The sequence below is a fragment of the Homo sapiens genome, chromosome 5 (genome assembly GCF_000001405.40).
Source record: "Homo sapiens chromosome 5, GRCh38.p14 Primary Assembly".
In the NCBI taxonomy this organism is placed as follows: Eukaryota; Metazoa; Chordata; class Mammalia; order Primates; family Hominidae; genus Homo; species Homo sapiens.
In genome coordinates, this window is record NC_000005.10 from 180,742,018 (window position 1) to 181,022,132 (window position 280,115).

The window sequence follows — 280,115 nt, forward strand, 5'->3', positions numbered from 1 at the left end:
TTCAAGTTCCATGCAACTGAGTCTTTCACTTACCGTTGTATCCTTATCTTCCAGTGCAGAACCTGGTGAATAAAATGTTCTCAGCAAATATTATTGAATGAATGAATGAACACGTTCCTAAAGCTGGCGCCATATTCAATGCACACAAATGTTCCAGAAAGATTTGTTTCCCATGCAACATGAAGACATTAATACATTGGCAATGCTTCTTGTTTTTGTTTGTTTGTTTGTTTGTTTATTTGAGACGGAGTCTCGCTCTGTCGCCCAGGCTGGAGTGCAGGGGCGCGATCTCGGCTCCCTGCAAGCTCTGCCTCCCGGGTTCACACCATCCTCCTGCCTCAGCCTCCCGAGTAGCTGGGACTACAGGCGCCCGCCACCGCGCCCGGCTAATTTTTTGTATTTTGAGTAGAGACGGGGTTTCACCGTGTTAGCCAGGATGGTCTCGATCTCCTGACCTCATGATCCGCCCGCCTCGGCCTCCGGAAGTGCGGGGATGACAGGCGTGAGCCACCGCGCCCGACCTGCTTCTGGTTTAGCAGCGCGAAGTTTCTAACACTTCCTGATCTATATTTTTATCGATGAGTTTTATGGTGACATAGAGACACATTTAGTATCTTTCCAATTGAACAAAAGCTTAGAAATACAATTAACATGACGAATGATAGGACAGTAATCCAAAAGGATTTCACTACAGTGAAACAAGAATCCTTAAAGCAATAAATAGCCACCATAGTAGATAAGATAATAAGATAGGGTGGAACTGGGAAAACTGAACTTAGCTTCAGAACGTCCGCTGGATAGAATGGAAGAGACCAAAACTGCAGACTTGACAGACATTCACTAAAGACACGGAAGACAAAGATTACGTGGGAGGACACTGATTAAAAACAAAACACCAGTCAGCAGTGCACACGGGCTGCTGAATTTCACCAAATGCAGCTCAGACTAGATACAAATCATAACATAAGACCTCACCGCTCCAGTTTGGAAAGACACCTAAAGGTCATTTCCTCACAGCCCCTTGCACCATCTGATGATCCCCTATACAGAATCTCAAACCAAGAGCTGGTGTAGTGAAGCCCCTGCCCCATTTCCTCATCCATGGTCTGGTGTCCCTTTATTTCTGCCTGCCCCCTGCTTCCATCTTTATGTGCCTTGTACTTGTAATCCCCGATCCATCATGTCAAACATTGCCTTGCTAATATCCCTAACTCATTATCTATCCATCCCATGTACCCAATTCCGGAAGCGTGCAATTTTCTAGAGTCTGTATGACTAAAATCAGATTAATAAATTCTGCTTAAAAGAATAATTCAGTTTTGCCAGTACACCTTTAACTTTTCCCTCTTTAGTGGCTGTTGCTCAAGAGAAATGATCGATGGTCAAGTCTTTCCAATTAAAAACATCTCCTCTCACCCCATTCCCTGTTTTGTTACTGCCCCATCTCTTTCCTCCCCTTCAGAGATAAGTGTATTGAAAGAATTGCCTGTGCTTGGTGTTTCCGCGACCTCCCCTCACACTCACTATTGAGCCCACTGCTATGTAGATGTTGCCCTCATCATATTTTATAGGAAAACACAGTGGACATTTTCAGGCTTTGTCTTTGTCCTAGCATTTTATGTGTTGACTGCTGCCCTTTTCTACAAAAAAACTTCTTCCCTTCCCTCCCCGATGTCTTCCTCCTTCTCTGTGCATCTCTTACATGCTTGGGTTCCTTTTCTGGGTTCCATCCCAGACCCTCTTCTCTTAGCATCTACAGATTCTTCCTGGAAATGCCATCCTCCCCAGAGCTTGAATCACACGGTCACTGTGTTGCTAACACCCGAATGTGTCTCTTTACCTCTAATCTGTCTCCCGAACTTCAGACTTCTATAGTTCATCTGTATTAACCTTTTTATTTTCTATAGTTCATCTGTATTAACCTTTTGATTTTCTATAGTTCATCTGTATTAACCTTTTGATTTTCTATAGTTCATCTGTATGCCTTTTAATTTTCTGTATTTCTGATGCTCCGATGTTTTGAGGCTTTGCTGACCCCAGAGGGATGCCTCTCCCAGGACTGCCAATTCCTAAGGTTAGTGCTAGCCTGAAAGCACAGCTCTCATATGCAAACAAATCAACCAGACCCACACCCCAACCAAAAATTCACAGTATCTTTACTGGGCTCTCACACTGTGGACCACTGTCGACCTGTGCTAATCACCACAGGGCCAAGAAGCAGACAGGAAGGGACCGCCTTTGTATCCCAGAGTGTGCTGAGATTATTCAACCAGGCCATGAGAGGCCAGCGTCCCCTGCCTCACCAGTTCCTTCCTAGAGGAACCACAGCAAAGGCTCTTGTCCATGGCTTCCTTGCTTCTCTGCCTATCTGTGTGCCTCACCGTATGGCCCTGCACCGTCCATCATGCCCCCTCCTTTCGGGAACTGTGAGTAACAAACCACCTTTTAAATGCCACTCATCTCCCAATCTGCTGGCCTCACCACACCTGCCTGTTAAAAACAAAACCTGCCTGTTAAAACTCCACCTCCTTGCTGATCATCTCTTCTTGGATGAGTCCTGGGCACCAGAAACTCAGCATGTCCAATACCGAACTCATCATCCTCCCCCTAAAAATCTGCCTTGCCCCCTGTGTGCCAGGGGAAGGGCGCCAACAAACTCTACAGTTTACAAAACCAGAAAACTGGTCATCAGCCTCTATATCCCACTTGATTCAAGTCACAGCTTCCAGGGCACTTTACCTGAAACAGCAGCTCTCAACCCGGGGCAATTTTACCCCTTAGGGGACATTTGACAATGTCCGTAGACATTTTTTACTGATCCAACTGGCATTCAGTGCTTTGAGGCCAGCAGTGCTGCTAAACATCCCACAATGCACGGGACACGATGCACGGGACACGATGCACGGGACAGCCCTCCCACCTTGATGACACACACAGAATTATCTGGCCCAAACATGTCAATTGGGCTAAGGTTAAGAAAGTCTTCTCTAAGAGGTATTCTCTGACTTCTCTCGCCTGAGATAAGTCCTTGCTCTATGATCCTATGGTGCATTGTACTTTCCCATATACAATTTACCACGTTCAACTTAATTTCTGATTGAATTATTTCCCTATCCCACCACCCTAGAGCTCACAGAGAGTAGAGCTGGGTCTGTCTTGTTGACAATTACAATTTCAGTGCCTAGAACAATGACTAGCACATAAAAGTGCTTGATCGTTAAGTCCCTGGAGCATGCAGGCACTCACCTGCACCAGCTCTTTGACAGGTCCTTAGAAATGCATGACATCTTGCTGCGGTTTCAGTCTTATTTGGAAAGCGGGATGTGGAGGTAGTGCTGCTTCCCTGGGGTCTGGTGCCTTTTATCTGGAATCTGGTGCATCAGGAGAGAGTCCCAATGTGTACACAGTGTCTAGGTTAAACCTTTTTCTATCTCCTCTCCATCCTATTGGTTTTCTTCTGCCTAACCAAGGCCTTGGGACTTGCCTGCCTGCTTGTGAGCTCCTTCTTTGGGGGAAATGTCCTGCTTCCTAACTCCCTGGGTCCTGCTGAGAATAGGCTGATCTCCAGAACCGCAACATCCATGCCGTGCCAACCTGAAACGCTGCGTTAAACCTCGTCCTCCCTGAGGCTAGTGACTCCCTACGTTCCTCAGGGCTCAGCGTGCCCTCCCTGCACTCACCACAGGTCTACACTCAGGGACCAGCTGCTGCAGTTCTGAGACCACCCCAATCCCTCATAGAGTTTTTCTCTATCCTCCCTCTGGGCCCAGTTGCTGGGGTCTGCTTCATGCCCGTATCTTGTAATCACAAAAACAAAAACTCTTCTTACAAACTCCCTGGGAGCTCTTTTTCTCTTTCAACAGCAGATGCAAGTTACTCCTCACGTGAAACCAACGTTGGACTTCAGACATATTCCTAGTCCTGTGTCTCATAACCCAGGAGGGTTTGACCATAATGCAAGTCCTGATCAGACCCGCTTGGATATTGGGCAGCGTTCAGCCGTATGTGGAGGGTCTCAGTGCACATCGCTGAGAAGTGGGGAAGGTCTCATCAGGGGAGCACCCAGAATAAGCACAAACCCCCTTCCCACGGATGGTCTCCAAATATTGAAGGAAACGACCATGCTGTGCAAGCTTTGCTGGGTTCTATATTCCTCAAGTGAAGGTGATAGCTTCAACACGTCCATATCCTTTCTTGTTTCCCAAATCTGTCATTTCAGCGAAGAAAGAAAATGACATTAGGCTGATGTAAGTGGTCCCTACTGACTCATTTTCACCTCAGCCTTCCCTAGGTGGTCACAGATGTTCCCTGCACAACCTCACATTTAAAAAATATATACATTGCCCACACTCTGCACTGGTCAGACAGAATTTTGAGTATTTGGCATGTTCTTGGCATTAGACTGGGATTAAAACTTTGACAAAAATCATAGGATCAAAGGACAATAAAACCAATAAGTCATCTGGAAACACCCTGCATGAGAAATAGGTGTTTTATATTTTATTTTAATTGGCACGTAATAATTGTACATATATATGAGGTACAGAGACATATTTAGATGTATACAATACATAATGCTCAATTCAGGGTAATTGTGAATAGCATATTTATCAAATTAGGCATTTTAATTGAGTTTTTAGATCAGAAAATAGAAGTCTCCAAGGCAAGCCTGATGGCTTGTACGCAGGTTGAAAGATCTCATGTGGAGAATGTCGTGAACTTGCATTGCTCTTCTACAAAGGTCAAAACTAGGACCAACAGGCGAAACTTACAAGAGAACAGATTGTGGCTCAATATTAAAAAAAAAAAAAGTGAATAAAATGAAGCAGTCTAAAACTAGGCTGCCTGGAAATGTGATATTCCCATCACTCGAAAGCTTCCTGCTCATTCAGAGGGTGAAAGTTGACTTTTCAGGATGATGTGAAAATGTTCCTGCATTAACTGAAACATTTGTTAGGTGGTTTTGAGCACTGCATCCAACCCTGATAGTTTTCTAATCTTAACTTATCTTTTTAAAATTTAACCCCTATTCTTATCCCTTTGGCACACATAAAGCATTCCTGCATTTCATGTGCATATTTGATATTGTTAAATTTCTGCATTACAAAGACCAATGGTTGTGCTCATCTCTCTGGGTTTTGTTTTTTTGCATTTTTTTTTGAGACGGGGGTCTCACTCCATCATCCAGGCTGGACTGCAGTGGCACTAGTGATCCTCCCCACCAAGCCTCCTGAGTAAGCTGGGTCTACAGGCATACACCACCAGGCCTGGGTAATTTTTTGTATTTTTTGTAGAGACTGGGTCTCCCTATGTTGCCCAAACTGGTCTTGAACTCCTGGGGTCAAGCAATCCTGCTGCCTCAGCCTCCCAAAGCAATGGGATTATAGGCATGAACCACTATGCCTGGTCCGTGCTCATCTCTGCGTGTCTGTGTCTGTGTGTACATCTGTGTGTCTATGCATGACCTCTAAAAATAACACACTTATTGAAATCAGAAATCATGTTTAAATTATTTTCAACAGCACGTAGTACTATATTCTTCATATTCTTCATGCCAGTCTACTAATTTAATGATATTTTCTGACTGTAATAGAGCCACATTCAAGCCAGAAAATTTCATCCTCTGTCTGAGTGAAGGAGGAGGTTCTACAAACTCCTTCCGAAACACCTTCATTGGTAGAACATTCATCCTTAAATTTGAATCTTATTTCACCCTTTTATTACACCTGCATGAGTAGCTCTCTTATTAGTTTTTGGAAGATTAAACCCACTATCAAAACTTACTAGGCACCAAAACATCCTTCCTTCCACTCATCCTCCATCACATCCTCCTCTTCTGCAGACACACCTGACCCTGTTCCTCTCACCTGAGGAATCACACAATATCTCATCATACCCCATGAGACTTTAGGGTGATCTTTAAGACGCTTCTATAAAATACTTAATAATAACCCACATTTCGCAGTATAAGACCAGAAAACTCCGGTTTGAGTTCAGTAAGCTTAATTAACAAAGACTGAATTAACAAGTAGCTTGTTTTAACTCTGATTCCCACACAGAACATTGTCTCCAAATAGGATAGATTCCCTTCTGTCATCTAGTTCTTCAAGAAGTCTTCCGGGATTTATCTTCAACAGCTCTGACCATTGCTCTATTCTTTGTCTCTTGGCACTGAGGCCTATAATTTACTTTGCATACTAGAGCCCTGGCATCATGGAATTTGAGATTTAGAAGAAACTTCAAAATGATTTTAAGCTTCACACTTTACATAAATAAACTTATTTCCCTAAGTTTATGCAGTTGGAGAGAAAAAAAAGAAATTGTTTGACATGCTGTATTCAGTTGAGTGAATGGATGGGTGAGTAAGTGGCAGAGAAAGACTCTATCAGTGATAAAATATGTTCTTGCATGAATTTAATAGCTCTATGTACTCAAACTGGGGATGCTACACAAAGGAATCCCCCACTAATTGCCCAATGAAATATTTCTATGCATGACTTCTAAAAATAACACACTTATTGAAATCAGAAATCATGTTTAAATTATTTTCAACAGCATGTAGTACTATATTCTTCATATTCTTCATGCCAGTCTACTAATTTAATGATATTGTCTGACTATAATAGAGCCACATTCAAGCCAGAAAATTTCATCCTCTGTCTGAGTGAAGGAGGAGGTTCTGGATTTTTAACTATGAAGTCAGAGTGGCCCATCCAGTCAGTACTTACCCAGGGCTCCTGTCCTGGAGAAGCGATGGTTACATAGGCTCCCTCCCTGGGCAGGGCAAAACTGCCCAAGGCCCATTGCCCGCCAGGCAGGAGCCTCCTCCCCCAGGCACCTTCGCTCACTCACCCTAACCAACTCAGCCGTGGAGGAACTGGTGTCTTACCAAACCACCTCCTGACCCTTAGGCTCAGCAGCAATCCTGCCTCAGGAGCATTGCCAAGGCCTCCTTAAGAGGAGTCAGGGGAAAATTGTTTACCAAGTATGACCTTGGAGACCTCCGGGCCCCAATGTGGCAATCAAAATCAACTGACTGAAAAACCAAGATTTGCCTTGAGTCCTCAATTCTCTCTATTCCCCATGCTCTGCCTAAATCAAATGAATCTATTCAGTGTCCTCAGAACCCAACTCTTCCCTTGGTGCATATGACTCTGCATCCTGGGATTCTGCACACTTCTGCTTTCACCCAAATCCTACCAGTCCTTCACCACTCAGACTAAATGACTCATCTCTCTTGGAGCTTACCATATTCACCACCTCAAATCTCTCCCTTCCCTGAGCTCCTCATATAATGCCCATATATCCCCATTATGTGTCTCATTGACTCAATTCAGTATTAATTTCCTTGAAGACAAGTTTGATGCTTTACATTGCTTTCAAACATAGTATACTTCATGTATTAACATTTATTTCTTTATACTCTGTTTTTTATTCACAATAAATTTAAAAGGAAAATGCATTTATTTATCAATTCATTCAAAAATTATCTACTGAGCAATGAGTGCTGTTCTACATACCACAGGAAATAAAACAAGAAACATTTAAGATGATTTGTATCCACTTAAGGGGTCATAATATAATATAGAAGAAATAGCTGTGCCATTACTAGCTTTGTGACCTTGAAGAGCTTTCTTGATATGCTTGCACCTTAGTTTCCCTTCAGTAAGATGATATTATTATGGCTTATCCTGTGGTTCTCTTTTGCAGATTAATGACACAGTGTATATAAAGTGCTTGGCATATGGTAGACATTCACTCAATGCTAGTTAGTGTTACTGGAACACAAACATAGGTGCATATGTGTGGTTATACAAGCATAAAGAAAAGGATGGAAAGGTTCACCTCAAACTGATTATGGTAATGCTGCTTATTGGTTGAGGGGTGTTGAATATGGGAAGGAGGTGGGAAGACTGATAACTTTTTCTTCATACAACAACAGGGTTTCATTTGTTGTAATTAGCATATATTTATTTTAAGAGATTTATTGAGGTATAATTCACATATCATACAATTCACACACTTAATATGTACAACTCAATAGCTTTTAATATATTCATAGATTTGTGCATCCATTATTTTAGAATATTTCCATTACCCCCCAAAATAATTCATGCCAGTTTGCAATCACTCCTCATTCTCACCCTCAACTCCAGGCAAGCAGAAATATATTTTTTGTCTTGATAGACTTGCCTTTCTAGACATTTCATATACGGACTCTTACAACATGTGGTCTTTTGTGTCCAGCTGGTTTCCCTTAATAATGAAGCTTCATCAATGTAGTAGCATGGATCATTTATCATCCTTTTTTATGGCTAATGTTCCTTTGTGTGAATATGCCACATTTTCTCATCCATTCATCTGTTGATGATCATTTGGTTTGTTTACACCTTTTGCCTATTTCATATGAATAATGCTGTTATGAAATATTTGTGTATGAGTTTTGTGTGCACATATTGATTGCTGTAATTCCAAGGAAAATAAAATAAAATATTTTAATAAAAACAAAGAGGCTAACCATACACTTCTAAAACCTAAAAAAGATTACCATCTTCTACAGATGATGTCACTGCTCTGTAAAGCTGAAGAAGAACCAGGAAAGAGAAATAATCTGACTAGGTATACAGAGCTCACAAATTGGTTGCCACCTGTTAAGGTATTTGGGCAACATAGTGGTTGATTTTTTACAAAAATTTTGCTGATAGGTTAACATCAGTAGGATTCACATGAAAATCTAAATTTTTATCTTTTCGGAAAGTTCAAAATATATGTCAACATTCTTTCAAATAAAATCAGTGGTGGGATGAGGGCAGGCGTGGCGGCTCATGCCTGTAATCCTAGCACTTTGGGAGGCTGAGATGCAAGGATGGCTTGAGCCCAGGAGGTCAAGACCAGACTAGGCAACATAGGGAGACTCTGTCTCAAATAAAAAATTAGCCAGGGGTGGTGGCACATGCCTCTGGTCCCAGCTACTTGAGAGACTGAGGTGGTAGGATCACTTGAGCCTGGAAGGTTGTGGCTGCAATAAGCCATCATTGCATCACAGCACTCAAGCCTGGGTGACACAGCAAGACCTTGTCTTGAAAAAATAAGTAAATAAATAAATCAGTGGGAACTGAGCAGTAGACCCTCCCCTAGAAGGAACATGCATTTTTTTCACCAAGCCAGCCCCTATTTGCACATTACGCCCCTGTCCTGTAGGCATTGGGATGTGCGTCCCTGGGTTCTTCAGAAGAGGGCAGGGGGGAAAGGTTGGACAATCCAGGATAGGATATTTGATTTGGAAGCAACTTTTGAAGTCCTTTCCTGATTCACAGAACTTCTCTGCACCAGCACCCAAGCATGGCCACTCAGCTCCTGTTGAAAGCCTTGGGGAAAGGGAGATCACTGTCCCCTGGTCAACTTCCTCACCTTTGTACATTCTTCCTTACACTTAGCCAAATTCAGTCTCTCACAGGCTTCAATGTGTCCATGTTTATTCTTACCTTTGGAATCACAAGTAAAGTTAAATTCCATCTTCCACATAGTAGCCCTTCAAATCTCTCTCTCTCTTTTTTTTTTTTTTTTTTTGAGATGGAGTCTTGCTCTGTTGCCCAGGCTGGAGTGCATTGGTGCAATCTTGGCTCACTGCAACCTCTGCCTCCCGGGTTCCCGCCATTCTCCTGCCTCAGCCTCAACTACTGAGATCAAGTGATCCTCCTGCATGATCCTCAGGCATGAGCCACCATGCCCAGCCTGAGTTTCTAATTTTTAATTGTGGTAAAAATATATGTACCATAAAATTTATTATCTTAGTCCTTTTTAAGCATATAGTTCGGTAGTGTTAAGTATATTCCCATTGTTTTGCAACAATCACTTTTGAATAGCAATAGACCACTCTTCCTCAACCTCCATAATAAGATTTTAACTAGAAAAACAATATTGTATTACCCTTTATACTTTTTGTAACTCTTGGATTGAAAATATACTGGTAACAAGGGCATTGATTAAATGGATCATATATTGCAATCATCAAGGCAAATTTATTTTTCTCTATCACTGTCCTTCTAAAACCAATGGCAGTTGTCCTTTCCCATATCCGGGATGAAACTTGAGCAGATTTCACAACTTCTTTTCATCTCTTATAGATAACAGATAGTCTTATGGATATTTTAAGAACCACAGAAAAATTTAATTAGTTGTCCATGACCAAAAAATTAACAGAGTGGACGAGCCATAATTAAAACAAAATTCCTTTGTTCTGAGTGCAAAACCCACATACTCTACTAAAAGTAGATGGCAATGCAAGAAATGAGATAGCAGATAGCAAAGAAATGAGCTATAAGCAAAAGTGGCCACCACTGGCTTCTGCAGATGGCTCTGCACTGAGGGGAACGGTTTGAGGAGTTCATTCATTGTAATTGCTACATATAATTTCATGGCATGAACATACCACTATTTAATCATCATTTTTAAAGAACAAAGCACTTCAAACACTGCGCCCATGAACATATTTATGCAGGGCTCTTGTGCCTCTGTGCAGAGGTTTCTCTGGATTGTTTATCAGAGTGAAGTCCTGGGTCGGGGGATGGGGATCTGCAACACCGAAAAATATTCTAAATTGCTGGAGTTTGTTTTGTTTTCCTGTTTTTACTTTTTACAACTTTTAAATGTTTGCTAATCAGATGAATATAAAATTGTATCTCATTGTTATCTGAATTTGCGTTTCACTGATTATGAGTGAGGTTGACATCTTTTCACATGGCTTATTATCCATTGTTTTATGATGAAATGATCTGCCCATATATTTTTCCACTTTATTAGATACTTGTCCTAAAAGAGCTGTAGGATCTGTACACTAATCTACCGTTACTTAAGTACATTGCAATGTCTTCTCATCTCTATTTTGAATTTTCCCCTTATTTATGAGGTGTGAGTGTGTATGTGTGTTTCTGTGGTTTGACTCTTGTCAAAAAAATGAATCTCAGCAGAGTGATGTCAGCAAGATGGCTGACTAGAAGCCTTTACTGCTCATCTCCTCTACAAAGACAGCCAAAACAATGAACAACTCTATTTTGATGAAAATAACTGAAGGAGCGTGCTGGAGTACTTCAAAGGAGTAGCAGAAACTCCGTAGAGCACATAAATTCAGGCAACGCGGTAGAGAACTGAAGAAAACGCCTGGCCTCCCCACCCTATTACCCAACCAGGATCAGCTCAGAACAAGGAGGAACCTTTCCCTGCAGGGAAAAGGTGAGCAAGAGGGTTCCAGAAGACCTTATCAACACCTTGGACACCTACAGTCCTCACCACTGGGACCCCTGCCGTCTTTGAAGGCACTAAGCCCCTCTGGGAATCTCAGAAGGGAATCCTGTGCTCTCCCCAGAGAAGGAGCCACATTATGGCCCCACCAGCCACATGGCCTATGTGGCTCCCGCACTATACCATCTTGGAACTGACCCACTGCTGAAGTGTGTCCTTCTCCAGAGCAAGTGGCCATGGCACCCTTCCATCCCTGAGGCTAAGCCACTACTGAACCACCCCTGCCAAATGATCTGCCCATCCATGAGCCAAACTGCTGCTACACCCTACCCTATGGGGCCAAGCAGCTGTGGGACTCCTCATATAACCACCACCCACCCCCCAGTCGCTGCTGCACCCTGCCCCTCAGGGCCTGAGCTGAAGCCATGCACTGCCCCCCCAGGGAAACAGTGTCTTAGGAAAGCTGCTCCATTTATGCCTCCCAGTCACTGCCCCATCAGGGCCCAAGCTGAAATGGCACCCTGTGTCCTGAGAAAACAGTACCTTGGTCACCCACAGCAGCCACGCTCCCCTGTGCCTAAGCTTCAGCAGCATACTGCATCCCAAGGAAACAATGTCTTGGCCACTCAGAGCAGCCACATACATTCTGGGCCTGAGCTGAAGCAGCATGCCACCTCCCAGGGAATCAGTTACTTGGCTGAGCTGAGCAGCCATGTATTCAGAAGCTGAGCTGACATGGTACCCCACATTCCATGAAAACAGAGCAGGGGCTGATCTGAGACACCCACACTACAGGCCAAACAGCTCTAGTACCCTGCTTCCCTGGAACTGGACAAGCTTCCTAGAGTCTGAGCTGCTGAGACACCTCCTCCTTAAGGAATAGAGTCACTGCCACCCAGGGCCCAAGCAACAACTGTGCTCCACCATTCCAGACTTTTGCTGCCACTTTCACCTGGCCTCAGAGTCTGAGTTACTGCTGAGTCCTACCATCCCAAAGTCCAGACTCACCTCTAACAATGCATTATCATGTGGGACATGAGTTGCCGCTATGCCCTACTGGCTCTAATTCTTGAGTTGCAGCTGTACCCTGCTCCCCAGGCCCAAATCTCCAGAGCATCTCTTCTTCCCTAGAGCCAGGCCAGTGTTGTGCCCTACCTCCCAAGGTCCTAATCACAACTACAGCCTGACACCCTGGCTCAAACTGCTGGGGGCTGGGGTTCTCGGAATCACAGACTCTGGCAATCTGCATTCAACCCTAACTCAGAGGGGGAGCCTACACCCAAGACCCAGGTGCCACAATAGGCTTGCAAGATCCTTGAGGCTAGGGCCCCAACTACACAGCTACTCTGAGCACCTGAACCCTGGAACCCACTGTTGCTGAAACTGCTTGTAGGCCATGTCAGACCTAACACCAAGAGGAACTCTCTTGGCTAAGTCTGCCCATTGTGGGGAAAACTAGAATAGGAGGACCCCAAAAGGTCTTGCCACCAAAGACCCTAACAATCTGTGCTGCCCCCATCACTGCCACAAATTCCTACAGCCTAGGCCACTGAGGCACCCACAGTCTTCACTGACATTGATTGCAGCTGAAGAAGCTGCACAAAGTCTATACCTCTGCATGTACTGAGAACCAGAGCCACCACAGCCTTCACAACTGGCACACCAAAACCAGCATGCAGATGAAAGTCTTTTTGTATGAAAGCCACTCTGTAAAGTTTGTAAGAGGTGATTATTCCACTAGATTTGCAGACATAAACACAGGAACACAAGAAACATGAGAAAGGAAATATGACATCACCCAAGGAAAACAACTCTCTTGTAGCTGACCCCAAAGAAAAGGAAATTTACAATCTGACTGAAAAGAAATTCAAAATAATTATCTTAAGAAAATTCAGCAAGATACAAGAGGATACAGATAGAAAATTTCACAAAATCAGTAAAATAATTTCTTGTCTGAAAGAGAAATTTAACAAGAGAAAGATGTCATAAAAAAGAACCAAATGAAAATCTTGGAGCTAAAAAACTCAATGAGTCAAATAAAAGACAATATAGAGCTTCAACAGCAGACTAGATCAAGTAGAAGCATCTCTGATCTTGAAGACAGATCTTTTGAAATTGTTCAGTCAGAGGAAAAAAGAAATAGTAAGAATGAAAAAGAGTGAAGACAGACTAAGGGACTAATGGGACATCGTTAACCAAACAAATGTTTGCATTATGGGAGTTCCAGAAGGAAAAGAGGAAAAAGACAGGGGCAGAAAGTTAATTAATTAAATTATTGCTTAAAAACTTCCAAGTCTTGGAAGAGATGTAAGCATCCAGATACATAATGCTCAAAAGTCCCCAAACAGATTTAATCCAAAGAGGTCCTCACTGAGGCACACTATAATTCCACTGTCAAAAATCAAAGACAGAGAATTTTAAAAGGAATAACAGAAAAACATCAAGTCATATATGAGGGAATCTCAATTAGAGTATCAGCAGATTATTCAGCAAAAACTCTGCAGGCCAGGACAGAATGGGATGATATATTCAAAGTATTGAAAGAAAACTGCCAGCGAAGAATATTATATCAAGCAAAGCTGTCTTTTAAAAATGTAAGAGAAATAAAGTATTTCCCAAACAAGCAAAAGTTTAGGGACTTAATCACCGCTAGACTTGCTCTACAGAAAATGCTTAATGGAGTTCTTCAAGTAGAAATTAAAGGGCTATAATTACCAACATGAAAACATATGAAAGTATAAAATTCGCTGGTAAAGGTAAGTACATAGACAAATCCAAAATACCTCAACATGCATATGATGCTCTATAAAACATGTATATCTCTTTTTTCTGATTGAATTGTTTATTTCTTCAATAATTTGAGCATATGTTATCTAACTGAATGAATATATATTATTACTCATGTTAAGCAGACAGACAACTCAGGCTTAAAGAAAATGCATGACTTGCCCATATTTGTTCAGCTAGTGAAGAACAGAGGTAGAATTTGAACTTAGGACTTCTTTTTTCCACATCACTATTCTAAAAGCATTTTCCATACTGTTCCCAGTATCCTGGGAAAAAGAAAGATAGGAAACTAATGTTTCTGAACCCTCTGGTAGTATTTGCCCATATTATCTCACTTGCTGTATTTTTTGTTTTTTGTTTTTTGAGACAGAATCTTGCTCTGTTACCCAGGCTGTAGTGCTGTGGCGTGACCTCGGCTCACTGCAACCTCCACCTCCTGGGTTCAAGCGATTCTCCTGACTCAGCCTCCTGAGTAGCTGGGACTACAGGCATGGACCACCACACTGGGCTAATTTTTGTATTTTTAGTACAGACGGGATTTCACCATGTTGGTCAGGCTGGTCTGAAACTCCTGACCTTGTGATCAGACTGCCTCACCCTCCCAATCACTTGCTATTTTTTTTTCTTCCCATTCTTTTTTTTTTTTTTACTTTAAGTTTTAGGGCACATGTGCACAATGTGCAGGTTTGTTACATATGTATACATGGGCCATGTTGGTGTGCTGCACCCATTAACTCATCATTTAACATTAGGTATATCTCTTAATGCTATCCCTTCCCCCTCCCCCCACCCCACAACAGGCCCCAGTGTATGATATTCCCCTTCCTGTGCCCATGTGTTCTCCTTGTTCAATTCCCACCTATGAATGAGAACATGTGGTGTTTGGTTTTTTTGTCCTTGCGATAGTTTGCTGAGAATGATGGTGTCCAGCTTCATCCATGTCCCTACAAAGGACATGAACTCATCATTTTTTGTGACTGCATAGTATTCCATGGTGTATATGTGCCACATTTTCTTAATCCAGTCTATCATTGTTGGACATTTGGGTTGGTTCCAAGTCTTTGCTATTGTGAATAGTGCCGCACTAAACATACATGTTCATGTGTCTTTATAGCAGCATGTTTTATAATCCTTTGAGTATATACCCAGTAATGGGATGGCTGGGTCAAATGGTATTTCTAGTTCTAGATCCCTGAGGAATCACTACACTGACTTCCACAATGGTTGAACTAGTTTACAGTCCCACCAACAGTGTAAAAGTGTTCCTATTTCTCCACATCCTCTCTAGCATCTGTTTTTTTCCTGACTTTATAATGATTGCCATTCTAACTGGTGTGAGATGGTATCTCATTGTGGTTTTGATTTGCATTTCTCTGATAGCCAGTGATGATGAGCATTTTTTCATGTGTCTTTTGGCTGCATAAATGTCTTCTTTTGAGAAGTGTCTGTTCATATCCTTCGCCCACCTTTTGATAAGGTTGTTTGTTTTTTTCTTGTAAACTTCTTGGAGTTCATTATAGATTCTGGATATTAGCCTTTTGTCAGATGAGTAGATTGCAAAACTTTTCTCCCATTCTGTAGGTTGCCTGTTCAGTCTGATGATAGTTTCTTTTGCTGTGCAGAAGCTCTTTAGTTTAATTAGATCCCATTTGTCAATTTTGGCTTTTGTTGCCATTGCTTTTGGTGTTTTAGACATGAAGTCCTTGCCCATGCCTATGTCCTGAATGGTATTGCCTAGGTTTTCTTCTAGGGTTTTTATGGTTTTAGGTCTAACATTTAAGTCTTTAATCCATCTTGAATTAATTTTTGTATAAGGTGTAAGGAAGGGATCCAGTTTCAGCTTTCTACATATGGCTAGCCAGTTTTCCCAGCACCATTTATTAAATAGGGAATCCTTTCCCCATTGCTTGTTTTCATCAGGTTTGTCAAAGATCAGATAGTTGTAGATATGTGGCATTATTTCTGAGGGCTCTGTTCTGTTCCGTTTGTCTATATCTCTGTTTTGGTACCAGTACCATGCTGTTTTGGTTACTGTAATCTTGTAGTATAGTTTGAAGTCAGGTAGCATGATGCCTCCAGCTTTGTTCTTTTGGCTTAGGATTGACTTGGCAATGCAGGCTCTTTTTTGGTTCCATATGAACTTTAAAGTAGTTTTTTCCAATTCTGTGAAGAAAGTCATTGGTAGCTTGATGGGGATGGCATTGAATCTATAAATTACCTTGGGCAGTATGGCCATTTTCATGATATTGATTCTTCCTACCCATGAGCATGGAATTTTCTTCCATTTGTTTGTATCCTCTTTTATTTCATTGAGCAGTGGTTTGTAGTTCTCCTTGAAGAGGTCCTTCAGGTCCCTTGTAAGTTGGATTCCTAGGTATTTTATTATCTTTGAAGCAATTGTGAATGGGAATTCACTCATGATTTGGCTCTCTGTCTGTTATTGGTGTGTAAGAATGCTTGTGATTTTTGCACATTGGTTTTGTATCCTGAGACTTTGCTGAAGTTGCCTATCAGCTTAAGGAGATTTTGGGCTAAGACGATGGATTTTTCTAGATATACAATCATGTCATCTGCAAAAAGGGACAATTTGGCTTCCTCTTTTCCTAATTGAATACACGTTATTTTCTTCTCCTGCCTGATTGCCCTGGCCAGAACTTCCAACACTATGTTGAATAGGAGTGGTGAGAGATGGCATCCCTGTCTAGTGCCAGTTTTCAAAGGGAATGCTTCCAGTTTTTGCCCAGTAAGTATGATATTGGCTGTGGGTTTGTCATAGATAGCTCTTATTATTTTGAGATACGTCCCATCAATAACTAATTTATTGAGAGTTTTTAGCATGAAGGTTGTTGAATTTTGTCAAAGGCCTTTTCTGCATCTATTGAGATAATCATGTGGTTTTTGTCTTTGGTTCTGTTTATATGCTGGATTACGTTTATTGATTTGTGTTTGTTGAACCAGCCTTGCATCCCAGGGATGAAGCCCACTTGATCATGGTGGGTAAGCTTTTTGATGTGCTGCTGGATTCAGTCTGCCAGTATTTTATTGAGGATTTTTGCATCGATGTTCATCAGGGATGTTGGTCTAAAATTCTCTTTTTTTGTTGTGTCTCTGCCAGGCTTTGGTATCAGGATGATGCTGGCCTCATAAAATGAGTTAGGGAGGATTCCCTCTTTTTCTATTGATTGGAATAGTTTCAGAAGGAATGGTATCAGCTCCTCCTTGTACCTCTGGTAGAATTCGGCTGTGAATCCATCTGGTCCTGGACTTTTTTTGTTGGTAAGCTATTAATTATTGCCTCAATTTCAGAGCCTGTTATTGGTTTATTCAGAGATTCAACTTCTCCTGGTTTAGTCTTGGGAGGGTGTATGTGTCCAGGAATTTATCCATTTCTTCTAGATTTTCTAGTTTATTTGCATAGAGGTGTTTATAGTATTCTCTGATGGTAGTTTGTATTTCTGTGGGATTGGTGGTGATATCCCCTTTATCATTTTTTATTGCATCTCTTTGATTCTTCTTTTTTTTCTTCTTTATTAGTCTTGCTAGTGGTCTATCAGTTTTGTTGATCTTTTCAAAAAACCAGCTCCTGGATTCATGGATTTTTTGAAGGGTTTTTTGTGTCTCTATTTCCTTCAGTTCTGCTCTGATCTTAGTTATTTCTTGCCTTCTGCTAGCTTTTGAATGTGTTTGCTCTTGCTTCTCTAGTTCTTTTAATTGTGATGTTAGGGTGTCAATTTTAGATCTTTCCTGCTTTCTCTTGTGGGCATTTAGTGCTATAAATTTCCCTCTACACACTGCTTTGAATGTGTCCCAGAGATTCTGGTATGTTGTGTCTTTGTTCTCGTTGGCTTCAAAGAACATATTTATTTCTGCCTTCATTTCTTTATGTACCCAGTAGTCATTCAGGAGCAAGTTGTTCAGTTTCCATGTAGTTGATCGGTTTTGAGTGAGTTTCTTAATCCTGAGTTCTAGTTTGATTGCACTATGGTCTGAGAGACAGTTTGTTATCATTTCTGTCTTTTACATTTGCTGAGGAGTGCTTTACTTCCAACTATGTGGTCAATTTTGGAATAGATGTGGTGCTGAAAAGAAGGTATATTCTGTTGATTTGGGGTGGAGAGTTCTGTAGATGTCTCTTAGATCTGCTTGGTGCAGAGCTGAGTTCAATTCCTGGATATCCTTGTTAACTTTCTGTCTTGTTGATCTGTCTAATGTTGACAGTGGGGTGTTAAAGTCTCCCATTATTATTGTGTGGGAGTCTAAGTCTCTTTGTAGGTCTCTAAGGACTTGCATTATGAATCTGGGGGCTCCTGTATTGGGTGCATATATATTTAGGATAGTTAGCTCTTCTTGTTGAATTGATCCCTTTACCATTATGTAATGGCCTTCTTTGTCTCTTTTGATCTTTGTTGGTTTAAAGTCTGTTTTATCTGAGACTAGGATTGCAACCCCTGCCTTTTTTTGTTTTCCATTTGCTTGGTAGATCTTCCTCCATCCCTTTATTTTAAGCCTATGTGTGTCTCCGCACGTGAGATGGGTTTCCTGAATACAGCACACTGATGGGTCTTGACTCTTTATCCAATTTGCCAGTCTGTGTCTTTTAATTGGAACATTTAGCCCATTTGCATTTAAGGTTAATATTGTTATGTGTGAATTTGATCCTGTCATTATGATGTTAGCTGGTTATTTTGCTCATTAGTTGATGCAGTTTCTTCCTAGCCTCTATGGTCTTTACAATTTGGCATGTTTTTGCAGTGGCTGGTACCGGTTTTTCCTTTCCATGTTTAGTGCTTCTTTCAGGAGCTCTTTTAGGGCAGGCCTGGTGGTGACAAAATCTCAGCATTTGCTTGTCTGTAAAGGATTTTATTTCTCCTTCACTTATGAAGCTTAGTTTGGCTGGAAAGGAAATTCTGGGTTGAAAATTCTTTTCTTTAAGAATGTTGAATATTGGCCCCCACTCTCGTCTTGCTTGTAGAATTTCTGCTGAGAGATCAGCTGTTAGTCTGATGGGCTTCCCTTTGTGGGTAACCTGACCTTTCTCTCTGGCTGCTGTTAATATTTTTTTCCTTCATTTCAACTTTGGTGAATCTGACAATTATGTGTCTTGGGATTGCTCTTCTCGAGGAGTATCTTTGTGGTGTTCTCTGTATTTCCTGAATTTGAATGTTGGCCTGCCTTTCTAGATTGGGGAAGTTCTCCTGGATAATATCCTGCAGAGTGTTTTCCAAGTTGGTTCCATTCTCCCTGTCACTTTCAGGTACACCAATCAGATGTAGATTTGGTCTTTTCACATAGTCTCATATTTCTTGGAGGCTTTGTTCATTTCTTTTTATTCTTTTTTCTCTAAACTTCTCTTCTCACTTCATTTCATTCATTTGATCTTCCATCACTGATACCCTTTCTTCCAGTTGATCGAATCAGCTACTGAGGCTTGTGCATTCATCACATATTTCTCATGCCATGGTTTTCAGCTCCATCAGGTCCTTAAAGGACTTCTCTGCATTGGTTAGTCTAGTTAGCCATTCGTCTAATCTTTTTTCAAGGTTTTTAACTTCTTTGCGATGGGTTTGAACTTCCTCCTTTAGCTCAGAGTAGTTTGATCATCTGAAGCCTTCTTCTCTCAACTCATCAAAGTCATTCTCCGTCCAGCTTTGTTCTGTTGCTGGTGAGGAGCTGCGTTCCTTTGGAGGAGGAGAGGTGCTCTGATTTTTAGAGTTTCCAGTTTTTCTGCTTTGTTTTTTCCCCATCTTTGTGGTTTTATCTACCTTTGGTCTTTGATGATGGTGAAGTACAGATGGGGTTTTGGTGTGGATGTCCTTTCTGTTTGTTAGTTTTCCTTCTAACAGACAAGACCCTCAGCTGCAGGTCTGTTGGAGTTTGCTGGAGGTCCACTCCAGACGCTGTTTGCCTGGGTATCAGCAGCGGAGGCTGCAGAACAGCAGATATTGGTGAACAGCAAATGTTGCTGCCTGATTGTTCCTCTGGAAGTTTTGTCTCAGAGGAGTACCTGGCCGTGTGAGGTGTCAGTCTGCCCCTACTGGGGGGGTGTCTCCCAGTTAGGCTACTAGGTGGTCAGGGACCCACTTGAGGAGGCAGTCTGTCCATTCTCAGATCTCCAGCTGCGTGCTGGGAGAACCACTGCTCTCTTCAAAGCTGTCAGACAGGGACATTTAAGTCTGCAGAGGTTTCTGCTGCCTTTTGTTTGGCTGTGCCCTGCCCGCAGAGGTGGAGTCTACAGAGGCAGGCAGGCCACCTTGAGCTGTGGTGGGCTTCATCCAGTTCAAGCTTCCTGGCCGCTTTGTTTACCTACTCAAGCCTCGGCAATGGCGGGTGCCCCTCCCCCAGCCTTGCTGCTGCCTTGCAGTTTGATCTCAGACTGCTGTGCTAGCCATGAGTGAGGCTCTGTGGCCGTAGGACCCTCCAAGCCAGGTGCAGATATAATTTCCTTGTGTGCCGTTTGCTAAGACCATTGGAAAATCGCAGTATTAGGGTGGGAATGGCCCAATTTTCCAGGTGCTGTCTGTCACCCCTTTCTTTGGAAAGGGAATTCCCTGACCCCTTGAGCTTCCTGGGTGAGGCGATGCCTCATCCTGCTTCTGCTCACATTTGGTGCACGGCACCCACTGTCCTGCACCCACTGTCTGTCAGTCCCCAGTGAGATGAACCTGGTACCTCAGTTGGAGATGCAGAAATCACCCGTCTTCTGCATCACTCATGCTGGGAGCTGTAGACTGGAGCTGTTCCTATTCAGCCATCTTGGCTCCACCCCCCTAAAACATGTATATCTCTAGTATAAAGGCTAAAAGTCAAAATGGTAAATAATAGTGATTGATATAAGTTGTTAAAAATATATATATTACAAAAAGATATAAATTGCACATCTAAAATATAAGTTAGGGGGTAATAGTCTAGAGTTTTGTATGCAACTGAAGGTAAGTTATTACCAAGAAAAAATAGTCTATTGTAACTATAAGATGTTTCATGGTAACCACAAAGCAAGAAACTGTAACAGATATAGATATGATAAAGGGAAGGGAATCAAAACTTAGCAATAAAAAATAAAACAAAACACAAAGATAAACAAGAGAGAAAGAAGGATCTACAAAACCAGAAATAAAAACAACAACAACAAAATGGCAGTAGCAAATCTTTACCTATCAAGAATTACTTTTAATGTAAAGGATTAAATTTTTCAGTAAAGACATAGAGTGGCTGGATGTATTTTTTTAACTCAACTATATGCTGCCTTACCAGAGACCTACTTTAGCCTTACAAATACACAAAGGCTGAAAGTAAAGGGATGGAAAAAGATATTCTATGCAATTAATAACCAAAAGAGAGCAGAGGTGACTATACTTATATCAGATAAAATGTGCTTTTCTGTTATATTCATTGATTCATGGGCCTATCCCTTTGCCAATACTTGCCAATCAATCAACATGATTGATTACTGTTGCCTGATAGTGAGTCTTAAAATCAGTTAGTGAGTCCTCCCATTTTCTTCTTTTTCAGAATTGTTTTAACTACCCTAGTTCCTTTGCTTTTTCATACAAATTTTAGTCAGCTTGTAAATGTCTATTTAAAACCCTTTCTGGAATTTTTATGAGAATTGCATCAAATTTATAGATCAATTTGGGGAGAATTGACATTTTTACTATGTTGAGTCTTCCCATCCATGAACACAGGGTGTCCCTCCACTTATTTAAGTCTTCTTTGATTTCTTCCATGTACATATCTGTGGTTTCATCACACAGATCTTGGACACATTTCGTTTAGATTTATACCTAAACATGTCTTTTTCTGAGCTATTAGCTATTGTTAATAGAGCTGTTCCTCAAGTTTCTGTTTCCAGTCCTACCTTGTGAATATATAGAAATATGATTGTTTTTTGTGTGTTGATGTTGAATCCTGTAGCATTACTCAACTTATTTACCAGTTTTTCATAGATTCCTTTGGATTTTTACATAGAAAATCATGTTATCTGTGAATAGGGACAGTTTCATTTCTTTCTTTGCAATCTATACAACTTTTATTTTTTTTGTTCTTGCATTATTGCACTGGATAGGATTTTTTTGCACGATTTTAAATAAAAGTGGTGAGAGTAGATATCCTTGCATTTTTCTTGATTTTAATGGTAAAGCATTCAGTCTTTCACCATTACATATGATGTTAGCTTTAGGGGTTTTTTGTAGATGCCTTTATCAGATTGAGAAAGTTTCATTCTATTAGTGTGCTGAGATTTTTATCATAAATAGATTTCTAATTTTGTCGTGCTTTACTTCATCAATTTACGTGATCATGTGGTTTTCCTTCTTTGGACTCTTGATATACAGAATTACATTAAGTAATTTTTGAATGTTGAGACACCCTTGAATTCCTGGCATGAACCCACTTTAGTTGTAGTGTGTTCTTATTTTTATATATTTATGAATTTAATTTACTAATAATTTGTTGAGAATTGTCTATGCTTATGAAATATATTGGTCTGCATTTTAATTTTCTTGAGCTATCTAGTTTTGGTATCAGTGTAATACTGGCATTATGTAATAAGTTGGAAGAGTTCCTCCTCTTCTATTATTGGAAAGTGATCATGAAACTTAAAGCTTTTTGTTAGGTGTATGCACATTTGAGATTTTAATCTTATTGATGAATTAACTCTCCTATGATTATATAACATCCTTAATTATCCCAGGCAATTTTCTTTGCTCTAAAGTTCATTTTAGGAAGAGAGGAAGTCAAACTATCCCTGTTTGGAGATGACATGATCCTATATCTAGAAAAGTCTATCATCTCAGCCTAAAAGTTTTTTAAGCTGATAACAACTTCAGCAAAGTCTCAGGATACAAAATCAGTCTGCAAAAATTGCTAGCATTCCTATACACCAACAACAGTCAAGCTGGGAGCCAAATAATGAATGATCTCCCATTCACAATTGCCACAAAAAGAAGAAAATACCTAGGAATACAGCTAACTGGGGAGGTGAAAAATCTCTACAAGGAGAACTATAAATGACTGCTCAAAGAAATAAGAGATGACACAAACAAATGGAATAACCTTTCATGCTCATGAATAGGAACAATCAATATCATTAAAATGGCCATACTGCCCAAGTTGATTTATAGATTCAATGCTATTCCCATTAAACTAACATTGACATTCTTCACAGAACTAAATAAAGCTATTTTAAAATTCATATGGAACCAAAAAAGAGCCCAAATAGCCAAGGAAACCCTAAGCAAAAGAACAAAACTGAAGGCATCACACTACTCGACTTCAAACTATACTACAGTGTTACAGTGACTACAACAGGATGGTGCTGGTACAAGAACAGACACGTAGACCAATGGAATGGAATAGAGAACCCAGAAATAAGACCGCATACCTACAACTCTCTGATCTTCAACAAACCTTACAAAAACAAGCAATGGGGAAAGCATTCCCTATTCAATAAATGGTGCTGGGATACTGGCTAGCCATATGCAGAAGACTGAAATTGGACCCCTTCCTTACACCATATACAAAAGTTAACTCAATATGAATTAAAGACTTAAATGTAAAACCTAAAACTATAAAAACCCTGGAAGACAACCTAGGCAATACCATTCAGAACATAGGAATTGGCAAAGATTTCTTGACAAAGACACAAAAAGCAACTGCAACAAAAGCAAAAATTAACAAAGGGGATCTAATTAAATTAAAGAGGTTCTGCACAGCAAAAGAAACTATCAACGTAGTAAACAGACAACCTACAGAATGGGAGAAAGTCTTTGCAAGCTATGCATTTGACAAAGATCTAATATCCAGCATCTATTAATATATGGAACTTAAATAAATTTCAAGAAAAAACAACCCCTTTGAAAAGTGGGCAAAAGACTTGAACAGACACTCCTTAAAAGAAAACACATGTGGCCAATATGCATATGAAAAAAAAAAAGCTCAACATCACTGATCATTAAAGAAATGCAAATCAAAACCATGATGAAATACCACCTCACACCAGTCAGAATGGCTATTATAAAAAGGCAAAAAATAACAGATGCTGGTGTGGCTGGGTAGAAAAAGGAATGCTTTTACACTGTTGGTAGGAGTGTAAGTTAGTTCAACCATTGTGGAAGACAGTGTGGCAATTCCTCAAAGAACTGAATACAGCAATACCATTCAACCCAGCAATCCCATTACTGCGTATATATACCCAAAGGAATAGAAATTGTTGTATTATACAGACACATGCACGTGTACATTCATTGCAGCACTATTCACAATAGCAAAGACATGGAATCAACCTAAATGCTCATCAACAATAGACTGGATAAAGAAAAGGTGGTACATGTATACCATGGAATACCATGCAGCCATAAAAAAGATGAGATCATGTCCTTTTCAGGGGCATGGATGGAGCTGGAGGCCATTATCTTTAGCAAACTAATGCAGGAACAGAAAACTGAATACTGCATGTTGTCACTTACAAGGGATGGGAACTAAATGATGAGAACACATGAACACATAGATGGGAACAACACACACTGGGGCCTATCTGAAGGTGGATGGTGGGAGGAGGGAGAAGATCAGGAAAAATAACTAATGGGTACTAGACTTAATACCTGAGTGATTAAATAATCTATACAACAAACCCCCATGACACGAGTTTACCCATGTAACAAACCTGCACATGTAACCATGAACTTAAAAGTTTTTGAAAAAGAAAAATAAATAAAGTTCATTTTGTCTGATATTATAGTAGCCACTCCACCTTTTCTTTTATTAGTGTTTACATGGTATATAATTTTTCATCTTTTTTATTTTTAATTTTATGGGTACATAGTAGGTATATATATTTATGGGGTCCATGAGATGTCTTGATACAGGCGTGCAATGCGTAATAATCACATCATGGAGAATGGGATATCCATCCCTTCAAGCATTAATCTTTTGTGTTACAAACAATCCAATTACATTCTTTTATCTATTTTTAAATGTGCAATTAAGTTATTATTGACTGTAGTCACCTATTGTGCTATCAAATAGTAGGTCTTATTCACCCTTTCTATTTTTTATACCTATTAACCTTGCCCACCTCCCCTCAGCTGCCCACGACCCTTCCCACCCTCTGGTAATGATCCAATTACTCCCTACCTCCATGAGTCCGATTGTTTTGATTTTTTAGATCCCACAAGTAAGCAAGAACATGTAATATTTGTCTTTCTGTGCCTGGCTTATTTCACTTAACATAATCATCTCTAGTTCTATCCATGTTGTTGCAAATGACTGAATTTCATTCTTTTTTATGGCTGAATAGTACCCCATTGTGTATATGTACCACATTTTCTTTAACCATTAACCTGTTGATGGACACTTAGGTTGCTTCCACATCTTAGCTATTGTGAACAGTGCTGCAATAAACATAGGAGTGCAGATATCTCTTTGATATACTGATTTCCTTTCTTTGGGGGTATATATTCGATAGTGGGATTGCTGGATCATATGGTAGCTCTATTTTTAGCTTTTTGAGGAACCTCCAAACTGTTTTCAATAGTAGTTATACTAATTTACATTCCTAACGACAGTGTGTAAGACTTCTCTTTTCTCCACATTATTGCCAGCATTTGTTATTGCCTGTCTTTTGGATATAAGCCATTTTAACTGGGGTGAGATGGTATCTTACTGTAGCTTTGATTTGCATTTCTCTGATGATCAATGATTTTGAGCACCTTTTTGTATGCCTGTTGGCTATTTGTGTGTCTTTTTTTTTTTGAAATGGAGTCTTGCTCTGTCCCCTGGGGCTAGAGTGCAGTGGTGCAATCTCGGCCTACCACAACTTCCGTCTCCCAGATTCAAGCGATTCTCCTGCCTCAGCCTCCCAAGTAGCTGGGATTACAGGCATGTGCCACCATGCCTGGCTAATTTTTGTATTTTCTGTAGAGACGAGGTTTCACCGTGTTGGCCAGGCTGGTCTCTGACTCCTGACCTCAGGTGATCCACCCACCTCGGCCTCCCAAAGTGCTGGGATTACAGGCATGAGCCACTGCCCCCAGCCTGTGTTTCTTCTTTTGAGAAATGTCTATTCAAATCTTTTGCCCACTTTTTGACTGGATTATTCGATTTTTTTCCTATAGAGTTGTTTGAGCTCCTTATATATTGTGGTTATTAATCCCTTGTCAGATGGGTAGCTTGCAAATATTTTCTCCCAGTCTGTGGGTTGTCCCTTTATTGGTGGTTTATTTTGCTGTGCAGAAGTGTTTTAACTTGATGTGGTCTCTTTTTGTCCTTTTCTGCCTTGATTGCCTGTGCTTGTGAGGTATTGCTCAAGAAATTTTTGCCCAGACTAATGTCCTGTAGAGTTTCCCCAGTGTTTTCTTGTGCTAGTCTCATAGTTTGAGGTTTTAGATTTAAGTCTTTAATCCATTTTGATTTGATTTTTGTATATGGTGAGAGATAGGGATTTAACTTCATTTTTCTGCATATGGATATCCAGTTTTCCAAGCGTCATTTATTGAAGAGACCACCTTTTCTCCCATGCATGTCCTTGGCACATATGTCAAAAATGAATTCCCTGTAGGCATGTGAATTTGTTTCTCTAGTCTGTTCCATTGGTCTATGTGTCTGTTTTTATACCAGTATCATGCTGTTTTGATTACTATAGCTCTATAGTATAATTTGAAGTCACGTAATGTGATTCCTGCAGTTTTGTTCTTTTTGCTCAGAATAGCTTTAGCTTCAGCTATTCTGGGTTTTTTGTTGTTCCGTGTAAAATTTAGTATTTTTTTTCTATTTCTTTCAAAATGCCATTGGTATTTTGATAGAGATTGCATTGAATCTGTCAGTTGCTTTAGGGAATATGGACAATTTAACAATATTAATCTTCTAATCCATGAACATGAAATATTTTTCCTTTTTTGGTGTCCTTTTCAATTTCCTTTATCAGTGTTTTAAAGTTTTCACTATATACATCTTTAACTTATTTGGTTAATTCCTAGGTATTTAGTTTTATCTGTGGCTATTGCAGATGAGATTACATTTTTAAATTTTTTTCTGATTGTTCAATGTTGGTATATAGAAATGCTACTGTTTTTTGTTTCTTTATTTTGTAATTTTTTAATTTTACCCTGACTATATATATGAAATGAGCCTATTTAAATACAGTTGGATAATGTTTTTTAAATTGGCCTAACTATATCTTTTACTTCATGTGTTTAGACTATCTACACTTAATATAATTATTCACATTTGGATTTGTAGCTACTATATTATTATTTGTTTTCATTGATCCATTTGTTTTTCTCCCTCTGTTTCCCCTCTCCTGCTTTCCTTTGGGTTATTTGAACAATTTTAATATTCCACTTAATTTATCTATTGTGATTTTAACTATATTAATTTGCATAGTTTTTTGTGGTTGTTCTAGGGATTACAGTATACATACTTAACTTTTCACAGTCTGCTTAGAATCAATATTTTAGGCCAGGCACAGTGGTGCATGCCTGTAATCCCAGCACTTTAGGAAGCCGAGGTGGGTGGATCAATTGATATCAGGAATTTGACTGTCCTGGGCAACAAGGTGAAACCCCATTTCTACAAAAAAAAAAATAGCCGGGCATGGTGGCACACACCCGTAGTCCCAGCTACTTGGGAGGCCAAAGTGGGAGGACTGCTTGAGCCTAGGAGGTTGAGGCTTCAGTGAGCCTAGATCACACCACTGCACTCCCACCAGGGCAACAGAGCAAGACCCTTCTCAAAGGAAAAAAAAAGCATCAATATTTTACCATTTCAAGTGGAATGTAGAAGCCTTACCATCATAGAGGTTCTTTTACTATTTTCTCTTTATGTCATAGTTGTCTTACATGTTACTTCTATATACAGTTAATCTTTATTATTTGCAGATTTTGCATTTGTGAATTTGCCTACTAACTAGAATTATTTATAACGCCAAAATCAATATTCACAGTGCTTTTTTGCAAGTCATTCACAGGACATGGGTAGAGTAGAAAAATATTTGAGTCATACAAAGTGCACATTCCTAGCTAATGGTAAACAAGGTGATGTTTTTTCTTCCTGTTTCAGGTTTCATAAAGAAATGACCAGAGATTTGAGATGACAGGCAACAGTGATATGTAGTAGAAGAAGCTCCAGATCTGGGGCCAGTCGAATGAGATTTAAACTCCAGATTTGAAAGTCCGTCAGTGTGGCAACCTCAGGCAAGTCACTTAACACTCTTGAACCTTTTTCTCTTTTGTAAAATAAAGAAAATTAAATCTATTAAAATGTATTATTGTTAGGATTTAAGATTACAATCTATGCGATATATATATTACTAGATAAATACGTGTGTGTGTGTATGTGTATAAAATCTAGGAGCAGTGGTTCAATATTCACTAATTCAGTGTTCACAGTGACTTAATAGAACATGATAACCATGAATAATGAGAATCAACTTTACATTGAAAACCTCATCAAACAATGTTATAATTTTTGTTTTCAATTGTAAAATATATTTTAGAGAGCTCAAGAGGAGAAGATGCACTATTATATTTACCAAGATATTTAGTATTTCCATCGCTCTTCCTGCATTTTTGAAGTTCCAAGTTTTCTTTTTTTTTTTTTTAAGACAAGCCTGGGCAACATAGCCTATTTTATTTTATTTTTTTTCTTTTTTTTTTAATTGATCATTCTTGGGTGTTTCTCGCAGAGGGGGATTTGGCAGGGTCACAGGACAATAGTGGAGGGAAGGTCAGCAGATAAACAAGTGAACAAAGGTCTCTGGTTTTCCTAGGCAGAGGACCCTGCGGCCTTCCGCAGTGTTTGTGTCCCTGGGTACTTGAGATTAGGGAGTGGTGATGACTCTTAAGGAGCATGCTGCCTTCAAGCATCTGTTTAACAAAGCACATCTTGCACCGCCCTTAATCCATTTAACCCTGAGTTGACACAGCACATGTTTCAGAGAGCACAGGGTTGGGGGTAAGGTCACAGATCAACAGGATCCCAAGGCAGAAGAATTTTTCTTAGCACAGAACAAAATGAAAAGTCTCCCATGTCTACCTCTTTCTACACAGACACAGCAACCATCCGATTTCTCAATCTTTCCCCCACCTTTCCCCCCTTTCTATTCCACAAAACCGCCATTGTCATCATGGCCCTTTCTCAATGAGCTGTTGGGTACACCTCCCAGACGGGGTGGTGGCCGGGCAGAGGGGCTCCTCACTTCCCAGTAGGGGCGGCCGGGCAGAGGCGCCCCTCACCTCCCAGACGGGGCGGCTGGCCGGGCGGGGGGCTGACCCCCCACCTCCCTCCCGGACGGGGGGCTGACCCCCCCACCTCCCTCCTGGACGAGGTGGCTGCAGGGCAGAGACGCTCCTCACTTCCCAGACGGGGTGGCGGCCGGGCAGAGGCTGCAATCTCGGCACTTTGGGGGGCCAAGGCAGGCGGCTGGGAGGTGGAGGTTGTAGCGAGCCGAGATCACGTCACTGCACTCCAGCCTGGGCACCATTGAGCACTGAGTGAACCAGACTCCATCTGCAATCCCGGCACCTCGGGAGGCCGAGGCTGGCGGATCACTCGCGGCTAGGAGCTGGAGACCAGCCCGGCCAACACAGCAAAACCCCGTCTCCACCAAAAAAATACGAGAACCAGTCAGGCGTGGCGGCGCGCACCTGCAATCGCAGGCACTCGGCAGGCTGAGGCAGGAGAATCAGGCAGCAGTACCGTCCAGCTTCAGCTCGGCATCAGAGGGAGACCGTGGAGAGAGGGAGACGGAGAGGGAGAGGGAGAGGGAGAGGGAGAGGCTGAAGTTCCAAGTTTTCTAGCATTATTTCCCTTCTGTCTGGAGAACTTATTTTAGCAATTCTTCTACAGTAGGTCTGCTACATGTAAACACTCTAAGTTTTCCTCCAACTGAGAATGTCTTCATTTTGCCCTTATTACTGAAGAATATTTTCACTGGATATAGTATTCTGGGTTAGCAGTTATTTTCTTTCAGTACTTTACAAATGTTGTTCCACTGTCTTCTAGTCTCTATAATTTCTGATGAGAAATTCACAGTCATTTAAATCATTGTTTCCTTATAGGTAAGGCCCCATTTTTTTTCTCTTGGTGCTTTCAAATTTTTTCTGTCTGTAGTTTTCAAAATTTTGATTATGATGTGCTCAGGGTATGAGCTTTCAGGGGTTTATCATGTTTGGAGATCACAGAGCTTCTTGAATGTGTGGGTTTATATTTTTTGCCAAACTTGGGAAATTTTCAGGCCTTATGTCCTCACGTATTTTTTCAGCATTATACTCTTTCTCTTCTCCTTCTAGGTATCTGACAACATAAACAGTGGATCTCTTATTATTATTCTACATATCCTTCTGGCTTGATTTATTTTATTTTATTTTATATTTTTTGAGGTGGAATCTCGCTCTATTGCCCAGGCTGGAGTGCAGTGGCACTATCTCGGCTCACTGCAAGCTCTGCCTCCTGGGTTCATGCCATTCTCCCGCCTCAGCCTCCTAAGTAACTGGGACTACAGGCACCCACCACCATGCCTGGCTAATTTTTTGTATTTTAGTAGAGACGGGGTTTCACCATGTTAGCCAGGATGGTTTCGATCTCCTGACCTCATGATCTGCCCTCCTTGGCCTCCCAAAGTGCTGGGATTACAGGCATGAGCCACCGTGCCCAGCCAGCTTTGTTTTTAAAATCTATTTCTTCTCTCTTGTTCAGATTAGATAACTTTTATTGATCTATTTTCAAGTCACCTGATTTTTTCCTCCATCATATCCATGCTGCCATTGCGTCCAACTGTGAGGACTTTTTTGTTAATTTGTTATATTTTTCACTTCTAAAATTTCCGTTTGGCTCATGACATCTTGTTTCTTTTTTTTTTTTTTGACTTCTATATTTTACATTCATTTCAAAATTGGTCATGATCGCTTATTGAATATTTTTATAGTAGCTGCTTTAAATTCTTTGTCACATAATTCAAAATCTTGGCATTGGCACCCATTGATTGTCTTTCCCCATGTGGATTGAGATGTTCCTGGTTCCTTGCGTCTGAAGTAATTTTGGATAATTTCTTGAATATTTTGAATATTATGTTATGAGATCATGGGTCTTACAGAGAATATTAATATTTTTGCCTTGGCAAGTGTGAAAGGAAAATATCTTGGGCCCCCAAAATCACGGAGCTAAAGGAAAAATTCAAGCTAGGAGCTTCTCAGGGCAAATCTCCCTCCCATTCTTTCAAAGTCATTGCTCTGCTCACTGAGATCGATGCATCTTCTGATTGCCTCCTTTGGAGAGGCTCATCAGAAACTCAAAAGACTGCAACCATTTGTCTCTCACCTACCTGTGACCTGGAAGCTCCCTCCCTGCTTCGAGTTGCCCCCGCCTTTCTAGATAGAACCAATGTACTTCTTACCTATATTGATTGATATCTCATGTCTCCCTAAATGTTTCAAACCAAGCTGTGCCCTGACCACCTTGGGCACATGTCATCAGGACTTCCTGAGGCTGTGTCATGGGCATGCATCCTCCATCTTGACAAAATAAACTTTCTAAATTAACTGAGATCGTCTCAGATTTGGGGGGTTCGCACAAGCAATTGACCTAGTTCATTTCAAGCCACAAATTCCAGCTTACCTTCTGTGGCTTGTGGTTCCAATGTCAGTTTTCAAGACCTTTGTATAACTATTCTGATCTTTTTCATATGTGTACCATCCAGTGGTTAGTCTGGGACCTGAGCATGCTTTCTGTTTGTTGAGCAACAAAAGTCTTTTATATACTGATTAGGTTCAGATCCATGTATGTGTAGCTCAAGGTGAGCCCAGGAGTTCATGAATAGTTTATGGGATAAGTTACCATATCTTCCCTCTCTTTGTCACTCTCTCTCTCTCTCTCTCTCCCCCCGCACCCCCCATCCCCCCAGTACTATCTAGCTTCCTGAGGCTCTTCTTTTTAAGTCCTCTAGCCAGAAATGTTGTACTTTGGCTTTCATACTATGTTAGTTCGTCCATTTTGCATCATTATAAAGGAATACCTGAGACTGGGTAATTTATTTTTTTTTAAAAAAGGGTTTATTTGGCTCATGGTTCTGCAGGCTGAACAGGCAGGGCACCAGCATCTGCTCACCTTCCGGTGAGGCCTCCAGAAGCTTTTGCTCATAGCGGAAGGTGAAGTGGGAGCCAGCATGTCACATGATGAGAGAGGGAGCAAAAGAGAGAGGCAGGAGGTGCCAGGCTGTTTAAACAACCAGCTGTCCCGTGAACTCATTGCTGCAGGAAGGGCAGCAAGACATTCATGAAGGGTCCACCCGCATGACACAAACACCTCCATTAGGCCCCACCTTCAATACTGGGGAATCACATTTCAACATGATATTGGAAAAGGACATGCATCCAAACCATATCAGGTATTCTACCATGCACTTTTGTAACTGTACCTACATCTGGGACCAAAAGGCAGGAAGACAGAAAAAAAATTAATAAAGCTTTGTGGGTATTGACTTTTGTGACTGCCATTGTGGGCTTCCATTGAACTTCTGCTTTCAACAAACACTTGCTGGGAGCCTAGTACATGAGAGAATATTGTGCATATTTATGGGGGAGAATGTGATGTTTCAATGCATATATACATTATGTAATGATCAAATCAGGGTATTTAACATATCTATCACCTCAAACATTTATCATTTCTTTGTGAAATTCTCTGTTCTAGTCATAATAAAATATGCAATACAATACTGTTAACTATAGTCACCCTACTGTGTAATAGAAGACCAGAACTTATTCCTCCTATGTATTCATAATTGTGTAGCTGTTGACCAATCTCTTCACAATCTCCTCTCCACCCTACTTTCCCCAGCATCTAGTAACCATTATTCTACTCTAAACTTTTATGAGATCAGCTTTTTTATATTCCACAAATCAGTGAGATCCAGCAGTATTTGTTTCTGTACCTGGCTTATGTCATTTAACATAACGTTCTTCAAGTTTATCCATGTTGTCACAAATGGCGGGATTTCATTTTTATGGCTCAATAGTTTTCCATTGTGTGTATATGCCACATTTTAAAAATTCATTGATTCATTGATAGACACAGGTCGATTCCATATCTCAGCTATTGGGAATAGTGATGCAATTAACACGGGAGTGAAGGTATCTCTTTGACATATTGATTTCATTTTCTCTAGATGATTACCCAGTAGTAGGATTGCTGGACCACATGGTTGTTCTGTTTAATTTTTTGAGGAACCTTTATATTGTTATTCATAAGGGCTGTACTAATTTACTTTCTTGCCAACAGTGCATAAGAATTCCCATTTCGCCACACTCATGCCAATGTTTGTTATTTTTTAATCTTTTTGATAATAGCCATTCTAACACGAATGAGGTAATATCTCATTGTAGTTGTGATTTGCAATTTCTTAATGATTAGTAACGTTAAGTATAGCGTTCAGCAAATCCTGTTTGCAAAAAGTAGCAGCACTGCATCTCCATACTCATCTTCTTGGAGCATTTGCTGCTGCTTTTCCCATCCTTCCTGATTTTTTTCATGGTTATTGCTATCTACCACCAAAAAAACAAAAAAAAAGACCTGGTCTGGAAGTAATGCCTGCAGAAGAGCCTAATTTTATCTTGACCACCAGCATCTGGCACGGTGAAACTAACAGTCTGTGTCCACGTTAAAAACAACAGTAGGCGTGATGGCGACTATGTCTCCCTGACTTCTGTTTCTACAGCAGCATCCAATCCAACCATCCAAAGGCCATCTGCTTCTTGACCAAGGTGGGGAAGAGAGGAGTTGGTGAGGCCCAGCATCAATGGCATTCTCCATATGCAGGTGCAGCAGGGGTTTGGAGGAGTCTCCTTTCACACTGCAGGCACACAGCAGGAGGGAGGCAGGGAGCTAGAAAGAAAGAGGGAGGCAGGGATGGCTCTTGGGGAGAATCCCAGGCAGAGTTCCCACGGTGGCACCTGCTCTGGAGGTTGCGGCCCCTCCAAAGTGGCGAAATAGCCCAGCCTTTTCAAGTTATTCCTCCTATGTCGTCTGGAAACTGTGTCCCTGATAAGAGGTCTGTCATCAGTTGAATTGTCACACTTGTTTTTCAATAATTTGGGATATTTACAACAGTTTCTTTCTAATGTTGCCTTTTTATTGTCCCTACAATTCTCTTTTTCTGGAATTCCTGTTGGAAGCTGTCAGAACCTCTCCATCTATCTGTACATCTCTTATCTGCTCTTCTTTTTTTAAGGACGAGGTCTCACTATGTTGCCCAGGCTGGTCTCTAACTCCTTGGCTCAAGGAATCCTCCCGCCTCAGCCTCCCAAAGTGCTGGGATTACAGAGGTGAGCCACCATGCCTGGCCATCAGCTCTTCTCTTTCTCGGTGTTCCTTGATCTCTCTGTTCTGTATTCTGGGAGCCCTATGTTTAATAATTTAATAATGTTAAATTATTAATTAATTATTGATTATTAATTAATTATTATTAATTGTTAATTATTAATTAATTATTAATTGTTAATTATTAATTATTATTAATTAATTAATGTTATAATTTAATAATGTTAATAATGTCCTATGTTAATCAGCCAAATGTTTAATGCAGTCTTTGAACAATCCCATCAATAGTTTTTTCTCATATTGCATTTTTGTTTCAAAAAGAATATATTTTATTTCCAACATGTTACACTGCTTTTTTAAAGGCTAACTATTCTTGTTTAATTTCTACTTATTTTCTTCTAATAATTTCTTGTTCTATTTTGGCTTTATTGAAAGGAAGGTACTATGGCTTCTGTCCTTTTTCTAAATTGTGGTAAAATAAACATGCAACTGACCATCTTAACCATTTTAAGTTACGCTTCAGCATTGTTAAGTATATTCACACTGTTGGGTTCCCTCGTCTTTTTAAATCTTTTTTTTAAATAAATACATGTTAAAGACTTTATTTTACTCATTAATGAGGGAATCAGGCAGGCACTACAACCCGAAGGACAGATGTATTTATAGATCACAAATCTTGAAATGAATGTATAAATGGAGAGAAACTGAGGTTTCCATAGGGGGCGGGAAATCAACTGGATCTCTCTCAACAGGACAGAATCTGCACATCTATTGTCTATGGGAATATTTTGCATTGCTATCGATTACTGAAAACATAAATGGTTGTAAAAGACAATGAAAGATTAGAATCTGATGCACTGGAGGGCTATCCTTTAGACAATGCCGAGTTTTCCATTGAAGTACGATTCCTTTTTCTTTTTTTTTAACAACCCTTAAAGTATCTCTTTGACAGCCAGGCAAGAGGGCCTGGGCCCTATTCATAAATGAATAACCTTGATGCCAGGACTCCTGGGATTACTATTAAACATTCTTTTTTAGTTTAAATTTTTTATAGATTTAGAGGGTACAAATGCAGTTTTGTTACATGGGTATATTACATGGAGGAGTCTGGGCTTTTCATGTTGCTGTCACCCAAATAAAGTACATTGTACTCATAAGGTAATTTCCTTTTTTTCTTACCCATCCACCACCCAATCATCCATCCATCATCCACCAACCACCTACCACCCATCCACCCACCACCCATCCACCCACCCATCCATCTACCCACCCATCCCTCCACCCAACCATCCATCCATCCATCCATCCATCCATCCATCCACCCACCCACCCATTTATCCATCCACCACCCATCATCCCTCCCACCCAGCCATCCATTCACCTATTCGGTAAATGTATACCCACCACCTACTCTGTGCCAGGCATTGTTCTAGGATATGGAGACACAGCAGTGACCAAGACATACCTGGTCAACCCCTTGTGGCTTCTGAACCAGTGAGGACACTCTCCATCCCCATTATGTAATTTTTTATCCCTCAGCCCCCTTCCTCCCTCTCTCCTTTCCAAGTCTACAGTGTCTGTTATTCCATTCTGTATGTCCATATCTACACTATCTTTTAAAAAATATCTTTAATATACTTTTTCAAGTATTTTCCTCTGGTTCTAGAGTGAGCTTGTGTTCTCATTGTTTAATTCTTTGTTGCTTATCTCAGCATTAGACTTTTGTGCTTTAGAATATTGTTTGGCACACTTATTTTCAGTAGGAATTTTAGTTTTTCCATTTTCTTTTTTTTTTTCTTAAGAGTCTCACTCTGTCGCCCAGGCTGGAGTGCAGTGGCGTGATCTCCGCTCACTGCAACCTCCGCCTCCCGGGTTCAAGCAATTCTCCTGCCTAAGCCTCCCAAGTAGCTGGGACTATAGGTGTACGTTACGACACCCAGGTAATTTTTGTGTTTTTAGTAGAGACGGGGTTTCACCATGTTGGCCAGGCTGGCCTCAAACTCCTGACCTCAAGTGATCTGCCCATCTTGGCCTCCCAAAGTGCTGGGATTATAGGTGTGAGCCACCGCATCCAGCCTAGTTTTTCCATTTTCTTTTTCTCTTTACTCTTCTTTTTCCCTCCCCTGCCTGCCCGCATTTATTTTCAGGCTCATACCTCTTGTCTGTCAGATAATTGGTCATCTCTACCCAGCCGTCTAGGTTGGCAATCCAGGATCAGCATGTATGATGGATGTTAGAAATTAATTCTCTGAGGCTGGGTGCAATGGCTAACGCCTGTAATGCGAGCACTTTGGGAGGCTAAGGTGACCAAATCACTTGAGGCCAGGAGTTCGAGACCAGTCTGGCCAACAAGGTGAAACCCTGTCTCTACTAAAAATACAAAAATTAGCTGGGCATGGTGGCACATGCCTGTAGTCCCAGCTACCCAGGAGGCTGAGGCAGGAGAAACACTTGAACTCACGAGGTGGAGGCTGCGGTGAGCCAAGATTGTGCCACTGTATTCCAGCCTGGGCGACAGAGTGAGACTCTGTCTCAAAAAAAAAAAAAGAAAAGAAATAAAAATTATTTGAAGTAATACTGGACATCGGGGACATCCAATCATAGCATTGTGAAAGGAAAATAAATCTCAGGACCCCAAAATCACTAAGCCGAAGGGAAAGTCAAGCTGGGAACTGCGTCAAGCAAACCTGCTTTCCATTTTCTTCCTAAATAAGGTAACTACAAAGATAAGAAACTGCATACCTCCCTCACAATTTGCCCACTAGGAAATTTTTTGCAGGCCCCGGATCTTTACCCCTAAAACAGTTCTGTTGAATTTCACCCTGACGATGTAAATTGATAGCTTACCTTCACAGGTACGGGACAAAGGACAGAACTCAAAGTTATCCCTCTGTTCAGCTGAGACAAATGTGCATCTGATTGCTTCCTCTGACCTATGTTTATTTTATCTTACGTAAAAACACAGATTCACGAAGCTAGCTCAATGCATGACTATTCCTTTACCCCCCTCACGTGTGAACAGCTGATCAAAGGCTCAGATGAACGCAACTGCTTGCCTCTTACCTACCCACACCTTTTAAAAATTTCTTCTTCTTTGTCCAATATCTGCCCTTTTCCTGTAAATATTGAAGCCCTCAAAATCATCTTTGGAGAATGGCACAGACCTGCCTCCCAGGCATGTGTCCTTAACCTTGGCAAAATAAAATTCTAAATTGATTGAGACATGTCTCAGACACTTTTTCATTTACAGTATTTAGAGACATTTTCCCTTCAGAAACTAATCTTATAATGACCAGTCCATACATGGGCAAAACAAGTGCAGGACAAAATCAGATATGGTCTCACTCACTGTTTTTGTTTCTCTTCCGTTTCTGTTCCAGATATATTTACTTTATACTAAAGTTGTGTCTCTATATCTTTTATTTATACATTGTTGCTATGTGTTTGGAAGAGAAAAGATTTCCAAAGCATTATTCCACTTGTTATTTTGATCTAGAACTGGGCATATTATAAATAAATACGGCAGAGGAGAATCTAGCCCCATCTCACTGATAAAATTCCCAATATACTTCCCTCAAACTTCCTATCATCTAAGTTCTTAATTCAACTCAACACTATCCCACCGTCACCCTAATGAATTCTGCTGAGTATCACTTGCATTTCAGCACGAATTGATCCTATCACTAATGTCAATGGGATGGTCACGTCATGGTTATCTGAACGTGTCAAAGGAGAAGAGCATCTGAAGCTGTTTCACATCCTACAGCATGAGGTTCTTGAGAAGGAGCTATCTGTGGTAAGAAGAAAATGAGGCAACGAGAAAAGGCTGTTGGCCAAAAAGCTGAGAGTGACCCAGTTACTGGCTTCGCTGGACTCCAGCCCAATCTAGATTGATGCTTCCACTTTTTGAAATGTGCTCGAACATCTCAGTCTCTCCTCTCCTGCTCATCATGCACTTGTCAGAAAGCTAAACTTCTTACTTTCTCCTGACAGAAAGGGTCTGACAGTAAACCATGATATGTTTAGATTACCATTACTTTCATCACTTAAGTGCAGAATCACGTCAGTCCCTGTCTACCCCTGAATGGAGGCAGATAAACCAGTTCATCTGAGCTCCATGTGATCACCTGCCGGACCTCCTGAAGAAGCAGTCAGAATATGCCAGCAGGAGAGTCTGGCTTCCCACCCCAACTCCTCCAAAACCATTGTTCTTAAGAGATATGACTGGTGCTGGGCACGGTGGCTCACGCCTGTAATACCAGCACTGTGGGAGGCTGACACAGGAAGATCGCTGGAGCCTAGAAGTTTGGGACCAGCCTGAGCAACATAGCAAGACCTGGTCTCTACAAGTTTTTTTTAAAAAATTAGCCAGGCACGGTGGTATGCACCTGTGGTCCCAGCTACTCAGGAAGCTGAAGTGGGAGAATCATTGGAGCCCCAGAGGTTTAGGCTGCAGTGAGCCGAGACTGTGCCACTGCACTCCAGCCTGGGTGACAGAGAAGGACACTGTCTAAAAAAAGAAAATGAGAGAGAGAGAGAGAGAGAGAGATGACTGGGATCTTTCTCATTGCCCCAAATTTTGTGAAGGAGAAACAAAGTATATCCTTTTTATGAAAATGGTAGGCCGGGTGCAGTGGCTCATGCCTGTAATCTCAGCACTTAAGGAGGCCAAGGTGGGTGGATCACCTGAGGTCAGGAGTTTGAGACTAGCCTGGCTAACATAGTGAAACCCCATCTCTACTAAAAATACAAAAATTAGCCAGTCTTGGTGGCACATGCCTGTAATCCCAGCTATTCAGGAAGCTGAGGCAGGAGAATCGTTTGAACCCGGGAGGTGGAGGTTGCAGTGAGCTGAGATCGCACCACCTGCACTCTAGCCTGGGTGACAGAGCAAGACTCCATCTCAAAAAAAAAAAAAAAAGAAAAAGAAAAAAATGATAGAGGCTTCCTTATACAAATATGGATACATGAATATGCTATTTGCAATGAGGCGTAAATTGATAGCTTGAAAAAAGAGCAAGAGTAAAATGAAATGCCCCAGAGACCCCAGGAGGTGGAAAGTACAACAGGACAAGGTGTGTGTGCTGTTATGACATAGAGATGCATGTACTGGCTTTCATCCATGGTTGCTGGTTGGTAACTCCCACATTCCTTGTTGCTGGCCATTTTTTCTTTTTCCTTTTTTTCAGCTGAGGGAATTTAGCCAATCCAGAGGCCTTGTTCCCCATAATTTGGAACTTTTCTCTGGATTTGATCAAGTCGGGTAGAGTTGGTCAAACCTAATGGGAAAGAGACCAAAACAACAAAAACAGAAACTAACAAATTTTTAAAAAGCAGTTAATCAAAACAAACAAATGATCACACAATTTATATTATTACTGAGCACTCTAATGGTAAGGAGGAATTAAGACCAACTGGTTGTTCATCTTAACTTTAGTGATTAAGGAGAATTTCCAAGACAAAACCCCCATTCAGCTACTTACCTAGGAATGAGACCTGGCTAAAGACTGTGCTCTACTGAGGGAGAAGACCACCCCTCATATTGTCTCATGCCCAATTTCTGCCTCCAAAGAAAGAAGAAGTAAAAATGAAAAGGCAGAAATGAAATCCACAAGCAGACAGCCCGGCGCCACACCCCGGGCCTGGTAGTTAAAGATCGAGCCCCGGCCTACTCGATTATGTTATCTGTAGATTCCAGACATTGTATGGAAAAGCACTGTGAAAACCCTTGTCCTGTTCTGTTCCAATCTGATTACCGGTGCATGCAGCCCCCAGTCGTGTACCCGCTGGTTGCACAATCGATCACGACCCTCTCACGTGGACCCCCTTAGAGTTGTGAGCCCTTAAAAGGGACAAGAATTGCTCACTAGGGGAGCTCAGCTCTTCAGACAGGAGTCTTGCCAATGCTCCTGGCTGAATAAACCCCTTCCTTCTTTAACTCGGTGTCTGAGGAGTTTTGTCTGCGGCTGGTCCTGCTACACTACTATCCTAGAAGTAGGAAAAAACTCAAACTTGCTTTCCCTGTTGGAAGTGGGCTGAAATTCCACAAAGGAGTTGCCTGCACCCCATTATCATGGAAGCAGGAAAACTCTCCCTCCTTGTTGAAAGTGAATAAAACTCCAGAAAAAGAGTTTCACAGCAGAATAATCCTTAAACCTCAACCAGATTTTGGAAGATCAGGGATTCTCTGGAGACAGGAGCTCCCAGGGCTCAGCAAATTGTCCAACTGATTTGAGCAATAAAGGTAGCTCAAGCTGGCACCAAGTACCCGTAGGAGATTTGCCAAAGGTCAGGGGTAGCTCCACTCAGAATCCCTTCATGGTTACCATGTAAACCAAACAGTATCTGAGACAGAGCTCAGTCAATTTAGAAGTTTATTTTGCCAATGTTAAGGACATGCACCCAGGACCCAAGTCTGTGCCTTTCTCCAAAGATGATTTTGAGGGCTTCAATATTTAAAGGAAAAAGGGCAGGTATTGCAGAAAGAGGAAGACATTTTTAAAAGGTGTGGGTAGATAAAAGGCAAGTGGTTGCCTTCTTTTGAGCCTTTGATCAGCCGTCCACATGTAAGGGAGGCAAAGGAATAGTCAGCTAGCTGGGGTGAATCTGCACTTTCACATAAGATAAAGTAGGGCAGAGGAAGCAATCACATATGCATTTGTCTCAGGTGAGCAAAGAAATGGCTGAGTTCTTTCCTTTGTCCCATCACTGCGAAGATAGACTATCAATTTACATTGTCAGGGTGGAATTCAACAGAACACTTTTAGGGTAAAGATCTTGCCCACAAGGGCAAATTGTGAGGGAGGCATGTAGCTTTTTTATTTGTGAATGGAAGGCAGGTTTGTGTGACACAGTTCCCAGCTTGATCTGTCCCTTCGGCTTAGTGATTTTGAGGTCCCAAGTTGTATTTTCTCTTCACAATATGTGTACGTATATTGGTTTATGTATTGGTTTTCAACCCAGGGTTCCTGGCTCATAATTCCCACAGCCCTTGTTACAGTCTTTTGTTACAGTGTTGGGTGAGTCAGGCCTCAGGGGCAGGACTCTGACCTTCCACTGCCCTGAGGCAGGACTCAAGGCCCTCCCATGAGAGGGTCCCATCCTATACCCTGGGGGAAGGAATGCTAAAGTCATGAAGCTTCCATAAAAAACCAAGGGGACTGGGCCGAACACGTGGAGGCCGACAGGAGGGTGAAGAACTCGTCCACATGCCGGGAGGGTGGGGCACCCCAGCTCCACGGCAACAGAAGCTCCTGTGCTTCCAGGCCTCACCCTATGTACCTCTTCGTCTGGCTAATTATCCATATCCTTTAAAATATCCTTCTTAGTAAACTGATTCTCTGTGAGCAACTCCCCCAGATTAATCAAACTCAAAGAGGGGGTTGTGGGAACCCCAACTTGAACCCAGTTGGTCAGAAGTTCTGGAGGCCCCAACATTCGATTGGTGGGGTGGGGCAAGGATGAGTCTTGGGGATGGAGCCCTCAACCTGTGGGATCTGGCACTATCTCCAGGTAGACAGGGTTGGAACTGATTGGAGGACACCTGGCTGACGTCCACCGCTTGGGAGTGGGGAGAGGTCCCCACACGTTTGGTCACAGAAGTCTTCTTCTGTGTAGATGATTGTTGCAGTGTGAGAGCGGAGGGAAAACATGGTTTCAGGAGAGTCTTCCCTCACACTATGTGATTGGAGCAAAAGGACAAGAAAGATGAACTGAAGGACAAAGGAGAATTTAGGGAGAATCAGGGGCATCGGTTCAGCTGAGGGAGGGGCGTTGGAACCACAGCTGCATGCTGTCTAACTGGGGTGGAGAACTGCTAGGGCTTGGCCTGGAGCCAGGCGGGCATCAGGGCAGGCTCCAATTCAAGGGAGCAATATGACAAGGACAGGGAAGTCACACTTGATATTTCAGGTGAGGCCTCACCCAAGATTTTGATTTTTTTTTTTTGAGAGGAGTCTCGCACTGTCTCCCAGGCTGGAGTGCAGCGGTGTGATCTCGGCTCACTGCAAGCTCCGCCTCCCGGGTTCACCCATTCTCCTGCCTCAGCCCCCCGAGTAGCTGGGACTACAGGCGCCCTTCACCACGACCAGCTAATTTTTTGTATTTTTAGTAGAGACGGGGTTTCACCGTGTTAGCCAGGATGGTCTCGATCTCCTGACCTCGTGATCCACCCACCTCAGCCTCCCAAAGTGCTGGGATTACAGGCGAGAGCCACCGCACCCGGCCAGATTTTGATTTTTAAAAACCCAGGTATGAGGCCATCAGGCTCTGTTCTGCAGTTTCAGAACCAACTGGCTTGATTCATTCATAAGGAGGCCGAGGACTCCCAGCTGTCAGTAGAGGGCAGCCGTGCCCAATGAAGACCAAGTTCAGGTCAGAAGCTTGCTCAGCAAGCCAAGAACCAAAGATAGTTAATCTGGGCAGGGCGGTTATGTATGAATTTTATTTTCCTTTTATTTTTCAATGTTTTTAGGTAGTTACACGATAAGCACATATTACTTATATACGAAAAAAGTTATTTAAAAAACAATATTCATTCTTTACCTTTCTATCAAGTGGTACAGAAAATTATACGGTATATATTTGCCGTGTGGCAAAATATTCCTCGTTGGATCATGTCAGTGGAAAGAGTATGGTTCTTCTTTGTATTAGTCTTTCAACTTCCCTGTGAGTTTGAATATTTTCATAATAAAAACTTGAAAAACAGAATATAAAATTGAAAAAAAGTTTTGGAAGGAAAAAATATTCCCATCCTTTAATTCAAGAACATCTACGTAAATAATAGAACCAGTCTCCTAGATGACACTGCTCCCCACCCTTGGATGCTGATGAGTAAATGTTTTAAAATTCTATTCTCAAAATATTTGTTCAAACATTCCATTCTGGTCACATAAAATCTTCCACCGTTTCAAGGACAGAACACAGTATCCGAGAGTTCTGGTTTCTACTGTTGCTCAGCAAACTCCCGCAGAACTCAGCAGCTTAAAATACCCGTTTCACATTGCCCACCATTTGTGAGTCAGAAATTCAGGCAGCCCTCGGCTGGGCAGTAGTTGCTTAGGGCATCCCATGTGGTTGTGTTAGATGCTGGCCAGGGATGTCCTCACGGCCCCTGTGGGTGACGGTGGCCATGGGTGACGGTGGCCGTGGGCCACTCCCCAGAACCCTCCAGCAAGGGGCTCAGGGTAGTCAGATGTCTTCCATGAACTCCCTGGAGCTCAAGGCCCCAAGTGTGCCTGTTCTAGCAAGAACCAGGAAGAGGCTGTCTCCCTGCCATGACCTAATCTAGCAGCCACACAGCCCCATTCCGCTGCCAGCGTCCTGCAGGCCCCTCCTCAGGGAAGGCCCTCGGTGAAGAGTGAGGCCTGATCGCCGCTCACCTACTCCTGATCCTGAAAGGTTTTGCCCTTTTCCTAAATAGAAACTCTGAAAAGTAATCAAACAGTATTTCCAAAGGAGGCTTTTGGCAGGCTTGCCTCATTGCCCTTGCAGGGAAGGCTGCCTGTCTCTAGCCATCTTCCTCTTCTTACAGCTGTGCTGAGACGTTTTTGGCTGGGGCAGGGCTGCTGCACTGAGGGTGCATCCCACCTCCTGCAGGGAAGGCAGCCAGACCACATTCCAGTGAGTGGAACGTGAGGGAAGGCTGTCTGCCCACTGCTTTTGTTCCATAAAGAATGAGGCTTGCCCTCCCTTCCCCTCTCCTGCTTCCTGGTAGCTGAACCAGGGCAGCATTTGCTGTGAGCTGGGAGCCATGTGTTGAAGACGGCGGAACAACAAAAGTGAAGACAAAAAAGAAAACTGCATCACTGGCATGTGCCCTTGTCAGTCAGCACTTCCGGGGCTGTGTGTGGCCTTCAGGAATTTCAGTTTTCATGCATGACCCTGAGAAGACTCAGCCCCCTGCCACAGTAGGACAGGTTTCTCAAACAACCCACTAGGGTTAGGGGCCCGCAGGTTTCATTCTGCCCCTCTCCAGGTCAGGGTTCCTAATGCACTCCCCCCAAAGCTCCCCATCACCCTGCCCTCTCCAAATCCTCGTCACTGTCACAAGCTTGGTCTTCCAGGCACCGTGTATGGCCGTGGTCCCTGTAGTCGCCCATACAATCACTCCCTTCTTAGTAACAGGAATCTTAATTTGATTCAGCTTCAGAAATACTTTTTCCAGCCTCTTTTGCTGACAGGGGTGCCTGTGTGATCCAGTTCTACCCAGGGAATTGTGACCCAGCGCTCTGTGAGCTTCCAAGAGAGGAGGAGGCAGCTGCCATCCACCCTTTACCTTCTTCCTTCCTCCTTCTTCCTAAAACGTGTGCTGGCTGGAGCTCCCGCAGCCAAGGAATGAGACCTGACCTCGTGCTAAGAAGAGTGAGACTGAGACCTGAGAAGGAGCCTGGGCCCTGACGGTGGAGGAACCCCCACACCAGCCTGCACCATCGACCTCTCATTTCCGTCCGGCGCTGGGATCCAGGCTTCCTGCTCTGCAACTGAATCCATTCTGACACACTGTCTTACAGTTCTGGTATAAAGGGTCAGACTTCAAGTTAGCCAAGGGAGGCAGTGGGGGAAAGTAACAGCCTTGGCACTACCCGGCCCCCTTTCTATCAACTGCCCCCGCTCTGCCCGCTCCAGACACATGTGGAGGGGGATTAAGTGTCGAGGGAGCCAAGGTGAACAGCAGGAAAAGGAAAGCAGTGGAGACAGAGATTTCCACCAGGCTTTACTCACAATGCAGCCATACGGATTAATCCCACAGCCACCACAGAAGGTTGTGTTACCCCCGCCTCACAGGAAGAGGCTCTGGCAGGAAGAACAGCTGGACCCGAGTCAGACACGCAGGTCACGGGCCCAGAGCAGGGCCGGCCCAGGCCCACCGCACTCTATGACATCGGCCACCAGGCTGGTCTCCAGGAAATAGGGCCCTGGTGTCTACTTCCTAAACTCCCTGTGAATTGCCAGGGGCCAGAATGTGGGTAGGTGGGAGAACAGATGGAGGCTGAAGGACCTCTGGTGGCAAAACACTGACCTCTACAGAGGTCTCATCAGAAAGCCTGAAATCCCACGTTAGATATTTCAGAAAGAGGGCAAGCTTCTGTTCTATACATTTGTATGTTATTTAAAGTTACACAGCCAGACAAATATGTACATAACACTATGGGTTTTGGTGGTAAATGTTTTATCTATGCATATTATGTATAGATGTGAGGAAGACGTCTGGAAGGATACACCACCCACGCGTAAACACACGTTAAGGGAGCGTGTGCAGTATGTTGTATCTAAAATGAACATGTAATACGAAAAGCCAGTAGCTGGTATTTGTAAAGGGGTGCTCTGTATCTAACCCTCTAAATGCCCCCCACCTCCCACCCTCTTGGCCTGCTCTGAGGGCTTCGTCTCCGTTTCCCTGGCCCCTCAGCCTTGGCAGGCTTCTCATGCAGGGCCCAGTGAAGGCTCAGGAGGGCCTTGGCCAGACTCCATCAGACATTTGTCTCCACTGGGGGCGACTTGATCCACAAATGAGATCCCACCAGTGACCCAGGTAAGAGGATTGCAAAGGCCAAGAGGCTTGAGGAGGGAAGGCTGCCCGGAAGGCAGTCTGTCCTGGAGACAGAGTGAGCAGGAACCCACAGTGAGAGCAGGAGTGGCAGGAGGTGGTCACAGCTGGAGGCAGAAGCAGGAATGCAGCAGCAGCAGCAGCCAGGCGCAAGGCAGCTCTGTAAACCTGCAAACTCGAGGCTGGCTGAACTCTACAGCATTGACTAACACGGGGCTTTTCCATCTGGCATTTCCACTTGCTTTGGTATCCACAGGCGCTTCCGGGCCCGGGGGCAGCCGCCACGCACACACGCATGCCACCTGAGCAAGCCTTGATGGGTGAATACCAGGAGACCCCTGAAGGTGCTCCTTGCTTCAGGAGCCTGAGAACCCAGTCTTTCGTCTTGTAAGGGGGTCCTCTGGCACCGCAGGCCCCAAACTCTACTCCTCCCGCCATCTCTCCTGGACCTCCCCGAGCCACGCAGCCCCCTCTTCCTCTCCACCCTCACAGGAGACCGCCGGTGCCTGGCCTGAGAATCCAAGTGCAGCTGGGGAATGGCCTGGAAGAGGCCGTAAAGGCTGGAATGGAACAGTCCAGCCTCACACAGTGGCTAACAGCACAGAGTTCATTCCAATCCGGCTCTCCCTCAACCATCTGTGTGACCTTGGGCAACTTCACCTCTGTGTGCCTGCTTCCTCACTGGTAAAACAGGAGCAAAACAGTACCCACCGCCTAGGCTTGCTCTGAGGATCAAGTAAGTTGGTACTTATCCTGGAGCACTAAGTAAGTTGGTACTTATCCTGGAGCACTAAGTAAGTTGGTACTTATCCTGGAGCACTAAGTAAGTTGGTACTTATCCTGGAGCACTAAGTAAGTTGGTACTTATCCTGGAGCACTAAGTAAGTTGGTACTTATCCTGGAGCACTAAGTAAGTTGGTACTTATCCTGGAGCACTAAGTTGGTACTTATCCTGGAGCACTAAGTAAGTTGGTACTTATCCTGGAGCACTCAGAACAATGCACTTGGCTAGCTGCATGACATGCTATGCGCATGGAGCGTGGCGGCCAAACTCCTCCTGGCTCCACCGGAAAGGGCACAATGCAGCTATCGCCGGGCCGATTCCACGTCTGAAATCACGGATAATGACCACCTCCCCTTATTTAACAAAAAATATGGCTAAATAATCCATCTAAGCAACAGGGGAAGGCAAAACCCGCTCCACACAAATCTCAAAGGTTAAAATAAAACCAATGTCTGACACTGGTTTCTGAGCCCAGATGGGAGGTTGGAGCTGCTCCCAAGGCCACGGCCCTCGACACAGCTCCCCAGACAACTCTGCCACCATCTGGTGTCGAGCTCCAAAGTAGTTTCTGCCAAGAAAGTTGCCTAGCCCAGGGTTTTTGGTTTGTTTTGTTTTGAGACGCAGTTTCGCTCTTACCGCCCAGGCTGGAGTGCAGTGGTGCGATCTCAGGTCACTGCAACCACCCCGTCCCGGGTTCAAGCAATTCTCCTGCCTCAGCCTCCCAAGTAGCTGGAATTACAGGCATGTGCCACCACACCCAGCTAATTTTTGTATTTTTAGTAGAGATGGGGTTTCACCATGTTAGCCAGGCTGGTCTCAAACTCCTGAAGTGATCCACCCGCCTCAGCCTCCCAAAGTACTGGGATTACAGGCGTGAGCCACCGCGCCTGGACTAGCCCAGGGTTTTCAAACCCACTCATGAAATCAAGTTCGTGAGTCACAAAAAGCGTTTTGTTTTTCCGAGACAGAGTCTTGCTCTGTCGCCCAGGCTGGAGTGCAGTGGTATGATCTTGGATTACTGCAACCTCTGCCTCCCGGGTTCAAGTGATTCTCCAGCCTCAGCTTCCTGAGTAGCTGGGATTACAGGTGTGTGCCACCATGCCCAGCAAGTTTTTGTATTTTTAGTAGAGTATTTTTAGGTTTCACCATGTTGGCCAGGATGGTCCCGAACTCCTGACTTCGTGATCCGTCCGCCTCAGCCTCCCAAAGTGCTGGGATTACATGTGTAAGCCACTGCGCCCGGCCGCGTTTTGTTCTTTTAAATGAATTAGTGGAGAACAGAAACTCTCAGAATGTTGCACGTGATATGCAGAGGTAACAGTCTGTCTGTGTTCTGGGTATTAGCAAAACAGGCACTCTCACTGGGGTTGCGTTTGGGAGTCCAAGCGCCACTGTGAGGCCAACCCTGGTATCAGCTGTGTACCCTGAGGCTCCCCGGCACGTCATAAAGGGCACTCAATAAGCACTGCCTGGGCCAGCAGAGGGCACCGGGCACAAAGCACCACTCAGGGACCACCCTGATCAGAGGACCTGGTTCTTCCCCAGACCAGGCCTGCCCAGCCAGCAGGAGGCAGAAGCAGGAGACACTCACCAGCTTTCCTGCTGCGGCCTCCTGGCTCTACAGGACGATCAGCAGGAGCACAGTCCGGGGCTCCTCTCCACCTTGTGGCCTGGACTTCCTTTCCCACCTGGCCCCCATCCCCTGGGCTGTCCCTGGCTCTTCCCTCCCACTCATCTGCTTTCTTTCCTCAACTTTGCTTCCTCCCACCCGTCTAGCCCTCTCCTTAACTCTTCATTCTCCCTTTTCCTTTCTTTCCCTGCCTGCCACCTCCTTTTCCAGGACACACACACATAAATATTTTTCAGACAATTCAGCCTTTATTTTAGAAAATAATTCTGTAGCTTCCACTTTCTTTCATGAAACTGAGGTCAGGCAAGAAACAAAAATCCACCAAGTCCTCTCCATCCTGCCATGGCGTCCTGGCCTGTGAGGACATGGGGCGCCTGGGAGCGGGCGGGGAGGCTGGGCAGCACTGGGCCAGAGGCGTCCTGGTCACTGCTCCACCTGGTCACTGCTCCACCTCATGCTGAGAGGAGCCTGTGTGTCAAACCCCAGGGGAAAAAGGGACAGGCAGATCGAATTCTGTCTTCTACCAAGCCAGCAGGAGCCTCCTAGAGCAACAGGGAGGGCACTGATTTTCAGAAAGGAGGGGTCAGGGCATAGTCCCTCTCTGAGGTAAGGCAAGAGAGAGGTTGTCCCAGCACAAGGCCTTCCTCCCTGCACCTCTCTCCTGACAGCTGGGCATGGGCTGAGGAGAGGTCTTGCTTGCCCCCTTCAACTTTCCATCTCAGAACTATAAACTGCTAGGCTGCAAGGAGAGAAGGGCTAAGTGGGGGTCAGACAGGAGAGAAGGGCAGGAGGCAGTGAGCCCCGATGACCCACCAACTCCACCAGGCCCTGACAAGGAAGCCCCTTTGGTTAGTATCATTTTGGCCACAAATATGTCCCCTTCTCCCATAACTCAGTCCCCACTGGGGGAAGGGGAGCAGGTATAGAAGGAGGGCTCGTGCCCTGGCTGGAAGAGCCAGGTCAGGGAGAAGGGGTCTGGTCAAGAGAGCGAACGTTGCCAAACTCTCTGCACATGCTCCAGGAGAAAGCTCAGGACGTGGACATTTCTGGCCCCAACAAGCCCAGTGCCCCCCACCACACAGTGGTTTCCTGCTTAATACCCCGCAACATACCCTAGAATAGTTCCCCTGATCTGACTCCCTTGAGAACGGGAGAATAATCCTCTTGTTATCATTTGTGCACTTAAATGCCACTCGGAAAAATCAAAAAGATAAATGCACCTAAGAGGGAAACACAGGCAGGCCGATGCAGCCTGGGGACTGTGGTCCCACCTCAGCTCATGATGTGGCAAGGAGGGGCCCAGGAAGGACAGGCAGGTGCTAATTCCAGCTAGGATCATAGCCCTCCCACGTCAGTGGGGGCGCCAGGTGGACACGGCGGCCCCGGAACTGGAAGGTGACAATACCCCGGTAGCCAGCTCTCGGAACCCCCGACTTAAGGTCATCCATGACACCCAGAGCCTTGGCGAAAGCCTTGAAGCTGTCCCTGCCCGTATACTGCACCCGCACCTCCCCCAGCTCCTTCCGGTCATTGGTCCTCACTTTCTCCACCTGCAGCTGGGGAGCACCGTAGACGCGGGCGAGGAAATCTCGGTCATAGGCCTCCCGCTGCAGGTAAGACAGGTCCAGCTGGGTGAAGTGCACAAACTGCTGGTTCAGCTTGATAAACTTGAGGTGCTGGTCAAAGAACTGCCCGTGGCTCACACCCTTGCGGCCAAAGGTCATCGTTCTTGAGATCTCAGGGCGTATGCAGGCCCGCCCCTGCCGCTGCTCCGGCCGCCGCATCCAGTCGTCCCAGAAGGCCTTTGGCCACTTGGGCTCCAGCTCAGCCCAGAGCTCGGCCAACAGCAGCCAGCCCAGGCCAGGGAAAAAGTCGGTGCGGTAGAGCAGCTCAGGCCTGCTGGCGTCCACCATCTGCTCCTTGCCGTTGTCATTCCAGGCCGAGACGCACCACAGGGAGGGGTCGGCCTTCAGCAGCGGATAGGTGGCCCGAAAGTACTCGAAGAAGTCCGGGGCCACCTCCAGGTCATCCTCCACCACCACGGCCGCGGGGAAGCGAAACTGCCGGAAGACCTGGCCCAGCGCCCAGCGGTAGTGGCGCGCGATCTTGTAGTAGCCCTGGAACTTGCGGTGGTCCGGCGGCACCGCAATGCTGCTCAGGTCGGGCTGCCGGATGTGCGTGACCGCGCTGCCGTAGGAGGCGATGGCCTGGGCCGTCTCCTCGTGCCCGCAGTCCTGGCTAACGATGATGGGGAAGAGCTCAGCCGAGGGCCGATAATGCAGCAGCTTGTCCAGGCAGCGCCGAACAGTGCTGCGGTCACAGGCGATGACCAGGATGGGAATCACCGCCGGCGCGGGGGTCACAGGCACACGCGGCTGGGCGGGAGGGGCCGCGGTGGGCACCCTCCCCCGCTGGCTCGACAGGGCATCCCCGATCTGCTGCAGCAGCCCACGCTGCCGCTCCAGCTCCACCTCGGCGTCTTGGGCCAGGCGAATCACTTCCCGGGTGAGGCTGGCGGGGTCGCCATCGAGAGCGCTGACTGAGGGTGGCCTGCCAGGTGCTGGGCGCGTCCAGAAGAAGAGGAGCAGCAGGGCATTCCAGGCCACAAAGAGGATAGCGCCCCACAGCACAAGCCCTGCAGACTGCTTCTTCAGCATCCTGGCCCCCACCGGGGAGGGCAGGCCAGGGGACGGTTCAAGGCTGCCCTGGGCTTGCCCGGCTCCCTTGCCCGCAGTCCTAGGGATGCCTCCTCTGGACTATGGGATTAGGAGGCAGCCATGCACCTAAAGACAGGAGAGAGAAAGCAAACCGTCACACAAAGGCTCGTGGCTCCATGCCCCACAGGTAGAGGAAATGGGGGCAGGAAAAGGCCAAGAGTGAGGGTGGAGGAAGGCCAGGAGGTTGACTCCAGAGCTCTCTAGGGAGTCAACATATATCCTGACCCAGGAACGTATTTTTGAGGGAGAGGCAGAGAGTGATGCTGGTGGAGGGAGAGAGAAAAAGAACCCCAACTCCCCTCTTTCTACCTGTCAGATTTCATTTCCCCTCCAGGTGGGAAGGAGGAGGGGAGGGGCAAGGAGTGACAGCATCTGCCTACCATTCCTCTAACCTAAGCGCCCCAAGATGACTGATTTTTAAAATCAAATGTCCCACCTCAGGGCTACAGTTAACCCCTTACCAACAGGGAAGCACCAGAGGCACCCCACGAATGTCAGGAGCAAAACGAAGTTGCCCATCATCTCCAGGGTTATTTAACATTTTGCTGGAGGAAGCAGCCAATGCAAATGAACCAAGAAAAAAAAATTCAAAGCAGAAGTGGAAAGGAAGCAAACTATTTCTATTATCTTTACTTGTGAGAATATGCCTGGAAAACTCAAAAAGAATCAATAATGAACTGAGCAAGGAAGTGTAATATAAAAATCAACATATACTAATGGATAGCCTTCATATCCACAAATAACTCATGAGAAGAAAACATGGATGAGAAAACCCTACTTACAAAAGCCAGAGAAATGAGAAAATATTTAGAAATAAACTTAAATAAACTTAAACATTCAAAACTTATGTGAACAAAACTATCATTCCTGAAAGACACAAAAGAACATCTGAATATCCCTTGTTCTTGGTCAGGACATTTCAGCATCATCAAAAATCCCAATAAAAATACCTTTTTATGGAGCTAGACGAACTGACAGTAAAGTTCACATGAAAAACTAGGAAAACAATAAAAATAAGCTGTGAGGAGGGACTCAGCCCTACCAGATATGAAAATACTGCATACTGGCCAGATGCAGTAGCTCCTACCTGCAATCCCAGCACTTTGGGAGGCCAATACAGGAGGATCACTTGAGCCCAGGAGTTCAAGAATAGCCTGGGCAGCACACGGAGACCCTGTCTCTACAAGTAACAATTAAAAAAAAAAAAAAAAAAAGCTGGGCATGGTGGCACGCACCTGTGGTCCCAGCTACTCAGGAGGCTGAGATGGGATCACCTGAGTCTGGGAGGCTGAGGCTGTAGTGAGCTGTGATTGGATTGTGCCATTGCACTCCAGCCTGGGCAAGAGAGTGAGACTCTGTCTCAAAAAAATTTTTTTTTATTATATATATATATATATGGCATACTACAAAACCTCCATAATTACAACTGCGTGGTACTGGTACATAAATAAACAGACCATCCAGTGAAATAGAATTTAAGCTCCAGAAACAGACTCATTACACAAAAAAATCTAATATGTAATAAAGGTGCTACTTAAAATTCCCAAGGCAAAGATGGTCTTATTAATAGTGTTATAATAATTACGTAGCTATGCTATAGCTTGAATATGGTTTGTTCTCTGAAACACATGTTGGGATTTGATCCCCTGTGTGGTGGTGCTGCCGGAGGTGGGGTCTAGTGGTAGGTGTTTGGATCACAAGGGGGGCAGGGGCAGATCCTTCCTAACGTCCTCTGGTGAGTGAGCTAGTTCCCCAGGGATAACAGGCTGTTATAACCAAGCCCAGTCTCTCCTGCATGCCCCATTTCTTTCTACTTTCAGCCATGTCCCTACAAAAACCTACACAGGAGTGTTGATGGTAACTTTATTCATAATCACTCAAAACTGGAAATAACCCAAAGGCCCATCAACAGGGAAATACAGATAAACAAATTGTGGTTTACTCATAGAATGGAATAATATTCAGCAATAAAACTGAATAAACCACTGACATACACAACACAATCTCCAAATAATTACACAATATGGGTCTTTTTGGGAAAAACAAAAAAGAGCACATACACTGTGATTCCATTGACATAAAACTGCCGAAAATAGAAACTAATCTATATTACAGAAAGCAGATCAGTTGTTGCCTGGGGATGGAGGCAGAGAAGGGCAGTAGGGTAGTTACTACACAGGGGCATTAGGAAGCTTCTAGAAGGGTGGATATGTTTATTATCTTGATTGTGGTGATACTTTTACAGGTATATATATATATATATATATACACACACACACATATATGTCAAAACTTATCAAATTGTACACTTTATATGCAGTTCTTTGCACATATTGATATCAATTGTATGTCAATGAAACCTCAAAAAACTTTTTTTAAAAAGACGTTATTGGGTAAAATGACAAAGGTGGAATATGGACAGTAGGTTAAAGTATCAGTGATAACTGATTAATTCCAATTCTTAGGTAATACACACTGAAGTATTGAGAAGTAGAGGACCAGGATAGATGCAACTTCTCAAATGGTTCAGAACAAAAACATACTCTGCACACATAGAGAGCAAATGGAGCAAAATATTAACAGGTGAATCTGAGTAAAGAGAGTGTGTACGAATATCCTTATACTATTTTTTATTCTTGCAATTTGTGTAAGTTTGAAGCTATTTCCACACGAAGTTTCTTGACAATCAAATATGTAGATATTGCCCATAGCTCTGAAGAGCTTCATCCATCAGCGTAATCCCAGCTGGCACATCAGCAAGGCAAATTGAGATGATCTGTTTGCCCTGAATTCCTCGGTCAGTCACCTGACGACGTGTATCACACACCTGCTCTCTGCCAGGCTCTGGGAAGGAACCAGGACACAAACCAGTGAGAAAAAGGCATGGTCCCACCAATCCTCCAAGCTCTACCAGACCACATTACTTGAAAGGATCTGAAACACTCCCCAATTCCCAGCCAGCTGCCACTCCAGACCATAACTCCTTGACTGTCCTGCCTCTGGTCTACCCTTTACACCCCAAAGCTTCAGGCGTGCACCCTCTTACACCAACAGCTCTGCCAGTTGCCCTCTGCCTCACAGGCTACTCTCTAATCCTGGCCAAAACCTTGGGCCTCAGATCTAACCTCTGAGGCTCTGGGCTCTCAAACCAGCAGATCTGGTATAAAAGGGCTGATCCTGAAGGGCCTCTAAAGAGACATGGATTCTGTCTCCCTCCTGGGGAGACTTCACCAGCCCCTGCCAGCATTCACCACCAACCACTTGTCTTCTTCCTAGAAACCAACCACCCCCACCACGCCAGGACATCAGTCTTCTCAGAAACGTCAAGTCTGTTTCCATGTAACTGTGCAATTAAATTCTATTATATCAGGGCTCAAATATTATGTATCAATTAGATACATGTTGTCAAGTGACCGAGAAATTCAGGGCAAACGTCGTTTCAGTTGGCCTTACTGCTGTGCCCAGCTGGGGCCATACAGATGGATGAAGCTACTCAGAGCTGTGGGCCATATCCCCATATTTGATTTTTAAGAAAGTTTATGTGGAAGAAAAGAGTGATGCACAAAAGAGTTTCAGTTTTTTTTCTTTTTTTTTGAGACAGAGTCTCACTCTGTCTGTTGCCCAGGCTGGAGTACAGTGGCATGATCTCAGCTCACTGCAACCTCTGCCTCCCAGGCTCAAGCGACTCTCTTGCCTCAGCCTCCCGAGTATCTGGGATTACAGGTGCCTGCCACCACGCCCAGCTAATTTTTGTATTTTTAATAGAGACGGGCTTTCACCATGTTGGCCAGGCTGGTGTTGAACTCCTGACCTCAAGTGATCCACCCTCCTCAGCCTCCCAAAGTGCTGGGATTACAGGTGTGAGCCACTGGGCCCAGAAGAGTTTCAGTTTCTTCTTCGCTCTCCCCTCAGGATGTTGTCCATGTTGGAACTTTCCCTCCAATCTAATGGCCAGGATTCCCTGTCTCCCAACTTCCCACCTCCTAAATGACTGTGCAAGAAAAAGACTTTATATAACAGGATGGGGATGGAGAAGAGGGACTGAACTCTATTCAGTGAAGTGCTGCTCTGCATGGCTTAGAAGGGTGGGGCCCCACTGGGCTTGGTGGCTCAAGCCTGTAATCCCAGCGCTTTGGGATGCCAAGGCAGGCGGATCACCTGAGGTCAGGAGCCTGGCCAACATGGCGAAACCCCATCTCTACTAAAATAAAAATTCAAAAATTAGCCGGGTGTGGTGGTGCGTGCCTGTAATCCCAGCTACTCAGAAGGCTGAGACAGGAGAATCCCTTGAACCTGGGAGGCGGAGGTTGCAGTGAGCTGAGATGGCACCACTGCCTTCCAGCCCGGATGATGAAGCAAGACTCCATCCCCCACCAAAAAAAAAAAAAAAAAAAAAAAGGGGGGGGGGGCCCAGAGGGATAGCCCGTCCCTGACTCATCAATGACCTGCAGGCCCTTATGGCAAAGCCTCCTGGGACCCTTGAGATAACTTCTGCACCCTTTAGATGCCTTTTTACTCTTCTCCAGACATCAGAATTTGGTGGCCCACACCCACTACCTGATGCTTAGGACCTCCTGCCCCACCCTTCTAAGCCATGCAGAGCAAACCAGTCTTCTGACTGAGTTTTTACTTGGCAAGTCTGCACACACATGGAGTGGCTGCAGAGCCCACAGGAAAAGCTGCCCCGGCCAAGCCCTGGCCTCCACCTTAATCAATCCCTGGGCCCTTGTTCTCCACCCCACAGCCCTGTGCTTCAAACTTGCTCCTGTTGCCATAAGAGGACATGACACCCCTAGTTCCAGCCCACCTCCTTAGGCTCAGCCTGGGCCCCAGTGCTATTTTCCTACTGTTTATCCACGTAGTTCCTGGGATAGGATCCTCAGCTCTGCCTGGAAGTTAGTGCTGTGTGCACACACATGAACCAGGAGCCATACACCCTCTCACAACTGGCTGTGCCCAAAAGGATGATCAAGCCCAGACCTTGGCCAGCAGCGGTGACCTGCTTCTCCAGGAAGCACTGCTCAGGCCACCATCAGGAGAGTGCAGCAGCAACAAAGGCAAGCCAGACAGCCCAGAGGCATCACCCTACGTTTTGCCACATTTCTGAGACTCAAACTGGGTTGCTGTGAAGATCGGATGAGATGAGCCATGTTAGGTGTTTAGAACAGTGCCGGCATGACAACGTAAATATCGGCCGTTATTTCACTCCTTTCTCCCCATTTTCTTTGCTCCACTCTACCACACTCCCGTCTGGTACCCCAACAGCCAAGCCTACCGTCGGGGTCTTTGCATGTGCCCATGTGCCAGCTCTGCTCTTCCCTATCTTCTTCACCTGGCACACTCTGATTCGTGTCTCTGCCAAGATGCCTTCCTTGACGCCTGGGACCATGTAAGGTCCACCTACCCTTCACCAACAGCAACAAGCGCAACCACTTGCTCAACTTCTCTCAGGCCCCCTCAGCTGCAAGCTACATGAAGACAGGGATTGGCTCCACCAGCACTGCCAAGCCGCTGTGCTAGGGCTCTCAACATTCAGCAGATGTGCCTGGGATCTAAAAACATCCACAGTTCCTCAACTGTAACTGCCAAATCCAAGAAGCACTAAAACACAGAAGTTTTCTAAACTCAATTGGCAGTAAAACCTCATCCAGCCTCATTTGGTAAAATCTGATCTGATCTAATATGGGGCTATTTATAGTCTTTTCTCTCTCCTGCTGTGGCTATTCATACATTTTGCTACAGAAATAAACATGGTGGCTTATGCCATGCTGCTTCTGATCTTCCACTACAGAGTAAATTCACCAGATCATCTTTTCAAAATCCAAAAAATTCTCAATTCTGAAATACATCTAGGACCAAGAACTTCAAAACTATGAAAATGGAAGTACAAAGTTACTCATTGACTGCTAGCATCCCATGTCAAGCCCTCCAGCCCTTTAACCTGAACTCATTCCTTCGTAGGAAACACTGTTTTAAGTCTGGACTCTTGATGTAGTTTCCCAGCTGGTCCACCTGTCACTAATCTTGCTTCCCTCTCACAAACCTTCCCAACAGCAACAGCGCATCCTTCCTGACAAGTACACCTGGTCACGACATTAACTTGCTTTAAAAACCATCAGAGGCTGCACTGCCCACAAACTCAAACTCAAACTCATTATGATGACATCCAAAGCCCTTCAGACAGACTGTCTGAAACATCCCTTTTCAACCTTACCTCCAACCACTAACCCCATGGACCCTGCACTCTGGCCTCAGCAGGCTGCTTTTTCCCCAGTAAGCATATACCTGGACGCTGCTGTGTCTCTGCTCCAGCTGGTCCCTCATCCTGGAATTTGACCCACAGCGCCACCTGCCAGCCACCCACACATCCTTTCAGGCCACTTCAGGTGACTCCTTCTGTAACATCACAGACAGAGCCAGGCCTCCCTATGACTACACTCCCACAGCACTCTCTCCACGCTGTAACAGAATCTGTGGCCACGCTGACCTGACTCCCACCTTCCTCCTTAGGAAAAAAGACTCTATGACCTCTGTGCCCACCACAGTGCTTGGCACATGTATGAGGTTCAAGTGGCTGGATGGAAGACTGCTTGCACTATTACCGAAATCAGGGAGAAAGATGGCCAACGCAGCAGCAAGAGAGTGAAGTGTGACATTTTCCAGAGATGACCGCACATATCCCATTCCATATGCTCTTCTTACAAGTGATAAAGACACTCCTGCCTCCAGAGCTGAGGGTCTATGTTCCCTCCCTTTGGTTCTGGGAAGAGATGCTATGTGACTTGTGAGACTAACTCATAAAAGGCAGTAGTTTCCACCTGGTCCTCTTAAGATGCTGACTCCTAGGACCCTGCTATATGGACAGGACACTGCTACATGGACAGGACCCCCATAGGTATTCCAACTGACCACCCCAGCTAAGGTCCCAGCTGACAGCCAGCATCAACCGCTAGACACAGGAGACAGCCCTCCAGATTATCCCAGCCCCAGCTGACTGCAATGGCGTGAAAGACCACAAGCAAGAACCACATAGCTGAGATGTTAATAAAATGATTCTGTTGTTGTAAGCCACTAAGTTCTGGGGTGACTCATTATGCAGCCATCAGTACCTGAAGCAATGAGAGAAACAGACTCTAGATAATCTTGACAAGCAGGGCAAGTGCCCTCCCTGCCCTCTGTGCTCAGCTCCAAGTCCAAACACTGAGGCCCTGTCTCCACTCATGTCTCCTTCCTTAGTAGGTATCTACTCCTGCATAATAAATTACCTCGATATTTAGTGGCTTAAAACAATAGTTATCACTTACTCCTCACAGTTTCTATTGGTCAGAAATGTGGACAGTGCAGCACAGAGGAGATGACGTGTCTCTGCTCCACTATGCCTGAGGCCTTGCTGAAAGACTCAAAAGCTGAGGGCCAGATGCCCCTAGAGGCTCTCACATTCTCTCACATGTCTGTAGGATGATGTTGGCAGCAGCTGAGACCTTATCAGCAGGAGTGCTCACTAGAACCCCTCTATGTGGCCTGGAAATGTCCTGGAAGTGGTGGCTGCATTCCAAAGGTGAGTGTTCCAAGAAAGCGGGCAAGCCAGGTGAAAGTGTATCCTGTTCCTGATTCAGCCTTGGATCAGGTCTGTCTTACTCACTGGTCAAGGGAACCACAAGTCCCTATTGACATGCAAGGGGAGAGAATCATAAACCCCACCACTAGGTGGGAAGTGGACAATGTCAAACTATAACTACATGTGGAAGGGGATACTTACGGGTGAGGCCCTTGAGGGAAAATACAATCTGCTACACCTTCCTTTTTAAATAGAACAACTGCCCTTAATCCTGACCTGAGTTCCTAATGATGTCATTTATGAGACTGGCATGCAAGGCACAGACTCAAAACTGGCTTTGACTTTCTAGAGTTTTCACAACTCCTTTAGGGAGGTGACACAGCCAATCCACACCACCAGGTACAAAGACATCTGCACCATGGTGGGAGATGAGAAGTGAGTCTTTTCAGTACAAAACCCTTCAGCTAAAACCGAGGTGGCTCTGGGTAGGCGCCACCTGCCCCTATGGGGCTCACTCAGTTTCTGAAGCATTTGAAGGACTGCCTAGGAGCTGTGAGATCCTTTCTAACACTCTGATACCATGGTGTTCTCCAGCCTATTTCCTTTATCTGGCAAAAAATGTTTCTTAAATAGCAAGTGAACACCAGATAGTCAACTTCCAATCATGAGCAATAAGCGAGAAGTTATATTTAGCTGTAAAATTAAGTACAGAAGTGGAAGAAATGGTAACAGATTTTCCCTTCTATCTCTGCTTTGCTTAAAGTTAAAAAGCACTACGTAAAAATTCCAGAAAATATAGACATGTCACAGGTAATGGAACTCTAACTGAACTGCTTTCATGTTCGTTCTTAGACCTTGGCTGGACTCCTGTATCATGTACCAGGCCCATAATTTCAGGACGGAAAAAAAAGAAAGGTAGTCAGAGAAGATACACTAAATAATTCAAGAGTTGAGAGAATAAGACCTAGGAGGGAAGGGATGCAGGTTATTCATCCTGGAAAAGAAGAGCTAAATACAAGTGCCACAAAAGGCATGAGGCCTGGGATTCAGGCGATCCAGCCAGCAAGCCAGGCAACTTTGGACAAGTCACTTGACCCACTTGTACCTTAGTTCTCTCATCTATAAGGTGACAGGGTTGATTTGGTTCATCACAAGGTCCCACTGCCTGGATACTGACGACAGTGACAATTTCCCTACTGCCCCGAACAGTAATGAGTTTCCCTTGTTAACACAGGCCACTGAGGTCAGGCATACCGCAGTGCTTCTAACAGTGAGAATGAGACACAGAAGCAGGGAAATGGGTGAGCTCAATGGTCCCCAGAATTGGGAAGGACCAGGACGCAGTGATTGCTGATGGAAGGCAGATCCTGGATGATGTGAGCACGTAAGAGCAAAGGCTACACGGCCTGAAAAAATACCGTAAATGACTGAAAATAAAGCTGGGCAACATCTCAGCCAGTGATGTTCTAAAACAAAACGGCAGACCCACTACAGCAGCAAGGGTTAACCAAAGTGAAGCTTCAGCCTTCAGGGAGCCGGCCAGCCACAGTCCCTCTACTTCAGAGTTTATCAGACGCGGGCACTGCACGTCCCGGGGCTCTCTACTCCACACACGTTAGCAAACAGGAAGAAAAGTTTTCTTGCCAACTTATTATATATATATTTCAACACTGAATCAACATTTCCTTTCTGCTGAGGAGAATCAGCCTCTATTAACTTGGGGAAAGGATGCTGGAGTGAGGTTAGGGGGGAAAGGCCACTCCCCAATCCCACCCCCTCCCTGCCCCGCACGCACGGACGCCCGGGGCCGAGTTTCACAACATCCTCCCCAGTCCGCGGAGCCCGCCCTTCCTCTAACAGCTGGAGGCCCGGGATTCCGAAAGCAGAAGGCGGAGTTCCAACCTCTCGGCTCGGGAAGGGACTAACGCGCAGCTGGCACCGGGTCGGACCGGGCCGCTCCCCAGCCAAGCCCCCTCTCGCTAGCACTCATGGGCACCGGGGCTTTGGGGCGACCCGACGTCCCTTGGGCTCCCTCTCGGCGCCCGCGAGGCCTCCCCCGGTCTGACCTCCGTCCCCGGACACCTACTCACCAGGTCCTCCCGACGTCCTGGCCCCGAACTTGGCCTGCTCCGGGGCGCAGGGAGCGAGCCCGGTGCCCAGGCGCGTCCCAAGCGCTGCCGCGGCCGCCTCGCCTTTCGACTCGCCAGCCCTTTCTGCGGCGCGCCGGGGCCGGACGGCCGGGCGGGCAACGTGGCCCTTCCCCGGCAGGCGGGGCGGGGCGGGGCGGACTGAGGGGCGTGACCGACAGCCCCGCCGCGCCCCGCCCCCCGGCCGGCGTCCGCCAGGCCCCCTCCTCCTGGCCCGCCTCCTTTCCCCGCCGCTTCTCAGTCAACCCAGGACCCAAGTTTTCCCAGGACCCCAACTTCGGGAGTCGGCTTTCCGGCTCCCTGGCGCAACCCTGAGGGTGGACGCCCGACCCCACCCCTGCCCTCGGCCCTCCAGCGCAGCTGCCCAGCCTGGAGCCGCGCCTGAAGTGGGCCCGCAGTCCAGGAAAGGCGTTCACCAAACCCTAGGCCAAGGGCTGGGAGCCAGTCCCCCCACCCCAACCCAGGGGAGGCTGAGGAGCCCGGGTGGGAGCCCCAGGGTCGCGTGGGGCAGGGACAGAACAGGAACCAGGGTGCCCGACGGGGGGCCGGGGGGAAACACCTGTGCCAAAGCAAGCCGGGGCCAGCTGTGGCTTCTTCCCTTTTGTTTTTCCTTGGTGGGTGGGGAATGAGAGCTTCAGTTCTGAGTAAAGAAAGCGAAGAGAGACCTACCAGCAGGGGAGGCCCACCAGCCCTAGGCGGGAAGGACTCGGTCACAAGCTTTGGCGGAAGCACCATGGAAAAGCCTAGAACGGGTCTGCGCCCGGCTGGTGTTTTAAAGGGGAGGAAGGTGCGGACCTGAAGAGGAGGTGGAGGTGGACCCAGGCCCACCGAGGGGAGGGAGGGACAGCTCTTCCATAGCAAATACCTGTCGCTGAGCCAGGAGTAAAGTCTGGCCGGGAGGAGGACAGACGCAGAAGACCAGGGGCTCCAGCGCACAGAGCCAGTTTCGCCAGCGATCAGGTCTGAGGCCTGGATTCCACGAGGCCGGTGCAAGCCAGGAGCCAGCCCCACTCCCTCGCCCAGCTCCCTCCGGCCTGGCCCTCTGCAGAAGCCTGATGCCCACCCAGCTGTCTCACCATGGGACCCCAGGCGGTGAGGGTGGGTAGCCGAGGACTACAGGCTGCTGGGTAGCTGACTTCCCCAAGAAGGGCTGCTGCCATGTGATCAGGACCCACGCCCCTGACATCAACCCCTCCCCCGTGTTCCAGAGCACGGAGCAGCCCGGAACTCTGCGGCCTGTGGTTACTGACTGACTGCTCACTAACTTGTTTCTACATGAAACCACGAATCGTGCAGGGTTCTAGAGAAACAAAGGGCCGCGCGCACCCGCAGGCCCCTGCGTGGAGGCGAGGACCTAAATCAAAACTGCTAAGGGGTCACCAGGCATGGTGAGGGGCCTCACGGGCCAAACCCTCCCTCGGCCTGTCCTTCAAGCCTCAGCAGCTCTGCGGAGTGAGCGTTATCATCCCCATTCTACAGATAACTAGTTTGAGGCTCAGGGTAAGTGCAAACGTGCTGCAAGCCACCAGACCTGGTGGGGAGCATAGCCAGGTTTTAGACCGGGCACTCCTGTGCGCCCCCCAACACCCCCGCACACATCCTCCAGCGCCAGTGCTTTGAGAGGGCTCTGTCTCCTCTCAGGCGCTGCCGTGAAGCCTCCGCTTAAGTGGCCAGAGCCCAGACCTGGAGGTGGAGTGGGAGAAGGGCAGGCCCACCGAGGCCGCCGTGTGCAGTGTGCGATGTGCGGGAAGCCCGTGGCTTCCACTTTAGCTGACTGCGCGCACTGTGGCAGGAGCCTCGAACCCAGGCGGATATGCCAGTCAGAGGCCAGTGTCTGTCACCTCTGCCCTATGTTTGCCTAATGGAGGAGTCAGGGGCCTGGGGGCTCTGCACACTCACACTAGGTGTCAAGGCGTAAAGGAAAAAACAATTGTGTTTCCTAAAAGTGAAAAGGCTGGGAAACACTGGTTTGTAGATCCAAGACATGAGGAGCCAAAATCACCTTCCAGGAGAAAGGACAGACATCAGGGGGTGCTGAAAGGTGGGGGAAGATCAGATTCCCACCACTGACCCTGATACTTCTCCATCTAAGGCAGGTGAAGGGGAAACAGGATGGCGGCTGTTCGTGCACTGTAACGCACACCCCATCTCTACCACCCTTGGCTGAAATCCCAAGGCTCACAGGAAGATCCAAAAGGAGAAATTCCCGGACTGCAAGAGACCATCCCAAAAAGAAAGGGCCTGGTTAGGGAATCAGAATGGGCTTCATGGAGGCAAAAGCAAGCACTTGGTCTGAGAGGCAAGAAACCAGGGTAAATGAGTGCCAAACTGACCTGGGGAAAAGAGGCTCTGAGCTCTTGATAGAGGTTACATGGGGAGCAGTGACTGGAGTAAGAAGGATAGAAACAAGGGGCCAGGATTCTGGGGGTGGGCCTGGGATTGGATTATGTGCAAAAGGAAAAAACAGGAGGATAAACAGTCACAAGATTAGACCAGATTATCCAGGAGGATAAACAGTCACAAGATTAGGCAGAGGAACAATACTCTCCCCTGCCCACTCCACCACTGACAAAAGAGAACTGAAAAGATGAAAAGGAAGTGAAAACTGTTCCAGGAAACTGCCCTCCCATAAACCATGCCCAAGATCCCTGACACTTTTTACAATTTGGAAAGAATTCATGCCCTTAAATTAAAACATATGTTGGCTTGAAAACATCAGTAAAAGTAAAAGCAGGCTGGGCGCAGTGGCTCACGCCTGTAATCCCAGCACTTTAGGAGACCAACGCAGGCGGATCACGAGGTCAGGAGTTTGAGACCAGCCTGGCCAACATAGTGAAACATCGTCTCTACTAAAAATACAAAAATTAGCCAAGTGTGGTGGCATGCACCTGTAGTCCCAGCTACTCGGGAGGCTGAGGCAGGAGAATTGCTTGAACCTGGGAAGCGGAGGTTGCAGTGAGCAGAGACCATGCCACTGCACTCCAGCCTGGGTGACAGAGTGAGATTCCATCTCAAAAAAAAAAAGTAAAAGCAAATTTTTTAAATCAGTGTTTTGTTTCCCTTCTCCCTGCCTCCTAATATCTCTGCTTGCCCCTCTCCCTCACCCCACAATGGAGACCCAGAAATTCATCTCATCCAGGTCAAAGAGGAAAGATTAACATAATAATCACTAAACAATGTCTGTGAAATGTAACTTTTGGTTAGCCACCTACAATTCTTTTTGGAATAAAGAAGGATATAAATAATTAATTGAGTTAAAATACACACACGGCCGGGCACCGTGGCTCATGCCTATAATCCCAGCACTTTGGGAAGCTAAGGCAGACAGATCACAAGGTCAGGAGATTGAGACCATCCTGGCCAACATGGTGAAACCTCATCTCTACTAAAATACAAAAAATTAGCCGGGCGTGGTGGCGTGTGCCTGTAGTCCCAGCTACTTGGGAGGCTGAGGCAGGGGAATAGCTTGAACCCAGGAGGTGGAGGTTTCAGTGAGCCGAGATCGCACCACTGCACTCCAGCCTGGCGACAGAGCAAGACTCTGTCTCAAAAAAAAAATGCACACACAGTCTGGTTAAGTCTATCACTGCTCCTGGCTAAGTAGCCTGACACCTGCTGAGTGCTATGCCTTGGCATCCTGGTGCCCATGTGAAAAAGCCAATGGTTGTCTTGAAGGGACTGTCTCATGGAAGGGTCAGGTGCAGGGCAGGAGGGTGGGAAGGTCAGGGAGAGGAATGCTTGCTCACTCTAAGGAGGAAACGTTCTACCAGAGAGGCTGTCTGGCAGGGCACAGAGCTTCTCTCCCTGGAGGTTTGCAGCAGAACCCAGATGGCCTGGTCAGGTCAGATGCTGTGGAAACAGCACAGCACTGGGAGGTGATTTCAGTGCCTACCGCTCTACCCTTAGGCAAACCCTTCCCACTCAGGGCTTCCGTAGCTTCCCCTCAAACTGGGAAAAGAATCCCTGCTCTGTTCTCCTCACAACAAAGTGGTGAGGGAAAACAGACAAAACAGATTGACTGGATCACGTGATAGAAGCATTACGCAAATACGCAACTCCCTGGTACCTGGGATACCAGAGATGGCTGAGGAGGCACCGTGGCATCACGTATCCCCGAGGGATCACTGTGACCCCTGTGTCTAAGCAAAGACTGGCAACAGAAATTTGCTGGGTGAAGCTGGGGAAGGTGGTACACCCATCTTGAGACCCACACCTTATAAAGGAGCAGCCTGGCCTCAAAGGGGCTGCCCCAGGCACCAGACCAGAGGAGAAAGTACAGCTCGGGAGCAGCAGCTCCACCCAGGCCACTGCCCACCTCTCAAGCCGCTGGAGGGAGTGAGGAAAACTCCTGTGGCAAAAAAGGAAAGACTGGGGAAGGGGATGGAAGAAAAAAATTTAACATGGAAAGTAAGGCATAAGTACAGGATTTTCAGTTTGCAGATGACCTCACTGTCACCCATCCTCAAGGAACATGTGAGGCCTAGGTGTTACTGAGCTAGGGAGAGGCAGAGACATGCCAGAAGCCAGGCCTCCTGCCCTTTGCCCAGGCCACCATACCCTACTGTCTCTCAAAATTCCCAACACTGTGCTCTACCCCTCCTTTCTGCTGTGTGTTGTCCCTGGGAAAAGCAGGCATCTTGGCACAGGTAAATTGGAATTGAAGGAGGGAGCAGACAGGAAGTGAGAAGATAAAGACAAACAGGGCTGCTTTTATAGGGAATACAGCCTGAGAAAATACAAAGGGCGAAGAGATGTCTGGAAAAAAACGTCATCTTAAGGAGCGGGAGAGATAACTAGCATATGGCACAGGAAGGTAAAGACCACCACTCACTCCAAGAAAAGTGCCTAGCCAGACACCTGCCCTCAAGGCTTAAGCATCCTTCCACCCCCTCTTTAATCAGCTACCTCAAAGGGGCACACTGAAATTGGACTGGAGAGCCATAAGGGCCAATGCAGTATCTGCAAGACTCCTTCAATCCAAGTTCTCCTTGGATCTATTCACCTGTTCTACAACTTGATGATCCCAAGTACTGTTTACCAACAAGATGATGAAACACATTCAGGGGCAGGCTTTTCACTAAGGACATCTTCTTAGGCTGTTGCCAGCACACTATTTCAAGAAGAAAACAGAACTCCTGACTCAGAGTTGTTTCTGTGCTTTTAAGGCACGTAGAGCAACATCGATGTTATTGTTTCCTGTGTACACGGCCCTGGATACTTTTCAAAATCCTTGTTTCATTTGCTCCTCGTAACAACTTGTAAGGGACCTGGAAAGTCAGTTTTCCCCCATTTTGTAGGTGAAGAGAACATGGCCTGTGTAGGGTTGTACACTGACTCAAAAAGTCAAAGCTAGAACACAAGTACTCCTTCCTGACCCCCAAACCTGTGTTCTGTTCCTCTGCTCTTTTCCCGAGCTTTCATGGGCTAAGCTCCCCTTATAGAAGTAGGAAGGGAGACAACTTAGGAGGTTATCTAGACCATTCCCGCCTTCTCCCCCCACCAGCAGTCCTTTTCAGTTAGCTCCCCAAAACAGAGCAGCTGCCTCTGCCTAGGTAATCCATTCCAGTCTTAACCCAGACTGACTTGGAATCCTATTATCTCAGTGTTGGAAGGGCCTTTAAAGGTAATCTAATCCAACCTCCCTTCAGAAGTCTTCAATTATTATCATGTTCTCCTTGGCCTAACCTCACAACTGCCATTGCTCACAATCCCTTACAAGGCACTCATCCAGCTTGGGTAAGGGGAAGTTGGGAACAAGTCTATACCTGGACAGAGTAATGGAGAGGTGTAGCTTCCAGTGTACTCATCTGGATAAGATTTCCTGAATAGTAGCCTCCGCGAACTCGCCAGCTCAACACCTTCTGCACAGGCACAGCAAGACATTAAGTGGGAAATGAGACAGGAGCCTTACCTTTCTTCTCTTGTCTCAGTTGCTCTCCAGGAGATCATCAAATCCCCATTCAGCACTCCATTTTCAAAACTGAGAATCCCAAATCAGATCCACCAAAGTGCAGCTTCTCTCTTCTTATCCAGGTCCAAAGTCCATGGCTGAGCTGACCCTGACGGGGAGGAGTCTGGGGGGGAAGGGGTGTGTCCAGGCCCCTCCCCCCCCACTGCAGACTTCAGTGCCCCTCTCAGGGGTCCGTTACCTCCCTTCATTCAGCTGCCTTATTAAGCTCAGAGTCTGGTGATGGACAGATCCCAGATACTATCCCATCTCTTGCTCAGGCAGGGGAAGTTATCCACTGTGAGAACTGGCCCATCTGTCTTGTGCTGGGGCTCATGAGAAGAAACAGGCCTTAGAAGCGGCATGGCCCAGGAGGCAGATTTCTGTGTTAACCTGCAGAACATTTAAACATTATAACGCTCTCTAATCTAGATACCCAAATAGAGTCCTAAAACCTTCTAGTTTCCACTCCCCACCTAAGAGTCCATACTAGGCTCTATCATCAAAACACCTTCGTTAAACACTCCGCAAGGTTATACAAAGCACCTACTTAACTCACGTATCACACGCCAGAACACAGTCACCTCATCAATAGTGTTTACATATATAAACACATATAATATAAACATATTATATGTATGTACAAACATACATGATTCAGGATAAAAGATGGATCGTACCCGTTCTCACCACAGAAAAGTAACCGGAGACTCTTCTAAGAAATCGAGAAAAGAACGCCCTTTCTCCTGCCCTCCTGTCTAAAGCGCAACATAATAATCGAATCTCCCAAGCTTCTTAGGGTGCTGAGTGTTTTAATCCACCAGCCCTCTTCAACTAGTTAATAAATCCTTTCCAGACCGAGATGCTGGCATCTTCCACTTGCATTCTTTGCTCCTTTAACTAAGCTCCCCCTCTGCTTGCAAAACTGTGCCAGAGATGTAATTCCCAACCTCTGTTAAAGTCCTTCCCGGGGCTACTCCCGAGAACACTCTCCTGGAATGTTTAAGGCCCAAGTCCTGCTTGCAGCAGCCCCACAGTGTTCCCATTTCTCAGCCCGAAAACCCACCCCTGTTGCCCCCTCCCCTCCAAGTTTATTCGTAAACACACACACATCCATTCTCTCTCTCAACACACATCCATCCACACACACTCTCTCTCTCCTTTCCTTCCTGTAGGGGCGTGGCGTCCACATGACCTCCACCCCCTCCAAGAATTTAACTCCTCCCACCCTTCTCCCCGGAACCCCGTGCCCCGTGTTCACAAGAGAAGAGGGTGACACTGCGACCCTTCCTGGACTCTGACCCCCACCCGTCCGCCCTGCGGACGACCCTCGCTCTAACTGCGCCGGGTCGTTACCTGGTTCCCGCCCGCCCCGTCTCGGCTAGGAGCCGCGGCCCGCCGCGGGTCGCAATCCAGGCCCCAGGCCCGATCCCCAGCGCTGGCCCAGGCCCCACCCCCTCGACCCCCAGCGGCCCGGCCCTCCCCTCGCACTCCTTCCCCCCTCCCACCATCCACCGCAGCCACTTCCGCCCGTCCTCCGGAAGTGGGCCCCGGCAACGCAGCGTTCCACATCCCGCCCATTTTTCTACCCAACGTCCCCAGCCCGTCACCACCGCCACCACGGGAGCGAGGGAGGTGGGTCTGCAGGGCCTGAGACTGTTCTACAGCCACTGTTCACAGGGCTGAAGAACAGGTGTGGGCAGAACCAGGTTGTGAGAAGGAAGCCGGGCGCAGAGTAGCGGCCGTACAGGAGGGGGAGGGGCAGAAGAGACTGGCCAGCAGCGGAAGCGCGCGGCAGGTGGAGCCGCGCGGGAAGAAGCACGCATGCGTCGCGGGGGGGTTGGCCCTTGGGGTGCTGGGCGGAGCTTGGGAGGGGCGAGGACGCTGAAGTAGGGGCGGAACCTGTGCGGTGCAGCCCTGCCCTCTCCCTCCGCCCAAAGGTCGCCCAGCGACGGCCTGCTTGACCTGGTTTCTCAAAAAGGGTGACCCCCCCCCTCCGCCCCACGCTGGTCGCGGGTCCTGGCGAGAAGCCTTTCGGAAAGCACCGGGGCCTGTGTGTTCCCGCTTCCTCGGACGCGAGCTCTGTGTAGCCGTGGTGGAGGAAGGTTTTGTTTCGTTCATCGCTGCTGTTTCTCGCTGCCTCTCTTGACGAGGCAGGGCCCTTGCAGGGTGCGCCCGCGCTGCCCTCTGACAGGTGCTGTTGGTACCTGCGGCCGGGCCCGCCGTCGCCGGCGCGTGAACGGCCTGCCCGAGGCTGCCGGGAGGAGGGCTGCCTGGCCGGCGCGGCCCTTCCCGTCGTGCCCCGGGCTCCTCGGAAGCAGCCTCCCGCTCCTTCAGACGTCGGACTCCTGAGTTTCGAACCTGCCCCGCGGTTTCCCCCTCACGCTGAATCCAGGGGAGCCGCTACTCGTTTTTGAAGTTCCTATGCAGCCCTCTCCCGACATGTTCGAGAATCTTGCCGGACTGGGGATGGATTTGCAGCCTCCGTGTTTGCCCCCACGGTTCGAAAACCGGAATCTAGGCCCGGTCTCCTGGCCTGTGTTCTGTCGTGGGATTTCTCCAGAGCACGGACTGACTTAACATTTCCATTACTGGGAATGTAATGGTTGCTGCGTCAGGACTCTGGAGATGATTTTTTTATTTGGAACGATATAATTTTTGGAATTTCCTTAAAGGGAAAAATACATATTGCTTAATTATATTGCTTGGGATATATTATTGCAAGGAAGAAGAAAATAAGACCCTTTCTTCCCCCACCTTCAAACCTTCTCCGCCCACCTGTCTTTCCCATGGGCATTAATGGCGGCTCCATTTACTCAGGCCAGAACCAGAAGAGCCAGCTTCACTCTCTCACCCCCTCTACACAATCTGACTAGAAATCCTGTTGACCCTACCTTCAATCTGTGTCTAGGATGCAACACCTCAACATGTCCACACCCCCCTTCATCCCTCACCTGAACACCTAGGTCTCCCTGCCCTCCCTACCCTCCCAGTCGCTGGGTTTCCGTACAGCAGCCACAGGGATCCTGTCGTTTCTGTGCTCCAAACTGCACAGCGGCTCCTCAGTTTACTTGAAATAAAACGCCAAAGTCCTTACAATGGCTGCAGAGCCGGACAACCCACTGGCCTGCCTAGCTGTCTGACCTGCTCTCCCCTTCCTCTGTTAGCTGCATTGGCCTCTGCACCGGCTGTTGTCTATTTGTAAAACACCCCTTCCAGGCATTTCCAGGACTGAACCCTTCAGCTCTTTCAAATCTTTCCTCCCATGTCACCTCAGTGAGGCCTTTCCTGACCAACCTGTTTAAACCTGCCCCTGACCCAGAGCACTGCTAGTCTCCCTTGGCCTGCTCCACTTTTCCCAGGACGCTCACCACTTCCTGAAATACTCGCCGGGTTTACCATGTATTGTCTGTCTCCCACTACTAGAATTTAAGTTCCCTGAGTGGAGGCACATTTGATTTTTGATTGCTATATCCCGGTGGCTGCAACAGTTGGCTGGCCCATGGTAGCAGCTCAGCACACATTTGTGGAATAAATGAACCAATGAATGAACTTGAAAAGCTACTTTCACCGCAGAGTATTCCCCTTCGGGCTTCTCTCACATGGAAATATATGAACATAGGTATAAGCACAGTATACAGATTTTGCATTATGATTTCTAATCATACCATAGAGACTTTACATATTTCTAAGTATTTTCATAATTATAACCATTTTTACTTAAGTGACCTTCGATTTTTCGTGCTTGTTATAACAAGTCATACAGAGTTGTGTAAATAAAAATTTGTCTCCTGTCCCCCTCTCATCCCACCCTGCTGAAAGGAACCACTTTTAAACTAGTGGATATCTTTCCAAATATTTTTTATACACACGCACACACACACAGGCACACACACACACACATACATAACAGGTACAAATTTCACAGTCCAAAGACAGATATTCCTGAATTGTAACTTTATTTTCTATAATTCGAGTCAATTTGTATTTTAGGTCTTTCCTCCCATAGTAGAAAAATGAAATCTAGTTTATTTAAGGTAAATGTTAGTATGTAATGATGTTTATTTATTAATGAGCAATTACAATTTAATTTCAGTTGCTTCAGAATTTACTAATGCCCTTCTCTCCTTTTCACCATATAATTGCCGGTTTTAAAAAATTATTAAAAAATATGCAATAATTACAGGAAAATATAAATGATAAAATAAAAAAGCAAAAACCACCTGTAAAACCAGCAGCTAGAAATAAGTTTATGAAAAATATACTTCTATGGCATTTTTAATGACCAAGTGGCATACTATTATACAAATGTACCATAATTATCTCCCCTATTTTTGTACATTTGGGTTGTTTTCAACTTTTCACTTTTGCAAAATTACTTGTAGCTAAATCTGTGTGCACGTCATTTTTTTTTTTTTTAGGATAAAGTCTGGGAACTCGTGTCGAAAGGTGTGCTCATTGTTGAAGGCGTTTGTTTGATATGAAAGATACACAGAAAGATGGCACAGCTTTGACACCAACTTTTCTCCACACCCTGCACTGTCACACCATTTTTTGTCATCTTTGTTAATATGATAGAACGATGGTTTTGCATTGTTGTTTTAAGTTTTATTCCACTAATTGCTAGTAATGTTGAACCTGTTTTTATGCATCACTTTTGCAGATTGCCTACAGCATATCTTTTGCCCACTTGGATTCATCTTTGTCTTATTCATTTGCAAGAACTCTTTATAGAATATCAGCCCTTTGTTACCTATGTTACAGCAATTTTCCCAGTTTGTCATTTGCTTTTTAAGTCTGTTTATGTGCTCTTTTGACATTGCAGTAGTCACCGCTAGCTGGGCCAAAAGTCTGGTCTTGCTGTACATACTGCCTTCAGAATAAACACTTAGGAGTAAGCTAGAGATTTTTGTTATCAGTTACTCCACCTAGAGGACCAGCAGGTGGAGTCTCCATGGGCAGAGTCTCGCGGACTGTCATTTGGTGTGGGGTGGCCAAGAGGGACTGAACATCTGGAGAACATGGTTGTCGGGCTCTTTATACCAGTGGACCCCTCTTTCCTATGGAAGCCTCGCATCTCCATCAGAAGCAGCAGTAAAATGGCCTCTGCTGTCTTCTGCCTTTCAAGTCTAACTCAAGGGCACCTGAGTAGGTGAACCTAATTGCAAGGGAGTTAGATATGTAACCTATTCAACTAGAAAGAAGGTAGCCAGAGGGGCTACCTACAGTCCCCACCAAACTTATGTATCAGGGCTTCCCATCCTGGCTGTTGAATTACCTATTCTGGCAGCTGTTCCAGTCAATACAGCTGATAGTAAATTTTAATAACTGGCAGTAAAAGTCTTCCCCAGTAACCCTGATTTTCAATGTTTTGTTGGCCATTTTCACACATTTTTTCAGGTGTATATTTTTTCACACTATTTGTTCAGATGATCATTGTAATTCATTTCAGAAACTAGATATCTCTTGTAATTTCCTGGGCTTCTCCTTACCCTGGCGAGTATTCTTTGTACCGATTTTAGTCTGAAGTCTGGTAGGTACAAAAGTTAGTTTGTGTATTTGCTATTTGTTAGGTGCCCTTCATCCTGGTATTTAAAATTCTGGCCCATAAAGAAACAACCACACTCACTTGTTCCCTCAATCTTATTGTGCCTCTTGGCAGCTTCTGACATTGTCAACCGCTCCCTTCTTCTGACACACTTCTCTTGACTCCCACGCCAGCACGCTCTCTGGGGTTCCCCCTCCTCTGGCTGCTCCTCCTCAGCATCCTAGCAGGCTTCTCCCTTTTCTCTCTTTACCCACCACTTGCTGTACAAATGCGGAGTTCCCTAGGGCTCTTTCCTGGGCCCTTGTGTCTTCTCATTTTACACTTTCTTTCGAGATGATCCCACAGAAGTCACATGGCTTCCAGTATCCACTCCATGTCAAAGATACTTAGTCTGTTTCTATTGCTTATGACAGAATATCTGAAACTGGGGTCGGGTGCAGTGGCTCACGCTTGTAATCTCAGCACTTTGGGAGGCTGAGGCGGGTGGGTCATGAGGTCAGGAGTTGAAGACCAACCTGACCAAGATGGTGAAACCCCATCCCTACTAAAAATATAAAAATTAGCCAGGCGTGGTGGCAGGTGCCTGTAATCCCAGCTACCCCAGAGGCTGAGGCAGGAGAATCGCTTGAACCCGGGGGGGCGGTGGTTGCAGTGAGCTGAGATCGCGCCACTGCACTCCAGCCTAGGCGACAGAGTGAGACTCTGTCTCAAAAAAAAAAAAAAATTAAAAATTAAAAACAAGGAATATCTGAAACTGGGTAATTTATAAGGAAAGGGAATTTATTTCTTACAGCTCTGGAGGCTGAGAAGTCCAAAGTTGAGGGGCTGCATTTGGTGAGAGCCCTCTTGATGGTAGGAACTCTCTGCAGAGTCCTGAGGGGTTCAGGGCATGACATGGCAGGGGGACTGAGCGTGCTAAGGTGCTAGCGCAGGTCTCTCTTCCTCTCTTATAAAGCCGCCAGTTCTCCCATGATGAATCCATTCATTAGTGGGAATAGAGCCTTCATGATCCAATCACCTCTTAAAGGCCCCACCTCTCCATGCTGCCACTCTGGGGATTAAGTTTCAACATAAGTTTTGGAGGGAACACCCAAATATGCATGCTCAAGTCCCTTCTCTGTGCTCCAGGCCCACATGTCCAATTCCCTGCTTGCCCTCCCAACTCAGTCCCCTCACAGATACCTCTGACTCACGTGTCCAAAGTGAAATTTGCAGTGCTCCTCCCAGCTCCTCTCTCAGCAGTCCCGTTCTCAGGAAATGGCAGGCCAGAAGTCTTCCACAACATTCCCACATCCAGTCAGTCAAAAGCCTCCGAAAGCTTGTCTCCCGGTTATTTCGTGGCTCTTTTCCTCCACCCTCTCCTTTGACCTGGCCAATACCCTCCTGAAACTCCTTCCTCTTTTACGTCTCTTTTCATGTGTGATTCATTAGATCCACTAAGTTCCACCCCTAGAAGGAGAGGGTGGACTTTCCTGCAACACTGAAGACAAATTTCCCTCTTCCCCTTTTTCATGTTCCCTGTGACTTTTTAAATTAAAAAAAAAAATTCTTTTTTGTTTTGGCCCTGAGTTGCACTGTAAATACAGGACTGAAGATGACGTGACAAACCCAGACATCGCCATGCCTAAGGCGTAGAGCTGAAGACTTTTTATGTGTCATAAGGAATTCTAGCAAAACCCAGAATATTCAGCAGGAACATGGAATGGAGTTGGGGTGGAAGATACAGAAATTTCAGTTCCATTCAATCATGGGGTAACAGTTACCTAAGTCCCCTAAAAAATCACAGCACTTTCTCGCCTCATTTTACAATGAAGGATGTCTGGTCTTGCCTTATTTATTCCTTGTATGGTTATTTTAATTACGTTTATTTTGGAGCCGGGTGCGGTGGCTCATGCCTGTAATCCCAGCACTTTGGGAGGCCGAGGCAGACGGATCACCTGAGGTCAGAAGTTTGAGACCAGCCTGGCCAATATGGTAAAACCCCATCTCTACTAACAATACAAAAATCAGCCGGGCGTGGTGGCGCATACCTGTAATCCCAGCTAGTAGGGAGGCTGAGGCAGGAGAATCGCTTGAACCTGGGAGGCGGAGGTTGCAGTGAGTCGAGTACGTGCCACTGCACTCCAGCCTGGGTGACACAGCAAGACACCATCTCAAAAATAAATAAAAAAAAAATTTTTGAACATTTCTCCACAATTAGATATGAGCTTCTTAAGGACAAACATTCTGTTTACCTTAAAATAATCATATATTTCTATATTAGTGCAATTCAATGAATATTTATGGGTGGGCTCAGATCCTGGCTCCTCTCATTTCCGTGGACTCCAGGGATCCAGTTTCCTCTTCATAAAGCGAGGATAATGAAATCTGTCCTTCACCCCTGGCAAGGCACTCATGAGGATCAGGTGAAACCATGTGTGTGGGAACCCTTTTAAAACCGCAAAGAGCTGCATAAACATCTGAGGGCTTTAGGTTCGCAGATACAATCGGAAGGCGCCTGGCGCTGCTGGGCATTGAGCTTCCAGGGGGCACTTGGTGGAGAGCCCTGCACTCCCCTCCCTGAGGAAGCAGTTCCCATAGTTCCCGTTTCCCACCTGGCCTCTCCTTTTCAGGGCTCCTAAAGAGTGATCTTCACAGAGAAAGCCAGTCTGTTTAAACGATATTGTAAGTTCTGAATATCACCAGGTCTATTTTTTAAGTCTGAATTTACATTTAAATCAGGAGCATTTGTCCAGGCCAGTAATTTTTCAGCCCAGCTCCTCCAGACGGTGTGTGTCCATTACCAGTGAGAATTTGAAACCTTCCTGACGCCAGGAGGCTGAGGTTTTCCTGCACTGGGCCTCCACTTGTGTGTGGAAGGGGAGGGGCGGCAGGGAGGCAGGAAGAGGGGTATGGAGGGAGAAGGGTGGGAGAGGAAGGTCAAGGAAGCACAGTTATAAATAGAAGCGTCTTTTGCCTTCAAGATATTTCAGGTCACATGGAGAAAGGAAATTCACTCTTAAGAAATAACAAAGAAACAAAAGACTGAAGTCAATTCAGAAGTGCTGACACAAAGACCGGTTTGGAGGCAGTAAAATTAATCAGGATTGCCTCCTGGGAGTAGGTGGGTCACCACAAGGTCTTGAAAGCAACCAGGGGAAAAAGGAACTCCTGGTTTGGGGATCATAAATCTCTCTTCAAGAACAACCAAACTCCAGTATGAGTATTTACGCTCCTTATCATCTAAGCTGGGTCTGAGGTCAGGAGCTTGGATTCTGGTCTTCATTCCAGGGTCCAGCTCATCACAGACCCTGAGCAAATTCTTTACTCATCTCCTTGTGCAGGAACAGTTGAAAAGTACTTTGGGGAAAACCAGTTTTAACTATTACTCCCAAACCTTAATTAGAACTGTATAATTCTTTATCTTTTGTGAAATGAGTTTTAAACTAGAACAACCATTGTAATTATTAGAAACATTTTAAATAATTGTCAGTAATAATCTTCATTCGTCATAAAAAGGGAAACACATCTATTAATCTTTCAAAGCACAGTTCTCTGATCTTTTTCCAGGTGTATGATTCACTCTTTTCTACCTTATTTTGTGACAAAATGTGGTCTGTACGAGGCCCCCACTCAGTATCAACACAGGACGCCTTCCAAAACAATGCAAGAATGTAGGTTCAAGACTGTTTCACGCCCCAGCAAGCACTCATTAGGTGGCATTCAAGGCAAGTTTAAAAAAAAGGGGGGGCGGGCACAAACTTCTGGGGGTTAATAATTTAGTACCGTGCCTGCCACTACCCAGTTGTCGCTGGTTTGTGGCAATCACAGCTGCGTTGTGTCACACCACTGATTAATTCCTAGGAACTGCTAAGGGCTGACCTTTTCAGATGACTGACCTGCCTAAATAAATCAAACCCATTTGAGGTCATGTCTGTGGGCACAGCAAGCTGACTTGCCTTCTCGAGTGGGTGAAAAACAATTGGCATTTCAGTGAGGAACTGGATGTAATACATGAAATGGCTCAGATCTACTCAGCTGGAACCCAGGTGAGGAGAATATTCTGAGTAAAAAAATCATGATTTGTTGTTTTCTGGGCTTTGGCACTATACAGAACACCACAGGCAGTTTGTTCCAGGGTAGAGGTCAGGGATGGCTGGCCTGAGGGACACACAGACCCCAGACTCATCTCCCTCTCTCAGCCAGGGCGGTAGCTCTCCCTTCACCTCCTGATGTCCTCGGACTTTATTCCCAGCTCAAATGCCACGCTCCTCGAAAGTGCAGTACGCTGTCAGGATGAGCTTTCGTTGCCCTACGTTGGAATTCACTGTGGCACAGCTGTCCCTGGCTTTCCTCCTTTTCCTATTTCTCAGTCCCACAGCAGTGTCTTGAGAGGACTTGGGTGGATGTGCAGCAGCTGCAGGGATGAAGTAGACAGGAGCAGCCATGGAAGAAACTCAGGTTTCAGTGAAGCACTATGAGGAGGTCCTCCCAGGGAGGCTGTGGAATCAAAATGTTAAAAGGGGTAGAAAAAAAGCGAGCTACAAGATGAAGATTTTGCCTACCACGTTTTGAGAAAATTTAAAAAGATAAGCGATACAGTGAATGAGACAGGACTTTCGGCTAAAATCGGAGTAAAATTTGTAGATTCCAGTAAACCAAATCCCTAGAGAAGAGTCCCAGCCAAGACAATGTTAGAAACTTGGTTGCAAATTGTACAAGTTTGAACTGAGAAGGCCAAGTTTGTGGGTTAATGGAAAAGAGAAAAATAGGCATCCCAAGAAGGATACATTGTTTTCCCATTAAAGAAGCAAGGAAATACACTTTGAAAAGTAAGTATGGGAAAGAATGAGGTTAGGGCTACACAGAGATGCCATGGCACACTGGTTATCTCCCTTGGGTTCAAATGCCAACTGTACCACAATGCTGTGTGCCCACGGGCAAATTCTTAACCTCTCTGTGCCTGTTTCCCCACCTGCCACATGGAAGATTTATAATGGCCACCTCATGGTTTTATGAAAGTTGGAAGAGTTGTCAGCCATGGTGTCTGGCACATAGTACTGTTATATTATTTTATTATATAACAATTTATATTATTATTTTATTATATTATATATTATAAATTATATATTATATTATATATTGTATATAATTATATAATATATAATATAATTATATATTATATATTATATATATTTTATATATTATAATTATATATTATAATTACCTATATTATATAATATATTATATAATTATGTTTTATATTATATTATATAGTATAATACAAATTATATGTTATATATAAAAAATAATAAAATTTGAAATATCTAGTGTCATTTATTTGGAATAAAAGAGGGAACTTTATGGATAACCTGATCAAATCCTCTGTGATTCCACAGATGAGGAAACACAATGTCATTATATGATTTTATTAATCATTCCAGACTCATTTTATTTTCTGGGTCACCGTTAAATGGCTTTCATTTACTTAAATCTTGTCTTCCAATATGATTCTTGAATGCAAGAACTTGTGTCTTAACTGTGTGCTCCTAACAGTGTTAGGCACACATAGCAGAACTTAAATACTGGTTAGATTTTTTTAAATACATAATTTCAAATTTATTCCAGTGGCAACCATTTCCACATTAACAATGATTAGGAGTTTTTTGTTGTTGTTTTTATTTTTTTATTTTATTTATTTTTATTTATTTATTTATTTTGAGATGGAGTGTTGCTCTGTGGCCCAGGCTGGAGTGCAGTGGTGCGATCTCGGCTCACTGCAAGCTCCGCCTCCCGGGTTCACGCCATTCTCCTGCCTCAGCCTCCCGAGTAGCTGGGACTACAGGTGCCCCCCAGCGCGCCCAGCTAATTTTTTGTATTTTTAGTAGAGACGGGGTTTCACCATGTTTGTCAGGATTGTCTCGATCTCCTGACCTCGTCATCTGCCCGCCTCGGCCTCCCAAAGTGCTGGGATTACAGGCGTGAGCCACCGCCTGCAATGTTTTTGTTAAATACCAGTTTGATTTGACTTTTTTTAAACTCTAATGCCAATTTAAAAGACCCAGATGGCCCTGGCAGAAGAGTCTGGATGAGCAAGTGTTAACAAAGGGTGATAAGGCCTCAGAAGGCATTGTGGCCAGGCAGAGAGAGAGAGGAGAGAACCAGTGAAGAAAGACTCGGTTCTTTGGAAGGAGGCCCTGCAAGGCCCTGGAGCCCAGCCCACGGTCCTGGTTGCCAAAGACTTGGAGAAGTCTTGTCCAGGAGGTGACGTTCATCCTTGCCTCTAGCCAAAGGTTAAAGGAACAGCCTGAACAGGAGGAAGGCAGGGAAGAGTGCAGCGCTTCATGATAACATCGGTGTGCGAGCAATTCCACACAATAACTGACCTTCTGTTGAGGGATGGGGTGTAGGGTGGGAAAAAGAAGAATAACAGGAAAAACCAAGCCCAAAGGTCCTGATCCTGAGGGGATGGACAGACCTGGCCTATGTGGGGCAGAGAGTGGGCTTTGATGGAAAGGCAAGAGTCTGGTAGGCGGGTGGGGTAGGGTGGGGATCAGAGTGTATTGCCTGAATTTAGTCTCATAAAACTTGTGTGTGTGTGTACACTGGCTGATGGTCCTCCTGAACTGTAGTCACAGTCCAGAATGCCTGAAGCACCTGATATGATAATGAAACTCCCAGGGTGTTCTTTGTGAAAACGATGTTGGGTCAGCAGCCAGGTGTTAGTTTCACACTCACAGGTGAGGGAAAATCACTCTTCTGGAACCACCCTACCTTGTCACTGAGTCTACAGTCCCAGCATACAGACGGCAATGCTTCCTTTAATTTGGGGTTCCCAGTTTTAGTTGGTTGTAATCACTTTCTAAAAGCATACACTGGACACATTGTTGCCTGGAGTCTTAGGCAGTAAGTGATAATGTTGGGCAAGAGGCACTGTCCAAATGGCCATGTGATTTTTTTGTTTATTTCTTCCTTTAAAGGGAAGACTGAAATCCTTGAAGATTACTTGACGTAAGTCCTCAGAACCACCCCAAATGGTTTTGAAAGATTTATAACTTCTCTCATGTGCTCAGTATATGATGCTCTTACTTAGGAAGAGGAAGAAAAAATGTTTACAGTTTCACTTTGAGCTTTAAAAAATTCCTATAACAATTAGCTCTTGATTCAGAAATTATAAATAAAACTGTTTTATTTTCCAATTTACTGAAACATTGTGTCCTGTAATGTTTTAGTCTTCATTGGTCCAGGGATTTAATTTTAATCTTGCACTTTTTTGTAGAAAACAGCTTATGAATCTTAACTCTAAATATTTATTGTTCTGTACCAATTGTACTGATCTCTTATGTTGGAGATTTGCATTCATGCGTGGATGAAATGGATTTGCCATTCTTTATTAGTGGACAATAATGACTGACCACGGAATTGGGTATAAGTACAGGCTTTAAAGGCAGAGAAACCTACATTTGAAATGAACCCTGTTATACAGGAACACTATGACTCTGAAAGGCATATGAATACTTGGAGCCTCAATGTGCTTAGCTGTAAAATGGGAACAATCAGATTATCTACTTTACAGAGCTGTTGTGAGGCCTATATAAAGCCTTGCGTGGCTGAGATAGTGCTAGTAGTACCCACCAAATCCCCTCTCAGTTTCCTCTTCATGAACATAACACTACATTTGCCACCAGTTTGAGTCCATGTGACGGCTCTAGCCAATAAGCCACCATATAGATACATGTTGTAGGTGATGCAATTACAAGATAGAGGAGGGTTGTCCAATCCACAAAGGACCTTATGTGAGCAAGCGATCGGCCTTTTATTTGTAAAGCCACTGAAATTTGAGGTTTGTTTTTTTTTTTTTTTTGTGCTACGGGAGCATTGTCTAGCTTACCCTAATACATTGGACATATGATAAACAATTGATAAATTTTGGTATTGAAAGCCGGGCGCAGTGGCTCTTACCTGTAATCCCAGCACTTTGGGAGGCCGAGGCGGGCAGATCACCTGAGGTGGGTGTTCAAGACCAGCCTGACCAACATGGTGAAACCCCGTCTCTACTAAAAATACAAAAAATGAGTCGGGCATGGTGGTGGGCACCTGTAATCCCAGCTACTCGGGAAGCTGAGGCAGGAGAATTGCTTGAACCCAGGAGGTGGAGGTTGTAGTGAACCGAGATCGTGCCACTGCACTCCAGCCTGGGCAACACAGCAAGACTCCATCTAAAAAAAAAAAATTGGTATTTAAGGTGTCTGTGAACCAATGTGGAATGATGCCTTGAACATACATTATTAAGAGAGAGAAGCAAGACAGAACAGAGTGTATAGTGCGCCACATTTTGTGTAAGAAAGAAGGATAAATTAAAATGTATATATGTACTTGCTCATGTTTGCAAAAAGAAACACAGGAGAGGAAAAACCAGAAACGAATCAACTTGATGACCTATCCTTGTAGGGAGACTGGGGCAGGGTGGTGGGGATGTGCACAGGCGTGAGACTTCTCTGATCAAATGTTTTTACACAATGTTGATTTTTGAACCATTTATTCTCTATATATTCAGAAATAAAAGTAATTTATAAAGGAAAATGCCTTAAAATTGTACCTTAAGAGAAATAAATGACCAACTCTATATAAAATTGATCCAAACCAACAATAAACAAAAAGGTTAATTTGGGTAACTTGAACATATTACTCTGACTATATCTATATATCAATATTATTAGGAACTAGGAATTTTTCTGTATAAGAGGAAAAAGATAAAATATAAAAAAATAATGTAAACACTTATGTTAAATTTCAATAGCAATACAAACTCATACTATTTCATTATATATATATTTTTATTATATATATATTCATTACATATGTAAATAAAGCATCCTAGTTGTGTTCCTGAAAAAGCGTACGATGACACCCTAGTGGTAACGAACATAACTAACCCTCATATCTTGCATCTCCTGCTGTAATAAATGGTACAGGCAAGAATAATCAATGGATACTGAAACCATTACATAAACGTGGCAGGGCAATAGAATATTCCTACAGGGGCAAAGTACACCCCACAAATCATTCAGTAATTTAAAAGGAAAAAAATGTTGGATCCAATTTATACCCAGCCAGCACATCCATTTGACCCTGCCTGCCCCTGGGGACCCACTACCCTGATCCTAGGTAAAGCAGCTCCAGTGATGGCCGCAAAGTTCCAGCTTCCACCTTGTCACCTTACCTCCTATAATGACAGGCACCGCTGTCTTTGGCAAGGCCATGTCATTCCACCTGCCAGGGCAGGAGCTGCAGCAACTCCTGTGCCCAGGTCCAGCAGGAGCCCCGGGTGAACTGGCTTTCCCAGTGGCTGTGTCGAGGCAGCTAGCAACACAATCCTGAAGTACAAGTGCTTTACCACCACGTGAGCTTTGCCTTGTAGGACTCCTCTGAGGTGCAACGGAGCTACACAGCACCTCCAAAGATGTCTCACATAGCCAAGCGGCCAGCTGTGCTGTTTATCAAGCAGTGGCTAATTCAGCAGCAGACCATCTTGTAGTTTCCCCCTCAATTCATTTTTCCCCTTTCACAGCATTGCACCCCCACCCTGCAAAGCAATAGCATGTAAACTTTGCCTCAGTTGATGTTCCAGGCAAAGGTACCTTCTCATGGACATATAATAATTACTTTCTCAACAGGTCATCCCCCTGAGCATCGCTGCTGGCAAAAACCCAGTGTGAGGACCTCCTCATGGAATACCTGTAAAGTATTCTTTATAGCCAAATAAATAAATAAATAAAAGAAAAAAGTTTATTCAAACCTAAAACCTAACTTCCATTATAAGGGCTTAAAAGTAAAAGTTAAAGGACACCATCAGGAAACAATCGGGCAAGCCAGGGATGTGTGACCTTCTCTAAGACAGCTGGCCCAGATTCCTCAAGTCAATGTCGTAAATCAAAACCAAACAGAAGTTAAGGTGGGGGAGATTTTCCAGATTAGCCTCCAGATGGAATCCATAAGCCTTGATTAGCTCTCGGGGGAAACTGCATACAAACATTTAAGGTACAATTGCAAAAATTTTAAAATGACTTGGATATTAGTTGTGATTGTAGAATCATTGTTAAGTTTCCTAGGTATGATAGTGGTATTGCGGTTATACAGGAGATTTTCTTTATTCTTAGGAGATTCATATTGAAGCACTTACGGATCATGATGCCATACTGACAACTTATTTTCAAAAATGGTGTGTATCATGTGTTTGTGGGGAGACAGAGAGAGGAGAAAAACCAAATATGGTAAAACGTTAACAACCATTGAATCTAGATGAAAAGCATTTGTGGTTTCTTTTGACATTTTTCAGTGTTGAAAATTTTCATAATAGAAGGCAGACAGATAAATATCAGTAAAAAGCAGATAAAATTGAGGATATATTTGTATTTGAAGAGCTTTTTAAAGCCATGTTTTCTTTTCCTCAACCAGTTTCAAATAAGCAGCCAATACTTTATCAGGAACTAATTCATCCACCTCAGAATGGATATTCACACCCAAATTGCTGTGCTTTCAAAAGCTTTTTAACCTCTTGTTTGTTGCTAGCACTTTCCCAGTGGAAAGAATTTGATGCCATTTCCGCACACCCAAATTCCTGTTGGCAGGATAATCAGCAAGTAATACAGAGAGCTGCTTCCTTCAACAGCTGCATTCAGCACAAAACCGAGGGCCGATTATGTGGAGAAATATCCTTCAGAGGTAAGGCATCAGGTAAAGGCATCAGTGATCTTTTCCATGCATTCCAAATACTGTATTGGATCAAACTGGAGCAGCATCATTCTCTACAGCTGTGCTGGCAACAGACAGACACAAATGAACTATTTAATATGGCAAAATGCACAGCTGTTTGAGGCTTCTATTATTAGCACCAGTTCTCGACTCACTGGGAAAACTCTTCTTCAACTTGTTAATGCGACAGTTTTATTTGTTTGGACGCAGCTTTCCATTATCATTCTTCCCACCCCAAACTTCCCTTTATCCCCAAGATGTCTCCAGACAGAGGTGTTTCCAGCTGGCCCCAGTTCAGCTGATCTCCAGTCTGTCTGCCCATGAGAGTCCCAGGAGAGCATGCCGTCTAACTAAGCCGCCTGGGCTTTGCTCTGGACCCCTAAGGAGTCCCTACAGGTCAGGTCTTCCCTGCTCCATCCAGAGAGGGGCCCCTCTCATACTGCAGAATGCTCGAAGTCCACAAATGTTCATTCTCCCCTTCGTTACTAGTAGAACTCACTCAGTTAAGGCTGAGCTCACGGTAGGCAACCTCAAACTCTCAGTGGCTTATCAAAAAAGTCATTTATTTTTCTTGCAGGCTGGTGGAGGCCGCTCTGCTTCAAGCTGTGAGCCGAGTCAGGGCTGCTTCACTTGTCTCTCATCCTCTGGACCAGTGACCACCTGGGGTGGCAACAGGGCCAGAGGACGAGCAGAGACACAAGAGGCCTCCTAAGGCCTCAGCTCAGAACTAACAAACTCGCTTCTGCCCACATTCCATTGGCCAAAGCCCTGCATGAGTTGTGGAAAAGTACTCTCCACTTTGGTGAACATTAGTAAGAGAAAAGAGGGAAGGAAGAATTGCAGGCAAGTAATACCATCTACCTCGGCCTCCTATGCAGCTTGGTGTGTACCTGCACCTAAGTTCTGGCCTGTAGGATATGAGGGGAAGTGAGGTGTGCAACTCCAGGACCTGCCCCTGTAAAGACTGGGCCCTGCCTTTCCCCTGCCCATCTGCTGGGGACATGGTAGGACTGCAGCAGTTGCCTGGCCCAGAGATAGACGGCACAGCTATCCTGCTGGTCCTACCTCTAGACCGCCACATGTACCTCACTTACACTGCTTGGGTTTTGCATCTTAAAACCCCAATTAGCACACCATTCATTCATTCATTCCCCCATCAACAAGTATGTACTGAGTGTCTTTTTGCCAGGCATTGCACTAGGTTTTGGAGAGATGACAGTGAACAAAAACAAACTTGGCTGTTCTGTATCTTGGCTGTGGCAGTGGTTACACAAGCCTACACATGTGATAAAACTGCATAGAACTAAATACACACACACAGAGGAATGCCAGTCAAACTGGGAATTAAAGAATCAAAAAGTCACTGGTGACTCAACATGGCAGCAGTCCAGCTCAACCATACAGATGACAGCAGTGTGCTGAAGTATGACAAAGGAATGATTTAAAAGGAATTGAGGCAGAGCTGCCAGGCAGGCATGCTCACCTTGGACTTTGAAGCAAGAGAGACATAAATAAAGGTCTTTGTTCTGTAAGTAGAGTGTTCATATAATTTATCATCCAAACTGAGACACCTGTGAAAATAATTACACTGGAACAACTTGTGTGACTGATCAGCTGGTCACTCCATCTTTAAGTCATTGTCTTGTTGAGTCTGTTATCAGAGCCCATGGAGTGCCATGCATGGACAGCTTATTTAGGCACAACAGAGAAAAATTAAAGGGAAGGAGGAGCAAGGAAGAGTGGAAAGGATAAAGAAATGGTGAGCATTGGCAGGAAACAATGCAAGGAGAAAAGGGAACAGGAATCGGATTTTCTACTAATTTGCTGTGTGTTCCTGTGTCAGTTTATAAATTAGTGTCTATATTTACAACCGATTGGAAGAACGAACTTTTTAGATCCTCTCATCCAACAAAGCTGCAGATTTCTTTATTGAGATGGAGTTGAGAAAGCTTTAAAACAGGCCAAAGCAACATGAGGACATGTGTCATGAGAAGAGAAATGGTCTTCCATAAATTGAGTGCTGGGGAAGGCTTGGTGTAGGTAATGTAGAGGTTCTCAAACTGTGGAGAAGCTCAAAATGTGTTCCTTTGAGCCTTGGTCTTCTAGTTAGGCCACTGTCTAAGCCACTATACAAAAAGACACCAAACACACTGGCTTCAACAAGACAAGCCTCTGTTTCTCTTTCGGGTGACAGGAGAAGCAGAGGACTAAGCTTTCTTTTCCAAGTCATCACCTGAAAGTTGCCCCTTCACTTCTGCTCACATTGCATTGGCCAGAGACTTGAAAGGAAGCTGGGCACGTGCTGTGGGGAAAAGAAAGAGAGATCAGATTGTTACTGTGTCTGTATAGAAAGAAGTAGACGTAGGAGACTCCATTCTGTTCTGTACTAAGAAAAATTCTGCCTTGAGATTCTGTTAATCTGTGACCTTACCCCCAACCCTGTGCTCCCTGAAACGTGTGCTGTGTCAACTCAGGGTTAAATGGATTAAGGGCTGTGCAGGGTGTGCTTTGTTAAACAGATGCTTGAAGGCAGCATGCTCCTTAAGAGTCATCACCACTCCCTAATCTCAAGTACCCAGGGACACAAACACTGCGGAAGGCCGCAGGGACCTCTGCTGAGGAAAGCCAGGTATTGTCCAAGGTTTCTCCCCATGTGATAGTCTGCAATATGGCCTCATGGGAAGGGAAAGACCTGACCGTCCCCCAGCCCGACACCCGTAAAGGGTCTGTGCTGAGGAGGATTAGTATAAGAGGAAGGCATGCCTCTTGCAGTTGAGACAAGAGGAAGGCATCTGTCTCCTGCCCGTCCCTGGGCAATGGAATGTCTCGGTATAAAACCCAATTTACGTTCCATCTACTGAGATAGGGAAAAACCGCCTTAGGGCTGGAGGTGGGACATGCGGGCAGCAATACTGCTTTGTAAAGCATTGAGATGTTTATGTGTATGCATATCTAAAAGCACAGCACTTGATTCTTTACCTTGTCTATGATGCAAAGACCTTTGTTCACGTGTTTGTCTGCTGACTCTCTCCCCGCTATTGTCTTGTGACCCTGACACATCCCCCTCTCGGAGAAACACCCACAAATGATCAATAAATACTAAGGGAACTCAGAGGCTGGCGGGATCCTCCATATGCTGAACGCTGGTTCCCCGGGCCCCCTTATTTCTTTCTCTATACTTTGTCTCTGTGTCTTTTTCTTTTCCAAGTCTCTCGTTCCACCTAACGAGAAACACCCACAGGTGTGGAGGGGCAACCCACCCCTTCAACGTGCCCTGCCAAACCTCTGGTGGTAAGGCTTCGATTACTAAATGGAAGAAAGGGACACAGGGTGTTTTGGAGTTGACACCTAGCTCTTTGGAGGTGACTCAGATCACTCAGGAGAGTCCGTAAGGCCCGGTGGGCAACACCCCAATCCTCCAGTCTCTACCCAAGAAGCTCCACCTTCATCTATTTGAGGGTTCTATGTTGCGGGAAGTCAGGGACCCCGAATGGAAGGACCAGCTGGAGCTGTGGCAGAAGAACATAAATTGTGAAGATTTTATTTTAATATGGACATTTATCAGTTCCCAAATAATGCTTTTATAATTTCTTATGCCTGTCTTTACTTTAATCTCTTAATCCTGTTATCTTCATAAGCTGAGCATGTATGTCACCTCAGGATCACTATGATAATTGTGTTAACTGTACAAATTGATTATAAAACGTGTGTTTGAACAATATGAAATCAGTGCACCTTGAAAAAGAACAGAATAACAGCAATTTTTAGGGAACAAGGGAAGACAACCATAAGGTCTGACTGCCTGCGGGGTCAGGCAAAAAGAGCCATATTTTTCTTCTTGCAGAGAGCCTATAAATGGACGTGCAAGTAGGGAAGATATTGCTGAATTCTTTTCCTAGCAAGGAATATTAATAATTAAGACCCTGGGAAAGGAATGCATTCCTGGGGGTAGGTCTATAAATGGCTGCTCTGGGAGTGTCTGTCCTATGCGGTAGCGATAAGGACTGAGATACGTCCTGGTCTCCTGCAGTACCCTCAGCCTTATTAGGATTGGGAAACTCCATCCTGGTAAATTTTTGGTCAGACCGGTTCTCTGCTCTTAGACCCTGTTTTCTGTTAAGGTGTTTATCAAGACACTACGTGCACCACTGAACATAGACCCTTATCAGGAGTTCTGCCTTTTGCCCCTTGTCCTGTTTCCTCAGAAGCATGTGATCTTTGTTCTGCCTTTTGCCCTTTGTCCTGTTTCCTCAGAGGCATGTGATCTTTGTTCTGCCTTTTGCCCTTTGTCCTGTTTCCTCAGAGGCATGTGATCTTTGTTCTGCCTTTTGCCCTTTGTCCTGTTTCCTCAGAAGCATGTGATCTTTGTTCTGCCTTTTGCCCTTTGAAGCATATGATCTTTGTTCCTACTCCCTGTTCGTACACTCCCTCCCCTTTTGAAATCCTTAATAAAAACCTGCTGGTTTTACGGCTCAGGTGAGCATCACGGTCCTACCAATATGTGATGTCACCCCCGGTGGCCCAGCTGTAAAATTCCGCTCTTTGTACTCTTTATTTCTCAGCCGGCCAACATTTATGGAAAATAGAAAGAACCTATGTTGAAATATTGGGGGTGGGTTCCCCCGATATCTGGCCCCTATCGGGTTCCCCCGATAGTTCTATCTAAATTTTTATCTGAAAAATAAGTTTCTCTGCTTTAAAAAAGAAACTTTGAAGACCATTTTACAGAAGAATTGGTTTGCCAAGGTGGAAAGAGAAGCTCATCAGTGACGTGACTTAGCCAAAAGCACTGGTTATACCTCTATACCTCGGAGCCGACACTGAAAGCCCCGGCCATAGTCTTTCTGCCCCAAGGAAAGCCTGGGGTGGGGGTGGGTGATATTGTCAAGAGCCAGGCCCCAGCTCCTCATACACACAGCTCATTTGCTCTCCCTCCCAACCCCCACCTTCATACTTCTTCCACACGCATACCAAAGAAAATAAGAATCTCAAGGTTGGAAAATCCCACTTTACTTCAAGTGAAGTCACTGGGTTGTCCCCATGAAATATCTCCACAATGGGTGTGCTAGACCTTTACTCTCTGTGGCACCACCAAGACCCCCTCACCCTGCCAGAGCCCTCTGAAGTGTACTCAGAATGGAGGGGCTGGAAGTGGGGCCAGTGGTCCTGGTAGTCAGCCTCCCCTTCTGACACAAGAATTATCGTGGAACAGCTTGTGTGACCGATCAACTGGTCTCTCCATCTTTAAGCCATTGTCTTGTTGACTCTGTTACTGCAGAGTTTGGGGAGGTCTCATGGCTTCTCGCATCCTATTTCCTGAGCTTCCCTGAAGCCAACTTCTGGCCACTGGTATGTGATGCGAGCACAGTGCCTCCTCCTGCTCCTCCAGGAAGCTTCTGCTGATTGAACGCAGGCCAGATGGCGAGATCCGGAGCAACCTTCTTAGATCAAGGGAAGAAAGGGGCACAAGAGGGGAGTAGGTAACAAGATAAAAGGAGCTCCCTCCCTGATGACTACAGAGCCATCGTGGCAGCCCTGGGCCTCCATTTCAGACGTTCATCTTGCCTAAGCCACCACCATCAGGGTCTCAGTCAGTCATCATTCTCATTTACTCGGGTGGCTGGGTGAGGGCGGAATACTACCTTCCAGCTGTCTGAGATTAAGCCTAAGCCACCACCATCAGGGTCTCAGTCAGTCATCATTCTCATTTACTCGGGTGGCTGGGCGAGGGCGGAATACTACCTTCCAGCTGTCTGAGATTAAGCAGAACAGCAGCTAAAGCAGTAACAGCAGGTCTCCTTCAGCAGCTTGCCACAGGGAAGAGGGTCCCGCGTGAACCGAACTCAACTTCCACCTGCGCAGAGGTAGCTACCATTTGCGTAGAGGTAGCTGGGTCTTTAAGGTTAGAGGGAAGGCGCAGGGAGGGAGAGACGGCGGGTGGGGGTTGAACAAAGTGGAGATTCACAAAAGCAGACTAGGGCGGGCGACGTGATCAGATGACCTGTGCGGGCGGCAGCCTCCTGCCCTCCTCCCCTTCGTGCGCCGGCTGGAGCGAAGAGTTCTTTTGACAGCCGTGAGCTTCCCCGCCAGGAACTTACTGGGGCTGCATCACCCTAGAAACGTGGCTTTGGGCTGTGGAAACGCTGCCTCTGTGGAAGTCTCTCCTCGCGGGGGTGGACGGGTCGCTGCGCGCCCAGCGTTCTTCTGCGGTTCTCACAGCCCGCCGCCGCCGCCGCCTCGGGGACCTTTGCGGGGAGGCCTCAGGTCAGCGCCGCCCTTGCGATGGCGGGAGAGCAGAGCGGCCCCAGGGCCTCTGAGCTCCGGCCCCGGCACGTCCCGCCCTCTCCTCCGCTTGCGGGAGCCGGGGCGCCTCGGAGGGAAACCTTCCGGACACAGGCCGGGAGAAGAGGGGCCGTGGCGCCATCGCGCAGCTTCCTGGTTTCGGCCATGTTTTTTTTTTTTTGAGACGGAGTTTCGCTCTTTTTGCCCAGGCTGGAGGGCAATGGCGCCGTCTCGGCTCCCTGCAGCCGCCGCCTCCCGGGTTGAAGGGACTCTCCGGCCTCAGGCCGCGGTGTTCTTGTAAATTAGAACCGGCCTATGCGCCAAGCGCGGGTCTCGCGGCTGCGGAGAGAGGCCCAGCAGGGGGCGGGGACGCCGGGAGGCGGGGCCTGGCCGAGCTGCGCACACCCGGGTGGTTCTGGCTACGGGTACCCGGACCTGCCCAACGACCGTTCTCCATTCCCGACCTCCGCACCCTACCCGGTCCGCAGGGCACCTTCCTCCTCTCTCTCAGGCACGTCCTCGACCTCAGTTGCCACGTGCACATGCTGGTGCCTTCCAGGTCGGTCTTTCTCCACCAGACTCCACCTGGAACTTTCTTCCTTTTCGTCCTGTGCTGGCCTAACCCCTGCTCGGCCTCGGCCCTCAGCTGCCGGCTCTAACAAAGCCTCTGTCTTTCCCAGACCCCTGTGACCAGGTCAGGCTCTGCTCCCTGCGTTCCTCTCTCCTTGCTTCCCTCCTCCTCCCCTCCCCAGAATCGCTTGAACCTGGGAGGCAGACGTTGCAGTGAGCTGAGATCGCACCATTGCACTCCAGCCTGGGTGACAAGAGCGAGACTCCATCTCAAAACAAAAAACAAAAAACACAACTCTTGCTGGCTCCTTGATTTTAGCCCAGTGAGATTCACTTCTAATTTCTTTTTTTCTTTGAGACAGTCTGTTCTGTCACCCAGGCTGGAGTGCAGTGGCGTAATCATGGCTCACTGCAGCCTCAACCTTCCTGGACTCAAGTGAACCTTCCACCTCAGCCTCCCAGGTAGCCGGGACTACAGGGGTGCACCAGCATGCCTGGCTAATTTTTGCATTTTTTGTAGAGATGGGGTTTCACTATGTTGCCCAGGCTGGTCTGAAACTCCTGTGCCCCAGCAGTCCTCCTGCCTTGGTCTCCCAAAGTTCTGAGATTACAGGCATGAGCCACTGCGCCTGGGCTTCCATTTCTGATTTCCAAAACTCTAGGATAATAAATTTACATTGTTTTAAGCCACCAAATTGTAGTAATCTGTTACAGCAGCAATAAGAAATGAATACAGCCATGCTTGATAATTCCTTTATCAAAAGCTACCTATTGGTGTTAGGAAGTATTGTTTTAAATTCTAAGACAGTGTTTTCACTTTCTATCTTGTGCACTGACTACCTCATGACCCCTTAGGTACCAGTCAGGACTGGTAGACTTTAATGTGGAGAACTTCTGAAACAGCAGTTCTCAAAATGTTACCTCCAGACACACAGAATCTGCATCACCCAGGAACTTGTAACCATGCAAATTCTCAGCCACCCAGACTTCCTGCATCAGAAACTCTGGGGCCCAGCAGCCTGTGTTTTAACAAAGCCCTTCAGGTGATTCTGACACTTGCTCAAGTTTGAGAACCGCTGTTCTAGGAGCTGGTCCTGCAGGGAAAGGGTGGCCTCTCAGTTCAGGTTCCAGTGTGGCTGGGGGTGGGGGTCAAGGTGAGGGTTTGGTTGTTGTGTCTGACAGTCAGCCAGGCTTGAGCACACGGACTGTTTACAAGGCTGCACTTTCCATGTTCTGGTCAGCAGTCTCCTGGTTCATTCCGTTACGAATGGACTGTCACCCCAAAATTAATGTTGAAATCTATTTCTCTATTTGGAGGTGGGGCCTTTGGGAGGTAATTAGGTCATGAGAGTGGAGCCCTCATGAATGGAATGACTGCCTAAGAGAACAGAGATGGCTCACACCTGTAATCCCAGCACTTTGGGAGGCTGAGGTGGGCGGATCACGAGGTCAAGAGATCGAGACCATCCTGGCTAACACGGTGAAACCCCATCTCCACTAAAATACAAAAAATTAACCAGGTGTGGCAGCGGGTGCCTGTAGTCCCAGCTACTCAGGAGGCTGAGGCAGGAGAATGGTGTAAACCTGGGAGGCAGAGCTTTCAGTGAGCTGAGACTGCGCCACTGCACTCCAGCCTGGGCGATACGGTGAAACTCTGTCTCAAAAAAAAAAAAAAAAAAAGAGAACAGAGAGCTAGCTTGCTGATTTTCTGCCATATGAGGATACAGTAAGAGGGCAGCCATCTGCAACTTGTAAGATGACCCTCACCATAACGTGACCATGCTGGCACCACGATCTCAGACTTCTAACCCCCAGAACTGAGAAATAAATTTCTCCACCACTCTATGACACGGTATTTTTTTTTTTTTTTTGAGATGGAGTCTCGCTCTATTGCCCAGGCTGGAGCGCAGTGGCACGATCTCGGCTCACTGCAACCTCTGCCTCCCGGGTTCAAGCGATTCTCCTGCCTCAGCCTCCTGAGTAGCTGGGATTACAGGTATGCGCCACCACACCTGGCTAAGTTTTGTATTTTTAATAGAGATGGGGTTTCACCGTGTTAGCCAGGATGGTCTCGATCTCCTGACCTCATGATCCGCCCGCCTCGGCCTCCCAAAGTGCTGGGATTACAGGCGTGAGCCACTGCGCCCAGCTGGCATGGTATTTGTTATAGCAACCCAAGCTAAGACACTCCATGTTATGGACTGAATGCTCGTCTGCCCCCAAAGTTTCTATGCTGAGATCCTAACCCCTTTGTGATGGTAACAGGAAGTGGGAACTTTGGGAAGTAACTAATTAGGCCATGATGGTAGGGCCCTCATGAGTGGGATTAGTGGCTGTCTTAGTCCATTTTGTGCTGCTATAATAGAATACCCGAGACTGGGTAATTTATATAGAACAGATGTTTGTTCTCTCACAGCTGTTGCATTAGGGATAGATGGAAAGACTTATTTATGTATTGACTGACTGATTGATGGGGCCTTGTTCTGTTGCCTAGGCTGGAGTATAGTGGCATGATCATAGATCACTGCAGCCTCAAACTCCTGGGCTCAAGCGATCCTCCCACCTCAGCCTCCATATAGCTGGTGGGGACCAAGTTTCTAACACATGAATGTTGGGAGACACATTCAGACCATCGCAGTGGCCTTATAAAAAGAGACACAAGAGCTTGCTCTCTGCCATGTGAGAATACCACAAGAAGACTGTCCTCAGCAAATCAGAAAGCGGGTGGACCCTCATCAGACACCAGATGTGCCTGCACCTTGATCTTGGACTTGCCAGCCTTCAGAACAGTAAGAAAGAAATGTGTGTTGTTTAAGCCACCCAGTCTATGGTAACTTGCTATAGCAGCCCACTAGGAGACCCCAAGATATTTAAAAACTCATCAGCACCTGCTTTCTGCATCTGGACCCTGATCTTCTGGTGGGTTTACCAGTTACTTGTAGAGTGTCCCTGTGATAGTTTTAGGTGTCAACTTGACAGGATTGAGGGATGCCTAGATGGCTGGGGAAGCACTGTTTCTGAGAAGGACCATGTTTTTGGAGGAGACTGTTTTATGAGTGAATTTCAGGGGACACATTCAGATCATGGCAGTGGCATTATAAAGAGAGACACAAAAGCTTGCTCTCTCTCTCTGCCATGTAAGACTACCACACAAAGACTGCCATCTGCAAACCAGAAGCAGGTGGGCTTTCCTCAGACACCAGATCTGCCTGCACCTTGATCTTGGACTTGCCAGCCTTCAGAACTCTAAGAAAGAAATGGTAGCATGGCTTGGTCTAAGTTGGAAGGCCTGAGAAACAAGCACATGGTGGAACTGAGTTCAAGGATAAAGACTTGAGAATACCTGCTCAGTGGACTGAGTAGGGAAGATCAACCCTCAATGTAGGCAGGCACTATCCAATCACCTGAGGGCCCAGATGGAACAAAAAGGTGGAAGAAGGGTGAATTCTCTCTTCCAGAGCTGTGACACCCTTCTCATGCCCTTGTACCACACAACTCTAGGTCCTTTGGCCTTTGGACTCTGACACTTGCACCAGTGGCCCTCTGGGGCTCTCAAGCCTTTAGCCTTGAACTTAGTTACACCATGTGCCTCCTTGTTTCTCAGGCCTTCCAACTTGGATCAGGCCATGCCACCGGCTTCTCTGATTCTCCAGCTTGCAGATGGTATATTGTGACCCTGGCATTTAATAACTATGACTTTGGTCTTAAGCAATTTTCTTCCTCTGTGGATTGATATTTACATATCAATGTGGATAATAATTTCTTACCACGGTAACTGTTGTGAGGTAAAAATGAGTTAACATAAGTAAAACCGAGCACATGCAAACCATCCGAAATGGTTAATACTTACTATTTGTACTTGAAGAAATAAATGTTTTTGACAATAAACTTCTTGTGCAGTTTTCCTCAGCCAGTGTCAACTGAGCCGATCATTTATGTGACAGTTTCATTACCAAATGGATGTTCTCACCACTATTTCAAGTGCAGTATGAAACTTTATTTGAAATTCTAAAAAACTAATTAATTAATTAAGGTTGTTTGGCTCTTGCAGCCTGTATTAATTTCCTAGGGCAGCCGTAACAAAGGAGTCACATACCACATGACATTTTGGTCAGCAGCAGGCTGCGTTTCTGACAGTACTCCATACAATTATAACACCATTATTTTTACGGTACCTTTTCTATGGTTAGATACACAAATACTTACCGTGTTACAGTTGCCTACAGTATTCAGAGTACAGTCACATGCTGTACTGGTTTGCAGCCCCGGCGCATTAGGCCATGCCGTGCAGCCTAGCTGTGTAGTAGGCTCTCCTGGCTAGGTTTGTGAGTGTGCCCTCTATGATGTTCACACAACGGCCTAACGATGCATTTCTCACAACGTATCCACGTTAAGTGACCCATGACTATTCATTCTACAAACTGAGAAGCTTAAGTAACAGAAATTTATTTTCTCACAGACTTGGAAGACAGAAGCCTGAAATCAAGTTGTTAGTAGGGCCATTGCCCTCTGAAGGCTCTAGAGGCAAATCTTTTCTTGCCTCTTTCAGCTTCCGGTGGCTCCCAGCAATCCCTGACATTCTTTTCCTTGTAGTAACACAACTCTAATCCCTACCTCAGTCTTCACACAGTGTTCTCCCCTGTGGGTCTCTCAATCTCTCACTCCTCATAAGGACAAGTCTTTGCATTCAGGGCCCCTCAAATCCAGTGTGACCTCATCTTAATTTGATTACCTTTGTAAAGATGCAATTTCCAAATAAGGTCACATTTGTATGTACTGCGGGTTAGGACTTGAACATATATTTTTAGGGGGCACAAGTGAACCCACATCAGAGGTCAAGCCACAAAGCAGCCTACATGGCGAAACCAGTCTTGTCGTGAAAATGTAAACTGAGGTAAGGGCCATGCTGCCTTGGAAAGCGTTCTGTGTTGTCATTCCAGAGCCACGGGGGCTGGATAGTGACAACAGAGGTGGGTTGCAGATCTATGGGCTACTCTTTGCAGAGGCAGTAAGTAGGGACTGCCACAGCATTCAATTAATTTCCTGTAAGAATACATTTTATTCAAGTTGATAAAAAAGCTATACTTATTAATATTGCATAACATTCCTGTGCTATCAAATGAGAATCTCCAGAAATGAATTTGAATAGCTATAAAACCCACATTTTTCTGCAGATACATGTGTAGCCACCTGAGAGCCAGGTCCCTCAGTGTCCACAGACATAGCCCTGCCACCTACCGCCTGCTTCCCAGAGCAATGAAGCTTCTGCTAACTCAGGCTTATCCCAGTCTCTATTTCAGGCCATCAGCTGGATGAAGAATTAATTTAGTAAGCATGAAACAGCTTGCAAAGCATTGGTGAGTGGCTGAGGGCCATGAAACGAGACCACCGTGTGGCCCATCTCTGAAGATGAATCCAACAGCAGTGACTCTACCTGCGTCCTCCCCATCTTTTCTGCTTTTTCATACAATGGCTTATTCACTGCGTGTGACATCATCACTAGCACTGTGTTTATCTATCACATTTCTTCTGTTTTGTGGGTTTGTTTTGCATTAAAGGTCTACTTCTCTGAGCTTTGAGCTGTAAGGCTTGACTGTGAGCAGCAACTGAAGAGTGTGGCACCTCACACTCGGTAGGAAGAAGCTGAATGACAGATGTCGGCAGTGAGGGTGGGGAAAGCAGCCAGGTACCAAGCAGCTGTTTTTTAGGCTAACCATTGAAGGGAAGCTCCTAATCCCTGAGTTAACTTTTAGCAGAGATTAACTCAGTCTATCTATTGGGATGTAAAGGATTTGGGCATAAAGGTATGTTAATTCGGAGGCTCTGGAATGTATAACAATTTCTCCCATTGAAATTTATGATAATTAAGTGTTCAACTTACTGGAATTTTCCCCACAAGACTCTTCTGGGATGAATTTGCCTTGGGGAGAAGACTACGTAACTGAAAACCAGCATCCAGGCCCTCAAGAAGAAATATAATCTCCAACAGTCTCCTTTTCAATTTCTGTCAAATGTCTGGCTTCTCTTGAAGGGATGTTCACGAGAAGGGACAGCCGCCCTCCTCCGAGCCTCCTGTTTCAGCTGATGCACCTTCAAGTACAAGGTCCTGTTCTTGGGCTCTGTTAAAGTTTCCCTCAAGAAAAAAACCTTACATTTGCCAATGCACTTGATGTAAAGTTGTTGAGGATGTTGACTCTCCTTTAAACATTTATTGAAGCTAGGAATAAACTTAACTGGACCTGTGTATAGGAAATCTTAAATTTCTACTAAGAGATGAAAAAAAGAATTCCCTTCCCTTCCTTAACAATTCAGCTCCCGTTACACAAAACCAAACAAGATGGGATTCTGTTGTGGGGGGACAGAACTTCATTGTCCTGAAGCTAGGTGTTGGAGCCCAAGCAGGGTGAGGAGGGAGTCAAGGAGGCCCATGTGGTGGTGGAGCATGGCCTGGCATGGGTCTCAGTGCCCAAGCAAGGTGAAGAGGGGACCATGCAGGGAGTGAGGGTGTCACTGCCCAAGTGAGGTGAGTAGGGCAATTTTGAAAAGTCATGAAAGTTGAGGAAGGGCTGAGGCACCATTCTAGATTGAAGGAGACTAAAAAGATGCAACACTCACAATGCACAATTCTAAACTGAAATCTTTGCTCTAAAGGACATTAGGACAATGAAAGAAACTTGCACGGGGTCTGAGCATTAGGTAGTAGTAATGAATTGATGTTGAGTCCCTAATTTTCATGGTTGTATGCTGATGATGTAGGAGGTTCTTGTAGGAAATACACACTCAAAAGTATTCTGAGGTGATGGGGCATCATATCAGAAGCTTATTCTCAAATGGTTCAGGAAGGAAAAAGTTTTATACTATACTTCTTTGGCAAGTTTAGATTGTTTCAAAATAAAATTTTTTTAAAAAGAGCATTTGTTAACCATCAGTTTGGTAAAAGGTGAAAAATGTTGATAATACCTAGTGTTTGTGAAGGTGTGGAGAAACAAAGTTTCATACACTATTGTCAAAAGTATAAATTGTTACAATATTTTTGGAGAGCAATTTTCCAGTATGTAGCAAAAATTTAAAAGCAAATCTTAACTCAGCAATTCTGCCTTTAGAAATGTATTTGTAGGATAACATACAGGAGAGAAAAATGTATTTTACTGCAACACTGTTGATACTAACAAAAACTGGAAACCACCAAAACATTTATCATGAGGGGGTTAAGTAAAGTATGGTATAACTATACAATGAGTGTACTAGGAAACCCTTAGAAAGAATGCAGAAAGATGTATGTGGACTTTTACAGAAAGGTGAGCTACTGTCTAAATGCAAATGTGCCAATATCATGTATATACAGTCAGGTTCCTTTTGTTAAAAACCAAAAGCGTATGTTTAGAAGCAAAAGCACTCATATAAAGGCCTGGTATAGAGCAGTGGCTAAAAACAGTGCCAAGATACTGCCTCAACTTCCTCTCACATGCTGCCCTGGTGATACTGAGGCTGGTTCAGGAACCATGACAGCCTGTTTGTATGAATTCCTTAAAGCACAAATTACTTAGTTTCTTTCATAACAGTCACCTAATCCCTTAGTTTAAAATGGTTGTGTTCATGGAATACTATGCAGCCATAAAAAAGGAGATCACATCCTTTGCAGCAACATGAGTGGAGCTGGAGGCCATTATCCTAAGAGAACTAATGCTGCAACGGAAAAACCAAATACCGCATGTTTTCACTTACAAGTGGGAGCTAAACAATGAGAACACATGGATACAAAGAGGGGAAAAACAGACACTGAGGCCTACTTGAGGGTGAAGGGCAGGAGGAGGAAGAGTATCAGAAAAAATTCCTATTGGGTACTATGCTTATTACCTGGGTGATGAAACAATTTGAACACCAAATCCCTGTGACACAGTTTACCTACATAACAAACCTGCACATGTACTCCTGAACCTAAAAGTTACAATAAATAAAAAATAAAATGGTTGTGTCCTGACAGGAAATAAGTGTTCCAGATCTGCTTGCCTCCTACCCCCTTAAGAACTCCCAGCGCCAAGGACAGCTTCACAGTGATGTGCTGAATTTGTTTTTTCTCTGCCCCACCCACCATTTTGCTTCTGGTAAGATTTTGAATCCCTGGTTAATTAATGAAGAACTAACCTTACAATGGGTATATGCTTGTGGTCCCTTTCCACCAGCCCCCAGCCCACCTAACATACTAGTTGTGGGACTGCCTAAAGAAAGAATGTCAGGAAGGCCAGAGAGGCGAGCTGAGGATCCCCAGGTGGAGGCCTCCACAGTAAGTGCCACAAGGCCATTGCATCATGAGGGCGTGTTCCATGAAGATGTTCTAGCCATGGTGTTTGTCCACTGTCCCATGTGCCTGACTGCTTGGGCACAGTGGACAGTGGTCTTAGCCAAGGCCTAGTTATGTTCAGGGGCAGATCCCTGGCTTCTCCTAAATGCACTGGCCGTGAAAAGGGGCAGTCAGCTTCAGAGGGAGTTGAGGAGCTGGGGATGGGGAAGGCTTTGAAGATGCCCCTCAAAGCCCCACTGGATGTCAATCAGCCAGTTTCCAGACAAGATAAACTAGATAACTTGCAGGATTCTAGGTGTGGGTAGAGATGAGAATCAAACTGGGAAACGTAACTCTTCCCATAGAAGCAGCTAAAATGGCTGGGCATGGTGGCTCAGGCCTGTAATCCCAGCACTTTGGGAGGCTGAGGCAGGTGGATCATAAGGTCAGGAGTTCGAGACAAGCCTGGCCAACACAGTGAAACCCCATCTCTACTAAAAATACAAAAATGAGCCGGGCATGTGGTGGGCGCCTGTAATCCCAGCTACTCAGGAGGCTAAGGCAGGAGAATCGCTTGAACCCTGGAGGTGGAGGTTGCAGTGAGCCAAGATCCCGCCACTGCACTCTATCTAGCCTGGGCGACAGAGCGAGAATCTGCCTCAAAAAAAAAATAGAAGTAGCTAAAACAATTTGTGTGTGTGTGTGTGTGTGTGTGTGTGTGTGTTGGGGTTGGGGAGGAAGGTGTTAAGATCACAGGAATAAATAAAAATGTTAGCATAGTATTGCTATCACAGTATTTCTGTTGTTACATGCTTGAGTCAATCTTTGTTTTTAGAGGAAAAAAGCGTCCAGAAAAAGAAGGACGCTGGAACCTAGGAACTCCATGATTTGTGCTGAGGTTTTTTTGTTTTTTGTTGCAATGGTGTATTCTGAGGACAGGGTCTAAGAAATAACTTCTTAGTTATTCAAATGACTTCTGAATGAAACATTAAAAATACTGAATTGAAATGACCCCAAAACGTCTTAACTATTAGCAAATAGCTAACCTCTTGTATCCCAGATATTGTTTTGTGGAAAGAAAATGAACTTGCTGGATAAGAGACCAACTGAAACAAAATGGAAAGCATGGCAGTGTGCTATATCCATATATATATACACACACACACACACATATATATATACATACATATATATACATACACATATATATATACATACACACATATATATATATATATATACTTTTTACTAAGGCTAGGAACTTGAGGCGAGGATTTTTTCTTTCCCAGTTTGGATTCCCTTTAGAATTTTGGGTTCAGACAACAACTTTTACAGTTCTTGAACCAAGTTCCCTTTTACTGAAAGTTAACAAAATACAAAGAGGGGCTGTGGGCTGTGGGCTGTGAAAGGATTCTGTAGAAAATTGTAAGGCCCAGATTAAGAGCATGCAGACAGCAGTCTATCAGTCAGATTCTAACCTGAAAATCAGAAACCACTCAAGTGTTCAGATGGAAGAAATCTAATGCAGAGAATAGGTGACACACTCAGAGTCAACATCAGAGAAAGCACTGCCACAGATGCTATCAGACACAGCTTTTAAACTAAAAATGCTACTATGTTCAAGGAAAATAAAGCTACATTTGAGAATCTGGCATACTATGAAAAAGGAAGAAGGTCCAGTGCTGTGGCTCATGCCTGTAATCCTAGAGCTTTGGGAAGCTGGGGTGGGCAGATCACTTGAGGTCAGGAGTTTGAGACCAGCCTGGCAACACAGCACAACCCCTCTCTACTAAAAATACAAAAATTAGCCAGGCATGGTGGTGCACACCTGTAATCCCAGTTACATGGGAGGCGTAAGAATTGCTTGAACCTGGAAGGCAGAGGTTGCTGTGAGCCCAGATTTTGCCACTGTACTCCAACCTTGGGCGACAGAGTGATACTCCGTCTCCAGAAAAAAGGAAGCAAATGAAAAGTCTATTACTGAGAAACAGAAAAACTTAAATTGAGCACTCAATGGGTATATTTAAGCCAGATTACATAGCTAAAGAGAAACTTAGTGAACTGGAAGGTAAATTAGATCCAGAATGAAGCCTGGGTAAGGAGTAGGGGACAAAAGGATGGAAACGAGCACTTAAGAGGCACAGGAGATACAGTGAGAAGGCTTTATTTGGAGTCCTAGAAGGAAATGAAAAAAGAATGGTATAGAGCTAATATCTGAGCACACAATGGCTGAGAATTTACCAAAACTCATGAAAGATAAATACACAAATTTAAAAGCCCAGAGTATACAAAAAAGGATCACTTATAAAAAATCCACACCAAAATAAAACACAGTGAAACTGGAATAAACCGAAGATTAAAAAAATCTTAAAAGAAGCTATTTTAAAAAGAATACATTAAACTGGCAGATGAACAGCCAGAGTGGAAATCACACTTCAGTGGCTTAATGCATCCAATGTGACAAAAGAACATGAGGTCTAACCTAGAATTCTATTCCCACAAAAAACCATTTTTAAGAATGAAGTTATTTTTAGGCAAATAAAAATTGTGAAGTTTTACCTCTAACAGGACAGAGTATTCTAAAGAAAGTTTTCTAGAGAGAAGGAAAATGTCCCCAAATAAAAAATTGCAGAGGTGGAGAAGAATGAAAGGAAATGAAAAGGTTGGGCATGGTGGCTCATGCCTGTAATCCTAGCAATTTGGGAGGCCAAGGCAGGTGGATCACCTGAGGTCAGGAGTTCAAGACCAGCCTGGCCAACACAGTGAAACCCCCGTCTCTACTAAAAATACAACAATTAGCCGGGCATGGTGGTGTGTGCCTATAGTCCCAGCTACTGGGGAGGCTGAGGTAGGAGAATTGCTTGAATCTGGGAGGTAGCCATTGCAGTGAGCCGAGATTTTGCCACTGCACTCCAGCCTGGGTGACAAAGCAAGACTGTCTCCAAAAAAAAAAAATAAATAAATAAATTTAAAAAAAAAGAAAAGTAATTAAACGTTTGGTATAGAAAATAATAACATATTTTAATATATATGTACATTTATATGTATATATAATTAAAATTAACCAAAACAACAGCATATAGGATGGAAGGTAAGAAGTATTCTAGGAACTTTGCATTGTCTAGGACGAAGATAAAAGTATCAATTAACATTAGGCTTTGGTAAGTCAAGAATCCACCTTTTAATTCCTAGGCCACTAAAAGAAGAGAAAAAGTATATAACTTCCAAACCAAAAGATGGAAAAATAGAGTATGAATAGAATCATTCATAACTATAAATTAAAGGGCTAAATGATCCTGTTAAAGTAAGTTATCAGACTGGATTAAAACAAACTATATGCTATTTCCAAGAGGTACATCTAAAACATAAAAATACAGAAAGCGTGAAAGTAAAGAAAGAGAAATGCCATATAACGGTAACCAAAAAAGAAGCTGATGTTATTAATACCAGAAAAAAAGAGACTTTTAGTAAAAGGCATTACTAGGGATAAAAGGTTTACTTCATAAAATTTCAATTCATATAACAATTTTATATTTGTGTGGCCTCAAATATATAAAGCAAAGTTCACAGAACTATATCTAAGTAGAGATAACTCAACAATTGTCTCATTAATAGAAGCAAATAAAACTTCATTAAGAGCAGAGAAGATATGAACAACGTATTACAATCTAATGGCTTTATGTAGATGACTGCATGCGGCATCTGCAGAACATGCATTCTTTTCAAGTGCCCACAAATCTTCACTAAGGTTAAACACATGCTGGGCCATAAAGCAAATCTCAACACAATTCAAAGGACAGCAGTCACATGGACCATGTTTTGTAACAACAATAACAAAAATATAACTAGGAAATTCCCATGTTTGGAAGTTAAAAAATATACTTCTAAATAAGCCATGGAATCTGTTGTGATTTCCCAATTTTCATTCCTGACTTTGATTATTTGTGCTTTTCTTTCTCAATCACATCAGAGGTTTACCAATTTTGTCTTTTCAAAGCAGCAACCTTGACTTTGTTGTTCTTTGTTGTGTTTGCTGTTTCATCAACTTTTGCTCTCATTCTTATCTCCTTCAACTTTTAAAAAGATAGTCAATTTAACAACGTTTGTACAAAATTTTTATAAAGTACAGAGCATTTTTATTAAGCCTTAAAATAATCTTGTAAACAGGTCTTTTCCCTCATTTTACAGATGGGAAAATGACAGAACAGGAAATAAATCCATATTATTGCACTGAATGGAATATGGCCCCATGGTTTGCACCCAAGACCAGAGGAACTTCACCTGCTCCTCTCTGGGGCTTTGCCCTGCCCACCCCAGGACCACTACTTATCCTCTGAGATCTTAAGGGACACTCACCAGAAATAGCCATGGTTAAGATGGTAAAAGTCTGGCTCTCACCAACCCTTCCTACAGTAATCTCCAGCACATCTGAATATTGCTGGGAAAACACAGGGGAAACAAGATGTGTACCATGTGAGTGAGCAGGCTGCCCAGGCCAGAAAGGCAAGCGTGAGGCAGCCCTCAACCCCCAACGTGTGGTTACTGGCCTCAGCTGGAGGCTCCTCCTGCTGAGCCCTTTTGCAGCCCGACAAAGACAAAACATGTTTGTTTAGAGACAATGGATTGCTTACTTAGAAGCAAGATACCACTCAGGAACATCCAAAAAATAACTTTTCTCATGTTTCTTCTCAAGTTTTGTCTGAGTAGGGGGTGGTCCTTGAGGGATTTCCTTGACTTCCAGGTAAGAGTTGTCCTCCACTGCCCAAGCATCTAGATGCTGAGTCTTTGGACAGGGCCACCACACTTCAGACTTATTCCATACATTCTTATGCAAATACTTCTCATTCTAGGCAGCCTTCTAAGGACCTTAACACTATTAATGTTTCCAACCCTCATTACAACCTGAGGTTGCTACTATTATCTTTACAAAAGACAGGTGAGGGCCCAGTATGGTAGCCTGTGGTGGTTCAGGCCTGTAATCTCAGCACCTTGGGAGTCTGAGGCTGGGCAGATTACTTGAGGTCAGGAGTTCAAGACCAGCCCAGCCAACAATGATGAAACCCTTTCTCTACCAAAAATACCAAAGTTAGCCTGGCATGGTGGCGCATGCCTGTAATCCCAGCTACTCTGGAGGCTGAGGCATGAGAATTGCTTGAGCTCAGGAGGTGGAGACTGCAGTGAGCTAATGCCCCTGCACTCCAGCCTGGGCGACAGAACGAGACCGTCTTAAAAAAAAAAAAAAAAAAAAAAAAAAAAAAAAAAAAGACACGTGAGGACACACAAGTTTAGTTACTTGCCTAAAGTCATCTGGAAATAAGTGAAAGTCCTTATTTGAACTCAGGCTTCCTTGTGGAGACCATGTCCTCGGCCACTATACTTCACTGACTCTACACAGGTTTCATGCAAACGGCTTCCTTCGCACAATGACACTATCCAGACCTGAGAACCGCCAGGTCTAAATGAGAATGGCTCCTCAGTAGGAAGACAATTGAAGTACTGTATTCTGCTTCCTTCTCCATGTCTCTAGGCCTTTAGCTGAAGCTGGAGAAGAGAAATGAAGGGTCTCCCCAGCCCAGGAACTCCTTGGGTACAGCTGTGGCCAATTACTCAAGGTCTTGATGCAGACAGACTTCAGGTCCCCAATGTCTGCCTTCAGCTAACACCATCTTCAGGTGTTGTCCTGGTGGTGATCCTCTCATTTCTGAATCCCACGGAGGAAAATTCCCCTGCATTGCAGGATTGGTGTTCAGTACCGTTTCACGCCCAGTGTCTTCATACACAAAACATGAAATTATTTTCCAGGCTTTCACCTTCAGACAAATTTGCTAATAGAGACATGCACTCCTATGGAAGGCTATTCCATACTCACTGTTTTTTCAGGCTTTTCTTTTCTCTTTCTCCTCCCCGCTTTTCCCTCCCCCTTTATTTTTCCCACTTGCATATCGTTCTCTGGAAGGAACCGGGGGTGGTGCCTAAACCATGTTCCATCCCTGGTCTGAGCAGGCTCAGCCGCACCAGTTCATTGGGTCTGTGCTACAAGGGAGACCCCACCATGTCTGGGATCAGCCTGAATGGCTTGTATCTGGCTGTAGGTACACTTGAGGACCTGGGCCCATTTCTGGAGCATGCGAGTAGATGGGGGCCGCAGTAGGAGCTTGTCTGGTGCTTAGTGGGGCTGAGGCACTCAGAATCCCCACCTGAGCTGTGGCCATCCTCTCCTTTGTTATTTAGCCTGCATCTCCCCAAAAGTAGACAGTGCATTAGGTTCAGCTGGAGCTCAAGTACGGGAGCTCTCCTGTGTGAGGAGCACATGGAAACCTCAGGTTAAAAACAACCAAAGCTGGTCTCATCTTCAGCAAAAAGAAGCCCAATCCATGTCCCCACGACTACGGGGAACGAGTACTCCATGGCACCCTCCTTCCTGCCCACACATCAGCCCTGCCAGAGACCAGCCTTGCTGGAGGATGCCTGGGCACTTCCGTAGCTGCCTTTACTCAGGTCATCCTAGTTCCTACTCCTCTCAGAAAACCCAATTCAACGTCCTGCCCAGATGTCACCAATTCCTCCCTCTTGGTTGGTCCTAGTCGCTGTCCTCTGAGCACCTGCAGTCTTAATTCATCCATTAGGGTGGTTGTGCTCACAGCCTTTCTCCCTTTATTCATCCTCATCTACCAGAATCTACTCCTGCTGCCATCCTCTCCCACCCAGTACCTGGGACAGGGACAGTGCCTAGTAGATCCTCAAGTATTTGCTGAATAAATCAGTCCAAGTCTGTGTATAGGGTCAGGCTTGCCAGTGTCATGTGCAAAGGAGGATAGAGAGCAAGTATGATCAGAACAGTCCAAGTGGAGCAGTGGTAGAAATGCTCCATCTCCCTTTCCTCCCTCAACTCCACCCTTCCCCACCGCAGCCATCAAAACTTACTGGTAGGGGTTTGGATACAAAGTGAAACAAATATACTCCTAGAAAGAGCATGGAAACTATCTGGCTACAGAGATAGGAGTCCCAGAAGGAGATGGGAAACTACATGGCTGAGATTGTTCTCTTGTAAAGACAATGGGTTTTGAAACCAGATACCAGACTTCAAATTCAGCCTTTGCTGATTGGCCCACTCACAGTATTCTCAGACAGGTTACTCAATTCTCAGAAGAGTCTATTTTTACCCTTTGAGTTACCTAGTTAACAGCTTCATACACAGCAGTAGTTTATGTTCAATTCTACATGTTCCTGACAGAGCTGTGTGTGGTGACTGATCACTCACACAACCTACCTGCTCCCGAGTTAGGATCTGGCCCAGTAACGACGATCACATGGCTCCACTGTGGTCCCCTCAAAATCTATCCTGTGCTCCTCCTAGGGAGGCACCTTCTAACTTCTGGTGAAACCAGCTGAGCTGCTAGCCCTGTGGGATGAGTCTACTACCCTCTCTGGTTTGGATCTGGTATAACTTACCCAACAAAGATCTGGCACACAAATGGCTCTTGGGTATCCTCCATCTAAACTCACAGCCCGTTTTGATTTAAGGAATTTCTTTATTGGAATTCCACTTTACCTCGCCACAAGGAGCTGGCTTTCATGACAAAGAGAGAGTGAGCCCTGAACAAAGTATTCGTTAACATTTTACAACAGACAACATATACATGTCCTGCATGACATCTTTACAATAACACATTCCAAAAACAATCAAACATTTAACAGGATTATTAAGAAACATTAATTTCCTTCTCTCTAGATGACTGGTACTTTAGCTTTTTAGCTTCTGCAATAAAATGCGTTCCTTCTCAGCATTTCTATTCATAGGAATCCCTGAATCACTTCTGTCATGTAAGGTGCGAATTCATGTTGACGGTGTGTTCCATTAGTTACTGAATGTGTCAAAATCCTCTCCACGGTAGAACCTTTTATTGTAGCATAATGTGTGAATACCACTTCCAGGTTATCCCTCATCACAAATTCATCATTCATTATGGGAGTTCATCTGAAACTTTAAAAAAGTTTCATCCATTCAACTAATGTATCACAATAGTACGTTCATCAATTTGCATTTTTTATGAGTGACTCTCTCCTATCTCCTGTTAGACTTGTAAGTCTATGCTTTCTACTTTTCCTAAAAGGAAATCCAAATTTTGTTTCAGAAGTCATCATCACTGCCCCCTCCCAAACCAATTACATCAAGTTTATACTTAAAGACCACTAATATTAAATAAATTTATATTCCCTGAAACCTATCCTCCCTGAATTTGCCTGTTGGAGGCCCTTAGTTTTCCCACTGACCAATGTGTAATTGGGATTCAAAGCTATACCTGAATTTCCTACATTTCTAGTAACAGAATTTACCAAACATGAACTTTCTGATGGTGATTACGTAACTTCTAATTGAAGCCCTTTCCTCATCTGTGTTTTATGTCCAGAAATGTCTACTGATTTTGAAGATTTGCTTCACATTCCATCACTCAGATCTAAGTTTTTCTCTCAAGTATGGACTGTTTTATATCCTGTAAGAGCTGAACTACCTTGACACTGGAGCCTTTCTTGCTTGCTATGATTGAAAATCACATAGAAAGGATTCCTCATAATCCTCTAGGATGGTTTCATTTACACTGTGTAAATTACAAGCCATGACCCCCTACATTCTTACATTCATAAGGTATTTCTTCCATTTGAGTTCGGAGAGACTTGGTAAGCTCTGCCTGCTACAGAGGCATCCTCATCCTGCCCCCATCCAGGGCATTCCCTCCCTCATAGGTTCTCTTCTGGGATGTGCCACTATAACTTCCCACATATATCACATTTAAAGATTCCTCTCCAGTATGGGTTCTTTTATGCTTGGTGAGATTTGATCTGATATTAAAAGCCTTACCACACTCATTACATCGGTATGGCTTCTTTCCAGTGTGGATCCTTTTGTGCTGGTCAAGGACTGATCTATAATTGAAGGATTTCCCACACTCACAATTATAGGGCTGCTTCCCCTGGTGGACACTTTTATGATTGATAAGACTTGAGTGTGAGATGTATGCCTTCCCACACTCATCACATTCATAGGGTTTCTCACCTGTGTGGATCCTTTTATGCACTGTGAGGCCTGAGCTGTTCCTGAAGGCCTTCCCACACCTATCACACACATAGGGTTTCTCCCCTGTGTGGATCCTCTTGTGCTGAGAAAGGAGAGAGCTGTAACTGAAAGATTTCCCACACTCAACACACTTGAAGGGTTTCTCCCCAAGATGGACTCTTTTATGGCTTATAAGAGTTCTGCTTGAGAAAAAAGCTTTTCCACATTCATCACATGTATGGGGTGTCCTGCCAGGGTGGGTACTCTTATGGTTAATAAGGCTTGAGTGTGAGATGTAGGCTTTTCCACACACATCACATTCATAGGGCCTCTCCCCAGTATGGATTCTTTTATGAACTTTAAGGCTTGAGTTGTTTCTGAAGACCTTCTCACACCTGTCACATTCATAGGGTTTCTCTCTAGTGTGGACCCTTCTGTGCTGAGAAAGGAGCGATGTGTAATTAAAAGATTTCTCACACACATCACATTTGTAGGGCTTCTCCCCAAGATGAACTTTTTTGTGGTTTGTAAGGGTTCGGTATGTGATGAAGGCCTTCTCACACTCGTCACACTTAAAGGGCTTCTCCCCAGGGTGTACACTTTTATGATTTATAAGGCTCGAGAGAGAGATGTATGCTTTCCCACATTCTTCACATTTGTAAGGTCGTTCCCCAGTGTGGATTCGTTTATGTACTTTAAGGCCAGAATTATTTCTGAAAGCTTTACCACACTCATCACACCCAAAGGGTTTTTCCCTGGTATGAATCCTTTTATGCTGTTCAAGGGCAGAGCTGTAGTTGAAGGATTTCTCACAATAGCTACATTTATAGGGCTTCTCCCCAAGGTGGATTCCTTTGTGATTTTTAAGGCTAGAGCGTGAGATATAGGCTTTCCCACACACATCACACTTATATGGTTTTTCCCCAGTATGGAGCCTCCTGTGGACTTTGAGGCCTGCATTGTTTCTGAACGTTTTCCCACACACATCACATACATAAGGTCTCTCTCCGGTATGAATAGTTCTGTGTTGAAGAAGTAGTGAGTTATAACTAAAGGATTTCCCACACTCCTTACATTCATGGGCTTTCTTCCCAGGGTGAATGCTTTTATGGACTGCGAGGCCTGAGCTATAGCTGAATGCTTTGCCACAGACATCACACTTGTAAGGTTTCTCTCCTGTGTGGATCCTTTTATGCACTATGAGGCCTGAGCTGTTCCTGAAAGCCTTCCCACATTCATCACATTCATAAGGTTTCTCTCCAGTGTGGATGACTTTATGCTGAATGAGAAGAGAGCTATAATTAAAAGATTTCTCACACTCATCACATTTATAGGGTTTATCTCCAAAGTGGATGCTTTTATGGTTGAGAAGTGTTCTACAAGTAATGAAGGCCTTCCCACACTCATCACATTCGTAAGGTTTCTCACCTGTGTGGATCCTTTTATGGACCCTAAGGCCAGAGCTGTTACTGAAGGTTTTCCCACAGATGTCGCATTCATAGGGCTTCTCCCCCGTGTGGATCCTTTTGTGGACTCTGAGCCCAGAGCTGTTCCTGAAGGCCTTCCCACACTCACCACATTCATAGGGCTTCTCCCCAGTGTGGATCCTTTTATGCTGGTCCAGAACAGAGCTATAATTGAAGGATTTTCCACATTCATCACATTTACAGTTCTTCTCCCCAGAATGGGTGCTTTTGTGGTTTATAAGGCTGGAGTAGGACATGTAGGCTTTCCCACATTCCTCACACTTGTACGGCTTCTCCCCAGTGTGGATCCGTTTGTGGACCCGAAGGCTCGAGCTGCTCCGGAAAGTCCCTCCACAGTCATCACATTCATAGCGCTTTTCCCCAGTGTGCATAATTTTATGTTGAACAAGGCGGGAATTATATTTGAAGGATTTCCCACATTCATCACATTTATGTAATTTCTTAACAGCATTGGTTTTCTGCTGTAGACTAGGGTAGGAGGTTCCATTAATGTTCTCCACACGTTTGCCTTGCTCACTGCCTCTCTGTCCTATAGGCATAGTCTGGTGTGTGATATGCTGTGGGCTCAGATGCAAGCTCTTCTCAGATGCCTCACCTTCCTGTTCTGTCTTTATATTTGCTGTACTCTTGGCTTTGCTGATTGCTTCCCTGATGCTGCTTTTGTCCTCCTTCATCCTGTTTTCCACAGGCTTTTTCTGTTGATTCTCTACCTTGCTATCCCAAACACATGTGTCACCAACCTTAGATTCAGGCATAGGATCCTCCACTTTTGGCCACTTAGATGCTGCATTTCCAACATTTTCATATTCTTCAGTTGGTTCCTCATCCTCAGTGCTCGTCTTCAAATGTGACACTAAACCAAGAAAATGAAAAGGACACCTATTCACTCTCTTAAAAAAAAACAAAAACAAACTGGAATAACAATGAACAACATTCACTTGACAAACATTTACTGACAACATACTGTGTGACAGGTACCATGTGCCATGTACCGGTTTTTAAGTACTAGGGATACAACAATGAATATGACAAAATTTCTGCCCCTGTGGAACTAATGTTAAAATGCTAGAACCCTGGATTTTCAATGGAACAATGAGCTTTTCTATTCTTGCATAACAGCTTAGCATAGGGCAGGGTGAAATGATGCACAGAACCATGGGCAACACCAATCAGTTTTTAAACAATGTCACCCAGTCATGGAAAAACAAACAAGAGGGCAGAAGAAATCTCTGAAGAAGACAGAAAAATTCATAAGTAGGACAAAAGTTAGGTAAAACTTTTTTTTATTATGAAAAGTTAGACAAAATCAGCAGAGGACAGACAAAACTAAAGAGAAAAAATTAGTACCTGGGGAGGGGTATCAGGGAGAAGGCTATGAAACCATGAAGACAGTTACTGCAGAGATGAGGAAGAAGGCAACCTGCATATTAAAATATATTATTAAACGTCTATAATTAAAATAGTATGGTCCTGGTACATAGACAGGCAAATGGAATAGAACAGGAAGTCCAGACATTGTCCCAGGTAGACACAGAAATTAATGATACAGATGATATCTGAAATTACCAGAGAAAAGATGGTCCTTTTAATAGTGTTGTAACAACTATGAAGCCATATGGAAAAAGATAAAATTAAGGCTGGGTGCAGTGGCTCACACCTGTAATCCCACCACTTTGAGAAGCTGAGGTGGGCGGATCACGAGGTCAAGAGATCGAGACCATCCTGGCCAACATGGTTAAGCCGTCTCTAGTAAAAATACAAAAATTAGCTGGGCGTGATGGCACGCACCTCTAATCCCAGCTACTTGGGAGGCTGAGGGAGGAGAATCACTTGAACCTGGGAGGCAGAGGTTGCAGTGAGCCGAGATCGTTCCACTGCACTCCAGCCTGGTGACAGAGCAAGACTCCGTCTCACAAAAAAAAAAAAAAAAAAAGATACAATTAGATCCCATTCTTCACACCATACACACATGAATAAACTCCATATGGAATAGAGCTCTAAATATAAAAAAGCTGTACAAATGCCAGAAAACATGGGTAAATGCCTCTCTGGCCTGAGTATAGAGGAAGCTTTCTAATGATGACTCATATGCAACAAAAGACTGATACATTTTCAAAAACTGAAGAAAAATAAACTACAAATCATACAGGAAAACAGGTAAAAAGATGAACAAACAATTCTTTTAAATGGTCCTTAAACATTCGACTTGATTCATAATGAGAGAAAGATAAATAAGAACTACTGTAAAACACCACTTCTCACCTGTCATATTAGCAAATGTTCAAAGCTTGACAATACACTGTTGATAAGGCTGTGGAGGAAACAGGCACTCTCATACACTGCTGGGAATGCAAACTGGCACAGCCCCTTTTAAGGGGAATTTGCCAATATCTATCAAAACTACATATGCATTTACCCAGAAGTCCTACTTTAGGAATTTATAATGAAGATACACCTCCAACAATATAAAAAACATACATGCACAGAGTGACTCATTATAGCATTAATTGTAACTGCAAAATCTGGAAACCTACATAAATCTCCAAGCACAGAAGACTGGTTAAATAAACTGGAGCATATACACAACGGAGTACTGAAAAAGGACGAGGAGCGCTTCTGAATTGATATGGAGCAATCTGTATATCCTAAAGTCAAAAGGTCAAAGTGAAAAAGAGTAATATACATGCTACGTTTCGTGTAGGAAAGAAAACAGGAAAACAAGCACGTATGTGTTTCTCTTTATAGCAACGATAAACCAGAGAACAATGAGGTTCATCACCTACAAGGGAGGAGTGTGGAGAATGGAGCAGAAGGGATGGGAGAAAGAGAGAGACTCCGAGTATATAGCCTTTTTAATAGTTTTTACTATACAAAATACATAATATTCTACATATTCAAAGAATAAAATTAAACATCAGTGAGGATGGGAAAGGAGAAAAACTGCTAAAACAAAACAAATCAACCTATTTGCATTTCCCATGAATACCACAATCGCAGGAAGAGAACAAAAAAGAAATACAGAAGTAATCCAGGCAACTTAGAAACGTATTTGACTACGTAAGTACATTCAGTCTGGGGAAAGCTGGAGGCGGGGCAGTGGGAAGAGGTACAAATAATTCAACTGTTAGCAGGTTTTCTGTAGAGGTATGAACAAAGCGATTCTGAAACAACTTTAGATGTATTAAGAACCTGAGTAAATGTGTTGATTTTGTTGGGCTCAGGGCTCTCCTAGAGAAAGGGACATAAAAATAAGCAAGAGAAGAAGGCGAAAATGAACCTTGGGATGAATTTGCAGTACTGGTGTGAACTTATGATTTCTAAATCACATATATGTGCATGCATGTATATTCAAGCCTGTATGGCTGTATGCATATATTTGCATATATTTCCTGATTTCCTAGTTCTGTTTGCTGAAAGCCCAAAAAACAAAACACTCCAGTGGTAATGAGCACATCTAGTACCCCATTCTGGGTCTACTATTACCATTATTTACTAAAAGGAACCAGAGCTCCTCAAAGAAATGGCTGATTGCAGGCTGAAAGCAGGAAACATACAAGATGAGCATCATGCTATACCAGCAAGTAAAGAGAGGCTCAAAAAAAGGGTAGGGACACGCTGCAAGACCCAGCTTGAACATCCAGTGTTCAAGCACCGTAATAACTAAGTATAGTGATACATTATAAACCACTGAAGATAGGATTTCATGAGTCTACACAGGTACAAACAGGGGAGAAAGGGAGGCCTCTTGCTTACAGCAGAATGTGAGTGCTGGTTGATAAATGTAGAAGGAATACCAGAATTGGAAAAGTCAGCACTCTGCAACTATCAGAGTAAAGACTGGATCAGGAGAGAATCATCAGTGAATTCTACGTCTAGGAGGAAATTCTGACAAGGAGCAGGATATCCGCATGGTCTTAAATATTTATAATGCTTAAATTATTTACAAGGGGGAAAAATACAAGAGTGGAGAGACAATGCCTTGGCCAGGTGTTCTAATTTAACACCTCCAGAGGGGCAGATAGACATAATATGCTTTTAGTAGGGAGAAGGACACATCACCTATGAGAATGCATTACATGAACTGAATCACCAGGTAAACCCAAAACGAACAATGTTTTCTACTAAAACAGAGGGTGGAGAGAAGAGGGGGGACTGTATTTTTCAAATACATCATTTTCATAAAAGACAAAGAAGAGCTGTACAAATGTTCCAGATTAAAGAAGGCTAAAGAGACTTGACCACTATATTACATTCCTGACCTTGACTGGATCTGTAGCGGAGGGGAAAATTGTTATAGAAAACAATTACATCAGCTGAAAAAGTTGGAAAATGGATGGTAGACTAGGTAAAAGCAGTATCAACTTCCAATTTACTCAATTTGAAAACTTACTGTAGTTATCTATGAGACTATCCCAATCCTTAGGAAATATACGCTGAAGTATTTAGGGATAAAGGGCCATGATGTATATAATTACCTACAAATGGTTTAGAAAAATACTTGCATGTATGAAAGAGAGAGCAAGAGGACAAAATGAAGTCAAATGTTAACTGCAGGTAAATCTGAGTGATGGGAATCTTTTTACTGTTCGTATTCTTGAATTTTTTCTGTGCATTTGAAGTTATTACCAAACAAAAAGTTTTTAAAGTATCAGAAAGCAAATTTGTTTCCTCTTCTACACCTTCCCCTCCAGGTACTGCTTTGCCATCCTACTGCCTGTTGTATCTGGAAAAAGTGGTCTTCACATCCCACTCCTCTCATGCCTCATTTCTTCCACGCAGACCACACTGCATTAGCGTCTTCAGGCTGCTGCTTGCCCTCCGCGCTGCTGCCCCTGGATGTTTCTGGCCCCTCCTTCCACCTTGAGACATTCCTCTCCTGGCTCCACATATTCCCCTGGGAGCCCTCATGGCTCCCAGCACTCCCACACACCGTCTCAGGTCCTCATCTCTGCCCAGGATCCCTCTCAATTACAGAGCCTCATATCCACCTTGCCACCCACACTTTTGCCTAAATCAGAAATGGGCTACTTCCCTTGGCCACATCCAAAACAGCCCCTAGGACCGCTGATTCTATTGCCTAAGTAGTTCTGAAGCTCCCACCCCATCCCCCACCTCCTTCTTACTGCTAAGGCCTTAGTTTGAGCCTTCTAAATTCTCTTCTGCATGACTGCCATCGTTTCTAGACCTTCACTCTTATCCCTGCCCAATTCTTTCTCCAACCACTGTGAAGAATTTTTGTAAAATGCACACCTAGTCACTGGGCAGTGCCAAGTTCTCCCAGGCTACTTACTGTGGCACCTAAAGCCTTCTGCACCAGCCGCCTGTGCAACTGTCAACCCTCACTGCCACTCCACTCACTGATTCTCAGCCTGATCTGTCCTCCTTTGTTTCTTTGACAAGTGGATTATTCGTTTTCTTCCTGTCCTCTGGGATTCCATGTTAGACTGGCTGCTGACTGGCCTGGTCTGCCTAAAATCACAGACACTTTGCCACTTACCTCTCTAACCTAGGTGAAGGCCAGGGGCCTCCCTGTTCTGGCTCTGCTTAAACCCCTCTGTTTGGGTTGGGGCGCATGATGTCCCGTCACCTGATGTAGTTCATCCAATCCTCTTCTTGAGTGAAATCAAAATGGATTAACATAAACATGCATCTTCAATGAAAATAGATGGCTTGAAATGAAATCTATGTTAATCAATACTAAGATCCATCAAAAACACAGGCAGAAAAGCACCAAGACAGCACTAGAGTAAATGCTGCTAAAACATAAAGACAATACAAAGAATGTAACACATAAGGATAATTAAGTTATCCTTATAAACAATACTGGAGATGCATTCTAGGGTATCAGTTATTTCTGAGGCTAAGTGTTGCCCAAGGAACTTAAGACTATTGTCTGCATCCTGTTTGTTTTCCAGGCCCCGGGCTATTCCTATCCAAAGACATGGATATGACAAGGCCCTGCCATCAAGGTGCCTGCAGACTAGTAGGAGAGTCTGGTAGGAAAATAACCATATGATAAAAATGACAGAGGCGGCCGGGCATGGTGGTTCACGCCTGTAATCCCAGCACTTTGGGAGGCTGAGGCGGGCAGATCATGAGATCAGGAGATCGAGACCATCCTGGCTAACACCGTGAAACCCCATCTCTACTAAAAATACAAAAAAATGGCCGGGCATGGTGGTGGGCGCCTGTAGCTCCAGCTACTAGGGAGGCTGAGGCAGGAGAATGGCATGAACCTGGGAGGCGAGCCTGCAGTGAGCTGAGATCGTGCCACTGCACTCCAGCCTGGGTGACAGAGCAAGACTATGTCTCAAAAAAAAAAAAAAAAAAAAAAAAAAGCAAATACAGGACATGGAGGGTGGGAAAGGGGGGATGGACTACAGGAATAGCTTCAGGAAGAGAAGAGTGCCAAGGGAAGAGCAGGTACAGAGGAACTGGTGTTCACCCCCCGAAGACATCTGGGGCAGGCAAAGGGAAAATCAGACAGGTAGGCAAAGACAAGGGCTGCAACCATAAGGAGTCCAGACTTGATCCTCGGGAGCTTCGGGCAAAGGAGTAGCAAACTTGGATATGCGTTTTGGAAAAATTACTTATTTTATTAAACTGGAGTTGGCAAACATTTTCTGTAAGAACCAGGTAGCATATATTTTAGGCTTTGTGGGCCACACAGAACTGCTGAGTACTATTTTTGTTTAAGCATTCCTTTAAAAGTGTAAAAATCATTCTTAGTTTGTAGGCCATACAAAAACAGTCCACAAGCCCAGCAGTGTGCCCACCTCTGTTAGATAATATCAAGGAATCAGAGCTAATTTAGGCTGGTATAATAACGGCATTGTGGCTATGTTAGAACTTTTGTTTTTTTTTTGTTGTTTTTTTGAGACTGAGTCTTGCTCTGTTGCCCAGGCTGGAGTGCAATGGCACGTCTCAGCACACTGCAGCCTCCACCACCCAGGTTCAAGCGATTCTCCTGCCTCAGCCTCCCGAGTAGCTGGGATTACAGGTATGTGCCACCATGCTCAGCTAATTTTTATATTTTTAGTAGAGATGGGGTTTTGCCATGTTGGCAGGCCTGTCTCCAACGCCTGACCTCAGGGGATCCACCCGTCTCAGCCTCCCAAAGTGCTGGGATTACAGGCGTGAACCACCGCACCCAGACCTTTTTTTTTTTTTTTTAAATTCAGACTGAAGTCTGCAGTGAAATGGCATGGAATCTGGAATTTAAAATATTTCAATCAGGAAAAACTAAAAAGGGAAAAGTTAAACAGCAGAATCCTGATAATTGCTGAATCCAAGTGATGGGTATATGGAAGTTCATAAGAAAAAAACTTTAGGCCGGGTACAGTGGCTCACGCCTATAAGCCCAGCTCTTTCGGAGGCCGAGGCAGGTGGGTCACCTGAGGTCAGGAGTTTGAGACCAGCCTGGCCAACATGGTGAAACCCCATCTCTACTAAAAAAAAAAAAAAAAATTAGCTGGGCATGGTGGTGGGCACCTGTAATCCCAGCTACTTGGGAGGCTGAAGCAGGAGAATTGCCTGAATCCAGAAGGTGGAGGTTGCAGTAAGCTGAGATTGTGCCATTGCACTTCAGCCTGGGCAAGAAGAGTGAAACTCTGTCTCAAAAAAAAAAAAAAAAAAAAAGAAAAAAAGAAAAGAAAAAAAAGAAAAATATTTTAAAAAGATCAGGCAAGGTGCAGTGGTTCATGCCTGTAATCTCAGCACATTGGGAGGCTGAGGCAGACAGATCACTTGAGGCTAGGAGTTCAAAACCAGCCTGGCCAATGAGGTGAATCCATCTCTACTAAAAATACAAAAATTAGCCAGATGTGGTGGTGCACACCTGTAGTTCCAGCTACTCGACTTGGGAGGCTGAGGCACAAGAATCGCTTGAACCTGGGAGGCAGAGGTTGCAGTGAGCCAAGATAGCGCCATTGCACTCCAGCCTCGGTGACAGAGCGAGACTCTGTCTCAAAAAAAAAGAAAGATCACTCACACTAGTTGCAGTGGGAGAATGGATTGAGGCAAGACAGGACTGAGTCCTGGAGTTCCAGGAGTAAGTCACTATAATCCAATCAAGACTGATTTGGTAGCTAAGTCATGTGTCCCTGATGACACAAGTAAGGAATTACCCCCAAAACACAACTCTTCCATATAAAGACCCAGAAACTCCTGAATTTCTTAAAAGTTCTAAAGGCTGAATGGACAAGCCCTTTCTAACCAGTTTTCAACACGCAGCATGAGTCTAATAGCCTGGTTACATCAGCCAAAAGCGTCAGACATAGAACGCCACCCACTCCTTCCAAACTACATACGACCAACAACCTCTGGGCACTCTTCCGAGCTTCTTGTTCATGCTTTATCGCCAAGGCCTAGAAAAGTGAATGCAAACAGTTAAGAACCGGCCCTACATTCTTGCTGTCTCTGCCTCCGAGACTCAGGAGCCACTTTTCAAGAGCCGAGACAACTCGTTAGAGAGGAGCCGTGGCCTGCTCTGGCCGAAAACCCCTTCCTATTAACAGACTGCAACTAGCCCGGAACGACTTTCAATTTGCAGAGTCCAACCATATTCCACAAGACAATCTACCACCTCAAGGTTCACGCGTGGATTCTACACCTTAAATCCTTGGATACTGTCTTTGATTTGGAGATGAGCAAAGAAAGGAAACAAGACAAGAGAAAGTGACAAAATGCTTACCAACCCAGAACAAAGAGTACCTAGGAGGGGCAAAATGTACAAAGGAAAGATGGGACTAAGGAACAGAGAAGTGATATGCAGATGAGAAGAGAATATGGTTTGTGTTCTAGCTACTGTTGCATTTGTCTTATGAATATTAGGAATGTATATGATTAACGTGAGTTGGTTCTATTGCTTAAATATAGAAATAAGAATGAAAGGTGATTTTTCCTTAAAGTAAAAAACTGAAATAGAACATTCTCATGCCAAGTAGTGGAGAAGAGATTTCTAGTTGTCGTAGGGGAGGAGGTGAGCAAAGGCGATACTAAAAGGGAGGCTGATTTTCTGAATCAAACCCGGCAGGGACTGGCTTGGAGTCATTGACACAATTAGTCTATTAGGCTAGTGTAACACTAAATATAGGGACAAGTCTCAGAAGGGAAGAACTACTTACGTCTTATTTGTTCTTTAAACACTCTACATCAGTGATTTTGATAACGACTTGTCATATGTAACAATCTGCCAATAACTGGTTGAGTTAATGTAAAAAAATAATTTTCTAACGGCTGTTTAGTTTCTTCTGTAAAAATCCCTACCCTAATACACTGTATTGAGTATACCATTGTTTGAAGTAACAACAAATTGGAGACAACCCAAATGCCCCCGAATAGATCTAAAAAAGGACAGAACATCGAAAACATCCAAACAATGGCCCATCCAATACTTACCACAGCTCTGTAAAACAAAACGAAACAAAACACAACTTCTGTGTTCTGACATGTAGAGACCAGTAAGATAAAGTGAAAGAATCAAGGAGTTAGAAGGATTTCTATCACCTGTGTGAAAAAAGGGGGAACTAACTAGTTATATTTGCCAGTATTTGCAGAAATTCGGAAAAGATACAAAGGAACAAAAGTGGTTACCTAAGAGGGTAGGGCCTAGGAAGATACCTAAGCGGGATGGGAAGAAATCTTTCACTGGTAACTTTTTATATTTTTAATATCCCAGCCATATGAATATATTACATATTTCATATTATTATTTTTTTTAAGCCTTGAGCTTTCACAAAGAAATGCTCCTGCTGGCCAACTACTTTAAATGTCTTAGAGCAGCACACCCAGCCCTGGCATTCCCCAGTGATCTTTTCCGTCCCACCCCTGGGTTCCCGCAGGCTGTCCCCTGGGTCTAAGAAACTCTTCGACCTTCCTCTCCCTACCTAGTTAACTCCTTTTCTGCTTGCAGGAACACGCGGCAGGTCGCCTCCTCCCCGGTGCACCCGTCTGTATGCAGGTGCGCTTCCCCAGATGAGGGCTAGGACGCACCTCCGGGGTCTCTATTCACACCTGCAGCGGGAGCTTATCATCATCACTCACCGACCAAAAAAAAAAAAGAAAAAAAGGTGGTGGGGTGGAGCGGAGGGGAAGAAGGTCGAATCAGATCACCCCTAGAGGTCTCTCTGCCCTCGCAATCACTCTCAAGTCCTAGAGTACCAAACTTAACTGCAGAGGGAGCACGAAATGGTGGGTATTTTGAAGCGCTAATTTTTAGGGATCCCCTCCCATCCAAAACAGGGATGAATAGTTGAGGAACACCGGAGCGGGGCCCTGGCCCTTCTCGGAACGTTGAGCAGACCTAACATGACGCTGGTCCGTTCAAACGTCGCAGTTGTGGCCCACACAGAGCCCAGTCTGTTCCAGGGGCGCGCCCTGCACCCCTCTGCCTGCCCGAGGTCTTCCCTCCCCTCCGCTCCCCAGAAACGCACCCACTGAGACATGTGCGGGGAGGGGGCACGCTTACTCCCACATCCCGCCCGAGACCCGCGGAGCAGCCAAGACCCGGCCAAAAAGGGGAGGGCGTGGCAGGCAAGGGCCGGGGGCGGGAGCGCGGGCGGCCGCGGACTCACGTACTGGCTGTGGCGGCGCCGCGGGAACCCGGCCGCCAGCGGGACAAAAGCGCGGACCGCACGGCCGGAAGAACCCGCGCCGGCCCTGGGGCACTTCCGCGCCCTCTCTGGGACGCTGGAGGACTGACTCGATGGTCCGGGCCGACGGCGCCGGCGGGAGGGAGGGAGGGGAGCGCCTCCTCGGCTATTTATTGAGGACCAGCTGCAGGGCGCGCGCTCCAGGCGCGGCCAGGAGGCCGTGGGCGGGGCTTTCTGTTTCCGTGCCCATTAGCTTCTGGGGTAGGCTGGGGGAGGGGCACAGGTAATAAAGTAAATACCTGCCTACCTGGTTCCTGAACACGTGATTCATTGCCAGGTGTGGGTGCGGGGACGTTCCCGGAAGTGGGGGCCTGGCGGGAAATGGGGGAATCCGGGAGGGGCGCAGGACAGCGCTGGGCTGGGGACCCATTGCCTTCTCAGCTGGTTGGGGGCTGGCCCGAGAGCACCAGCCCTTCCTGGTCGTCAGCACCAGAAGCGCCCCCGGTTAGGCACTGGGGATGCGGAGTGGGAGCGCGCCCCTGGAGCCGTCCCTGGGACCGGGCCACGCTCCCACCCGGGGCGCCAGCTTGGCAGCGACCTCGCCCCCTGCCCACCCCACCGCCGGTGTCGGCTTCCAAACCCAGGGCCTAAAATGACTTTGAAGACCTTTTTTTTTTTTTTAAATTAATGTTTGTGGGTACATAGTAGGTGTCCCTATTTGTCGAGTACGTGAGATATCTTGATACAGACAGGAATGCAATGCGTAATAATCATATCAGGGTTAATGGCGTGTCCATCACTTCAAGCATTTATCCTTTGTGTTACAAGCAATCAAATTATATTCTTATTTTTAAATATACAACTAAGTTATTGGCTATAGTCAGCCTTTTTTAAAAACAGCAACATCTAAATATTTTTCATATTAAGTTTAAATAATTGCAAAGGGTATATTTTTGGCATGCTGTTAATATTAAGAACAAAATTGCTTTCAAGTGTATCCAATGGAATCTAAATCCCTGAAGATTTGGTATTATCCACTTTTAACAGTCATAAGTTTTACATCTTTTAGGGTTTTTTTCCTTGAACTTTTATGTCCCTCACCGGCTTTTTATTCTACTGTAAAAATATTTTCATTCTATGTGCCTCATTGAATTTTATCCTAGTGTAAAATAGTTCTATGCATTGTTTTATTGTTTATTGTTTATCCTAGCATATATGTCCGTAACGAAAGTAGATTACATTTTTTCTTAGTGTTATTTTCTGGATTATTAGCAAAATTATATAAATATTTCAAAATGTTTACTGTTAATTCTTAGACAAAAAGTGAAGTGCTTTGGAAGCACAACTTGTAATGAGATGGATTTTGTTTTACAGCTCAAATTATTTATATTATTTGAATGAATTTTACATATTGCTGGGGTGAGCCGGTGTTTGGCATCAGCTCGACGCCTATTTTTCATTTTTATACATGTGGGTGCTGAGACACTGTGTTCACTCAAGTAGAGGGAATGGGCGTTTCATTGTAGCAATAAGACCCTTGACGGCATTTGGGCTTCACGCCACAACCCCACCCACCTCGAAGAACGTCTGGGCGAGTTAGCAGGCAGCAGCGACTCCTAAGGAGGAGCAGAGCCCCAGGCCCAGGTCTGCAGCTTTAGGTGAGAGCCCCAGAGCGAGCAGAGGATTGGGAGTTAGAGCTGCCCCCAAAGGATAGTGAGACACATGCAGCTGTTGAGCACTTGAAATGTGGGTAGTGCTGCTGAGGATCTGAATTTTTAATTACATTTAATGTAAATAGCCACATGTGGCTAATGGCCACCTTATTGGATAGCACAGCTCTAGAAGGAGCTTCAGGTGGTCCTCACAGGCCTCCAGAATTAAAGCTGCCCTTAAAGGTTCATGGTAGGCAAAGACTGGGTTTTTACCTCTAGGCAGCAAGATAGAAAAATATTCATATCTGGGTTGGAACACTTCGCTCAATGAAAGGTGGTGTGTGTGTGGAAGGGATTATGGGAAACCCACATAAATCATCTTGAGTCAGATGCTTTTTATTTTATCTTATTATTTATTTGTTTTGAGACAAGCTCTCACTTTGTTGCCCAGGCTGGAGTCAGGGTGGCATGATTATGGCTCCCTGCAGCCTCGATCTCCCAGGTTCAAGGGATCCTCCCACCACAGCCTCCCAAGTAGCTGGGACTACAAGTGCATGCCACAACAGCCCCACTAATTTTTGTCTTTTTTGTAGAGATGGGGCCTCACTATGTTGCCCAGGCTGGCCTTGAACTGCTGGGCTCAAGTGATCCGTCTGTCTTGGCCTCTGAAAGTGTTAGAATTCAGGCGTGAGCCACCGTGCCTGTCGGATCCTTTTGATTTTAGATGACGGCTTTTCCTCCTTGAGCCTTGTTATATTGCAGGCACCTTTCATTTGGCCTGTGTCTACATAACACACACAGACAACAGACACAGACACAGACACAGACACATGCTTGCCTTTCTAACACTTTTAGAGATATCTACACATCAGAGCTGAGTTCAGTAGGGCAGTCATTATTCACATGTAGCTTATGGTAGTCTGAATTGAGATGTGCTGTAAATGTAAAATCCACACCACATTTCTAAGACTTAGGAAAAGAGAATGTAAACTATCTTATTAATAATTTTTAATGTTGATTACATGCTGAAATAATATTTTGACTATATTGGGGTAGATCAAATACATGGTTGCAATGAATTTTACCTGTTTCTTTTTACTTTAAATGCATCTAGAAGATCAGAAGTCACATACATGGCTCACAGTACATTTCCATTGAACAGCACTGCTCTAGGAGGCCAATAGGTGCAGCAGTGAGGTTGTCTGGGTTTGCTCTTGCTTTGCTGGCTCATCTACCTCCCTTTGGAGTGGTTTAAGTACAAATTAATGTTGAGCTAAGCCCATAGGGCTTAATTCCAACTCTGTGTTTAGCCATTGAATTTGGTCACAGATTTATTTTTGTTTTTTTTAGAGACAGCATCTTGCTCTGTCACCCAGGATGGAGCGCAGTGGTGTGATCACATAGCTCACTGCAACCTCAGTCTCCTGGGCTCAAGCAGTCCTCCTGCTTCAGCCTCCTGAGTAGCTAGGACTATAGGTGTGAACCACTAGATCCAGATTAAATATTTTTTTTTTTTTGTAGATGGAGTCTCACTGTGTCCTCCAGGCTGGAGTACAGTGGCACGACCTCGACTCACTGCAACCTCTGCTTCCCAGGTTCAAGCGATTCTCCTGTCTCAGCCTCCCACGTAGCTGGGATTATAGGCACATGCCACCACACCAGGCTAATTTTTGTATTTTGGTAGAGACAAGATTTCACCATGTTGGCCAGGCTGGTCTCAAACTCCTGACCTCAGGTGATCCGCCCACCTTGGCCTCCCAAAGTGCTGGGATTACAGGCGTGAGCCACTGCTCCCGGCCTCAGATTAATTTTTTAATTTTTTTTGCAGCGGTAGGGTCTTGCTGTGTTGACCAGGCTGGTCTCAAATTCCTGGGCCTCAAGTGATCCTCCCACCTTGGCTTCCAAAAGTACTGAGATTACAGGTGTGAACCACCATGCCCAATGGCAAATTTATTTTAAAATAAAATCTCTCCTCCCACTGTACCATAATATCAGTTCATTATGTTAAATCTGGAAAACAGAAAAATTATTCTTAATTTAGTAAACTAGTTTTTGGTCTTGTTGCCCAGACTGGAATGCAGTGGCACGATCTCAGTTCACTGCAACCTCCCCCTCCCAGGTTCAAGGGATTCTCCTGCCTCAGCCTCCTGAGTAGCTGGGATTACAGGCGCACACCACCATGCCCAGCTAAGTTTTTGTATTTTTAGTAGAGATGGGGTTTCATCATGTTGGCCAGGCTGGTCTCAAACTCCTGACCTTGGGTGACTCACCTACCTCGGCCTCCCAAAGTGCTGGGATTACAGGCGTGAGCCACCGCGCCCGGCCTAAACTTTCCTTTTTTTAAAAAAAATAGAGACAAGGTCTTACTATGTTGCCCAGGCTGGTCTTGAACTACTGAGCTCAAATGATCCCCCTGCCTCAGCCTCCCAAAGTGCTGGGATTACAAGCATGTGCCACCACACCCAGCCCATAATTTAGTAAATTTTCTTACTTAGTAAACTTTAGTAAACTTAGTAAACTTACTTAGTAAACTTAGTAAACTTTTTTCTATCACCAGTTTGTGAGTGTTTTTCAGATAGTGTCATAATCATACTATATCTGTATTTTTATATAGCATTTTTACAAATAATATTATACATTAGCATTTTTCATGTTTTTACTCTCTGTGATATTCCATTAAACTACAGTCTCCTTAACTATTCTGTATAACTCACAGAGGTTTTTTCTAAGTATGTCTTTTTTAAAAAATAAATCAGTGCTGTTTTAGATAGTAGCGTGCAGAACGCTTTCATCGTATTTTCCTTGGAATAATTGACAAGAAGAGGAATCACTGGTTCAATAGACAGACATTTTTAAGAGTCTTAAAATAAGAACAATAGGGAATTAGAAACACTAATAAGCTTAATAGGTAAACACTGGAAACAATCAGAGTAAAGAACTAGACAAGGTTGTTACTCATCAGTACTATTATTTCCCATTGCAGCTGGATTAAACAAAGAAAAAAGAAGTCAGAATATAAACATTGGAAAGCAGAGGTGTAATTGTCTTATTTGCAGATATGATTTCATTTTTGGAAAACTCACAAGAATTAACTTGAAAAAACTAGAAAAAACGAGAATGCTGTAAGGTGTGTTTTCAAAATTAACATATAGAAATCAAGTTTCCTTATATAGAAACTACAGTTGGAATAATGGAAGGAAAGACTACATTTACAATAGAAACAAACAAAAGACCAAATGCCCAGGAATTCATGACTCACGTGCAAGACCCATATGAAGAAAATTTACAGTGCTCCTGGGGACATAGAGGATGAACTAAACTTATGGAAAGATTCTTGGATGTTCCATTCACATGAATGGAAACACTTGACATCAGAACAGTCATTTCTTGTAAAGTATAATTGTCATGATCCTGATAAAAGCTAGCAATAGAATCTCCTTTGGCAACCCACAACTGATTCTAAAGTTCACATGGACAAATTTAACAGACTCTTGCTTGTTTCTAGCTAGAAAATGCCTATAAAAATATGAATGACGCAAGGCACTATTAAGGCACGTTAATAATTAAGCTGGTATAATTCTGAGACATACATATAAAGTCTAGAAATAGACCTAAACAGTCATGGGTATTCGGCATCTGGTAAAGCTAGCATTTCAAACTAGTGGCAAAGACAGAACAGGGACAGCTGGGAAGCATTGGGGAAAAAATGAAGTTGGATTCAAACCACAGCCCTTACACCAGGATGAATGCCAGGTGTATCTAAGACTGAACTGTGAAATGCACACACACCAACCATCCTGGCAGCTGCTCCCACTTCCATAAAATTTTACAAAGAAAAAAAAAAAACTGCAGGAGATTGCTTTGCTCATATTGGACTGAGGGAGGGTTTTTGTTTTCTTTCTTTCCTTTTTACTATAACGCAAAATCCAAAAACTGTAAAAGTAAAGATAGAGCAATTCAAACACATAGAAATAAAATACTTCCGTGTGGCAAAACCACTACAAGAAAAGTAAAAAAATCAAATGACTAACTGGGAAAAAATATTTGCATGTTATATCACAAAGGGCAAATTTCCCTGATACACAGAGCTTCTCCAAAATTGAAAACCTGAACAACCCAGTGGAAAAATGGGCTCACAGGAAAGCTTATACAAATGATTCAAAATAAAAAAGAATGCAAGCCCAAACTACATGGAAATACAATTTTTCTCTTATTAGAATGGCAAAGATCCTGAGTTTGATCCACGCTGTGGTGGTGACAGCATGGTGGGGAAAGCACTCTTCCCCGCTGGTGGGGTGTTGACGGACCTCACCTCCAGGGAAGGCAGCGTGCGGTGTGGATGGACGTGCACGTACTCTTTGCCGCAGCAATTCTCCTCTACGAGTCTACCCTGCTGGTATAGTCACACACTCATGAAATGGTGTGTGAAAAGGTTATTCACAATAGTGTGTCTAAAGTAAAAGATGGAGAAAACCTAAAGGTCCAAACTAAAGACGTGATTACATAAATTATTGTACATTCACGTGTATTAGTTTTCCAGGGCTGCTGTAAGAAAGTACCCCACACAATGTGGCTTAAATAGGAACAAGTTATTGTCTCACAGTTTTGGAGGCTAGATGTCTGAGATCAAGGTGTCAGCAAGTTTGGTTCCTTCTGAGGCTGTGAGGGAGAATCGGTTCCACGTTTTGTACCTAGCTGCTGGTGGTTTGATGGAAATCCTTGGTGTTCCTTTGGACGGAGACCACCACTTCTCCTGTTGTCCTTCCCAGCTTCTCCCCAACCTCCCCTTTTCCCTAGTTTATAAGACAGGAGAAAAGGGAGAAAGCACAGAGTTGGAAAGAAACAGAAGATAGCGAGACGACCTTGGCGCCACCACCTGGCCCTGGTGGTTAAAATAATAATAATAATAATAATAATAATAATAATAATAATAACCCCTGACCAAAACTACTGGTGTTATCTGTAAACTCCAGACATTGTGTGAGAAAGCACTGTAAAACTTTTTGTTCTGTTAGCTGATGTGTGTAGCCCCCAGTCACGTTCCTCACGCTTACTTGATCTATTATGACCCTTTCACGTGAACCCCTTAGAGTTGTAAGCCCTTAAAAGGGCTAGGAATTTCTTTTTCGGGGAGCTCGGCTCTTAAGACGTGAGTCTGCCGATGCTCCCGGCCGAATAAAAACCTCTTCCTTCTTTAATCCGGTGTCTGAGGAGTTTTGTCTGCGACTTGTCCTGCTACACTTGGCTTGTGGACACAGCACCCAGTCTCTGCCTTTACCATCACACACAGCCTTCTCACTGCATGCATGCCTGTGTGCAAATTTCTCCCTTTTTTAAGGAGACCAGTTATATCGGATTAGGGCCCTAAACTACTCACTCCAGCATGACCTCGGCTTAACTAAATACATCTGCAATGACTCTGTTTCCAAATAAGGTCACATTAGGAAGTATCTGGGGTTAGGACTTCAACATACGAATTTTGGGGGAACACAGTTCAACCCATAACAGCATGCAATGTACTACTTTCAGCCATAAAAAAGGAAGAGGGGCCTCTTTATAAAATGGTATGGGAAAATCTCCAAGATGCATGTGAAATAAAGAAATCAATGTGCCAAGCTATGTTATAATTTGCATAAGAAAGGGTGAAATGAATGTGTACATATTTGTGTATGTTCATAAAAATGTTCCTGAAAGTTCACACCAGAAACCACTAACCGGGGCTGTCGGTGAGGAGGCACCTGGGTGGCTGGAAGAGAAGGGTGGGAAGGAGAATTTTCAGTGCATATCGTCTTTATACTCCTGCATTTTGAACCACGAGAATATAGTATTTATTCAAAAATTATATGTAAACATAAATAATCCTAAATTGCATCAGATTGCTAAACTACTACTTCAAGAAGGAGTATTTCAATTTATAAAGTTTCCAACTATAAGTAAAAGCTCTTTACTCACTCACCTCCCCAGGATTGGGTTGTGGCAGGTTTGTTTTTTCTCTAAATTTGTAGGCAGCAAATAGTGTCTGGTTGTTTAATTTTCTTTACCCTTCTATCATGTGTGTCACCCAATTGAGCCATCTCTCCCAGGGACTGCCTGTCCTGTCCTTACATCAAGTCTTTCGGTACCTTTTGTAGAGTTTGTGTCCATTGTGGGAACACATTCTTTATTAAAGAAGTTCACCTTTTGAATTGGCCATCAATTGCTGTTCTCTTTCCTGCTTGCCCTTTAACACCAACAATTTCCTTTCATCCCTCAAGCTTTACATGGATGTGTAAAATCTGTGTGGCAGGTGGCGCTGTTGAGCTGGAAGGGACCGTGGGATGAATCTGGAGAAACCTGTTACCAGAGGCTCTTAAGGGATAACCCACAGTCCCTGGGAAAAGGTCTAGAAGGAGCAAGCAGCCTCCTACTGTTATCATTTCTGGGTCCTGTGGAAAGGGAGATGTCTGTGTCAGGAGTTCTGACTGACACTTACATCTAAAATGATAATCAACAACAGCGAGAAATTTTATGGGGCTTATTTTGTGCCAAGCACTCTTCTAAATGCTTTATATATATAGATACATTGAATCTTCTCAACAGCCCTTTGATGAAGGCACTGTGTGTGTGTGTGTGTGTGTGTGTATATATATATATATATATATATATATATATATATATATATGCACATACATATACCTGTTCTACAGAAGGGGAAACAGAGAGGGAAAGCAAATTGTCCCAGGACACACAGCTGGTAGTTTTGAGGCTGTGATCTTTGACATCTTTGAAATGCTCTGGCCTGGGCACCTGCTGGTTCAAGCCCAGCTGCTTGTTCTCCTCCTGTAGATATATTCATCTCTGGTTGTTGTTCACAAGCCACAGAGTGCCAAGACCAAACAGGAGGCTGTTAGGACACCACCCTTACAAGCCTCTGCCAACTTGGCAGGAGGAGGAAATTTTTGTTTTAAAAGAAAGAGAACTGGATGTCCTCTTGTACACATGGATTAACTCACAGTTTCATAAGACCTTGGGAAAGGAGAAAATCAAAGGAGCTGTCTTTCCCTAATTTGGACGGAGAGTTGGTGAAAAATGGCACCTGCTCCAAGGTATTTTCTTGAATCTGTGTTGGGCTCTGGGTTTCTTATGGGACTGGGCAGTTGTGTAATCTTTGGTCTCTGCTCCCTCATCTGGAATATAGGTAATAATAATACCTACTTCACAGAGTTGTGAAAATTAAATTAGCATATGTAAGGCACTTAGAACATACATATTGATATATTGAATCTTGTCAATAACCCATTGATGACAGCACTGCATACATCCCCATTTTACAGATGGGGGAACAGAGAGGGTAAGAAAACTGTCCCAGGACTCACAGCTGGGCAGTCTTGAGGCTCAGATCTTATGACGCCATACAGTATGCACTATCTGAGTTTTCATGATTGGTGTTGCTGTGGTCACACTCCCGGAGGTACCGTGTCTTCCTGAGGGGAGTGGATCACCTTTCTCTATCTCCCTGGGAAGCGGAAGATGTTGGGGCGGGATCTGAGGACTTGAAAAGTGCAGCCTTAGCTGGGTCAGTGGTTGACCCCTCCCTCTCTCTGGGTCTGGCTGTGTCGGAGTCCAGAGAAACACTGAGGGAGCAGGTCAGGAGCTGGCAGGGAGTGCCCCGTAGGGGCCCCACGGGACTGCCCAGGGTCTGTGGGTGTGGAAGGTAGCCTGTGGCAGGTTATTCTCCGAACAATAGCTCTTCTGAAGCATGATGGTCTGGTTGTGACTGGACTAAGGGAAAATTACAAGAAAGGCTTACGTTCATATCTGCCTGTGTGGTGCGCACCAGGGTCCCGAGTACAAAGCACTGTTACTAAACTGGAGGTGACAGCAGTGTAGACACACACAATCTGGACTGGCCCTGGAGGACACATGGAATACCTCAAAGACCCAGCAATGCTAGAAAAGCGCAATGGTGTAGTCAGCATAGTTAGACGAGGTTGCAGTAACAAATACACCCTCCCTCCCGGTGGCCTAAGACAAGAAGGTTTATTTGTTCTTCACGTAAACTTCATTGTAAGTCAGTTTGCTCTCTTCTGTCTTGCAGCCATAATATCTGGAATGTGTGGCCTTCAGAATTGCCACTGTAGAGAAGAGAAGGCTGGAAGACCCCATGGGATGCTTTAAGGGCTAGGCCCAGAAGTGCAATTACGTCATTTACAACCACCTCTCTTTGGCCAGAACCAGGTCACACAGCTCCGTTCTAACTGCAAAGGAGGCCAGGGCTTAGAAGATCTCGTGGATATTTGGTGAATACTGGCAGTCTTGCCATAGTCAGGAAACTTCAAAAAGGGGAAAAGATGCCCTATGGCCACACTCCACTCTGGCCCACAAGCTGGCATCATCCAATGACGTGGCCGATGTGGCCTCATTTGTTGCGTGGGCTGGCAAAACCCATATTCAGGTTATACAGGAATCCTTCATTAAAGTTTAGAGGTCCTTTCTCCTCCAAGGCCCAGTTCTGTTTTTTTTAAAATTAATTTTAAAATATTTTTCCCTTTGATCTTTTAATTAATGAACTATTACCATATAACAAATTGCCCCCAAAACTCGGTGGCTTAAAACAACAAACATTTATTATTTCACAGTTTATGTGGGCCAGGAATTTGAATGCATATTAACTGAGTGGCTCTGATTCAAGGTCTTTGACGAGGCTGTACTGAAGGTGTGGACTGGGGTTGCAGTCATTTGGAGAAATAGCCCAGTTGGAGTTGGAGGATTTGCTTCCAAATTGGCTCGTTCCCGTGGCTGCTGGTGGGAGGCCTCAGTTTCTCATAGTACAGGTCCCTCCACAGGCCTGCTTGAGTGTCCTCATGGCATGACAAGTGATCCAAGAGAGAGGGTGACACTGGACCATGGCGCTTTTTATGCCCTGGTCTCTGAAGGTGCACACCGTCGCTTTTGCCGTATGTTACTCCAGTAGAAGCAAATCACTAAGTCCATCCCACACTCAAGGAAAGGACCTAAACTCCAACTCTTCAAAGCAGGAATATAAAAGAATTTCTGGAAATATTTTCAAACTACAACAGTCTCCCTTGAATTTATTTTGGAACATGAGTTTCCATTCCCTACGAAGAACTGATTGCCCCATTACCATTTACTCATTTAACTTCCCCATTGAACTAATTTATCGTATTAAATCATTATCTAGAAAAGGGCTTGTCATGGGCCACCTATTTAGTTACATTGACCTGTCTGGCTATTGTCATGTCCAAGTACATTTAAATTTTTCAGAGGTCATAAAACTTTAAGCCAGACCACAAGCTCCCTAGTAGCACAGCCTGTAGACATATAAGGGATTATACTATGTTGTATTAAGTGCAGGGTCTTAGCACACTATGAAGTGTACATATGAAGTTGTACTGCCCTTGAGGGCAGTAGCAACTCGACTGACAGAGGCTCTGCCCGAAGCCAGGCAGTGATCATGCTGAAGGTCAGGCCAACGAGGGTGTGTGTGTGTGTGTGTGTGTGTGTGGTGGGAGTGGGAGGGTGCTGGGGTACCAAGAATGGCAGCTGAACTGCATCTTTTGTTAGAGATCCGAAACTCTCAGCTTGCGGGACTTTACTTCACAGGCGTAAGCACAATCTGATGGAAAATTTGAATCCTGAAAACGTGATATTTCATCTGTATCTCATAGACATGGCACCTGGCACCGTCCCAGACAGGGCACATCATGGGGCACTTGGTTAGTGGATGGGTTGTCAGGTCAGGGAGGCGACACAGGATCACCTGAGCACATCCAGGACACCTGCCAGGACCAGCCGTGTGAGGCTTTCGACTGTGGCGGGGGCACCTGCTGTGCTGAATGGCTGGTTTGTCTCTGGGATTTGGGTAGAAAACAGAGCCACCAAGGTGGATGCTCAGTTTCAAGACCTCCACCCTCCACTGGGGGAAGTTTCAATTCAGCTGTGGCCATGGGGTCCACAGCAAGACACCCTCCCACCCCATGAGACACAGAAAGAGGAAGAAGGCTGCTATACGGGAATTAAAATATAAAGCTCCAGGCATAATACAGAGAATCAGCTCCTGATAAAGTAAGCCAAGAGACTGTCTCTACACACGTGACTGAGTTATGCTCGTCCCAGATCCAAAGCTGAAAGAGCAGGACTGGTTCGGGATTTCCATTTGTCACCTGTGGCTGATGCTATTGTCTAGCTCCCCGGTAGCCATCCCCACTTCTCTTCTGTTTGACTAACAGAGCCCCAGAATTTTTCCAAGCAGCAACACGCCCAGACCAATCAGAATTGATGTAAGATGAACAAGCACAGCGACTCCCATTCTCCTTTCCCAGATACTCAATTTCCCTGCTTGCAGCTAAAGGAGGCCAGGTGACCTGTGTGGCCACTGAGATGTGTGGGGAACTCTGATATGAGCTTTGGGAAAGATTTTAAGATTAAAAAAGAAAACCAGGCCTGGCATGGTGGCTTACTTTGGGAGGCCAAAGCAGGAGGATCTCTTCAGCTCAGGAATTCAAGACCAGCCTGGGCAACATGGTGAAACCCCTTCTCTACCAAAAATATCAAAAAAAAAAAAAAAAAATAGCCAAGCATGGTGGCAAGTGCCCGTGGTCCCAAATACTCGGGAAGTTGAGGTGGAAGAATCACTTGAGCCTGGGAGGTGAAGGTTGCAGTGAGCCGAGACTGCACCACTGCACTCCAGCCTGGGTGACAGAATCAGACCCTGTCTCTCAAAACAAAAGCAAAACAAACAAAACAGCACAGAGAAGAACTGGCTGGTACTGCCTCTTCCTGCGTCCTCCTATGTGATGCCTGGGCCTCCTCCAGTCTTGTCACCATGAAGCCACACCCAGGAGGCCCTAAAGGCGGCTGGCTGATGAGGGCGGAGTAGGAGACGGGTGTGACGGTTAATTTGGTGTCAACCTGATGGGCCAGATCTTTGGGCAACATCTTCTGGTGTTTCTGTGGGGTGTTTTGCATGAGACTGGGGGGACTGAGGAAATCAGATTGTTGCTCCTAATGTGGGTGGGCCTCATCCATTCAGACGAAGGTCTGAAAAGAACACAAAGGTTGATCTGCCAAGCAAGAGGGAACTCCCCCTGCCTAGCAGCCTTCAAACGAGGGCATTGGCTATTTCACTCAGCCCGCAGACAGGAACTAAACCATCTGCTCTCCTGGATCTCCAGCTTGCTGACTCACCCTGTAGATCTTGAGGCTTGCTGCTTTTATAATTGCGTGAGCCAGTTCCTTAAATAAGTCAGTCTCTATCTCTGCATCTACTTGGTTCTCTTTCGCCAGAGAATCCTGACTAATACATGGTGTCAGCCTAGGTCTTCACTGACCCCACTGGTCTGGTTCACCAGCACTGACCTGCCTGAACTCCTGGCCTCAAGCGATCCTCCAGCTTCAGCCTCCCGAGTAGCTGGGACTACAGACTGAAATTCTAAGGAAGCAGGTAGATCCCCAAACAAACTGTTTTTTCCTGAAAACAGGAAAGTCACACCAACCAGTTGGAAAGACCTCAGTTTACCTGAGTCAGCATAATGAAGAAGTCCCCTCTGCTTTAACTTACAAGAAAATAACCTGAAGTAACCTGATATTAAGCAATCTGATTTTTTTCTATTGTTCTGTTTCCTCGTTCCCACCTTACAAAGCCCACAGTTCTGCTATTGCCCAGTGGGAGCTCTCCTTCTATTTTGAAGAATAGAGGCTTCCCTCATTCATAAAAGCCAATTAGATCTTAAAAACAAATTTGTGTAATTTTGTCTTTTGACAGTACCTAAGAGTGTATCTGCCATAAACTTCTCAAGGAATTATGTGAGCTTCTGAGAAACAATAGCTTGCTGAAAACAGGGAGGCAGCGAGCATGAGAGTAATGTGGAAAAATCTCACGTGGAAAGAAAGAATGGGATAAAAAGCTGGATATGCTGTAAACAAGGTATCTATTTACAAAGACACACAGAAACTTCTGAACCTTTGGACAAAAAAGCGACGAAGAAATTTGTCAAAGTGTTGAGCAGTTGCTTCTAGTTGGTAGGATTTAAATATTTTAGTCTGTTTGCTTTTTATATCTTTTATAAACAAAGCCCTCTTCACTCCTGTGTGGCTGGCACAGGAGAACCTATGTGGACTTAACACCCTCTTCGTATGCCTCCTTTCCCACCCTCCATTTCGTCTGTCTACGAATTCAGCTTCCCAGGAACCAAGGAAAGCAGAAGGGAGATGCCTGTCTACGTGGAGAGTTCAGTCATGATACACAGGATTACCGGCTGTGACTGACTGAGCCAGCATATGTGTTGAGCAGTCAGCTGTGAGTCTGGGTAGCGTGAGTCTGGTAAGGCAGACAGACGGAATTTCTGCCTTCTTGTGGCAGAGTCCCTTGGCGGGGCTGGCAGGACTCAGAAACAGGGGAAGGCACATGCCAACATCCCCACTAACTAACTGAGGCCAGCCTCTGCTAGGAGCCTCCTGTGTCAAGTGTGGGGCTTACCACATTATAGCTATCTCACTCAATCCCCAGGACAGCACTGTGAGGCCAGTGCTGTTGGCAGAAAGGCTGGGAGGTACAGAGCAGGGGAGTCCACATGTGGCTGTGATGACCAGGAGCCCCTCACTAACAGCAGAGGTGTGGACTGGGGTGAAAAACAAAGACAAAACGTCCACAGGAGTGTTAACACTACAGAAATAAAAAGTGTTAGAAGAGGCCGGGTGTGGTGGCTCACACCTTTAATCCCAGCACTTTGGGAGGCCGAGGCAGGCAGATCACCTGAGGTCAGGAGTTTGAGACCAGCCTGACCAACGTGGAGAAACCCAGTCTCTACTAAAAAAAATACAAAAATTAGCCAGGTGTGGTGGCGCAGGCCTGTAATCCCAGCTACTCGGGAGGCTGAGGCAGGAGAATTGCTTGAACCCAGGAGGTGGAGGTTGTAGTGAGCCGAGACTGCGCCACTGCACTCTAGCCTGGGCAACACGAGCAAAACTCGTGCAAAAAAAAAAAAAAAGAAGAAAAAAGTGTTGGGAGGATGGACAGAAGCATCTGGGGAAGACTTTGCAGGTGAAAACGGCAGAACTCTCACTACATGACAACTTTGGTCAAGCTCTGAGAGACTTTACCAAACTCTAGCATGGCTTCTAACAGCGTAAGGCCATGTCCCTCAGATAAAACCAGCGTTCCTTCAAGTGCCTGCCTGAGAAAGTTCAATGTGCCAGGGAATGACTATTTGTCTTAGCTAACATTCATCTGGTGATAGGCCCTTGGACTCCCTTACTATAAAAGGCTTACAATTTTAAATACAGTCGTGCATCATGTAATGGCAGGAATACGTTCTGAGAAATGTGTTGTGAGATGATTTCATCATTGTGTGAACATCATAGAGCGCGCTTACACAAACCGAGATGGCACAGCCGGCTACACACCCAGGCTGTATGACACAGCCTGTTGGTCCTGGGCGGCAAACCTGTACTGGGGCTAAAAACCTGTACAGCATGTGACTGCACTGAATACTGTAGGCAACTGTGATATGATGGTGAGTATTTGTGTATCTAAACATATCCAAACATAGAAAAGACACAGTAAAAATATGATATAAATGATTAACAAATGGTACACCAATATAGGGCATTTACCATAAATGGAGCTGTGGCTACTGGCTGGTACAGTATTAGGTGTACCTGAAGTATTTGCTGATGCCTGCCTCTCTGCCTCTGAGGTTTTTCTGGAACAAACGCCACTGTAGTCAGCTGGCAGTGATGAAGCCCAGACATTCAGTAAATTTTAAAGGGGTATGGGATCTTGCCTGCCACTGGAGCAGGTCAGGAGGCTCAAACTATGGCTACTGACCTGGATTAAGAGGCTTTGGGGGTAAGCCTCATGCTTGGTTTTATTGTTGGGGGCCAAATGTTAGGGAACAAGGCAGAATCCTATGTTCACTTCCATCTCTCCTCCAAGTGGATGGTATCTCTCTCTGTGCTATGATACCTGCAGTTGGGGGAGAAGTGATTCAGGTAATTAAAACTGTCCTTTCTACCCTCTCCAATGCATCTTTTCTTATTATGTTACAACCATATACTCTGATCTCTCACCTGGTCTCCTTAGCTCTCATGAAGGTATTTATGTATGTTGCTAGTCATTCTATGTGATGTTTCTGCAGTGAGACAACAGCTAAAGAGTTCTCTTCTGCCATCTTGCTCTGTCCTTCATCCTACTCTATGTTTCTTCAAAGATAAATTATGTGTATTTGAGGTTTACAACATGGCATTATGGGATGCATATAGATAGTAAAGTGGTACTCCAGTGAAGCAGATTAACATATTTATCATTTCAGATAGTTACTTTGTATTTTTGTAATAAGAGGAGCTAAAATATGCTTATTTAACAAGAATTCCTAATACAATACAATTTAACTACTTGACTTCTTATATTGTACATTAGACCTCTAGATATTGATTCTACATATCGCCTACTTTTTATCCTTTGATCTACATCTCCGCATTTCCTTCGCCTCCCTCAGCCATGATAACCAGTTGGTTCTCTTTTTCTGTGTTTTTGAGATTAAATAAGATCATGTAATGTTTTTCTTTTTTTAATTTTTAATGGATTTTATTGGTGACGCTAGTGACTTGCTAATTAGCATGATGAATACTGGAAATTGGCTCTTTTTTTGAATAGAGTCACACTCTGTTGCTCAGGCTGGAGTGTGGTGGCATGATCACAGCTCATTGTAACAAACTGGGTTCAAACAATCCTCCTGCCTCCTCTTCCTGAGTAGCTATGACTACATGATGTTATGGGACTACAGGCATGTGCCACTGCACCTGGCTAATTAAAAAAAATTTTTTTTTTCTAGAGACAGGGTCTTGCTATATTGCCCAGGCTGGTCTTGAACTCCTGGCCTCAAGCAGTTCTCTTGCATCAGACTCCCAAAGTCCTGGAACTACAGGCCTGAGCCCCTGCACCCAGTCACATTTTCCTTTCTGTGTCTGGATTATTCAGTTAGCGTAATGTCCTCCAGGTCCATACATGTTGTAACAAGTGGCAGGATCTTCTTTTCTAAGGTGGAAAAATATTCCATTATGTACATATATCATATTTATGTACTTGTCTTTCTATGGCATTTACATTGTTTCTATATTTTGACTTTTGTGAATAATGCTGCAATAAACATAAGAGTGCAAATATCTTTACAAGGTGGTAAAGAAGAGGGACTGCTGGGTGATATGGTGTATTAATCCATTCTCACGCTGCTAATAAAGACATAGCCGAGACTGGGTAATTTATAAAGGAAAGAGGTTTAATTGACTCGTAGTTCCACAGGGCTGGGGAGGCCTCAGGAAACTTACAATCATGGCAGAAGGGGAAGCAAACACATCCTTCTTTACATGGCGGCAGCAAGGAGAAGTGCCAAGCAAAAGGGGGAAAAGCCCCTTTATAAAACCATCAGATCTTGTGAAAATTTACTTACTATCAGGAAAACAGCAGCATGGGGGTAACCACTCCCATGATTCAATTACCTCCCACCAGGTCCCTACCACGACATGTGGGGATTACAGGAACTACAGTTCAAGATAAGATTTGGGTGGGGACATAGCCAAACCATATCATATGGCATTTCCATTTTTAATTTTTTAGGAAACTTTATTTATTTATTTATTTAGATAGGATCTCATTCTGTCACCCAGGCTGGAGTGCAGTGGCATGATTTCAGCTCACTGCAACCTCTGCCTCCCAGGCTCAAACGATCCTCCCACCTCAGCCTCCCAAGTAGCTGGGACCACAGGCATGCACCACCACACCCAGCTAATTTTCTGTATTTTTGGTAGAGATGGGGTTTTGCCATGTTGCCCAGGCTGGTCTCTAACTCCTGAGCTCAAGTGATCCACCTGCCTCGGCTTCCCAAAGTGCCAGGATTACAGGTGTGAGCCACTGTGCCCAGCCAGGAACCTTTATAATGTTTTCCATAATGGCTGTATCAACCTACACTCCCACCAAATATTGTGCAGGGGTTCCCTGTTCTCCATACCCTTGCCAACATTTGTTATCTTTTGTCCTTTAGGTCCTAGCTATTCTAATATGGGTGAGGTGATATCTCGTAGTGGTTCTGATTTGCATTTGCCTTATGATTAGCGATGTTGATCACATTTTTATATACCTGTTGGCCATTTTTGTGTGGCTTCTTTGGTGAAATGTCTATTCCAGTCCTTTGCCCATTTTTAATTGGGTTATTTTTCTGCTATTGTGTTTTAATTGTTCTTTATAAATTTTACCCTTTATCAGATATGTGGTTGCAATTGTTTTCTCAAAGTTTGTAGGTTGTCTTTTCTCTTTGTTGATTGTTTCCTTCGGTGTGCAGAAGCATTTTAGTTTGAGGTGGTACCATTTATATATTTTTATTATTGTGCTTGAGTTTTTGAGGTGATACCCAAATTATTGTCAAGGCCAACGTTGAGGAGCTTTCCCTCTGTGTTCTCTTCTAGGAGTTGTATGGTGTCAGGTTTTATACTTATGTCTTTTATCCATTTTGGGTTGATTTTTGAGCATGGCATAAGATAAGAATCTAATTGTATTCCTTTGCATGTGTAAATCCAGTTTTCCCAGCACCATTTATTGGAGAGACTATCTGTTCCTCATTGTGTCCTCTTGTGCCATTGTCAAAAATTAGTTGACCATAGATGTTTGGATTTATTTGTGGGCTCTCTTCTCTGTTCCACTGGTCTGCATGTCTTTTTTTATACCAGCACAATACTGTTTTTATTACTCTAGCTTTATAATACAATTTTAAATTAGGAAGTGTAAAGCCATCAGCTTTGTTTGTCTTTCTCAGTATTGCTTTTGCTATTTGGGTTATTTTGGCTCCATATAGGTTTTAGAATTGTTTTTTCTATTTCCATAAACAATGCCATTGGAAGTTTGATAGAGATTGCATTAAATCTGTATATTGCTTTGAGTAGTGTGGACATTTTACCAATATTAATTCTTCCCATTCATCAACACAGAATATCTTTCAATTCATTTTTGTCTTCTTCAATTTCCTTCATCAATGTTTTAAAAATTTCTGAAGACTAATCTTTCATCACCTTGTTAAATTTATCCCCTTGTTAAATTTATTCCTAGGTATTTTTTGATGCTATCGTAATAGGATTTTTTCTTAATTTCTTTTTCAAATACTTGTTTGTTAGTCTATATAATTGCCACTGATTTTTATATGTTAATTGTGTATCCTAAAACTCTACTGAATTCATTTATTAGCTCTACTTTTTTTGTGTGTATAATCTTTGCAATTTTCTACACATAGGATCATGCTATCTGCAAATAGAGATAGTTTCACATCTTTTTTATTTGGATGCCTTTTATTTCTTTTTCTTGTTTGATTGGTCTTGCTAATATTTCTAGTGCTATTCTGAATAAAATTGGTGAGAGTGGACATTTATGTCTTGTTCTGGATCATAGAGGAAAAGCTTTTAGTTTTACCCCATTGATTACAGTGTTAGCTGTGGGCTTTTTTATAAATGACATTTATTAAGTAGAGGAATTTTAGTTTTTTCTATTATTATACTTTAAGTTCTAGGGTACATGTGTACAACGTGCAGGTTTATTACATAGGTATACACATGCCATGTTGGTTTGCTGCACCCATCAACTCGTCATTTACATTAGGTATTTCTCCTAATGCTATCCCTCTCCGAGCCCCCCCCACCCCCGACAGGCCCCATTGTGTGATGTTCCCCTCCCCGTGTCCATGTGTTCTCATTGTTCAACTCCCACCTATGAGTGAGAACATGCAGTGTTTGGTTTTCTGTCCTTGTGATAGTTTGCTTAGAATGATGGTTTCCAGCTTCATCCATGTCCCAGCAAAGGACTTGAACTCATCCTTTTTTATGGCTGCATAATATTCCATGATGTATATGTGCCACATTTTCTTAATCCAGTCTATCATTGATGGACATTTGGGTGTGTTCCAAGTCTTTGCTACTGTGAATAGTGCCACAGTAAACATAAGTGTGCATGTGTCTTTATAGTAGAATGATTTATAATCCTTTGAGTATATACCCAGTAATGGGATCACTGGGTCAAAGGGTATTTCTAGTTCTAGATCCTTGAGGAATCACCACACTGTCTTCCACAATGGTTGAACTAATTTACACTCCCACCAACAGTGTAAAAGCATTCCTATTTCTCCACATCCTCTCCAGCATCTGTTGTTTCCTGACTTTTTAATGATCGCCATCCTAACTGGCATGAGATGGTATCTCATTGTGGTTTTGATTTGCATTTCTCTGATGACCAGTCATGATGAGCATTTTTTCATATGTCTGTTGGCTGCATAAATGTCATCTTTTGAGAAGCGTCTGTTCATATCCTTTGCCCACGTTTTGATGGGTTTTTTTTCTTGTAAATTTGTTTAAGTTCTTTGTAGATTCTGGATATTATCCCTTTGTCAGATGGATAGATTGCAAAAATTTTCTCCCATTCTGTAGGTTGCCTGTTCACTCTGATGATAGTTTCTTTTGCTATGCAGAAGCTCTTTAGTTTAATTAGATCCCATTTGTCAATTCTGGCTTTTGTTGCCCTTGCTTTTGGTGTTTTAGTCATGAAGTCTTTGCCCATGCTTATGTCCTGAATGGTATTGCCTAGGTTTTCTTCTAGGGTTTTTATGGTGTTAGGTCTTACATTTAAGACTTTACTCCATCTTGAGTTAATTTTTGTATACAGTGTAAGGAAGGGATCCAGTTTCAGCTTTCTACATATGACTAGCCAGTTTTCCCAGCACCATTTATTAAATAGGGAATCCTTTAAGCATTGCTTGTTTTTGTCAGGTTTGTCAAAGATCAGATGGTTGTAAATGTGTGGTATTATTTCTGAGGCCTCTGTTCTGTTCCATTGGTCTATATGTCTGTTTCGGAACCAGTACCATGCTGTTTTGGTTACTGTAGGCTTGTAGTATAGTTTGAAGTCAGGTAGCGTGATGCCTCCAGCTTTGTTCTTTTTGCTTAGGATTGTCTTGGCTGTGCGGGCTCTTTTTTAGTTCCATATGAACTTTAAAGTAGTTTTTTCCAATTCTGTGAAGAAAGTCAGTGGTAGCTTGATGGGGATAGCATTGAATCTATAAATTACCTTGGGCAGTATGGCCATTTTCATGATATTGACTCTTCCTATTCATGAGCATGGAATGTTCTTCCATTTGTTTGTGTCCTCTTTTATTTCGTTGAGCAGTGGTTTGTAGTTCTGCTTGAAGAGGTCCTTCACATCCCTTGTAAGTTAGATTCCTAGGTATTTTATTCTCTTTGTAGTAATTGTGAATGTGAGGTCACTCGTGATTTGGCTCTCTGTTTGTCTATTATTGGTGTATAGGAATGCTTGTGATTTTTGCACATTGATTTTGTATCCTGAGACTTTGCTGAAGTTGCTTATCAGCTTAAGGAGATTTGGGGCTGAGATGATGGGGTTTTCTAAATATACAATCATGTTACCTGCAAACAGGGACAATTTGACTTCCTCTTTTCCTAATTGTATACCCTTCATTTCTTTCTCTTGGCTGATTGCCCAGGCCAGGACTTCCAACACTATGTTGAATAGGAGTGGTGAGAGAGGACATCCTTGCTTGTGCTGCTTTTCAAAGGCAATGCTTCCAGTTTTTGCCCATTCAGTATGGTATTGGCTGTGGGTTTGCCATAAATACCTCTTATTATTTTGAGATACGTTCCATCAATACCTAGTTTATTGAGAGTATTTAGCATGAAGGGCTGTTGAATTTTGTTGAAGGCCTTTTCTGCATCTATTGAGATAATCATGTGGTTTTTGTCTTTGGTTCTGTTTATGTGATGGATTACGTTTATTGATTTGCATATGTTGAACCAGGCTTGTATCCCAGGGATGAAGCCAACATGATTGTGGTGGACAAAGTTTTTGATGTGCTGCTGGATTTGGTTTGCCAGTGTTTTCTTGAGGATTTTCACATCGATGTTCATCAGGGATATTGGTCTAAAATTCTCTTTTTTGTTGTTTCTCTGCCAGGCTTTGGTATCAGCATGATACTGGCCTCATAAAATGAGTTAGGGAGGATTCCCTCTTTTTCTATTCTTTGGAATAGTTTCAGAAGGAATGGTATCAGCTCCTCTTTGTACCTCTGGTAGAATTCGGCTCTGAATCCGTCTGGTCCTGGGCTTTTTTTGGTTGGTAAGCTATTAATTACTGCCTGAATTTCAGGACCTGTTATTGGTCTATTCAGAGATTCAACTTCTTCCTGGTTTAGTCTTGGGAGGGTGTATGTGGAATTTATCCATTTCTTCTAGATTTTCTAGTTTATTCGTGTAGAGGTGTTTCTAGTATTCTCTGATCGTAGTTTGTATTTCTGTGGGATCGGTGGTGATATCCCCTTTATCATTTTTTATTGCATCTATTTGATTCTTCTCTCTTTTCTCCTTTATTAGTCTTGCTAGTGGTCTATGTATTTTGTTGATCTTTTAAAAAAAACCAGCTCCTGGATTTATTGATTTTTTGAAGGGTTTTTTGTGTCTCTGTCTCCTTCAGTTCTGCTCTGATCTTAGTTATTTCTTGTCTTCTGCTAGCTTTTGAATTTGCTTGCTCTTGCTTCTCTAGTTCTTTTAACTGTGATGTTAGGGTGTCAATTTTAGATCTTTCCTGCTTTCTCTTGTGGGCATTTAGTGCTATAAATTTCCCTCTACACACTGCTTTGAATGTGTCCTAGAGATTCTGGTATGTTGTGTCTTTGTTCTCATTGGTTTCAAAGAAAATCTTTATTTCTGCCTTTATTTCATACCCGGTAGTCATTCAGGAGCAGGTTGTTCAATTTCCATGTATTTATGTGGTTTTGAGTGAGTTTCTTAATCCTGAGTTCTAATTTGATTGGACTGTGGTCTGAGAGACTGTTTGTTATGATTTCTGTTCTTTTACATTTGCTGAGGAGTGTTTTTACTTCCAATTATGTGGTCAATTTTAGAATAAGTACAATGTGGTGCTGAGAAGAATGTATATTCTGTTGATCTGGGGTGGAGAGTTCTGTAGATGTCTATTAGGTCAGCTTGGTCCAGAGCTCTGTTCAAGTCCTGGATATACTTGTTAACCTTCTGTCTCATTGATCTACCTAATATTGACAGTGGGGTGTTAAAGTCTCCCATTATTATTGTGTGGGAGTCTAAGTCTCTTTGTAGGTCTCTAAGGACTTGCTCTAAGAATCTGGGTGCTTCTGTATTGGGTGCATATATATTTAGCATAGTTAGCTCTTCTTGTTGAATTGATCCCTTTACCATTATGTGGTGGCCTTCTTTGTCTCTTTTGATCTTTGTTGGTTTAAAGTCTGTTTTATCAGAGACTAGGATTGCAACCTCTGCTTTTCTTTTTGCTTTCCATTTGCTTGGTAGATCTTCCTCCATCCCTTTATTTTGAGCGTATGTGCGTCTTTGCACGTGAGATGGGTCTCCTGAATACAGCACACAGATGGGTCTTGACTCTTTATCCAATTTGCCAGTCTGTGTCTTTTAATTGGGGCATTTAGCCCATTTACATTTAAGGTCAGTATTGTTATGTTTGAATGTGATCCTGTCATTATGATGTTAGCTGGTTATTTTGCCTGTTAATTGATGCAGTTTCTTCATAGTGTCAATGGTCTTTACAATTTGGCATGTTTTTGCAGTGGCTGGTACCAGTTGTTCCTTTCCATTTCCATGTTTAGTGCTTCCTTCAGGAGCTCTTGTAAGGCAGGCCTGGTGGTGACAAAATCTCTCAGCATTTGCTTGTCTGTAAAGGATTTTATTTCTCCTTCACTTATGAAGCTTAGTTTGGCTGGATATGAAATTCTGGGTTGAAAATTCTTTTCTTTCAGAATGTTGAATATTGACCCCCACTCTCTTCTGGCTTGTAGAGTTTCTGCCAAGTGATCCACTGTTAGTCTGATGGGCTTCCCTTTGAGGGTAACCCGACCTTTCTCCCTGGCTGCCCTTAACATTTTTTCCTACATTTCAACCTTGGTGAATCTGACAATTATGTGTCTTGGGATTGCTCTTCTCAAGGAGTATCTTTATGGTATTCTCTGTATTTCCTGAATTTGAATGTTGGCCTGTCTTGCTAGGTTGGGGAAGTTCTCCTGCATAATATTCTGAAGAGTGTTTTCCAACTTGGTTCCATTCCCCCCGTCACTTTCAGGTACACCAATCAAATGTATATTTGGTCTTTTCACATAGTCCCATATTTCTTGGAGGCTTTGTTTGTTTCTTTTCACTCTTTTTTCTCTGATCTTGTCTTCTTGCTTTATTTCATTAATTTGATTTTCAATCACTGATATGCTTTCTTCCACTTGATCAAATCGGCTACTGAAGCTTGTGCATGCGTCACAAAGTTCTCATGCTGTGTATTTCAGCTCCATCAGGTCATTTAAGGTCTTCTCTACACTGGTTATTCTAGTTAGCCATTTGTCTAACCTTTTTTCAAGGTTTTTAGCTTCCTTGTGATGGGTTAGAGCATGCTCCTTTAGCTCGGAGGAGTTTGTTATTACTGACCTTCTGAAGCCTACTTCTGTCAATTCATCAAACTCATTCTCCATCCAGTTTTGTTCCCTTGCTGGTGAGGAGCTGTGATCCTTTGGAGGAGAAGAGACGCTCTGGTTTTTGGAATTTTCCACTTTTCTGTTCTGGTTTCTCTCCATCTTGTGGTTTTATCTACCTTTGGTCTTTGATGTTGGTGACCTACAGATGGGGTTTTGGTGTGGATGTCCTTTTTGTTGATGTTGAAGCTATTCCTTTCTGTTTGTTAGTTTTCCTTCTAACGGTCAGGCCCCTCAGCTTCAGGTCTGTTTGGAGTTTGCTGGAGGTCCACTCCACACCCTGTTTGCCTGGGTATCACCAGTGGAGGCTGCAAAACAGCAAATATTGCTGCCTGATCCTTCCTCTGGAAGCTTCATCCCAGAGGGGCACCCACCTATTTGAGGTGTCTGTTGGCCTCTACTGGGAGGTGTCTCCCAGTCAGGCTACACGGGGGTCAGGGACCCACCCGAAGAGGCAGTCTGTCCGTTCTTGGAGCTCAAATGCCATGCTAAGAGAACCACTGCTCTCTTCAGAGCTGTCAGACAGGGACGTTTAAGTCTGTAGAAGCTGCCTACTGACTTTTGTTCTACTATGCCCTGCCCTCAGAGGTGGAATCTAGAGAGGCAGTAGGCCTTGCTGAGCTGCAGTGGGCTCCGCCCAGTTCAAGGTTCCTGGCTGCTTTGTTTACACAGTGAGCCACTCAAGCCTCAGCAATGGTGGACACTCCTCCCCCTGTCAAGCTGCAGCATCGCAGGTTGATCTCAGACTGCCGTGCTGGCAGCGAGCAAGGCTCTGTGAGCATGGGACCCAGCAAGCCAGGCACAGGAGGGTATCTCCTGGTTTGCCAGTTGCTAAGACCGTGGGAGAAGTGCAGTATTTGGCTAGGAGTGTACTGTTTCTCCAGGTATAGTCTGTCATGGCTTCCCTTGGCTAGGAAAGGGAAATCCCCTGCCCCTTGTGCTTCCCAGGTGAGGTGATGCCCTGCCCTACTTCAGCTTGCCCTCCATGGGCTGCACCCACTGTCCAACCAGTCCCAGTGAGATGAGCCAGGTACCTCAGTTGGAAATGCAGAAATCACTCATCTTCTGCATTGATCTCGCTGGGAGCTGCAGACCGGAGTTGTTCCTATTTGGCCATCTTAGAAGCGACCCACAATATCTAGTTTTTTTTGAGATAGAGTCTCACTCTGTCACCCAGGCTAGAGTGCAGTGGCGCAATCTTGGCTCACTGCAACCTCTGCCTCCAGGGTTCAAGTGATTCTCCTGCCTCAGCCTCCCGAGTAGCTGGGATTACAGGTGTGTGCCACCACGCCCAGTTAATTTTTGTATTTTTAGTAGAGATGGGGTTTCAACATGTTGGTCAGGCTCATCTCGAATTCCTGACCTCATGATCTGCCCGCCTCGGCCTTGCAAAGTGCTGGGATTACAGGCGTGAGCCACTGCTCCCGGCCAGAATTTTACTTTTATACATGAATTGTTAAGAGTTTTTTGTTCGTTTTGAGAAGGAATCTCACTCTGTCACCCAGGCTGCAGTGCAGTGGTGCAATCTTGGCTCACTACAGCCCCTGCCTCCTGGGTTCAAGTGACTCTCCTGTCTCAGCCTCCTGAGTAGCTGGGACTACAGGCACACACCATTACCTCTGGCTAATTTTTGTATTTTCAGTAGAGACGGGATTTCACCTTGTTGGCCAGGCTGGTCTCGAACTCCTGACCTCAAGTGATCTACCCACTTCGGCCTCCCAAAGTGCTGGGTTTACAGGTGTGAGCCACTGCACCTGACCATTAAGAGTTTTTTAAATCAAGAATGGACGTGGAATTTTGTCAAATACTTTTCTGTGTCAATTGAGATAATCATGTGGTTTTCTGTTTTTCGTGCTGTAAATGTGATGTATTACATTGATTGAGTATGTTAACCAGCCTTTCATGCCAAGGATAAATCCCACTTGGTGATGACGTATACTGTTTTTGATGTGTTTGATGAATTTGGTTTGCTAATATTTGACTGAGGAGTTTTGCATTATATGAGTTATTGGCCTATAGTTTTTTTTTTTTTTTTTGGCCTAAAGACACCTATTGTGGTGTCTTTTTCTTGCTTAGTTGTGAAAGTGATGCTGGCCTTGTAAAGTATGTTGTAAGTATTCTCCCAGCTCTATTTTCTGGGACAGTTAAGTGGTAATAATTCTTCTTTGAATGTTTGGTAAAATTCAGCCATAAAGCCATCTGGTCCCAAGCTTTATTTCTGTTGGAAGGTTTCTAATTACTTCTTCAGTGTCTTTATTTATTATTATAATAGTTTGTTCAAGCTTTCTATTTCTTCCTAATTTATTCTTAAAAGTTACTGTTTTATAGTAGTTTATTAACTTTTATAAGTTGTGCCATTTGTTGGCAGATGCTTTTTCATAATTGTTTATTATGATGTTTTTTATTTTTGAGGCATGTATTGTATGGTCTTCATTTATATTTCTGATTTTATTTATTCCAGTCTTTTTTTTTTCTTAGTCTATCTTGGAATTTGATATTATTTATTTTTCAAGGCTGGGCACAGTGGCTCATGCATGTAATCCCAGCACTTTGGGAGGCCGAGGCAGCGGATCACCCGAGAGGTCAGGAGTTCGAGACTGGCTTGGCCAACATGGTGAAACCCTGTCTCTACTAAAAATACAAAAAAATTTTCTAGGCATGGTGGTGCACGCCTATAGTCCCAGCTACTTGGGAAGTGGAGGCAGGAGAATTGCTTGAACCCAGGAGGCAGAGGTTGCAGTGAGCTGAGATCATGCCACTGCACTCCAGCCTGGGCAACAGAGCAAGACTCTGTCTCAAAAAAAATTATTTTTCAAAGAATCAAGTCTTGGTTTTATTAGTTTTTTTCACATGGTTTTTCTGTTCTCTATTTGATTTATTTCTGCTCTGATATTATTGTTCCCTTCCTTCAGTTAACTTTGGGTTTAGGTTTCTCTTTTTCTAGCTCCTTAGGGCATAACATTAAATTTTTTGATTAAGGTATTTCTTCTTTTTTAATGTAGGCATTTATACCTATAAAGTTCCCCTTTAGAACCACTTTTGCTACACCCCATGGGTTTTGATATATTGTATTTTTATTGTCATTCATATCAAAATTTAAAAAATTCCTTCTGTATATGTGCTACTGAAGTGAGCACTTTTAATTTACCTTTGATTCTTATTTGATCCATTGATTTTTCAGAAACATGCTGTTTAATTTCCACATATCTGTGACTTTTCCAAAATTTCTCCTGTTACTGATTTCTAATTTTATACTGTCATGGCTGAAAACAATACCATTATGATTTTAATCTTCTTGAGTTTGCTAAGACTTGTTTTATGGCTTCATATTTGGTTTATCCTGGATAATGTTCCATGTACACTAGGAAAAATACACATTCTTCTGTCTGTACATATCTGTTTAAGTCCATTTGCTCTAATGTACAGTTCAAATCCAGTATTTTCTTGTTAATTTTCTGTCTGGTTCATGTATCTATTTTTAAAAAGGGGTATTGAACCAGAGAACACCACAAAGATACTCCTCAAGAAGAGCAACCCCAAGATACATAATCATGATTCACCAAGGTTGAAATGAAGGAAAAAATGTTAAGGGCAGCCAGAGAGAAAGATCAGGTTACCCACAAAGGGAAGCCCATCAGACTAACAGCGGATCTGTCTACAGAAATCCTATAAGCCAGAAGAGAGTGGGGGCCAATATTCAACATTCTTAAAGAAAAGAATTTTCAACCCAGAATTTCATATCCAGCCAAACTAAGCTTCATAAGCAAAGGAGAAATAAAATCCTTTACAGACAAGCAAATGCTGAGAGATTTTGTCACCACCAGGCTTCCCTTACAAGAGATCCTGAAGGAAGCACTAAATAGGTAAAGGAAAAACCAGTATCAGCCACTGCAAAAACATACCAAATTGTAAAGACCATCGACACTGTGAAGAAACTGCCTCAACTAATGGGCAAAATAACCAGCTAGCCCCAGTCAGTGACTGGCAAGATGGCCGAGTAGGAACAGCTCCATTCTGCAGCTCCTAGCAAGATCAATGCAGAAGGCAGGCGATTTCCAACTGAGGTACCCGGCTTATCTCAGTGGGACTGATTAGACAGTGGGTGCAGTTGGTGGAGGGTGAGTGGAAGCAGGGTGGGGCATTGCCTCACCGAGGAAGTGCAAGAAGTTGGGGAACTTCCTCCCTTACTCAAAGGAAACCATGAGGGACTGTGCTGTGAGGAACGGTGCACTCTGGCCCAGATACTACACTTTTCCCAAGGTCTTTGCAACGCACAAACCAGGAGATTCCCTGGGTGCCTACGCCACCAGGGCCCAGGGTTTCAAGCACAAAACTTGGCAGGTGTTTGGGCACACACTGAGCTAGCTGTAAGAGTTTTTTTTTTCATACCCCAGTGGTACCTGGAATGCCAGTGAGACAGAACCATTCACTCTCCTGGAAAGGGGGCTGAAGCCAGGGAGCCAAGTGGTCTAGCTCAGTGGATCCCACGCCCATGGAGCCCAGCAAGCTAAGACCCACTGGCTTGAAATTCTCGCTGCCAGCACAGCAGTCTGAAGTTGACCTGGGATGATAGAGCTTGGTTGGGGGAGAGTTGTCTGCCATTACTGAGGCTTCAGTAGGCGGTTTTCCCTTCAGTGTAAACAAAGCCACCAGGAAGTTCAAGCTGGGCAAAGCCCACCGCAGCTCAGCAAAGCGGCTGTGGCCCGACTCCCTCTCTAGAGTCCTCGTCTCTGGGAAGGGGATCTCTGAAAGAAAGGCAGCAGTACCAGTCAGGGACTTATAGATAAAACTCCCATCTCACTGGGACAGAGCACCTGGGGGAAGGGGAGGCTGTGGGCACAGCTTCAGCAGACTTAAACAGCCCTGCATGCCAGCTCTGAAGAGAGCAGCGGATCTCCCAGCACAGTGTTCGAGTTCTGCTAAGGGACAGACTGCCCTTCAACTGGGTGCCTGACCCCTGTGCCTTCTGATTGGGAGACACCTCCCAGCAGGGGTCAACAGACACCTCATACAGGAGAGCTCTGGCTGGCATATGGCGGGTGCCCCTCTGGGACGAACCTTACAGAGGAAGGAGCAGGCAGCAATCTTTGCTGTTCTGCAGCCTCCACTTGTGATCCCCAGGCAAACAGGGCCTAGAGTGGACCTCCAGCAAATTTCAGCAGACCTGCAGCAGAGGAGCCTGACTGTCAGAAGGAAAACTAACAAACAGAAAGGAATAGCATCAACATCAACAAAAAGGACATCCACACAGAACCCCATCTGAAGGTCACCAACATCAAAGACTAAAGGTAGATAAATCCACGAACATGAGGAAAAACCAGTGCAAAAAGGCTAAAAATTCCAAAACCCAGAATGCCTCTTCTCCTCCAAAGCATCACAACTCCTCGCCAGCAAGGGAACAAAACTGGATGGAGAATGAGTTTGACGAATTGACAGAAGTAGGCTTCAGAAGGTGGGTAATAACAAACTCTTCCAAGCTAAAGGAGCATGTTCTAACCCAATGTAAGGAAGCTAAAAACCTTGAAAAAAGGTTAGACGATGGCTAATTAGAACAACCAGTTTAGTGAGGAACATAAAGGACCCAATGGAGCTGAAAAACACAGCACGAGAACTTCATGAAGCATACACAAGTCTCAATAGCCAAATCGATCAAGTGGAAGAAAGGATATCAGAGATTGAAGATCAGCTTAATGAAATAAAGCATGAAGACCAGATTAGAGAAAAAAGAATGAAAAGAAATGAACAAAGTCTCCAAGAAATATGGGACTATGTGGAAAAACCAAACCTACGTTTGATTGGTGTACCTGAAAGTGACAGGGGGAATGGAACCAAGTTGGAAAACACTCTTCAGCATATTATCCAGGAGAACTTCCCCAACCTAGCAAGACAGGCCAACATTCAAATTCAGGAAATACAGAGAACACCACAAAGATACTCCTCGAGAAGAGCAATCCCAAGACACACAATATTCAGATTCACCAAGGTTGAAATGTAGGAAAAAATGTTAAGGGCAGCCAGGGAGAAAGGTTGGGTTACCCATGAAGAGAAGCCCATGAGACTAACAGTGGATCACTCGGCAGAAACTCTATAAGCCAGAAGAGAGTGGGGGTCAATATTCAACATTCTGAAAGAAAAGAATTTTCAAGCCCGAATTTCATATCCAGCCAAGTAAGCTTCATAAGTGAAGGAGAAATAAAATCCTTAACAGACAAGCAAATGCTGAGAGATTTTGTCACCACCAGGCCTGCCTTACAAGAGCTCCTGAAGGAAGCACTAAATATGTAAAGGAAAAACCAGAACCAGCCACTGCAAAAACATACCTAATTGTAAAGACCATCAACACTGTGAAGAAACTGCATCAACTAATGGGCAAAATAACCAGCTAGCATCATAATGACAGGATCACATTCAAACATAACAATATTGACCTTAAATGTAAATGGGCTAAATGCCCCAATTAAAAGACACAGACTGGCAAATAGGATAAAGGGTCAAGACCCATCTGTGTGCTGTATTCAGGAGACCCATCTCATGTGCAAAGACGCACATAGGCTCAAAATAAAGGGATGGAGGAATATTTACCAAGCAAATGGAAAGGAAAAAAAAAGCAGGTGTTGCAATCCTAGTCACTGAAAAATAGATTTTAAACCAACCAAGATCAAAAGAGACAAAGAAGGGCATTACATAATGGTAAAGGGATCAATGCAACAAGGAAAGATAACTATCCTCAACATATATGCACCCAATACAGGAGCACCCAGATTCATAAAGCAAGTTTTTAGAGACCTACAAAGAGACTTAGACTCCCACACAATAATAGTGGGAGGCGTTAACACCCCACTGTCAATATTAGGCAGATCAATGAGACAGAAAATTAAGAAGGATATTCAGGAATTGAACTCAGCTCTGGACCACGGAGACCTAACAGAAATCTACAGAACTCTCCACCCCAAATCAACAGAATATAAATTCTTCTCAGCACCACATTGTACTTATTCTAAAATTGATCACATAATTGGAAGTAAAGCACTCCTCAGCAAATGCAAAAGAATGGAAATCATAACAAACAGTCTCTCAGACCACAGTGCAATCATATTATAACTCAGGATTAAGAAATTCACTCAAAACCACACAAATACATGAAAACTGAACAAGCTGCTCCTGAATGACTACTGGATAAATAACAAAATTAAGGCAGAAATAAATAAGTTCTTTGAAACCAATAAAAAAGGCACAATGTACCAGAATCTCTGGGACACAGCTAAAGCAGTGTTTAGAGAGAAATTTACAGCACTAAATGCCCATAGGAGAAAGCAGGAAAGAGCTGAAACTGACACCCTAACGTCGCAATTAAAAGAACTAGAGAAGCAAGAGCAAACAAATTCAAAAGCTAGCAGAAGACAAGAATTAACTAAGATCAGAGCAGAACTCAAGGAGCTAGAGACACAAAAACCCTTCAACAAATCAATGAATCCAGGAGTTGTTTTAGAAAAGATTATCAAAATAGATAGACTGCTAGCCAGACTAATAAAGAAGAAAAGAGAGAAGAATCAGACAGACATAGTAACAAATGATAAAGGGGATATCACCACTGATCCCACAGAAATACAAACTACCATCAGAGAATACTATAAACACCTCTATGCAAATAAACTAGAAAATCTAGAAGAAATGGATAAATTCCTGGACACATACACCCTCCCAAGACTAAACCAGAAAGAAGTCGAATCCCTAAATAGACCAATAACAAGTTCTGAAATTGAGGCAGTAGTTAATAGCCTACCAACCAAAAAAAGCCCAAGACCAGATGGATTCACAGCCGAATTCTACCAGAGGTACAAAGAGGAGCTGGTATCATTCTTTCTGAAACTATTCCAAACAATGGAAAAAGAGGGACTCCTCTCTAACTCATTTTATGAGGCCAGCATCATCCTGATACCAAAACCTGGCAGAGACACAACAAAAAAGGAAAATTTCTGGCCAATATCCCTGATGAACATTGATGAGAAAATCCTCAATAAAATATTGGCAAACCAAATCCATCAGCACATCAAAAAGCTAATCCACCATGATCAAGTCTGCTTCATTCCTGGGATGCAAGGCTGGTTCAACACACACAAATCAATAAATGTAATCCACCACATAAACAGAATCAACGACAAAAACCACATGAATATCTCAATAGATGCAGAAAAGGCCTTCGACAAAATTCAATAGCCCTTCGTGCTAACAACTCCTAATAAACTAGGTATTGATGGAACGTATCTCAAAATAATAAGAGGTATTTATAACAACCCACAGCCAATATCATACTGAATTGGCGAAAGCTGGAAGCATTCCCTTTGAAAACCAGCACAAGGCAAGCATGCCCTCTCTCACCACTCCTATTGAACATAGTATTGGAAGTTCTGGCCACAGCAATCAGGCAAGCGGAAGAAGTAAAGAGTATTCAAACAGGAAGAGAGGAAGTCAAATTTTCTCTGTTTGCAGATGATAGGATAGCATATTTAGAAAATCCCAGCATCTCATCCCCAAATCTCCTTCAGCTGATAAGCAACATCAGCAAAGTCTCAGGATACAAAATCAATGTGCAAAAATCACAAGCATTTCTATACACTAATAATAGACAAACAGAGAGCCAAATCATAAGTGAACTTCCATTCAAAATTGCTACAGAGAGAATAAAATACCTAGGAATACAACTTACAAGAAATGTGAAGGACCTCTTCAAGGAGAACTACAAACCACTGCTCATGGAAATAAGACAGGACACAAACAAATGGAAAAAACATTCCATGCTCATGGATAGGAAGAATCAATATTGTGAAAATGGCCATACTCCCCAAAGTAATTTATAGATTCAATGCTATTCCCATCAAGCTACCATTGACTTTCTTCACAGAATTATAAAAAACTACTTTAAATTTCATATGGAACTAAAAAAGAGCCCGCATAGCCAAGACAATCCTCAGCAAAAAGAACAAAACTGAAGGCATCATGCTACGTGACTTCAAACTATACTACAAGGCTACAGTAACCAAAACAGCATGGTACTGGTACGAAAACAGATATATAGACCAACGGAACAGAACAAGTCCTCAGAAATAACACCACACATCTACAATCATGTGATCTTTGACAAACCTGTTGAAAAACAAGCAGTGGGGAAAGGATTCCCTATTTAATAAATGGTGTTAGAAAATTGGCTGGCCATATGCAGAAAACTGAAACTGGATTCCTTCCTTATACCTTATTACAAAAATTAACTCAAGATGGATTAAAGACTTAAACATAAAACCTAAAACCATAAAAACCCTAAAAGAAAACCTAGGTAATACTATTCAGGACATAGGCATGGGCAAAGACTTCATGACTAAAACACCAAAAGCAATGGCAACAAAAGCCAAAATAGACAAATGGGATCTAGTTAAACTAAAGAGCTTCTGCACAGCAAAAGAAATGATCATCAGAGTGCACAGGTAACCTACAGAATGCGAGAACATTTTTGCAATCTATCCATCTGACAAAGGGCTAATATCCAGAATCTACAAAGAAGTTAAACAAATCTACAAGAAAAAAAAATCTGATCAAAAAGTGGGTGAAGGATATGAACAGACACCTCTCAAAAGAACACATTTATATGGCCAACAAACATGAAAAAAAGCTCATTATCACTGGTCATTAGAGAAATGTAAATCAAAACCACAATGAGATACCATCTTGTGCCAGTGAGAATGGTGATCATTAAAAAGTCAGGAAATGACAGATGCTGGAGAGGATGTGAAGAAATAGGAATGCTTTTAGCCTGTTGGTAGGAGTGTAAATTAGTTCAACCATTGTGGAAGACAGTGTGGCGATTCCTCAAGGATCTAGAACAAGAAACACCATTTGACTCAGCAATCCCATTACTGTATATACCCAAAGGATTACAAATCATTCTACTATAAAGACACATGTACACATATGTTTATTGTGACACTGTTCACAATAGCAAAGACTTGGAACCAACCCAAATGCCCATCAATGATAGGCTGGATAAAGAAAATGTGGCACATATATACTATGGAATACTATGCAGCCATAAAAAAGGATGAGTTCATGTCCTTTGCAGAGACATGGGTGAAGCTGGACACCATCATTCTCAGCAAACTAACACAAGAACAGAAAACCAAACAGTGCATGTTCTCACTCATAAGTGGGAGTTGAACAATGAGAACACATGGACACAGGGAGGGGAACATCACACACCAGGGCCTGTCGGAGGGTAGGGAGCTAGGGGAGGGAGGGGTAGCATTAGGAGAATTACATAATGTTGATGATAGTTTGATGGGTGCAGCAAACCACCATGGCACATATATACCTAAACCTGCACTTCCTGCACATGTATCCCAGAACTTAAAATATAATAATAATAATAATAAAGGGGTATTGAAATTCCCCAGTATTTTTGTTTTGCTATGTTTTCCTCATGTCCACTAATATTTGCTTTATATGTTTACACACCTTGATGTTGGTTGCATATTTATAATTGTTACAGTCTGATTAACTTATTTGCTTATTATTACTTAAAGACAATCTTAGTCTCTTGTAACAGTTTTTGACTTCTGGCCTACTTTATCTGACATAAATATAGTCACCCCTGCTTTCTTTTTTTACCGTTTGCATGAAAAAATTCTTTCTTTTCACTTTATTTTTGTCCTTAAGCTTGATCTAGTCTGCCATTGAAGCTCTCTATTGTATTTTTTCATTTCCTTCATTGAATAATCTAATGGCAAGACATCTGTTTAATTTTTCTTGATGTCTATTTCTTTGCTGAATTTCTAATTTATACCATGATTTTTTTTTCCTGATTTCTTTCAATAGTCTATCTATATTATCTTGAATCTTGCTGACTTTTTATTTTTTATTTATTTTTTATTTTTTTAATTATACTTTAAGTTTTATGGTACATGTGCACAACGTGCAGGTTTGTTACATATGTATACATGTGCCATGTTGGTGTGCTGCACCCAGTAACTCGTCATTTAACATTAGGTATATCTCCTAATGCTATCCCTCCCCCCTCCCCCCACCCCACAACAGGCCCCGGTGTGTGATGTTCCCCTTCCTGTGTCCACATGTTCTCATTGTTTGATTCCCACCTATGAGTGAGAACATGCAGTGTTTGGTTTTTTGTCCTTGCGATAGTTTACTGAGAATGATGATTTCTAATTTCATCCATGTCCCTACAAAGGACATGAACTCATCATTTTTTATGGCTTCATAGTATTCCATGGTGTATATGTGCCACATTTTCTTAATCCAGTCTATCATTGTTGGACATTTGGGTTGGTTCCAAGTCTTTGCTATTGTGAATAGTGTCGCAATAAACATACGTGTGCATGTGTCTTTATAGCAGCATGTTTTATAATCCTTTGGGTATGTGCCCAGGAATGGGATGGCTGGGTCAAATGGTATTTCTAGTTCAAATCTTGCTGACTTTTAAAAATGTTATATTATTATTATTATTATTATTATTATTATTATTATTTTGAGATGGAGTCTCACTCTGTCAACCAGGCTGGAGTGCAGTGGCACGATCTCGGCTCACTGCAACCTCCACCTCTCAGATTCAAGTGATTTTCCTGCCTCAGCCTTTTTGGGGAGAGTCATGTTTCTTTGCTTTTTCATGTTTCTTGTGTCCCTGTGTTGATATATGTGCATCTGGTAGAACATTTGCCTCTCCTAACTTATAAAGTAGCTTTTCTAAGAAAAAACTTTCACTTGTTGATAGGTCCTCGGGTGCTGAGTAGGGTGTATCGGCTCTGCTTCTGGCTGGCACAGTAGCGTAGTCTCTGTGAAGCTTCTCAGCTATAATCAATGTCAGTGACAAGTGGATGCCTCAGTGGCCCGTACTGCAGTAATTTGTGGGAGTGGTGGTAGCAAAGTAGATTACACTGAGCTCAGGCACCAAGAGAGCACAACTACTCCACCAGCTCAGGTACAGCTTCCCTCGGGTGGGATGCAGGGCTGGTTTGTGTGCTGAGGGAATAAGACCAGTGTTCTGGCTTGGGCATAGCTTTTCTGGAGGTGGGGCACCAGGCCGCTTTATGTGCCAAGGGAGCACAGCTGCTCCACCATCTCAGACATTGCTTTCCTGGGGCTGAGTCTGGGGCCCCCAGTTAGTGTGCACACAAGGGGGTATTGTTGCCATTCTATTGCGCATGCTTCTCTGGGGTCAAGGTGCTTGGCTCATGCTTGAGAGGGTACAACTGCTTCACCAGGCCAGGCTTGGCTTCCTTGCTGGGTTGGACTGTTTGGTCCTTGGGGGCCAGAGCAGCCTGTAGGTTCAGAAGCCTGGGTCATGACCGTTCCACTGGGCCTAGGCCTAGGCTTCGAATGGCCATGGGTGGGGCATAGCTGCCACTGGAATGGAGAGGATACTGTGCCTTCTCAGCAGCTTCATAAAAAGGTATTTTGGTCTATATATCCTTGGTAAATCTGTATTTCTGAGACAGCATGAGATCAATAATTTTCTATTCTACTCTCTTGCTTACAACATTCAACAACTCATTTCCTTTTTTTTTTTATCACAGAGTAATATTCCATTGTATAGATGTACCATAGTTTGTGTATACATTCTATGTATCATTATTGAATGATATCTGGTTGCAAACATTTTTGGCAATTATGAATAAAGCTGCTATAAACATTCATGTGCAATTTTTCATGTGGACATATGTTTTCAAGTCATTTAGGTGAATAAAAAGCAGTGCAGTTGCTGGATTAGGTGATAAAAGTATGTTTAATTTTGCAGGAAATTGCTGAACTGTCTTCTAGAACAACCGTACCGTCTTGCATTCCTGTCAGCAATCAGTGAGAATTCCTGTTGCTCCGCATCCTCACCAGCATTTGGTGTTGTCAGTGTTCTAGATTTTAGACTAAATGCAGTGTTTTCATTTTGTCCTATTCTAGATGCTAACTTTTATTGTGATTTAGTCTCGTGAGTTGTTTTAAATTGTTACATAAGAATTTCTTAGTGTATAGAGTTTCCTATGTTTTTGAATTACTTTTTAATTTTAATTGCATTATGATTAGAGTATGTTTATTTTGATGGTTATCTGTGGAAATTTTCATTCTGATCTAGTTAAGTGGTGACTTTGTGAGTTTCCGTGTGCTTAAAAAGACTGCAAATCTCTCATTGTGGCTGCCCTGGAACTTAGTTTATATAATAAATAAGTTTCCTCATGTCTGAACCTGCCCAGGCACCTTTCCCAATGTATCAGATGTTTAACACTAAGGATCTGTTTTGTTCTGGAAAGTTATTTTTATCTGGCCTCATGATTACAGTCCTGGCCCTGAACTTCAGAGAATGGAGGGGTAAGCAAAAGGACCTCAGACTGTGCCAGGAAATGTCAAGTCACCTGCTGTAGGCTACTACTAATGGAGCATGGCCTATTTACTTGGACACCAAACTATCCAGTGCTAACATGAGGTTTTTCAGGACTAGATCCCATGGCCATACAGCCCTGCCTGCCAGATTGGACGTGAAAAGTATTTCCGCATCTGACATTCCTGTTTCACCCACACAGGGCATCGTTTTGCCCAGGACAAAGTTCACCTCCAATCTTATCCACACTATTTCTATCTTTGCTTCCTTGATAAGATATAGACATTTATGCAGTGGTTCAAAGTCTAGAGTCCCTACACTTCTGGTACATGACAGCTGTGTCTCGATGGAGTAGACTCTCAGAACAGCGCAGTTTGCCCTCCGCTCACGCAGAGCCTCTCCGTGGCTTCCGCACCTTGAGCATTAGGCCAGTTCTCCTCTTCTCTCTAATCCATCCGTCACCTCTCCTGTCATCCGTTTCCATGCCGTGAGGTCCATTCACAGAACACATCCATGGCTCTCATGCTCAGTTTGGTTCTGAGTCTCCTCAAGCTGGGATCAGGTAAGACTCATCTTTGTTTCCTCCTTACTAACTAACAGTTTGAGTTCTTTAGCTACAATGGTTGCAGCATAATGGAATGAAGGCATCTTTGTCGTTTCCATTCCTTTGGCTTCTCCTAGCCTCAGCCTGGGGAAGGATCAGGCGCTGTGGAAACAATTATAGTAGCCCCCAAATAATGGAAACACGGGTGTTGAAGACGCACCGTGATCGTTGACGGGGACACACCTAACGTGTTAAGGTGAATAAATTCAGTGTTTCTCCCAGATGGGCTGAGTGGTGTAGGCAGGGTTATTGGAGCACCAAGGTTGCTGACATGGATGTCCATCTGGGAAGAGACACAGTTAGGATTTTTGGGGAAAAGACAATGTATCCAGCTAAAGACATGCTGAGTTAGAAATGTCTGTGGTATGAGACACGAGGGTGGAGGAAGGTGTACAGGTCTTGAGGTGAGAAATTAGCTGAAACCTGGCATATTCTGGGAAGAAATCCACTCTTCTTTCTCCTTCCAGTTACTGTTAACACAGAACCTAGTATATAGGATGTTGAGTGACTGAATACAATTCACAGAGGAAGCTTGAGGTTGGGGTAGAATGCTGGTGGCTAGATGGTCAGTACCCAGCCACAGAAGATTCGATTGACTGTGTTCACTTTCTGTCTGTGAAGGTTCATCCTGCCACCTGTCCACCTATATCTTTTTTGCTAAATGAAGCTAAGAAAACAGAAATAAGGGCAATCAAAACATAGAGCATGTTTCCTTAAAACAAAAACCCATATGTGTTACTAACAGGAGACGCTCTCGTTTCAGTTTGTTTTCATTTATTTTCTGACGAGCTTCTTTGTTTCCCTTCTGTTTCCGGGTGAGGCAGCAGGACATCCTGGAAATGATCTTGGAGACAGAAACATTTTATTTTTAAAAACTCTTATTTCATTTTCTTGTGAGCTTTATTGTTCACAGCTTCCTTAGGTGTTGGTTTGCTTATGATGACATGGAGATACGATCACATTCCTGCTGGGGCTGTGGTGAGGACTGCATGAGCTTGTGCATGTAGAGTGCACACAGCTGCACGGGTGCATGGCATGTTGCAGCAACAGTCTTGTTCCTTTCTTATTTTCAAGGGAAGGAAGTGGAAGGAGTGAAAGGAGATGTTATAGGCAAGAGAGGTGACAGCAGCAAGGGCTGGCCGGAGAAATGGAGGTACCCTGAAAAATGTTTCCTTGCCTCAAGAGCCCCACACAGCCCTGAAGGCAGCATCCATAGCAGCCCAGCTGGCATACGCTGGGTCCCCAAACCTGACCTAAGACAAGGGCCTTCCTGCCAGTGATTCGTTGAGCAGGTGATTCTGGGAAACAAAGTGAGGGAGTGGAGAGAGTGAAGCCAGTAGGGGGAAAGCCATAGAGGGTGCGCTAATGAGCGTTGCTGCGGTGGCAACTGGGACCCAGTCCCACTGGGACCTTTGGAGGAACTTTATAGATGGTGGCTCAGAGTCATTCCAACATCTACTGTCTCCTTTCCCCACTGGGTGAGATGTGCCGCCCAGGACTGCTAAAATCGCAAACCTTCTGAGCTGCCTTGTGCCAGGGCTAAGTAGGTTCCAAGGGTGGCAGGAAGCCCTCAGCAGAGAGGCAGAGGCCAGGCTCCAGGGACGGAGCTGTCAGCAGGCAGGGAAATGCCCATCCCACTGCAGGGGGACTCAGGGTTGGGTGGTGAGGAGCAGGGCCTCAACATCTGCTACACCAGGTCAGAAGCTGGTCAGACACCAGGCTGCAAAGTCATGCCTCATTTAATAATACTCTTAAAGATGCATGAGTGAAATACATTTCAGCAAGATTTATAAAATGTAATTAAACTAAAAAATTAGTGCTAAAATGAAAAAGTATCCACTGATCTAGAAATTCACACATGTAATTCACCTTCCCTCTGATGCACATGCAGACAGCACACACAGGTATATCCATATACCATAAATGGATACATGTGAATGAATCAAGAGACACTGCCAGTCAAAGGGGGTGGGTACTTAGAAGGTGAAGGGAGTGGGCCTCCATAGTCTGTGGTCTCTAAGAAGCAGTGTAATCCTTACAGGGTAGTAAGAGTGATTTACACCAGGAAAATTACTCAAATGATTGTTAAACAGATGAGCAAGTAAGAAAGGAAATGGGGCTCACCGTTCACATGCATAACTGTGGAGCCTGTTCTGTGTGACTGGCTCTGTGCTGATCAAGTGGGTACTATGCTGAGCAAGAAAATCAGGCCCTGTCCCCAGAGAGCCAAGAGCTGTGCAGGGGAGGCTCACAGAAAACATGTAATTGTCACACTTGAAGCAAGACAATGAAGAAAGTTTCAAAAGCGAGGTGAGGACATACATGTACCAAGAATTTTTTTTAAAAAAAATGAAGGCAAGACATGTTGACAAAGCACTAGGCGAACCACCTTTCAGTGCTAAAATAAAGTGGAAAAAATTACTACACAAGCGTAAAAGGCACATGCTATGGAAAATATAAGTCACACGTGAACGTGCTAAAGAACAAATTTACAGAAAACAGACTGCAAAATCTTGTTTCAGTGTCACAGCATGTCTTTCAGAACTTGGCAGAACAAGCAGATTTTCAAAAAAAACTAAGGAAGTACAAATAATTGTGTGCGCCATGGGCAGAAATGTAACATTCCTCTATAGTAGCCATAAAATATTGATATAATATTGTGCTTGAAGGAAACCTTAACGAATTGCCGCAAACTGGAGACTTTATGGCCCATACTCTTCTCTGGGCCATTAGAAAGACGTCAACTTTGGTTTTCAGCAAGGACGATGGAAATGGGGATGTTTGGGTTTTTTTTTTAATTGAAGCAAATGGGCAGATGGGAGAGAATGTGGCAATAGAACCTCCTGGAATCAAAGGGTCTACATTCAGAAAGAGACTTTTTCCTCTGGATAACATGGTTTTCTCATCTTAAAAATAAAAACATTAATAATACACATTTCTGCAGGTGCTCCTCAAGATCGAATGAAGTAACTGATGTGGACATGGTTTGTCAAATGTAAGGAGATACACAAATGCAAGTCACTGGCTTTAGAAATAGGATTGTGATGAATGTTTCCCCCTGATGCACATCTCCAGCCCAGCCCAATGGAGCCCTGAGTAGGTCACACTATAAAGGGTTTTTTTTTTTGTTTTTGCTTTTATACTTTAAGTTTTAGGGTACATGTGCACATTGTGCAGGTTAGTTACATATGTATACATGTGCCATGCTGGTGCGCTGCACCCACTAACTCGTCATCTAGCATTAGGTATATCTCCCGATGCTATCCCTCCCCCCTCCCCCTACCCCACAACGTCCCCAGAGTGTGATATTCCCCTTCCTGTGTCCATGTGATCTCATTGTTCAATTCCCACCTATGAGTGAGAATATGCGGTGTTTGGTTTTTTGTTCTTGCGATAGTTTACTGAGAATGATGATTTCTAATTTCATCCATGTCCCTACAAAGGACATGAACTCATCATTTTTTATGGCTGCATAGTATTCCATGGTGTATATGTGTCACATTTTCTTAATCTAGTCTATCATTGTTGGACATTTGGGTTGGTTCCAAGTCTTTGCTATTGTGAATAGTGCCGCAATAAACATACGTGTGCATGTGTCTTTATAGCAGCATGATTTATAGTCCTTTGGGTATATACCCAGTAATGGGATGGCTGGGTCAAATGGTATTTCCAGTTCTAGTTCCCTGAGGAATCGCCACACTGACTTCCACAATGGTTGAACTAGTTTACAGTCCCACCAACAGTGTAAAAGTGTTCCTATTTCTCCAATCCTCTCCAGCACCTGTTGTTTCCTGACTTTTTGATGATTGCCATTCTAACTGGTGTGAGATGGTATCTCATTGTGGTTTTGATTTGCATTTCTCTGATGGCCAGTGATGATGAACATTTTTTCATGTGTTTTTTGGCTGCATAAATGTCTTCTTTTGAGAAGTGTCTGTTCATGTCCTTTGCCCACTTTTTGATGGGGTTGTTTGTTTTTTTCTTGTAAATTTGTTTGAGTTCATTGTAGATTCTGGATATTAGCCCTTTGTCAGATGAGTAGGTTGCGAAAATTTTCTCCCATTTTGTAGGTTGCCTGTTCACTCTGATGGTAGTTTCTTTTGCTGTGCAGAAGCTCTTTAGTTTAATTAGATCCCATTTGTCAATTTTGTCTTCTGTTGCCATTGCTTTTGGTGTTTTAGACATGAAGTCCTTGCCCATGCCTATGTCCTGAATGGTAATGCCTAGGTTTTCTTCTAGGGTTTTTATGGTTTTAGGTCTAACGTTTAAGTCTTTAATCCATCTTGAATTGATTTTTGTATAAGGTGTAAGGAAGGGATCCAGTTTCAGCTTTCTACATATGGCTAGCCAGTTTTCCCAGCACCATTTATTAAATAGGGAATCCTTTCCCCATTGCTTGTTTTTGTCAGGTTTGTCAAAGATCAGATAGTTGTAGATATGCAGCGTTATTTCTGAGGGCTCTGTTCTGTTCCATTGATCTATATCTCTGTTTTGGTACCAGTACCATGCTGTTTTGGTTACTGTAGCCTTGTAGTATAGTTTGAAGTCAGGTAGTGTGATGCCTCCAGCTTTGTTCTTTTGGCTTAGGATTGACTTGGTGATGCAGGCTCTTTTTTGGTTCCATATGAACTTTAAAGTAGTTTTTTCCAATTCTGTGAAGAAAGTCATTGGTAGCTTGATGGGGATGGCATTGAATCTGTAAATTACCTTGGGCGGTATGGCCATTTTCACGATATTGATTCTTCCTACCCATGAGCATGGAATGTTCTTCCATTTGTTTGTATCCTCTTTTATTTCCTTGAGCAGTGGTTTGTAGTTCTCCTTGAAGAGGTCCTTCACATCCCTTGTAAGTTGTATTCCTAGGTATTTTATTCTCTTTGAAGCAATTGTGAATGGGAGTTCACTCATGATTTGGCTCTCTGTTTGTCTGTTGTTGGTGTATAAGAACGCTTGTGATTTTTGTACATTGATTTTGTATCCTGAGACTTTGCTGAAGTTGCTTATCAGCTTAAGGAGATTTTGGGCTGAGACAGTGGGGTTTTCTAGATATACAATCATGTCGTCTGCAAACAGGGACAATTTGACTTCCTCTTTTCCTAATTGAATACCCTTTATTTCCTTCTCCTGCCTAATTGCCCTGGCCAGAACTTCCAGCACTATGTTGAATAGGAGTGGTGAGAGAGGGCATCCCTGTCTTGTGCCAGTTTTCAAAGGGAATGCTTCCAGTTTTTGCCCATTCAGTATGATATTGGCTGTGGGTTTGTCATAGATAGCTCTTATTATTTTGAAATACGTCCCATCAATACCTAATTTATTGAGAGTTTTTAGCATGAAGGGTTGTTGAATTTTGTCAAAGGCTTTTTCTGCATCTATTGAGATAATCATGTGGTTTTTGTCTTTGGCTCCGTTTATATGCTGGATTACATTTATTGATTTGCGTATATTGAACCAGCCTTGCATCCCAGGGATGAAGCCCACTTGACCATGGTGGATAAGCTTTTTGATGTGCTGCTGGATTCAGTTTGCCAGTATTTTATTGAGGATTTTTGCATCAATGTTCATCAAGGATATTGGTCTAAAATTCTCTTTTTTTGTTGTGTCTCTGCCTGGCTTTGGTATCAGAATGATGCTAGCCTCATAAAATGAGTTAGGGAGGATTCCCTCTTTTTCTATTGAATGGAATGGTTTCAGAAGGAATGGTACCAGTTCCTCCTTGTACCTCTGGTAGAATTCGGCTGTGAATCCATCTGGTCCTGGACTCTTTTTGGTTGGTAAGCTATTGATTATTGCCACAATTTCAGCTCCTGTTATTGGTCGATTCAGAGATTCAACTTCTTCCTGGTTTAGTCTTGGGAGAGTGTATGTGTCGAGGAATTTATCCATTTCTTCTAGATTTTCTAGTTTATTTGCATAGAGGTGTTTGTAGTATTCCCTGATGGTAGTTTGTATTTCTGTGGGATCGGTGGTGATATCCCCTTTATCATTTTTTATTGCATCTATTTGATTCTTCTCTCTTTTTTTCTTTATTAGTCTTGCTAGCGGTCTATCAATTTTGTTGATCCTTTCAAAAAACCAGCTCCTGGATTCATTAATTTTTTGAAGGGTTTTTTGTGTCTCTATTTCCTTCAGTTCTGCTCTGATTTTAGTTATTTCTTGCCTTCTGCTAGCTTTTGAATGTGTTTGCTCTTGCTTTTCTAGTTCTTTTAATTGTGATGTTAGGGTGTCAATTTTGGATCTTTCCTGCTTTCTCTTGTGGGCATTTAGTGCTATAAATTTCCCTCTACACACTGCTTTGAATGTGTCCCAGAGATTCTGGTATGTTGTGTCTTTGTTCTCGTTGGTTTCAAAGAACATCTTTATTTCTGCCTTCATTTCGTTATGTACCCAGTAGTCATTCAGGAGCAGGTTGTTCAGTTTCCATGTAGTTGAGCGGCTTTGAGATTCTTAATCCTGAGTTCTAGTTTGATTGCACTGTGGTCTGAGAGATAGTTTGTTATAATTTCTGTTCTTTTACATTTGCTGAGGAGAGCTTTACTTCCAGTATGTGGTCAATTTTGTAACAGGTGTGGTGTGGTGCTGAAAAAAATGTATATTCTGTTGATTTGCGGTGGAGAGTTCTGTAGATGTCTATTAGGTCCGCTTGGTGCAGAGCTGAGTTCAATTCCTGGGTATCCTTTTTGACTTTCTGTCTCGTTGATCTATCTAATGTTGACAGTGGGGTGTTAAAGTCTCCCATTATTAATGTGTGGGAGTCTAAGTCTCTTTGTAGGTCACTCAGGACTTGCTTTACGAATCTTGGTGCTCCTGTATTGGGTGCATATATATTTAGGAGAGTTAGCTCTTCTTGTTGAATTGATCCCTTTACCATTATGTAATGGCCTTCTTTGTCTCTTTTGATCTTTGTTGGTTTAAAGTCTGTTTTATCAGAGACTAGGATTGCAACCCCTGCCTTTTTTTGTTTTCCATTGGCTTGGTAGATCTTCCTCCATCCTTTTATTTTGAGCCTATGTGTGCCTCTGCACGTGAGATGGGTTTCCTGAATACAGCACACTGATGGGTCTTGACTCTTTATCCAATTTGCCAGTCTGTGTCTTTTAATTGGAGCATTTAGTCCATTTACATTTAACGTTAATATTGTTATGTGTGAATTTGATCCTGTCATTATGATGTTAGCTGGTTATTTTGCTCGTTAGTTGATGCAGTTTCTTCCTACTCTCGATGGTCTTTACATTTTGGCATGATTTTGCAGTGGCTGGTACCGGTTGTTCCTTTCCATGTTTAGTGCTTCCTTCAGGAGCTCTTGTAAGGCAGGCCTGGTGGTGACAAAATCTCTCAGCATTTGCTTGTCTGTAAAGTATTTTATTTCTCCTTCACTTATGAAGCTTAGTTTGGCTGGATATGAAGTTCTGGGTTGAAAATTCTTTTCTTTAAGAATGTTGAATATTGGCCCCCACTCTCTTCTGGCTTGTAGGGTTTCTGCCGAGAGATCCGCTGTTAGTCTGATGGGCTTCCCTTTGAGGGTAACCCGACCTTTCTCTCTGGCTGCCCTTAACATTTTTTCCTTCATTTCAACTTTGGTGAATCTGACAATTATGTGTCTTGGAGTTGCTCTTCTCGAGGAGTATCTTTGTGGCGTTCTCTGTATTTCCTGAATCTGAACGTTGTCCTGCCTTGCTAGATTGGGGAAGTTCTCCTGGATAATATACTGCAGAGTGTTTTCCAACTTGGTTCCATTCTCCCCATCACTTTCAGGTACACCAATCAGACGTAGATTTGGTCTTTTCACATAGTCCCATATTTCTTGGAGGCTTTGCTCATTTCTTTTTATTCTTTTTTTTCTAGACTTCCCTTCTTGCTTCATTTCATTCATTTCATCTTCCATCGCTGATACCCTTTCTTCCAGTTGATCGCATCGGCTCCTGAGGCTTCTGCATTCTTCACGTAGTTCTTGAGCCTTGGTTTTCAGCTCCATCAGCTCCTTTAAGCACTTCTCTGTATTGGTTATTCTAGTTATACATTCTTCTAATTTTTTTTCAAAGTTTTCAACTTCTTTGCCTTTGGTTTGAATGTCCTCCCGTAGCTCAGAGTAATTTGATCATCTGAAGCCTTCTTCTCTCAGCTCGTCAAAGTCATTCTCCATCCAGCTTTGTTCCGTTGCTGGTGAGGAACTGCGTTCCTTTGGAGGAGGAGAGGCGCTCTGCTTTTTAGAGTTTCCAGTTTTTCTGTTCTGTTTTTTCCCCATCTTTGTGGTTTTGTCTACTTTTGGTCTTTGATGATGGTGATGTACAGATGGGTTTTTGGTGTGGATGTCCTTTCTGTTTGTTTTCCTTCTAACAGAGAGGACCCTCAGCTGCAGGTCTGTTGGAGTACCCTGCCGTGTGAGGTGTCAGTGTGCCCCTGCTGGGGGGTGCCTCCCAGTTAGGCTGCTCGGGGGTCAGGGGTCAGGGACTCACTTGAGGAGGCAGTCTGCCAGTTCTCAGATCTCCAGCTGCGTGCTGGGAGAACCACTGCTCTCTTCAAAGCTGTCAGACAGGGACATTTAAGTCTGCAGAGGTTACTGCTGTCTTTTTGTGTGTCTGTGCCCTGCCCCCAGAGGTGGAGCCTACAGAGGCAGGCAGGCCTCCTTGAGCTGTGGTGGGCTCCACCCAGTTGGAGCTGCTTTGTTTACCTAATCAAGCCTGGGCAATGGCGGGCGCCCCTCCCCCAGCCTCGCTGCTGCCTTGCAGTTTGATCTCAGACTGCTGTGCTAGCAATCAGCGAGACTCTGTGGTCATAGGACCCTCTGAGCCAGGTGTGGGATATAATCTCGTGGTGCGCCGTTTCTTAAGCCCATCGGAAAAGCGCAATATTCGGGTGGGAGTGACCCGATTTTCCAGGTGCGTCCGTCACCCCTTTCTTTGACTCGGAAAGGGAACTCCCTGACCCCTTGCGCTTCCCGAGTGAGGCAATGCCTCGCCCTGCTTCGGCTCGTGCACGGTGCGCGCACCCACTGACCTGCGCCCACTGTCTGGCACTCCCTAGTGAGATGAACCCGGTACCTCAGATGGAAATGCAGAAATCACCCATGTTCTGCGTCGCTCACTCTGGGAGCTGTAGACCGGAGCTGTTCCTATTCGGCCATCTTGGCTCCTCCCCCTCACTACAAAGGGTTTTGATGATTTATCTTTTGTATGTCTTCCCACAGGGCAGTGGCAGGTGTTTGGGCCAGACAAGCCTGTCCAGGCCTTGGTGGGGGAGGACGCAGCATTCTCCTGTTTCCTGTCTCCTAAGACCAATGCAGAGGCCATGGAAGTGCGGTTCTTCAGGGGCCAGTTCTCTAGCGTGGTCCACCTCTACAGGGACGGGAAGGACCAGCCATTTATGCAGATGCCACAGTATCAAGGCAGGACAAAACTGGTGAAGGATTCTATTGCGGAGGGGCGCATCTCTCTGAGGCTGGAAAACATTACTGTGTTGGATGCTGGCCTCTATGGGTGCAGGATTAGTTCCCAGTCTTACTACCAGAAGGCCATCTGGGAGCTACAGGTGTCAGGTCAGTTTCATATTTCATAACTTAGTTGTCCCAAAGAACCATCCTGGACTTTATAAGTGTTTTTTTCAATAAGGAAATTTTAAAATTTTAGGTCATTTAGTTAGAAGGCAGCATTCTATACTCTACGTTCCTTCTGTCTTGTGTGTATAGTTCTATGTGTTTTGTCACATGTTTAAATTCAGGTAACCACCATCACATCAAGGTATAGAACTACCCCATCATCACGAAGATCTCCCTCTGTCACCCCTTCATGGTCACACCCACCCCTTCTCAGCCCCTGCCTGGGGTTTTCCATCTCCCTGATGCTGTAATTTCAAGAATGTTACATACACAGCTTCACACCGCAGGTGACCTTTTGAGATTGACTTTTTAAATTCAGCATAATGCTCTTGCGATCTATCCAAATTATTGCTTGTATCGATACTTTATTTCTTTTTTTTCCCCACTGTCAAAATAGTTTTCCTTATGAACATTTATTTTTAAATTAACAAATAAAGATTCCTGCTCACTTGTCCTACAAATTTTTTGTTTATCTGATACAGCAGGGAGCAAACGTCAGCTCCAGGAAGCTGTGACTTCCCCTGACAATCAGTTGCTCAATGCTCTGTGTTAACTTGACCATACTTCCATAGTCACACCCTTCACAGTGAAATGTATTTGACGGGGCTGGGTGCAGTGGCTCAAGCCCGTAATCCCAACACCTTGAGAGGCTGAGACAGGAGGATTGCTTGAGTCCAGGAGCTCGAGACCAGCCTGGGCATATGGTAAGACCTCATCTCTATTAAAAAAAAAAAAAAAAGAAGATGAAAGAAGGAAAAAACAGAAATTTATTGTTTACAGTTGTTGCCGTGTGCAGTCAGTGAGTTGTGAATAATCTGTGTCCTGATTAAAAACCTGTGAGTGGGGCTGCTCTGACGGTAGTGGATTATCCGAACTTAGTAGTGTCACTACAATTGGCATACGACTCCCCACTGCTAAATTTGACTAACTTAAATTTTTTTAAAAACCACTATGAGTGATATTTCAGGCCTGATGATAGGCAATTTTCAAAAGCGTTTCCTGGAAGGCCTCCTCCTCATAGCAGACTTGGAGTACAACCAATGCTTTGCAGTCTCTGAGGAGAGTTTCAGGTGAGCCCTCAGGCCCGGCTAAGCTGTCCTGGTCTTTACATATTTGCATTTCTAGCCCAGGCATTTTAATTCTCAGAATCTCAGGCCTTGGGCAGGACTTTCAAGTGCCTTATAACAAGGAGGAGAATGTGGAGTCCTAATTAGGGAAAAGGAGTCAGGCTGGCAGGACCAGGTGAAAGCAAAAAGAAAAAAAAAAAGAGGAAATAAACTATAAACATGCCTTTCTTCATGTCTAGAAAATTTAAACAAAAGAGACAGCAGATAAGCTACAGGTCTGCCTTTCTTCGTCATCCTGGACATACAGTCCAGGATATATGGCCCAGAACATTTGGCCTTCCTGCCCAGATAACATACATAACTCACAGACTTCCTGCTTATCATCAAACACCTCAATTTATCAAATATCCCAGCTGACAAAAGAATATAAGTTAGGCTCCCTGCTACCTTGGCATTATCGATCAGCCCAAGCTCCATTCTATAAAATCCCTGAGACTTTTTTTTCTTGCAGTTAGCTTCCCTCATGCTAACTTGCCTATTGCCTTCCTTGCAAAGTACTTTCCTACTTTCTCTAATAAATCTGCCTTTCTCTACCTACAACCATCTTGGTAAATTCTTTTACCCCCACACCACTGGCTGCCATTCCCCCATGACAGAAAAGGCAAACTCCAAGACACTTTTCTCTACTCTGTCTTAGTATCCAGTATCTTACCCTCTAATTCCTCCTCCCTACACCTCCTCCTGAGCTCAGGATTCATAAAGCTGTGAAGCCTTTTGTTCAGCACTCCATCACTAGTGAGTCAGCCCCACACGTGTGATGATCCATCTGCCCCTCAACTGGAATTCCATTTCATGGGGGAGGATGAGACAGGGAGGGGTTGGCATCTTCCTTGGTTTAGCTCTTACTTTTGTAGCAACTGATTAGAGGCTTCACTATTACTTTAATTCGGGTCATCGTTCCTTTGGTCTGTTACTCCTACGCCTGGCGGCTCAGCACTCTCTCTACTTTAGCTGAGCTCCTGACAAGTTTCTCATAGAAGCAGTTTTGTCTTACTTCATCATGACTGGTGCTTAGGAATAGCCACGCATACACAGTAGTTGCTAAAAAATGGCAACGAACAGAGGCCATGGGAAGGCTTTTGCCAAAGGTCGTGGTTTTAGTGTTTGTGTGTGTAAGAGAGAGAATGGGTGGGGGGTGGACTGAATGCACCTGACTCAGAATTGCTGTGGCTTTGGGATGTGATCTTTGCTTTCAACCGTTCCCTGTTTTCTCCCCAGCACTGGGCTCAGTTCCTCTCATTTCCATCACGGGATATGTTGATAGAGACATCCAGCTACTCTGTCAGTCCTCGGGCTGGTTCCCCCGGCCCACAGCGAAGTGGAAAGGTCCACAAGGACAGGATTTGTCCACAGACTCCAGGACAAACAGAGACATGCATGGCCTGTTTGATGTGGAGATCTCTCTGACCGTCCAAGAGAACGCCGGGAGCATATCCTGTTCCATGCGGCATGCTCATCTGAGCCGAGAGGTGGAATCCAGGGTACAGATAGGAGGTGAGTAGGGAGGGGAGGAGAAGAGAAGGAGGGGTGGATGCTTCGGTAACTCAGAGGGAGGACAGGAGCCTCCATCTTGGCATTGCTGTTTTATCTTTCTCAGTTCTAATGATTTATTTTAAAAGTTTAAAATCAATGAGATGTAAAAGTAAAGTTATAAACATTTGGTTAGGTGGAAATAGAATTGTTTACAATTCCAGGGGAGTAGAATTAAGTATTTCCTTCAGCTGTGACGTAACCCTGTGATGGTTAATTTTTTGGGTCCACTTGACTGGGTCACGATTTGCTCAGATTTGGTCAAGTATTATTCAGGATGCTTCTGTGAGGGTGTTTACACATAAGATTCACATTTGAATTGGTAAACTGAGTAAAGAAGATTGCCCTCCATAATGCGGGTGGGCTTATCCAATCAGCTGAAGACCTGAATAGAACAAAGGGTCGACCCTCCCCTGAGTGAGAGAATGATCTTGCATAGTAGCCTTTTAACTGGGACACTGGCTCTTCCTGGCCTCAGAGCAGGCTGCTGGCCTTCAGACTCAAACTGAACCACTGGCTCTTTCTATGTCTTGAGCCTGCGGACTTTTGGACAGGAGTGACACCATTGGCTCTTCTGGTTCTCAGGTCTTCTGGTTTCAACGTAAATGAACCATTGGCTCTCCTGGGGCTCCAGATTGCTGACTCACCCATGAGTTGGGACCTAAAAGAGCTTCCATGATGTATGCAAGCCAATTCTTTATACTAAATCTGTCTCTCCTCTTCCTTTCTCTCTTTATCTCCATCTTTCTCTCTCAAATATATAGAAACAACAGGATGTATATATATATATATATGTATGTGTGTATACATCCTAGTGGTTCTGTTACTCTGGAGAACTCTCACTAATACAGATTTGGTACCAAGAGTATTTCTAGAGAAAAAGAATTTTAGGGATAACTTTTCAGTCATCCCTAAAATTCTAAAATTCTCTGAGCTGGGATTACTGTGTACACCTGTAGTCCCAGCTACTCAGGAGGCTGAGGTGGGAGGATCACTTGAGCCTAGGAGTTTGAGGCCAGCCTACACAACATAGCAAGACCCCGTCTTCAAACAAACAAAACAAAAAGCACTGAAAGTTCATGTTGTGATCTAGCAATACAGATATGCAAAATTTCACCATTTGCGACCCATAATTAAGCATGGGTTGACTGGTATATGATATTTTCAAACATGTGTGTCGACCTAGTGAATAAGATGAGATTGGCTGGTTGCTCCTATTCTTGCTAGAAAAAGTGAGGAAAGTGATGAAAGGAAATATGAGCGGAGGAATTTGAATTCTGAGTTTCTTGGTGTTGCATAAATAACCTGAAAGCTTCCATGAGTGCCCTGAAAGAGACCCTTATTTTCTGTAGCCACAGGGCTAAGATTGCTGAAAACCAAATTGAGAACTCATTCTGTGACTGGCTGAACGACAATGGAAATCCAAACCTGTTCCTCAGGGTATCTGTCAATGTGAGGGGGCATTGACTGGGAAGAAATGAGATTCAGAAAGTTGAAATGGGGATGTATGGGAAGACTGATGAAGCTGGGGACATTGAGCCTCAAATGCTGATGAGTCTTTGCCAGTGAAAGCAGTCTCAGTCTCTCTATGTCAATTAGAAGTAGCCTCTCCACCTTCATCTCAGGGGATTAACCCTGCATTGCCCAAAGAAACTGTAATGGCCTCTTTCCTGAGGCAGTCACCATGCAAGACAATGCTGATGCTACGCAGGACCCACCCCTACCATTCCTCTTTGCTTCTAGATCTGTACCTAGGCTCAAGTTTCAGCAGGACCCTAAAGTTGGAAACAATGCATGACTCATTAGAAAGTGTACTACACTCCAAAAGAGCTAGTTGGTTTTTCTAATCTATACAGACCAGAAATCCAGAGAATCCATGTCAAATGATATTAAGGGTGTAAGGTGGTGGTACAAGGACGTAAGGTTGGCTCAAACCACATGTAATGGCCTCACTAATCAGAGATCCTGCATTTAATGTTGCAGCTCAGAGTGTTAGAAAGGCCTCTATCGTTTGGTTGGCTGAAGCATGGATCAAAATGTGGCCCACAGAGAGTGACAGGTGGGCATGCTGTTAGGAGCCTTTGCCAGGCCCCTGTAAGTGAATCATGGCACAGGCCCTCAGGATTGAGAAGCAGAGCCCTGCCATTCTCTACGAATAACTACTCTTCTTTTGAAAAATACATCTTGGGCTAGACCTTAGGAAAGACTGAACACTTAATCATGGGCCGCCAAGTTGCAATGTGACTTGAATCAGTAAGAATATAGAATACTTGAACTAAAAATTAACAAACCCAATTTAATAGATATTCTTAGAAGGCTGCACCCACCACAAAGCATTGGAAGCACACACAGACCATAAATTAACTCTCATCAGGCTCAAGCACATAAAATGCTTTACAAAAACTTTGAAGAAAATGGTATTGCGATATGGTTTTAGTGTTGTGTCTTCTCCAAAATTCATGTTGAAACGAAATCCCCAATGCAGCACTATTAAGAGGTGGGCTTTTTAGGAGGTGATTAAGTCCTGAGGACTATGCCCATATGAATGGGTTAGTGCCTTATAAAAGGATTTAAGGGGGTGAACTTACCCTTTCCACCCCTTCTGCCATGTGAGGGACACAGTGTTCATCGCCTTCAGGGGACACAGCAACAAGGTGCCATCTTGAAACAGAGGACAGTCCTCATCAGATGCCAAATCTATTGATACTTGACCTTGGACTTCCCAGCCTCCAGAACTATGAGAAATACATTTCTATTGTTTACAAATGAGCCAGTCTGTAGTATTTTGTTATAGCAGCACAAATGGACAAAGACTGGTATGATTCAAACGATGATTTCTAATCACAATATAATTAAATTCAATGAGAAAAAGAAAAACAATTTAATATTCATATATGTTTGAAACTTTCAAAACATACTTCAAAAATAACTAAGTGGTCATTGAAAAAGTCATAATGATAATTAAAAGTGTCTTAGGACTGAATGATAATGAAACTATACATACAAACTATCACACAACTATACCTTTTAAGAAGTGACATGATTAGGATGGTGAAATGGAGTTTTCAGTTCTCAAACTCCCACAGAAACACTAATTTTAACAACTACCATGAACAAAAGTATTTTTGTAGGAGTCTAGGAAGCCACTTGAGAGGTTCCAACTGGTTGGTCAGGCAAAAAAGCCAAGAACAGATGCATGGAGGAAGGTAAGAACTGTTTCCTTCTACCCGCCTCACTGCTCTTCCGAGGTAACTCAGTGCCAAGAGAGACTCCCTCAGCCCACAATTTTTGCCATGGGGAAAGTGAGAGCAAAGTGAATGTCCAGATTCCCCAGGCTTGTGGGATGCTGCCCAGGAAACCCATTTCTGTCTCACTTAATGCAGAACACTGAGGGGACCATGTGGCTGAATCATCTGGGGGCAGCTAGGAGTAGGGAAAGAGGAGGGGGCTTATGGCAGCCAGTGCATGGACCTGAACAACAAGCAGCAGAACCTACTGGCCAGCCCCTGCACTCTACTAGAGGCCCACCTCACAACCTGCTGACTACCCAACCAGCTGATATGTGCCCCCAGCCCTCCACACACCACCCCTGTGGCTAGAACCTCTTGGTCCATCACAGTGGGGCACGTGCTTCCCTGCAGACAGGGTGCCTGAGCCTCAGCAGATGTGCATACAAACTTCTGCAGTCAGAACACAGATAGCAATCAGCTTGACTCTGCTGGATTGAGAGAAGGTGCACAATCTTGAGTATTTTAGGGAATTGCCCTAGGGATAAATAAATGCAAGGCTCTCAGCAGCCAGCCTGCTTTGCAGGACTGAGAAAAGAAAATCCCAAGACTTCCTCTCACCAAGAAGGAACGAGAAAAGTAAAGCAGGTACATCCATAAAAAAGATCTGAGAGACTTCCAGAGTATCTAGCCAGGCTGACTGGTCAAGGTCTTTGTCTACCAAAGTCTGCCAGTACAGACTAGAGGAGGAGGAGTGACAGAAAGACAAAATATACTGTCAAACAGATTCACAGCACATTAAAAGATTCATTTACCATGATTAAGTGAGCTTTATCCTTGGAACATAAGGATGGTTCAACATATGCAAATCAATAAATATTACACTAACAGAATGAAAGACAAAAACAATATGATCATCTCAATAGATGCAGAAAAAGCATTTGACAACATTCAACACCCTTTCATGACAAAACCAACTTTCAATAAATTAGGTATAGAAGCAATGTAGCTCAACACAATAAAGGCCATACGTAACATGCCCACAGAGCATATACCCAGTGGTTGTCTTAGTCCACTTTATGCTGCTGTACCAGAATACCTGAGATTGGGTAATTGATAATGAACAGAGGTTTATTTGGCTCATGGTCGTGGAGGCTGGGAAGTCTAAGATCAAGGGGTCACATCCTGTGAGGGCCTTCTAGTTGTGTAATTCCATGGAGGAAGGTAGAATGGCAAGAGAGTAAGAAAGAGGAAGGAAGCTGCTTCTGCAAAAATGGCATTAATCCACTCACGAGGGCAGGATCCTCATGGCCTTGTCACCTCTTAAGGGTCCCACCTGTCAACATTATTGCATTGGGGATTAAGTTTTCAACACATAAACTCTGGGGATACATTGAAACCACAGTGATGATGAAAAATTTTTAAACAATAGCGAAATCTATGGAATGTAGCAAAACCAGTTCTAAAAGTTTATAGCTATAAATATCTACATTAAGAAAAAAGAAAGATCTCAAATGAACAACCTAAGTTTATACCTCAAGAAATTAGAAAAAGAAAAAACTAAGCCAAAATTTAGCAGAAGGAAGGAAAAAATAATAATTAGAGCAGAAATAAATGAAATAGAAAAACAATAAAAAGATCAATAAAACTAAATGTTGTTTATTTGAAAAGATAAGTAAAATTGACAAGCCTTTACCTAGATTAACCAAGAAAAAAAGAGCTGACTCAAATAAATAGAATTATAAATAAAAGATGATACATTACAACTGGTACCACAGAAATAAATATAAAATGTCATGAGACTATCGTAGTTCTCCCTTATCCACAGGGGTTACATTCCAAGATCCCCAGTGAATGCCACAAACCACGTACAGTACCAAACCCTATATATGCTATTTTTCATGTCTCAAATGGAACAGAGCAGGATGATAGAGATTTCATCATGCTACTCAGAATGGTGTGCAATTTAAAACTTACAAATTGTTTATTTATGAAATTTTTCATTCAATATTTTTGGGCCACAATTGATCACGAGTAACTGAAATCATGAAAAGTGAAACCAAAGACAAGGTTAGACTACGGCACTATGAAAAATCATAGGCCAACAAACCAGATAACCTAGCAGAAACCAAAGACAAGGTTAGACTACGGCACTATGAAAAATCATAGGTCAACAAACTGGATAACCTAGCGGAAACCAAAGACAAGGTTAGACTATGGCACTATGAAAAGTCATAGGCCAACAAACTGGATAACCTAGCAGAAACCAAAGACAAGGTTAGACTACGGCACTATGAAAAATCATAGGCCAACAAACTGGATAACCTAGCAGAAACCAAAGACAAGGTTAGACTACGGCACTATGAAAAATCATAGGCCAACAAACTGGATAACCTAGCAGAAACCAAAGACAAGGTTAGACTATGGCACTATGAAAAATCATAGGCCAACAAACTGGATAACCTAGCAGAAACCAAAGACAAGGTTAGACTACGGCACTATGAAAAATCATAGGCCAACAAACTGGATAACCTAGCAGAAACCAAAGACAAGGTTAGACTACGGCACTATGAAAAATCATAGGCCAACAAACTGGATAACCTAGCAGAAACCAAAGACAAGGTTAGACTACGGCACTATGAAAAATTACAGGCCAACAAATTGGATAACCTAGCAGAAATGGATACATTCCTAGAAACATACAACCTATAAAAACTGAATCAGAATAATTTAAAAAAAATACCAGACCAGTAATTAGTTAGAAATACAATTGATAATCAAAATCCTCCCAACAAAGAAAATTCCATGACCAGATGGCTCTGCTGGTGAATTCTGCAAAATATTTAAAGAAAAATTAACACAAAAAATTAGCTGGGCGTGGTGGCGGGTGCCTGTAATCCCAGCACTCTGGGAGGCCGAGGTGGGTGGATCACGAGGTCAGGAGATCGAGACCATCCTGGCTAACACGGTGAAACCCTGTCTCTACTAAAAATACAAAAGAATTAGCCGGGCATGGTGGCGGGTGTGTGTAGTCCCAGCTACTTGGGAGGCTGAGGCAGGAGAATGGCGTGAACCCGGGAGGTGGAGCTTGCAGTGAGCTGAGATGGCGCCACTGCACTCCAGCCTGGGTGACAGAGTGAGATTCTGTCTCAAAAAAAAAAAAAAAGAAATAAACAAAGAAAGAAAAATTAATGCCAATACTTTTCAAACTCTTGCAAAAAATTAAAGATGGGGAATAATTCCAAACTCATTTTATGAGGCCACAGTTACCCTGATACAAAAACCATATAAGAACACCATAAAAAAGAAGAAAATTACATGCCAATATCCCTGATAAACATAGATGCAAACATTTCCAACAAATATTAGCCAACCAAATTCATGATAAAAAGAATAATTACAAAGTACATTAAAAGAAACATTAAACGTATCCCCATGATCAAGTGGGATTTATCTCTGGGATGCAAGAATGTTTCAACACACGCAAATAAATAAATATAATATATGACATTAACAGAATGAAGAACAAATAATGTATAATTATGTTAACAAACGCAGAGAAAGCATTTGACAATATTCAGCATCTTTTCATAATAAAAGTCAACAGACTAGGTAACAAAAGAATGTACCTCAACATAATAAAGATCACATATGTGTCAACAAAAAGAGTCAAACTCTATAAAACATTTAAAGAGGTTTATTCTGGGCCAAATGTGAGTGACCAAAGCCCAAGGCATAGTCTCAACAAGTCCTGAGAACATGTGCCCAAGGTGGTTGAGTTACAGCTTGATTTTATGTTTTAAGGGGACAGAAATTACAGACAGACATCAATCAATATATGTAAGGTGTACACTGGTTTGGTCTAGAAAGGCAGGACAACTTGAAATGGGGGCTTCCAAGTAATAGGTAGATTAGAAGATTTTCTGGTTGGCAAATGGTTGTGAGTTATCTAAAAGACCTGGAATCCATAGAAAAGAGTGTCTAGATTAGGATAGGGGGTTGTGGAGACCAAGGTTCTTACATGTAGATGAAGTCTCATAAGTGGCGACCCTTAGAGGCAATAGGTGGCAAATGTTTCATATTCAGATCTTTAAAAATTGCTAGACTCTCAGCTAATCAGTCTCTTCGGGATCAGACAAAGACCTGGAAAGGGAAATTTACATTCTGTAGAGAATTTACATTTCCCCCACCAGAGGCAGCTTTGCCAGGCTATTTCAAAATATGTCAAAGAAATATGCTTTGGGGTAAAATATTTTAAATTCTTTCAGGGCCTGCTATCTGTCATGTGATGCTATATGATAGTCCAGTTGGGATTTGGTATCTTATTGCTACAAAGAGTCTGTTTTGTCAGTCTTAAGACCTCTGTTGTAATGTTAATGCTGCTCAGTTGTTCCTGAACTCCAAAGGGAAGAGGACATAATGAGGCATGTCCAACCTCACCTTCCCATCATGGCCTGGACTAGTCCTTCAGGTTTACTTGGGAATTCCCTTTCTTGAGAAGAGGGGGTCCATTCAGTTGACTGGGAAGCTTAGAATTTTATTTTTGGTTTACATATTATAAGCTCATAGCTAACATTATCCTCAACACTGAAGTAGTGAAAGCTTTCCTTTAAGATTAGGAACAAGATAAAGGTGTCCACTCTTGCCACATAGTATTGGATGTTATAGCCAGAGCAATTGGGCAAAAAAGAAAATTAATAAAAAGCAACCAAATCAGAAAGGAAGAAACATAAATGTCTCTGTTTGGAGATGACATGACACGTAGTGAGCCCTAGAGAATCCACTAAAACCTGTTAGAACTTAATAAATGAATTTAGCAAAGTTGTAGGATACAAAATCAACATATAAAATTAGTAGTGTTTCTATACACTAACAATAAATTGTCTGAAAAGAAATCAAGGAAACAACTTCATTTAAAATAGCATCAAAAAATTAGAAGTAAATTTAGCCAATGAGGTCAAAGATCTGTACACTGAAAACTATAAGACACTGGTGAAAGAAATGGACTATAACACAAATAAATAGAAATGTATCATGTGTTCATAGAATTAATATTGCTTAATGTTCATACTACCCAAATCAATTTATAGATTTAATGCAATCACTATTAAAATTCAAAGGCATTTCTCACAGAATTAGAAAACAATCTAAATTCACATGGGATCACAAAAGACCCTGAATAGCCAAATAAGACTTGAGCAAAAAGAACAAAGTACAAGCATCATACTACCTGATTTCAAATTATGTTATATTAGGTTGGTGCAAAAGTAATTGTGGTTTTTGCCATTGAAAGTAATAGCAAAGACTGCAAAGACTTTTGCACCAACCTAATAGTAATTAAAACCATATGGTACTGGCATAAAAACAGACATATAGATTAATGGAACAGAATTAAGAGCCAAGAAATAAACCCATGCTATATGGTCAACTAATCTTCAGTAAGATTACCAAGAATACAAAATGGATAAATGATAGTTTCTTTAACAAATGGTGTTTGGAAAACTGGATATTTACATGCAACAGAGTGATATTGGACTCATATTTTCCATCACACACAAAAATCAATTCAAAATGAATTAAAGATATAAACAAAAGGCCTTAAACTATAAACTCTTAGAAGAAAGCATACAGAAAAATCTCCTTGACATTGATCTTGGCAGTGATTTTTCACCCTGACACCAAAAGCACAGGCAATGAAAGCAAAAATGAACAAGTAAGATTACATCAAACTAAAAAGCTTTTGCACAGCAAAGGAGATAATCAACAAAATAAAAAGCAACATGTGGAATGGGAGAATATTTTCAAAGTATATACCTGATAAAGAGTTAATGTCCAAAATATGTAAGACACTCATACAACTCAATAACCAAAAATATTCCAATTTTTACAATGGGCAAAGTACATGAATAAACATTTTCCCCAAAAGACATATAAATATTAATAGCCAAGAGATTTATGAAAAGTGACTCACTATCACTAACCATCAGGGAAATTCAATCAAAAGTATAAGGAGAGATCACCTCATACTTGTTAGACTGGTTATTACTAACTTAAGAAATATTACAGGTGTTACTACATTGTTGCTGGGAATATAAATTGATACAGCCACTATGGAAAACAGTATGCAGATTCCTTAAAAAAATACAAATAGAACTATGCTACATAGTCTTATATGTAGATAAACCCTAAAGATTCCACAAAAAACTGTTAGAGCTAATACATTTAGTAAAGTTGCAGTGTACAAAATTATATAAAATAAGTAACCTCATTGATAATTTATAATCCAGCAATCCTGCTTCCGTGCATTTATCCAAAAGAATTGAAGTCAGGATTTCAAAAAGATACTTGCACTTCCATGTTTATTGTGGCATAGTTCACAGTAGCCAAGATATGAAAACAATCTATTTGCTGACAGATGAATGGATTTAAAAAGTGACATATGTAATGAAATATTACTCAACAATAAAAAAGAGGTAATCCCGACACATGGATGAACATGGAGGACATTATGTTAAGTAAAATAAGCCAGACATAAAAATGATCTCACTTATATGTGTAATCTAAAATCATCAGTCATAGAATCATAGAGCATAACTGTGATTGCCAGGGAATGAGGGGAGGGAAAAATGGGAAGGTGATATTCAAAAGGTATAAAAAAGTTTCATTTGTGCAAGATGAAGAAGTTCTGGAGATCTACTATACAGCACAGTGCCTGTAGCTAACAATAAACTATTGTATTCTTAAATTCTGTGAAGAGGGTAGATCTTATATTCTGCTCATACTACACACACACACACACACACACACACACACACACAGACACACACACAATAATTGTAATAATTATAATAAAAGGGGTAGGAGGAAACTACGGGAGATGATGGATATGTCTATAGTCTTGATGGTGGTGATGATTTGAATGGGTATATACTTATCACCAAACTCTTTGAGTTGTATAAATTAAATATGTACAGCTTTTTACATGTGAATCATACCTATCATACTTGATAAATGGTTTTATGAAACAAAAAACAAAACAGAAAAATAAATTAACACCTTTAAATAAATGTATCCATTTCTTCTAGAATTTCTAGTTTGTGTGAATAGAGGTGTTCATAATAGTCTCTGATAGTTATTTGTATTTTTTTGGCTCAGTGTAATATCCCCTTTGTCATTTCTGATTGTGTTTATTTGGATATTTTTTTCTCTTTTCTTTATTAGCCTAGCTAGTGGTCTATATATTTTATTAATTTTTTTCAAAATCCAACTCTGGATTCATTGATCTTTTGAATGGTATTTCATATCTCAATCTCCTTCAGTTCAGCTCTGATTTTGTTATGTCTTATCTTCTGCTAACTTTGGGATTGATTTTCTCTTGGTTCTCTAGTTCTTTTAGTTGTGATAATAGGTTCTTAAATTGAGATCTTTCTAACTTTTTGATGTAGTTGTTTAGTGCTATAAAGTTCCCTCTTAACAGTGCCTTGGTTGTGTCCCAGAGGTGCTGGTATGTTGTGTCTTTTTTCTCATTAGTTTCAAAGAAATTCTTAATTTCTGCCTTAATTTCATTATTTACCCAAAAGTCATTCAGGAGTAGGTTATTCAATTTCCATGTAATTGTATTGTTTTGAGTGATTTTGTTAGCCTTGATCTGTAATCGTATTGAGCTGTGGTCTGAGAGAGCGGTTGTTATGATTTCAGTTCTTTTGCATTTGCTAAGAAGTGTTTTGTGTCTGATTATGTGGTCAGTTTTAAAGTATGTGCTATGTAGTGATAAGAAGAATGTATATCCTGTTATTTTTGGGTGGAGAGTTATGTAGATGTCTATGAGATCCATTTGATCCAGTGTGAGTTCAGGTCCTGAATATCTTGTTAATTTTCTGCCTCAATAATCTATCTAATACAGTCAGTGGGGTGTTGAAGTCTCCCACTATTATTGTGTGGAAGTCTAAATCTCTTTGAAGGTCTCCAAGAACTTGCTTTATGAATCTGGGTGCTTTTGTGTTGGGTGCATATATATTCAGGATAGTTATGTTTGTTGAACTGAACCCTTTACCATCATATATTGCCTTTCTTTGTCTTTTTGATTATTGTTGGTTTAAAGTCTGTTTTGTCTCAAATTATAATTGCAACTCCTGCTTTTTCCTGCTTTCCATTTGCTTAGTAGATTTTCCTACATCCCTTTATTTTGAGCCTATGGATGTTGTTGCGTGTGAGATTAGTCTCTTGAAGACAGCATACCATTTGGTCTTGTTTCTTTATCCAGCTTGCCACTCTGTGCCTTTTAATTGGAGGATTTAGCCAATAAGGCAGTTTAAAAAATATTAATAAGAAATTTTCAGAAACATAAATGTAAAATTCCAATTAGAAATTTTATAAACTCCAAGCAAATGTTTTTTAAAAAACCTAATATATTATGACTGAATTGAGCTTACCCAGGAATAAAAGGTTAGGTCAACATTGGGATATGTATATTTATGTAAGTATTACCTTAATAAGTTAAAGGAGAAAATCTATAAGATTCTCTATAGATGTTAATAAAACATATATAAGTTTCAACATCTAACTATGATTTAAAACACTTGTGAATCCAGAAATAAAAGAAAACCTTTTATGAATTAGCAACAGAAGAGCAGTTCTTTCATCTGATAGAAAGCTATTTAAAAATACCCATAGCTACCATGATACATCATGGTAGGAGGTTTAAACCCAGGAACTTAATGAAGATAACTGCATTAAACATTGCTGTTCAACAATATGCTGGAATAGTAATCATTGCAAAAAAAGAAAGAAAGTGAAAAAAGAATTACAATTTCCAGGAAGGAAAAAATAGAATGCCTATTTCCAACAGGTTATATGATAATACACATTGGAAATCTGGATTAATCTACAGACAAATTCTTTCAATTTATACTTCATTATGTTCATAAAAATAAGATCAGTAAACAAAATACATTGCATTTTATACACCAGCAAAGACAGAAAAACAAACAAATATGCCATGTATAATAACACAAAATGTCACATAGAAATATATTTAATAAAATATTTTTATACTCTTATTAAGGATTAGATAAGTTTACTAAAATAACTAAAATAAGAGGAGAGACACATCTGGCCCTACTGAGCCCCACTGGTCAAGTAGCAACACAATTCCTGATGCTGTCTTTAAGCCTTACTCAGCGTGGGAGGCAAGTGCACACTGGCAGTTGACCATACAGGGAGCATCTGGCCCTGGCCAACCTCAGCAGCTGAGCAGCGACTCAGCCAGCCTTGGGTTCTCTTTGCATATTCCCTAGATAGGAAGACAATAGCAGCTCTGTGATTATCTACAGAGGGAGCATCTGATCTTGCCCAGACCCAGTAGCTATGCAGCAACTCAACCCACCATTGGTGTTCTGCTTAAGGCTACTCTAGACTAGGAGCCAAGCCCAAGTCCACACACATCTGTGGAGCATAGCCTCTGGCCCTGCCCACCCTGAGTGATCAAGCAGCAACCCCAGAAATCTCACCCAGCCTCAGAGCTCAGCACACGTCCCTGACCAACTACAGATTCCAAACAACAGTACCATCTAGCAAGAAAGACAACCTCTAACCCTGGACAATCAGGCAACTGCAGAGCCCAATCAGCAGCACCACCTGTCACAGGAGCACAGCCAGCAGTTCCATTTAATGTCAGAGCACAGGTAGTGGCCCAGCCCAACTAGAGAACCCAACACCCACATCTGCCTGTCTGAGGTTGCTACCAGTTGGCCTATTCAGAATCCCAGGCTATATTAAATAGTGAAGACCTCTTACTGAGAAAGAACACTTGCAAAGGCCAGAAAAGGTGGCCATTTCTTCAAATGTGCAGGCACCAACACAAAGACAGAAGGATTATTTTAAAAATCAAGAAAATATGACACCAAAAGAAACTAATAATGCTCCGGTAATAGACCCTGAAATATGCAAGTCTATGAGACCACTAAGAATTTAAGATAATCCCCTTAAAGAAGTTCAGGAAACTACAAGAAAATGCAGATAGAAAATAAATAACATTTGAAAAATGGTTAATGAACAAAAAGAAAAGCTTGACAAAGGAATAAAAACAATAAAATAGTTAAAATCCTAGAAATGATGAATACAATAACTGAACCAAAATATTAACTAGAAAGCTTCAACAGCAGACTTGATCAAGGCAAAGAATCACTGGGCTTGAAGACTGGATATTTTAAATTATCCAGTCAGAGAATAAAAAAGAAAAAAGAATAAAAAATGAAAAAGACCTATAGGAATTATTGGACACCATTAAGTGTACTGACTTTTGCATAATAGGAGTTTCAGAAGGAGATGAGAGAGAACAAGATCCCGAAGGCATATTTAAGAAAATAATGGCTGAAAATTTCCCAAATGTGGTGAAACACAAAAATATCCAGGTTCAGGAAGCTTGGATGTCATCAATCAAATTCAACCCAAAGAGGATTTTACCAAGATATATCATATTCCAATTATCAAAAAATCAGAGACAAAGAAAGAATACTGAAAGCAGCAAGAGAATGAACCATATCGCATTCAAGAGAGCCCCAATATGGTTTTCAGCCTTTCTCTTAGCAGCAATCCTGCATGCCAGGAAAGAATGGCATTATGTATTCAAAGTGTTGAAGGAAAAGATTGCCAATCAAGATTACATTACTAGCAAATCTGTCCTTCAGAAATGAGGGAGAAATAAAATCTTTCCCAGACAAACAAAAGCTATGGTAATTAATCATTATTAGATCTATTTTATAAATATTACTAAAGGGAGCCCTTTAACTAAAACAAAAGGATTATAATAACAAAAACATATGGAAGTAAAAAACTCACTGGTAAAAATAATATATAGTCATATTCAGAATTCTCTAATACAGTAAGGGTGGTATTTAAAGCTAATTTATCCCTACTGTCACAGTTAAAAGACAAAATTATTAAAAGCACCTATAACTAAAATAAATTGTAAAGAAATACAAATTACAAAACATGTAAATTTTGACATCAAAATCATAAGAAGTGGAAAGGAGTGAAAGTGTAGAGTTTTTGTATGTGATTAAAGTTATCAGAATAAAATAGCCTGTTAAAAGGATATTTTGTGTATGCCTCATGGTAACCACAACACAAAAAAACCACAGCAGGCGGTGGCTGGCAAGATGGCCAAATAGGAACAGCTGCGGTCTGCAGCCCCCAGCAAGATCAATGCAGAAGGGAGGTGATTTCTGCATTTCCAACTGAGGTACCTGGCTCATCTCATTGGGACTGGTTAGACAGTGGGTGCAGCCCACGGAAAGGGAGCTGAAGTAGGGTGGGGCATCACCTCACCTGGGAAGTGCAAGGGGTTGGGGAACTCCCTCTCATAGCCAAGGGAAGATGTGAGGGACTGTGCCATGAGGAATGGTGCACTACAACCCAGATATTATGCTTTTCCCATGGTCTTTGCAACTCATAGACCAGAAGATTCCCTTGGGTGCCTACACCACCCGGGCCCTGGGTTTTAAGCACAAAACTGGGTGGCCGTTTGGGCAGACACCAAGCTAGCTGCAGGAGATTTTCATACCCCAGTGGCACCTGGAATGGCAGCGAGACAGAACCATTCACTCCCCTGGAAAGGGGGCTGAAGCCAGAAAGCCAAGTGGTCTAGCTCAGTGGATCCCACCCCCATGGAGCCCAGCAAGCTATGATCCAAGGGCTTGAAATTCTCACTGGCAGCAGAGCAGTCTGGGGTCAACCCAGGACACTCGAGCTTGGTGGGCAGAGGGACATCACCATTACTGAGGCTTGAGTAGGCAGTTTTTCCCTCACAGTGTAAACAAAGCCACCAGGAAGTTCAAACTCTATGGAGCCTACTGCAGCTTGGCAAAGCCTCTGTAGCCAGACTGCCTCTCTAGATTCCTCCTTTCTGGGCAGGGCATCTCTGAAAGAAAGGCAGCAGCCCCAGTCAAGGGCTTAGAGATAAAACTCCCATCTCCCTGGGACAGAGCACCTGGGGGAAGGAGAAGCTGTAGGCACAACTTCAGCAGACTTAAACGTTCCTGCCTGCCTGCTCTGAAGAGAACAGCAGCTCTCCCAGCACAGTGCTTGAGCTCTGCTAAGGGACAGACTGCCTCTTCAAGTGGGTCCCTGACCCCTGTGCCTTTTGACTGAAAGACACCTCCCAGCAGGGGTCGACAGACGCCTCATACAGGAGAGCTCCGGCTGGCATATGGTGGATGCCCCCCTGGGACGAACCTTACAGAGGAAGGAGCAGGCAGCAATCTCTGCTGTTCTGCACCCTCCGCTGATGATACCCAAGCAAACAGGGCCTGGAGTGGACCTCCAGTAAACTTCAGCAGACCTGCAGCAGAGGGTCCTGACTGGTAGAAGGCAAACTAGCAAACAGAAAGGAATAGCATCAACATCAACACAACAAAAAGGATGTCCACACAGAAACCCCATTCGAAGGTCACCAACATCAAAAACCAAAGGTAGATAAATCCATGAAGATGAGGAAAAACCAGTGCAAAAAGGCTGAAAATTCCTAAAACCAGAATGCCTCTTCTGTTCCAAAGGATTACAACTCCTCACCAGCAAGGGAACAAAACCGGATGGAGAATGAGTTTGATGAATTGACAGAAGTAGGCTTCAGAAGGTGGGTAATAGCAAACTCCTTTGAGCTAAAGGAGCATGTTCTAACCCAATGCAAGGAAGCTAAGAACCTTGAAAAAAGGTTAGAGGAGCTGCTAACTAGAATAACCAGTTTAGAGAAGAAGATAAATGACCTGATGGAGCTGAAAAACACAGCATGAGAACTTTGTGAAGCATACACAAGTATCAACAGCCAAATCGATCAAGTGGAAGACAATGATATCAGAAACTGAAGATCAGCTTAATGAAATTAAACATGAAGACAAGATTAGAGAAAAAAAGAATGAAAAGGAACAAACAATGCCTCCAAGAAATATGGGACTATGTGAAAAGACCAAACCTACGTTTGATTGCTATACATGAAAGTGACGGGGAGAATGGAACCAAGTTGGAAAAGATTCTCCAGGATACTACCCAGGAGAACTTCCCCAACCTAGTAAGACAGGCCAACATTCAAATTCAGGAAATACAGAGAACACCACAAAGATACTCCTTGAGAAGAGCAACCCCAAGACACATAATCGTCAGATTCACCAAGGTTGAAATGAAAGAAAAAATGTTAAGGGCAGCCAGAGAGAAAGGTTGGGTTACCCACAAAGGGAAGCCCATCAGACTAACAGTGGATCTCTCTGCTGAAACCCTACAAGCCAGAAGAGAGTGAGGGCTAATAGTCAACATTCTTAAAGAAATGGATTTTCAACCCAGAATTTCATATCCAGCCAAACTAAGCTTCATAAGTGAAGGAGAAATAAAATCCTTTACAGAAAAGCAAATGCTGAGGGATTTTGTCACCACCAGACCTGCCTTACAAGAGCTCCTGGAGAAAGCACTAAATATGGAAAGGAAAAACCAGTACCAGCCATTGCAAAAACACACCAAGTTGTAGAAACTGCATCAACTAATGGGCAAAATAACCAGCTAGCATAATAATGACAGGATCAAATTCACACATAACAATATTAACCTTAAATGTAAATAGGCTAAATGCCCCAGTTAAAAGACATAGACTGGCAAATTTGATAACGGGTCATGACCCATTAATGTGCTATATTCGGGAGACCCATCTCACGTGCAAAGACACACATAGGCTCAAAATAAAGAGATGGAGGAAATTTACCAACCAAATGGAAAGCAGAAAAAAGCAGGCGTTGCAATCCTAGTCTCTGATAAAACAGACTTTAAACAAACAAAGATCAAAAGAGACAAAGAAGGGCATTACATAATGATAAAGTGATCAATGCAACAAGAAGAGCTAACTATCCTAAATATATATGCACCCAATATAGAAGCACCCAGATTCATAAAGCAAGTTCTTAGAGACCTACAAAGAGACTTAGACTCCCACACAATAATAGTGGAAGATTTTAACACCCAACTGTCAGTATTAGACAGATCAACGAGACAGAAAATTAACAAGGATATTCAGGACTTGAACTCAGCTCTGGAACAAGTGGACCCTATAGGCAGCTACAGAACTCTCCACCCCAAATCAACATAATATATATTCTTCTCAGGACCACATCACACTTATTCTACAGTTGATCACATAATTCGAAACAGAACACTCCTCAGCAAATGCAAAAGAATGTAAATCATAACAAACAGCCTCTCGGACCACAGTGCAATCAAATTAGAACTCAGGATTAAAAAACTCACTCAAACCACAAAACTACATGGAAACTGAACAACCTATTCCTGAATGACTACTGGGTAAACAATGAAATTAAAGCAGAAATAAATAAGCTCTTTGAAACCAATGAGAACAAAGACACAATGTACCAGAACCTCTGGGACACAGCTAAAGCACTGTTTAGAGAGAAATTTATAGCACTACATGCCCACAGGAGAAAGCAGGAAAGATCTAAAATCGACACCCTAACATCACAAATAAAAGAACTACAGAAGCAAGAGCAAACACATTCAAAAGCTATCAGAAGACAAGAAATAACTAAGATAAGAGCAGAACTGAAGGAAATAGAGACACAAAAAACCCTTCAAAACATCAATGAATCCAGGAGGTGGTTTTTTGAAAAGATTAACAAAATAGATAGACCGTTAGTGAGACTAATAAAGAAGAAAAGAGAGAGGAATCAAATAGACACAATAAAAAATGATAAAGGGGATATCACCACTGATCCCACAGAAATACAAACTACAATCAGAGAATACTATAAATCCCTCTACACAAATAAACTAGAAAATCTAGAAGAAATGGATAAATTCCTGGACACATACACCCTCCCAACACTAAACCAGGAAGAAGTCAAATCCCTGAATAGACCAATAACAAGTTCTGAAATTCAGGCAGTAACTAATAGCCTACCAATCAAAAAAGGCCCAGGACAAGATGGATTCACAGCTGAATTCTACCAGAGGTACAAAGAGGAGCTGGTACTATTCCTTCAGAAACTATTCCAAACAATAGAAAGAGAGAAACTCCTTCCCTAACTCATTTTATGAGGCCACCATCATCCTGATACCAAAACCTGGCAGAAACACAACAAAAAAGGAAAATTTCAGGCCAATATTCCTGATAAACATCAATGTGAAAATCCTCAATAAAATACTGGCAAAGCAAATCCAGCAGCACATCAAAAACCGTATCCACCACGATCAAGTTGGCTTCATCCTTGGGATGCAAGGCTGGTTCAACATACGCAAATTAATAAACGTAATCCATCACATAAACAGAACCAATGACAAAAACATTATCTCAATAGATGCAGAAAAGGCCTTCGATAAAATTAAACACCCCTTCATGCTAAAAACTCTCAATAAATTAGATGTCAATGGAATGTATCTCAAAATAATAAGAGCTACTTATGACAAACCCACAGCCAATATAATACTGAATGGGCAAAAACTGGAAGCATTCCCTTTGAAAACTGGCACAAGACAAGGATGTCCTCTTTCACCACTCCTATTCAACATAGTATTGGAAGTTCTGGCCTGGGCAGTCAGGCAAGAGAAAGAAATAAAGGGTATTCAAATAGGAAGAGAGGAAGTCAAATTGTCTCTGTTTGCAGATGATAGGATTGCATGTTTAGAAAACCCCGGTGTCTCAGCCCCAAATCTCCTTAAGCTGATAAGCAACTTTAGCAAAGTCTCGGGATACAAAATCAATGTGCAAAAATCACAAGCATTTCTATACACTAATAATAGACAAACAGAAAGCCAAATCATGAATGGACTCCCATTCACAATTGCTACAAAGAGAATAAAATACCTAGGAATCTAACTTACAAAGGACGTGAAGGACCTCTTCAAGGAGAACTACAAACCACTGCTCAAAGGAAATAAGAGAGGACACAAACAAATGGAAGAATATTCCATGCTCATCGATAGAAAGACTCAATATCATGAAAATGGCCATACTGCCCAAGGTAATTTATAGATTCAATGCTATCCCCATCAAGCTACCACTGACTTTCTTCACAGAATTGGAAAAAACTACTTTAAAGTTCATATGGAACCACAAAAGAGCCCGTATAGCCAAGACAATCCTAAGCAAAAAGAACAAAGCTGGAGGCATCATGCTACCTGACTTCAAACTATACTAGAAGGCTACAGTAACCAAAACAGCATAGTACTGATACAAAAACAGATATATAGAGCAATGGAACAGAACAGAGGCCTTAAATAATGCCACACATCTACAACCATCTGATTTTTGACAAACTTGACAAAAATAAGCAATGGGGGAAGGATTCCCTATTTAATAAATGGTGTTGGGAAAACTGGCTAGCCATACGTGGAAAACTGAAACTGGACTCCTTCCTTACACCTTATACAAAATTAACTCAAGATGGATTATAGACTTAAACATAAAACCTAAAACTGTAAAAACCCTAGAAGAAAACCTAGGGAATAACATTCAGGATATAGGCATGGGCAAAGACTTCATGACTAAAACACTAAAAGCAAGGGCAACAAAAGCCAAAATTGACAAGTGGGATCTAGTTAAACTAAAGAGCTTCTGCACAGCAAAAGAAACTATCATCAGAGTGAACAGGCAACCTACAGAATGGGAGAAAATTTTTGCAATCCATCCATCTGACAAAGGGCTAATATCCAGAATCTACAAGAACTTAAACAAATTTCCAAGAAAAAAAACAAACAATGCCATCGAAAAGTGGGGGAAGGATATGAACAGACACTTCTCAAATGAAGACATTTATGTGGCCAACAAACGTGAAAAAAAGCTCATCATCACTGGTCATTAGAGAAATGCAAATCAAAAGCACAATGAGATACCATCTTGTGCCAGTTAGAATGGTGATCATTAAAAAGTCAGGAAACAACCCATGCTGGAGAGAATGTGGAGAAATAGGAAAGTTTTTACACTATTGGTGGAAGTGTAAATTAGTTCAACCATTGTGGAAGACAGTGTGGCGATTCCTCAAGGATCTAGAACCAGAAATACCATTTGACCCAGCAATCCCATTACTAAGTATATACTCAAAGGATTATAAATCATTCTACTATAAAGACACATGCACACATATGTTTATTGCAGCACTGTTCACAATAGCAAAGACTTGGAACCAACCCAAATGCCCATCAATGATAGGCTGGTTAAATAAAATGTGACACATATACACCATTGAATACTATGCAGCCATAAACAAGCATAAGTGGAAGTTGAACAATGAAAACACATGGACACAGGGAGGGGAATATTACACACTGGGTCATGTCAGGGTGTGGGGGGCTAAGGAGGGATAGCATTAGGAGAAATACGTAATGTAGATGATGAGTTGATGGGTGCGGCAAACCAGCATGGCACATGTATACCTATGTAACAAACCTGCACATTCTGCAAATGTATCCCATAACTTTAAGTATAATTATTTTTTTCAGATGGAGTCTTGCTCTGTCGCCCAGGCTGGAGTGCAGTGGCACAATCTTGGCTCACTGCAAGCTCCCCCTCCCGGGTTGACGCCATTCTCCTGCCTCAGTCTCCCAAGTAGCTGGGACTACAGGTGCCCGCCACCATGCCTGGCTAATTTTTTTTTGTATTTTTAGTAGAGACAGGGTTTCACCATGTTAGCTAGGATGGTCTCGATCTCCTGACCTCGTGATCCGCCCGCCTCGGCCTCCCAAAGTGCTGGGATTACAGGCGTGAGCCACTGCGCCTGGCCAATTTTAAGTATAATTTTTAAAAAGCCACAGCAATTGCACAAACAATAAAAAACAAAGGATTCAAAGCATGCAACTGTGAGAAAACATCAAATTTCAAAGGAAGACAGCCAGAGAAGAATTAAAAATAAAAGATCTACAAAACCAACATAAAACAAATTATAAAATGGAAGTCTGTACCTATAAATAACCTTGAATGTAAATGGGTTAAATTCTCCAATTAAAATACATAGACTGGCTGAATGTATTTTTAAAATCAACCATATACTACTGTCTATAAGTGACTCACATTACTAGTAAAGACACACAAAGTCTGAAAGTGAGGGGATGAAAAAGGATATTCCATGCAAATAAAAACCAAAAAAAAAAAAAGCAGTGGTAGCTATACTTATATGAGACAAAATAGACTTTAAGTATGTAACTATAAAAAGAGAAAAAGGTCATTATGTAATAATAGAGGGTTCAATTTACCAAGAACATATAACAATATAAATATATATGCACAAAACATCAAAGCAGTTAGTAAATATTTTAAGGAGAGATAAACTGCAACACAATAGAAGTAGGGAACCTCAAATCCCACTTTCAGCAATGAACAGATAATCTAGACACACAATCAATAAGAAAACTTTGGACTTAAACTACATGTTAGAGCAAATGGACTTAATAGCCATATACAGAATATTCTATCCAACACCAGTAGAGCACACATTCTTCTCAAGTGCACATTCTCCAGAACATATCATATCTTAGGCCACATAAAAAGTTTTAAATTTAAGAGGATTAAACTCATAATAAGTATATTTTCAGACCACAATGGTACAACCTAGAAATCAATAGAAATCTTGGAAAACAGGCAAATATGTGGAAATTAAACAACATGCTTTCAAACAACCATCGGGTCGCAGGAAAAAACAAGAATGAAATAAAAAATATTTTGAGACAAGCAAGAATGGAAACACAACACACAAAACTTATGGGGTGCATTAAAGGCAAAAATGAGAGGGAAATTTATAGCAATAGACATCTGTATCAAAGAAGAAGGATCTCTAATAAACAGCCTAATGTTACACATCAAGGAACTAGAAAAAGAAAAAAGAATTACATCCAAAGAACAGAACAATAATAAGTAAGGAGACTGACTTAGTAATAAAAATTCTCCCATCAAAGAAAAGCCCAGGACCCAGTGACATCACTGATGAATTCTACCAAACATTTAAAGAAAAACTGCCAGCATTTCTCAAACTCTTCCAAAAAATGACAGAGGACATACTTCCAAACTTATTTTACAAGGTCAACATTACCCTGATACCAATATCAGACAAGGACACTGAAAAAAAAAGAAAACTACAGGCCAATATTCCTGATGAAAATAGATGCAAAAATTCCACCCCCCACCAAATACTAGTAAACCAAATAAAATAGCACATTAAAAGAATTGCCCACTGTGACCAAGTATGATTTAACCCTAGGATGCAAGGATGGTTCAATATATACAAATATAAATGTCATATAACATATAAGCAAAGTGAAGGATAAAAATCATATGATAATCTCAATTGATACAGAGAAAATATTTGATAAATTCAGCACCCTTTCATGATTAAAAATCTCTGAACATATTAGGTATACAGGGAATGTACTTCAATACAATAAAAGCCATATATGACAACCCATAGCTAACATTGCCATGGCATCCTTTGGGTGTTGCTTTTCCTCTGGAAACCTTTGCCCAAGTTTTTCTTAGGCCCATTGGGCTTGTTCTGCCCCCTTGGCCTTGCAGGCTGTGCTTGGCTTGTGATACCAGTCCAGATCCCACACCTGCCAAGGGCGAGCCAGGCACAGAGCAGTGAGGAGTGCATGAGTGAGCGAGCACAAAATCTGGCCACTGTGCACAGCCAGGCATGCTGGCTGCTGTGGTGGAGCAGGCAGCTCTAGGCACCAGCACAGGTGCCAGCTCCATGTAAACCTCTGTGTGGCTAGATCAGATGCACTGCAAGTAGCTTCCACTGTAGGCACCTGTGTCTGGACGAGGGGAATGTGGTGGTGCCTGGAAGCTTGGAAATGCCAGAAACCATACAGGCCCAAAGAGGGTGTCACAGTCCTGGCATGGGAAGCCCCTAGGTCTGGGCTCCTGGAAGGGCTGCAGCTCTTCTCTCCTTCTCATTGTCTGCAACATTGCAAACAGGGCGGTGTGTATCAGCCCTGTTTGTGTTACAGCTTTTTCAGTCCCACCTTTCAGTGGTTCCCAAGTTCTTGTCCCATATCCAGGAAGAATGTGGTACACAGACAACTGGAGGGTAAGGCAGTGAGGAGCTTTATTGAGCAACAGAACAATTCTCAGGAGACCTGAAGTGGGTAGCTCCTTTCTGCAGGCAGGTCATCCCAACAAGTGGGTAGCTCCTTCCTGCTTCTCACTTCATAGTCCTGATGTCTGTCTGAGTCTAGGGGTTTTTATGGGCCCAGAAGGAAGGGAGTGCATGCTGATTGGTTCATGGATGGCCATGGGTGGCTGGGAAAAAGCACCATAAATTCTGACTCCAGGCAGTGGACTCCACCCGGAACTGGCAGCCCAGCCCCCAGGCTTCAGGTCATCCCTGGCTTGAAGGTAGTTAGGGACCTGCCCCTTTCCACCCAGGAACCTGTTTCCCTTCCACCATCAACATGCCATCCATGGTACCTGGGCTGTTCATGCTGAGTTGGACCTGCAGACCTGTGCAGAGCTGCCCTCAGCCATCGTCCTCCCTCCTGTGCTCACTGGTGCTCAAAGTCCAGAAGGAGCTGAGGAGGCAGAAGCTGTCATGTCAGCACTGCCTCCAGCACATGCATACCTGGCTGGGCACAACAGTGCCCGGACTCGGCTACAACTTTGCTTTGCACTGGAGTGGACACCAGGAGCAGGGAGAGGGTAGGAAGCAGAAGCAGGCACTTCTGAGCCTGCAGGGGCAGAGAGGGTTTCCAGGGCCCCGAGAGCACAGTGATGCCTGGGTCTGGAGCTGCGGCTGGGTGACTGCAGTTGTGCCCCAGAGCACAGGACTCCTGCCCCGTGGACTTGGTAGAGAGTGGGGCTCCCCCCATTCCCAGCCCCCTCCCAGCCCCACCTGGCTCCATGGAGCACATGGCCCCAGCCACACCTCCCCTGCTGCAGCCAGCATCTTCACAGCAACTGCTCCAGACAGGCTGCCACTGTTATCAACATCATACTTAAACATGAAAAGTGGAACACTTTTCCTGCTAGATCAGGGACAATACAAGAATGCCCATTCTTATAACTTTTTTTTTTTTTGGTGTCTTGCTCTGTCGCCAGGCTGGAGTGCAGTGGCATGATCTCAGCTCACTGCAACCTCCGTCTTCTGGGTTCAAGTGATTCTCCTGCCTCAGCCTCCCGAGTAGCTGGGACTACAGGCACACACCACCATACCCAGCTAATTTTGTTGTATTTTTAGGAGAGACAGGTTTTCACCATGTTGGCCAGGATGGTCTCGATCTCTTGACCTTGTGATCTGCTTGCCTTGTCCTCCGAAAGTGCTGGGGTTACAGGCGTGAGCCACCGCCCCGGCACTTCTTTCTAACATAGTACTGGATGTCCTAACCAGCACAGTTAGGCAAAAGAAAGAAAGAAAAGGTATCCACATTGGAAAGAAAAAAGTAAAATTGTCTCTATTTAGTAATAACATCATCTTATATATAGAAAATCCTAAAGACTTAGCCAAAAAAGTATTGGAAAAGGTAAACAAGTCTAGTAATGTTGAAAGATACAACATCAACATACAAAGATCAGTTTCATTTCTATACACTAATGAAAAACTATCTGAAAAAGATTAAGAAAACAATTCCAATAGCAACAAAAAAGTACTTAGATATAAATTTAACCAGAGATGAAAGACCTGGTTAAAATTATGGAAAATTATAAAACACTGATTAAAGAAATTGAAGAAAACACAAGCAAATGGAAAACTATCCTGTGTTCATAATTGGAAGAATTAATATTGTTTTGATGTCCTTGACTAGCAGAGCTGCCGCTTGCCGTAGTGTGCTCTGCAGGAATTGTGGACGAACACAGCTGAAGCTTGCCACTGGCCACTCCATCCCCTCAACCAGTGACCCTGACCACTTGATTGGTGGAGCTGCTGCCTGCCACATGTGACTCCAGTGATCTAAGGACTTGTGGAGTCACATGTGACCAGACCACCAGTGAGCCGAAACTTTCAACTGTCAGAGGTGCTGTACACCACACATGTTCCCCAGGAATTGGGAATTAGCCTGCCCAGCATCTGCTCCCACCAGAAATACCACCCCCTGGAACAGTGGAGGCACCACACACTGCCTGCATCCCCCAGGGTTCCAAGGACTGGCGCACTCAGCACCTGCTGCCATGACTTCATATCCTTGATTGGCAGAGTGACTACATGCTGCACGCAGCCCCCCAGGAGTCTCAGGAACAGCCCATTTGGTGTCCACCACTGATGGTGGCCATATCTCATTTACTTGCAGAGCTGCTGCATGCTACGTGCATCGTCTAGGACTCCAGGTACTGGCCCACTCAGCACCTGGCACCTCTAGTAACCTTGCCTCCTCGACTGGTACACCCCTGGGACCAAGTGACCAGTGGAGCTGTCATGTTTGGTGTGCACTGCCCTTGCCTAAAAACCAGCCTAGCTGGTGGCCCCAGCTCCCTGCAAAGCTGTGCCATTGCCTCCAAAACTACACACAGCCTACAACATTGACACACTTGAAGGTACTTCCAATGTTGATTACAGCTGAAGCAGTTACATGGAAATTATTAATATAATACAGCACCCACGTATCCAACCAACACCATAGGACTCATCTACAGGAAAACATCTTTGCCTATAAAAGTTTCCACCTCAGGGAACTAGAAAAATAAAAAAAAGAAGCCCCAAGTTGAAAATGTTTGAAATAACAAAAATTAGAGCAGAAATAGAGAGTAGAAAAACAGAAGAAAACATCAACAAAACTAACAGGTGGTTTATATATAATGTTATTCCATAAAATTGGAAGAGGTTATTGTTCCACCAAATTTGCAGATATCAATGTAGGAACCCAAGAAACATGAAAATCCAAGGAAATATGACACCTCCAAAGGAACACAGTAATTCTTCAGTAACAGACTCCAAGGAAAATAAAATCTATGAATGCCTGAAAAGGAGTTCAAAATAATGATCTTAAGAACACTTAGTGAGACACAAGAGACTAGAAATGGAGAATTTAACAAAATCAGGAAAACAATTTTTCATCTAAATGAAATACTTTTTAAAAGCCCCTTTCCCCATTTAAAAAAAAAAAGAAATATTCAACAGAGAGACAGATACTACAAAACAGAGCTAAACAGGAATCTTGGAGCTAAGGAATTCAATGAATGAAATAAAAACATTGCCATTTGATGGATTACTATAGTGATAAAATTTGATTCCTTTCAAATTTATACAGGAGATAAATCAGAAGAAAGAATTTCTGAACTTGAAGACAGGTATTTTGAAATAACCCAGTCTGATGAAAAAAAGAAAGAGAAAAAAGAATGAAGAAAGTATACAGGACTTATGAAATACCATTAAGTGAAAAAATTTTCATATTATGTGAGTTTCAGAAGAAGAGATGAGAGATGGTGTAAATAACCTATTTAATAAAATAATAGCTGAAAACTTTGCAAGTCCTGGAAGAGATGTGGACATCCAGTTCCAGGAAGCTTAAAAGTTTCCAAAATATTCAACACAAAAAGGTCCTCTACATGGCACATTTTAGTCAAATTGTCAAAAGGACAAACAGAGAATTCTAAAATGAGCAAGATAAAAGTGTCATGCTACGTACAAGAGAATTCCCATCAGACTAACAACAGATTTCTTTCCTTCTTCCTTCCTTCCTTCCTTCCTTTCTTTCTTTTTTTTTTTTTTGATGGAGTCTTGCTCTGTCGCCAGGCTGGAATCCACTGGCACGATTTCGGCTCACTGCAGCCTCTGACTCCCTAGTTCAAGTGATTATCCTGCCTTAGCCTCTCGAGTAGCTGGGATTACAGGCACGCACCACCACACCCAGCTAATTTTTGTATTTTTAGTAGAGACGGGGTTTCGCCATGTTGGTCAGGATGGTAACAGCAGATTTCTTAACAGAAATCTTACAGGCCAAGAGAGAAAGGGATACTATGTTCAAAGTGCTGGAAGGGAAAAAAAGCCAACTAAGACATGATGGCCAGCAAAGATATTCTTCGGAAATAAAGAAGAAAAAGATATTTTTTAGATAAGCAAAACTGAGGGAATTTATCACCACTAGATCAGTCTTACAAGAAATGCTCAAGGGAGTCCTATGTCTGGAAGGGAAAGGATGATAACTACCATATGAAAACACCTGAAGGTAGAAAACTCACTGGAAGAATAGATATGAAAATGAGAAAGAGAAAGGAATCAAATTTTATCACTATAGTAATCCATCAAACGGCAAAGGGAAATGATAAGAGAGGAAGAATCAAACTTGGATATACAAAATAATGAACAAAAAGTTAACAAAATGACAGGAATAAGTCCTCACTCATCAACAATACCCTTGAATGTAAATAGTTTAAATTCCCTAATTAAAATATATAGATTGGCTGAATGAATGAATGAATGAATAAATGAAAAAAGATCCCATTATATGGTGCCCAGAAGAAACTCACTTCACTTGTAAAGACACACAAAGACTGAAATTGAGGGATGATGAATGGTATTCCACACAAAAGGAAAAAAAAACAAGCAAGAATAGCTATACTTATATTAGATAAGATAGATTTTAAGTCAAAAACTGTAAAAAGGGACAAAGAAGATTATTATTTAATGATAAAGGGGTCAATTCAACAAGAGGATATAGCAATTGTAAATATATATGAACCCAATACAAAAGCACCAAAATTCATAAAGCAAATATTACTAGATCTAAAGGGAAAGGTAGATCCCAATACATTAATTAATGTAATGTCTAGCTGAACTGTCTAGCTGTTGAAGCTGGGGGCTTCAACACCCCACACTCACCATTGGACAGATCATCTAGACAGAAAATCAACAAAGTAACATTGGATTTATTGTACCCTATACACCAAATGAACCTAGCAGATATTTACATAACATTTTATCCACAAGCTGCAGAATACACATTCTTCTCATCAGCACATGGAATATTCTGCAGGATACATTTTATGTTAGGCCACAAAACAACCTCAACAATTTTTTTTAAAATAAAAACTATATCAAATATATTTTCAGGGCACAATAGAATAAAACAAGAAATCAATAACAAGAACACTGGAAATTGTACAAATACATGGAAATTAAACGACATTCTTCTGAACAACCATTGGCTTAATGCAGAAATTAAAAACAAAGTTAAAGAACTCCTTAAAACAAATGAAAATATAAATACAACATACCAGCTGGGCACAGTGGCTCATGCCTGTAATCCCAGCACTTTGGGAGGCTGAGGTGGGCAGATCACGAGGTCAAGGGGTCAAGACCAGCCTGACCAACATGGTGAAGCACCATCTCTACTAAAAATACAAAAAATTGGCTGAGCATGGTGGCACTAATCCCAGCTACTCGGGAGGCTGAGGCAGGAGAATCTCTTGAACCAGGGAGGCAGAGGTTGCAGTGAGCTGAGATCATGCTGCTGCACTTCAGCCTGGGCGACAGAGCAAGACTTCATCTCAGAGGAAAAAAAAAAAAAAAGAAACACAAGATACCAAAACATATGGGATATAGTAAAAGCAGTACTAGGAGGTAAGTTTATAGCAATAAATGCCTACATCATAAAAAGTATAAATATTTCAAGTAGAAAAAACTCCAAACAATTAGCCTCAAGAAACTAGAAGGGCAAGAAGAAACAAAGCCCAAATTTTGTAGAAGGAAATAAATAATAAATATCAGAGGAGAAATAAATGAAATAAAGACCAAAATTATAAGACAAAAGACCAACAAAATAAGAGTTTGTGTTTTGAAAAGATAAAATTGACAAACCCTTAGCTGGAATAACTATGAAAAAAAGAGAGAAGATCCAAATAAAGAAAATCAGAAACCAAAAGGAGGCATTACAACTGATACCAGAGAAATAGAGAAATACAAAGGATCATTGGAGACTATTAAGAACTATATGCCACGGGGCACAATTGTTCATGCCTGTAATCTCAGCACTTTGGGAGGCCAAGGCAGGCAAATCACTTGAGGTCAGGAGCTCGAAACCAGCCTGGCCAACATGGTGGTGAAACCCTGTCTCTACAAAAAAACAACAATAACAACAAAAAAAACCCATAAAAATTAGCTGGGCTTGGTGGCATGCACCTGTAGCCCCAACTACTCAGGAGGCTGAGGCTGAGAATCATTGAACCTGGGAGGCAGAGGCTGCAGTGAGCCGAGATTGAGATGCAGCCTGGGAAACACAGCAAGAAGAAAGAGGTGGAAGGGAGGGAGGGAGGAAGGAAGGGAGGAAGGAAGGAAGGAAGGAAGGAAGGAAGGAAGGAAGGAAGGAGAGAAAGAAAGAACTAGTATATGCCAACAAGTTGGAAAATGTAAAAGAAGTAGATAAACTCATAAACACATGGAACATACTAAAATAGAGTCAGGAAAAACTAGAAAACCTAATCAGACTAATAATGAGTAACAAGAGTGAATCAGCAGTAGGAAGTATCCCAACAAACAAAAGCCCAAAACAAGATGACTTCACTGCTGGATTCTATTAAACTTTTAAAGAACTAACACCTTCTCTTCTTAAAGTATTACAAAAAGTTGAAGGGGTGGGAATTCTTCCAAACTCATTCCATGAGGACAGTATTATCCTGATGCCAAAATCAGAAAAGAATACAACAAAAAGGAGAATGCTACAGGCCAATATTCATTATGAACATAGATGCAAAAATTCTCAACAAAATACTAGCAATCCAAATCCAATAGCATATCAAAAAGAATATACACCATGATTAAGTGGGATTGATTCTAGGGATGCAAGGATGGTTCAACATATGGAAATCAATAAATTTGATATATCACATCAACAGAATGAAGACCAAAAAGTATATGATCATCTCAATAGACATTAAAAAATATTTGATGAAATTCAACATCCTGCATGATATAAACTCTCAACAGTTTAGATGTAGAAGAAATGTACCTCAACACAATCAAGGTCACATATGACAAACTCACAGCTAACATCATACAGAATGGGGAAAAGTTGAAAGCTTTTCAATAAGAACTGGAACAAGACAAGGATGCCCACTTTTACTACTCTTATTCAACAAAGTACTGGAAGTCCTAGCCGGAGCAATCAGGCAAGAGCAAAAAATAAATGGCATCTAAATTGGAAAGGAGAAAGTCTAATTGTCCCTGTTTGCAGACAACATGATCTTTATATAAAAAAACTAAAGATTCCATCAAAAAAACCTCTTAGAACTGATAAACAAATTCAGTAATGTTGCAGGATACAAAATCAACATATAAATTCAGTAGTGTTTCTACACACCAATAACAAACTAGTTGAAAAAGAATCAAGAAAGCAGTATCATTTACAATAGCTACAACAAAATAAAATACCAAGGAATAAGTTTAACCAAGGAGGTGAAGATCTATACAATAAAAACTACAAAACATTGATGAAAAGAACTGAAGGGAACACAAACAAATGAAAAGATACCCCATGTTCCTGATGTAAGAGAATTAAGATTGGTAAAATGACCACACTACCCAAAGTGATCTACAGAGTCAATGCAATCCTTATCAAAATACCAATGACATTCTTTAAAGAAATAAAAACCAAAATCCTAAAATTCATATGGAGCCACAAAAGACTCCAAACAGCCAAAACATTACTGAATAAAAGAACAAAGCTGGAAGTATCACACTATGGAGCTTCAAAATACACTACAAAAGCATGCTAGCCAAGACAGCGTGGTACTAGCATAAAAGCAGACACACAGAAGAATGAGACAGAATACAAAACCCAGATATAAATCCACATATTTACAGTCAGCTCACTTTTGAGAAAGGTGCCAAGAATATATATTAGAGAAAAGAGTCTCTTCAAAAAATAGTGCTGCATTTGCTAGTATCAATATGCAGAAGAATGAACTAACCCCTATCTCTCACCATATATAAAAATAAACTCTTGATGAATTAAAGGCTAAAATGTAAAACCTGAAACTATAAAGCTACTAGAAGAAAACATAGGAAAAATGCTTCAGGACATTGGACTGGGCAATAATTTTTTTTTATGTGATTTCAAAACCACAGACAATAAAAGCAGAAACAGACAAGTGTGATTATATCAAACTGAAAAGCTTTTGCACAACAAAGGAAATAATTAACAGAGTGAAGAGGTAACTTACAGAATGGGAGAAAATATTTGCAAACTATACATCTGACTAGGTATTCATATCCAGGATATAAGGAACTCAAACAACTCAAGAGTGAAAAAACCCAAATAATCCAATCACAAAAGGGAAGATAGACTTTTTTTTTTTTTTTTTTTTTTGAGGCAGAGTCTCGCTCTGTCGCCCAGACTGCAGTGCAATGGCGCAATCTTGGCTCACTACAACCTCAGCTTCCTGGGTTCAAGTGATTCTCCTGCCTCAGCCTCCCGAGTAGCTGGGATTACAGACACCATCCACCACACCCAGCTAATTTTTATATTTTTAGTAGAGACGGGGTTTCACCAGGTTGGCCAGGCTGGTCTCTAACTCCTGACCTCAGGTGATCCATCCAGCCTCCCAAAGTGCTGGGATTACAGGCATGAGCCACCGTGCCTGGCCAGGATGATAGACCTTATATACATTTCTTAAAAGAAAACATACAAATGAACAACAGATATATAAAAATCTGTTCAGTATCACTAGTCATCAGGGAAATGCAAATCAAAACTACAATGAGATAAAACATTACTCAAGTTAAAATTGCTATTATCAAAAAGACAAAAGATAACAATTGTTGATGTGGAGAAGAGGAACACTTACACACCATTGGTGGGATTTTCAATTAGTGTGTTCATTATGGAAAACACTATGGAGATTTCTCAAAACATTAAAAACAAAACTACCATAGATCCAGCAATCAAAGTACTGAGTATACCCAAAAGAAAGAAAATCAACATGTTGAAGAAATCTGCACTCCTATGTTTATTTCAGCACTATTCACAATAGCTAAGATATGGAATCAACCTAAGTGTTTATTAACAAATTAATGAAAAGCAAATATGATGTATATACAAAATAGAATATTATTCAGTAATAAAAAGAGTGAAATCCTATTATTTGCAACAACATGGATGAACTTAGAAGACACTACGTTAAGTTACATTAAACCATACATGATCTCACCCATAAGTGGAATCCAATAAATGGATCTCATAGAGGTACAGAATCTAGAAGACATTAAGTAAATTAAGCCAGACACAGAAATACAAATATCACATGATCTCACCCACATATGGAATCCAAAAAGTTTATCTCATAGAAGTAGAGAAGTAGGGGTTACCAGAGACTGGTGGAGCTGGGGATAGGGTAGAGGGAGGAATGGAGAAAGACTGGCCAATGCATACAAAGTTACAATTAGATAGGAAGAAAATGTTCTGGTGTCCTGTTGCATAGCAAAGTGACTATAGTTAACAAGAATGTATAGTATATTTCAGAATAGCTAGAAGAGAGGATTTTGAATGTTCTCACCACAAAGACACGACAAGTGTTTGAGGTGATGGAAATGATCATTACACAATGTATACATGTATCACGACATCACATTGTACCACATAAATATGTACAGTTATTATGAGGCAATTAAAATTCTTTTAAAAAGCTGATCTCATAGAAGTAGAAAGTGGAATAGTGGTTACTAGAGGCTGGTAAGGGTAGAGGGATTGCAGGGGATGAGGAGAGGTTGATCAGGTACAAAATTATATTTAAATAGCAGCAATAAGTTCCAGTCTTCTATTGCACAGTAGGGTAACTATAATTACCAATAACATATTACATATCTCAAAATAGCTAGAAAAGAGGATTTTGAATGTTCTCACCTTAAATGATCAATGTTTTAGGTGATACCTTAATTTGATCATTACATATTGTACACATATATCAAAGCACCATTTTGTACCCTGTAAATATGAACAATTATTACATCAATACAAAGTAAAATAAAACTTAAAAAACTGAACACAAATAAAGGAAATATATTCCATGTTCAGGGATTGGAAGGATTAGCATTGTTAAAATGTTTATACTACCCAAAGCTATTTACAGATTCAATACAGTCTCTCTCAAGATTCTAACGTCACTTTTCACAGATAAAGAAAAAAGGAATCCTTAAATTCATATGGAATCACAAAAGATCTCAAATAGCCAAAGCAATCTTGAGCAAAAATAACAAAGTTAGAGTCACAATACTCTGATTTCAAAATATAAAGTGATTATAATTAAAACGTCCTGGGGCTGGCACAAAAGCGGACACATCACTCAATGGAACAGGATGGAAAGTTTGGAAGTACGCCCATGTGTTTATGAACAATTGATTTTTGAAAAAGGTGCCAAGAACACAGGATGAAGAAAGGACAGTCTCTTCAATAAATGATATTGAAACAAGTGGATATCCACATGCACATGTGTGAAATTGAACCCTTATCTCACACCATGTACAAAAACGAACTCAGATTAAAAAGTTAAACATAAGACCTGCAACTATAAAACTGCTAGAAGAAAATATATGGGCAAAGCTCCATGACATTGATCTTGGCAATAATTTTTTTGAATATGACATAAAAAGCACAGACAAAAAAGCAAAAATAGACAAATGGGATTACATCAAACTAAAAAGCTTCTGTACAGCAAAGAAAACAGTTAACAAGGTGAAGGACTACCCACAGAGTGAGAGAAAATATTTGCAAACCAAACAGCTGATAGAGGGTTAATAACCAAAATATATAAGAAATTCAAACAGCTCAATAGAAAGAAAACAAATAACCTGATCTTAAAAAAGGGGAAAGGACCTGAACAAACATTTCTCAAAATTACATTTAAGTGGACAACAGGGAGAGTGTAGGCTTGCGCTAACTCTCTTCTTTCACCTAGTTGCACTCCTGAGAGCAAGATGGGTCACCAGCAGCTGTACTGGAGCCACTCATGAAAATTCGGTCAGGGTTCTTGCTCTTGTCGAGTCTGATCCGGAAATATGGCCTCAATATGTGCTGGCAGTGTTTCCATCAGCACGCAAAGGACATATGTTTCATTAAGTTGAACTAAGTGCTCTTCCTTGAATGGATTATCCAAGGCATCTACGCAATGAAAAACCATGATAGCTCTTTGTACATAAAATAAACATTAATAAATAAATAAATAAATAAATAAATAAATGGACAACAGGTACATGAAGAAATGCTCAGCATCTCTAATCATTGTGGAAACGCAAATTAAACCACAATGAGATATCACCTTACACCTCTTTGAATGGCTATTATCAAAAAGATTAAAGATAAGTGTTGGCAAGGATGCTGAGAAAAGGAACTCATACATTATTGGTGGGAATGTAAATTAGTATGGCAATTATGGAAAACTGTATGGAGTTTTCTTAAAAAACTAAGAATAGAACTACTCTATGATTCAGCAGTCCTACTTGTGGGAATATATGAAAATGGATTGTAATCAATATGTTGATGGAATAGCTGTATTACTCACAATTGCTAAATTCAGTCTAAGTGTCCATCATTCAGATGAATGGATAAAGAAAATGTGATCTATAAATACAATGGAATACAATATTTAGCCTTTAAAAAAAGGATGGACATTTTGTCGTTTGCAACTCCGAGGATAAACCTGAAGGACATTATGCTAAGTGAAATAAGCCAAGCACAGAAAGATGAATCTCTTGTGATCTGATATATGTCAAAGCTAAAAAAGTTGAACTCATAACAATAGAGAGTAGAATGTTACCAGAGGCTGGGGCAGAGGGCAAGAGAGAATGGGGAGTTGTTGGTCAAAGGGTGCAAAGATTGAGATAGACAAGAGGAATATGTTTTGAAGTCTACTGAAGAACAGGGTGACTGTAGTTAACAATAATATATTGTATATTTCAGAATAACAGAAAGAATAAAATTTAAATGTCTCATCATAAAAATGATAAGTAAGGGAGATGATGGATGTCTTAATTAGCTTGATTTAATCATTCCACATTGTAGGCATGTATCAAAGAGTCACACCGTACCCATTAATATGTATGTGATTTGTCAATTTAAATAATAGTAATAAAAGGAGGGAAGAGATAGTTTTTCAGACAAGATGCAAATATTTTAAGACATCAGTTCTCTCTGAATTGATCTATAGATTCAATACAATTCCATTCAAAATCTCAGCAGAATTTTCTTAGAACTTGACAAGTCAATACAAAAATTTATGTCGCAGAGCAAAGTTGCCAAGGCACAACTGAATAAGAAGTGAGGAAACTTAGTCTAGTTTATACCAAGACATATCCCGGAACTGTGGTGATTAAGCCACTCAAAATTATTGGCACAAAAGTGGACAAGTAGACAAATGACACAGAGCAGAGAGCCCAGAAACAAATCCAAACCTAAACAGAAAGCTTATTGGGTCAGAGGTGATGCTGCACGTATCAGTGTGTAAAGGAATGTCCATTCAATAAATGTTGGCACAGTCGTTATCTGTTGAGAAGAAAATTAAATAGAACCACTACCTCATTTTATAACAAAAGTACAATCAAAGTATTAAGCCTATAGGAGAATTTATAGAAACCTATTTCTTCCATTGTGGGGAACAAGGTGACTCCTTAAAGAAGAATTGAATTGTGTCTTTTGTTCACCAATAACTAAAATGTCTGTGGGATTGTTTTTCAGATACCTTTTTCGAGCCTATATCGTGGCACCTGGCTACCAAAGTACTGGGAATACTCTGCTGTGGCCTATTTTTTGGCATTGTTGGACTGAAGATTTTCTTCTCCAAATTCCAGTGTAAGCGAGAGAGAGAAGCATGGGCCGGTGCCTTATTCATGGTTCCAGCAGGGACAGGATCAGAGATGCTCCCACATCCAGCTGCTTCTCTTCTTCTAGTCCTAGCCTCCAGGGGCCCAGGCCCAAAAAAGTAATCATCCTTCTCTAGGGTATTCTAACATCTCTTCCTCTGGAAATATCAACTACGACAGCCCCTTGCTACTTCATTTAGGTCAAATAATAAGGGGATGAATGATTTTCAGTACCTATAGAGAGAGCTTGGATAATTTTCCATGAACACCACCAAGACTCCTATTAAAAAGTTTTAATGTGGTGAACAAATTCATAAAGGAGGAAGCAAAAGTGACTGACAATAAGATAAAATTATATTCAGTCTCAATAAGACTTTTCACCCCCAAAACCAATTTCCTCCTCCTTGGGAGTGACACTTCCCCTTGGGGGTGAGGCCACCCCCGCCTCCCCTCCCAGCTGCCTTCTCCCATCTCCATCCCCACCTCCACAGCATCCCAGCTGTTGTCCCTCTCCTTAGCATGCACCTTCCTGATCTCTTGCTCCACCCCAGAGAGCCACACTCCGTGCAGGAGCTGGGGAGACGAGCACATATAAGTGTCCTAGGAGAGGCCCTGCCCTTCACACCTGCAGCTCGTCCCACCTGTGCAAGGAGCCAGCGTCGTGTTTGTGCCTTGTACACTCCTGTGTCCACCACTGAATATACTGTTTCTGTTTCAGGGAAAATCCAGGCGGAACTGGGTAAGTATGTGTCATGTCCTGAGCCTCCCACACATGGTTCTCCCGGGTCCCTCCCTGATCCACAGTTTGAGCCTCTGGACGACCCTGGCTGCAGGCTGGACAGGAAGCACCGGCAGGTGGAGGAGAGCAGCTGCTCGCTCTCTCCATCCACTGCTCATGAGTTACCCCTCGGACATCTGGAGGGCTTAGGATAGGCCCCGGGGCCTGGAAGTCCCCACAAATTGTCTGTGCCTGTTGCCCGTTGGTTTGCTGTGTGTGTGGTGGGGGAAGGTGTTGATCATGAGCTCTGAGGGTGTCTGGGCCACAGTGAGGAACCTGAGAAAAATTTGTGGGTGATCCTCGACCTCCCCTGGCCTGATGCTTTGAGACTTTATCCAGTTCTGTATCAACCACTAAATAGTCTGCTTTTTGTTTTGTGGGAACTCCAGGATAAACTGGGTGAGAGTGTTACCACTCGCAGGGATTCCCTCCCACGCCCTCCCTGGGCCCCCGCTCTGTGACGTCAGCCTCTTACATGTTTTTTGTTTTTGTTTTTGTTTTTCAGACTGGAGAAGAAAGCACGGACAGGCAGGTAAAAGAAAATATTCCTCTTCACACATTTATGACTCCTTTCCAAGTCTCTCGTTTATGGATTTTTATATCCTGAGGCCCGTGGGTCCCTGCAGAGCCAAGCTTGTGATGGGAACTCTGAAATTGCAGATTCTGGGGGAGGTGCATTTTGTAGAGAAGCCCCATAGCCTTCTTCGGATCTCTGGAGGGTCCACAACACTCAAAAAGGGTCCCAATCCTTGGTCTTTCCCTTCTCCCTGCGCCCTGTTTCCCACGTGAGCACTGAACTGCCTGCTCTGTCTGCTTGCTTTCAGAATTGAGAGACGCCCGGAAACACGCAGGTACCAACGCCTGAGAGGGTGACAGTGGGACAGAATCTCAGGTGGACATGAGAGGGGGAACTGAACAGGGACAGATACGGGAACACAGAGTGATGCTGAGACCCATCCTGCCTGCAGATGGAGAAACTGGATGCTTGATCGCCCCCAAGGGTTCAGTGCCCCCAGACACACTTCTTTCCCTTGGTCTAGAAGGGGAGAAGACAGGGGCTGGGTAAACGGGAGACGGGGGGGTCTTTGGCACAGTTTCAGGGAATTGAGGGCACTAGTGACTGGTCAGGGGTCTGAGCTGAGGGGAAGGAAGTAAAGTCAGGCAGAAAATTCTGAGTGGGAGGAAGTTAGATAGTGGGGTCCCTCCAGCTCTTATGAATCAAATAGTTTTATGTATGAAGGGACAGTGGCAGGGTTGGGTGATATGCCGAGATTGGGACGTCATATTGAGACATATCTAGACATTGATGAGTCCTCCAGGCTGCACTGGTGATGAGAGGACCTGAAAGGCAGTGTCTGCGGGAGGCTCAGGTCCGGGGCCTCACCTATGCCACCCAGAGCCAGTCTGCAGTGGGAGGGTCGACCTCTTGCTCCAGCCCAGATTTCGTCTTCAGTAACTCATGCTTCCTCTCTCCCCCACCGCACCCCAGTGGAGGTGACTCTGGATCCAGAGACGGCTCACCCGAAGCTCTGCGTTTCTGATCTGAAAACTGTAACCCATAGAAAAGCTCCCCAGGAGGTGCCTCACTCTGAGAAGAGATTTACAAGGAAGAGTGTGGTGGCTTCTCAGAGTTTCCAAGCAGGGAAACATTACTGGGAGGTGGACGGAGGACACAATAAAAGGTGGCGCGTGGGAGTGTGCCGGGATGATGTGGACAGGAGGAAGGAGTACGTGACTTTGTCTCCCGATCATGGGTACTGGGTCCTCAGACTGAATGGAGAACATTTGTATTTCACATTAAATCCCCGTTTTATCAGCGTCTTCCCCAGGACCCCACCTACAAAAATAGGGGTCTTCCTGGACTATGAGTGTGGGACCATCTCCTTCTTCAACATAAATGACCAGTCCCTTATTTATACCCTGACATGTCGGTTTGAAGGCTTATTGAGGCCCTACATTGAGTATCCGTCCTATAATGAGCAAAATGGAACTCCCATAGTCATCTGCCCAGTCACCCAGGAATCAGAGAAAGAGGCCTCTTGGCAAAGGGCCTCTGCAATCCCAGAGACAAGCAACAGTGAGTCCTCCTCACAGGCAACCACGCCCTTCCTCCCCAGGGGTGAAATGTAGGATGAATCACATCCCACATTCTTCTTTAGGGATATTAAGGTCTCTCTCCCAGATCCAAAGTCCCGCAGCAGCCGGCCAAGGTGGCTTCCAGATGAAGGGGGACTGGCCTGTCCACATGGGAGTCAGGTGTCATGGCTGCCCTGAGCTGGGAGGGAAGAAGGCTGACATTACATTTAGTTTGCTCTCACTCCATCTGGCTAAGTGATCTTGAAATACCACCTCTCAGGTGAAGAACCGTCAGGAATTCCCATCTCACAGGCTGTGGTGTAGATTAAGTAGACAAGGAATGTGAATAATGCTTAGATCTTATTGATGACAGAGTGTATCCTAATGGTTTGTTCATTATATTACACTTTCAGTAAGGTCTTTGCTTGTTTATTTCACATGAATTTATTGTTCCCTACTTCAAATCACCCATGAAACAGGCACCTGCTCTGTGCCAGAGCCAGAGGGAAGGTGGCACTTCCATTGCATTCTATAGAGCCCGCATTACTTTCATACCAAAACCAGACAAGGACATTACAAGAAAAGAAAGGAAAACTACACGTCCATATCCCCCATGAACTTAGACACAAATATTCTAATTAAAATTTTAGCAAACTGAATCCAGCAATACATTCAAAGAATAATACATCACTACTAAATATGTTTTTTCTCATATGTGGCTTAATATTCAAATATCAACCAGTTTAATTAACCACATTAACAAACTGAAAAAGAAAACTATACGATCATTTCAATAGATGCAGGAAAAAATTACATCTGTGAGCAAAGAAGCTACACAGATGACAGGCACATGAAAAGATACTCAACATCATAGTAATTGAGACAATTCAAATTAAAACAATGAGATACCATTCCTACCTATTGGAGTGGTAATAAAATTACACAGAATGATCATACCCAGTGTTGGCCACAATGTGCAGAAACTGAAACTCACACCCTGCTGATAGGAATGTAAAAGAGTGTAAAAATGTAAAAACTATTTTGGAAAACTGTATGGCAGTTTCTTTAAAAGTAAACAGTCACCTAACGTATGGTCCAGCCATCCCACTCTTAAGTATTCACCAAGAGAAAAGGAACTGCATGTCTTGACAAAGCCTTGTACCTCAATATTCATAGAAGCCTCATTCAGAATAGGTGAAAGGTGGAGACAGCCCAGATACTCACAACAGATGAGCAGATAAACAAACCGTGGTGCATCCACGCATCAGGCGCTCCATGACAGTCAAAAATCAACTCTTCGGGCAGGCAGTGAAGGGTCGTCACACAGCAGCTGTGGGTGCAGAAGGTGGTGGATTCCATGGTGGAGAGTCTGGACAGAGAGAACATCCAGAAGATCCAGGTGAGCAGCCCGAGGCCCAGCCAAGGCGTGGCCAGGGTGAAAGACAAGAAAGGCGAAGGCTCCTGGCCTTCGAACCTCATCCTTTGAGTGCTATGCCCACATTTAAATATACATGCTTTATTTTAAAGAGCAGTTCTAGGTTCATAGAAAAGTCACGTGGAAAGTACAAAGAGTTCCCATATACCCTCTGCCCACACAGGTGCATAGCTCTCCCTACTGTCCACATCCCACCAAGATGGAACATTGTAACTATCAATAAACCTATGTTAACACCTCATTATCACCCAAAGTCTGCAGCTGACATTAGCGTTCACTCTTGGTGTTGTACATTCCATGGGTTTTGGCAAATGGATAATGACATGGATCTATCATCACTGCATCACACAGATGCTTTCTTTGCCCTAAAAATCCTCTGTGCTCTGCTATTATTCATGCTTCCCTCACCACTAACCTCTGGCAACCACTGGTCTTTTTACTATTTCCAGAGATTTGCCTTTTCTGGAATGTCATATAATTGGAGTCATACAATATGTGGTCTTTTTAGATTGTTTTCTTTCACTTTATAATATAAACAGTCACATTTTTAAAATCACAGTGATATGCCTGATACACTACTATTGCTTTATTGATTTTATGTAATGTCCAAGTCTGTAGGTACTCAGGTACCTGAGTACGGACAGTGTCAAGAGGAGGAGAGGGATGTGCTTCTTAATGCAGCATTTGCTGAGTGAGAAGAGGTGACCACCCCAGGAGCTGCCAATGTTCAATCCCTTCTGGCCTTAGCCCAGGGAGCTTGAGGGTGATTGAAGTGGAAATCCACAGGGTCTTCCACAGTCCCTTCTCCCCAGTGCTGGTAGAGTGTGTCTTAAAGCAGCTGTAGATGGAATACTACTTGGTTAAAAAGAAGGAACAAACTATTGATACATGCAACATTTTGGATGTATCTTGTAGGCGGCATATTCAGTGAAAAAAGTCCATCTCACCAAGTTCATAGGATATGACTCCATTTATATGACATTCTCAAAATCACAAAATTATAGAGAGGAAGAAAAATAAGTGGTTTCCAGGAATTAGGAAAGGGGGAGAGGGTGTGTGTTTTAGTCTGTTTTCACACTGCTATAAAGAACTACCTGAGACTGGGTAACTTATAAAGAAAAGAGGTTTAATTGACTCAGTTCTGCACGGCTGGGGAGGCCCAGGAAACTTACAATCATGGCAAAAGGCAAAGGGGAAGCAAAGCACGTCCTACATGGTGGCAGGAGAGAAAGAGAACAACGTGGGAACTGTCACACGCTTTTAAACCGTCAGATGTCGTGGAACTCACTCCCTATCATGAGAACAGCATGGGGGAACCACACCCATGACCCAATCACCTTACACCAGGTCCCTCTTTTGACACATGGGGATTATAATTTGACATGAGATTTGGGTGGGGACAAGAGTCACACCATATCAGAGTGATTTATAGATGCACATTGAGGGAGGTCTTCAATAGTGATGGAATAGTATGTTTTTTCCTTGAGACAGGGTCTCGGTCTATCTCCCAGGCTGCAGTGCAGTGGTTTAAGCATAGCTCACTGCAGCCTCGAATTTCCAGGCTTGAACGATCTTCTCACCTCATCCTCCTGAGTAGCTGGGACCACAGGCATGTGCCACCATGCCCTGCTACTTTTTTGACTTTTATTTTTAGTAGAGATGAGGTTTCCCTGTGTTGCCCAGGCTGGTCTCAAACTCTTGGGCTCAAGGGATCCTCCTGCCTCAGCCTCCCAAAGTGCTAGGATTACAGGTTTGAGCCACTGTGCTTGTTCTGGAACAGTATCTTGTTTATGATGGTGGTTACTTGAATTTATATATCTAATAAAATTGCACAGAACCACATGCATGTGCACACACACACACACACACACACACACACACAAATGAATGCATGTAAAAACTGCTAACATGTGAATCAGGCCTGGAGTCTAGTTAACATATTTATATCAATATCAATCTCCTGGTTTCAATATTGTGCCATAGCAAAGCTACATAAGATGTTGCCATTGCCTTAATTTTAAAAAATTGTTACCATTGGAGAAAGCTTGGTGAAGGGTACTCAAGACTCAACAATTTTTGCAATTTCCTGGGAGTTTATATGACTGTTTCAAAATAAAACAAAAATTTGTAAAGCAGCTTTAAAAAAACAACATTTATTTTAAAATGAAGTTGGGTTGTCGAAATAAATAAATGTGTGTGAAACAGAGTTTCAGAGATTCAACTGGTATCAGCTCACATCAAATGACAATGAAACAGAAGACTTAAAAAAATTTCTGTAGCTTTGAGTATCAGAACAACTATCTTCAACAAATCAAAATTGAATGATGCCATTAGCTGTGCCATCCAAAGTAAATAAGGACTAAAATCATGAATAAGAAAACTTGGAATAATAGGTGATAAAGCTAACATTAATGTAACATGGTAGTCCGACTAGAAACAATAAGTGCCAATATAACGAATTCCCCTGCAAAACATCCCCACCACCAAGTTAGTTTTCATTATAAAGATGATTAAAACAAACTAAAGCAGCCACAGACAGGAACACCGGGCCTGCCTCCTGGTGCAGCCGTCTGAGCTTCCCACCTTAGGACAGCAGTGGGAAGCAGGATGGTGGGGCCCAAGTCAGGAGCTAAGTCCCCCTACTGTGCCTGGGGAAGGATGCAAGGCTCCTGAGGCACCTCAGGAGAGGAAGCAGAGAGGGTTGTAGTCGATGAGCTGAGTCTGGAGGCCAGAGGGAGCCGAGGGTCTAGGAGCACGTGGTGAGTGGCAGAGATGCTGGTAGGCTCCCTGTGTGTTTTTCAGGGAGTAATAAATACAAGCCCAGAAACTACCAGGAGCCAGGCATTAGAGATATGAGGATGGACTGCTGTGAACTGTCTAGGAACAAAATAGCTGAAAGGGCACTGTGGAAGAAGGTGTCAGAAAATTAACTTCTGAAAGGAAAGGAGAGAGGGCTAGGAAGGCCTTGGGCAGCCAAGTTCATACAGAGACGTGTGTGTGTGCATGTGTGTGTGTGTGTGTGCGCGTGATGTAAGGAGAAAGGAGGAAAGAAGTGGGGGTAAAAGTGAAATTTTCTGAGCTATTCTGTGGTTTTTTTCTCTGACATGACCAAAATAGGAAGAAAAAGAAAATAAAACTAAAGAAAAAAACAAAAAAAAATTCACACACAAAAAAGGAGCAGCAATGTCACTCACACATGAAACCTGACTTCACATCCCAGATCTGCTTGGGATGCAGAAGTCCATTTGACTGTTAAAAATGTATTTTTATCAAAGTGATGCAAACTAATATTTAAAGGAGTTTTTAGGTCCGGTGCGGTGGCTCACATCTATAATCCTAGAACTTTGGGAGGCCAGGTGGGTGGACTGCTTGAGCCCAGGGGTTCGAGACCAGCCTGGGCAACATTGCAAAACCCTGTCTCTACAAAAAATACAAAAAATTAGCCAGGTGGGTGGTGCATGCCTGTGGACCCAGCTACTCGTGAGGCTGACAGGAGGATTGTTTGAGCCTGGGAGGTTGAGGCTGCAGTGAGCTGAGATCACGTCACTGCACTCCAGCCTGGGTGACAAAGAGAGACCCTGTCTCAAAACAAACTAACAAACAGAATCCCCCCCCACCACAAAAAACCAAACCAAAACCATGATTTTTAAAAGCATTGTAATAAAAAGCAATAGTACCCCAATGCCTTACTACTGTGTCCCTTTCCAACCCACCCCAGTGTTGTACCCACAGGGAAAACTTTATGGCTTCTCTTTTTGGTTGTTTTTCCTTATAGCTAAGTTACTTGTTTCTTCTTCTGGCATTTTATTTTATTTATTTATTTATTTAATTTTTTTTTTCGAGTCAGAGTCTCGCTCTGTCCCCCAAGCTGGAGTGCAGTGGTGCGATCTCGGCTCACTGCAACCTCCACCTCCCGGGTTCAAGTGATTCTCCTGTCTCAGCCTCCTGAGGAGCTGGGACTACAGGCACCCGCCACCACACCCAGCTAGGCTAATTTTTGTATTTTTCGTAGAGACAGGTTTTCACCATGTTGGCCAGGCTGGTCTCAAACTCCTGACCTCAGGTGATCTGCCCACCTCAGCCTCCCTAAAAGGGCTGGGATTACAGGCATGACCCACTGCGCTCAGCTATTTTGTTTTATTTTTAATTGACAAAAATTGTATATATCTGTCGTGTGTAAGATGTTGTATTGAAATATGTATGCAGTGTGGAATGGCTATAGACAGCTAATCAACATATGCATTACATCACATACTTATCTTTTTTGTGATGAGAACACATGAAATCTATTGTTTCAGTAATTTTCAAGAATACAATACATTGTTACTAACTATAGTCACCAGGTTGTATAATAGATCTCTTAAACGAATTCCTCCTAACTCAAACTTTTTACCTTTTGACCAACATTTCCCCAAACTTCCCACATACTCAGCCCCTGGAGACCACCATGCTATTTTTTACTTCTGTTAGTTCAACTTTTCTAGACTCTACATATACATAAGATCATGCAGTATTTCTTTTTCTGGGCCTGGCTTATTTATCTTAATATAATGTCCTCCAGGTTTATCTACGTTGTCACAAATAACAGGATTTTCTTCTTTTTTAAAGGTTCATACTACTTCATTGTGTATCTATATACATACATAGTGTCTACCCACACATAAATACACAAACACAATGTTGAATATTTTCTTCGGAGAAATGTTTATGTATATATACAATATTTTCTTTTTCTTTCCTTTTTTTTTTTTTTTTGAGACAGACTTTCACTCTTGTCGGCCAGGCTGGAGTACAATGGCGCGATCTCGGCTCACCGCAACCTCCGCCTCCTGAGTTCAAGCGATTCTCCTGCCTCAGCCTCCCAAGTAGCTGGGATAACAGGCATGGGCCACCACGCCTGGCTGATGCCTGTAATCCCAGCACTTTGGGAGGCCAAGGCAGGTGGATCATCTGAGGCCAGGAGTTCGAGACCAGCCTGGCCAACATGGTGAAACCCCATCTCTACTAAAAATACAATATTTTCTTTATCTCTTTATCTGTTTACGGGCGCCTGGGTTGATTCCATTTCTTGGCTGTTGTGGATAATGCTGCATGGCAGTGCAGATATCTCTTCAATATACCAATTTAAATTCCTTTGCATATACACCCAGGAGTAGGATTACTGAATCATAAGGTGGTCATATTTTTAATTTTGGGGGGAATCTCCATGCTGTTTTCGATAATGACTGTACTAATTTACATTCCCACCAACAGGGTGCAAGAACTCTCTTTTCTTTACATCCTTCACACCTATCTTTCATCACTTTGATAATCGCTATTCAAACAGGTGTGAGTCAACATCCCACTGTGATTTTAGTTTGCATTTCTCCCATGACTGGTGATGCTGAGCATTTTTTCATATATGTTTCAAACATTTAAATGGTTTCTTTAGAGAAATGTCTATTCCAGTTCTTTGCCCATTTTTTAATCGTCTTTTTTTTTTTTTTTTGCTGTTTAGTCAAATTCTTATATATTCTGGTCAGAAATTCCCTATTGGATGTCTAGTTTGCGAATATTTTCTCCCATTGTGTGGGCTGTCTTTTCACTCTGTTGTTTCCTTTGTTATGCAGAAACTTTTTGAATTGATATAATCTCATTTATCTATTTTTGCTTTTGTTGCCTGTGCTTTTGAGGTTTTACACAAACAAACCATTGCCCAGATCAATGTCCTGAAGCATTTCCCCAGTATTTTCTTCTAGTAATTTTATAGTTCCAGGTCTTATATTTAAGTTTTTGATCCATTTTAATTTGATTTTTTATATGGTGAGAGATGGGGCATCCAGTTCATTCTTCTGCATATGGATATCTATTTTTCCCAGCACTATTTATTGAAGAGACTGTCCTTTCCCCAACATATGTTCTTGCTGCCTTTGTTGAAAGTGAGTTGACTGTAAATGTATGGATTTGTTTTGGGATTCTCTATTTTGTTCTGTTGGTCTGTGTGCCTATTTTTATGTCACTACCACGCTGTTTGGTTACCAAAGCTTTGCAGTAAATTTGGAAGTCAGGTAGTGTGATATCTCCAGCTTTGTTCTTTTTGCTTAGGATTGCTTTGGCTATGTGAGGTCTTTTGTAGTTCCATACAAATTTTAGGACTCTTTTTCTATTTCTGTGAAGAATGTCACTGGCATTTTGATATGGATTATATTGAGTCTATAGATTATTTTTGGTAGTATGAATATTTTAACAATAATAATTCTTCCAATCCATAAACATTAGAAATCTTTCCATTTGTTTGTGTCCTCAAACTTCTTTTATCAGTTTTTTATAGTTTTCATTTTAGAACTTTTTCACTTCTTTGGCTAAATTTATTCCTTGCTATTTAAATTTTTGGTAGCTATTGCAAATGAGATTGCTTTCTTGATTTCTCTTCCAGATTGTTCACTATCGGCATCTATAAATGCTACTGATGTTTGTATGTTGATTTTGTATCTTAAAACTTTACTCAATTCATTTATCAGTGCCAAGAGTTTTTTTGCTGGAGTGTTTCAGTTTTTCTAATTATAAGATTATGTCATTTGCAAACAAGAACGATTTAACTTCTTCCTTTCCAATTTGAATGGACTTTATTTCTTTCCCTCGCCTAATTGCTCTTGCTAGGGCTTCCAGTACTATGCTGAATAAAAGTATTGAAAGTGGACACCTCTGTCTTCTTCTAGCTCTTAGAAGAAAGGCTTTCAGGTTTTTCTCCTAATAAGTATGATGTTAGCTGTGGATTTGTCATACATGGTCTTTATTGTGTTGAGGTATTTTCTTTGTATATCCAGTTTCATCATGAAGGCACGTTGAATCATGTAAAATGCTACTTCTGAGTCTATTGAGATGATCATATGGTTTTTGTCCTTCATTCTGTTCATGTGGTGTATCCCATTTATTGATTTGTGTGTATTAATCCATCCTTGCATCCCTGGGATAAATTCCACTTGATCATGGTGTGTTATCTTTTTGCTGTGTTGTTGGAATTGGTTTGCTAGTATTTTTGCATCTGTGTTCATTCAAGATATTGGCTTGTAGTTTTCTTTTTTTGTTGTGTCTTTGTCTAGCTTTGGTATGAGGGCAATGCTGGCCACATAGAATGACTTAGGGAGAGATCCTGCCTCTACAACTTTTGCAAATAGTTTGAGTAGAAATGGTATTAATTCTTCTTTTAAAGTTTGGTAGAATTTGTCAGTAAAGCCATCAGTGATGTAACCTGTCCCCAAGTCTCCCAGCAATGGGTACCAGCACCAGCTCTGATGAGGGTGGCAGGGGAGTAACGTAGACTCTGAGATTCCTTTGTTATAAATAGGCTTAGTATATTGGCTTTCTCAAATGTTGGTTACGGTAGTAATGAACTGTTCACCTGGACAGACTAGGACCCACTGGTTAGTCAGGACACTGTGGGAAATGGTGATAGCTGAGGTCACACACAAGTGTTCTTCTTCCTGGGTGCTCTGTTACTCCTCCTGGAGCTGCTGTAATGGACTGACTGTGTCAGTTGGCCTCTAGCTTGGAGGTGTTGCTTGGAAAAGAGCACCAGCTGCGGTAGTAGCAGTGGGATTTATACTTGCCTTATGTTACCCAGGGGGTACTGTGGTGTCTCAGGCAATGGGAGGGGCCATAAAATTCCCAAAAGTTTCCGTCCTTTGTGTTAAGCTACCAGGGTAGGTGGAGGGGCAAAACCAGGTGGAGGCTGGGTCAGGCGGGTCCACGTGCTGGCTCTCCACATGCAAGGCAAACAATGGCTCTTGTGGGGGTTGAGGGTGGTTCTCTTGCCACTAGGACAATGTTCCAGGGAGGGGTGCAGCTGCCTCTATTGCACAGAAGAGTTTACACAGGGAGTGGGGAGTAGCAGGTGGCATAAGCCCCACACAGTCCCACGTACTTGGCAAGGCAAACCTCACGCCCAGAGTGTTCCACTAGCAGCGGCTAGCTAAGTTCCAGGCAGTTTGTGCTCAGAACTCAAAACTGCTCCAGGCCATAAGCCTTTCTGGCAGAGACAGCAACTGCGGCATTTAGGCCATGCCCTTCCCAGTCTGCCAGCAAAGCCAGGGTGCCCAGCTTCTGCACTCATGGATGCAGCACGCTTTTCACTCACCTCCCACTTCTGGCAAAGAAAGTTCATCCCCACTCGAGAGAATATCATGAATTTTAGTTAGAAGCTTTTCTTAACCTGTGACTGCTGCCTGAATAAGCTGGCCGACTTCTGTGAGGTCCCCTGGGAGGCAGGATCAGGAATGGCTTCCTTCGTCCACACTGGAGGCTGGGAATGCATGCAAGGCTCTTGTGCTGGTGCTCCTAATTTTTTGTTCCCCACTACTCCCTAAACCAGTTTCAGGGCTGGATAGAATTAAGGCCTTCCCCTCCGGCCTGTATTGTCAGGTTCCCACGTCGCAGTGTATATCTTGGGGGCAGTTTATCCCCCCTCACACTTTGAGGACTTACAGTTTTCTGCCTGACTCATTGTGTAGGCTGCAGCCTGCCACTTCTTTCAAAGAGTTTGTGGTTTCTTTCAGTTTTCCTGTTAAGTTCTTGCCTGCTTACTAGAAAAAAATTCACACTGTGTATGTCTAGACACTATTTTGTCTTTCCAAGTAGGAGAGGCATGCTAACAATGCCTCTAATCCACCATCTTGGGAAAAAACCTTTTAATTGTGGGATTTAATATGTTTACTTTCAAGGCTGTTATTGATAACTACTTCTTATTATTTTGTTAATTGCCTTTTAATTGTTTTGTATATCCTTGTTCCTTTCTTATTCTCTTATTGCTTATCTTTGCAATTTGATGGCTTTCTATAGTGATGACATTTGATTCCTCTCTTTTTCTCATTTGTGTATCTGCTTCTTCCAGTGAGTTTCATACTTTTGTGTGTTTTCGTGATGGGAGATATCATCCTTTCACTTCTAGATGCAGGAAGTGCATTTAAGCATTTCTCAAAGGCCTGTCTAGTGATAATGAATTTGCTCAGATTTTGTTTTTCTGGGAAAGACTTTATTCCTCTTTCATTTCTGAAGGATAACTTTGCTAGGTATCGTATTTTTGCCTGACAGTTTTTTCTTTTTCTTTCAGGGCTTTGAATATATTATCCCATTCTCTCTTGGCCTAGAGGTTTTTGCTGAGAAATATGCTGTTAATCTGATGGAGATTCATGTGACTTGATGCTTTCCTCTTGACATTTTTACAATTCTTTCTTTGTCTTTGACTTTTGACAATTTGAGTATAATGTGCCTCCGAGAAGACATTTTGGGTTGTGTCTATTTGGGATTCTTTGATCTTCCCGCATATGAATGTCTTCATCTCTTCGAAGACATGAGAACTTTTCAGCTATTATCTTTAAATCGGTTTTCTATGCCTTTTGCCATGTTTGTACCTTCTGGAACTCCCAACATTTGAGGTTTTGTTCACTTGATTGTGTCCCATATGTCATATAGGATTTCTTCACTCTTTGATTTTTTTTCTGAGTTATTTCATTTTTTTTCTTGAAAGATTAACTGTTTAACTATAAAGAAATAACTAAAAATTAAAAATAGCTTATAAACTTTATTTATATAATTACTGAAGGGAACAGAGTAACTGTTTGTGGTGGTGGACCCAGGAAGGCGGCTCTCAAGTTCTGGGGAGTGCGTATTTCCATTCTCTATGTTCTCAGCACAGACTGTCTGATGTGCAGGAATGCCTGCTTCCAGGTTTAGAGTGCTCCATGGGTTCAGATTTACTGCACATCTCGGTCCAGCTAATGCTCTGATGCTGCAGACTTCTGGGTGGATATGAGAGGATGCTAGTGGGACCCCAGGGATGTGGAGATGCAGGGGCTATTAAGCCATGGTGCAGAATGTTGTCTTGTATTGGGTCTGTTCTCAAAATGATGTCATGCTGCAGTTGATTGGGTCCTGGGGATGTAATATTGCATGAACTCCTTCCGTGGAACAGTGCAGTCACATGGACCCCAGGCAAATCCCTATACTACTCAGGGCCTTTGAGGGCTGAGGGGCTTTCCTGTAGCATGTACTACAGGACTCTGGCATGTGGACTGCTGAGGATCTCTTACTTGCCTTTTCCTCCGATGGGAGTCCCTCCTGGCTCTGCGCTAATCTGACTGGATGCCTCACTTCCCCCTCTGTGCTGCCATCTCAAGCTTTCATGCCTCAGAGTGTTTCAGTTGCTTCCCTTCTGGATTCCAGCATTTCTTCCCTACACGCTATATTCAATGTGTGATTACCTACATGCTGTTTTGGTTCTTCCTTGTGGAGGAGGTGAGTGCTGGGTGCCTGTAGGCAGCCATCTTGGTCTTTCCTCAGCTTTTACTTGTTTCAATTTCTCCTTCATTTCCAAAAGACAATTTTCCTTGTACATTATTCTTGGTAGGTAGTTTTTGTTGTTGTTTGTTTGCTTGCTTCAGCACTTTGACTGTATCATCCCACATTCTCTGTTGAGAAATCTGCTAATGGGTCCAAGCCTCATTCAAACCACCATATGTGTTATTTAGTTATTTTATCTTAGTTTCAGGATTCCCTCTTTGTTCTTCACTTATTACAGTTGGGTTATAATAAGTCTTGCTATATTTCTGGTCTGGATTGAAACTTATTGCAGACCTTTGATATTCTTGTATCTGGATATCTATAGCTTTTATTGTATTTGGAAAGTTTTCTGCTGTTATTTCTTTACTCCTTCTATCCCTTTATCTTTCTCTGCTCCTCACAAACTCCTATAATTCAAACATTTGCTCTTCTGATACCATTCCATAGGTCTTATAAACTTTCTCCATTCCTTTTGTACTATTTTCCTCCTCTGACTGTATATTTTCAAATAAACTGTCTTAGAGTTCACATATTCTTTCTTCTGTTTGATCAATTCTGCTATTGATACTCTTTAAATTTCATTAATTGTATTTTTCAACTCCAGAATATCTGTTTGATTTTATAAATAATTTAAATATCTGTTAAATTTCTTATTTTGGTCATTTATTATTTTTATGATTTCATTGAATCGTTTCTACTTTCTTGAAGTTCACTGAGCTTCCTTAAAACTATTATTTTAAATATTTTGTCAGGCAGTTTGTATATCCTCATTTTTTTGGAGTTTGGCACTGGGAGTTTATTGTGTTCCTTTAGTGGTATTATATCTCTTTAGTTTTTCCTGTTTCTTTTTGCTTTATGTTGATGTCTGCACATTTGACAAAGTAAAGATTATTCCAGTCTTTGCAGACTGGATTTGTCTGGGAAACATTTTCACCAGTCATCTCATCTAGAGATTTTAGCAAGGGTCTCTGTGATGGTCTGAGGTCAGCGTTGCTACAAGAGTCCTTTGGCAGGCCAGCCTGGTGCCTGAGTCAGCAGGTGGGAAGAACTGACTTCTAGGTCTGTGGGTTTGGCCTGAAACCTTGATCCCCTTAGGTAGACCTATTGATTGAGTCTGTGGGGATGGTCCTAGAGGCTGTGTCTATGAGGGTGAGCCTGTATCTGCTGGAGCTGCCTAAGGTCTAGATCCACAGGGATGACCCGGTGCTGGTGTGGGCCTTGAGCCTGAGTCTGCAGGGGCTGGATAGGCACAACGATGGCTCTGGCATCTGGATCCACTGGAATGGGCCTGGAACCTGAGCCCAAAAGGACTGGCCTTGTTCTGGGGCTGACCTGGCAACTGAGACCAGTAAAATGTCCTTGAAGTTGGAATCCATGGTGGCTGGCCCAAAGCCTTTGTCTTCAGGAGTGGACTTAGAACTTCAATTCATAGAATCCTTCCTGGCACTGGAGTCTAATGTCCCTGCACCTTGAGTCTGCTGGAGCAGACTCTGGGTCATGGAGCAGCTGAGACTGGTCTAGAGCCTGAGAACATCCTAGTACTGAGGATGGCATGGAGCCTGAATCTGCAGGAACTGGCCTGGGGCCTAGGATTGTCAGTGCTGGCCTTGTCACTGAAGCCACAGTAGCTGTCCTGGAGCCTGTGTCCACTGGTGTTGGTCTTCAGGCTAAATGTATCCGTGCTAAGCTAGTGGCTAGGTTTGAGATGGCTGGCTTGGGTCCTGAGGCTTCAGGGGCTAACCTGGGACTGGATACACAGGGTCAGGCCACTATTCCTGAAGAATAAATATGCAAAACTCCTCAACAAAATATTAGCAAACTGAATTTAACAAAACTAAAAAGATCATGCACTGTAATCAAGTGAGATTTATCCTAGGCATGCAAGAATGGTTCAACATATGTAAATCAATAAATGTGACACATCACATTAACAAAACGAAGGACAAACACCATATGATCATCTCAATGGATGCAGGAAATGCACTTTACAAAATTCAACACTTTCTTCCACCATAAAAACTTTCAACAAATTAGGTATGGAAGAAATGTACCTTATCACAATGAAGACCGTATATAACAAGCCCACATCTAACAACATACTCAGTGGTGAAAAGTTGAAAGCTTTTCCTCAATAATCAAGGACAAGACAAGAATACCCACTCTTTCCACTTCTTTTCAACATAGTACTAGATGTTCTAGCCAGAGAAATTAGGCAAGAATAAGAAATAAAGGGCATCTTAATTGGAAAGGAAGGAATGCAATTATCTGTTTGCTAACAACATGATAGTGTATATAGAAATACCTAAACGCTCCACCAAAACCTGTTATAACTGATAAACTAATTCAGCAAAGTTGTAGGAAACAAAATCATATTGTAAAAATCAGTAGTGTTCCTGTACACTAACAAACTATCCAAAAAGGAAATTAATATATAATCCCATTTATGATAGCTACAAAAAATAATACTTAGGAGTGAATTTATTTAAGATGAAAGATCTATATGCAGAAAACTACAAGACATTGATAAAGAAATTGGTAAAAACACAAACAGAAAGTTATTCCATGTTCATAATTCAGAAGATGTAATATTAAAATGTCCATACTATCCTTAAACAATGTACAAATTCAATAGAATCCCTGTCAAAATTTTAATAATACTTTTCACGTAATTAGAAAAAAAATCTTAAAATTTACATGGAACCACAAAACACCCCAAATAGCCAAAGCAATCTTGACCAAAACCAACAAAGCTAGAGACATCACATTACCTGACTTAAATATACACTACAAAGCTATAGTAATCAAAACATCATGTTTCTGGCATAAAAACAGACATGTCAACCAAAGAAGCAGGATATAGAGTCCAGTGAACATCCATGAATTTATAAACAATTGATTAATCAAGATGTATACAACACACAATGGGGAAAGAACAGTCTCCTCAATGAATGGTCTTGGAAAACCTGGATACCCACACGCAGAAGAAAGAATTTAAGAACTTACCTCACACCATGTATAAAAATAAACTCAAAATAAAGACTTAAATATAAGGCCTGAAACTGTAAAAGTGCTAGAAAAAAAGAAGGTAAAAGCTCCACGACATAGACCTGAGTAATTATTTTTTGAGTATCACCCCGAAGGCACAGGCAATGAAAGCAAAAATACAGATGGAATAGCATTAAACTAAAATGCTTCTCACAGTGAAGTAAACAGTTAACAAAGTGAAGAGACAACTGTAGAGTAAGAGTAATATTTTCAAAGCATATATCTGATGAGGATAATATCCAAAATTTATAAGGAACGTAAAAACTCAATAGTTAGAAAAATAACACAGTTGTAAAACGGGCAAAGAACCTGAGGAGACGTTTCTCAAAAAACATATAAATGACCAATAGTTTCATTTAAAAACATTCAACATCACTAATCATCAGGGAAATAAAAATTAAAAACACAAGAAGATATTACCTCATAGCTAATAGAATGGCTATCATCAAAAAGACAAAAACTAACAAGTGTTGACAAAACTATGAATCCTGTACATTAATGGTGGGAATGTAAATTAGTATAGCCATTATCTAAACCCGTATGGAAGTTCCTCAAAGACTAAAAATAGAAATACCATTATTATCTAGCAATCCCCCTACTGGGTAAATATCAAAAGATTGAAATCAATGTGCTAAAGAGGTATATGCTGTCCCATGTTCACTGCAGAATTATTAACAAGAACTAAGATATGGAGTCAACCTATGCATCCATCAGTGGATGAATGGAGGAAGAAAATGTGGTATATATACACAATGGAATACTGTTCAATTTTTTTCAAATACAAAGTTATATTCATTTTCAGTAAATAGCAAAACAAAGTAGAGTCAGGTTGGGCGTGGTGGCTCACGCCTGTAATCCCAGCACTTTGGGAGGCCGAGGGGGGTGGATTACCTGAGGTCAGGAGGTCAAGACCAGCCTGGCCAACACGGTGAAACCCTGTCTGTACTAAAAAGACAAAAATTACCTGGGCGTGGTGGTATGCACCTGTAATCCCAGGTACTTGGGAAGCTGAGGCAGGAGGATCACTTGAAACTGGGAGGCGGAGGTTGCAGTGAGTCGAGATCGTGCCACTGCACTCCAGCCTGGGCGACAAAAGCAAAACTCCGTCTCAAAACCGAAAAAAAACCAAAAAACCAAAAACCAAAAAAACGAAGTGGAGTCAATGCACTAATTTTTAAATCTAACACAATGCTTAGAACAAACTATGCTCAATAAATAAAAACATTATTATTAATGGAGTACGATTATTCTTGAGATTCTCTATGGTTGTGTGTGTGTTTTAAACAAAACTGAGTCGTAGGTAAAGAAAGACATCCTACAGACACGACTGAGAAGGGCTCAAAGAAAAGAACAGCCAAGGAGTAGTGTCCCCAAATACTAAGCAAAATGAATATGGGATTTTTCAAAGCAGTCTAGAAATCAGAGCTCACTAGGTTTGGAGATAATCCATGTTCAAGGCCTCATAATGAAATCTTTCCGTATTTCCAGATTCTTGATATGGAATCTGTCACAATTTTAAGGAGCTTCTGCCAAAGGAAAGGAGATCGCTTATGCTGCCTGAAATGGCCTACGCCTCCTAAATTTCCTTTGACTCTGTCACTAATATAGCAAGGGTTCATTCCAGCAAAGGATTACTACTGAGGACCAACTCCTCTCTGGTTTAGATTTTGCTTTCATAAACACATTGACCCTTGCCAAGGAGAGCTCTATGTATATCCAATTTCTTTTCTTTTTATCCCTGCTACACAACTCTGGCTACAAAATCTAGGACTCTCACAGCAATGGCAGCATTGGTCAGAAGGTAAGTGCCAGTTCGAACGCAAGAACTCTCTAAAGTTCAATGGTCACAATTTTTTTTTAACCACTTCTGCCACGACTTTTTTTTCTCTTTACCTTGCCAATTATTTCTTTTAAAACTCAATCCTCCAAGCTACATTCTGAGCACTAAGTTTTTTGACCAATGCATCTCTGGTATCCTCATCATCTTTTTGCAGATCTATGTCACCTTGTTGGGACCAAATGGGGTATCTATCAGCTCTCTGACCAGCCGCTAAGAAGGAGGAAGTAGCCTCCAACTCACCATTATTTTTTAAGAAGGCCTGTGTAACTGTTGGTAGATCCAAGTTAAATTTTTCCATTAACTGCCGAATGATCTTAATGGCAAGCTCCCACCCCTGGTGGAGAAAGTCCCCCTCCTCCTCTGTCTCTCTCCCTCCTCCTCTATCTCTCTCCCTCCTCCTCTGTCTCTCCCCCTCCTCTTCTGTCTCTCCCCCTCCTCCTCTTCCCCATTCTCACCCTCCTGCTGTCCTTCTGTCTTCCTCAGGCATGGGTGGATTATCATCACACATTGTTATATGTATTTCAAAATCAGGGCTCTTGATCCACTTGTAGGAATTGCCTTTCCAGGAGTCCTGGACGGTTCTCGCAGTTCAGTTTTCCATCTTTCTGCGAGATGCTAACAAAACCATGCCTCTGATCCAATGCCTCCATTTAGCTGTAACAATACGTTAATCAGAACTGCCTGGCATCCTCCTGAACAAGACTTTCAATAGGGCCCAGTATGTTTCGCTTCATCCTGAAGTTTTCTCAAGCATCTGCTAAGATGCTTAAGTACTCTTTTGCAGTGGGACTAGGAGCCAGCAGAGGAACAGATACACGTTCTCTCAAGACGTCTCTCCAGCAGAACTTTTCCCCTTTGTTTCCGAGGCCTTGGATTTTCCCAACATTTCCAGTGTATATGAACAAGACACAATGCTATCATACATCCCCCTGCAACTTTAAAAAGCAGGAGTAAGCAGTACTTCCAGCCAGGCCACCAAGCACCATCATGTACCTGCCTGACAGCCCAAAGCCAGCATTATAGGTAACTCTGGCAGGACTAATCCCCTTCATTGGTCCACCACTGGTCCTGCTAATGACAAAGACTTATATTCCCCTATTAGCCTTTACTCAGATGGAGCCAGTTTCCTATCCTTGTGGTGGTCAGATGGGGTTTTGCTGTATCAGAAGGCAGTCCAGCCAAACCCGACTTCCTTCATTTAGCTAATAGTACAGTTCCTGTTGTTTTCACGGTTTGCCTTATTTCTGAAAGACTCAGCGAAGCCATAGCAATCATAGGTAACGGGGATAGCATTACACATCTGTTTCTTTTGCCACATTATCCCAACTGGTTCAAAGCCCTGAGGAAAGTAGTCACTTTATTGGCCACTTTTTCATTTATAATCACTTTAGTGTTAAAAATATTTACCCACAGAATGGACCTAAGCGACCTGGTCAAGTAGAAAAGGCATAGAACTACACTGTAGATAACACTGGTACACTGGCTACACCTTTTTCTACTTCTCCTGTTTGCCTCTCCCCTCCCCCACACCAATGGTAATTTATTCTTCACACATTATTCTTCATTTCCAGAAACTGTTACTTCATAGTAATTACTTAAGCAGGAGCACGAAAATCCCTGACAAGTCATTTTCATCTTGTGTCCAGAATTGGTGGGTTCTTGGTCTCCCTGACTTCACGAATGAAGCCACAGACCCTCACGGTGTTACAGTTCTTAAAGATGGTGTGTCTGGAGTTTGTTCCTTCTGATATTCGGACGTGTTTGGAGTTTCTTCCTTCTGGTGGGTTCGTGGTCTCTCTGGCTTCAGGAGTGAAGCTGCAGACCTTAGAGATGAGTATCACAGCTCACAAAGGCACTGCAGACCCAAACAGTGGGCAGCAGCATAATTTACTGCAAAGAGCTAAAGAACAAAGCTTGCCCAGGGCAGAAGGTGACCCAAACTGGTTGCCGGTGCTGGCTCTGGCAGCCGCTTTTATTCCCTTATCTGACCCCACCCACATCCTGCTGATTGGTCCATTTTACAGAGAGCTGATTGGTCCATTTTGACAGGGTGCTGACTGGTGCATTTACAATCCCTGAGCTAGACACAAAGTGCTGATTGGTGCATTTACAATCCTCCAGCTAGACATAAAAGTTCTCCAAGTCCCCACCAGATTAGCTAGATAGAATGCTGATTGGTGCATCTGCAAATCCCTAGCTAGACACAGAGTGCTGACTGGTGCATATACACTTCTCCCTCTAGACATAAAAGTTCTCCAAGTCCTCACCCGACCCAGGAGCCCAGCTGGCTTACCCAGTGGATCCCCTGCAGGGGCCACAAGTGGAGCTGCCCGCCAGTTCTGCGCAGCACGCCTGCACTCCTCAGCCCTTGGGCACTTGATGGGACCGGACGCTGCAGTCGTGGAGGGTCGGGCCCGCAGGAGCCCACCGTGCAGGTTGGGGGGGCGGGACTCAGGCATGGCGGGCTGCCGGTCCCGAGCCCTGCCCCGCCAGAGGCGGCTGAGGCCTGGCAAGAAATCGAGCAGGGCGTGGGTGGGCTGGCAGTGCTGGGGGACCCCACGCACCCTCCACAGCTGCTGGCCTGGGTCCTGCGAGCGCCACCACAGTCCCGGTTCCCACCCATGCTTCTCCCTCCACAGCTCCCCACAAGCAGAGGGATCCGGCTCCAGCCTCGGCCAGCCCAGACAGGGGCTCCCACAGTGCAGCGGCGGGTTGAAGGGCTCCTCAAGGTGGCCAGAATGGAAGCCCAGGAAGCACTGAGAGCGAGCACGGGTCACCAGCACGTTGTCACCTCTCAGTCTCATACTAAATTTGTTTTCACTGAGTCATGTTATGAATTATATAGTCACCCGCTTAAACATTTCAATGCTTTAACTGTCTTGAAAAATATAAAATAAAAAAATTAAAAAAAAAAAATCAGGGCTCTCATCCAACTCCCTGGTGGCTTCCGCAGGCATGTTTTTTGATGGCTGCTTCATGCTTCTGGGTTTCTTCCTTCACATGTTCTTCAGGCAAAGCTGGAATTCTCTTATTCCATGGTTCCCGGCAATCCTCAGGCTCCGGGTCCTGCTCTGCCTTCTGCTTGAGCGTCTGGGAGCGCAGCGGGGGCTCCTGGGGCATTCCCTGCTCCTGGCCCCATAGGTTCTGAGGGGCCTTTCTTCCGCGAGCCGGCTTTCCTCCATCGCTTCCCACAGGCTTTGCCCGCGACCGAACAGGGCGAGCAGGCATTTTCCTTCACGTAGGCCTGAAAAGCCACGTCACCCGCATCCCTGAAGGCGGCCCCACCAGCGACTACGGCTTGGGCTCCACGGCGCGCTCTGCCAGGGACCCCCCCCCCCCACCGCCGGTGCCCGAGTGGGCCGCGTAGGCGGGGCCCAGCCCATAGGCCGCCAGCTCCAGCCGCTGCAGCGTTCTACGCGGTCCGGGACGCACTGCGCAGACAACAAAGCTGCTGGAGGCGTCCCCAGGCTGGGCCAGCGGTGTGGCCTGGGTTCCTGCACCGAGTGGTGCAGCAGCTGCTTGGCTGGGCTGGGCAGCAGGTATAAGGACCTAGAGTTGCCGTCCTCCCTGGTGAACAGAATCGAGGAATGGTTGGGCCCGTTGGGGTCTTTGCCCAGATCCACCGCCTCCACCATGTTTGACGCCGGGCACCAGAGGAGCCGCCCCCTCCCGAGCGCCATGGCACGCACAGAGCGACTGACTGAGCCACTACTGATTTTTAAAAAGAAAATATTCCTCTTATTTGTGACAACATGGATGAATCTGGAGAACATCATGCTAAACGAATAAGCCAGGCACAGAAAGACAAATACTGCATGCTCTTAATTATATGTGGAATGCAAAAAAGCTTAACTCAGAAGCAGAGTAGAATGGTGACTACCAGAGGCTGGGGGCAGGGGAGGCAATAGGGAGATGTTTGCCAAGGAGTACAAAACTTTTGTTAGATAAGAGGGATATGTTACCATGCAAACGGTAATCAAAAGAAAATAGGAGTGGCTATACATATATCAGACAAAGTAAACTTTAAGTCAAAAGTTGTCCCTAGAGACAAAGAAGGTTATTACGTAATGATAAAAGGGTGTATTAAACAGGAAGATAGAATAATTGTAAACGTATATGCAACCAACTTTACAGCACCTAAAGTTAACATTGAGAGAGAAGAAAGGAGAAATTGACAGCAGTAGAACAATAATAGGAAACTTTAACACTCCACTTTCAGTATTAAATTGAATATCCAGGCAGAAAATCAAGAAATAGTGAACTTGAACAACACCGTTAGCCAAATGGACTTAACAGACATGTACAGAACTTTTCACCCAACAGCAGAAGAATACACATTCTTTTTAAGCTTACAAGGAACATTCTCCAAAATACATCACATGTGAAGCCACAAGACAAGTTTTAACAAATTTAAGGAGATCAAAATTGTATGAAGTATCTTTTCTGACCACAATGAAGTGGAACTAGAAATCAATAACGAAGAAAGGTGGACAATTCACAAATACATGGAAACTAACATAATCTTAAAAACTACTGGATCAAAAAGAGAATTTTAAATACATCTTGAACTGAATAAAACTGAAAAAACATACTAAAAGTTATGGGATGCAATAAAAGCAGTAGTATGAAGAAAGTTTGTAGTGATAAATGCCTAAATTTAAGAAGTGGAAAGATATCAAATAAACAACCTAACTGTACACATCAAGGAACTAGAAAAAGAAGAAGCAGCTAAGCCAAAGCTGGCAAAAGGAAGAAAATAATAGGGATTAGAATAGAAAAAAGTCAAACGGAAAGTAGAAAAACTATAGAAAAATACCAAAAATAAAAATTGCCTTTTAGAGAAGAATAAAATTGGCAAACTCTTAGCTATACTAAGAAAAAAAGTAAAGAAACAAAAGCAGAATTAAAGAGGAGACATTACAACAGATCCCTCGAAATAAAAAGGATCATAAGAGACTATTATGAACAATTATATGCCAACAAATTGGATAACATAGAGGAAATGGGTAAATTCCTAGAAACATACAACCTACTAAGGCTGAACCAAGAATAAATGGAAAGCCGGAACATACCAATTACAAAGATATTAAAGTAGTAATAAAATGCCTCCCAGCAAAGAAAAATCCAAGACCAATTGGCTTCACAACTGAATTCTACCAAACATTCAAAGAAGAAATAACACCAATCCTTCTTAAACTTTTCCAAAAAATAAAAATAGAGGAAACACTTCTAACCGCTTTATGAGTCCAGCAGTACTCTAATACCAAAACCAAACACACCACAAGTAAAAAAAACTACAGACCAATATCTCTGATTAACATACATGCAAAACATCTTTGATAAATTGCTAGCAAACCAAATTCAACAACACATCAAAAAGTTTATACACCATGACCAAGTGAGATTTATCATTGGGATACAAGGTTGGTTTAGTACATGCAAAACAATCAATATGATAAACCACATTAAGAGAATGAAAGATTAAAACCACATAATCATCTCTATAGATGCAATAAGCACATTTGATGAAGTTTAATATCCTTTCATGGTTAAAAAATCCAAGGAAAATAGATATAGAAGATGCTGTGGTATGAATGTTTGTGTCTCTAAAGTTCATATGTTGAAACCTAAACCCCAAAGCAATAGTATTAAGAGGTGTGGGCTTTAGGAGATGATTAAGTCAGGAGGGTTTCTCCCTCAAAAATGGGATTAGTGCCTTTATAAAAGAGGCCTAAAAGAGTTGTTCATCCTTCTACCATGTAAAAATAAGAAGATGCCATCTTGAAACAGAGAACAAGCTCTCACCAGACACTGAATCAGCTAATGCCTTGATCTTGGACTTATCGGCCTCCAGAACTGTGAGCAATAAATTTTTCGTGTTTATAATTTCTTATTTTAAGAGATTTTGCTATTGCAGCCCAAACAGATAAAGATGGCAGGAAATTTCCTCAACATAATAAAGGCCATTTATGACAAGTCCACAAAGAATATCATTATCAATGAGGGAAACTGAAGCTTCTGCTAAGGTCTGGTAAAAGAAAAGGATGTTCCTTCTTGCCACTTCTATTTAACACAGTACTGAAAGTACTAGCAAGAGTAATCAGACAAGAAAAAGAAAGAGAAGCCATACGAATCAGAAAGGAAGAAGTAAAAGTGTCTCTGTTTGCATATAATATGATCCTTTACTTAGAAAACTGTAAATATTCCACCAAAAAAACTTATTAGCAATAATAAATAAATTCAGTAAAGTTACAAGACGTGAAATCAACATAAAAATCAGCTGGTTCTATACACTAACAAAGAAATATCTACAAAGGAAGTCAAGAAAACAATACCATTTACAAAAGCTACAAAACGATAGGAATAAATCTAACAAGGGAAATAAAAGATCTGAACCACCTTTCCAAAGAAAAATTTTTTTTTAGAGATGGGGTCTTGCTATGTTTCCCAGACTGGTCTCAAACTCCTGTCCTCTAGTGGCCTCCCAAATTGTTGGGATTACAGGTGTGAATCACCATGCCTGGTTCAGGTAAAAGATCTGTATACTGAAAACTATAAAACATTGATGAAAGAAATTAAAGAGAACATTAATAAACAGAAAGAAGACCCCATCTCTACAAAAACAAAAAAAATCCTAAAATATTAGTCAGGCATTGCGGCACATGCCTGTAGTTCCAGCTAATGGGGAGGCTGAGGAGGGAGGATCACTTGAGCCCAGGAATTTGAGGGTTCCGTGAGCTATGATCACACCACTGCACTCCAGCGTGGGTGACAGAGTGAGACCTTCTCTCAATAAATAAGTAAATAAATAAATAAATAGAAAGATATCCTGTGTTTTGGTTTGGAAGAATTAATACTGCTAAAATTTCTATATATCCTAAATGATCGATAGGTTTAACACTACATAGAAATTTTAATGGCATTTTCCACAGAAACAAAAAATACTAAAATTTGTATAAACCCACAAAAAGTTTTAAATATCAAAATAATATTGAGACAGAAAAATAAGGTTGGAGCATCATACTTCCTGACTTCAAAATGTATTGCAAAGCTACAGAAATCAAACAGAATGCTCCTGGCATAAAAGCCAACACATAGACCAATGGAACAAAATAAGAAACTCATAAATAAACCCAAGCACATATGGCCAATTAATTGTCAACAAGTTCACCAGGAAGACAAAATGGGAAATTGATAGTCTCTTCAATAACTGATGTGGGTAAAACCGGACATCTGCCCGCAAAAGAAATCTGACCCCTATCTTACACCACACACAAAAACAAACTCAAAATGGACTAAAAGCTTAAAAAATAATACCTCAAAACATTTAAATTCTAAAAAAAATACAGGAAAACTTCTTGACATTAGTCTGAAAAGGATTTTTTAAAAAATAATTCACCAAAAGCACAAGCAATAAAAGCCAAAATAAGTAAGGGGCATTACATCAAACTAAAAAGCTTCTGCGTGCCAAAGGAAACAATCAACAAAATGAATAGGCAGCCAATCAATTGGGAGAAAATATTTGCAAGCTATATATCTTATAAGACTTTAGTACTCAAGATACATAAGGAACTAACACTCAACTCAATAGCAATGAAACAAATAATCCAGTTTTTAAAACGGGCAAAGGTCCTGAATAGACACATCTAAAAAGAAGACATACAAATGACTAACAGGAATATAAAAATGTCCAACATCATTAATCATCAGGGAAATGACAATCGAAACCATGAGATACCATCTCACAACTGTTAGGATAGCCATTATCAAAGAGACAAGATATAACAGGTGTTGGTGAGGGTGTATAGTAAAGAAAACCCATTGACACTGTTGGAAATGTAGATTGTTGCAGTCATATTGGAAAACAATGTGGAGTTTCCTCTAGAAATTTTAAAAAATAGAACTAATATATGACCCAGTAATCCCTCTTCTGGCTATATACTCAAAGGAAGTGAAATCACCACCTTGTAAACATATATGTGCTTCCATGTTCATTGAAGCATGGTTTACAATAGCCAAGATATGGAAACAAACAAATTGTGGTGGGGAGTGTCATCAAGATGGCAAAACTGGAGATACTAGCCTTTATCCACCCCCAAAGAAAATAAATAGCTATCCACAAATGAAAATATCTCTAAGAGGGCTCAAAGGCACATTAAAGAATGTGAGGCAACACAGTGGAGCAAAAACAATAACAACAACAAAATACAATAAAAAAGGAGGCTATCCACAGAAAAGAACACTGGTGAGACTGGCATATCTGAGACTCCAGGAGATGGCTAGGGTCAAAGAAGAAAGGTGAAAGCTACTGATATCAGCCGCATGGCAGGAACCACCATGGTCCCCAGGGGCCTTCTTCAAACAAGACACTGGCATGTTTTGTCACTGAGTTAAGAAACAGATATTTCTGTTGGGGGAACCCCATAGAGGAAGGCACAGCTTCACAACCCTCCCTTACCCAAGAAGCTGCTGCTGTTGAGCCACTTTGGGAAATCACCTGCCTCCTCTCTCAACCTCATGCATGCCATAACCCCCAAGCCTCAGCTGCTCCATGGATGCCCACGCTTCAGAGACTGGAGCCATCACCATACCAAGCTGGTGTACACTCCAGGCCCTGGAGCCAAGGTCTCTCTAAGTGTTCCCTGAATCCAGGCACAAGCTGAGCCGTCATAGAGAGGCAGGCCCTGACCTGATCCTGAAACACTGTAACTCTGAACACACCTGTGGCAGGAACTGGGGAGATGTATATTAAAGGATACGAAGTCTCAGTGATACAGACGCATGCATCCAGAGATCTGAAGTACAACATGAGGGCTATAGTCAATGATATTGTAGTGTATACTGCAAATTTTCTAAGAGGATAGATTTTAGGGGCTCTTAACCACATGCACACAAAATGATAGATGTTAATTTGCTTGACTGTAGTAATCATTTCTCTATGAACATGTATCAAAACATTATCTTGTGTACCTTAAATACACATAATAAAAAAGATAAGGCGAATGTGAAAACTCAGCGGAGACCTTCTATGAGTGCCCCTCCACCTTCCTTGTGTTTCCTCCTGACTCTCTCTTGCATGGAACTTCTATTGCATGCAGAGAATTCATTTTGCTGTTTTCAAATATATGCTATTGTGCTATTCTTTAAGACTACTACCCATAATAACACTGAGCTTTAAAAATCATTCCCTACTTATAGCTTTTTAGCCTATAAGCTTAGCTTACTAGTGTAAGAAAGAAAGAGAAAAGAAACACCAAAAGTGGCTTAACAATTAAAGACAGGTTTATTTTGGAGAATAAACTTGAGAGGGGCTTCTGGCCAAGTTAGGTTAGAGGCATTTTTTCTTACACACTAAGAGTTTTTAAGGGTTTGATGTGGGACAGCTTATTATAGGCTTGGAATGTTTCTTGTGTTTCTTTGTCTCGCTTATCTGGGAGGGAGAGTTTGTGTGCATTTCCATCCATTTTCCTGAAGCTGCAGGTATACCCCGAGTCTACTTTTAGCTTCCCTATCTTAGTGCACGTAAAGGGAAAGGAATGTGCTTACTAGGGCCCACTGTTTCACTGGGGCCCATTGTATGAGGGTGAAGTTTGGCTGTTACCCAAGAGACTTTCCCCCCTCCCTCTGTGCCCAAGGTGTCTTATCTGTGTTTTACTGTCTGCTCCTTCCGGCTGCTTGTAGTTAGAAGAGAAGTGACTTCCTTGAAATGCAGGAGGCTAGAAAAGGGGCTGGAAATTAAAGTGGCGATGTTTGACTGACATGACGGTGCTCCTGCCCTGTCATTCTAGACCCTATAGTTATAAAAGGATGAGGGGCAATATTTTTGTTTGTTTGTTTGTTTTGCTACTTCCTGCTGGGGGGGGGGTGGCAGACAGATTTCTGGTTTTGGATTGGCTGAAGGAGCAATGCCATTTGTAGATGTTTTGGGTAGTTGTTTGTGAAATAGCCATGATTCTATTGGTTAAGAATTTTTGAAAAAGCTGAATTAGGTAGGGTAAAAACATGAGTCCTGGGCTTTTTAGCAGCATTTTTTATTAGGCCTGATTGGTTGAGATAGAAGCAACTTTTTTTTTTTTCCAATGAGAGGTAGAGGCACATGTTTGGAAAGGCCTATGTGTTATTTTTTGTTAGTAACTGTTATTCCTACTATGAGGATCATAATTAAGCAAAATGCTACAGTAATTGAGATTCTCTGTCCGATATTTTACCCTGAGGGTGCTACCGTATATAGTTTTCCTGCAAATAGTAAAGTGAGTAAAGCAATTCCTGCAAGGGTGGCATAGTAAATAATTTCCATTAAAAACGTTTTAATATTTGGCTTAAAACGAGAAGTAGAAATGACAAAAAGTATTTGGTGAGATAGAGGTGAGACTGAGTAAGATGAGTAATTTTTACTTACGAACTTATTTTTTGTGCTTTTAGCTTAAGATTATTTATGTTTTGTACATTGATATTTGGGACATTTCTCTGGGCTGTTAGGAGTTGCTTCCTCAGATTTTTAAGCTTTGACTTGAGTGTGATGTATTTAGGAGTTGATTTCTGTAATGGATATAAGTTAAACTGTAGCAAATAGTAAAAACTGAAAAATATTAGGCAAGACTAGAATTTAACAACAGGTGTGCTATAGTGTTTGAAACATAATTTTCTCTGTTCCGTTTTCCATGTTTATTAAAAGACAAGTCATGGTAGGACTGATTTGCTTTATTATACTTGGCTTAATTATTTGCATACAATTCAGCAAGAATAACTATTTGCTACATAGGCCTTTTAAATTGGCTTTGATGGCACTTTGTTTCATAGAAGGAATTTGAGATAAGACTTTTTGAAGCCAAGCCCAGCCATGGATTTGTACTATTAAACACCTATGAGTTGGCAGAATTCCTTTCCTCTTCAGGTTTTAAGATAACTTGGGGTTCCTGGCCTGCGAGAAACTGACATTCTTTACTTACCACAGGTCAGAAACCCTGTACAGGGGCTGTGTACACAGAATCTGAGGCCAGTGTCCAAGGGCTATATTGGCTCCATAAGTCAAGTTTGATTCCTTAAAGGAGAGCACACCATTCCAGTCAAAGCCTTGGCAAAATAACCAGTTTCTCCAATTGTGTTCTGTTACAAAAGAAAACAGGTTCTTTTTTTTTTTTTTTTTTTTTTTTTGAGACACAGTTTTGCTCTTGTTGCCCAGGCTGGAGTGCAATGGCGCAATCTCGGCTCACTGCAATCTCCGCCTCCCAGGTTCAAGCAATTCTCCTGCCTCAGCCTCCCCAGTAGCTGGGATTACAGGCATGTGCCACCATGCCCAGCAAAGTTTGTATTTTGTATTTTTACTAGAGACAGGGTTTCTCCATGTTGGTCAGGCTGGTCTCAAACTCCCGACCTCAGGTGATCCACCCGCCTCAGCCTCCCAAAGTGCTGGGACTACAGGCGTGAGCCACCTCACCCGGCCAGAAAACAGATTTTTTTTTTTTTCAGATGGAGTCTTGCTCTGCCACCCAGGCTGGAGTGCAGTGTTGCGATCTCAGCTTACTGCAAGCTTCGCCTCCCAGGTTCACACCATTCTCCTGCCTCAGCCTCCTGAGTAGCTGGGACTACAGGCGCCTGACACCACACCTAGCTAATTTTTTGTATTTTTAGTAGAGATGGGGTTTCACCGTGTTAGCCAGGACGGTCTCGATCTCCTGACCTCGTGATCCGCCCGCCTTGGCCTCCCAAAGTCCTGGGATTAGAGGCGTGAGCCACCGTGACCGGCCCAGAAAACAGTTTCTTATCGCACTTATGCAAACAACTATATTGGTGTAATTTAAGAATACTTATAACTAGTTTTTAAATTCTAGAGGACCTAGGCAGAGAGAAACACGCTTTAAATCCTATTTACAGGAATATACTTTACTTAGCTGTGAAAGTCTGTCACTAGCTTAAGACAAGTTTTCTTGACTCTGAAAAAATAAAATAAGGATTAGCAGTGTTTTAAGCAAAAGGTAAAAACTTGTTTTGGTTTTCTATTAGTTTAGTCCATTTTCTTAAATTTTGCTTGATATTTATAAACATTTTAGCTTTCCATGAATTTTGTACATTTTTTGTTGTTGTTGTGAGAAACTCATGTTTGAGAGCACTTGTTAAAGTCCCGCAGCTTGATTATAAACCATCTTTTGAAAAGAATTAAAACGAAACAACAATTGTGTGCAAATGACAAAATGTCCAGTTTGGATACAGTTAGAAACACAATTAACAAAGAAATTTAGTCATTTTTGTGGTTTACAATAACCCAACATAACAACCTTAATTGTGATTGATAGCACATATTCAGACACTAACATTAGACATTTCATACAGTTTTGGAACATATGTTAATATTATTCCCTAAAATATAACTTATTAGGCAGTGTTTTGGCAATTTTATGTACCTAAACATGTTAAATAATCCTGTTTACCTTTGTTCCAGATGCTTTAGGGGCCCTTTGCAGGACCTAAAATTTAGGGGTTAGGAAAGACAATTTTGAGACTAAAGTTTGGTTTTGGAAGCCTGTTAAATATGTTTAAAATTTAAACCATTTGATATTATGAAATGGAATTTTAGATTATTATTTTTGTTCATTTGTGTGTTTGTTTTGTTTCGTTTTGCCAAAATGATGAGTTAAAAATTTGGAAAAGCAAAAACCATTTATTAGCCTTTTTTATTACATGAAAATTCTGTTTAAGAGAGAAAGTTACATTTTACCCTTTCATTAGTTTATTAATGTTAACCCTAATTTTAATGAAACCTTATAGACAATTCTATTTAATCTTAACCAGTTTGACTATGAAGTGAGATTTTTACATACCTGTTATAATCCTTGACACATTTTGCTAAAGAGTAGATTAGCATTTTAAGAAAACCTTGTGGTGCTTTTATTTTAGTGTTTAATTTACAGAAAAAAAAGTTATACCCTTTTGAGTTTAGTTAATATACTTACACACAGAGTTTTCTTTGCAGAATTAATTTTTATAATGTTTTTACAATTTGCTTAATCCATTAATTTAATTTTAAGATAACTTATTTTTAAGCAAAATGTACATTTTTGTACCTTCTTTTAATTTTTGACTGAAACACTTTTTACTGTTTTTATGCACCTTGCATGTAAATTCATGTTTAGTAGTTTTCACTACATGTCATAATGGTAACTTTTAGCAATTTTTAACTTTAATGTAAAACCTGTTAAGTTTTTTAAATTATGTGCCAGATGCAGATGAAGTCTGACTTTTTCCAGCATAGTTAGGGGCATGGTTACTTTGATATGTTTCTGGCCTTATCAATTGTGAAGCAGGTAAGTTGACAGTTTTTAAAGGATAAAGAAGCAGTTTACAACCTTAAAACAGCAAACCTAGTATCTGACCTGCCTAACATATGCCGCATTTTTACACCTTGAAGACATTGGTATTTTACCAATAATTCCTAAGACTGTTTTTATTTTTAAATATTAAAGTTACGTGAACTGAAAGGTATCACAACTTTTACTTTTCCCTTAAAAATATTTGATTTAAGCACTTATTTTTCTTAGGCAATTAATTAGCCCTCTTTTTAATAGACATGGCACACATAACACGTGCATAGCCACACAGACAACCAGAAGAAGAACCAGTCGTTGTAAGATTTTTCATTTTTTGCTAATTTCCCTGTTGGATTATTGGCCTTCAGGTGAGGCCCTTTAAGAACAGTGCTAGGAATACCGTTTCCAGGGCCTAATAAACAAGCAGAGCCAGAAGACAAAGACAGACTTTGAGAGGTACTTATTCACCTCTACTTCCAGGGGTTCCATGAGGAAAACAGAGATTTTTCCCAAAATGGGATTTGTGGTGCCTTTTCTGTTTTCCCAAGGAGTCCCAGGCCACCAGAAGTTATTTTGGGGTCTTTTACATATGCACCAAGAGTGGTAAGACAGAGTGGAGAGAAGTAATTTAGGTGACCGAGAAAAACACCTTTTCTAGGAAAACAAGATTTATGAAGAGAAAAACATAAAGGCCTTTTGAGTATACTTATAGCTTGGATATTTAATTTTAATTAAGCTGAGCGTTCTTTCTACTAGGGGTGAGGGTGGAGGTTAGAATTATAGAAATGTTATGCCAAGTTAAATTACGTGCAGGAATTCCCTGTGATAATGAGAGGGATTTTTTGGGAAACATCCCAGACACTGTTCGATTTGCAACAAATCAGACCCGGAGAAGGGGACGTGAACATGAGTGATTCCTTCAAGCCCAGCCACTGCTGGGAGAGGGAGGATGGCGGAGGAGGTTTCACTGGTTGGAGCAGGTTTTGAACCGGTGGAGAAGGAGGAGGGCGGGGCTTAAGGGAGAAGAAAGCCTGAATATAGGGAACCTTTTGCCAGTTACCGTCTCTGGTGATAAAGGCGTCAAGGTTCCTGAGAACCTGAAGGGTAAAGGTGCTGCTTTGGGCCGCTGGCTGTCATTATCTAGTTTGTACTGGGGCCAGGACGTTTGCAAGATAACATTAAACGCTTTGGCTTTAGACTCCCGACTAAGCCAAGTTTGACGAGGCTGTGAAGACGACAGTTCAGTGGGGAGGACGCAGGAATGTGGGGGTGCTGGGCACCCGCGAGGGCTGGTAAGAGGAAGCCAGGGGTGTCTGTCTGGTTCTGGGCCTTCCCAGACAAAAGCCAGAGACCCGGAGCCTCTTTCTGAGAAGGAACCGGGCGTCCCCAAGATTTCCTCTAGCCGAGTCCCCTGGGTCCCCCGAGGACCGGGACAGCTCTGGTACCCGGAGAAAGCCAGGAGAAGGCAGATTTTACACCTCAGCTGAATTAGTGTCCAGCATTGGGTGTTGCAGTTGGAATCGGCAAAGGGCCTCAGACTGGAGCTGCGGGAGGAAGAGAGGGAGACGAAGAGGGAGAGAAGAGGAGGGAAGAGAGCAATGGTCGGAGAGCAAAATACCAGTTGTGAGCGGTTGGAGGGGGAGTCCAAGACCTGAGGGTTTTGAGAGCCCACAGGGGAGGAGCCCCGGCCAGAGTCTCACAGTTCCCTTCAATGCGAATTGCTCGGAAAGTGAAGGGAGAGGCTGGGAGAGCCGGGCCCGGCGGCGGGCAGGCCTAAGGCGGCGCGGGACACCCACTAGTCGCACCTTTTCCCGGCTCTCGCCTCTGCAGAGGGAGCAACTATGGCTGCGGAAGTCCTGGAGGCAGCCTCCGCGGAGGAGCAGAAGGAAAAGGAAGATAAAGTGACTAGTCCAGAGAAAGCTGAAGAAGCAAAATTAAAAGCAAGGTATCCTCATCTGGGACAAAAGCCTGGAGGTTCAGATTTCTTAAGGAAACGATTGCAGAAAGGGCAAAAATATTTTGATTCTGGGCATTACAACAGGGCTAAAGCAAAAACGAAGAGCAAGCAACTTCCTACTGCAGCTCCAGATAAGACGGAGGTCACTGGTGACCACATTCCTACTCCACAGGACCTTCCTCAACGGAAACCATCCCTTGTTGCTAACAAGCTGGCTGGCTGATTAAAAGAGCTGAACTGCATGAAGCTGCTAATTCCCATTATTTCTCTTTAATATGTTACTTACCTTTTTATTTCCTTTCATTCACTAAGTCATTTGAGACCGACAGCTTTGCAGGTATCAGTAATGTGTGCTGCTATTGTGGAATATACAGGTGTAGAGTTTTTGATTAGTTTAACAGTGCACTGGGGAAGAGGACATGTCAGAGCAACACAAGTAAACTACTTGAAAATAACTGTATGTATTACCTAACTCCTAGTGTAGTACTGGTTCTAACAAGTAACAAGCAAGTTTTAAAATTTTAATGTTTTGACTTTCATTACTTCATCTTAATTACAGCTTTGTATGTTACTCTTATTTAATATAATCTCTATTGTATTGATTTCTTCTGTATAAACCTTTTGGATTTTGTAAAACAGAGGTTTAAGACCACAAGTTAGAAGAAAGGTCACCTATTTCAAACAACTAGATGGGGCTCCACAAGATTTGTATCTCTGTGCTTGAACTTGAATGGCCTTAAACCTGTTTCAGCTTTAACAGTAGAATTTTACTTGGGCAATATTTGCCCATTCTGGTGTAACTTATGTGACCCTAGTGCTTAACAGCTGCCGTCGAAGCTAATATTCTTATTCAGTTCTGTAGAGTCAGAATACCTTTTGTTGTTGAAGATGTGCAATGACTGTTGAATTCACTTTTGTGCCATTTTTGTAAATACAATAATTTTGCACAACCTCTCACAAATGCCTATATTTATTTCACATACTTAAAAAGTAGATAATGTGCCAAGCAGAAGCACAAGAGGTCCTACACAAAACTCTGTAAGTCATTATAGCTTTTGTATAATAAGAGTAGTTTACAATCTCGGGCTTATAGAATACCAAACTGAAATCTTAGTTCAATCTGTCATAGACTTAAGCTTTTCATTTGTTACTAATATCCATGGCATTCAGTGGCCTTGTGCAAATACGATATGTTGCTTAGGAATATCTTTTGTCCTATGCAGAACCTTTCATTTTGATTTTTATGAAAGTTGCAATTCATATAATTTATATAAACTTTTTAAATGTAGAAACTTTTTACTTCCACACTCAACTTTGGAGACACTAGAGTAAAAGGCTTCAATACTCTGCATTCTATGCCCCCTGCCACCTGCTTTTTCCCTTTTGTTCTTCGACTCAAATGGTATTGGGTTGTTTGTTCTATACGAAAGCATAGGTGTCTATATCCTTACTCTTTTAAATAACACAATAATGATGTTTTCCTTCTAATTTCTCAGTTGTTAATCTCTCTCTCTCTCTCTTTTTTTCTTGAGATAGGGTCTTTCTCTGTCACCTAAGCTCTAGGGCAGTAGTGCAATCATAGCTCACTGCAACCTTACTCCTAGGCTCAAGCTAACTATTCTTAATCCTTTATTATTACCAATATTCTACAATTGTTTAAATAAAAGGAACTTTATAATCAAACAGTACAGAATACTGGCTCAAGAACCTATGTCAAGATGAGCTGAATTTTGGTACATTATTTTAGGAATTATGACAAGCTAATAGAATTGGGCTTGTGACAATGAGAGTAATTCACATGACAGGTAAAACTTACTCATATTAAAAATGTTTAGATATTTGCTTCTATAGATGTCACTTTAATAAAATAACAATTTAGTTTTACTTGTGGCTTACCTAGTTAGCAAGAACTTTAACAGACTTTATTGGGACAAGCTTACTGCTCTTGTAGGAGCTCCTCTCACAAGTAGTTGTAATGCTGTACCATGATACTCAGGATCAGTAACTTCAGATGTTACTATCTTTCTCTTCATCTTTGACTTGCAGAGAGCCTCCTCTTTTTGGATCCAGGCATCTTTTCTGAATCCTGGTTCCATTAGTATACCTGCTCTCCTATGATCCCAAATCATAGTCAATGGTGCCTCCAACATAGCACCTTCAGTTAAAGGCTGCCTAGTGCTCTGAGGAAAGCTTACTGATTATCTTCCTGCTCTACTCACCCCGAAAGGCAGAAAAGCAACATAGTCACTCCTGTGCTCATTTGTAATTGTAAAGATCAGAGATATAGATATTTGTAATGAGAGCAAGTATATACTCATTATAGGATCAATTTAAGAAGTTTAAAATATCCCAAAGTAGAATTTCTATATCTAGTCTTCTGGGTTTTTTTCACGAATATTTGCAAGTGATTACGCTTAACTTCACACATGAAAGATTAATCTGAAAGGTCAGAGAGACCCTGTTATTCCTGACCACGATAGAACTGCTCCTGTGGTTTGGGACAAGTAACAAAACAACTGCTTGAGTTTTGTTTGTAAAATACACTATTAATATTTGACCTACCTCAAAACGTATTGAGGATCTGTGAAACACTAAGTGCCCAAAATAAAATATTGCTGATTGTCTTTTTATTAAAAGTAAATTTCCTCATTAAGCCAACCGGCCTTCTGTAAGTCACAGTGCTCAAGTCTCAGGGTTTGTCATTAGGAGAGGTCTGTCGTTAAGGATTTGTAGGTGTAATTGCCTAGCCTCCATTATTGGTGATTGCGATAGAGAGGTTTTACATTTTTCTGTTTTTCATCCTGCCCCAAAGCTCAGTTTATTGAAGACATTTGTAAGCTATTGGATCATCACTTGAATCAAGATTTTGACTAGTGAGCCCAATTGTCCCTTTCTTATTATTTCAAAGCTATAGTCTGAGAAATGGCTAATTTTAATAACTGTCCTATCATAAATTAATGTTGGAATAAACTGAAGTTGGAGATGAAGACTTCATGAAAACTAACTAAAGTCTGAAATAAATCACCTGTTTTATGTCCAATAGCTACTGCCTTTGATAGAACAGTTTTGAGGAACATTTCATTCTTGAAGGCAGCATCCGACATGGTTCTCAGCAAATTGGAATAGTAAGGATTGTTGGGTTGTTTCGATGAGTGGAAGCAGCGTTTGTAGCATAAAAGTTATTCAATAATCTTGTGCTGTTGACCTGAAAATGTGTCTTAACTATTCATCAAGGCAAGCCTGGTGAAGCCTTTACTTGTTACTACTTCAACAGTTGGAATTAGTTGCTCTTTTTACTTGATGAAGCAAAACTATACCTCTGAATATTTATGGATGCTTTTTACAAAATCAGGCTTGTGTTCTTAATCCGAATTAGTAAAGTTTTATGGAAGCTGAAATGTAATACAGTAGTCTCCCCTTATCTGCAAGAGATACAGTCCGAGACCCCTAGTAGATGCCTGAAACCTCAGATAGTACTAAACCCTGTATAGTCTATGTTTTTTCAATCTGACAACCAAGGCGGCTACTAAGCGACTAAGGGGCAGGTTGTATACAACCTGTGTGGATAAGCAGGACAAAGGGATGATTCACATCCCAGGCAGGACAGAGGAGGAGGATCATGAGATTTCATCACTACATGGCTTGTGATTTATTTTATTATTATTTTTTTTTTTTGAGAGGGAGTCTCGCTCTATCACCCAGCCTGGAGTAGTGGTGCGACCTTGGCTCACTGCAGCCTCTGCCTCCTGGGTTCAAGCAGTTCTTCTGCCTCAGCCTCCCAGGTAGCTGGGAATGCAGGCGCCCGCCAACATGCCCAGCTAATTTTTGTATTTTTAGTAGAGACAGGGTCTCACCATGTTGGCCAGGCTGGTCTCGAGCTCATGACCTTAGGTGATCCGCCCTCCTCGGCCTCCCAAGGTGCTGAGATTACAGGAATGAGCCACAGTGCACAACCAGCTTGTGATTTAAAACATGGTTTATTTCTGGAATTTTCCACATAATATGTTTGGACCAAGGTTGCCTCGGGTAACAAACTATGGAAAGTGAAATTGCAGATAAAGGGAGTTACTGCTGCTGTGCTCTAAAATTGGTGTTTGGGTGATCAGGAGTGGGTAGCCAATGGGAAGAGGTGATCAGGAGCAGGTAGCCAATGGGAAGAGGTGATCAGGAGCGGGTAGCCAATGGGAAGAGGTGATCAGGAGCGGGTAGCCAATGGGAAGAGCACTTCTGAGTGATCACCAAAGCAGTTTCTTTAGTGGTCTTTTCACATTCTCCAATGTTCAAGCATATTTTCCACTTTCCATTTTCTATTTCACCTCATTTTGCCTCATCATCTGCCATCCCTGCTTATTTCTTAAGCCTACTGATGGCACTCACTAAATTGTGTTTAGGGCTAATGAATCATTGTTCCTTAATATCCTTTTCAATATGCCACAATTTAGAATGCATTTAAAATTTTCTAAAACAATATCCTACTCTGAATATTAACTAATTTGAGCCACATTCCCATCTCTAACTCAGCACAAAGTGCCAGTCTTCCCCAATATCTCCTCTCAACTCCCCACCGCACCTTATAAAATTGGAATCAGAAATCTCACTCTGTCATTGCTCATCTTAGAATAAAAACACTGATTTTAATACTGTTTTACTAGTTTCAGCCTTCTAAGTACGTAGGCCTCTAGGTATTCTGCAGATCACTGGTGGTCTTGATAGCCATTCATATATGTTCGTATTATGTTATTTTTCAACTAAATCGCAATTGGAAAAAAACATCTTTAATATTATGCCCTTGGATCTGTTACTTCATTACTAATACTTGTGATGCAATAGGACACTTCACCTGTACTAAAAGGGCCAAGAGTAAATGTCTTGTTTTGTTGTTGTTGTTAAACATGTCTACAGAGTTGGCAGTTAATGCTGAATTTGTCAAATAGCTCTTCCAAAATTATACTTGTATTTAAAAAATAAATGGATCTACCTAATTTCTATTCATCTAATTTGCAGTTTTGTCTTATTAAAGTGGTATGTTTTTCAATGTATTTTTTTCTGAAGTTGATCTCTTTACATTTCAGCTATTACTGTAGGCAGAAAGAAATTGACTTGTAATCTTTGATTTTTTTGCATTTGTAATGGCTTTGTACTTAAGGTAGGATTACATGTTTACAGATTGTGGGGGAAAAAAAAAGAAAAGTGAAGGGAGAGAAAAGACAAGGCGAGTGGCCAGAGACCCTCAGGATCCAAGAGTTAACTCTGATTAACTCAGATGCTTTGTTCAGCCAATTTCAGACTTCTTTTTTCCTAATACAAGCACTTAAGGATAAGCCTTTCTGTAAGAACTGCCTTACATGCATCATAGTATTTTAAATGTAGTGTTTTCATTCTTCTTCTAGTCTAATTACCTTCAACTTCTATTATTAGTTCTCTTAGACCCATTAGTTATTTAAAATTGTGTTATTAACAATTTCTAAGTTCATGGGGTTTCCTCTTTTTAAATTGCTCTTTACCTTCGTTGTCCTTCGTGGTGCTCTCCGTGGAAACCTGCTTTCTGATCTAGTAAGTGCTTATTCTTTGTGCATGTCCCTAGACTTGAAATCACTGCATAATCCCTAACTGTGTGTGTCCTGGCTTAGTGCATCTAATGAATGACTGAATGAATGCATCTTTGCCTTTGCCTTACCCCCGGGCCTGAAACATCGTCTTGGTCCCCTTCTCAATACCTTGGATCCTTGGAGATCAAGGTCCTGGTTGTTCTGGCAAGTTCAACACAATCTGGCCTCATGATCAGAGTCCTGTCCCTGAACTCAAGACAAGGGAGGGATGGGCAGAATTACCTCATGCTGTGCCAGGAAATATGAGTCTCATGGGGCATGGCCTGTGTGCCTGGGCAAATTCACTGCCTCACTACCCTGTGCTGAGATGATCTCTTTTTTTTTTTTTTTTTTTTTTTTTTTCTGAGATAGAGCCTCACTCTGTCACCAGACTGGAGTGTAGTAGTGCAATCTGGGCTCACTGCAACCTCCCTCTTCCCGGTTCAAGCAATTCTCCTGCCTCAGCCGCCCAAGTAGGTGGGACTACAGGTGCGCACCACCATGCCTGGCTGATTTTTGTATTTTCAGTAGAGACGGGGTTTCATCATGTTGGCCAGGATGATCTCGATCTCTTGACCTCGTGATTCACCTGCCTTGGCTTCCCAAAGTGCTGGGATTACAGGCATGAGCCACTGCGCCCGTCCAATCTCTCTTTCAGGGACAGATGTTCACTCTCTCTTGCAGCTCTGCCTGCCAGACTAAGCCTGAAAATATCTCTGCATCTGGCATTCCTTTACCACCTATGTGGGGCACAACCCAGAACAAAGTCCCTCCAAGTGTACCCTACTCTCTTTCCATTATCATTTCTCTGGTCTGAGATAGATGTTTATGACCTGCCAATAAATGCAGTGACTCAAACTCCAGTGCCCATACTCCTCATTCATACAGCCATGTTTAGGGAGGCTCTAGGGAGAAATGCACAGTTTGACATCGTTCATGAAGAGCCTCTCCACGGCTCCTGCGCCTGAGACAGCTGGCCTGACCTCCAAATCATCCATCCACCCCTGCTGTCATCTGTTTTCATAGTGTGAGATCAACCCACAGGAATATCCATGGCTTTTGTGCTCATTTTGGTTCTCAGTTTCTACGAGCTGGTGTCAGGTAAGCCTTTCAGTTTGGACTGTTGTTTTTCTCCTTGTTGAATAATATTTTGAGTTCATTCATGACAATGATCTCAGCACAGTGAGATGCAGGAATCTTTGGTGCTTGCATTCTCCAGCTTCTCCTGGCCTCAGGCTGGAAACTACCAATGCCAGGAGCTGTGGGAAGCACAGGGCAGCAGGAATTGAGGAAGACTCCTTGGGCTGTTTCTCAAGGACTTGGGCACTATCACAGTAGCTCAGAATAATGGGAGCAGGCCCTGGGAGCAGGGAGGGAACACATTGAGAACGCCAAGGTAAACACATTGTTCTCCCCAGGTGGGCTGTGGGGCTTAGGCAGGGGAAGTCTCTAATAAAATCCCCAGGTTTTTGACTTGGGTGCCTGGGTGGAAGGTGGCACTGTTTAGGATGTTTGGAGAAAAAGACAATGTGTCCAGTTATGCACATGCTGAGTTAGAAACACCTGTAGTTATGGGGTAGAGCACCAGACCTTTAAGTGAGGAGTAAGTTGGAACCTGGCATAGTCTAGGCAGAAACCCACTCTTCTTTCTCCTTCTAGTAACCATCAAGACAAAGCCTGGTGTATAGGATATTCAGTAATCAAATAAATTTTGCAGGGAGAGATAGGGGCTGGAGTAGAACACTGGATTCTGGGTGGTCAGTGTTAAGCCACAAAAAGTTCATTTGACTGTGTTCACTTTCTGTCTGGAACAGTTCCATCCTGCTATTTGTCTACCTATGACTGTTTTGCTAAACAAAGCCAACAAAACAGAAATAAGGGGATCAAAATCCATGTGTGCTCAGAGGGCGTGGTGGCTCACACCTGTAATCCCAGCACTTTGGGAGGCTGAGGTGGGTGGATCACCTGAGGTCAGGAGTTTGAGACTAGCCTGGCCAACATGGTGAAACCCCATCTCTACTAAAAACACAAAAATTAGCCGGGCATGGTGGTGAGCGCCTGTAGTCCCAGCTACTCGGGAGGCTGAGGCACGAGAATCACTTAAACCCAGGAGGCGGAGGTTGCAGTGTGCCAAGATCGTGCCACTGCACTCCAACCTGGGTGACAGAGTGAGACTTTGTCTCAAAAAAACAAAAACAAAAAATCACAATCCACGTATGTTACTCACAAGACAGCCTCCGTTTAAGTACATTCTCACCCATTTTCTGACAAGCCTTTCTGTCTGCTTTCTGTTTCTGCATGAGGCAGCAGGGCATGCTGGAAATGACCTTAGAGGAAGTAACACTATTTTTAAAACTTTCCTTTTCTCTATGAGCTTGTGGCTAATAACTTCTATTAGCATCAATTTTTGCTTATGATGACATAGAGATAATAAGATCACATCTGTGACATTCCTGTGGCTGAAGGGCTGCTGTGTGGATTGCGTGAACTCGTGCATGTAGAGCGTCCAGCACGGAGCTCCGCTGGGGCACAGTATGTTGCGACAACAGACAGTGTCATTCCTTGCTTCTCCCCAGGGGAAGGAGTAAAGGGAGACGCTGTCGGCAAGACAAATGACAGCAGCAAGGCTGGCCGGAGAAACAGACATATACTAAAAACTGTTTGCCTGGCTTGAGAGTCTCACACAGCCTTGAAGGCAGCACTCACAGCAGCCCAGCTGACAGGCTGGGTCCCAAAAGCTGATCTAGAGCAAGGGCCTTTCTGCAGGTGGTTTGTTTAGCAGACTGTTCTCAGAAACAAAAGTGACAGGGTGCAGAGAGTGAAGCCAGCGGGAGGTAAGCCATAGAGGGTGCGCTAATGAGCAGGTTGCTGCGGTGGCAACTGGGACCCAGTCCCACTGGGTCCTTTGGAGGAACTGTATAGACGATGGCTCAGGATCTTCCCAACATCCACTGCTTCCTGTTCCCCACTGGGTGAGATGTGCCCCTCCGGGACTATTAAAATCGCAAACCTTCTTGGCCACCCTGTGCCTGGGCTGAGGAGGTTCCAAAGGTTGCAAGAAGCCATCAGCAGAGAGGCAGAGGCCAGGCTCCAGGGGCGGAGCTGTCAGCAGGCAGGCAAGTGCCCATCCCATTCCAGGGGGACTCAGGGTTGGGTGGTGAGGAGCAGGGCCTCAACATCTGCTACACCAGGTCAGCAGCTGGTCTGACACCAGGCTGCAAAGTCACGCCTCACTTAATAATGCTCTTAAAGATGCATGAGTGAAATACATTTCAGCAAGATTTATAAAATGTACTTAAACTTAGAAATAATTAGTGCTAAAATTAAAAATATCCACTTATCTGGAAATTCACACATGGGATCCACTTTGCCTCTGATGCACATGCAGATACCACACACAGATATATCCATATACCATAAATGGATACATGTGAATGAATCAAGAGACACTGCCAATCAAAGGGGGTGGGTACTTAGAAGGTGAAGGGAGTGGGCCTCCATCGTTTGTGGTCTCTCTAAGAAGAACTCTAATCATACAGAGTTGTAAGTGTGATTTGCACCAGAAAAATTACTTAGTTGACCACAAAACCAAGAAGCAAATGCAAAAAGAAAGTAGCGCTCACCATTCCTAGGCATAATCCCTGTCTGTGGAGCCCATTCTCCATGCTGGGCATGGGGAATCCTGTGCTGAGGGAAACACACACACTCTGTCCTCATGAAGCTAAAAGTCGTGCAGGGAAGGCTCGCAGAAAACAAACAGTTATGTCACTTGCAGCAAGATGAAGACAGTTTCAAGTGAAGATCAAGACAAAGCTGTACCAAGAAAATACAAACAAAACAAAACAGGTAAGCCATGTTGATAAAGCACTAGAGTGGGGGTGTCCAATCTTTTGCCTTCCCTGGGCCATATTGAAAGAAGAACTAACACTAACGATAACTAATGAATGAAAAAAAATCACAAAAAATCTTATAATGTTTTAAGAAAGTTTAAGAATTTGTGTTGGACCGTATTCAAAGCCGTCCTGAGTCTCATGCAGCCCACAGGCTGTGGCTTGGACAAACTTTTGCTAGACGAAGTACTATTCAAGCACGAAATAATAAAGTGGAAAAACATAAAATTATTACCTGGAGTAAAATGTAGGTGTCATGGAAAAGATATGTCACAACATCAGTGCACTAAAGGGCAAATCTCTGAAATAAAAACTACAAAATCTCCTCACTGTGTCACACCATGTCCTTCAGAATATGGCAGAAGTCTACTTAAAAAAAAGAAGCACAAATAAATGTGCTTCAGCGGAGAATATATATTCCTTTCTTGTATCCATAAAACATTTACAAGATGTAATCATCTATTTGAAGGAAATAAATTTTCCCAAATTCGATATTTTATGGCCACTTACTCCCCTCCTGGGTCATTAAAAAAGGTTTTTAGCATAGAAGATGCAAAGGGGGTGGTGTGAGTGTTCATTAAGCAGATGGGCAGAGAGGAGAGCACGTGGAGATAGATTCTCCTCCAGTCAGGGAGTCTGCATTTGGAAGGTGCCTCTCAGGCCCCTGAATAACTCATCCCCAGAGACAGGGTTTCCTCATGTTGAATGTGGGAATATTGATAGCACATACCTCACCTCATCTCACATGAGATGTGTGTGAGAACCGAGTGAAGTAACTGACATGGAAGCATTCTCGCAAGTGTAAGATGTGCAAATGCAAGTCATCAGGTTTAGAAAGAAGACTGATGGATCCCCCACCCCATACCCCACACTTCTCCACCCACCAGAGCCCTGAGAAGGACTCAAGTGGATTTTGCTCAGTTGTCTGTTATGTTTCCTCCTATAGGACAGTGGCAAGTCACTGGACCGGGCAAGTTTGTCCAGGCCTTGGTGGGGGAGGACGCCGTGTTCTCCTGCTCCCTCTTTCCTGAGACCAGTGCAGAGGCTATGGAAGTGCGGTTCTTCAGGAATCAGTTCCATGCTGTGGTCCACCTCTACAGAGATGGGGAAGACTGGGAATCTAAGCAGATGCCACAGTATCGAGGGAGAACTGAGTTTGTGAAGGACTCCATTGCAGGGGGGCGTGTCTCTCTAAGGCTAAAAAACATCACTCCCTCGGACATCGGCCTGTATGGGTGCTGGTTCAGTTCCCAGATTTACGATGAGGAGGCCACCTGGGAGCTGCGGGTGGCAGGTCAGTTGTTTATTTATGACTGAGTTGTCTTGTAAAGTCATGCTACCATTATCAGCTCTTAAAAGTATTTCAGATAATGAAATAAAACAGACTTTCCAGATTCTGACATGATGTAAAAAGGCTTCGGTGGGGATCACTGACCTGAGGTTTCTGGAGATGAGCCTGGCCCTGCCATCACACAGGTGGGATCATGATGCAGAAGACAGCCACCTGCACCTGCCACCACCTGACAGGATACAGAGGAAAGCCACTCCCAATGTTGGTGAAATGAGAGTGATAATGCCTGTCATATTTCAATTTCTTTTATTTTCTTCTTTTTTCTTGACTTCTTGTGTGTTACTAAACTTTTTTTAGGATTCCATCACAACTTATTGTTAGTCTTTTTTTAGTATAACATTTTGTAGTGTTTTCTTAGGTGCTGCTTTAGGTGTTATGATATTCATATATAATTTATCACAATCTACTATATCAACATTTTACCACTTTGAAGTGTGGAAACTTCATTTTCATTCAGAGCCCTTCAAACTCCACAATTTAAAAATAACATTGCCTTGAGTATTTCTTCTATATACATAAGCACTATATCAGATAGTGACTTAATTTCTGTTTAAACCATCATATATAATTTTCATTTTTATTTTTTATTTTTTATTTTTCTTTGAGACAGTCTTGTCCCGTCACCCAGGCTGGAGTGCAGTGGTGTGATCTCAGCTCACTGCAACCTCCACCTCCTGGATTCAAGTGACTCTTGTACCTCAGCCTCCTGAGTAGCTCAGATTACAGGCATGCGCCACCACACCCAGCTAATTTTTTTTTGTATTTTTAGTAGAGATGGGGTTCTGCCATGTTGGCCAGCTGGTCTCAAACTCCTGGCCTCAAATGATCCCCTGCCTTGGGCTCCCAAAATGCTGGGATTACAGGTGTGAGCCACCACACCCAGCACATATGTGATTGTTAAACACTAATAAAATGGAAAATCTATTGTAGTTTTCCTTATTCTTCTTTTTCTATTGCTTTTCTTCTTTCCTAATATTCCAAGATTCTTTCTTTTATCATTTCCTTTCTGTTTGAAGAATTTCCTCCAGCCATCCTTTTAGGATAGGTCTGCTAGTGACAAATTCTCTTAGTTTTTGTTTATCTGAGAATAAATATGCAAAAGATTTCCTCTTTATTTGTGAATAATGGTTTTGCCAGATATAGAATTTCTGAGTTTCTTGATGGTTATTTTCTTTCAGCAGTTGAAAAATGTGCTACTTCTTTCTGGCCTTGAAGATTTCTCACGAAAAATCTGCTGTCATTGGTGTTTTCTTTATTTTCAGAAATTTAATTATGATCTATCAAGGCATGGGTTTCTTTACATTTCTCCTATTTGGTGTGCTCTCAGCTTCTTGAATCTGTAGTTTCATGACTTTCACCTCATTTGATTAGATCAGCCATCATTTCTTTAAATACTCTTTCAGCTCTCTCTCTTTCTCCTCTCCTTCTGGGACTATGATGATATAAATGTTGATATTTTGTTATTGTCTCATAGGTCCTTGAGGATCTGTTTTTCCCTTTAAAAAAATATTTTCCTCTCTTTTCATGCTGGTTAAGTTTCATTGTTGTATCCTGGAGTTCAATAATTTTTTTTTTTTTTTTATGAGATGGAGTCTCGCTCTGTCGCCCAGGCTGGATAGAGTGCAGTGGTGCAATCTCGCTCACTGCAAGCTCTGCCTTCCGGGTTCACGCCATTCTCCTGCCTCAGCCTCCGGAGTAGCTGGAACTACAGGCACCTGCCACCACGCCCGGCTAATTTTTTTTGTATTTTTAGTAGAGACGGGGTTTCACCGTGTTAACCAGGATGGTCTTGATCTCCTGATCTCATGATCCACCCGCCTTGGCCTCCCAAAGTGCTGGGATTACAGGCCTGAGCCACCATGCCAGGCCAATAATTTTATTTTCTGTCATCTCCACTCTAGCATTGAAGCTACCCAGTTAGTTTTTGTTTTTGCATTTTTTTCTGTTATATTACTTCTGATTTGTTTTTTATAACATCTATGGTTTTTGTTTTTTAAATTTTTTGAGAGAATTCATAATTGCTTTTTGAAACATTTTAATAATAGCTATTCATGTTGGTCTTGGCAATCACATGATTGTCTATTTTCATTCAAGTTGATATTTAATTGGTTCTTGGTATGATGGGTAATTTTTAGTTGAAATCTAAATGGTTTAACTATTGTAAGATACTCTAGACCCTATGTAAAGCTTCTGTTTTGCAGGCAGTCACCATGTTTAGATTTATGACTCAGGTCCTAGTCTATTTTTGGTGGTTGTGGCTCCAAATACAATTTAATTTTCAGAGACTTTACTGTGTTATTTTGGTCTACTTTGCTTAACTGATGTCACTGGAGATTCTGCTCATCCTTTCTAGTACTAACTGTGGCAGTAAAAGGTGTTTTCCCATGTTGCTCCTCACTGTTTCTTGTGAGAGAGGTGATCATCTGGCATAGTGGGAAAAAGTACTCTTCCCCTGGTCTCCAGTCAATGGGGCTTATGATCAATTCTTTTGCCAGCACCACTTTGTATATCATGTATTTTCAGCCATTTAGGGGTGGAAAGATTCCCGCTGGGCCACCTACTTCTGCTGGAGGTGGGAGTGGGGGAGTGGTCATAGGATGCTCAGCTGCTGTGTTTTTTTTCTACTCCTGGGGTCCCTAGTCAGTCCTCCTTAGTCTTTCCACTTTTCAAAATGCACCTATGCTTGCCGCATTTCTAGGGTTTATGATTTTACTTAGAGAAAGGAGCAAGGAAGAGAAGTCTACATCATCTTACTTGAGCCCCCTTCCTTGGTGCTTACACCACCATCATTCTTTCATTAATTTATTGACTAACAAACATTTATTAGGCTCCATGCACTGATCCAGACCCTAGGGAATGACAGAGTACAACACTCAGAGAGGAAGTTCTGTTTGGAGTGGTTAAAAGGCAATATTAAATCATAAAATTGAAGTCAACCACATAAGAGGTACTTTTGCATATTTCCCAAGTCACAAATCTGAATGTCACAATAAACCCTTCCTTGATGTTCAGTCCTATTGATTCAACCTCTCAAATAGATTCTGCACCTGCCGTTCCCCTTCTCAGAGCCCTCCTCCTCCCCAGCCCTTCTTTTCTCTCACTGGAGTCACTTCAGTAGTTGCATGGCGGGTCACTCTCCTCCGGAGTGTTCTCTATGGTCCCTCCTCCATGCTGCTGCCTGGAGACCTCTCTAACATACAGGCCTTGCCATAACTCCCACCTGCTGGAAGCTGGTAAGAGCCTTACTGGTCTACAGTTCTTAAAGTGGCTGTGGGCAAGTCCACGTTGCTCAGGTCAGTGAAGGTATGACCTCCACGGCTTGCCTTGTGCCTTTTTCAGATCTTGTCTCACACCCCTACTCTCTTATACATCATCTGGAATATAAATATTCATGAGTCCTTGAAATCACTGTGGCATGTTAACTTTTCACATTGTGGTTTGTACTTGCCTCTTTTTGTCTAAAATGCTTCCCCTCTCCCAGACCTGACCACAACAAAACTCCTATTTTCTGACACAGAAGGGTGCAAATGTCATCTCCAGGAAGCTGTGCCTTTCCCTGACAGTTAAGCACTCTTCTCTGTGCTAACCTGACCATGCTTTCATAGTTGCCATTTCACTATGAAATGTATTTTATACAGTTTCCTCACTATTTGATCAATGAGTTTCTCATTAGAAGGGGCTGTGTCTTATTCACTGCATCCTATTTCATACTTAGGAATATCCAGGCATATATAGTGGCTGCTAAATAAATGTTGAATGAACATAGACCATGGAAGGGCTTGCAGTAGTAGCATGAGTGGATGTGTGTGTAAGAGAGAGAGAGAGAAAAAGATGTGTGTGTAAGAGACAGAGAGAAAAGGATGTGTGTGTGTGAGAGAGAGAGAGAGAGAAAAGGATGTATGTGTGTTATGGGTACAGGCTTGATGAACCAGACTCAAAATGCTGTAAGCTTGAAATTTGGTCTTTGCTTTCATCTTTCCCTGTTTTCTTCCCAGCACTGGGCTCACTTCCTCTCATTTCCATCGTGGGATATGTTGACGGAGGTATCCAGTTACTCTGCCTGTCCTCAGGCTGGTTCCCCCAGCCCACAGCCAAGTGGAAAGGTCCACAAGGACAGGATTTGTCTTCAGACTCCAGAGCAAATGCAGATGGGTACAGCCTGTATGATGTGGAGATCTCCATTATAGTCCAGGAAAATGCTGGGAGCATATTGTGTTCCATCCACCTTGCTGAGCAGAGTCATGAGGTGGAATCCAAGGTATTGATAGGAGGTGAGTGGGGAGAAGGAGGAGCAAGGAATGGGTGTGTGCATACGTAACCCAGGGTAGAGCAGCAGCTTGTGTCTGGGATTGTTGTGTAGTACCATCCAGCTTCAATGATTTGTTTTGAGAGTCAAAGATTGATGAGGTATAAAAAACAAAACCAAACATTTGATAAGGCAGAAGTAGAATAGTTTACAATTTCAAGGCAGTAGAATTAAGTATTTCCTTCACCACACAATACCCCCATGGTGCAACACTCACAACTCAACACGTAACAAAACTTAAGGAAATTAACTCTAGGACTAAGAAAATAATTGTTTCTTCATTTTTAGAAAACGTCGTTGCTCCTTCATGAAGCAGAATAAAACTGTAGAAAATTTCAGAAAGGATTTACAAATAGTAGGAAAATTTACATAAACTAAAATGCTTCCAGAATCACACTCAATTAAAAGGATTGAATTTGCCAGTTAAAAGACAAAGAATCTCAGACTGGATTTAAAAATCTCATCGCTTGAACCCAGGAGGCAGAGGTTGCAGTGAGCCGAGATGGCACCACTGTGCTCCAGCCTGGGTGGCAGAGCAAGACTCCATCTCAAAAATGTAAAAATAAAAATAAAAATAAAAATAGACAAATACTAAAAATCTCAATGGCAATTCATAAGAGGAAAAATGTAGCACATATGAGCTATTCATTGAAAATAAAAAATACTCGAGAAATATTAATCACGAAGAATTGAACAGATATATTAGTGTCAAGAAAAGGAAGACAAAGTTGTAAGAAAAAGGGCATTAGGGATAGAGTTATTTCAAAAACATAAGTTCACTCAGTATAAGAATATGAAAATTTTAAATATATATACATGTACCTTATACATGTAAAACATAGAAAATATCAACAGAAATAAGAAAAAAGGTCATACTTCGAGTTCTAAAATTGATTAAATAAGTAGACAAAATGAGTAAGAATATATACTATTTGAACTAAAAATTAATAAGTCTGAAATAACGTATTTTTGGAGATGGCACTCCAGGTTTGTAGAATATACATTAATTTTTACCACACTTGGAACTTTTATAAAATTTTACCAGATATAAACACATACAATGGTTTTAAGAAAATTTTCAGACATAGATATCATGCACATGAAATTCTCTAATCATAATTTAATAAAGTCAAATGACCACAGCAAAAGATAGTTTAAATTCTTATGTGTTTGAAAAATTTTTAAACATTAAAATAACTGAGAAATTGAAGAAAGCATAGTGATAGGTAGAAAATTCTTAAAACTGAATGATAATAAAATTACAATCTATCATAATGTGTAAAATAGAACTAATATAGTTTTCTGAGTCAAAATTTTATCTGGCCGGGCGCAGTGGCTCACGCCTGTAATCCCAGCACTTTGGAAGGCCAAGACAGGCGGATCACCTGAGGTCAGGAGTTCAAGACCAGCCTGGCCATAATGGTGAAACCCCGTCTCTACTAAAAATACAAAAATTAGCCGGGTGTGGTGGCGGGTGCCTGTAATCCCAGCTACCTGGGAAGCTGAGGCAGGAGAATTGCTTGAACCCGGGAGGCGGAGGTTGCGGTGAGCCGAGATCATGCCACTGCACTCCAGCCTGGGCGATAGAGCAAGACTCCATCTCAAAAATATATATATATATATCCTTTAATGCTTAAATGTTCTTATTAGCATGAAATAGCTGAATATTGATATTAGGCATCAATATATATTTCAGAAAACAGCAAAAGAAAGTGGAAGAAATCCTAAAGATATAGAAATATGGAAATATAAAGACAAATAGTGCACATTAATACATCTAAAGTTAGACGGTTCGAAGTGTTATTAAAATAGATAAACTGGCAACATCAGTTAAGAATAAAAGAGAAACAGCACAATTAAACAAGGCAGGAAATAACAAGAAGGCACAACTAAAGATTTAGTAGAGATTTGTAAGATAAACTGCTTTGAATAACTTTTTCCTTTTCTATTGAATATGATGAAGTGAAAGTTTTCATAGAAAAATGTAAAATACAGGACAGGCGCAGTGGCTCATGCCTGTAGTCCCAGCAGTGTGGAAGGCTGAGGCGGGCAGATCGCTTGAGGTCAGGAGTTTGAGACCAGCCTGCCCAACATGGCGAAACCCCATCTCTACTAAAAATACAAAAATTAGCTGGGCGTGGTGGTGTGTGTCTGTAATCCCAGCTACTCTGGAGGCTGAGGCTGGAGAATCACTTAAATCCAGGAGACAGAGATTGCAGTGAGCTGAGATCGCCCCACTGTACTCCAGCCTGGGGGACAGAGTGAGACTTTGTCTCAAAAATTTTTAAAAAAGAAGAAAAACGTAAAATACAAAATCCGAAGGAAAGATAGACTACCTGACTAATTTGTAACCATGAAAGAGGTGGACTCAGCATTTAAAAGTCTTCCCACAAGGAAGACACAAGGCCCACATTGTTTTATATACAAAGTCTACCAAATATTCAAGAAAAGAGAAAATGTATCTTTCAGAAAGTCGGCCAGAGAGCAGAAAAATAGGAAATATTAAACTCATTTTATTGAGTCAACATAATTTTGGTATCATAAGAGAAATGGGCAATTCAAAAAAGGAAAAATTTTTACCAACATTACTCATAATTGAAAATGTAAAAATCTTACCAAAAATTTTGCAAGTAGAAAAGTCCACAAAAACATATATCATGACCAAACTTATCCTGGAAAAAAATGTTAGGTCAACATGGGAACATATATTAATGTAATTATAACATAATTCGTTAAAAGAGATAAACTATAATTTTCTTAGTAGATGTAAATAAAACAGATAACTTTCTACATCTATTCATCATGATTTCAACACTTGCAAATCTAGAAATAGAAGAAAATTTTTTTTATCAATCTAGAAATAGGAGAGACTCTGCTTAATCTGATAAAAAGATATCTAAAGATACTTGCAGCAAACATCATACAAAATAATAAGCCACCTAATTTTTTAAATACATACCGAAAACATTATACATAATGTGTCATTTAAAATCATAACATAGGCCGGGCGCGGTGGCTCACGCCTGTAATCCCAGCACTTTGGGAGGCCGAGGCAGGTGGATCATGAGGTCAGGAGATCGAGACCATCCTGGCTAACAAGGTGAAACCCCGTCTCTACTAAAAATACAAAAAATTAGCCGGGCGCGGTGGCGGGCGCCTGTAGTCCCAGCTACTCGGGAGGCTGAGGCAGGAGAATGGCGTGAACCCGGGAAGCGGAGCTTGCAGTGAGCCGAGATTGCGCCACTGCAGTCCGCAGTCCGGCCTGGGCGACAGAGCGAGACTCCGTCTCAAAAAAAAATAAAATAAAATAAAAAAATAAAATAAAATAAAATAAAATCATAACATAAGGAGATTGCATTAAACACTTCTGTTCCACATTATATTAGAGTACTGTTACTATTAGCAGCCACTTCAATAAGGGAAGAAAATGTAAAAGTTATAACTTTTAGAAAGAAAAAAATTAAATGGCCATTGTTCACAGTTTATATGATGATATAAACGGAAAATTTAGAAAAATTTACAGACAAATTCTTTCAACTCATAAAGGAATCCATCGTGTTCATGAAAAATGAGAGGAATAAACAAAATCTAATAAAATGTTTACAAAATCTTATTGAAGGGTATTATAAAACTGTATTAAAAGACACTAATGAAAACTAAAATAAGAGAACAAACATAACACCTTTCAGATAAGAAGATGCATGTTTTTAAAGATACCAGTTCTCCTAGAATTGCTGTACAGATTCAATACAATTCCATAGAAAAATCTCAGCACATTTTTTGGTTTGTTTGTTTTTTGAGATGAGCTGTCACTCTGTCACCCATGCTGGAGTATAGTGGTGCAATCATGGCTCATTGCAACCTCAATTTCCCATGCTCAAGCAATCCTCCCACCTCAGCCTCCCAAGTAGCTGGGACCACAGGTGTGCACCACCATGCCTGGCTAATTTTTTTTAATTTTAAATATTTTTATAGATGGGGGGGGGTCTCACTTTGTTGCCTAGACTGGTCTCGAACTCCTGTCCTTAAGAAATCCTCCCGGCCAGGCGCGGTGGCTCATGCCTGTAATCCCAGCACTTTGGGAGGCCGAGACGGGAGGATCACGAGGTTAGGAGATCGAGACCATCCTGGCTAACATGGTGAAACCCCATCTCTACTAAAAATACAAAAAATTAGCTAGGCGTGGTGGCGGGCGCCTGTAGTCCCAGCCACTCAGGAGGCTGAGGAAGGAGAATGGCGTGAACCCGGGAGGCAGAGGTTGCAGTGAGCCGAGATCGCGCCACTGCACTCCTCCCTGGGCAACAGAGCGAGACTCTGTCTCAACAAAACAAAACAAAACAAAACAAAACAAAGAAATCTAAAGGAGAAAAGAATAAACATTACCTTTAAAAAAAAAAAGAAATCCTCCCACTTTGGCCTCCCAAACTGCTGGGTTTATAGGCATGAGCCACTGCACCTGGCCCAGAGTTTTCTTAAAGCCTAACAAGTCAATTCCAAAGTTTATGTGGCAAAACAAATAGCCAAGAATTGCTAAGATACAGTGGAATAAGAGCAAGCTAAGAAGCTTAGTCTTATCTCAGAGACATATCCCAAAGCTTTGAAGATTAAGCCAATTAAAATTATTGGCACAGAGATAACCCTATGGATCAATGAGAGAGAACAAAGAGCCCAGAAACAAATCCAAGCTTGAACATGAGGTACACAGAGGTGACCTTGCATGTGTGGCAGTGTGTAAAGCAAGGTCCACTCAACAAACATTGCCAGCACAGTCAACACCTGCTTAGAAGAAGATGACATTGAACTTCTGCCTCATTAGACATAGACACACACACACACACACACACGTGTGTGTGTATATATATATATATATATATATATATGAAATCCAGATGGATCAAGACTTATAAAGAAATGCAAAGCTTTAACGCGCACACACACACACACGTGAATATATATATATATATATATATATATATATATATGAAATCCGGATGGATCAAGATGTTTATAGAAATGCAAAGCTTTAAATCTGTGGAAGAAATGAGAGAAAAATGTTTTCATCTTGGGGTACTGGGGGATTCCTTAAATGGGCGTAAAATTGTCTTACCTGCTTAGCTATCACTAAGGGTCTGTGGGACTGTTTTTCAGAGACGTTTTTCCAGCCCTCACCTTGGCGCCTGGCTTCTATTTTACTCGGGTTACTCTGTGGTGCCCTGTGTGGTGTTGTCATGGGGATGATAATTGTTTTCTTCAAATCCAAAGGTAAGTGAGAGAGAGAAGCATGGGCCCATACCTTCTTCATGGTTCCAGTGGAGCTGATATCAGGCTGCCCTCACACACCTCTGGGCTCTGCTCTTCCAGCCCTAGGCCTACAGGGGCCACCAGCTGAGGCACAGGGAACCCAGTCTTCAGCCTCCTCTGTGCTGGCCTGAAATGGCTCCTTCAGAAAATGCCAGCCTCTGCCAATCCCTTTCTACTTTACATGGAGCACAGGATAAGCAGATAATTGATTTTCAGTACATAAAGAGTTCACATAAATTTCTACCAACAGGCTGAGTGCCGTGGCTCGTGTCTGTAATCCCAGCACTTTGGGAGGCCGATGTGGGAGGATCACTTGAGCCCAGGAGTGTAAGACCATCCTGGGCAACATGGCGAGAACTCCTCTCTACAAAAAATTTTTAAAAAATAAAATAAAATAATTAGCTGGGTGTGGTGGTGCGTGACTGTGGTCCCAGCTACTTAGGAGGTTGAGATGGGAGGATGGCTTGAGCACAGGAGGTCAAGGCTTTAGTGAGCCATGTTCGCACCACTGCACATCAGCCTGGGCAACAGAGTGAGACCCTGACTCAATAAATAAATATATAAAAATAAATAAATTTCTACTAACGACAACAAGAGACAATAAGAAAATTTCAGGGTGGTTGCAAAGACTTCATAGAAGAGGAAATAAAACTGACTGACTGAGATAAAATGATAATCTCAGTAAGAGTCTTCACCCTAGAACAAATTTCCTCCTCCTTGGGAGTGACACTTCCCCTTGGGGGTGAGGCCACCCCCGCCTCCCCTCCCAGCCGCCTTCTCCCATCTCCATCCCCACCTCCACAGCATCCCAGCTGTTGTCCCTCTCCTTAGCATGCACCTTCCTGATCTCTTGCTCCACCCCAGAGAGCCACACTCCGTGCAGGGGCTGGGGAGACGAGCACATATAAGTGTCCTAGGAGAGGCCCTGCCCTTCACACCTGCAGCTCGTCCCACCTGTGCAAGGAGCCAGCGTCGTGTTTGTACCTTGCACACTCCTGTGTCCACCACTGAATATACTGTTTCTGTTTCAGGGAAAATCCAGGCGGAACTGGGTATGTGTCATGTCCTGAGCCTCCCACACATGGTTCTCCCGGGTCCCTCCCTGATCCACAGTTTGAGCCTCTGGACGACCCTGGCTGCAGGCTGGACAGGAAGCACCGGCAGGTGGAGGGGAGCAGCTGCTCACTCTCTCCATCCACTGCTCATGAGTTACCCCTCGGACATCTGGAGGGCTTAGGATAGGCCCCGGGGCCTGGAAGTCCCCACAAATTGTCTGTGCCTGTTGCCCGTTGGTTTGCTGTGTGTGTGGTGGGGGGAGGTGTTGATCATGAGCTCTGAGGGTGTCTGGGCCACAGTGAGGAACCTGAGAAAAATTTGTGGGTGATCCTCGACCTCCCCTGGCCTGATGCTTTGAGACTTTATCCAGTTCTGTATCAACCACTAAATAGTCTGCTTTTTGTTTTGTGGGAACTCCAGGATAAACTGGGTGAGAGTGTTACCACTCGCAGGGATTCCCTCCCACGCCCTCCCTGGGCCCCCGCTCTGTGACGTCAGCCTCTTACATGTTTTTTGTTTTTGTTTTTGTTTTTCAGACTGGAGAAGAAAGCACGGACAGGCAGGTAAAAGAAAATATTCCTCTTCACACATTTATGACTCCTTTCCAAGTCTCTCGTTTATGGATTTTTATATCCTGAGGCCCGTGGGTCCCTGCAGAGCCAAGCTTGTGATGGGAACTCTGAAATTGCAGATTCTGGGGGAGGTGCATTTTGTAGAGAAGCCCCATAGCCTTCTTCAGATCTCTGGAGGGTCCACAACACTCAAAAAGGGTCCCAATCCTTGGTCTTTCCCTTCTCCCTGCGCCCTGTTTCCCACGTGAGCACGGAACTGCCTGCTCTCTCTGCTTGCTTTCAGAATTGAGAGACGCCCGGAAACACGCAGGTACCAACGCCTGAGAGGGTAACAGTGGGCATGGAGTAGGAAGATGACCAGTGACAGATATGGAGCCCATCCAGCTTGTAGACAGCAAATCTGTGATGCCCGAATCCACCCCAGGGTGCAGCTGCCTCTAAATACACTTCTTGGCCCAGGACTTGGAGGGAAAAGCGTAGGGACTGGGTCAGCTAGGAGGGGTCACAGGCAAGACGCCAGGGAACTGAGGGCATTAGTAGCTGGCTTCTAGGGGTCTGTGCAAAGGGGAACTAAGTGAAGTTAGCAGGAACTGGTGGGTGGAAGGAAGCTGAATCCTGGAGTCACTCAAGGTCTCACAAAGTCAAATAGAGGGCTTACGTGGGAGGGCAGTGGTAGGGCTGGGTGAACATCTCATGGTTGAGCATCTCCAAGCATCAGTGAGGCACGGGGGCTGCCCTGGAGAAGGTACATGGCTGGTGGGATAGTGGGACTGGCCGGATCCTACCCGGAGCCAGTCTGCAGTGGGAGGGTCGACCTCTTGCTCCAGCCCAGATTTCGTCTTCAGTAACTCATGCTTCCTCTCTCCCCCACCGCACCCCAGTGGAGGTGACTCTGGATCCAGAGACGGCTCACCCGAAGCTCTGCGTTTCTGATCTGAAAACTGTAACCCATAGAAAAGCTCCCCAGGAGGTGCCTCACTCTGAGAAGAGATTTACAAGGAAGAGTGTGGTGGCTTCTCAGGGTTTCCAAGCAGGGAAACATTACTGGGAGGTGGACGTGGGACAAAATGTAGGGTGGTATGTGGGAGTGTGTCGGGATGACGTAGACAGGGGGAAGAACAATGTGACTTTGTCTCCCAACAATGGGTATTGGGTCCTCAGACTGACAACAGAACATTTGTATTTCACATTCAATCCCCATTTTATCAGCCTCCCCCCCAGCACCCCTCCTACACGAGTAGGGGTCTTCCTGGACTATGAGGGTGGGACCATCTCCTTCTTCAATACAAATGACCAGTCCCTTATTTATACCCTGCTGACATGTCAGTTTGAAGGCTTGTTGAGACCCTATATCCAGCATGCGATGTATGACGAGGAAAAGGGGACTCCCATATTCATATGTCCAGTGTCCTGGGGATGAGACAGAGAAGACCCTGCTTAAAGGGCCCCACACCACAGACCCAGACACAGCCAAGGGAGAGTGCTCCCGACAGGTGGCCCCAGCTTCCTCTCCGGAGCCTGCGCACAGAGAGTCACGCCCCCCACTCTCCTTTAGGGAGCTGAGGTTCTTCTGCCCTGAGCCCTGCAGCAGCGGCAGTCACAGCTTCCAGATGAGGGGGGATTGGCCTGACCCTGTGGGAGTCAGAAGCCATGGCTGCCCTGAAGTGGGGACGGAATAGACTCACATTAGGTTTAGTTTGTGAAAACTCCATCCAGCTAAGCGATCTTGAACAAGTCACAACCTCCCAGGCTCCTCATTTGCTAGTCACGGACAGTGATTCCTGCCTCACAGGTGAAGATTAAAGAGACAACGAATGTGAATCATGCTTGCAGGTTTGAGGGCACAGTGTTTGCTAATGATGTGTTTTTATATTATACATTTTCCCACCATAAACTCTGTTTGCTTATTCCACATTAATTTACTTTTCTCTATACCAAATCACCCATGGAATAGTTATTGAACACCTGCTTTGTGAGGCTCAAAGAATAAAGAGGAGGTAGGATTTTTCACTGATTCTATAAGCCCAGCATTACCTGATACCAAAACCAGGCAAAGAAAACAGAAGAAGAGGAAGGAAAACTACAGGTCCATATCCCTCATTAACACAGACACAAAAATTCTAAATAAAATTTTAACAAATTAAACTAAACAATATATTTAAAGATGATATATAACTACTCAGTGTGGTTTGTCCCACAAATGCAGAGTTGGTTTAATATTTAAATATCAACCAGTGTAATTCAGCACATTAATAAAGTAAAAAAGAAAACCATATGATCATTTCAACGATGCAGAAAAAAAGTTTCATAAAGCCACCATCATTACTGATAAAACCTGTCAACAAGGAAGATACATAGATGAAAAATAAGCACAGGAAGAGATACTTAATGTCATTAAACACTAAGAAAATGCAAACTAAAACCACAGCAAGATACCATTACCATCTATTAAAGTGGCTAAAATTACAAAGACTGACAATAGCAAGTGTTGGTGAGGATGTGGAGGGAAGGAATTCTCATACACTGCTCATGGGACTGTCAAATAATATGGTCACTTTGGAAAACAGTTCAGTAGTTCCTTTAAAAGTTCAACAGTCACTAACCATATGATCCAGCATGGCCTTCTAATTATTTTTCCAAGAGAAAAGGAAATCTGTGAATGTTCATAGCAGCTTTATTTGTAATAGCCAAAATTTGAAAACAACACAAAGCTCACCAATTGATAACAAATTATGATATATCCATGCAAATAAAGTGCTACTCGGAAATAAAAAAGAATATTGTTATACACACAAAATCATTAAATCTCACAGAAATTATTACAAGTAGTGCTTGCTTTGGCAGCACGTTTAGTAAAATTGGAATGATACAGAGATTAGCGTGGCCCCTGCACAAGGAGGACATGCAAATTCATGAAGTGTTCCATATTTTAAATTTAATTTTATGATAAAGAAAAACATTGGAGGGCTGGGCGTGGTGGCTCACGCCTGTAATCCCAGCACTTTGGGAGGCCGAGGTGGGTGGATCACAAGGTCAGGAGACTGAGACCATCCTGGCTAACATGATGAAACCCCGTCTCTACTAAAAATACAAAAAATTAGCTGGGCATGGTGGTGGACACCTGTAGTCCCAGCTACTCGGGAGGCTGAGGCAGGAGAATGGCGTGAACCCAGGGGGCGGAGCTTGCAGTGAGCCGAGATGGCGCCACTGCACTCCAACCTGGGCAACAGAGCGAGACTCCGTCTCAAAAAAAAAAAAAAAAGAAAAGAAAAGAAAAGAAAAACATGGGAAGGATCTGGCAAGATGTCTGAATAGGAACGCTCTGGCCTGCCAGCGAGACCAATGCAGAAGGCAGGGGATTTCTGCATTTCCAACTGAGGTACCCTGTTCATCTCATTGGGACTGGTTAGGCAGTGGGTGCAGCCCATGGAAGGCAGGCAGAAGCAGGGCGGGGTGTTGCCTCAACCCAGGAAGTGCAAGGAGTGGGGGGCCTCCCTCCACCAGCCAAGGGAAGCTGTGAGGGACTGTGCTATCTGGCCCAGACACTACGCGTTTCCCACGGTTTTTGCAATCCACAGAACAGGAGAGTCCCTCATGTGACTACACCACCAGGGCCCTGGGTTTCAAGCACAAAACTGGGTGGCTGTTTGGGCAGACACTGAGCCAGCTGCAGGAGTGTTTTTTTATACCCTAGTGGCGCCTGGAACCACAGCAAGACAGAACTGTTCACCCCCTGGAAAGGGGGCTGAAGCTAGGGAGCCAAGTGGGCTCACTCAGCGGGTCCCACTCCCACGGAGCCCAGCAAGCTAAGAGCCACTGGCTTGAAATTCCTGCTGCCAGCACAGTAGTCTGGAGCTGACCTGGAGCTTGGTTGGGGGAGGGGCATCTGTCATTACTGGGGCTTGAATAGGTGGTTTTCCCCTGACAGTGCTAAGGAGGCCTGGAAGTTCGGACTGGGCGGAACTCAACACAGCACGGCAAAGAGGCTGTGGCCAGACTGCCTCTCTAGATTCCTCCTCACTGGGCAGGGCATCTCTGAAAGAAAGGCAGCAGTCCCAGTCAGGGGCTTATAGATAAAAGTCCCAACTCCCTTGGACAGAGCACCTGGGGGAAGGGGCGGCTGTGGGTGCAGCTTCAGTGGACTTAAACGTTCCTGCCTGCTGGCTCTGCAGAGAGCAGCAGATGCTGACAAGGAGGGCTCTCCCAGCACAGCACTCGAGCTCTGCTAAGGGACAGACTGCCTCCTCAAGTGGGTCCCTGACCCCTGTGTCACCTGACGGGGAGAGACCTCCCAACAGGGGTTGACAGACACCTCATACAGGAGAGCTCTGGTTGGCATCAGGCTGGTGCCCCTCTAAGATGAAGCTTCCAGAGGAAGGAGCAGGCAGCAATCTTTGCTGTTCTGCAGCCTCCACTGGTTATACCCAGGCAAATAGGGTCTGGAGTGGACCTCCAGCAAACTGCAGCAGACCTGCAGAAAAGGGGTCTGACTGTTAGAAGAAAAACTAACAAACAGAAAGCAGTAACATCAACATCAACAAAAGGATCCCCACACAAAAACCCCAACCACAGGTCATCAGCCTCAAAGATCAAAGGTAGATAAATCCACAAAGATGAGGAAAAACCAGCTTAAAAATGCTGGAAATTTCAAAAATCAGAATGCCTCTTCCCCAAATGATCATAACTCCTGTCTAGTAAGGGCACAAAACTGGACAGAAAATGAGTTTGAAAGAATTGCCAAATTGACAGAAGTAGGCTTCAGCATATGGGTAATAACAAACTCCTCTGAGGTAAGGGAGCATGTTCTAGCCAAATGCAAGGAAGCTAAGAACGTTGACAAGGTTATAGGAATGGCTAACTAGGATAACCAGTTTAGAGGAGAACATAAATGACCTCATGGAGCTGAAAAAGACAGCACGAGAACTTCGTGAAGCATACACAAGTATCAATAGCCGAATCGATCAAGAGGAAGAAAGGATGTGAGAGACTGAAGAACAACTTACTGAAATAGGGCATGAAGACAAGATTAGAGAAAAAGAATGAAAAGGAACAAACAAAGCCTCCAAGAAATATGGGAGTATGTGAAAAGACCAAACCTATGATTGATCAGGGTCCCTGAAAGTGATGGGGAGAATGGAACCAAGTTGGAAAACACACTTCAGAATATTACCCAGGAGAACTTCCCCAACCTAGCAAGACAGGCCAACATTCAAATTCAGGAAATACAGAGAATGCCACAAAGATACTCCTCGAGAAGAGCAACCCCAAGACACATAATCGTCAGATTCACCAAGGTTGAAATGAAGGAAAAAATGTTAAGGTCAGCCAGAGAGAAGGGTCAGGTTACCTACAAAGGGAAGCCCATCAGATGAACAGTGGATCTCTCTGCAGAAACCCTAGAAGCCAGAAGAGAGTGAGGGCCAATATTCAACATTCTTAAAAAAATTTTCAACCCAGAATTCCATATCCAGCCAAACTAAGCTTCATAAATGAGGGAGAAATATAGTCCTTTACAGACAAGCAAATGCTGAGGGATTTTGTCACCACCAATCCTGCCCTACAAGAGCTCCTGAAGGAAGCACTAAATATGGAAAGGAACAACTGGTACCAGCCACCACAAAAACACACCAGAATATAAAGACCAATGACACTATGAAAAAACTGCATAAAGGAATGTGCAAAATAACCAGCAAGCGTCATGATGACCGGATCAAATTTACACATAACAATATTAACCTTAAATGTAAATGGGCTAACTGCCCCAATTAAAAGACACAGACTGGCAAATTGGATAAAGAGTCAAGACCCATCGGTGTGCTGCATTCAGGAGACCCATCTCATATGCAAAGACACACATCGGCTCAAAATAAAGGGATGGAGGAATATTTACCAAGCAAATGGAAAGCAAAAAGAGCAGGGGCTGCAATCCTAGTCTCTGATAAAACAGACTTTAAAGCAACAAAGACAAAGGAGGGCATTAAATAATGGTAAAGGGATCAATGCAATAAGAAGAGCTAACTATCCTAAATATATATGCACCTAATACAGGAGCACTCAGATTCATAAAAGAAGTTCTTAGAGACATACAAAGAGACTTAGGCTCCCACGCAATAATAGTGGGAGAGTTTAACACCCCACTGTCAATATTAGATCAACGAGACAGAAAATTAATAAGGATATTCAGGACTTGAACTCAGCTCTGGACCAAACAGACCTAACAGACATCTACAGAACTCTCCACCCCAAATCAGCAGAATATACATTCTTCTAAGAACCACATAGCACTTATTCTAAAATCGGTCACATAATTGGAAGTAAAACACTCCTCAGCAAATGCAAAAGAACGGAAATCATAACAGTCTCTCAGACCACAGTGCAGTCAAATTAGAACCCAGGATTAAGAAACTCACTCAAAACCACACAATTACATGGAAACTGAACAAGCTGCTCCTGAATGACTACTGGATGAATGACAAAATTAAGGCAGAAATAAAAAAGTTATTTGAAACCAATGAGAACAAAGACGCAACATACCAAAATCTCTGGGACACAGCTAAAGCAGTATTAAGAGAAAAATTTATAGCACTAAATGCCTACAGCAGAAAGTGGAAAAGATGTAAAATTGACACTCTAACATCACAATTAAAAGAACTAGAGAAGCAAGAGCAAACAAATTGAAAAGCTAGCAGAAGACAAGAAATAATTAATATCAGAGCAGAAGTGAAGGAGATAGAGACACAAAAAACCCTTCAAAAAAATCAATGAATCCAGGAGTTGGTTTTGTGAAAAGATTAACAAAATAGACCACTAGCTAGACTAATATAGAGGAAAAGAGAGAAGAATCAAATAGACACAATAAAAAATGATAAAGGGGATATCACCACTGATCCCACAGAAATACAAACTACCATCCGAGAATACTATAAACACCTCTATGCAAATAAACTAGAAAATCTAGAAGAAATGGATAAATTTCTGGACACATACACCCTCCCAACACTAAACCAGGAAGAAATCGAATCCCTCAATAGACCAGTAACAAGTTCTGAAATTCAGGCAGTAATTAATAGCCTACTAACAACAACAAAAAGCCCAGGACCAGACAGATTCACAGACCAATTCTACCAGAGGTACAAAGAGGAGCTGGTACTATTCCTTCTGAAACTATTCCAAACAATAGAAAAAGAGGGACTCCTCCCTAACTCATTTTATGAGGCCAGCATCATCCTGATTCCAAAACCTGGCAAAGACACAATAAAAAAGGAAAATTTCAGGTCAATATGCCTAATGAACATCTATGCGAAAATCCTCAACAAAAATGGGCAAATAGAATCCAGCAGCACATCAAAAAGCTTATCCACCATGATCAGGTGGGCTTCATCTCTGGAATGAAAGCCTGGTTCAACATATGCAAATCAATAAACATAATCAATACATAAAGAGAACAAATGACAAAAACTACATGATTAGCTCAACAGATGCAGAAAAGGCCTTCAATAAAATTCAACGCCCCTTCATGCTAAAAATTCTTAATAAACTAGGTATCGATGGAAGGTATCCCAAAATAATAACAGCTATTTATGACAAACCCACAGCCAGAATCATACTGAATGGGCAAAAACTGGAAGCATTCCCTTTGAAAACTGGCACAAGACAAGGATGCCCTCTCTCACCACTCCTATTCAACACAGTAATGGAAGTTCTGGCCTGGGCAATCAGGCAAGAGAAAGAAATAAAGGGTATTCAGATAGGAAGGCAGGAAATCAAATTGTCTCTGTTTGCAGATGACATTATTGTATATTTAGAAAACCCCATCGTCTCAGCCCAAAATCTCCTTAAGCTGATAAGCAACTTCAGCGAAATCTCAGGATACAAAATCAATATGCAAAAATCACCAGCATTCCAAATCAATAAATGTAATCCATCACATAAACAGAACCTATAACAAATCCACATGATTATCTGAATAGATGCAGAAAAGGCCTTTGACAAAATTCAACACCCTTCATGCTAAAAACTCTCAATAAACTTGGTATCAATGGAATGTATCTCAAAACAGTAACAGCTATTTATGACAAACCCACAGCCAATATCATACTGAATGGGCAAAAACTGAAAGCATTCCCTTTGAAAACCAGCACAAGACAAGGATGCCCTCTCTTACCACTCCTATTCAACATAGTATTGGAAGTTCTGGTCAGGGCAATCAGGCAAGAGAAAGAAATAAAAGGTATTCAAATAGGAAAAGAGGAAGTCAAATAGTCTCTATTTGCAGATGACATGACTGTATATTTAGAAAACCCCATCATCTCAGCCCCAAATCTCCTTAAGCTGATAAGCAAGTTCAGCAAACTTTCAGGATACAGAATCAATGTGCAAAAATCACAAGCATTCCTGTACACAAATAACAGACAAACAGAGAGCCAAATCATGAGTGAACTCCCATTCACAATTGCTACAAAGAGAATAAAATACCTAGGAATCCAACTTACAAGGGATGTGAAGGACCTCTTCAAGGACAACTACAAACCATTGCTCAAGGAAATAAGAGAGGACACAAATGGAAAAGCAATCCATGCTCATGGATAGGAACAATATTGTGAAAATGGCCATACTGCTCAAAGTAATTTATAGATTCAATGCTATCCCCATCAAGCTACCACTGACTTTCTTTACAGAATTGGAAAGAACTACTTTAACTCCATATGGAACCAAAAAAGAGCCCGCATAGCCAAGACAATCCTGGGCAAGAAGAACAAAGCTGGAGGCATCATGCTACCTGACTTCAAACAATACTACAAGGCTAGCTACAGTAACAAAAACAGCATGGTACCGGTACCAAAACAGATACTTAGGCCAATGGAACAGAACAGAGAGGCCTCAGAAATAACATCACACATCTACAACCAACTGATCTTTGACAAACCTGACACAAACAAGCAATGGGGAAAATATTCCCTGTTTAATAAATGGTGCTGGGAAAACTGGCTAGCCATATGCAGAAGCCTGAAACTGGACCCCTTCCTCACACCTTATACAAAAATTAACTCAAGATGGATCAAAGACTTAAACGTAAGACCTAGGTCCATAAAAATCCTAGAAGAAAACCTGGGCAATACCATTCAGGATGTAGGCATGGGCAAAGACTTTATCTCTAAAGCACCAAAAGCAATGGCAACAAAAACCGAAATTAGAATTTCTCTGATGACTAGTGATGATGAGCATTTTTTCGTGTGTCCGTTGGCTGCATAAATGTCTTCTTTTGAGAAGTGTCTGTTCATATCCTTTGCCCACTTTTTGATGGGGTTGTTTGTTTTCTTCTTGTAAATTTGTTTAAGTTCTTTGTAGATTCTGGATATCAGCCCTTTGTCAGATGGATAGATTGCAAAAATTTTTTCCCATTCTGTAGGTTGCCTGATCACTCTGATGGTAGTTTCTCTTGCTGTGCAGAAGCTCTTTAGTTTAATTAGATCCCATATGTCAATTTTGGCTTTTGTTGCCCTTGCTTTTGGTGTTTTAGTCATCAAGTCTTTGCCCATGCCTATGTCCTGAATGATATTGCCTAGGTTTTCTTCTAGGGATTTTATGGTTTTAGGTCTAAAATTTAAGTCTTTAATCCATCATGAACTAATTTTTGTATAAGGTGTAAGGAAGGGATCCAGTTTCAACTTTCTACATATGGCTAGCCAGTTTTCCCAACACCATTTATTAAATAGGGAATCCTTTTCCCACTGCTTGTTTGTGTCAGGTCTGTCAAAGATCAGATGGTTGTAGATGTGAGGTGTTATTTCTGAGGCCTCTGTTCCATTCCATTGGTCTATATATCTGTTTTGGTACCAGTACCATACTGTAGCCTTGTAGTATAGTTTGAAGTCAGGTAGAGTGATGCCTCCAGCTTTGTTCATTTTGCTTAGGATTGTCTTGGCTATGCAGGCTCTTTCTTTGGTTCCATATGAACTTTAAAGTAGTTTTTTCCAATTCTGTGAAGAAAGTCATTGGATACCATCTCAGGCTGGTTAGAATGGTGATCATTAAAAATCAGGCAACAACAGATGCTAAAGAGGATGTGGAGAAATAGGAATGCTTTTACACTGTTGGTGGGAGTGTAAATTTGTTCAACCATTGTGGAACACAGTGTGGTGATTCCTCAAGGATCTAGAACTAGAAATACCATTTGACTCAGCGATCCCATTACTGGGTATATACCCAAAGAATTATAAATCATGCTAGTATAAAGACACATGCACATGTATGTTTATTGTGGCACTATTCACAATAGCAAAGACTTGGAACCCACCCAAATGTCCATCAATGACAGGCTGGATTAAGAAAATGTGGCACATATACACCATGGAATACTATGCAGCCATAAAAAAGGATGAGTTCATGTCCTTTGCAGGGACATGGATGAAGCTGGAAACCACCATTCTCAGCAAACTATCACAAGGATGGAAAATCAAACACCACATATTCTCACTCATAGGTGGGAACTGAACAATGAGAACACTTGGACACAGGGTGGGGAACATCACACACTGGGGCCTGTCAGGGGTTAGGGAGCTGGGGGAGGGATAGCATTAGGAGAAATACCTAATGTAAATGATGAGTTGTTGGGTGCAGCAAACCACCATGGCACATGTATACATATGTAACAAACCTGCACATTGTGCACATGTACCGTAGAACTTAAAATATAATTTAAAAAACAAAAAAACAAAATTGACAAATGGGATCTAATTAAACTAAAGAGCTTCTGCATAGCAAAAGAAACTATCATCAGAGTTAACAGGCAACCTACAGAATGGGAGAAAAATTTTGCAATCTATCCATCTGACAAAGGGCAAATATCCAGAATCTACAAAGAACTTAAACAAATTTACAAGAAAAAACAAACAACCCCATCAAAAAGTGGGCAAAGTATATGAACAGAAACTTCTGAAAAGAAGACTTTAATGCAGCCAACAGACATATGAAAAAATTCTCATCATCGCTGGTCATTTAGAGAAATGCAAATCAAAAACAACAATGAGATACTATCTCAGGCCAGTTAGAATGGCAATCATTAAAAAGTCAGGAAACAACAGACGCTGGATAGGATGTGGAGAAATAGAAACATTTTTACATTGTTGGTGGGAGTATAAATTAGTTCAACCATTGTGGAAGACAGTGTGGTGATTCCTCAAGGATCTAGAGCTAGAAATACCATTTGACCCAGCAATCCCATTACTGGGTATATACCCAAAGAATTATAAATCATTCTACTATAAAGACACATGCACATGTATGTTTATTGCAGCACAATTCACAATAGCAAAGACATGGAACCAACCCAAATATCCATCAATAATAGACTGGATAAAGAAAATGTGCCACGTATACACCATGGAATACTATGCAGCCATAAAAAAAGGATGAGTTCATGTCCTTTGCAGGGACCGGATGAAGCTGGAAACCACCATTCTCAGCACACTATCAGAAGAACAGAAAACCAAACACTGCATTTTCTCACTCGTAAGTGGGAGTTGAACAATGAGAACACAAGGACATAGGGAGGGGAGCATCACATACCAGGGCCTGTCAGGAGGTGGGGGGCTAGGGGAGGGATGACATTAGGAGTGATACTTAATGAAGGTGATGGGTTGATAGGTGCAGCAAACCACCATGGCATGTGTATACCTATGTAACAAAACTGCGCATTCTGCCCATGTAGCCCAGAACTTAAAGTATAATAATAAAAAAAAATCACCAGCATTCCTATACACAAAAAATAAACAAGCAGAAAACCAAATCATGAGTGAACTCTCATTCACAATTGCTACAAAGAAAATAAAATACCTAGGAATACAACTTACAAGGGACATGAAGGAACTCTTCAAGGAGAACTACAAACCACTGCTCAAGGAAATAAGAAAGGACAAAAACAAATGGAAAAAACATTCCATGCTCATGGATAGGAAGAATCAATATCATGAAATGGCCATACTGCCCAAAGTTATTTATAGATTCAATGCTACTCCCATCAAGCTACCATTAACTTTCCTCATAGAACTAGAAAAAACTACTTTAAATTTCATATGGAACCTAAAAAGAGCCCGTATGGCCAAGGCAATCCTAAGCAAAAAGAACAAAGTTGGAAGCATCATGCTACCCGACTACAAGGCTACAGTAACAAAAACAGCATGGTACTGGTACCAAAACAGATATATAGACCAATGGAACAGAACAGATGCCCCAGAAAAACACCACACATCTACAACCATCTGATCTTTGACGACCCTGAGAAAAACAAGCAATAGGGAAAGGATTCCCTATTTAATAAATGGTTCTGGGAAAACTGGCTAGCCATATGCAGAAAACAAAAACTGGACCCCTTGCTTACATCTTTTAACTCAAGATGGATTAAAGACTTAAAAGTAAAACCTAAAACCTTAAAAATCCTAGAAGAAAACCTAGGCAATATCATTCAGGACAGAGGCCTGGGCAAAGACTTTATGACTAAAACACCAAAGGCAATTACAACAAAAGCCAGAATTGACAAATGAGATCTAATTAAACTAAAGAACTTCTGCACAGCAAAAGAAACTATCATCAGAGTGAACAGGCAACCTACAGAATGGGAGAGAATTTTTGCAATCTATCCATCTGACAAAGAGCTAATATGCAGAATCTACAAGGAACTTAAACAAATTTACAAGAAAAAAAAAAAAACAACCCCATCAAAAAGTGGGCAAAAAGAAGACATTTATGCAGCCAACACACATATGAAAAAAAGCCCAACATCACTGGTCATTAGAGAAATGCAAATCAACACCACAATGAGATACCATCTCATGCCAGTTAGAATGGCAATCATTAAAAAGTCAGGAAACAACAGATGCTAAAGAGGATGTGGAGAAATAGGAACGCTTTTACACTGTTGGTTGGAGTGTAAATTAGTTCAACCATTGTGGAAGACAGTGTGGTGATTCCTCAAGGGTCTAGAACCAGAAATACCATTTGACCCAGCCATCCCATTACTGGGTATACACCCAAAGGATTATAAATCATTCTACTATAAAGACACATGCACATGTATGTTTACTGCAGCACTATTTACAATAACAAAGACTTGGAACCAACCCAAATGCCCATGAATGATAGACTGAATAAAGAAAATGTGGCACATATACACCACGGAATACTATGCAGCCATAAAAAGGAATGAACTCATGTCCTTTGCGGGGACATGGATGAAGCTGGAAACCATCATCCTCAGCAAACTAACACAGGAACCAAACACTGCACATTCTCACTCATAAGTGGGAGTTGAACAATGAGAACACATGGACAGAGGAAGGGGAACGTCACACACCAGGGCCTTTCAGGGGGTGGAGGGGGAAAGGGGAGGGAGAGCATTAGGGCAAATATCTAATGCATACGGGGCTTAAAACCTAGATGATGGGTTGATAGGTGCAGCAAACCACCATGGCACATGTACACCTACGTAAGGAACCTGCATGTTCAGCACATGTATCCCAGAACTTAAAGTAAAATTGTTTTTAAAAAAGTTTTTTTAAATTATTCCAAGTAAAAAGAGACAGACTCCCTCCCAAGATATTGTCTGACTCAATTTACGTTAAAACTCTAGAAAATACAAACTAGTTTATAGTGACATAGGGCAAATCAGTACTTGCTTGAAGGGGAGATTAGTGTAGGAGGGATTACAAAGGGCAAAAGGATGATGTGGGGCATGATGGATATGTTTACTATTTTGTTAGTGGATGGTTCATGGACATCAGTTAAATACTTTATATGTATACAGCTTATTTTATCTCAGTTATTCTCCTGTTTTAAAAATAAATTATTAAACACTAATAACAACTGAAGGGAGATCTGGTTGATCATAGTGATTGGTATTAGCTAAACACTGTCCTTTCAGTGCTATGATTATATCTTTGTTTTAATAGACTTCATTTTTTAGAGTAGTTTAAGATTCACAGAAAAACTGAGCAGAAAGTACAGAGTTCTCATATACTCCTTGCCCCCACATGTATACCTCCCTCACCATCAACATCCTGTACCACAATGGTACATTTGTCACAATTAGCGAGCCTATATGTATACATTATTATCACTCAAAGTCCACTGTTTCCATTATACTCTTGGTGCTGTACATTGTATGGATTTTGACAAATGCATAATGATGTGTATTTGCCATTATCGTATTATATAGAGTACTTTCATTGCCCCAAAAATATTCTGTGCTCTGCCTATTCATCTGTCCCTCACCATGAATCTCTGGCAACCTCTGATCTTTCTACTGTCACCAAAGTTTTGCTTTTTCCAGAATATCATAGTGTTGGAATCATAGAATATGTAGCCTTTTCAGATTGGCTTCTTTCACTTGGTAATATGAACATTCACTTTTTAACCATAGTACTGTATTTGATATACAGCTACATATGTAATTATTTTATTTCAAGTCTATGTTTGTGAGCCCCTGGTTAGCTGAGTGTAGACATTCTCAAGAGGGGGAAAGGGATGTGGCCTTTTGTGTAGCATCTCAGGAAGACACTAGGTGGGAAGAGGTGATCAACCCATCAGTCCTCAGCCCCAGGGAGTGATGTAGTGAAAATTCACAGGGTTTTACAAGAAGAAAACCCTGTGAATGGTTTTCCTGTTATTGGACGATGGGGAGGAGATCTCCCCATAACTGCAAGAAAATGTCTAATTGCAGCTATAGATAGAATACTACTCAGTAATAAAAAGGAGCAAACTCTCGATACATACGACAGTCTGGATGAATTTTACGGACATTTTATTGAGTGAAAAAAGTCAGTCTCAAAGGTTACATAATGTATGATTCCAAAATGATAAAACTACAGAGATGGAGGAAACATAAGTTGTTGCCAGGGATTAGTGAAGCGGATGGAGGGTTTGACCATAGTGGTACAGCATGACGGAGTTCTTACATGGTGATGGAGCAGCATCTTGATTATGATGGTGGTTTTATGAATCTATACATGTAATAAAATTGTGAAAAACTACAGACATACATATGTTATAATGAGCACATATATGAACTAGTAAAATATGAATTAGGCCTGTAATCCAATTAATTGTATCAATGTCAATTTCCCAATTTTGGTCTTGTTCCATAGCTATGTCTGATATTACCATTGGAGAAAGCTTACTTGGAGGTACTCAAGACTCTGTATTATTTTTGCAACTTCCAGTGAGTCTAAAATTGTTTTAAAATAAAAACTATCATTTAAAAAGCAACTTTAAGTGTACAATTATCTCCAAATGAAAAGCTTAATGAAAAACATGATTCATCGGTGTTTCAGTTCATTATAATGGCAGTGGAAACCAGGAAATGTGAAACAGTTTCAGAGATTCAACTAGTGTTAGCACACATCAAATAGTAATGAAACAAGGCTTTTAAAAAATCCCTAACTTCCAATATTAGAGCAATTATCTTTAATCATAACTGAAGGATGTCATTCACTGTGCCACCCAAAGTAAATAAGGACGAAAATTATGAATAAGAAACAGTAAAAAGTTAATATTACATAATATGGTAGTCAAAATAGAACCAATGAGTGCCAATATAATGAACCTCTCCCCTCAAAAATCCCAACCTCCATGTTGCTTTTCATAACAAAGGTGAATAAAACAAATCAAAGCAGCTATATACAGGAACACAGGTCCTGGTGGCTGTTACTGAGACCCAGGATAGTGTCAGGGTCAAATCTCTGTAGAAATTAGCTATTGGAGGCTCTAAGGACCCTGCCTCCTGGGGCCTTCCTCTGAGTTTTCCCCTTAGGGTAGTGGGTAGGGAGCTGTGTTGTAGGTCCCAAATCAGGAGTTAGGCTAGAGAGCGATATCAGCAAGATGGCAGAATAGGAAGTCCCATGCTTCACTTCTCCCCCAACATAAAGTTCAACTAGAAACCATCCACAGACAAGAACACCTCTGTGAAAACTCCAAAACTTGGGAATGAGCCTGAGACAACTATGTGGACCACAGAGCCAAATAAAAACCATATTAGAAGGGTAAGAGGTATGGTCTCGCTTTGACCACGTTGCTCCTCCCCCTCCCCCAACTCCACACAGCACCACACAGAGAAGATTCACTTTGATGCGTAATTTCTACAGTGAGAAGAGGGCCAGAGGCAGACATCCAGCTTCCCTAGCATTCTAAAATGCTTCCCAGGAGGCCTACCACTCTGGCCCTTTCTCACGGGGAACACTGAAAGTATGGGCAAGACTAGACTGTCGTGGGTCAGGTGGAAACAAAGAAGTGAAGCAGAGGTCACAGTGATGGTAACATGGATTGTTCGGGTAGCTCTGTGTTCCTGCCAGTGATGGTGCCCAGTCAGAAGTGCCAGCCAATGGCAGAATCCACCCACAAACCTCAGCTAGTTTCTCCCAGAAGTTGTTCAAACTGGCTTGAGTACCTAGATGGCCAGCCTCCGTGACCAGCCTCAGCCCATGCCAAGGCCTTACTCAGGCATGAAAATTTCCACCACAGTGTGTTTAGGCAAAGCACAAGGGCCACATGTACTTGACATGAGAGGCCAAACAGACACTTGACCCAGCTACAAAGCCCACCCAAGGCTCTGCCCAAGCAGGGAGATACCTGCCACCACACATTTTTACAGAGCACAGGGGCTGGACCTGCCCAACACAGGAGACCACAGAGCAGTTTGAACCAACCCCAGAGCTCACCCCAAAGCTGGAGAGCAAGCCCATATCATGCATGTTTACTGAGCACAGCCTCTAGTCTAGTTCATCCTGAGCAGCATTCTGCCTTGCCTTTGGGTCCATCCTGCAGTCCTGTCCAACTGCAGAACTCAAATAGCAAAACTGCTTGGCCAGGGAATATATGCTGTGACCTGGCCTCATTAGTGGTAACTGCAGTGCCCAGTCAGCAGTTCCACGTGATCGCAGAGCCTAGCCAGTGGTCTCGCTGGACAGTAGAGCCCAGCCAGGAGCCCCACTTGACCTCAGATAAAAGGCATCAGCCCACCCAACTAGAGAACTCAACAGCAAGCTCTACCTGCCTGTGGTCACTACCAGCTGGCCCATCCAGAATCACAGGCTAAACTAAACAGTGAAGGTTAATTCCTGTGAATGAATACCTGTAAAGGCTGGAAGAGGTGGCAGTCTCCTCAAATGTACAGATGCCAACACGGGGACATAAGGATTAGAAAGAGGGAAGCATGAACTATAAAGGAATGTAGATTTATGTAATGACTGGCAAAAAAAATCAGGACAATTCTCTTAAAGAATTTCAATGAACTATAAGAATATACAGATAAAAAATTAAATAAAATTTGGAAAAAATAGATCAATAAACCAAGAAATAGAAACAATTTTTAGAAACCAAATATAAATCCTAGAGATTAAGAATACAATGACTGAACCAAAAAAAGTCAACAGAAAACTTCAACAGCAGACTCAATCAGGGCAAATAAAGAACTGATGAGCTCAAAGACAGAAATTTTAAAAATTATCCAGTCAGAAGAGCAAAAAGAAAAAGAATAAAAATGAAGAAAGACTACATGAGTTATAGAATACCATCAAGAAAACTAATTTTTGCATAATAGGAGTTGCAGAAGAAGAGAAATAAAAAAGATGAGAAAAAATGTTACGAGAAATAATGGCTAAAAACATCCCAAATCTGGGAAGAGATACCA

The 280,115-nt window shown here is 42.7% G+C and overlaps 4 protein-coding genes, 3 long non-coding RNA genes and 5 pseudogenes across 75 annotated transcripts, besides 28 other annotated features; 8 read left to right on the plus strand and 4 right to left on the minus strand.

The window, feature by feature from the left end:
- Window positions 42,763-73,599, minus strand: MGAT1 (alpha-1,3-mannosyl-glycoprotein 2-beta-N-acetylglucosaminyltransferase). 37 transcript variants are annotated; one of them, XM_047417222.1, is made up of 4 exons: window positions 73,397-73,599; window positions 68,712-73,265; window positions 66,631-67,059; window positions 42,763-51,080 (listed from the first exon to the last, which is right to left on the minus strand). In XM_047417222.1, exon 4 carries the CDS (start codon window positions 50,952-50,954, stop codon window positions 49,617-49,619), a length of 1,338 nt encoding a protein of 445 aa, XP_047273178.1. In that variant the 5' UTR covers window positions 50,955-51,080; window positions 66,631-67,059; window positions 68,712-73,265; window positions 73,397-73,599; the 3' UTR covers window positions 42,763-49,616. The 37 variants fall into 37 exon arrangements, 32 of the variants coding, with proteins under 32 accessions (XP_047273178.1, XP_047273177.1, NP_001351314.1 ...); XM_047417221.1 differs by having other exon boundaries at window positions 68,415-73,265; NM_001364385.2 differs by lacking the exons at window positions 68,712-73,265; window positions 73,397-73,599 and adding exons at window positions 66,485-66,580; window positions 68,415-68,439 and having other exon boundaries at window positions 66,869-67,059.
- Window positions 43,018-43,929: an enhancer, noted in NCBI's record as "H3K27ac-H3K4me1 hESC enhancer chr5:180212035-180212946 (GRCh37/hg19 assembly coordinates)". NCBI's record gives its function as "activates a minimal SCP1, AML or CMV promoter by ChIP-STARR-seq in naive H9 embryonic stem cells {active_cell/tissue: H9 hESC(naive)}" and the evidence as "EXISTENCE:reporter gene assay evidence [ECO:0000049][PMID:30033119]".
- Window positions 43,930-44,840: an enhancer, noted in NCBI's record as "H3K27ac-H3K4me1 hESC enhancer chr5:180212947-180213857 (GRCh37/hg19 assembly coordinates)". NCBI's record gives its function as "activates a minimal SCP1, AML or CMV promoter by ChIP-STARR-seq in primed H9 embryonic stem cells {active_cell/tissue: H9 hESC(primed)}" and the evidence as "EXISTENCE:reporter gene assay evidence [ECO:0000049][PMID:30033119]".
- Window positions 55,488-55,989: an enhancer, noted in NCBI's record as "H3K4me1 hESC enhancer chr5:180224505-180225006 (GRCh37/hg19 assembly coordinates)". NCBI's record gives its function as "activates a minimal SCP1, AML or CMV promoter by ChIP-STARR-seq in primed H9 embryonic stem cells {active_cell/tissue: H9 hESC(primed)}" and the evidence as "EXISTENCE:reporter gene assay evidence [ECO:0000049][PMID:30033119]".
- Window positions 60,101-60,808: an enhancer, noted in NCBI's record as "H3K27ac-H3K4me1 hESC enhancer chr5:180229118-180229825 (GRCh37/hg19 assembly coordinates)". NCBI's record gives its function as "activates a minimal SCP1, AML or CMV promoter by ChIP-STARR-seq in naive H9 embryonic stem cells {active_cell/tissue: H9 hESC(naive)}" and the evidence as "EXISTENCE:reporter gene assay evidence [ECO:0000049][PMID:30033119]".
- Window positions 60,101-61,515: a biological region, named in NCBI's record as "H3K27ac-H3K4me1 hESC enhancers GRCh37_chr5:180229118-180229825 and GRCh37_chr5:180229826-180230532".
- Window positions 60,619-60,978: a silencer, noted in NCBI's record as "silent region_16770". NCBI's record gives its function as "represses an Ori minimal core promoter by ATAC-STARR-seq in GM12878 lymphoblastoid cells {active_cell/tissue: GM12878}" and the evidence as "EXISTENCE:reporter gene assay evidence [ECO:0000049][PMID:35858748]".
- Window positions 60,809-61,515: an enhancer, noted in NCBI's record as "H3K27ac-H3K4me1 hESC enhancer chr5:180229826-180230532 (GRCh37/hg19 assembly coordinates)". NCBI's record gives its function as "activates a minimal SCP1, AML or CMV promoter by ChIP-STARR-seq in primed H9 embryonic stem cells {active_cell/tissue: H9 hESC(primed)}" and the evidence as "EXISTENCE:reporter gene assay evidence [ECO:0000049][PMID:30033119]".
- Window positions 61,149-61,228: a silencer, noted in NCBI's record as "silent region_16771". NCBI's record gives its function as "represses an Ori minimal core promoter by ATAC-STARR-seq in GM12878 lymphoblastoid cells {active_cell/tissue: GM12878}" and the evidence as "EXISTENCE:reporter gene assay evidence [ECO:0000049][PMID:35858748]".
- Window positions 61,239-61,288: a silencer, noted in NCBI's record as "silent region_16772". NCBI's record gives its function as "represses an Ori minimal core promoter by ATAC-STARR-seq in GM12878 lymphoblastoid cells {active_cell/tissue: GM12878}" and the evidence as "EXISTENCE:reporter gene assay evidence [ECO:0000049][PMID:35858748]".
- Window positions 61,659-61,768: an enhancer, noted in NCBI's record as "active region_23770". NCBI's record gives its function as "activates an Ori minimal core promoter by ATAC-STARR-seq in GM12878 lymphoblastoid cells {active_cell/tissue: GM12878}" and the evidence as "EXISTENCE:reporter gene assay evidence [ECO:0000049][PMID:35858748]".
- Window positions 62,223-62,928: an enhancer, noted in NCBI's record as "H3K27ac-H3K4me1 hESC enhancer chr5:180231240-180231945 (GRCh37/hg19 assembly coordinates)". NCBI's record gives its function as "activates a minimal SCP1, AML or CMV promoter by ChIP-STARR-seq in naive and primed H9 embryonic stem cells {active_cell/tissue: H9 hESC(naive and primed)}" and the evidence as "EXISTENCE:reporter gene assay evidence [ECO:0000049][PMID:30033119]".
- Window positions 68,115-68,164: a silencer, noted in NCBI's record as "silent region_16773". NCBI's record gives its function as "represses an Ori minimal core promoter by ATAC-STARR-seq in GM12878 lymphoblastoid cells {active_cell/tissue: GM12878}" and the evidence as "EXISTENCE:reporter gene assay evidence [ECO:0000049][PMID:35858748]".
- Window positions 68,835-69,084: a silencer, noted in NCBI's record as "silent region_16774". NCBI's record gives its function as "represses an Ori minimal core promoter by ATAC-STARR-seq in GM12878 lymphoblastoid cells {active_cell/tissue: GM12878}" and the evidence as "EXISTENCE:reporter gene assay evidence [ECO:0000049][PMID:35858748]".
- Window positions 72,319-72,578: an enhancer, noted in NCBI's record as "active region_23771". NCBI's record gives its function as "activates an Ori minimal core promoter by ATAC-STARR-seq in GM12878 lymphoblastoid cells {active_cell/tissue: GM12878}" and the evidence as "EXISTENCE:reporter gene assay evidence [ECO:0000049][PMID:35858748]".
- Window positions 82,652-82,946: a silencer, noted in NCBI's record as "tiled region #14850; HepG2 Repressive non-DNase unmatched - State 23:Low, and K562 Repressive non-DNase unmatched - State 13:Ctcf". NCBI's record gives its function as "represses a minimal TATA promoter and a strong SV40 promoter by Sharpr-MPRA in HepG2 and K562 cells {active_cell/tissue: HepG2 | K562}" and the evidence as "EXISTENCE:reporter gene assay evidence [ECO:0000049][PMID:27701403]".
- Window positions 84,853-119,259, minus strand: ZFP62 (ZFP62 zinc finger protein). 20 transcript variants are annotated; one of them, NM_001377945.1, is made up of 4 exons: window positions 119,202-119,259; window positions 109,971-110,043; window positions 107,137-109,476; window positions 105,594-106,065 (listed from the first exon to the last, which is right to left on the minus strand). In NM_001377945.1, exons 3-4 carry the CDS (start codon window positions 109,376-109,378, stop codon window positions 106,046-106,048), a joined length of 2,262 nt encoding a protein of 753 aa, NP_001364874.1. In that variant the 5' UTR covers window positions 109,379-109,476; window positions 109,971-110,043; window positions 119,202-119,259; the 3' UTR covers window positions 105,594-106,045. The 20 variants fall into 20 exon arrangements, 18 of the variants coding, with proteins under 18 accessions (XP_047273460.1, XP_047273457.1, XP_047273458.1 ...); NM_001377939.1 differs by adding an exon at window positions 118,511-118,637 and having other exon boundaries at window positions 105,594-109,476; XM_047417504.1 differs by lacking the exons at window positions 105,594-106,065; window positions 109,971-110,043 and adding an exon at window positions 84,853-85,250 and having other exon boundaries at window positions 108,565-109,476.
- On the minus strand, window positions 87,937-89,601 carry HEIH (hepatocellular carcinoma up-regulated EZH2-associated long non-coding RNA). Its single transcript, NR_045680.1, has one exon. It is a non-coding gene; the product is annotated as a hepatocellular carcinoma up-regulated EZH2-associated long non-coding RNA (long non-coding RNA).
- LINC00847 (long intergenic non-protein coding RNA 847) lies at window positions 88,940-93,709 on the plus strand. Of its 3 annotated transcripts, none has more exons than NR_027183.2 (3): window positions 88,940-89,212; window positions 89,719-89,924; window positions 92,295-93,709. It is a non-coding gene; the product is annotated as a long intergenic non-protein coding RNA 847 (long non-coding RNA). The 3 variants fall into 3 exon arrangements; NR_045678.1 differs by having other exon boundaries at window positions 89,742-89,924; NR_045679.1 differs by lacking the exon at window positions 89,719-89,924 and adding an exon at window positions 90,656-90,843.
- Window positions 89,166-89,215: a silencer, noted in NCBI's record as "silent region_16775". NCBI's record gives its function as "represses an Ori minimal core promoter by ATAC-STARR-seq in GM12878 lymphoblastoid cells {active_cell/tissue: GM12878}" and the evidence as "EXISTENCE:reporter gene assay evidence [ECO:0000049][PMID:35858748]".
- Window positions 89,576-89,705: a silencer, noted in NCBI's record as "silent region_16776". NCBI's record gives its function as "represses an Ori minimal core promoter by ATAC-STARR-seq in GM12878 lymphoblastoid cells {active_cell/tissue: GM12878}" and the evidence as "EXISTENCE:reporter gene assay evidence [ECO:0000049][PMID:35858748]".
- Window positions 90,146-90,315: a silencer, noted in NCBI's record as "silent region_16777". NCBI's record gives its function as "represses an Ori minimal core promoter by ATAC-STARR-seq in GM12878 lymphoblastoid cells {active_cell/tissue: GM12878}" and the evidence as "EXISTENCE:reporter gene assay evidence [ECO:0000049][PMID:35858748]".
- Window positions 102,472-102,766: a silencer, noted in NCBI's record as "tiled region #9005; K562 Repressive non-DNase unmatched - State 18:Pol2". NCBI's record gives its function as "represses a minimal TATA promoter and a strong SV40 promoter by Sharpr-MPRA in K562 cells {active_cell/tissue: K562}" and the evidence as "EXISTENCE:reporter gene assay evidence [ECO:0000049][PMID:27701403]".
- Window positions 118,839-118,918: an enhancer, noted in NCBI's record as "active region_23772". NCBI's record gives its function as "activates an Ori minimal core promoter by ATAC-STARR-seq in GM12878 lymphoblastoid cells {active_cell/tissue: GM12878}" and the evidence as "EXISTENCE:reporter gene assay evidence [ECO:0000049][PMID:35858748]".
- Window positions 119,019-119,468: a silencer, noted in NCBI's record as "silent region_16778". NCBI's record gives its function as "represses an Ori minimal core promoter by ATAC-STARR-seq in GM12878 lymphoblastoid cells {active_cell/tissue: GM12878}" and the evidence as "EXISTENCE:reporter gene assay evidence [ECO:0000049][PMID:35858748]".
- Window positions 119,019-120,302: a biological region, named in NCBI's record as "H3K27ac-H3K4me1 hESC enhancer GRCh37_chr5:180288413-180289319".
- Window positions 119,396-120,302: an enhancer, noted in NCBI's record as "H3K27ac-H3K4me1 hESC enhancer chr5:180288413-180289319 (GRCh37/hg19 assembly coordinates)". NCBI's record gives its function as "activates a minimal SCP1, AML or CMV promoter by ChIP-STARR-seq in naive H9 embryonic stem cells {active_cell/tissue: H9 hESC(naive)}" and the evidence as "EXISTENCE:reporter gene assay evidence [ECO:0000049][PMID:30033119]".
- LOC124901155 (uncharacterized) lies at window positions 127,757-129,349 on the plus strand. The gene is made up of 2 exons (XR_007059089.1): window positions 127,757-127,952; window positions 128,945-129,349. It is a non-coding gene; the product is annotated as an uncharacterized LOC124901155 (long non-coding RNA).
- Window positions 132,121-132,170: an enhancer, noted in NCBI's record as "active region_23773". NCBI's record gives its function as "activates an Ori minimal core promoter by ATAC-STARR-seq in GM12878 lymphoblastoid cells {active_cell/tissue: GM12878}" and the evidence as "EXISTENCE:reporter gene assay evidence [ECO:0000049][PMID:35858748]".
- Window positions 157,142-208,889, plus strand: BTNL8 (butyrophilin like 8). Of its 12 annotated transcripts, XM_047417764.1 has the most exons (9): window positions 157,142-157,342; window positions 160,329-160,379; window positions 166,569-166,916; window positions 169,322-169,597; window positions 205,495-205,608; window positions 206,338-206,358; window positions 206,903-206,929; window positions 207,222-207,248; window positions 207,887-208,889. In XM_047417764.1, the coding sequence occupies exons 2-9, from the start codon at window positions 160,358-160,360 to the stop codon at window positions 208,525-208,527; spliced, it is 1,476 nt and encodes a 491-aa protein (XP_047273720.1). In that variant the 5' UTR covers window positions 157,142-157,342; window positions 160,329-160,357; the 3' UTR covers window positions 208,528-208,889. The 12 variants fall into 12 exon arrangements, with proteins under 12 accessions (XP_047273720.1, NP_001153181.1, NP_079126.1 ...); NM_001159709.2 differs by lacking the exon at window positions 166,569-166,916; NM_024850.3 differs by lacking the exon at window positions 160,329-160,379 and having other exon boundaries at window positions 205,495-205,738.
- Window positions 165,693-166,249: an enhancer, noted in NCBI's record as "NANOG-H3K27ac-H3K4me1 hESC enhancer chr5:180334710-180335266 (GRCh37/hg19 assembly coordinates)". NCBI's record gives its function as "activates a minimal SCP1, AML or CMV promoter by ChIP-STARR-seq in naive H9 embryonic stem cells {active_cell/tissue: H9 hESC(naive)}" and the evidence as "EXISTENCE:reporter gene assay evidence [ECO:0000049][PMID:30033119]".
- Window positions 166,250-166,804: an enhancer, noted in NCBI's record as "NANOG-H3K27ac-H3K4me1 hESC enhancer chr5:180335267-180335821 (GRCh37/hg19 assembly coordinates)". NCBI's record gives its function as "activates a minimal SCP1, AML or CMV promoter by ChIP-STARR-seq in primed H9 embryonic stem cells {active_cell/tissue: H9 hESC(primed)}" and the evidence as "EXISTENCE:reporter gene assay evidence [ECO:0000049][PMID:30033119]".
- On the plus strand, window positions 203,709-203,970 carry RPS29P12 (ribosomal protein S29 pseudogene 12; annotated as a pseudogene).
- Window positions 207,961-209,160: an enhancer, noted in NCBI's record as "CDK7 strongly-dependent group 2 enhancer chr5:180376978-180378177 (GRCh37/hg19 assembly coordinates)". NCBI's record gives its function as "activates an origin of replication core promoter dependent on BRD2, BRD4, P300/CBP, MED14 and CDK7 cofactors, with strong dependence on CDK7, by STARR-seq in HCT116 cells {active_cell/tissue: HCT116}" and the evidence as "EXISTENCE:reporter gene assay evidence [ECO:0000049][PMID:35650434]".
- On the minus strand, window positions 224,973-225,655 carry LOC100128762 (TERF2 interacting protein pseudogene; annotated as a pseudogene).
- On the plus strand, window positions 225,654-226,555 carry TMEM69P2 (TMEM69 pseudogene 2; annotated as a pseudogene).
- Window positions 233,490-233,679: an enhancer, noted in NCBI's record as "active region_23774". NCBI's record gives its function as "activates an Ori minimal core promoter by ATAC-STARR-seq in GM12878 lymphoblastoid cells {active_cell/tissue: GM12878}" and the evidence as "EXISTENCE:reporter gene assay evidence [ECO:0000049][PMID:35858748]".
- Window positions 240,157-245,543, plus strand: ARPP19P1 (ARPP19 pseudogene 1; annotated as a pseudogene).
- BTNL3 (butyrophilin like 3) lies at window positions 246,829-264,710 on the plus strand. The gene is made up of 8 exons (NM_197975.3): window positions 246,829-247,060; window positions 250,796-251,143; window positions 255,196-255,471; window positions 260,655-260,768; window positions 261,839-261,859; window positions 262,400-262,426; window positions 262,719-262,745; window positions 263,317-264,710. Exons 1-8 carry the CDS (start codon window positions 247,012-247,014, stop codon window positions 263,853-263,855), a joined length of 1,401 nt encoding a protein of 466 aa, NP_932079.1. The 5' UTR covers window positions 246,829-247,011; the 3' UTR covers window positions 263,856-264,710.
- RNU6-1036P (RNA, U6 small nuclear 1036, pseudogene) lies at window positions 265,264-265,367 on the plus strand (annotated as a pseudogene).

Excerpts from the sequence above, each read along its gene's own strand:
- MGAT1 (NM_001364383.2), bottom strand. The coding sequence starts at position 50,954 with ATGCTGAAGAAGCAGTCTGCAGGGCTTGTGCTGTGGGGCGCTATCCTC.
- ZFP62 (XM_047417499.1), bottom strand. The coding sequence starts at position 118,074 with ATGTCAGAACACAGAAGTTGTGTTTTGTTTCGTTTTGTTTTACAGAGC. Across the intron at positions 109,477-118,022 it reads TTTTGTTTTACAGAGCTGTG|TGTCACATTTGAAGACGAGC; the intron begins GTAAGTATTGGA and ends TTCTTGGTTTAG.
- BTNL8 (NM_001040462.3), top strand. The coding sequence starts at position 157,294 with ATGGCTCTCATGCTCAGTTTGGTTCTGAGTCTCCTCAAGCTGGGATCA. Across the intron at positions 157,343-166,568 it reads TCTCCTCAAGCTGGGATCAG|GGCAGTGGCAGGTGTTTGGG; the intron begins GTAAGACTCATC and ends GTCTTCCCACAG. Across the intron at positions 166,917-169,321 it reads CTGGGAGCTACAGGTGTCAG|CACTGGGCTCAGTTCCTCTC; the intron begins GTCAGTTTCATA and ends TTTTCTCCCCAG.
- BTNL3 (NM_197975.3), top strand. The coding sequence starts at position 247,012 with ATGGCTTTTGTGCTCATTTTGGTTCTCAGTTTCTACGAGCTGGTGTCA. Across the intron at positions 255,472-260,654 it reads ATCCAAGGTATTGATAGGAG|AGACGTTTTTCCAGCCCTCA; the intron begins GTGAGTGGGGAG and ends ACTGTTTTTCAG. Across the intron at positions 260,769-261,838 it reads TGTTTTCTTCAAATCCAAAG|GGAAAATCCAGGCGGAACTG; the intron begins GTAAGTGAGAGA and ends TTTCTGTTTCAG.